The sequence below is a fragment of the Chlamydotis macqueenii genome, chromosome 5, assembly GCF_036417535.1.
Source record: "Chlamydotis macqueenii isolate bChlMac1 chromosome 5, bChlMac1.mat, whole genome shotgun sequence".
Lineage (NCBI taxonomy): Eukaryota > Metazoa > Chordata > Aves > Otidiformes > Otididae > Chlamydotis > Chlamydotis macqueenii.
The window spans coordinates 55,122,686-55,406,922 of record NC_141560.1 but is presented as its reverse complement, the minus strand read 5'-3'; the positions used below and the strand labels follow the sequence as shown (position 1 = coordinate 55,406,922).

The window sequence follows — 284,237 nt, the reverse complement described above, 5'->3', positions numbered from 1 at the left end:
GTGAAATAGAAAACAAAATGGTGCTGGGGATTTTTTTAAAAGGGAAACCTTTAATGCAAAAAAAAAAAAATCCTGAAATTCACCTATGTGTCTTTCTGAAGTAGGAGGAAAGCATTCATCTAATGAATTGGGCAGGCAGTGGTAGGAAATTTGCTTGAAGAAGCCAAGGCCAAGGATGTAACAGCTAAAGAGAGACCTGGAACTAAAGGGCCTCATTCCCACTTAAAAATTTGCTAGAGTTATTTAGCCTGGACTAAGGAAGGACTTTTCTGAAAGAAGGAGCTTATGAAATAACGTGAACTGTAATGACAGCTGGCTGCACAGGAAAATGTCTGCTATCCAAATAGCAGTAAAAGTTGCAAAAGAATGATCCATCCCAAAATGGTTGACCCACAGCAACGAGAACTTCCAGACAGACATCAAAATCACCAGAAGAGGCCACAGAAGGAGGCAGGGAGCTGGAACCTGTGTGTGGCAGCATGATGTCTGTGTGCATATAAATGCATAGGTGTGCCTGTGTGTAAGGATGTATCTTTGAGACAAGATGCGTTATTTAAAAACACTCTGATGTGACTGCTCCACTCTTTAGATAGCAATGTTGTCGTTCCTCTGTTTACTTACTCCAGTTAAAATATTTTGTTTCTACTTCAGTTTAGACACAGAAGTTGTAGAGTTGCCAAAGCATCCTAGGTTATTCTGGATAAGAAGTTTTTTCTCTAGCGCCAGTGGATTTATGATTGTATTATTCTAATCATAGTGTCCATGGACTTACCCTTCAGTTTTGGTTCCAAGTGCTTTGGTACACGTTGTAAGCTGTTATTGGCGTTGATTGCCTGAGCAAGGCAATGGCCCAGTTGGTGGTCGGGAGCCAGCCCATTGGGGCTGAAATTAACTTCCACCCCTACAGCTACTTACTGTGGCCCACCTAGGGGTTTCAGAGTAGTATTTTTAAAGTAATCACTCTGAGGTCTCTAAGCAGTCATTACAGGTCTTGTAATTAAACGGTTATTATTCCTTTAGACTGTTTCTACTTTTTGTGTATGAATAGTTGCATGCTCTTGGACACATCCATCCCTTTTGGAGGGGTCAGTTTCCCAGTGCTCCACAGTTTCTCTTCTTCTGGGTCATCTTTCTTGCTGCTTTGATAAATAAAATGACAAGGTGAACTGCCAGCTGGTGGCCAGGCCACGGAGCTTAGCCAAAGATACTTCCCTTTTCTCTGTATCTCTTTGCTAGACATTTTTTCTGTGCTTGCTGTGAATATGTCACACCTACACTTTTACTTTGTTAAGTACATAACTTATGTATACAATTTAACTTTAAAAATATTGTGGTTGTTCTACTTTTCTTTCTAAACATTTTCTAAAAAAAACGAAATGGGTGAAGTAATTTGAAGATTTACTTGTCAAAGGTGTGGTTCTCCAGCTGATGGCAGCTCATAGCTAATTCCATCATTTCAGAGTGAGCATAAAGAGGCTCTACAACACCACGCAGTTCATTGGTAACATTTCACACTCTTCTGCAGAGATGGAAGTATGTATTCAAGAGGCAGTCATGCCTTTCCTGCCAGATTTCCTTACTCTTTTCTAGTCGTTATCTTATTCTGTACCTTTTCCTCCAGAGGGCGGTAACTACATGAATGTAGAATGAAAAAGAATGTGTTGAGGAAGAGTGTTTTAAAGGGAAAGGTAAATTGCTTCCTAGTCTAGTGCTGGGAACGACCCATGGAGCTTGCTACAGCAGGGGCTGTTGCATGAACATGCTCACCATGTTGGTTTTATGAATCCTGAACTCTATAGAGCTAGAAGGGTGTTCCCTTGTTTCTGCTTCTGTTCTTTATTGGGACTGTCATTTGCCACTTCTTTTCCTTCACCTCTGAGCACTTGTTGGCTGAGATGGGACAGCGAAGCACGTGGCTTCTGCTGAAGAATTTCTAGAGCAGAATAAAAAGAAGCCCTGTCTTTGTGGATCAAGTGACAGATACTTAAAAGAAAAAAGTGACAGATCTTCTCAGTGAGCCAACATATTTGTTTTAAGAGCTGCTCAACAAATTGAGCTCACAGGAATGAACAATCCCATTCTGTAGTACTGAATCATGAGGGGTGAGTTTTTCACCCACAAAATAGGTTTTACATTTCAAAACTCACCCCTGCCACAATGTATTATAATTTTAATGGCTATCAAGGAAACTATTACTACAACTGTTAAATTAAAATTTAATTGGCACCATGGCATTACTCCACCTTTAGAAGGAGACCTTTCTTTCAAAGGTTACACAGTGTTAGCCTAACATGAGTTAAGCCTCACAAATCACCTTGCTGTACAAGTTGTTAGACAGAAGAAAAGAAATCAGAGCTGGTTATGCAGACCCACAGGAGAAGGCACGTGCAGAGCTGGGAAGAAGGCTAACGTAGCAGGTGTGCTGTGCTTCCTGGCCTCTGGAGGAAACAGCATTCCCTTAGAAATAAGTAGAACAGGATGAAATGGCCACACTAAGACAAGGGGATAGATGCTATAAAGGTTTGTTTGTGTTTTTTTTTTTTTTTTGTATAATAGGAGCATTTATAGAAAGTAAACAAAACAAACCCTGATTGTATCTGCATGGGCAGCCTATCCCACCTTTGGGACTGAGCTGACTCCCATCCCAGAGGAAAAATGAAAGTTTGGAGATGGCAGCTCCCCTCAGCAGCTTCACATGGCTGCTCTGGGGCTGCATTGCACCCATTTTAGTACAGCACTTTGCTTAGTAATGCTTCATCGCCATGCAAAATACATTTGTGAGCCTGATATAATAGCAGCTCCTTGAATGCCTATCTCGCGGCAACAGGTTTAATGACTCAGGTAATGGCAGTGAGTCTCCCACTACAGGATAATTTTTTTGGATACTGCTTCTGGTCACTGGAGTTAGAGGGCAGAAACTCCCTGGGATTTGGCCCCATATAAACAAGAGTAGGTAAAATGTACATAGGAAATGTGAAGTGCATTCTGTCCAAGCGGTAGCTAGGAGGGCTCCTTATTCACACATATATCCAGCAGTGTGGTATCATTAAAAAGTTCTATAATCGTTGGGTATGAACTAACTCACTTACTGTACTCTCCTGCAATGCTGCTTTGTGAAATATAAGCCCCATTTACAATGGAAACATATGATATTTGTACTTTGGGTTCTTATTTCTTAATACTGTGAGATATGATAGTCATCTTAGTGATATGCTGTGTCCTTTACTCCCTAGTATTCCTTTCCAGGTAAGGTTGTCAGAAGCTTATGGAATAGGGTCTAGTCCAAATTGCAGCTTCAAATCCCAGGCACTTTATTAAAAGCATATGAAACCTCACTTCTCTGTATCTCTCCTCTTGCCATTAGGATTTAGGATCTTTCACAGATGGTTGCAAAGCTTCCGAGGATCTCTCTCTCTGCAGCATGAGTTTGTGATGTCCTGCAGGTGGTGTTTTCCTAAGCCTTTACAGGATGAGATCATGCCTTAGACCAGTGCTGGGCAGCTAGGAGACAGCACACCCAGTAGCTGTAGTAGAAACCTGCTCTGCCCTCACTGTGCCCTTCTGCTACCCTGGAAGGATAGTCACCTGTCTCCCACTTCTTCTCTCTTAGCCCTAATAGCTATGTGGTATTCGAGGGTGAAAATACACCAATCGTTCTGCAGCTATTTTTCCTTTGAAGCTGCCCAGCTAAATGATTCCTTGGAGGAGGAGACATCTCCCAAGTGCACATTTTCTCTCTTCAGCTGTAGTAGGCAATTATAGAGCTCATGCGTTTTATCTGCATAACTGTATTCTACCTCCTCACTTCTACCGTTGTTCATCCTGCACTCTCCTGTTGGTTATATGTTCTCTGGCCCCACTTTAATGCCCTTAGGTATTGCACAAATAACAGCAGGCAGATGCTGCAAATACTCTGCTGTGGAACTGGTAATACTACTTAAACAGCAACAACAATTCTTTGTTTTTCCTTGCTCTCTGCTGCAGTGTAGAAGAGAAGCAATGCATTAAAAATATCACGTATCCCATGAGAAAACTGAGATGTCTTTTTCTAGAAAATAAAGCCTTTAAAAAACAGATCTCAAATTAATTGAGCAGGCTAAAGAGATTTGAAAAAGAGAGGTGTTTTCTCAAGTGCTAGGAATTATTTAAAAAAGGGAAGAGGACAAAAATGGATGTAAAGCCAAAGTTGCTATAAAAGAGTAGCAGTGAGTAATTCACTGTAGCCTTCCATTCGGTCATTGACATTCTGACCTCTTAGCAATTAATAAATCCTGGACCGATTGTCACAGTGAATCAGTAGGGCAGGGAGTTGTCCAGCCAAATTAGGTTAATTTGAGTGGTTACGAGTTATCTTAATAAATGTATGTATATAATTTATTGGTAAAGATCACAGTGAATCTAGAAACAGTGTTGACAGTGGATGAAATATGTGAGACTAGCAGACGATGAGTCAAGCTCTCATGACTCTGAGCTACAGTGAAAGGTTTAATGTTTTTTATTTACCAGATTCGGAGGGATGATTTCCAGATGAATTGGTATATCTGTACTGGTCTGGAAACAGTGTGCATTGAACACTGATACTTCATCACAACCTGCCTCCTCATAGTTTCCTCACAGTTTGGGAGAGAGTCTGCCACAGTCCTGTTTGAAATCAGTATATTATGATTCGAAGTGGGTAAAGCTGAGAGAGCCTAAGAAAGACTAAAGGAATCAAATTGTGATTAATTTCTAAAGGGTATTAAAGGAGAGACCACAAGACATATGCAGTATCAATAAACCACAATATAAAAAAAGATTTTTTGATTTTATATTTAGATATTAAAGCTTTACAGAGTCATATAATTAAGAAATACATGTTTTTGAGAAATACCTTTGGTATATAATTTTTCCTTCTGCATTTAGTCAGTCATGAGCGTTATCTACAGTAGGGTTATGACACATAAAAAGTAACATGTTAATAAAATGACAGGAGATAGTTAAGAGTTACATAAAAACTCCACGATGGCTATGTTTGTTTGATATGAATCCTGCAATATTTCACCCATGTAGTTTGTTTCAACCATATTTCATTATTCTTTGGTAGCAAATAAAAAGAAGAGTAGTAGTATATAAAAAAAGAAACTACATGGATGATTCATTAATATTTCAGATGGAGAAAAATGGCTCGTTTTAATAAAAAAAAAGGAAATTTATTATGAAATAATATTTATTTACAGGTATTTTACATTTTTAGAAAATAATACAATTGTAATTTAAAATGCTTCATTTATTTTTATTACTTATCTGCTTGTACAAAAGAAGCGAAGACACTGTCTTCTTGTTCTAGCAGAACCTCAGGCTTGTCATATTCCAAAATAACCCCTCTCTTCATTACAATAACCAAATCTGCATTGAGGATTGTGTGCACGCGGTGCTGAAAAACAAACAAAATGCCAGTTCAGTGTATCTATCAGTTATATTCCAGGATAAGACAGGCTTCCAGAAATTAATTTTCCTATCAAATTCAAGTTTGATTAAGGCTACTTATCCTACTTTTCACCCTAATTTACTGTGCAAATACTGCAGATACATATACAGACCAAGAGCCACATGGATATTCAAGTACCTAAATTGCACATAGGGACTTGTGTATGAATCATCATATGAGTTCAGACTACAGTGTCCCTAGCCCAGCGTCCTGCCACCAAGCATTGCCACAAGAAAGTAGCCACAAAGAGTGGGAACAGGGCAAGTGAGTGCGGTACTGCATGTGGGTACTCTCCCAGCCCTGGACTACATCTAGATCGGGGGGGTTCCTGAGCTTGGTGGTGTTTGTCGATTTGTAAAGCTGAATAGATCCCTCTTCTGAAACCTTGCCCACGTCTTCTTTTGAGCTTTCATAAATGTTTTGCATCCACATCCTTTGGAAAATATTTTTGCAGGCTTGCTCCCCACTGCGTGAACAAGTACCCCCTTTTGTATGCTCTGGGCCTCGCTGCTCAGAGCTTAATCTGATGCTTCTTCCCCTGTGCCTCATGATTTTTCAGACCTCTCTCACATGTACTTATGTTGTCATCCTTCCAGGCAGAAGAGGCCTAGCCTTCTCAGCTGCTCCCCTTAAGGAGCAGGTCCACGCCTTCGATCATCCTTGTGCTTCTCAACATTTTTCAGTTGTAACATTCTGGGAATGAGGAGATCGGAACTACACACACTATTCAAGGCAAACTATGGACTGTGCATAGTTGCATATTCATGTGCAAACTATGGACTTACATAGATGTGTGATGTTTTCTTTTTTGTTCTCTACCCTTTTCGTAGTAAGCCCTAACATGTGATTAATTTATTTTATTAGGAAGAAACCTCTCCAATTTTTTCCACAGTAATTACTGAAAAGAATTAATTTTGCTTTTCTGCAATACTGTTATCTTTCCTGAGAACTCCTTTCACGTATCAATCATCAAATGGCCCCATAGGTTGACAGACTTATTGCTCGTGGTGTGTTTCAGGGATTCACAGATTCATTATTAGTTTTGATTACTTCCAGAAGCTGCTGTCACACTTTTTTTTTTTTTTTTGGCTTGCCTTATTGATCATTTCTGCTTTCTTTATTTGGCTATGAGTTCAGCTTTTACAAGAATGCCTTCCTGTTTCTAATAGTTTTTTTTTTTTAATTTTGTTAGCCATACCAGCTTCTTTCCAAGGCCATACCAAGCCTGTCCTAATAGATAGCATGCATTGCGTCTGGGAGTTTTGAATAAAATCCTACAGTAATTTCCATGATCCCTGTAGGTTCAATTTTATTTACTTCCTCTTTTAGCTCCACCTCCTCCCCGCTCTCGCATTTATTTTGGGGTTTTGTTTTTAGCAAGCCTGCTCATTTTTACAGAATTCTGCTAAAGCTGAGTGTAACTGCATTGGGGTTTTTGAGTCTGCGTTACTCCTGCAGGGATATTTAATCTCAGAATTCTGTGGTCTGTCCCTATGACACAGTCACTCTTCACCCATAAGGTTCCTAATCAGATCTCAGGCACCCTCAGTACCAAAACAGCTTTTGTATTTCCTTCTGTGGCTTCCTAGCCAGATGTTCCGTGAAATAATCACTGATGGCATCTACAAATCTCATCTCTGCTGCAGTCCTCCTGTGACATTTATTCAGTTCACAGGCAGGGGGAGGGGACTGAAATATCACATTCCAGTTGTACTTGCTGCCCTTGTTGTCTGATCTCTTTCAGTATCACACCATGAGTGCTGTCATCCTGGTAAAGTAATATAGATAATAATATAGATTTCCTAAGCACAAATTAGGAATATATAGCTTTATCTAAAAAAAAACCCAGCAAACCTACCACTACCCAAAGCCCCGTCTCCAAATCCCACATTATGTTTCTATTATAGAGCGTTTTGAGTACAAACCCACCTGCTGTAAAACCACATTTACATTTGGAAGTAAAAACATTCAAAGTAAGTTTATTCCAAAATGCTGTTTGTTTGAACTGTGCAGTTTACAAATTAACTGAGAGTGAAAGACTATTAAAACTTTCTCAGCCTGTCCTAAAAAAAAACCCTGAGAAAGATACATAAATGCAAAATGCAGTGCAAGTCAGAATTTTCATGCAGAGAAATAATGAAATTCCTTTGCTTGTTTTATAACGACACACTAAATGAAAACTATAAGAGAAATTAGGTTTTCTATTACACATTTGCTAGGTGAAAATAAAAAGATGCTGTAAGATTCCTGAACAAAGATTTCTTGATTTGTGTTTAATTTTTAAATGTTAAGCCTAATGACTTTATTTCACCTCCCTGAACTATGTGTATTTTTAGCAAATATAGGACTGAAAGATATGTATTGCTTCTGACACATCTGTTGAGCCAAATGCTTTGATTCAGGTCAAATCTCTTTCATAAACACTTTTTAAATACATTCTTGAGATCTCTGTATAATCACTTCAAGAATATGCAAACTTAAATTCAGTCACTGTCAACACAGATGGAATGTTTATTTTTAAAAGTTAGCAAAATTCTAATTTATTTGTTTAAATTCTGAAACATAATTGCTTTATCTAGTGGTAGAACTATCATACAATTTTCTTGTCCTTAATTAAATTATTACTGTAGCTTGATGAAACGTATTCTTAGATTTCACAGTAGTCAAAGTCATATTATATTTTAAATTAGCCTAAAAGAGGTAACAGAAAATAGACTGCATACTTAGATTACATGCTTTACAGGCAGATTTAGCATGACACAACACATTTAAGAAGCTGTTGTTATGTATTTAAATAAGAAAGTAGCTTAAAATGGAAAAGAAAGCTTACGCTTAAACATCGCATTAAAAAAAGATTAATGGCCAAACTGACACATTTATTAACATTGAGAAGAATTGATTAATGTGGCAGTTCTGAGTCTTGTTTGCATTAGAACGGCAGCAGAGTCTGTACTTACTGCTATCGTAACCACAGTACGGTCAGCAAACGCAGTCATGACTACCTTCTGGAGTATGTTCTCCTATATAAAGAAAAACATTTGTTGCTTTTGAAACAATGGAAGTTACATGATAGACACACAGACACTAAGAAGGCTTAAGTAACCAATGATTATTCCATGCTTTTATTTATCCTACATTGCAGAAATACACATCAGAACTAAGTCAGAGCCTGGTCTCCAGTTAGCCAGCCCTGCTTGCTCCTGCCACCCCACTGCCTCTGGGCTTCAACGCACACGAGAGCTGTGCTCTGGCTCCCAAACCCCTGCTATCCTGACCTCATTTTCATAGTGAGGAGATCAAAGGTGAATCCAGGGTGCTGCCAGGCTGCCCGCGTGCTGGCTTCTCTGCTGTGCGACCTTCACCCTGCTGGAAGCCCAGGAATGTCCCAGCACAGTGGGGACATCTAACACCAAGGGGTGGCAGAGATAAGCAAGGGAGTGTGCTGTACCTGGCATATTTAACAGTGGAGATAATATTGAAGATGGCCTGAACGTACATAGTTCTCACTCAACAACTCGCTCATCCTTTGCTATTTAGGAAACATGTTGTGTACGAAACTGCCTAGAAATGTCACTAGCACAGATACCTTTATTTGCTATTATCTGTTCTTATGTATCTCAAGGGAGGAACTATTATCCTTAATGCATAAATTTCAAAATGTGTTTTACCTGGGCTGTGTACAGCATAATTCCCAACGTTACTGACACCCAACACACTAACATTTTACAGAACTAAAAATTGTAGCTCTTATAATAAATCCCTCCAATTATATTCTTTACTTATGGAATGAAGAATATTGAAACATTTCTCATAACAGCATAACAAAGAAAAAAAAATCCTAGGAATACACTGTTCTATTTGGCTAAAATCCAATCAGTGCACTGTTATTGTCTGGTTTAACCTCTTGTCTAGCAATTTCAGGCAATTAATGCAATAATTCAGTATGTCTTTTCTACATCTTTTTATTTCCTTGACTCTACTTTCAAGCTTTCCAACTTCCTGACTTATCCTGTCCACCATGCTGAAATTTGTCTGCTTGCCAATTTACCCTTCACTGACCATCCCAGCTGACCTTCCAAAGCTTTGTTTACTTTAGGAAATCAAACTGCCAATGCTTCATTTTCCTAATGCAAGCAATTCTGGAATAACTATTAAACCCCTAGTAAAATTATTTAAGAGCTCTTTAGATTAGTTAGCAATGCCTCACAACTACCTGGACTTGTAAACACGTCTGCAGTAAGTATGGTGTAAGCGTATTACAGAGTAGATATAGAATCACTTTTCACCTTTTTCGTCACATAGTAATTAGCAGTTGCCTCCCCCTCAAGGAAAGCAAGAAATTGGAAACACTCCAAACTCACTGTTGCCATGTCAATAGATGCTGTGGCTTCATCCATGATGAAGATGCTTGTCTTCCTCACAAAAGCCCTTGCTAGGCAGAACAGCTGTCTTTGGCCTTGGCTAAAGTTTTCACCCCCTTCTGTGACTAAAGCATCTGGAAACGATATAGCAAAACCGGTATTTATGGGGTGCGCATGAGAGGGTCAGATCAGAGTAGAGCATATACTTTCAGCATAAAGATTTTCAAAGTAACATTTCCTAGGTCTCCAGCTGCTGGTGACCCAATTTTGCCTGCTTATTTCCATTGTTCAAAACAACCTGTACTTCTGCCTCACTATATTCTTTATATCTATTAGACACTAAAGTAGCTAAGGATGTTTAAGACCAAGTTTCTCTGGAACACGTGCAGTCTAGGACACTGCATCCCCCTGTCAAAGTGGCATCCATAATTTCTTTACCCTAATTTTAAAGGGCTGTGGTGTTTTTTTTTTTTTTTTGCATGGCCAAATGATTCACACCTTTAAGCTTTTGAAATCTTCCTCCCTGGACACAACTATTGTAAAATACAAAAGAACATATTCTAGAAAATACCTGACTTGTTGACACCTTATTGGCATTCACAAGGCCCATAAATGTCAATGCTTCATAACAAAGACATACTGAAATAGAACAGTATTTTTACCATTGATCTGAATAGAAACAGGGTTCTGCCCCACAGGTGCAGTGGGTAAGGGAGTTAGATGGATACAGGAGCTTTGCCTGCAGGCAAACACATTTTGTCACCTTCCATAAACCTAAAAAGCTTTTTCTTTAGCGACTATCTTTTTTAATAAATAGTAAATGTGAAACAGCAATGTTGTGAACACTGGAAGCAAATCTTCTCAAGAAGGAAGTCTTATTACCTAGGCCCCCAGGGAGCGCTTTCACCACATGCTTGAGCTGTGCTATTTCCAATGCTTCCCACAGCATGCTGTCTGTGCACTTCTTCTCAGGGTCCAAGTTAAACCTACAGTTGTGCGTAATTCAAGAATATCGGTCAATATAAACTTCTGCAATGAATTTCTTCCTTTAGTGTGCTTAGAAATAAACCTGCAAATAATCAGGATCATATACTAAAGATCTGGGCCTGATTCTGATCTATAATTGGTGTAAATCCACTGACTTTTACAGACTTGGTCAACATTTATACCAATGTGATTAATAGTAAAATTTGACTCTTTCAGTTGAGCAGAACAGGAGAAGCTTCCTGTTTTGCAGGTATCTTTGTGGTTTTAGAATTAATTTTGTTCTGAATAAAGTAAAGAAATTCTCAAATTTTACTAGAAAAAGCTCTGAAGAAAAAAAGCTGTGAATATAATCAGTTTAAATCAACATTTATTTTTTAACAAAGGTCAAAATTCTGCCATTTCTCCTTTTAAATCCAATGTCTCTTTGTTCTTTACTGCTATAGAAATGCTAAACAGATCAAGCTTCATACTAAATTATGAACAAATCTTGGATTTATGAACAGATGAATGTTTTTTTACCTTGCTGTAGCCCAGAAATTATACCAACAAATGTGAATCTCATATCATGTTAATATATAGAATGATAATCAGAAATAAAGTCTTCAATGGTGCTTAACACTTTTTATTTTTGTTTTTTATTCCTACTGTATGTGCTATGAATTACCGATGCTGGCCTAAATAATTTTTTTAATAGATTAATTAATAAAACAAAGGTACAGAATCACCTCATTCAGTCTTCTGACATGAATGAATCATGCCCTATTCAGGCAAGTTCAGGAGATAATCTTGGGATCTGTACTAGTGTGGAGTCAGCAAACCACAGAAGCCTGTATCATTTTCAGTGAATTCTAATTACTTTCTTGTAGAAACTGTAACTGCAGGTGATGTAATTCTGCACAGAGGATTGTACTGTTCCTTTCTAAGATAAATGCCACAGATATAGGAGAGGACATTTGTTGGAAACTATGGAGTTTTTTGCTGCTGTTTATACTGCATCATCCTCTCAGAGAAAGAGGATTCTCACTGATATTCTCACTGATGAAAGTATGTCTCAAGGATGAGAAGAGCAACATGGATAGACGCTCCAGGATAAAATACCTCAGATGTCCCCCAGTACATCTCATATTGTTCTATTCCTTCCTTTTTTTCTACATTAATTTTTTAGTCTGCATTTTTTTCCATCTTATTTTTTTAAGGTAGACAGATGAGAATAAATGCAGGAGGAAAAGTTTCAAGGAGTGCTGGGTGGTTATGGTATTTGATCAGTGAGCTAAACTGATTACTCAGTCCTGAAGGAATAAATAGTGACTTTCCCTACTTCCCAGGCATGGAACACTTTCTGCCAACAGTGTGCTGACCAGGCTGAGGAACTGGAAAGGTGTAGTCTGGCACAGGTGGGTAAAAAGCACAGACAGAAGGCTGTGATCCTCTCTCCTCCAACTGAAGAGACCAGAATTGAACAGTTTGCTATCAGCAATTTTGTAAAAGTCATTATATGGTATAATTATAATATATAATGGCATATAAATCAATATATGGTTTTTATTGCTGGTGTTTTAGCGCTTACCGGATTGTTCCGCTGAATAAAATAGGATCTTGGAGAATGATTGACAGCCTGGATCTCAACGTCTGTAAGGGGAGCTTAGCAATATCTATACCATCAATTATAATCCTTCCTGTTCAAAAGAAAATGGATAGTCTGCTAAACTGTTTGTCATGCCACACAGCTGCTGGCTAAGACATGGCTCACTTTCAGCTTGCCATACAGTACAGCAGGAACAGGCTTTGAATTGCATATCCCCTTATTCACTAATGAAACAAGTTTTGTTTAAGTAGCAAGCACAATTGTCTTAAGACTAAGCCTCAACTAGGAAGAATATGAGGTGTACCTGTAATATTTTATGAATGATTAGACACACTACTTATCTGCTTGACCATTACCAGCATCTATCAAACAAGAAGCTAAGAGGTTACTCCAACCAGGGACTAGTTACCAGGCAGAACAAGCGTTTCAAAAAGCCAGTTTACTGTTGAGCACTTTGAAATCTCCTCTCCAAGTACAAGTGTCTGGCTCTGCATAAGGGCCCAGTGGGCAATGTGGCTGGGAAACTGAGGCTACAATTTTTTGAGATGCACAGGAAGACACTCCATGAGGCATATGGACATGGCACACATAGCAGGAAATACAGCAGGAAATTCCAGGACAGCAGGCCAAACTGCAGCCCCAAGTTGCTGAGTTTTCTGGGCCGAGTGGGTCCTATCTGTGCCTTGTGCATGGATCCTTCATTGTACTCGAACACCTTCCGCTTTTACGATTTGCTCCTACCGTTGTGATTTAACAGCACAAAGGGACCTTTGCTTCTGTCAGGTAGAGTTTTTATTGATCCAGCTTATCAATGGCACAGCTGTTAGGTGACAGATGATACCATATTTAAACAAGGCCAGAAAGCGTGTTCTGCAGATTCGAAAATTGCATTTCAAAGCTGCTGCTGTTAAGGAAAGGACTGCCAAATCATCGCCAGGAGCTACGCTTGACCAATATGCAAAAGTGTAATCTTACCCTCAAAAGTGTCAACCATTCTGAAAAAGGCAAGAGAGAAGGAGGATTTTCCACTGCCTGTTCGACCGCAGATCCCAATCTGTGACACAGAAAACAGATGAACATCAGGTGAGCAGAAATGGATGATGTCTGTATTTGACATTTAAGATGAATGGATGGAGGAGCTGTTCTGATTCACATGATCCTCATGTCCTCCTGACAGTTCAACCAAACTGGACTAGTCATAACAGAATCCCTAAGTTCCCTCTTTGTCTTTAGGGGTCTCAGCATTTAGGGATAAATCAAGAACAATCCTGTATACAGGAACAATAGGAGAGTGGCAACGATGGGAATAAAGGCAAGAGAGCCACATGGGAATGATGGAAAGTAGGTCTAACACAGTGAGGGGTCACTGTCGTGGCACTGTGCGCTGACAGCAGGGTACTGGGATACTGAGAAGTGGTGTGTAGTTCTAATTTCTCACTCTAAACATACCAAACAAAGAAACCTACAGACTCCTTTCTGGTGCACTACATTCTTTTAGAGAAAAAAAAATCTGTAATTCATTCATGAAAACATACTGTGGTATGTTTTTTCAACTTTGTGATTCCTATGATGTGCTAGTCTAAAGAGCTTCTCGGAATCACTGGGCTTCTTTACCTTTTGTCCTGGAGAGATGTGGGCATTGACATGTTTTAGCACTGGCTTTAAGTTGCTGTCATATCGGACACTGAGGTTCTGGATTTGGATCTCCCCCCTGTCTGGCCAGTTCTGGGGAATCTGTGAGGAAGCTGTATGAGAAGCACAGGAGAAAAAACAAGCAAAGAAAAAAAATCAATCCTGTAATAATAAATTAATCAGCTCATTAGGTGATATACTATGTTTTTCACGTTAGTATGCTGCAAAATCATTAAAATTTCAGCAAGCTCTTTCTGCATGCTGCACAAAACTGCACTTACAAAGGAGCCCTTCGTAATTTTCAGCTTCTGTTTTGAGAAGGCCATTGATTCTTTTCACTGCACCCAGTTGGATCTCCATGTCAGCCAGATTACGAACCATCCAATTCAGATAGTTAGACACCTGATGTAAAGCAAATATATTACTAAGTTCCAGATTTTTAGTAGTTTGCAACATTTGACCAGCATGCAGTTTGTGTTCTTTCTCAGTAACATTTGTTCAGCCTTAATAAGCTGAAGTTGTGAATGAACTGTATGGTACACAGCAACAGGGTGACAACAATGACTAAAGGTTAAATTTCCTAACTGCAGTGCACAGATGCTTTGGTACTATGGAAATCTGATCTACACCAACAGGAAAGAGGGAGGGGGAACAATAAAGACAGGTGAAAAGACATCATCTTGGTAACTTCAGGTTTGACAGTCTAGAATTATGTACCAGGGCATAATTACAATTTATGCACTGAAAAAATATTCTTCACAATGGAAGACAATATAAAAAATATGATGCAACTTGGCCATGTTTTGTTGACATATTTGAACTAACACTTCGATTAATATTTTATCTAAAAACTGAAGAAAGCATAGACTCAAATATGTCAACCATTGAATGTGAACTGAAGTTAACACATGGTTTCAGTGATGTTACAGTACCCACTATAGATGTACAGACACCTTCGATCTTCCTGTTCATCTTTGTGCCCTGAAGAATTACAAAAAACTGTTTGGGAGAGACAAAAAGGGTCCTAAAATTCTTACCATAAGAGCATAGGTTAGTCCCAAGCCTACAAGTCCTGAAGAGAGTTTATTATACAGGCAACTGGTTATAGAAGTGACAGCTGCTATGAGTACCACACATGCTCCAATGTACTCCTGAAGGAATATGAATAAGCTCCATCACTATAAGTCTACAAATAATCAACATGTTCTCATAACTTTGCATACCAAATAACAAACCCATTGCACAGTTTGAAATACAGGCAGAAAACACCACATAACTCCATACAGACCCTGCCTAGGAACCCATTCTCATTGCATTTAGCGTGGCTGTGCTGTTTGGAAACGCTATTGTACACAGACGGAGTTGTACCAACACTCCTAATCTTCTTCTGGAGAAGGAAACACAAATATCTTAAAGATGTAATGGAGATGGCTGAAACCATGCAGCTGATGTTATCTGGGGTAGGAGGGAAATGCTCGTGTGATCCCCTCTGAGAGTGGATCCTCTCTGTGGCTGATGATTGACTGCTGGGGAGACGCTGCAGTTGCTGCTGGGTGGCTACCATCCATATTTGTTCAAACAAGCTGTTCTTGCACAGCATGTATCTATTAGTCAGACTGTGTCCACCCATGATGAGCTTTTGCTGCTTTAATTTTAAACCATCAGTGATGTGACTTCCCACAGACAAGTCTTTGAGTAAAATTATGTAACAGACTAGCAAATGAACTCTGTAGGAGAGAAACTGTCACTCCTCTATGTTTGTACTGTTTAGTGATATAGTAATTGATCAGAATTAGGGACTTCAGATGGTCTAGGACTGAACATATAGAAGGGTAACAACATTTTATTTAAGTCATACTCAATATCTGAATTCAAATAGCACAAGGTACCAGCTAAAACGGAGACCAAAATGGAAGTATAGAGTGTGACATGAAATATGAGTTAACATACGCTTAGCACCGCATAAAAGGAGCCCATGTTACCACAACAGTCGGTATCTAATGAAGCCCAATACAAATATCACCATCCACAACATAAAGTTCCTTGATATGCTTTTCAAGCAATTATTTTCAATAAAGGATTTCTCATCCTAGGTCACTTTACTGAGCACTCCAAGGGAATGGGCACCTGAATATCCTTGGCATTCTTCAGACGACCCAAAACACGCACAAACCTGTCTATGTCCTTCTGCTTATTAAGAGAGCTTCCAAGATGTTGAAATGTTCCCCGGAAGCCACAAGGCAAAGGCCTGCTGACACTGATTAACACAGTCCTGAGCAGCACTGCTCGACCAGCTCTGATCACTTTTCACACAGAGGAGCCAATGTGACCCATAAAAACTATTCTTGTCTTGGAGAAACAGCTGCAGGCTATGGGGAAAATTCATACTCCATCCAGTTTTCAGGATGGGTTGGGTATGTGCTCAGTACAGATAAAGAGATAGATGTAAAAAGGATAAAGGTATAGCTTCGAAACCTAGATGAGGCTGGATAACTGTTGGATGCCTCACCAGATTGCTTGGAATGGAGTCAAATAAATTCATTGTGTATACACAAAAATAATGTACTTGCCATGCGGACTTCCAGCCAGCGATTGGCAGCTGTAAGGAAAAGGGAAGCAACGTTGTTGGAATCTGTATATTCAAGAAGTTTTTGATGAAATTTGGCTTCATACCTAAAGAAAAAAAAAACAAAGAAAAAGAAAAAAGGGTCAGGCCTTGGGATCTTGGAAAAATGAAAAGTAAAATTTAATTTCTGGCGGTATATGCTCATGGGCAGCTTGACACAGGGTCTAAATCAGCCTATCAACAGTTCAGAGTGACATCATCTGTAGACTTGTATTAGACACATGCAAACTGTATTTGTAAAGTATGTTCAAGAGTAAATGGATGTTATTGTACTGATGAAACTCTATGTGGGACTTCTGGATCACAGAGGGCATTTTCTAAATGTATTTTATTACATGGTAACTCTAAGAGAGACAAATCTGAAACTAAAAAAAAATTAAAAATCTATGTGAGAGAGAAATAATACATGCATGTACTTATGAAAAGAAGTATTAGTACTGCAGAATGCAGTTGTTCTTCACACTTAATCATATAAGCTCAAGTTTTAAAATTTATATTACTGTAGTGCCTATAAATTGTAACTATTTGTAAAGTATAAATCCAAAGTACCTCCAGTCGTGGTAGCTCCAGTGTTAGACAAACATATTTGTCCTTATCACTAAACAAATGGAGCATTTGGGAGAACAAAAGTCCAGGCACATGGTGCAACAAAAAGTAACCGATTGGAAAGAACTGTGTTTCCCCGCCCCCTGTCCCCTGCAAATGAATTATCCACAGAATACAAAATATGATTAATGGCAGATAGGTCTGTTTACAGTTTATGATAGTGGGTCTGCATGCACTCATCAGAATAGCTGCACCAATGAATTCTGCCTTGAATTCAGCAGATATGGAAGATGATTCCCTGCTACACCTATTTAGACTGGGGTCTTGGCAAGGATGCAAGTCAGTCAGTCACCCCTTTTAGCTGGGCATATGTATTTGCACAGGTGTAAATTAATGAGATGTTAATAAAAAGTGTATCAATAATGATGTCTAATAATAAAGGAGAAGTCTGGTACAAAAGCCTTTTCCAGAGTAGTAATAGAAGCTTGAAGACCCAAAAATCTAGTTCAAGTACTCAAAGCTTGCCTTTTTGCCACCTTTATTACATTAGCAAGTTTAACAAACTTGCTTATCTCCCCTTATAAAACTTTGCCCTATTTATATCCTTAGCTATTATGGTTGCAAGAAGCACTACTTATTTATAAACTCACCTCTCCTAATACTGATGTGAGAGAAAGATGTGACAATGTTTTGTTTAAGTATGAAGTACATGGCTTAGAGAAGCTTTCCAATTTGTTCACTGCAGAGTATCTTAATCCTTCTGAGTATAATAATAGACAACTTCACATAAATCATTTATGCTTTTGAGGAAAATAAATAAATGTCACTTTGTGGAAATAATTTAGCTGTTCACAACTTAGCCATGTGCCAAGACATAAGAGATACATCTGCTGTGTGCAATGGAGAACGGCCTGGGCTGGCTCTGAGCATGTTGGTGTGTTTGCATAGCCTTAGAATGGTTGTTCCTGAAAGCGAGCACTAGCATCGCGCAGCGTTAGACCTAGTGAGCCCTGCCTTTCCTCAGGACTAATTACCCTCAGGGCCCTGCCATACAGAGATGGCTGAACTGCTTCTGGAACTCAATTTAGTCACATTTAACTTTCATATCTCTATATCATGAGGTATTATGTGATGCAGATATGCCTTAGAAGATGTGAGGTATGCACCATGAGTCAGTCATGCATATGCATGTGGAATGGGGATACAGACAAAGTTACCATTATCACTGGAGTACTGCAGAAATATTGGAATTTCTCTTCAGAAGGTGTTCCCTGATTACCAGGCCTCTCAGAGTACAGACCAGTTGTTGCAGAAGCCTTCACATTTACATTTTATTGATCATTTAGCACCAACGCTATCTGAAGCGCCGGAGAGCAAACTATAAATCAGGTCAGGGCATCTGCTGAAGGTGTATTTATAGCTGCAGCAGTAGCTGTCTTTCTGATCTCCCCCTGGATTTATTTTCCATTTCTTTCCTTAGACCTTCTGAGTAAGTGCAGGACAGAGTTACTAAGGGTAAGGACACTCCAGGAACAAGTAGCACGTCCTAGCTTTATGACTGGATTCCTCAATTAGTGTTATTTTTAGGGATGCTCAAGCTAGCAACTCTGACCTCCATTCTTGCTAGTATGTTAGGCAGCTGAAAAACTACACAGTCCTAAAAATAGCTAAGTTACCAGCTGATGTGGGAGGCTGGGAGGCAGATGGAATACAGAACTTACTGAATGCACATGGCTGTTGGGTCAGACGCATACCAGTTACTGCAGGATTCGGCAAAAAGGAGGCACCAAACACAATTCTTTGACAAAGGAATTAATTTCAAGGCAACAGGAAGAATCAAGAGGGAATGCTCCAAATGACTGAAAATATTAGCTGGATGGCATTGAACACTATTTATTGTATCAACACCTGAGAATATACAGCCATAATACTCTAAAGATCCTCTTGATGAAGTAGAATGCATTAAATATCCAATAACAGTAATTAATAATGGAAAATACTATGCTGTTCTACCACTCTTTTTGGGAAGCTACCTTCAGGCAAAAAGAAACAAACTCTTAAACTGGCTGTTCTTTCATTTAGCTATTTATATCCTATTTAGAATAGTTTAAGAAAACTTAACTTCGTGCATTACTTCTATTATAAAATCAATGTTATAGGTTAGGAGGAATGAGCGCTACCGTTTCAAAGATAAAATGGTAACAGTAATAATTAACTGACAAAATGTGCAGACATCTAGATGAGATCGGTGTGGAAGACAGTTGACCGCATTTGAGTCAACTGGGAAAAGACAAGAATAGCACTAGAGTAGGGAAAGCAGCTGGTAAGCCCAGGAGCAGTTTTATTGGTACCTCTACTAGTATCAGTGTGACTGCCATTTTTGTAACACAGATGCACAACCCAGACACGTTATCAGGTATTCCTGGGCTGCTCTCCTGTGAACTTATGTAGATGGAAAAAGGAATCAAAACAGGCAATGAAAGACTTTGTCTCCAGCTTGTGTATTTTCACAACTACCACATTTTCAGCTAGCAACCTGAAAAATAACTTAGGGTGCTATTGCATCCTCTGAAGTCACTAGCATGCACAGTTTATCTTACCAGGGCATAAATTCATACCCAAATTACTTTGGCATAACAAGTTAGTGCATATTAGTTGTTACATGGAAAACGTCCAAGCGCATAGTCTGCCACATCGCATGCTGCGGTAACTGCAAGCTAATTTAGCTTCTTAAATCACAATTGCCCACAAGTTTTTTTTCAGGCGGTGTGCAAGTGTATGGAGAGTTGCAGGGCAGCTGACACACATTACTTTGTTTTTCTACAGTAACTCCTTTATATGCAAAATGCTTAAAGTTCTTCAGTGTTTTGGAGTTCACCCTTACCAGTGTTTTGGGGACTCTGGATTTTCCAGGTGATCCAAGTAACCATTACTTATAACTGCACAATTGCAGAACAGAATCAGAGATAGATATTCAAAAGCAATGTAATGTATGTTTTTTTAAAAAACTATACCTGAAGGCTCGAATGGTGGTAAGACCTTCAACAGTCTCTGAAAAATGGGAGAGTAATGGTAGCTGAGTGCTGTCATCCAGCTGCTGCAGGTCCCTGGAGAGGGTTATGAAAAGAATTTTGTAAAAAGCCAGTTTTGTTGTGCAGTCTTTCGTTTGAAATGGGCCCAAGGAATGAAAGAGACTATCATCACATTAATTATATATGTAAGGTTCAGATAGATTGCAAGGCAGTGCTGCATGTCTCTGAGCAGGGAGCAGAACCCAGGAGGATTAGTCTTTTAAAATTTGAATATAGACAGTGCTGGAGTTCTGAATAGGTCTTTTCCCTTTGCTGCTTTCCCTCGTTTCTCCTGTATTCCTACTTCCTACACGCAGTTGTTTATTCATTCTGTCTCTACGCTGAACATAAATTTAAAGGGATACTGCAAGCAAGAGCCTGGGTTAACCAGAAGGCAAAATGCAACCTCCTCTCTCTCCCCTCTCCATCCCCAGATGACAGCACAACTTCTCACTGAGCTAACGGTATAACTGATACACTCGGAGTAAGTGAGAGCCCACACTTGTCATTAGGTTATGCTTCTCAATTTCATGTTTAGTCATCAAATCAGTGGAAGCACATGTGGAGTGAAATTCTGTTTAGTCTCAGTTCCTTCCAGCAGGAAGTAAATTGGTTGCAGACTTCCTCTTGATCCATGCATATACAAAGGGATAAATGCAGCATTGCTGCAAACGCTTCTTGAGCACCACTGGTGGGGGAAGCTATATGACCTTAGAAGGAGAAGAATCACAGATATGGCTAAAATTTTTCAACTTGTTAAAAACTAAAAGGTGCTCAGAACAAGGAAGGATGTTCATGCAAGTTGGATCCCTAATGGGCAGCAGTACCACCATGGTTATACTGCTTTCTCCAGTCTCTCCATGGCTTTACAGATTTCCACTTCCACCTGGATAGGCAGACATTGGTTTCCCTGTTCTGTCACCGCTGGACATGCCCAGCACACAGCCCCTCGGGAGGACAGAATCCAGAATCCAGTGTCCTGTGAACTCTAAGAAACTTTGATCATGCACAACAACCCTGTTCATGCCTCCCAGAAGTTCTACTTGAAGAGCTGCAGACAAAGGCACTTGTAAAATGACACCTTTTCAGTTTAGTGGATTTGACTCACTTTCAGACAGAGCTATGGCTTTGACAGGACTGAATTTACATAAGTTCCCCAGCACTGCAATTCTGCAATGCAATCGTGCATTGCAGAAGATGTTTCTGTTGCCGGAATTATACTGGTTTATGGTCTTACCGTGATGCGACTCGGAAGTACTTCTGGATAAAGTAACACATGATTGCAAGGGGAACCAGGGCAATGAGAAACATTGGTGTGACGTAAGAGATGACCGCAAGAGCAGATACACACAGCAAAGTGGAGCGACTCAAGCACTCCAGGGTAGCTGGAATGTGCTGTATAGATAAAGAAGAATAAGCACACAGATCTTCTGTAATATATAAAGTTTAAACTAGCATTATTTAATTTTCCTTACTCCCACTTACAAAATGAAAAAGCATACAGGTCTGCTTTTGAATTGACTGCTGGGTTTTGGGAAACTGAAGGGGTTCCTGAGGGGCTGCTTCACATGTCTACATTGTGGACCACAATCCTCATGTCAGAGGATTACAGATGGGATACAATAGACAATTTCAGTGTCTGCATTGATCCTGTGAACTGGCAGTACAGCCTAGGGTAGGCACTGATAATTTCAATTTCAGTCATTTCTATTTTGGGCAACAGCATTTGCCTTTTTCTCTTGCATTTGCTCATATGTGCAGGTTCATGTGTTTACCCACTTTTCAAAAAAGTAGATCCTCTTAATTTGGGGATATCACTATTGATCCAATTTCACTTCCCTTGTCTATACAGGGCATCTTAATCAAATAAATGGTTTTTCAACATGCATTAAGATGGGGAATTCATTCTGAACCTAGAAAATCATTACGAAAATTGATATGGTATTCAAAATTAAGATCATCAGTAAACTTCATCTAAATGAGTGTATAATAAATAAAAATCCAGTCTTTCAGACTGGGAAAGATAGGATAACTTGGGAGTTTGAATATATTTATTCAGTACCTGGTCGATGGTATTGCAATCAGCTGAAAATCTGTTCAATATACTTCCCAGAGGTGTTGTTTCAAAAAACCTAAAATGAGACAAGGAATGGGAAAGATTACAATATTGAAATTAGAATAGTTTAAATATTTTTTTCAGTCTTCCTTAAGCTAGGTACTGTATCACAGACACAAGCAAATGAGTTGACAACAACGGTGAAGTTTCTAATTTTTCCCCATAACCATGGCTTTCCAATAAAATGGCAGCCTTGAATGTACCGCAACAATAGCAAGCATGTCCTCAGCTCCCTCTACTGCCTAAGCTATGCAAATCACATGATTGTATTTTTAAAGATCCTTTCAGATTTGCAATTTGAGGCCTCTTCAATTAATAAAAAATGCAAACAAATTTAAATTGCAAGTCTTGCATTCTTTTAGGAATAGGAATGCATAACTAAGAACTATTGGAATAATATATTAAAAGACCTTTCCTTTATATTTGCATATGCAAAATGCAAAGTTCATTATTGCTCTGTAATTGTTAAGTGTTCCATGACTCATGTTGAACCTGAAGTCTAATTCTATCCTGAAAAAACTAAAAAAAAAAAAAAATCTAGTGTTTTCGATGTATATTATTTCTCCCTGGTTTCTGCGTCAAATATAGTTGGCTTAAAAATAAGAAGGTATTTTTCCTAATGTTGAGTAACAGCTGAGGTTTGAATCAAGCTACAACTTTGCGTCCATGCATTAGAAAGAAAACTCATGCAGGACAACAAAGGCCTTTACTGGTATCTGTGCATTCCAGGGTACTCTAACGATGCCTGTGATGACACTTGCCTAAGCTCATTATCTTTCATGGGCTTGCACAATCGCTGCCTGGCAGTAAATATTTCCAGTGATTAAGATTACAATGCACGCTATGAGTGAACTGTAGAACATACTGATCAATAATTGTGTTTTCTCACTAATTAAAAACAGCAAAGAGAAATTAAACATGCAAGGAAGTAAATCTCTGAAGTCACAGCCAGGCAGGAGAGGCATTTGACGAGCATCTAGGAACCTGAACAGCATGCATACCATTTTCAAAAATAGCTCAGTAGTTTGATATCTGGTGATTTTCAACGACACATTTTAAAAAAAAAGTGATTCTTCTGATACTTCTTAATAAAAACTGTGCTTAGAAGATTGCCTTGAAGTAAGAAACACAAAATGACTACAATACAATTTGTATTACAATCAGAGGAATACCTCATTGGAGCCAAAATAATTTTATTTAGTAAACAAGAGTGTAGCTTTTTGGTGACTTTCAAGCCAGTCCACTCCACTGCTATTGATGTGACAAGACATAATACAATCCCAAGACAGCAGAGAATGCTGAAAACTTTTGAATATGGAGAATGGTTGAAATCCTAAGAAACAAAGAAAAAGTAACAAAATTATTCACTGTAAATTCTGTTTTAAAATTATTCTAAAAATACAAAACACAGGACTGAAAAAAAAGTAAGGAGTAAATCCTTTTTCCTCCCTAAATTAGATTGCCAATGATTTTCAGCCATCTTAAACCACGAATTATTATCCTTTGGAGAGGGGATTGTTTGCATGAAAATAAGAGATTAATCAGAAATTTAAAATAATTGAATACTACAAAAAAAAAAACCCCAAAAGATATATTTGATAATTTAATCTGAAGGAAAAAAAAACACCTTCAAAGCATTTATGACGGCTTTGTTGTTTCGCTGTATTTTTTGAATAGGAACATAATTTAATAATTTTTATTTTGAAATATTAATTTCATATTAAAACTCAGCATCAATAAAGCATCTTTTAGAGATGAAAGTATGACTCCAGTGAAATCATATATGCACATCCCAAATATTACAAGGATTATTTGTAGGCACTAAATCCCAACAAAGAAAACAATCCCAGTTCTAACAAAATCCCTCCACTACTGCTTTATACATACAGAGTATGCTGCTAGGTAACACTGTGGTCAGTTCCATGTGGAATTCATACAAAAATCAACCAAAAAAGCATGCTTATCATTAAAAAAATAAAAATAAAAATCTGTGTTTCCCATATGTTACAAGACCTGAAAGCCCTACTTGCAGTGAGAACAGAACAGTACAAGAAAAAGAAAAAAGAACTATGATATCAAAATTACTTTAGACACTCAGATTTAGGCATATCAGCTCAATGATGAAAACACAACAAATCTAGGAGAAGCAGAATAACAACGCACAAAATTTAACTGTTAGTTCTATTGCACTGCGTACCTGAAAATGCATTAACCTTCAAAATACTCTGGAGTGGCTCTATTACTAGAAATACAGCACATTGCATACAAATCTCAGAGCCAAGGTTGACAGCGGGAGATCACCACCAGTTAAATCATAAAAGGAAGGTGAATGAAATGCTGCATACCTCACAGTGAGAGCAGTTTTTCAGCTCTAGTTCCGTCTTTCCAGAAATGGCATCCGAGGTCCAGCGCGCCAGGCAGTAGTCGATGGCCACCATCACCGTGTGCTTCAGCAGCTGGGACAGAACCAGCAGTGGCAGAAGGAGGATTCCTGCTGCACTGAGATACTTGCCACAGGCTCTCCAGGGCATCTTTGCTCTCTGATGCAACACTGAAGACAGGTTGTCTTCATCATCACTTTCCGTTACTTCTTCTGCAATGCGTACGAAAAAAGTACAGCCGCACTGACTTACTTGTACACACCTTTCATAGGGACTGGCAAGTGGCAGCTACAAAACAGGTCTTATCCTACAGGATGAAGAGTGGCTTTAAGGTGAAATTACCTGCTCAGGCATGCATGTATTATCCTGCTGAGTTTAGTAGTAATGTATGCTAAAAAGATGCAAAAAACCTTAGCACTAGGTGATCAATGTCTTCAGCTATGTTTTTGCAATTTAGAAGTACTGTCTTGACAAAAATTAATTGCCTTTTTTTTCCTGTGTAAAACCTTAAACAAATGTGCTTAGCTACTGACAGGTTTGAAGCTGACCCAGCATAAATTACTCCATAGTATTCCTCTTTCATTATCAAATTCAAGTAGAAGAAAGAAACCTCAAAAGTTTGGAGGAAGCTATGGCTTCTGAATGCTTGAAACCACTGTAGTCCAGAGGTAAAAATCAATGGGAACAGCACTCTTACAAATTGTGACCCACCTGAAAAATTATTATTCTGTTGCCAATTTGAATTATGTTAATTCACTCTAATATAATTTAACTCTGAAACAGTAATGTAGTGGTACTGGGCTCAAAGGGTCCTTTTTACCTTCATCCTCTTCATCATCTTTCAGCAGAGCTTCACGAGAATACATAGTCCTCCGGAGATTTGTTCTTTCCAAAACAGTTTTTCTTTCAATAATAGTCTCCTAAAAAAAGGGACAGTTTATGTGTTTTCAACTAGAGAGTTAATAAAAAAATTACTAGCTGTGACAAAATTTGTTTCCAGTTAGGGCATCAGTGAAAAATAAAAGTGAGAATCTTACAGCAGGCAATCCTAAGTGATTGATTTGCTACCTCTGTGTAAAACCAAAAGATATAAATTAGATATCTGACATTTATTTCAGGTTGTCAATCCCGACCCTCTTGGAATCTTAACTTGGATAGATATCCCTGAATTAATAAGAACTAAGATTAATATCTCATTCTTTCTGTATTATAGTATTCAAGACAAAATGTGTTAATGATTTAGAGAGCTTGTGTAATAGGTAAATTCAGGCATATTTATAGAAGCAGTTGTCAGTATTTCACATTACCAATGCTTTTCCTAAAGAGGCCCAATTTTTTATTCCTTGAACAAGAATATTTTGATAGGGCTTCCTATCAAGAATGGATGCCAATCCTTGCTAATGCTTTCAACCTAAGAAAAAAGAAGTCACATTTTTTGCAAGTGTTGATTGCCCTGTCCATCAAAAACCTTCTCCAGCTCTTGGTCTTGCCGATTCATTAACGTCTTCCAGTGTTCAAAGAGCTCAGTCTCTGATTTCTGAATGTCCTTGAGTGTTCCTTCTCTCTGGATGTTACCATCCTTCATCGCAATTATCTAAGAAGTTAGAAACAGAAGCTGTGAGATAAATACCCATGTCTCTCTATTTATTTTAAAACTATGTGACTGTGCCTAGACAGAATTTTCTCTTTTCTTAAATAAAGAATATTTCTGCAAACAAATCTGTCTTCTAAGGCAAGAGTGAAGTTATCTCTTGACTCCATCCCCTTTACTCAACATGCTGCAAAACCAGAAACTTCCTGCACTTCACACTTTCGGAAAGGAAGGCTACTTTTAAGTAAGAAAGAAGAAGAATGAGGTCCCTGTCAGCAGACAGGAGAGTGCATTACTCTTCCTAAATAAAAGTCATTAGCAAGGTAAGATTTTAGAGTTCTCTTACCTCCTAAAAGGAAAAAGCTTTTAGCAACACACTGTGCGCAGCATGTTTTACCCTCAATCAGGCAATTAGATATGAGCATGCTGGCTTCACCGTCTGGTATCATGGACCTGATAAGGAAAAGCTAGGGAATTTGAATCCCTAAAGCTTTTAAAAGCATGAATAGGGGACATAGTTTGGAAAAAAAAAATTATATGTGCAAGACAAGGTCTGAAGGGTGTGGTTTCCAGGTTTATATCAGTGTAACTACATTATATACGCAATGTGACTACCTTCACTTTAGATCTGACAAGGAGAATTGGAAAATGAGGCATGTGGACATGTAAACCCACATGACAGCATTAGAAAATAGTTAATGCAATATTTATTTTTCTCTCTCCCTGGAAACTCAGAAATTACCATGGGCAGGTGGAGCATTAATCTATTCCATTTATTGCTAAGAATTTACACCAGAGGAAAGGAAAAAATAAAGCAAACAAGGATCTTTTTGTGGTCAATTTATTCAGGAAACCTGTAATTGGGCTGGACCTTGAATTCTTCTGAGGGTTTTGCTACAAAGATTTAGGAGGGCCATCATATATACTTCAAATTATATTTTATTTTAAATACCTTAATAAAATAAAGAAAATATTCCTGCTGCGCTCCATTGGGTAAAATTTAGTAAGGCTTAATGAGAGATGTGCTTAGGAAAAAAAATGGAACTCTCTCTTAATAAATATTTTTAAATTATAAACTTAATTAATACAAATTCTTCCTGCCCTACAGCGGGGTAGTTCCTATTTGGAACAGTGTATTTCATAAAACATTACTGAAACCCAATTAGAAGATAATAAAAATAAAATAATTCTCATAGAGTATCTCATAAAACACGAACACCTAGAAATGAGTCTGAAGAACAGAAAGCAGCTATAATATGATTATTTCTTGAGACAGCGTAACTGATGCTATAGTCTGTGCAAGCTGCAAAGGAGAGAGAAGTCCTGCTATGAGGCATAACTGCAGTCATCACTCCTCGTGGGCAAGACGACATGAGATGTTGCAGCTGGATAACTGCAGGAGAACTAAGTGCAAGGCCAATGTGAACCAATGAACTAAGAAAAAATTAAAAAAAAAACAAACCTCCTTACCCTACTTGATTTGCTTCATCTTTGACATTTGCAATTGCAAACTCTAATAGAAAGTATAACTTCATTTTTTTTTTCCTGTGAACTACAAGATCTAACAAAGAAATCTAACAAAACAATTGAATACTACATATTTCTTAAAAATTTGGCCAACATACAAAGGGTAAAAATGTTCTTGATACATTATGTACTAGTACTAACTGCAAGGAAATACTGTTTTTTTATCTTGTATTTCCATACACCTCAATTACCATAAACACACCATTTTCTGTGACAGCACAGACAAATTCCTAGTAACATCCCAAACAGAGGCAAATATGTTACACAAACATTTCATTGTTTTGAGATAAAAAAACGAACAACATTTTCCAATATAACTAGTGGTTTTGGGTACTCAATATATTTCAAATGCAGCCTGCTTTCATGAGATTATTAAGTACTAGCTCGATGAAAATCCAATCTCTTTAGGTGTTCTAAGATGGGAATCCCAAAATTATGGCACCCCAAACTCACTGGCTAATTTTCAAAAGATCTTTATTATGTCTCTTCTCACAAAACTACCACTTGGTGTAAAGACAAAGCAAGTTTTGTTTGTAGCAAGACATATGCATGCCATATCCCTCCTCAGAAAAAATGGGAAAAGCTTTCTTACCCAGTCAGCATGGGGTAAGTACTGCAGCTTGTGAGTTACCAGCACAATGGTTCGCTTGTCTTCCCGCAGCATTTTCAGGATCCCTTCTTGCATGAGATGGTCACTTAGGTGGATATCCAGTGCAGAAAATGGGTCATCCTGTCATGAGGAAAAGAGGTCAGCTTTTGGAGCCAGCATTTATGGGACTTCAGGAAACTGGCAGATTTTAATAAAATAAAACCAGTTAGATAAATATAGACAATCAAAAGAGGCCATCAGAAGATAATTTTTTTTTCTGAGGAATGGGTTTCTTCAATTACATAACAACAAGCTTGGAACTGTCTTTTTGCAGTGAGTACTCAAACATTCAGTAAGATCAGCTGTGAAAATGCTATGATTTTGTGAGGCTTTCTGGGAACAGCTCCTCTTCCGAGATGTTTCATAGCCTACGTAACTGCAGCAGAGTGCTTCTGTCAGACTCAAGACAATACAGCAATGTATGTCTATGGCATACACTACATAACTGTTCCAGGGACGGTGACAAAGAGCACATTTTTATTTCCCTTGTACATAATTGCCTTCTGATTTTTTTTTAAATCCATAAATAAAAACTCTATTAACAAAGAATCACAAAAGCAGAAATATTGATGATTTTTATGACTCTGCTCTGATGCTTGATTTATGGCCTAGATTATCTTATTGAATCAATGAATTATATGCAATTAATTTAGGCATAAGCTATAATCTGTGCCATCTTTTGGGGGACTTGTTTACCAAATCCTATTTATATCGAAATACAAATCTATTATTTCTGCTTGCAGTAGTGATACTGGCTGTAGGATTTACTTAGTACTATTATTTCATACTATTATATTACACTAAAACCAGGATTTCCTAAAAATCAAATCTTATTTTCTTTTCTTCAGATGTTTGCTGATAAAGTATGGTTAAATTTCAATTAAATCTGCTTTCTGAGTGATGTAATTTCCACCAGTTAGTTAAGGAAAGGTATAAGCAAAGAGGTGAGTGCTTTAGAAAATCCCCTTGAACTTTCATTCCCTTCAATTTTGCAACATTAGATACTTTAGTATTGTTGCTTTCCTGTAACTACAAAACCCAAAATATCTGAAATCAACAGTAAGATACATATGACCACTGAAATTCTAATAAATCAGAACATCATAGCAGAGAGCACTTAAAAAGTGCTTTTGAAACACAGTAACTTTCGACTGATACAGAATTTATTCTCAAAAATGTGTGTGCAACCTTGTGTGCACTGTGCTCACTGAGCAAGGATGCTTTACTGCTGCACTCTTCTGATCTGGCACAGACCTAAACATCATTCTGAGCCCCGAGTTTGTGCACAGCCACCTCATAGGCAATGTTGCACTTGTGCAAACTATAAATGCAGTTCACAGAACATTGCACTGTGGGGGCAGCACTCACCATATATTATTAAAGTGATGCATTGATTACAAGACACCTGAAAAAAAATGAGTTCATGCTACAGGACTAGTCCTGCATGCAACAACTAAAACATGCTGAGTGAATTAATGTAATTAAGACTAAAATATGTAATGTATTATCACATTACATTTTTTTCATATCTGCAATGATAACAAGAGGTTTAGAGAATACGAAAAGTTACTGAATATGAGCTGAACGTGAGAGAGACGTTTCATAAGCACATTTACAGAAGCAGTCCTAAAAATACTGAGTGTTTGCAAATACTAACATTCCTGATTATTTTTGAAAGATTAATAACTGGAAAAAAGTTTCAAAGAAGTTTCTAAGGTATGCAGGGAGGAAGTTAGGAAGGCAAAAGCTCAGCATGAACTCAGATTGGCCACTGCAGTAAAAGAGAACAAGAAATCCTTTTACAAATATATCAGTGGTAAGAGAAGAAACAAGGAGAATTTACACCCTTTACTTGATGCAGCGGGGAATGTGACCACTGAGGATAAGGAGAAGGCTGAGGTCCTCAACGCCTTCTTTACTTCTGCCTTTAATAGGCAGATCAGTTATCCTCAGGGCACTTTATGCCCTAATCTGGAAGTCTGGGATGCCAGGCCGAGTACACCCCCTGTGGTACAGGTGGAGACAGTTAGAGAGCTCCTTCTCCATCTGGACTGCCACAAGTCCATGGGACCGGATGGGCTCCATGCTAGGGTGCTAAGGGAGTTGGTGGGGGTGATTGCCGAGCCGCTCTCGGCCATCTACCAGCGGTCCTAGTTATCTGGGGAGGTCCCAGAGGATTGGAGGCTTGCCGATGTGACTCCCATCTACAAGAAGGGCCGTAAGGAGGATCCGGGGAATTACAGGCCTGTCAGCCTGACCTCAGTACCCAGGAAAGTTATGGAGCAAATCATCTTGGGTGAGATCACTCGGCATATGTGTGGCATCCAGGGGATCAGGCCCAGCCAGCACAGGTTCACGAAAGGCAGGTCGTGCTTGACCAACCTCATTTCTTTTTACGACTGGGTGACCAGACTGGTGGATGAGGGAAAGGCTGTTGATTTGGTCTACCTGGACTTCAGCAAAGCCTTTGACACGGTCTCTCACAGTATTCTCCTAGGGAATCTGGCTGCCCGTGGACTGGGTAGGTATACCCTTCTTTGGATAAAGAACTGGCTAGGGAGCCGTGCCCAGCGGGTAGTAGTTAATGGAGTCAAGTCCAGCTGGCAGCCTGTTACAAGTGGTGTCCCCCAGGGGTCGGTACTTGGGCCCATCTTGTTCAATATCTTTATTGATGACCTAGACGAGGGGATTGAGTGTACCCTCAGTAAGTTTGCAGATGACACCAAGTTGGGTGGTGGTGTTGATCTGCCTGAGGGTAGGGAGGCCCTTCAGAGGGATCTGGATAGGCTGGATTGCTGGGCTGAGCTGAATGGGATGAGGTTCAACAAGGCCAGGTGTCGGGTCCTGCACTTTGGCCACAATAACCCCATGCAGCGCTATAGGCTCGGAGCTGAGTGGCTGGAGGACTGTGAAGAGGAAAGGGACCTGGGGGTGTTGGTTGATGCTCAGCTGAACATGAGCTGACAGTGTGCCCAGGTGGCCAAGAGGGCCAACGGCATCCTGGCCTGCATAAGAAATAGTGTGGCCAGCAGGAGCAGGGAGGTAATCATCCCCCTGTATTCGGCGCTGGTGAGGCCACACCTGGAGTACTGTGTTCAGTTTTGGGCCCCTCACTACAAGAAAGACATTGAAGCCCTGGAACATGTCCAGAGAAGGGCAACAAAGCTGGAGAGGGGTCTGAAGCACAAGTCTTATGAGGAGCGGCTGAGAGAGTTGGGATTGTTTAGTCTGGAGAAGAGGAGGCTCAGGGGAGGTCTCATTGCACTCTATACCTTCCTGAAGGCAGGTTGTGATGAGCAGGGGTTTGGCCTTTTCTCCCAGGCAACAAGCAGGACCTGAGGAAATGGCCACAAGTTGTACCAGAGGAGGTTTAGATTGGACGTGAGGAAAAACTTTTTCTCCCAAAGAGTGGTCAGGCACTGGAATGGCCTGCCCAGGGAGGTGGTGGAGTCGTCGTCCCTGGCAGTGTTCAAGAGGCGGCTTGATGAGAAGCTACAAGATATGGTTTAGTAGCTGTGGCAGCAATGGTAGTGGGAAGACGGTTGGACTAGATGATCTTATAGGTCCCATCCAACCATGTGATTCTATGATTCTATGAAAGTTTATTTGTAGGTGCTTTTACATTATCAAACCATGAGGGAACCTGCTATTCTTAGGATATTATTAAGCGACCTGCACAAAAGGAGAAAAGTGACAAGACCAAATTACAGCCCAATATTGGATCTGCTGATTTGCAGCACCTGGCCCAACTGCTCTCTACCCTTCTGCCTTCTGGTCATTGCCTGGAAATGCCCCAGACGTGAAACAAGCAGGTATTGATCAGCCTAATTACAGGGAAAGGTCTAAGTAACCTCCCAGACTTCTAGGGATGACCTCTAATGTGCACAGCTTTTCTAATCCCATGTGACTCATGTCTTGCTGTCATAACAGCTGGATTCAAAGCTCCTTGAAAACCAAGCTTAAGAAGGAGGTCTTAAATTGGAAAGCCAGCAAGCTGACTACTAGTGAGTGAGTAGGATGCATCTGTTTTCCCACCTGCTAAGTTTTTAGAGCCTGCTCTCACTCCTTTTTCCATAGCACTTCTGTTGAGGTTGGGACAGGATATACAACAAGCAGTTCGGGGTGGGAAGACAGCTTCATTTGTTGCAGAAAGGAAACACCGCGGACACAGGACAACATTAATTTTAGGCCTGAGACAGCTTAGGAATTTCATGAATACAGCTGAAACTATTAAATTTCGAAGTAACAAAGATAAATACAAGGATCAAAAAGAAATTTCAGTAGAGTGAGAGGGGAAGCATCAGCATTTCAATTTGTATCCTAATACCTGTCTGTCTGCAGCATTCACAAAATGCTTCTTACCTGCAGGTTAGCTAACAATGGATATAAAATAAACTGCATATTTGGCTGAGCTCAGTGAAGCACAATGTTCTGTGTGTGTTACCCTTAAAATATTCTAAATGCTCACATCTCTTGCTTCTGTTTGCAGCATAAACATAATGGCTTCTACTCACCAGGAACACAACATTTGTCTGCTGGTAAAGTGCTCTTGCCACACTGATACGTTGGCGCTGCCCTCCAGACAGATTAATACCCTGGAGATAAGCAGGAGAAAAACAATCAGACAGTTATAAAAAGATCAACTGAATATTCATATTCTGACTGGATTCTCCCTAGAAGACTTTCTGGACAAAGAAACCCAGAGAAATTTTTCAAAAGTGTGGGCCTGCAGTTCAGCTGGGAACACAGTACACATCTTGTTAGAAAAGCCAGAGCATTCTGTCTAGAGCTGTACTCCATACACACCAGAGGGATGGGAAACGTTTCATGGTTTGTGGTGACATAATGGCGTAGGTGGCATAGACATTCTGCAGGCAGTCTAAACTAGACTTCTACTCAAAAGTTAGCCTTATTAATCTGTCTGTGTCCTAGTTTTTATTTTTTTTTTTTTTTATAATGGTATGCTGTCATACTACATCAGCTCCCTTATATACTCTAATCAGTAATTGCTAGCTGGGAGGTCAGACCATGCTGAGCTGAGCATTACCTCCTTCCTATTCTACTTGTTTTCAGCCCTTAGTCCCCTGCTACTGCCCTGCTCTAAGTTACTTGTCCTTCCTGTGATCCACCTGCAGTTTCACAAACACCTTAAGCTCTCATAAGCCAGCACTACTGCCAAAAGATGCTACCCCACCTTCTCTTTCCCCTCCACTTCCCTCCTCTTGTCAAAAACCATTTGTTTGGCTACACTATGAATTAGGTTAGGAACTAACCCATTTAAAATTAACATGGCAATGGAAATGCATCCTTAAATGTATCCTTGTGTGGGGCGGTTTGTTATGGTTTTGGGGTGGGGTTTTTCTGTGTTTTTTGTTTGTTGGGGTTTTTTTTTGTGACAGTGCCAGTATATGCCACAAATTTGACTTCTGTTTCCTTTCTTGTCACTCTCTAATCTTCTCTGATGCGATACAGCTTAGCTTGCCGTTGATTAAACACTTGCCCTTTTTGAAATGAAGGGGCTCTAAAAATCTTTGAATTATTTATTTTTATGTTCCTCCTAAAGAAACAGAAAAATGCACTGTGAACTCAGGATATCTGAGATAATGGCCACAGAATTAGTCACACATTCTATAGCAGCACATTTAAATCATTGCATCTCAGATAAATGACAGTGTTTCCACGTCTACCGAGCAATGAGCTTTCAGACTAATGACCCAAACGTACACTTAACTAAGATTACCTTTGTTGCCAAATAACCGGTAAGATTTTAAGAACACAACAAAATAATAAAAACCCCTCTATATATTTAAAACAAAAATAGAAGGCTATAGCTGTTTACTGACCCTCTCTCCAATCTGGGTTTGGTCTCCATGAGGGAGAATGTCAATATCAGGCTGGAGGGAGCAAGCATCAATTACTGCTTTGTACCTGCAGAAACAAAAAAGGTAATGCAAAATCCACACAGATACTGCTAAAGAAGCACATTTCCTACCTGCAGAGGAACAAAAATTAACCAGCTGGAAAAAATCACACAGTGGAAAGCGTATTTGTTAGCCACTAATTGTTCTAATGGGATCTCTTTCAATCACAGGCAAGTAAGTAACAGTCCAGCTAAGAAAAATCATCTTAGGTCAGCTTCCCAATTAAAAATATTTGATAGTTAAAACTAGGCAAAACAAGCACAACTTCTTCCACAGTATATGCTATGGTTTAGCATTTAGTTTTCTTTTTATGCCCAGGGCCTTTGTTTCTTGTTTCAATATCCAAAGATGACAGAAAAAAAAAAATGTGTGTAGGATGTGAATACATAGACAACCACTTATTTTAAAAGTGGGGGGATGGAATACCAGCAATTAACTTTTAAATATTTTAGAAGGTTTGGTGGGCACTTATACTGAATAAAAAGGCAGCCCATTAATCCTTCACAATGTACCAAACACTGAAACTGTAATAAACAACATTCCCACTCCCAAACGGTTAAGGTCCTTTTCAGACAGTTAAACTAGTTAATTAGGTGTAAGAAGAGAATACCGCATGCTAAACAAACACAGTCCTCAGAAATGAACACACTTCTACATTTAAGTTCAAGTGAGACTGAACTCTGTCCCTTGTGTCCTTCAGGAAAATCATGGTCAAAGGGGGACTGTGCAGAACTCAAGGTCTTTTCTCATGTTCAGGCAGATGCAGTACATCTGTTACTAGAGGGAGATGGGGACCCATGCTTGACCTGAGGCCTATGCAACTCCATTATTTAGCTAATAGGGGAGTAAAGCATGTAACAGTGCTGAAATCCGTTACCTCTGTTTGTTAAAAGGGCTTTCAAATGTGATATTCTCTTCCACCGTGGCATTGAGCAACCAAGGCTTCTGTGATGCATATGCTACTGATCCTCTTTTCCTGGAAAAAAAACCAGAATTCCCAGCTTACCAAGTGCAGTAGGGGTTATCAGAAACCATTTTCTTCTAAAGGAAGAAACTGCTAATAAGTCTTCAAAAACACTGTTTTTCATTTCTGTTCTTTAGGACAATCAATAGCTCTCTCATCAAGGAAATACATAAGATGTTAAATTTCCAACAGAATTCTGAAATTGTTTACCTAACTGAGTTTCAGTTTGTTCTCTCTTTTTCTGCTATGAGGTTGGTTTCGAAGAGGCTAGCTCAGTAAACCTGCTTCTTGAGCAGTGCAGATGACAGGAAAAAAATTACCAAAGACTGAATTCCAGCTCTGTTTGGATAGCTGGAAGAAAATTACCAGATTGAATCTCGTCTGTTTGGATAGACTAATAAAAATAATGTACAGCAGATCACTATTTAGGCAACACATTTCAGGAGAGACATTCTAAAGTGGTATTTTAAAGGTACTTAAAAAAAAATAACAACTCCACACATGCACAAAGGCAATTCCTCCTGCCCCCACACATTTATTTTCCCCATTCTAGGAAGAGAACTTGAGTCATAAAGTAAATGTGTAGCCAAGGGTAAAATCTTTCTACCTCTATAAAGAGAAGAAAAGAGAACATAGCCAAAAAATATTTGCTAGATTTCCCCCTGTAGAATTGCCCCCAAAACGTACCATCAGAAGGGGCAACTTATCAGGGAATGGTCAACAGGATCTCGCCATGCATATTTTATTTCACATGAATTATTATTATTACTATTTAAAAATAAAAGTATCTGCCTGGTAGTGAAGTAGTAGTGCTTTTGTGGCAGTTGTGGATCTCAGTAAGGCAGAGCTGGGAGAAAGGCAACATTTTTTGTTTACAGCAACTGATACCATTGGAAAACTCATTGGCATATCACTGTTTCCCCAGAAAAGGGCCAAAAGAGGGATCATCCGCCTAAAAGTATCTCTATTTTCTTTCCAGCTATATCAGCTAATCCAATAAAAAGATAGGACCTCTCACCCAAATGTAGCCTTTGTCTGCTAGACAGCCATTACAGCAGCCTCTTTCTAGTTGGACCTGAACGTGATTCAAACCGTGAGCTGACAAAATACACCAGGCGCTTTATCTTTTTTTTTATCCGGAGGTAAGGTCACTTGCCCTGCTCATTTTTTCAGGCTTTCACCAAGCTTGTTACAAGTCATTATAGGATCCAATTGTCTTTGATAACCTGAAAGAATACACAGTTACACTACCCTGCTAACATGCTTCCAAGTTCAAATGTCTGATGGCTCATTATAATTTAATTATGTTTTATGAATTCTCTTTATTGGAAAATGAAACTGAAACAAACAACAAACAAAGACAGAAAAAATCCCCTAGGCAGCCCAGCTCGTACTCCCAAAATCTAATTCAAAGAGTTTTAAGTTCTGCCTCAAGAGGGAAGCATTTTTTCAATTAGTATGAAATTCTCATCCCAATGATCGAGAAAAAAATTGCTCTGAGCATTCCAAGATGAACCTGTATTCCTTTCCTTTTCATCACTTGAAACTGTGCCTTTGCTGCTCTTAATTCTCAATGTGATTGAAAAGTTAATTTATTCTAATTTATTTTTTGAAAAATAGTAGCAAACCTTTGAGGAAAATGTTTTTACAACTTCTGTAAAAAGTGTTCTTTTGTTCAGTAATGATATGGGCACTGCCAGTAAGATGCATTCCATGCTAAGAACCAGCACAATGCCTGGGAACACGTTTGGCTTGCATTCTGCTTTTAGGCCATCAGTGAGAATTAATTACTGCAAGTAACTGCAAGGAATTTGGGAAGAAGCAATGAGCTTGACAAAACTCATTACAGACTTAGAATTTAGTAAATCCTTCTAAATTAATCTTAATTGCAAATTGACACTAGCATGACATATCAGGGCAGATCATTTTTTGACATAAGCAAAAAGCTTGCAAGTGCTTGCTTGTATGAGAAATCTATTGCATGTCTACAGTGCTTCTCACAGTAAAGAGACAATCAAACAAAATTTTTACTGAAACTGTGAGAAACATGTGGCCAAAAATCCAGAGAACAAAATATTCTGAAAGGGAGTGCACAGCACTGTCTCTGAAAGCCTGCCTTGCACCTGCCTACGGTTTCACACTTGAAAGACCGAATGCAAACAAACGGTTTAGCAAAGACTTATGAGGAATCTATTCTGCAGGTGGAAGTAATCGCCTGCTACCCCCAAACTGCATAAACAAACATGCTTTTTCATCAACGGTCTGTAATATTTTTCCTCTGATAACACAAGATAGACTGACTATAGCCTTTTAATTATCAGAGAGGCAGATAGCAAAATCCAACCTTAGATTGAATAGGGAAAACTTTCCCTGAGCTCCCTGGAGACTATGTGCTTTGGCTAATATAGAATCAAGGCTGTTCATTAATCTAGAATCAGAAACAACACTGTCAAGATTGTGTGTTTAAAGTTATTACTCTGTCTTCACATTTCATTTGGTTAAGTCCAGTAGGCTCAGTTTACATTCAAGATCACAGAAAATAAGACTAGTTAAGGGGCACTTCTATATGAATCTCAGTGCCTTAATAAACCTATCAAGTCCGAAATGTTGGTGATTTTTAAAAGAAAATAGATGCACTTAAAATGCAATGGACCTACAATTATAACAGTAGAAGAAAATACACATCGCAAAGCCTTTCCTGTGTGTTTTTCATAGCTGACTACAGTTTTACCTTGATTATTTTGCACAATTAATGAATTTCTAATATCAGTCAACAACTCAAAATCAAATGTTCTCCAGATACAAGAGAAATGTGTATTGTCCTGTCCTATACTATTACTGCATGAGCAAAAAAAAATATGCTTCCATTATTTTCAGCCTGATGGCAGGTGATAGAACATTCTGATATTGCCAGTCTTGACTATTCAGGAGCATACTTTTTTAAACTGCAAAACTTGTATTAAACTGCAAGGGTCACTTGCTTGTTTTTACTTCTAAGTTTTGCAGTAGCCGCATACAGAGACAACCCATTTGCCTTCTACAGAGGAACAACTCACTAACTGCAGACGCTTCTGAAGAATGTTCACAGTCACAGAAAGGCTGAGGTTGGAAGGGAACTCCGGAGGTTCCCATCAGTTTTTCAAGTGTTGTACCTGAATTCCATGTCCACAGGAGATTCTTTCTCTGGGCTGCAGAAAACAAACACAAGGGTTATTTTTTAAAAAAAAATTCAATGATTTTTAGACAACACAAATAATACCTAAAGTGCTATCACTATGCTATAATTAAGAATACAAAATGACTGCATAACAGAAATAAAACTCTCTTAAGTATGCTAAAATTCTGTACTATGTGATATTGACCTAAAAAATGTATGGTTAAAGCTTCAGTTCTGAGAAGTGCTAAACAACCTTGTAGAAAGTATTCAACACCAATGAGCAAAGTTCACAAGACTTTGGCTTAAAATAGTCTCTGTTCTGAGAACACCAAAAATGTTCTACAGGATGCTAGTGCAACAAAACCACCAGACATATTCCTACAGCCCTTACCCAACATAACTAGGATTCCCAGAACCTCTGATAATGTTGGTAATTGTTTCACACAGTCTAATATTCTTTCCTATTTTTTAATATGCTTGCTGTACTGTTGTGCATGTTATCTTACTGATTGCTGTCCACCCTCATAACAGTTGAATGTCAAATTCAAACATGTGAATGTCTAATTCTGATTGTATTTCCCTGGTATCTAGATGGGTTCAAATGGTTTCCCTTTGTCTTGTCACAGAAATTGCAGTCTCTCTTCTACAGAAAGAACAGTGGGATTTTCAGTGTCCTTTACCATGATGCTTAGTAGTCAGATACATGAAAGTCTCTCTTATACTACACACAGATGGCAACAGAAGTTTTGCAGGACTCAGTCTGACAACCCGGTAATAAGTCTGAGGAATAAGGTAAAGCAGAGAAAAGAGGCTGATAGAATAGTTGGTGCATCACAGAACCAAGAAAATATTCTCTCCAGCAGAAGACACACGGTTTAGCAAAAGGGTGCACAAGGGACATCATATCACATTGTTCCTCTGCTGATTTCAGTAACAAAGTTCTCATTGACTTCAGCAGGGACAGGATTGTCACTTTTACAAGGTTTACCATTGCAGAGGTTCGTGCACCACACTAAAATGGCAACCATGTCAGAAAGCTTTGCTCTCAGTTGATTTGGTAGCTATTCCCAAAATGCAAGTTGAGCTATGTTCACCAGGTAAAACTAATTTCCATGCAAGGATCCCTTTAGAACAGATGGACTAATCCGCTGCTTCTCACACTTCTCAGTTTGTGAGTGCCTGAAGAATGCTAGGTGAGAAAATAAACTTAAGACAGGATGTAAAAAATGAAGAGAAAGGTAACGGGGAAAATTTGCTTTAATAAATAAAACATTTAAAGGTTATTTATCATATTTATAATACTTGATACTATTTTTTAAAGTGTAGCATTAGGGAATAATATGGTTCAGACTTTAAGAGAAGGATTTTCAAAGACATACGGGAAAGTTAGGATATGATTTTCGAAAGCACCAAATGGCAATGTTTTCATAAAGGAAATCCAGCTCTTATTTTCATAAGTCACATAGATGGTTTCAGAAATTGTATCCTAAGCGAATTAGTATGGTAAAAGTTTCACTGATTTTCAGAATTCTGCCTCTGAAAATCTTAAGCATAGATTTTAGAAACCTTTGATTCTTCCTATTGCAATCGATTCAGTAGGAAGACCAATACAATACCATACCTGACATCTTCCCCCGTCTCACTGTCAGAAGCACAGCTGCATCACAAAGAGAAAGCAAAGACTGTTTACTTAACTAAGAACAGGCAATCTGCCCCAGAAAGAAAAACTATTAAATTCCACTTAGTGCACAGACTGTAAACAGTATTTATCACAGAGCTGCAGTGCAGCATCTGTTCCTTCTACACAAACTGACTTGATTTTAGCAGTCAAAAAAAACTTTGGTGACAGTTTTTTACCTTATAAATGTTTAATTTGACTCAACAAATAAAATCACCTCCACTCTGTCCTGAAGGTGCTAACAGAACTGAGAAGTCCTAGTGTGACAAGAATGCAGTTCCATTAAAAAAAGGAAATTTTCAGGGAAAACAAACTGATAATTTGTGAAACTGTACTTTTCCATGGCAGTAACTGCACCTTTGCAGCATATAATGGGTTAGTTTGAACCTCAGATCCCACCTTCCGTTGCCTTGCAACAAGCTGCGTTCTGTATCAGCCCTGTCCTTGGGGGGATGCGCCTCTGTAAGCGTGGGCAGGTCTGAGGGACGGACACCTTTTGTTTCTGCTGTTTTTGAACGTGTACCAAGATGTTCACAGATAGAGTAGTCTCAATAGGATGACTGGCCATACTTATTACTGATGCTAAATTCAGTTCCATTGAAAAATAATTTAAAATCTGTGTGTCGAGCTGTATAGAAGAATCAAGGAGGGACAAAGCTTTTCATGCTTTAAAGAGGATAGTCTCATTAACTTTATGCCAACACCATTTGCTTACACATATCCGGGAAAGAACACTGTACCTCCAGTTCAAAAGGTTGGTTTGAGACACTTTGAAAAGTGAATACATAGTAAGCAATGACCACATCTAAATTCACTTTGAGAGAACCAGCCAGCCACTAATATCTGTATGCCAAAGGCTGCTGTACCAAACAAAGATTTTTCACAGTTACCTCACTCTCCACTGGTCCTTAGTGACCATGTCAACTCAGTGGCGCCTTTTCTAAAAATCCATTAATCTGTTGCATATCATTAAGTAGCAGCACATTCTTTACAGAACTATCAAGGGGCTGAAACGGGGACTATCTTTTCCAGCCTTTCCATGCACAACACAAGGACTCTGAACAACAAACATTGATTCCTGCTTCATGGACCACCCCAAAGAAGACCAGGCATCCATTCTACTGGGGAACACCCTGGTAACTCATGAGATATAGAATTTAGGCATGACAGTGACTCCCTCTCCACAGTGCTCTTCTCCTACACCAGCCTGTGGGACAGGCAGAAAGCCGTGCAGCTGATAATCCATCAACATCCCAGAGTAAAACAAGGTGCAGCAGTCCACAGCAATGTCGCAGCTGTTTCTGCTGACTGTGTTCTTTTGTTATACAGCCACAGGTGCCACAAGTTTCATAGGCAGGTCATTGGCGGATCAATTCCCTGATCTGTGTTTATGGTCTGTAGCTGGAAAAACTTAATTCTCCATTTGGAGTTTTATCTCAGCCTTTTCAACCCACTTTATCTCACTTTCACTTTGTTTTATCCCTCCTTTCCCCCTCTTCCTGCATACTCCTGGCAATTAAGGATGCTTTTATCTTCTACCAGTGTTGAAATATCAAAGTAATGTATGTTTGATAATGAGATCTAGATCTAATTTTTCAAGGCATATGGATTTCTAAAGATGCAAATGTGTGCCTACTGAGATTTTCAAGCCTTCAGATATCTATTTCCAATTTAAAGAAAATCAAATTAAGTACCTGGATGTTTCTGAAAACTCCAGCAAACACTTATTTGTAAAAATCAATGTATTTTTTAGGCAGCAAGATAGCTTTAAAAATATTGTCATTTGATGAAAACAGTCAACTCAACATTGAGTAGAAGAAAATCTACTGTTAACAATATTAACAAATCTAGCACTCCTTTCACATTATAAGAACTTTAGATTCACATGGGAGTATAAATGTCCTGTTTAGAAACAAATGACAATTTTGTTTGAGCTATTTCTCATTTAGGTCAATTTTCTGATATTATTTACTCCAAGAAGACTTGATCTTGAACTGTGACTTTAAAAAGCGAGATACTGTCCAGACGAAATTCGCATGCCATATACTATAATTATTTACTCAATAACCAATACTATTTATCATCTATTCAGAATGTAAATAATGATTTATCTATTTTGGTTAATCTCTAACCATATTATAAAATATTTATGCTGAGATACTCTCAGCCTGCTTTGGTCAAGGGGCAGTAATCTGAGACGGATCTTCCAGCACACACTGTAATACAAACAACAAAAAATCACAAATGAGCCAGTGCTCACTTCTCATTAGCTGATTTCTAGCCTAGGAAAAAATTACATGTATTTTTAAGGTTTTGAAACAAATAATTTTTATAGGAAGCAAATAAAGATGATATGTAGTTAATCCTGTTTTATCAGTAGAGCATGGATGCACAGAGGAGGGAAATGACTTATGCAAGGTTATCCATTAGGCCAAAGGAAGGGCCAGGAATAGAATCCAGATTTCCTGAGCACCGAGTGACATGTCAGCAGGATGAACCCATGGTCTTCATAGCTGTGACCTTGGAGGAAGGGAAGGGGAAGGGAATTTGGAATGAAATAATTAGGACTATTCTGTAAGGTGAACAACTGAAGCCAAGCACTTTTCTCATCCCAAAGAAAGAGCTGTAACAAGGATCTAACTTATTTTGGTGACACATTTTATTGCCTGAGCTCAGGCTACATGCTCTGATGATTACTTGATAAGACCGCTCTCCTTGAATCTGGGATAATGTTGCATGTACCTGGTCAGGGATTAATATTTTCTTATCAAATTAAGGGAGCTTTCATCTGATAGCTTTACAACACAGGTGTGCAGCCTACACTGACTCCATCCATCATTCTGAATAGACCAGTGCACATGGCAGCAGCTCTGAAAGATGAGACAAAATATAATTTGCCCCAGTGCAGCCAGCACTTTCAGTGCTAAGATTGTTTCAGCCACAAGTCCCTTTCTACATATCTGACAGATAGCAAAGCAAATGTGGTAACAACTGAATTTTACCTTGTGATACTTTGGCACATATAGAAGACACGAAAACCAGTTCTGACCTTTACAGTGTTGTGAAGTACATACTTCTAAACAAGTGCTATTTAAAAACACAGTCTGATCAGAACCATCATGTAATCTGTTTTAGTTTAGCTTCAGACATTCAAATTGCACTTCTTAATCACGTTATGTCATCTGTAAAAAATTACAGCCTTGCTGAAATGAAATTAGTTCCCCTAATAAGGCTGCAGGAACTCTGTATGGCTCCTCACCATACTCTGATTTTCTGCTTAGGGAAGTATGTTTTAGTGCATAGATCACCACATTCTGGAATTTTGTCTTCTGTTCTTGTCTTCCTCACCAGCTGAAAGGGTCACCTTCCTACATTCCATTTCCCTCGCCTTTAAAATAAGGAACCTTCCTTCCTTGTGCCATTACTATTAAAAGATGTGCAATTCTGAGTAGTGTAACTGGCTTACACATGAAGGCTGGACATAAATAATATCTCTCTACAAACACTCAAGGAATTTGTGAGGCCTGTTTCACAGAATCAGTACAGAACCCATTGGGTAGCAATGACCCTTTGTCCATCAGAGTGTGTGGATTTTATTTACAGTTGCACTGTTCCTTCATTCCCATCAGTGGGAAATAAAAGTAATTTTTTCTCTAGGTTCTTCTGCCATTTGTCAAGCTTTACCTACAAATAACTGTATTCCAAAAGACAAAGTGTAGTCTGTATGGCTAGAAGTCTAGTACTACAAAATAAACAGGCCAAAAATGTTCACACACATTGATCAGATCAGACAGTGTACTAGAGAAGGCAGCAATTTACCTGAAATCACATGCAGAAGCTGCAATATATTATACCACTGTCACTTTGCTTGAAGGTCAAGAGACCAAGTCCTAACCGTACAGCTGGTGGAGTTTGGTAGCATTTTCTTTCCTCCCTTCATGGCCAGTACAAAAGTTAGACACAAGTATAACCTTTATCTGGCTGTGAGAGTGCAGCTGCTGTGTCCTCTTGGGAAAGGAGGGAAGGATGTGACTATCTCCCTCTTGTCAAATTGGGCAGGATGCGCTGGGGGAGTACCCTGAGGTCACTACTGCTTATAAAAAAACACTTCAGTTTCTCAGGCAGTGGAGCAGCGCTAGGATGGAGCACACAAAAGCAGAGCCAGGGACCACTCCTGGTGAGCCAGTAACTCTTTACAGCTCTATTCAAAGACATGAGCTCGGGCCTGAAAGTGCAAATGCCATTCTGTAGCAGCACAACACCTCGAGCTAATTAATTCTGATTCCAAATTAGTTACGATTTCACTCAGGTTATCTTGCTGGAGTGCAGAATGCCCAAGTATGGTTCTCTATTCCTATCAATGGAGTAGATGCCTTGTTTGACCCTGGCTGGGAGTTCTTTCTGATGTGCTCCCCTATCACTTAGGGTAAGGTTTTTGTCTTGACTGTACACCTAAAAAATTCCTGACTCCACAAACAGATTCCCAGGACAGATTTGGTCTTTTTTTCTGCATTACTACCCAATTCAAGCTGGAATTTTTAAATAGCACTACCTGCTCCAGAATACGTTGCCAGAGATCTTCTGCATCTCACCAAGTATGGCTAGCAAGAGAGATGACTTACCACAGCCAACCTGTCCCACAATCATTGTTAGCTGACCTGTGAGAGACGAGGGTGTATATATAAGCTTCTGATTTACCAAATGCTCATGTAAAAACATCTTATTCTGTATATCTGATGTCATTTTGTACCTTGAGGGATTCGGATGTCAATATTGGACAATGCTGGAGGACCTTCCGGTGTCCAAGTGAAAAATCCATTTGTGATCTATGCCAAGATGGAGAAAAATAAGAAACAGAAAACTGGCTTTAGAATTGACTTATTTTTTTTCAATATCAGAGACATTTCTTCTGTTTTCATTACACTAAGTAAGCATAGGAACAGAATTAGTCATTACTCAATGCAGGAAACAGATCTTCAAGTGACTGATTGTAAAGGCCTGTATTCTGACGTGCAAGAATCTCTGAACTCAAGCAAGCACAGCCATCAGAAAACTATGAAAAATTCCTGAGGAAAAAGAAGTTGCTGTTTAGAGTTTCTTTTGTTTTGTTATTTGTAAAGTGGGCATATGAAATAAGTGAAATGATTCTGACATGACAAAAATTATATATACAGGGTCGTGGCTTCCTATCTGCAGAGCAGTGAATGTCACTCTAAACACATTGCAGCTTACACAGAAATTACATGGTCCAAATTCCAAGCAGATTTGCAGAACTTTCCACAGAAATTAGATGTTGGTGCCTATCCTATTACAGGATTTTCCTTTGTATTTTTGATATGATTCTCAGACAACCTAGGGTTTGCTAGATACAGAAATCTTTTTACTGAAAAAAACTAAAAACAAGAATCAAAGCCTGTTCAGGACTTCAAATGGAGGAGATTTCCATGGATACTGTGAAAAATAGAAAACGGGAGACAATTTTAAAATGCCTGTATTTACACAGGACCCTCTCTCTCACTTTTTCAGAGCCACTGAAGCCTTCAAAGCCTTTCAGGAATGCAAGGCACAGCATGTTTTGATCTGAGAAGAGTGGAATGGAACACTCTTATCATACCCTGGAGAAAAAAAGTGATACTCTTATCTTGGGAAACAACTGGAAAAAAATGAACAAAAGAAAGTGCAGTGTTCATCCCTCTAGTTTAGCAACTGCAGGAGTTCGGTGACCCAGGTGCCGCTGGTGAACACGATGTCAGCAGATGGAGCCAAAGATTATAGCTGGTCCTGCCTTTCTATTCAAGACCTCATAAATACTGTCCTTACAGAGGTTACTGCTCTGGCCTCTCCTTTGTGACACACTCCTTTGTTAACACTCCGGGCTGTCTTTTGATGCAACACTCCACCCAAAATCCTCACTCAAATATTCCTCTTATTTTCCTGGAAGTCTGTTCAAGAAGAATCCTGCACCAAAGCAGGACATCAGATTACAGCCTCTAAAAAAAACCTGAAAGCACTACCAGTTGTCCTACTTAGTCCTATGAAACTGAATTATTCACTCTCTTGTGCCAGAAATGCAAATGTAATAGCAGACTTCCAAAATAAACAGCATCATTGCTATAACAACCATCAGGATTTTTATTACTTCTGGTCATTTCTATGGCAAATCAAGAGCATCAGTCCTCAAACTGGCATGGGTAATTTTATTTTTTTCTTCAAAGAAGTTAGGTCTTTGGGTGTTAGTTTTTGATACTAAGAATTTCAAAAGAGGAAAGGAATACCCATGACAAGATAATTTTAGGAATGTGTAAACCAAATTATTTTCCATTTTCTTCATATCATTTTTCTGTACATTGGAAATGGAAGAAAGAGTCTGGCACACATAAAAGGTTGACCACATGAACTTTCAAGGTTGCTTCCAACTTGGGCTGTTCTGTGTTCTAAGTTGGAATTTTTTGTCCTGAGAACAGGGCTAATGACTTAAATACTTCAAATAGGAAATTGCTGAGTGAAATCTAGAGGGATATACACAGCTAATCACAACATCGAGGTCAATAGTCAATTCTTAAAACGGAAGACATAGAAAAGAAAGGTGGAGGTTAATCTCTGACAGGAGCACAATACTCTGACAGTTCCCATCAAATGCTGGTACTTGCATTTGAAACTGCCTTCAGAATACAAAAGCGATTATTAGTGAGCTATGGTAACAGTGTTTTTAGAGTGACCTTCATATCACCTTTACACAAAAATCATCTGCTTCTGTGATGTTAATGGGTCTTCTCATGTGAGAGGCGTAATTGTTCCAGTCCTCCCTGGCAGGCCTCTTGCGGTTAACAACTTTGAGTGGCTGTGCAAAATCAGAAAGACAGAAATAAGTAGTAATTGGTGGCAGTACCAGCAAAATGTCCTAAACACAAGCAATCATATTATGACCTATGTAGTTCATGATATTAAATAGAGTTTTTGCAATTGCAAGAAATAATCAGTAGGAAATGGAAAGGTAAAAAATTTATTCCAGGTACAAATTGCTCCATTCACTTCACGTGCAATTAAACAGCACTACTCACCACTGCTTGGTATTTGCTGTGATTATCTGCGCTTCTTATCTCTGAAGATTTATCATGCTCTTCTCCAATTTCTTCACTTGACAGGAATTCACTCAGTTTCTGCACACTGAAAGGGAAAAAACAGAATAACATCTTAACCTGGAATGCAAAACTTTTGTTCACTGAAATGTTTATTATACAGCATCCCTTTCAGTATTTCAACCACTGTCTGCTGCATAGTTTGTTTGTTTTCACTGTGTTACAGGCATATGAAAACGTGCACAAGAAGTTACTGCAAGGAAGCTGACAAAGCCTTCCCCGTTGTCTAATAACAGCTCTGATATTTTAATGGTTTGTGCAGGTGCTTCTCAAGTCTTGTCTTTTCTGATACTACCAGAGAGATTACACAAAACATTTTTTCAGGCATTTGGTGGGAGGTAGACCAGCTACAACAGTAGCTCATTTCGAAGCCACATGCTGAAGTAGAATTAATGTTATTTATGTTACTGAAATGTTGCACAGTAAGCTCTACTGAACAGTCTTACAAACACTAGCAGTCTGATGAAATCCCTACACTGAGAGCTAAATTCAATGCTATGATGAAATTCGAAGTATGTGAGGTAAGATAATAAAGGAATATACCTACCTTAACGGAACAGTGTTCAACAGATGAGATATAAAAGGAATCCTGGCAACCAGTAACAAAGGAGAAGGCATAAAATCTTCACAAGCTGCTTAAGATTTAATTAGCTAAGAGATAATGTGCCTTTATTATGACATTTAACAGATCATGGCATCAATTTTATCTCTGTACCTGACTTTATAAAGTGTATGTCTAATCTACTCACAGGGACAGCAAATTAAATTTGTAAAGGAAGTGGATTGAATAATGAACTCAACATCAAAGGGGCTCAATTAGCTGGAAATAAGTTAACTATCATTCTCCAAAATGATAAGGTGTCAGAAGGCCTTAAGTTCCTAAAAATAAACTTATGGACAAGGACAGAAAAAATGGATTTCAATATTTAGCCTTAGGCTAACTGGGGAGAAACAGGCCAACGATGTCACTGTAGCACAGTGATACATGGCTACCTGTTAGTATGAAAATCTTAAAAAATAAAAATAAAAACCCCAGCATTTATTTTGCAATCCACTGCCAGAGATGTCTTCTTCAGAAGGAGACTTAGTTTCCTCTAAGAAGCTCAGGAAACACTCTACTGGTGTCAAAACAGTGCTTGGACCAAGGCAGCACAGGACTGCCCATGGCAGACTCCCTGATCAGTTACCACTTGTCCTGCAAGTAGAGATCGAAGCCACTTGGGGACTCCCTAGGAGAGAACTGGTTCTACAGTTTTTCTATCAACCTGCCCACTTGCTAATGGCAGCTGAACTAAGAGATAAACAGTGGGGTGAATTTAGCTGGAGCAGGTACTACAGTACCTAAGTATCTAAGCAGCTGAAGAGGGGGAGAATAACTGTTTGGGATGGGACAAGAGCAGTAATAAGTAATTCAGGCTCAGTGATGGACCAAAATTCTTTAATGGGAAGGTCTGTTATCTCAAAGGAAGAAATTGGAAGCCCCATCACTAGAGATATGTAAGTCTATTTGCGCAAAGCTCTAGAAAACAGGGCTAGGAATGATCTTCCTTCTTTTGTTCAGTGAACCAGATGTTTAAAAGAACACTTTAAATGTCTTTAAATGGACTAAATGATGGTTTAGATGTTGCCTATGTGAAGTTGGTATGCAGCTGCACCTACACTCTCTATAGGAAAATTGCACTGACATTTGAATAACTGCTCTGAAGGTATAAAGAGCAGATAGAGAATTCCCCTGTGTATCTGCTCAAGGGTCTAGAGGGGGAGGAAGAGAAAACAGCAAACATTCTGGGACCACGCATACCCAAACAAGACCATGTCTCTATTAAACCATGCAACAATTTGATTTTTGCTCTCTGGTTGTGTATCAAGGTGTTTGTACTCTAAGCGTCAAGACTTCTCTCTGCAAGCTCTCTGCCCAATGCTCTGCTTAATTCTGGAATTGCTGCTGCTGTGGCGATTACTGCGGAAACACAGTATAGCTGTGAGAAAATCTTTTGTTAGAGGCAGCAACTCATATTTCAGGATGACACACTGTTCTACACTCTTAAAGAATAAAAAAAGTATGTTCTCTGCAGAGCTCTCACTGACGTGGCAATTTCACTAGTATTCCAATATCTCCAAAGGGGAGCTTATTTTTAAGCCACAGAATAGATGTATTGATTAAGTCATGGTTATTTGCACAGCTGACTGAAAAAGCGGTTTCATATTAAACCCAGTAAGATACATAATGCCACTCTCGCTGACCTTTGCTGATGGAAAATTGTATGCTGTACCCTTTGTCCTTGAAGACCTCACATTTAAGAAATACATCAACTGGCTGCTCAGTTGTAATCTTCAATGGCACAAACACTTCACATATTAAAAAAAAAACTTTTCAAAGAGATAATATAATTTCTCACCTTCCTAAAGACTTTCAACAGTTCCCCCTCTCAGAAGCACACACCCTAGCCCCATAACTTGGAAAGTTTGCAGGGGCCTTATGTGGAATGGAAGCTTTAAATCTGTTTTGCCATTGGAATCAATCAGACAGTTGTTTTGAGAGTGTCCATAACAATCTATGAGGACGCTTTGCAATTGAGTAGATGTGTAATGATTAAAGATACTGATGAGTGTATTTGTGGAAATTATTGTCCTTCATAGCATCTGGCATCAGAGACCGGAGCCAATATTAACAGAGCAGGGGTTGTGAAGTGCTCGAGATGCAAACCCAGTAACACTCTCTTAGTATCCTTTACATGCTGGTTTTGCTGCTGGATCGTCTTCTGCTTCATTTAGTTACTTTCTGTCACTACAGGAGAAGCTGTCTTGTACACTTTCTAAAACCAAAAGTACAGCTTCATCAAGTTAGGTTACCTTTACCTGATCTTACCGATCAGCTACTTATTAGCAGGAAGGCATAAGAGCAGGACACAGGTAAGTGTGGAAGTAAACATTAATTGTGCTCAATTGGCACAAACACAACTTTCTAATAACTGTCTGCTTTTTCACATTTACCAAACTATGTAAGCAAGCATGTGTGTGCATGGGTTGAAAACATCTGGCACAGGCTTCCAAAATACTGCACTGAGGGATGGGGTACTCTGAAGACACATCTACAATGGCACCAGCAGCACTGTGGAGCAATGCACACCGAAGCACTACCTGGGTCACTGTGATACAGACAGCTAGGAAGACAGGGATCACATCAACTTTCTTACAGAGTTTGAATCACGCAATTCATTTACAAAGAAATCCTTAGACAAGCCAAAATAAATGCCCATTTCCAGCGCCAGTGTAGGCCCCTAGATACTTTGCTGGCTGCAATCTTAGCATGACATCTTGCCATGACTCTCAGGACTACCAGAGTGGCTGCAACACATTTCATGCCAGCTGCTGATGCTCTCAGATTTCACATTTGTTAGGAGAGAGGATGCAGCTGTGACTCTGCACTGTCAGGGAATTTCAAAACAGCAAGGGCAATCTCAGCCTCCTGCTGTAGTCTCCTTTCTGTCTCCAAAGTGACAAAGGCAATTAAGTAAGGGCTGGGATCCAGCATCTGTCCCATAGTAGACAAGCTCTTAAGACACCTATATTGGAGGTCACAAAGAGATCCAAATAAAGTAAGAAGCCCAAACTCTCTCTCCCTCTCCTACCAGTCAGGTAGAGTTATACTGCATATGAGAAGCATTAAGAGGTTTTTACACAAATCTTTTGATATTCAAAGTACAACTCCCAGTGAAACAGAATTTCTACTGGTTGTTATTTCAGTTTTTGAACACCCAGACTAACATGTTCATAAGAAAGTAAAAATTCATCAAATCTGGAGTAGACATTTAGTCATTAACTCCCACACTTAATAGTGATTTGGATGGAGCATTGTTTGCTGGCTTATTTAAGTCTAACTCCACCAAAAGACAATCTCTCAGGCAGAGGGGTGGAGGCTGAGCACAGTGCAAGAGATACACACTGAAACACACGTGCTTCTGTGATTACCTTTTTCCCTTCTACGTGCTTGATAGATGCACATAAACTAAATTACATTAAATTAAATCTTCAGTAAGTTTTCACTTCCTTTCTTGTTACCACATACATATTGTATGCACTACCAGCTCAACTCATTCTACAAAATGAAGTACTAGCTGTGGACCACAAAATATGAGTTGTGACAAATTGACAAATCAGCAAAGAACTTGGCCCCCATGCCACAACAAAGGGAACCATGCAAGGCAAAAAGCTGGGAAGTAATTTAAAACAACAACAACAGATAAATAATCACCACACTGTTTCTAAACTTAAAATTGTAAAATGAGCAACAGAAACATTCTCAAAGGTCAGAGAGGTGGTAGCAAAGATATTAATTTGACAGTTCTCACCTTACTAATGCTTTGACCGTGGATCTAACCACACTGGAGAGCAGGAACAACGGAGACACAAGAATATGAAACAGGGAGATGGAGGCAAATGCCACAGATGGGGAGAAGTCAGCCTTCCTTGTCAGATGAGCATGGACCACAAATGTCTACAAAGAGACAGACATCACCATCAGCGCTTTGTCATAAAGAAGGAAACACAGAAAGACTTCATTTTTCATAAGCATTTCATTTACAGAATTTTAATTTATACTCTCTTAACAGCTTAGGGGAGTGCTGCATACTGCGGACTGCTTCTGGTTACAGATGACAAGTGGGCATTTTCCATTCTCTCCCAGAGGAATTGCAAATGTGTAGCAGGTTGGCATCCTGTCTTCCTCCATCCTTGTTTCCACATCACTTATACTTGAAAATGCAGTTGTGATTAACACTACTTAGAAAAGTCCATACTTACTATAAGTACAGCTGCAATTGGTATTGCTGCATTCATAAAGACTGTGAAGGAAAACATGTAGGAACATTTAGAAACAATTTCCATTCAGACATGCTAAATGTTAAAATAGTACTAGCACTGGTTTACAATGGTATTTTCTATGCTTAAGATAGGAAAAATGCACAACTATCTACACACATCAGTACATTGTTTTAAAATGCCTACAGTTTACTTCTCTTCACGTCATCAGAATAGAGAGAACCCAGCAGTGCACCCTGGAAGAGATGACTAATCTACTGTTTTTGAGATGTGATCAGCTCGCACACAGTTCCGGCAAGGGATGCTGCAGGTCCCTGTCTCATGACAGACAGAAAGGCCGAACTGGTACGAGGTCTGGTGGGTGACCTGAATGCCTGACAGTGAGAGGAATGGAGACCCGGCAGAGGCTGCCCAGGTCATCATGCTGGGACTGCCCTGCAGGCAGGCTGCACAGCCAGCTCTGCCCCAGCCTGCAGCCCAGCTGCAGGACCTCCTGGGAGAGACACCGGCACGGACATTACGTTGCAACCTCCTTCTGGGGCATCACTTCTGAGGTACAGGGCTTTGCAGCCCCCTCAGGTTTAGGGATGCAGTTCAAAGGGTAAGGAAAGATTGGCAACCCTACACTGTATCGTTGACTTAGTTTATTCTTATGGAGGATTTACTCATAATTACTTCTGCCTTGTCAGGCTTGGCTACTTTGTGAACGTCCTCAGGAGCTTGATACCAGTTCTAATGGTACGTAACTGTGGTAGAGCTTTGATGTCAGCTGGACTTTGAGTTATTCAAATGCAAACAATGAACCAGTTTCTTCCCTGACCTTGAACAGCATCTGTCTTGGTGCCCCAGATTCTCTTACTATAGCAACTCATATACTATAGCATTCAGAGGTTATTAAACAGATGGGTTGGGAGAAGCAAGCAAATATCATTTCTGTATAGGGATCTCTCTTAGATCAGGTGCGAACAGAGGTTATGAATGCAATAAAAACCAGTTATCCATCTGGGAGCTTTTGTCAGAACCAGAGCTACGATCTTACCCCACGCATCTCTCCCCTCTATCACAACCCGAGGATATTATTTAATCATCACCTTTTCATTTTGACCTTTGCTCATTTTATTTCATGAAGTAAACAGTACAGAGAAAATATATAGAACCTATAGCTAAAATAGAATTAAAAAATCATCACACATGTAACTGAAAAGAAAGAGGCTAGTCACTTCTTTTTTGTTTAAACCATGCCTGATCTTTTTTCCTACCAGGTACAGCCAATATTCGGACACTAAAAGCACTCCCTAGTTACTTCATCTGAAGCGGAGTGGAGTGGAGTGTCATCATTTGACTCACAAATACTTCTGGTTGACTGTTTGGCCATCTTTTTCTGGGCACAAACCCTCTGAAGAACTTAATATACTGTCAGACGTTCCTACATTTAGAAGATCTTTAATGAGCACTGTAACATACTTGTAAATGCTGTACTCAAGCATAAGTAAAATAGCTGTGTTATTTCATGTAGCTCTAATTCCTTGACAGAGTGTTTGAAAAATATAAGTACACTTGTATATGTATTTCCAAAATAAAAGCTTAGCCTTTGAAACATTAATATGTATTAAAGCCTAGCAATTCATAGTTTACTCTTCATCTTAGGAAAAAAACATTTTTCTGAGGAAAATGTTCTTTTCTGTGTTGGAATACAAAGCACCTTCAGTTCAGACTCTCATTTCTCCTAACAATTCTACTTCTTTCCTAGTTTTCACACTTTGTATAAACTTGAGGTAGTTATAGCACAGAAATTCTGAAAAAGAAGTGAAGCTTGCTGCCTGCAACCATGGACTACTTAATTCTATTAAATCCTTGCCTTTGCGATTTGCCTTTGAGACTGCTGCAGTACACGAGCTTGCTTTTATGAATGAATCTGATGAGGGAATCTAGCAAAGCTGATAAACTTCTTGGAGATGGATCCTGCTCTTCTGCTGTCTACTGTATGAGATCATACCTGTCTAATACAAACCTGGACAGATTAAATATACTGTAGGGTTGGCAAGGCCTGCTGCAGATAAGACACCTAGGGTCACTTGTTGGCTCCCAAGAAGTCAATCCAAATTTTGCTATTCTGTGAGATCACAAGTATATCTAAGGACTTCACACACATCTCCTTTCAAGCAAACAAATAAGGGCTTATTGAGCCACTGGACTTTAGGAGGGGTTTCAAAATTTATTTTTATTTTTTCAATTATGCAAGTGTCCAGAATAATAAAATGTTATTCTAACATAAATTTGGTTTGCAGCTAAGACTTTTGGTTTAATTAGATTTGTTGAAAAGTACCTCCTTACTGGAAAAAGGCAGACCAAAAACTGGGTAAAACCTTTTCAGCTGTTTCTGAGTATTTCACGATAGTAACTGCTGTTATTTTCCTGTGTTACTGGAGTTACTTGGCTTCTGACAGAGTAGGCAAAAATCCGTAGAAATAGGAAAATCATTCCTTCCTTTCTCTGTCTTTCTTGAATATATAGTATATATTAAATACTGTAAAACCAAACATAGGATAATCTTACTAATGAGTAAAAAAAAAAAAAAAAAACAACACAGGAATCTTCTTTGCTATAGTTAAAAAATTCACTGCCAAAACTCAAAAGGTGTCACTACCATCTCTGCAACCCAGTTTTGATTCTAGTGCATATATTTCATTAAAATTATAGGAAGAGTTAATGTCTACACTAGCTCATTCAGTGCACATAAGCAATTCCATATACACAGAAACTGGATCCAGACAAAGAGGCGAGGCAGATGAGATCCAACTGCCATGTGGTCTTGAAATGGAATTTTCTTGTGGCCTAGCCAACACTGCCCTGAAACTTGTAGGTATATTTTCTATAATCCAATGCAAACCTATTCCTCATGAATAGAAGTAGCTCCAACCACGTTCTTTCATTCACCTTAATAGCTAATTATACTTAGAAAAGTATTCTAGTATTCAACACTGTACATTTTCAAAGTATATATAAAAAACCCCTCATTTCTGCTTTCTTATTTTTCTGGGAAGTGTCTGCCTTCCTCTTAATCAATAATACATAAAATCTTGGCCATGTCCTGCCTTTTTCATGCCTTTTTTTTTTCTTCCTTAAAAGAATTAAACCATATGTTCACTATAATATTAGTAAACATGCTTTGTGCTGATTATGCCTGTCATTCTATTTATACTTATGGTAAGAAAACTGACAAATTCTCTTAACTTTATGTTCCCTATAAAGATCAAGTTTGTAAAGATCAGTGCAATTTCTGCTAAAGTCAGAGGGTGTAAGGAACTGTAAGGTAAAACTATGGGAACTCTTTATAAGTCAAAATGGTATGCAACAGCAACATAAAAAAGCTGCATTGGTTTACCCCAGCTGAGAAACTAATCTACTGTGTCTTACATACACATAAATATTATGCATAACACAAGCAAGAATGCAAATATACACGTTAAATGCTTCAAGAAGGATCAGTACATATTTAAAATTGGTTTTGATAATATGGTTTCATACTTATGTCACTGTTTCTTTACAGAATAGTCAGTACTTTTGGGATGAATACACTTTTTGTAGCTGTTGCAAATGATACCATGAGGATTTAAAAACAAATAAACCTCTACAGCTCCTTCAGTCCTACAGCTGAACCTGTGGCTCTGACTATAAATAGATTTTAATGCCACATGAAGTAGTGCAAACAAAGAGAGCCTGTCTGTGTTGATCTGGGTGAAGGATGGAGTTTCCAGTCACACAATCTGCTCCAGCTAAATTCTGTTTTATGTCAAAACGGTAACTAATCTCCAAGCACAGAGAGCTGAGGATCCCCAGAGAGAAATTCTGGTCTCAGAAGTCAATGAAAACCTCACGTTAATGTCAGGTACATTCACTGAGATCAGGATCTTTGCCTCAAAGTGCATTACCTATGTGATCATTTGGCAGGGAAGGAAGTCAGTTGCACGTCTCTTGGGTGAATGAAATCAAATCACACTGACCAATCTGAAAGTTATTTTCCTAAGGAGCAGCCTTCCTTATTAGTCTAGAAAGTGTTTGTACAGGTCACTTGTGGCATTTGAATACTTCTCACTAAAAGTTTCCATTTCATTAATATCTTACCGATTATACAAACAGTGTTCTTCATTAGGGCTTCACTAATTACTTCTAAAGTATTACAGTAACAATTATACAGGTGTTGCATATGATCTATGGCCCTCGGTCTTTTTAAAAGGATGATAAATGCCTTAAAGCATCTTGAAAGACAACATGAGACAAAAGAATCTGAATATGGAATGATGAAATTGCCACGATTCTCATATTTTACCTTTTTAGGATATAGAAATGCTCTTGAGAATCATTTGTTTTTACAAGAAATCCAAACTTTAAGTAAGAAAGTATAAGTACCATCTGTTGGAGCTTCAATGCAAAAAAAATTCCTGTCACATATTATGATACACTGTATTGTGCAAAATGCAGGAGGAAAAGAAAAAGAAACATCAACAAAGGCTTCTTCCTGAATGCCATGTTATAGAGGAGAATATTGCTGGCTGAAGGTAGCCTGTGAAACACTTCTCCATTAAAAGCTTTTCTCCAGAAAAGCTAATGCGATGAAGCATTGACTTTCTCTTTTAGACATATTTCCCACACAGGCAAAATTCGACTGAATTAAATGGAAAGGCTGACTAAATGTAAAGTGAGGAGTACGGATCAGAGCCTAAAGCAACTGAAACAATCTTGACAGAGAAATGGTAAACTCATTAGTAGCTAATAATGCAGTAGAACTCCAGCTGAACAGTGGATTAGAATGAAGGCAGAGACTTACTGGATATGGAGGTATAAAGGGCAAAAGACTTGAGGCTAGTCATTTCTTTTTGTCTTGTTTCCTCTATACTGCTGTGAAAGATGTGTTCCCAAGCATAGAGTTTAAGGAGCTTAATGCCTCGAAGCATCTCATTTGTCTTCTTCAGTCTCTCATTGGAGTACTCCTGCAAAACATTTACATAGATATTTACTTAAAAATAATTAAAAGTGCCTGTCCCCTAAACAGAAGGATCAAACAAAAAATGTACGCAGCCCTTTGTAATCGGTCAGGTATACTTTACTAGATCTGTCCATTCGGATGTTTTGTTACAGCTTTTCACAAAGCTGAGCTTCCCTCAAGTTCAGTGAACAGGCAGTTGGTTTGCACCCCTAGCCCATATCTCTTGTACTGAAAATTTTACTCCTCTGTCAGCTTTCTGATCACTTGCAAGGCAGCCTTTCATGTCTTCTACTGCCCAGCACACTGGATTTTCAGCAGGCCCACTGACAACGTACAGAGGAGACCAGAACACAAAGATAAGCTATGACCAGGCACGTCGCTCTGCCCAGCCAACATGAAGTTCGAACATCAATGCCTGGCCCCAAAGCAGCCAGGCCACACTGGCAAGAAGCTGTGATCCCATAGGGAACCTTGACTCCAAGCAGGGCCAGCTGGCTCAGGCACAATGACATACTGGTAAAGTCATACTCCTAGTAAAGCATAACTGGCAGTTACGCTGCTTCCAGTTGTCGGGCTAGCTCAAGAATCTTTGGACCACACTACATTGCTCAGCGGAGACATTTTTAGCACAGAATCCACTGCTCCCATCTGCAGCAACTTCTAGGTGATGTTGGCTGTCTGCTTGGATGCTATGGGGATGAATGCTGTCTACATTTCTAGAAGGGTGTATGTACACTGTTGATTTGAAGGCATTACTTTTCACACAGGAAGGTGCACAAATAACTCTCATTATCACCCATGATTTGTGGTGGAAGAGATTTCAGCAAGCTGTCTGGCTCCATTACAGATTCCTCAGCAGTGCAACAGTCACCAAATGTAGGGATAAGGTTCAGAGCAATTGGGCACGGTAATTCCTATGAACCAAGGTAACTTTCTCGGCAGTGATGCAGGAGATTCGAATTATAGACAGGCCAAGCAAAGGCTCAAGGAACAGCTTGTGACTTAATAGACCTCTTAAGCTCCCCAGCTGAGGAGCATGCTGTGAGAGTTAGGACTGCCTGAAGGTTATTTAAATAAATCAGATTGCCACATCTATGAATCTATCTGGGATTTCAGTCTGGATGCAGCACTCCTACTTCCTTTCCCCTTGCACAGCTTGCCCTGCACGATTCATTTATTTGTGCACCATCTCACCTCCTGAAGCCATTTCAGTCAATGATTACAGACCATTTACATTTACAAGTTAGAAAGATCTTAAGGGGTTTTTTTTGCTGTTAGGGAAACACATTCTTTTTAAAAAATATACACCTCAAACCCTGCATCTTGTTTTCACATTTTTGAACTCGACGTTCTTGAACATTACAAAATGTTTAAGACTCAGTTCCTGGTCAATGTCCATGGTTAGCTTTGTGATTCCAAACACAGACCAAGGCATAATTACCAGAGGTTATTTATATTTATGTCATGTACAAGTCTGAAGGCACTTACCAACGTGCTTCTCTGGGCCTGTGAGAGTTTTGTTGCTACAAAGTACTGAACAGGTGCAAGGACTATGATTACCGCTGCTCCAATTAAGGCACTGATTCCAAGAAGGTAGTAGAGCAGAAGAATTCCTACAATTATCTGTTGGAAGAAAAGAAAGTGAGGGGAAGGCTGGGGATGGCTTCACTTTGCGTATGTACCACAAAGACCAACTACAGGGTAACTGGACAGCGTGTTCAAAACCAACAGCCGCTGCAGCCAACTCTACCCTCAAATGCCGTACGTTCTCCATCGCTGGCACAGTGGGGTTTGATCAGTCAGGATAATCTGTCAGAGGACCAGATACATTCATCTAGTGTTCCTCCCCAGCTTGTGGGTTCTGTGTATTTCCATTTCATCGACTCCCCATTATGAACAACAGAAGAAGGTTGTACAGATTTGCTTATCTTCTATTATGTAATTCTCCCAGCTATTTAAAATAACTTTATTTAAAAACAAATACATTTATTAAAAAAACCATTTAAATAAAATTTAAAAGTTATTTTAAAATACTTCCAAGTAACACATTGAGATATTCCCTTTCCAGTCACTATTAAATATTTTTCCCCATTGGTCAGATTATATAGCATGCATTTTCTTTGACTTATGATTTTTTTTTCTTTGACATTTAAGCATTTTTACACTGGGAAAGAAATTACATCTCCCAGTCTGATCAGAACGCACCAGTTTACCTCATATGGGACTTCCACAAAGAAGGAATGCTTCATTGCTTGCTATAGAAGCTAATATGAAATATTATTAAAAATACAACTGATCTTGTAAATGTTAACATGACATTATTCCTGACCAGTAGATAAGAAAGGAATATAATAAATCATATCACTAAGAACCTCCACTTCAAATAAACTCTAACACAAACTTGCAAGGAATTGTTTTAAGGATGCTCAGTACCAGACTGGTGATGACTGTTAAAAAAGGGTTAGAGAAACAGCTTAAGAAGAAAAGGTTTGTCTTTATATAAATAAGAATCTAGAGAGCCACAGTCTGGATGGAAAGGGTTACTGTAAGCAGCTGAATAAATGCAAACAAGATATACAAGCTACTAATGTTAATTACCACTATTCTAATGACTGACTCCTGAACAATCTGGAGCACTGACACTCCATATAAGTATAAGCTGATAAATTAATCAGAAGACATAGTGATAGAACATTAATTTCATACATCACTTCCCTTAATTAAAAGAAAAAAATGGAAATTTCCTTAAAGCATTATCTTGTTATATTTGCCTACTCTCATAACCCTGACAGAAACACATTCTTCCATCATTTCGAAGCTCATTAGTCATAAGCCCATCCATTCCCACACATATTTATGAGAATTGAGTGTTTCTGTGAAAAAAAAAAAAAGAAAAAAAAAAGAAAAAAAAAAAAAAGAGTCTTTAGTTTCCACATTTCCATCTTGACATTTTCATGAGTTTGAGAGTGAGAAAATACAGGTGTCTTTTTTTTTCCTAACAATCCTTTGATGCCTCACTGCAGAAGAACTATAGTAAAATGTGATTCTTAAAATGAATCACAGTATTTACTTAGGAAACATGCAGTAACATTAAAGTCAAGTCCCACTGTATACACACCACAAATCTAATAAGAGCAAAGGTTAAATTGTAAATTAAAAATCTTTTAGTGACAAGTAAGTGAGCAATCTGCTTCTACCTGAAGTCAGGAAATCCATGAGTGGATGAAGCCAAAGAAAACATGCAAGGCCTCTGTCAGATAGCCCTCACAGAGCTCCCCTCCAAAACATGAAATGGTCTCAGTCTTTACATTCCCAACTGCTGCTTCATGGCAGACAATCTAGGCACTCAAAAACCAGGAAAGCCTTGAACAGTGCACAGTTAAGAGATGTTCAAAACTACAAAATCAATGCAAAACACCGACCCCCTGCTTTCCCCAACTACTTGCAGGGGGGTTGGACTAGATGACCTTTGAAGGTCCCTTCCAACCCTAACCATTCTATGATTCTATGATTCTACTGGCTGATTGTCAAGGACATCATGGGACTGGCTGGTCCTAGAAACAGAGCCTCAGCTTCTCATACAGACCAAGTGAGAGCTATTCTAGCTAGAGGATCTGGAGGGAGTTGCTAGCTCACAGCTGAGCCGTGTCCCCCCCACCCTCTGCCATCCTGGCTATTGAAAGGGTCAGCCTTTGCAATAAAAATTCAATGTTTTCAATAGAATCCCATTTTCATCTTCTTTATATTGTGACAATAAGGGCAAACTTTTAAATATATTTATCATGTATGGGACAAAAAAATAGATATATTCTCAATTTAAGTGTGTGAATACTTGCATCTGAAAAGTGCTGAAATCTGTAAGCATTATTGCAAGTAATTCTATATTTATCATACCGCATAATACACAGTCAAGAATAAACAGTATGTAGTTAATATCTGAACTGCAGGAGGACAGTATCTGGCAGGTGGGAAGGCTCTCATTAATATTTCTGAGAAGGTAACAGTCGTGTTTTTAACAAACTGTGTAATGAAACACTTTGCTTCCCTTTCACCAAAATCCCAAAGCTTTTACCTGCCAGAGATATGTATCACGAGCAAAAAACTCATCAATACCTTTGGTTATTTTGTCTTGATTATTCACTGAAGACAGCAAATACTTTCAGCCAGAAACTGCTTTGTAGCCAGTTTTGAAAAAGACAAATGTTCTTTCATTACAACTGTAAGCTATCCCTGCCAATGAGCCAAAGATATGAGAACACAGGATTTTTTAATAATCACTATGAAATCAAACAAGGGTGTTTACAAAATGGAGGCGGGGCGAGAGCCTTTATAGAGCCACATTTTGCTCCCAGGGTTTGAGCCAAGCCTACTGAGGGCATTTTTCAATTGATGGACATCCCCAGACCTCTTTTCATGGATTTCAATTGCCTTCAAACAGCAATGATAAAGCTCCTATTGACTCCAGTCAGAGCAAAGATGGGGCTCAAATTATCTGGACTGTGCAGAAAACCTAGTTTGTTATGAATGGCTAGGTATTCTAAGTTGAGGATAATTACAAAATCCAGAGCAGATGCTGAAATGCTGATTTTTAGGTTAAGAGCTACAAAACAATTAAAAACCTGTTTTAAAAAATAATTAAGCTTATTCAACTTTGTATTAGCCATCTCTCAAGCATCCATTAATGGCTTTCACTGCCTCATAAAACAAGGTATTGAATTAATGTTGTGGAAATATGTTTTGGAGAAACCTTTGTGGCCGCCATGACTCCTTGATTTGTGCCTTACAATGCGTGCACCAGCCACAAAACAGGAGTGTACTTTGACACTGATTGTCCTGATCTAATAAGGAGCATAGCAGGGTGAGTTTTAATGCCAATTTAATAATATTTTCAGAAGACTGTCAGGAAATCTTTATGAGTTCGTGACTTCTGGCACATTACAGCACAATATGCAATGAAATTGGCTTAATGCTCAGTTGCACTAAAGCTCTCTCTACCCTGAGCTGCCAGAGCGATCTTACAAAAAAGCGTACATGAAATCGGTACACCTCACATAGCCTGTTTTACTAACAGACTTACAATGGAGACTAAGCCTAGAGGCTAATTGGACCCTAAATGTTATCATTAAAGGGGTGGACTCTTCTTAATGCCTCATTGCTCTTTCAGCAATATCATTTTAGCAGCCTTCAGTCACTGACTTCTTACTGCAGGGTACCTCTAGTAAATGGAGGAAAAAATACTCATATATTCAAATTACTACTAACAAACTGTGAACATGTAATCTTATTTAATATGAAATTTCACATCAGTTTCTTTTCATTATAGTTGTATTCTCTTTTTCAAGTAGAATTCAATATTAGTTCCCTGATCATTGCATTCTTGCTCCACTTTTTAAAGATTTTAAATAATCTGGTTCCCATTCCACCCCCCCCTTCCCCAGTTTCAGCGAAACCAACATGATGCTAAAAAATATGACAAGTTTCTTTCTTTCAGTTCTTGCTGATAATTGCTATATCCATCACCCGTTTTTAATTCTAGAAAGTAAAAAGTTTTTAACTAGCATATAAGACTCTCCAGAGTAGATCAGTGAAACTAGTCTATGCCCCAATGCAGTTACTCCTGCACAAGAAAGAGACAAATTCATTTATACTGCATGAATGCAGCCACACCGACCTGCATTCATATGACTACAAGCACTTTAAATCTTAATATTTTAACAAGTATAGTTAAATACAGCTCATACATATAGAGCAAATGCAAACCCAGGCCTGAAAGCACAGTTGAAAGAAGTCATCAGTTAGTAAGCTGCTGACTGTTTACACCTTGATGTGCTCGCTATTCCGACTTGACGCTTTACACAACTCTTATTGGAGTCAGTGAGGGTTTTACCAGAGATTCAGACTGATTCCTTCTTCCGCCAGCTCCTACTGCAGTCTCAGAAGCAATCTACCCCTCGCTACTACAGAGATACTAGAAGACATATGGTAACATATTAGGTTTCATATTAGGGTTTTACCAGAGATTCAGACTGATTCCTTCTTCCTCCAGGTCCTACTGCAGTCTCAGAAGCAATCTACCCCTCACTACTACAGAGATACTAGAAGACATATGGTAACATATTAGGTTTCAAACACACAGCAAAAGTATGAAGACTCCCAGAGTATTTCAAGAGGACACTAATTGGGGTTTTCCAGACAACAAATATTTCCCAAAGACTGAGACTACACAAGAGGACATAAGACACATTCAAGAACTCACAGTCACTGAAATGAAGAAGGACCTGCATTGCCCCTCCCCAGTATTTTCCTCAGTGAGGAAAAAAAAAAAACCAGGCAAAATAGTTAAACCAGGGCTTTTTTCCAGGTTAGGAAGTTAATCTGGTTTACCATGCAATTAGATTATTTTAAGACCATCATAAAGGAGGACTTGCTCATTTGACCTGTAGATGCTTGACCAAAACCTCTTGGTTTTGACAGGAACAACCAGAAAACCCACTCAATTCTAATATGTATCTTTGGAAAAGAATCCCAATCTCCTGATGGCCAGCAGTCTAGCATCTTACTTTCCGAAGGACATTCATATAACCTACATAATCACCTGAATGGCTGGCTTTTCCTCCCCAAACCCAACTTTCCAATGTAGTATTCTTATATGCTCAACACCTTATAGAAGAAAATCACTAGTATCAGATGTTGATGGACTCCTAAGAAACACTCCTAAATCCATGTTAGAAACTAACCGGACATATCATCTGCCAGTTGCAGTCCATATTCAGTCCCATGAAAACTATTTCATTTTTTGGCAAGAGCAGGCAAAGCTGCTGGGCAGATTACTTGCAGATTTCTGACTTCCACACCAGCCAAATCAGCCTCTGTGTAGTCCTGGAACCAGACCACCTTTGTAACATGAATACAATGGCACTGTCATCATGTTTTGGAAACTAAATGATACGAGTGAATGTAAACTCTGCTGCCTCTTTCGTTTGTATTTACTTTTACCACTGAAGTACTCTCAACAAAAATACACTGAGTAGCTGGAAGAAAGAAGAACTGCAGGGTAATGTATTAATATTGGATGAAACTATGTGCTTTACTGTCAGTTTTCTCAGGAATTCCTAAATGGAAGTGCAGGAGGTTTCTATGGTTTTGTTTAACTACTAGCTCTTCCAAACTAATTTGCAGTTTTCCACTGTTTCACATAAGGGCAAACTTTGAGAAATGATCTAAGGTTGTACTGAGATTGCTCTGACCTCCTACTACTCTGTGTCTGCTCTACCCTTTCACTAGCATAAACTTAATCACACAGCCATCCACTGAGACTGACCGCTTCACAGGCTCAGAGGAATGCTACCTCACTAAGACTGGTTGTGATCAGATTCATTTTTCAGCAGCCTCACAAGCTCATGTGACACAATGCACAATCTATAGAGCTGCAACAGTGAAGGAGGGAAAAATACAGTGTTTCCATGCTGGACATAGCCTACGAACACCCCTTTCAGTAAGGAAACAGGGTTAGATTAATTTAAATAAATCATGAAAGTACACTCTGAGATGAAACTCTGCTTTCCTCATGATAAGGCACTTGTACTTCACTGGGCACTACACATGCTATGAGGCTACAGGACATGGAACCAGGAGTCACCAGGCAATCACGCGTGACTCAGAATGGTGATCTGCCCCCCTGCCATTCATGTGGGAAAGGAGGTTGAAAGGATGAGAGTGGTATTTAGAGACAGGAGAGCAAAGACAACAGAGAGAATAAAGTAGCAAAACCATTTCATGTAACAAATGAATCTGTGGAATTTCATATGCTAGAATTTGTCATCTATGAGGCAGCAGTACTTTTAGGGGATGTCCAAAGGAGCATCTTTAAGCGATCAGATTTTTTCATAAATTGCTAGTTTTCTTGCTTCTCATGAGGTTCAGAAAACAAATGACTGCAATACATTCCAGTTAACTCCCCAATGTAATAAATGAATGCACTGGAATAACACAACTTGTTGCACCCTATAAATTACTGTTACAAACACAAAGCATGTTTGGCAGCAGTCAAGATCCTAACACAATGCTAAATACCTAGAGTCCCATCACAGATATGAAATTTATTACATACAATGTTTCCAGATATTAACAGCTTGAATCTTATTTGAAGTTATTCTTTAACTTCTTTAATATCTCTACTTTCATAAAATTCATAGCAATCAATCACTACAGACCGATGCATATTAATAACAAAAGCGCATTCAATCTCCTTACCTGTACTGGCATAGCCCAAAGGTTAGGGCAGAGGAAAAAGAACCACATCAGCTGATTTGTGTCTATGGCAACCAGGTTACAGATCTGGCCTGCAGTCATCTCCCCCATAGACATGTTAGAGGTTGAAAGCTGCATAATTTTATTGTATATTTTTGTCTGGAAGAGAGATCAAAAGGTGTTAGCATACAGAAATAAAATAAGATTTCTAGCTCCATCTAACACAAGCACAGTCCAGCATGCTGAGGAAAAACAACGTTCCCAGTAACTTGAATGAAGAGATTAAAGTTTGGCCTTTTGTGTTACGATGAAAAATTTTAAGCTACTGTCTTATTCTTCACCCACAGAAAGCACAGTGCAATTAGGTACATAATGGTTGTCTAAGTACTCTCTTTTTGCATCCCTGTGGATCAATAAGAAAATTAAACCTTTATTGCCCAAAAGGCCCAAGAACCATATAAACAACTATGACTTATACCTCCAGCTTCTCCATGGGGGTGCCCTTCCTGTAACTAGTGCTAATAAAAAAAAATTACATTCAGTATGTAATAGTCAATATATTATAATCCTTGCTATTTTTCTCTGACAACTGATTCAGGTCCCATCCAACCTCAGGACCACATTCCTGACTGATAATTTTACTACATTTTGGCTGGGGAGCTCAGTCCCATTACAAGGTTTAATTCACAGACAGCTAATGTAACAGGTCTGATTCTGTACTGAATTAAATAGTTACCTCAGTGCAGAATCAGGCACCATGTATAAAAATAACTTAATACACAATAATGAAAGTGTACTTTTACCAGCTGGTTTGGTAAAAGGCTACATAGTGATGCTTTGCAGTCATAAGACTTTGCGGACAGGAGGCACCCTGATTCAGTAAATGCCTTCGGATCAAGTGCCAGCTGTCTGTCACGGAGCATAAAGTCATACAGGGCACGTTGAACAGGTTCAGGTTTACATAGAGGAGGAAAAAGTTTAAAGAAAGATTTAAAGAAAACTGATAAATTATAGGAAAAAAAATTGTATAAAAATACTGGTACAGAGATAGCCATTAATACTAATTCTGCTGCTTAGAGTGATGGTTAGAAATTTTCCAATTTGAATGGTCCAACTGGCATTATCTGGGCCTCTGTTCCATATTCAGTGCAGAGAACATAAATCTTTTCTTAAACAAAATTAATGTAGCACTATTTTCCAACAATTCCCCTTTTACACTTACTGTGGTCTATGTATTTTTCAGTTAGCTGCAGCTTTTCTGATCGATACACAGCATGCAATTGCTTTATATATATTTTGGGTTAAATCTTTATTTCTTTAGGAATTTTCTACTTCACTATAATAAGGGAAAACCAATGGATGGAATCCAGAAGTCTGACAGCTAAGTGCTTCCAAGTGTAAGATCAAAAGAGGATTAAACAATTATGCTGCTATTGAAAGCATCCATCTATCCCACGGACTCTCACAGGATCTCTGTAGCTCAGTGGATAAATAGTGTAACTCATAACGCTGGCTTTCTAGCTGTCAGAGGGCAGGTTTCAGCCAGTGCACTTGCCAATACCGCACTGTAACCCTACACCTAATTCTCCCATTTCCAGGCACAGATCTTTGAATACTGCATAAAACTTTGATCTGCTGTTCACAATTATACAACGATTACAGACTCCATTTTACCAATCTTACTTCAGTTTGGTAATTACAGACTCCGCAATGCCTTGTAGACTTTGTGGTATGACCCATGGAATAAGACACTACTCCATGCATTGGGAATATAACCTATCCCTTTGTCCAAAGTACATTTACAAGACATTTTAAAGCTGTATTATTTGCATGGGATGTTACAAAAACGCACCTTTGAGATGGGAGAGGTGTAGTTCACAACAGAAATTATTTCAAAAGTTACATTCAGTTTTACTGTCAGCAAGCAAATTTATGCTCAAAGGCAAGAAAAAATACAGTATTAGATAATACAAATAAGTTTATACAAAATCATCAAATAAGATGCAGGGGAAAGAGAATGCAGGTCTAATTTAACACAATTTTTAATCGCAATGGTTACATTCAATACATTTCACAAGAGAAGTGTTTCAGAATTTAACGACTATACTTATAATTTGTATTTAAAAGTACACATATGATTGTATGAAAATAGGTTGATTAATAATATATTGGCTACCTGTATTGCGCCTCTCAAATTGATTCCAGTTTCAATAGCAACATAGTACGATGCTTGGAGAAATGTCCTTTGCAATAGAAGGGCAAAAAATAAGAGTACAGCCAAAACATAAGCATTGGACAGGAACTCTTGAGACGAAATAAAGAAAACACCAAGAATTTTAGTCTATAAAAAAAAAAAAGAAAGTTAGGAATCAGGTGCAATGGTAATTTAATTATGAGTTTTGCATAATTAATAAGCAGAGACAACCACAGTTTATTACTTTGAAAGTGCTCCCAGCCTTTTCTGAAACCTCACCGATTATCAATTCAAGGAAACAGTCATATAATGTGCCAACTCAGTAAGCTTTATTTAAATGCAGAATGACATTTATAGGATTTCTGATATCCGTCCAAAACTGTAGGACACTTTGCGCAACTCCATATGGTCGTTTGCTAAAAGATATGCACTGCCCATCGTCAGAAAGGACTAGTTAACGTCTTTTTGCCGAAATTAGTCTCTGTATTTTAGCACCTCAGGTTACCGAGCACTAAAACGACCATCACAACTTGCGAAAACACATCCTTCCAGCTCTTGGAAATATGCACCTTATTTTGGTTTGCAGCATCTCGTTCAGTATTTTTATTTATGGTCATTACCTCCTAGCAATTTCATGAGATCACCAAAGTGCATTTTGAAGTGTGTCTATAGCTTACTGGCAAATCACTGTATTTATTCTAGATTATTTTTAACAACCAGACACCTTTGATGCCATAACTAGTCGAGAGGCTGGCTCACCTTGGGAAGCCTTCTGAAACTAAAATGTCTCTGCCTTCCTCTTTCTCCCCTTGGCTCCTTCAAAACTTTGATTGGTGGCTTACACTGCCATTAAAGGCAAAATTAGGAAGAGGTCTCTTTCTATTCCCTCTCAGAGGGCTCCTTGTAATTTACACTTCTGCTGTATTCCTTGTTCAGTACATTTCTTCTTGCTTAAATAGTTTCTCTGCTGTTGATATTTTCACAACTGCTATAACACTTAATAAACTGTATTTCACAAACTCTCACTGTCTGTACGTTTTATTAGATGTGATCTGCACGTTGCAGTTAACTGTTTACAGAAACCCCACATGATAAGTTAATAGAGAGGTTAAACTTAGTTTTTGAAGCTGTGCTTTTGTGAGGCTGAGCCAGCTGAAAGAGGAATGAACTTCCTCCTAATTGCACCTGGGTTGTTCCAACCTGCATGCTTCTGTTGCTTACTGTGCACTAGTTTGGAAGGTAACTGGATCTCTTTCCAAGCCAATTTAAGTCACTAACAGAAGAAAATCAGCCCAAGAAAAAAAAATAATCTGCTACTTTTCTTTTAGTTTAATGGGCCAAATCAGACCCCAGAACTGTCCAGTCGGTGCCAGAGCTAGAGCAAAGGAGGGAACAGGAGCAGAGGTGACAAGGAATGTGAAAGGAGGAACAGCAAGTCCTTTCAGCAGTGGTGACCCAATAGATCACTTCATTTTCCTGAGGAACCAAAGTCTTAGGGTATTTTTTCCATTTCTTTTTACTCCATCTTTTGACATTCCTGGTTGTTCCTGCCATTGCTGTAGTAGGCACACTATCTATCCCCCTGACATCAGTAGAGTAACTTTCAGGCTTAAAAGCAGAGAAATGTATGCTTACCTTTGCAAACAAGTAAACAAAATAATGAACAAAATAGTTTTTTAAAGGATCCTTTGTTTTACTCCAGGAGAAGAGTGCTTGCTTACAAGAACACATCCAGTACAAGTTTCCTGACACAGTGCTTCCCACCTCCCATACCAATATTCCTTCTCATGAGGGGAAATTAGTCCGATGTGTCCACGCAATGGTTTAACCACCACTTGAGGTGACTGGGAGGCCATTCATCAACAGCAAAGAGTCATTCTCCATAGATATCTGACCACTTCTAAATAAATTCAGTTGACTCTTCTTCAAACACTGGCCAAACTAAGCAGCTGTCAAAGGACTGTTGTCTGCTACACAACACAGATGGACTTCTTAGGATTTCTTAGGTTTACTCCCTTTTCCCACTTACGTAGCATTTGTTACAAGCTACTGAGATTCAGACCAAGGCTGGACACAAAGAAAAGCAAGTAATGATGATTCCATTCCTGTGAACCTTTGTTCATGCAAATGTTCCTTATTTCATAAGAAGGCATCTTGACAGTCATATATTACTTTTATGTAGGTATACAGTGTACAGTGCAAGAACTTATAAGAACATGGAAAATTTCCATTAGTGACACTCAACAGTGCTGTTTCATGCTTTGAAAACAAGGAATAAAACTATTTCATTCAATAATTTATTTATTGCTCTCTAAGGTAAACTGTCAGATGATAATATTATCCAATTCAGCTTAGTACTTTGACTTCACCCAGATTCGATGTACATAAACATTTCTGCAGTCTGTAGGGCCACTGAACTAATTAAGTAATTAGCCCTCAGAGAATCCCTCTGAGAAAGTATTCAAGTTTATGGAGTCTTCAAACTCAAATCAACAGAATGCAAGCAACCGCTGGGTGTACTTATTTCTTCAAATCTGTATCAAGTGCAAAACTCTGAACAATTATGGTACATGTCAGTAATCATGTTCAGATAAAGAGACATTTAACTACAGTTTTAGTTATTTGTACCTTAAAAGGATTTAAAGCCCTAAATTATAATTTATCCCATAGTAATTCAAAGAGGCTACAGCAGCTTTATATACTACAAAAAGTCTATGGTGCAGTAAAAGTGAGTCTCTCTTCCAGATTATTTACAGTCTTACAAGTTCAGCTTTTCAAATCAAGTTCACTTGCCTTTGACCCTTGCAAGATGTAACTGTGGTTGTAAATTTATTCTTCCTTTAACTCTGCAGAATAAGAAGGAAGACTCAAGCCCCTACATTTAGCCTGGAAGCTTGTCTTCGTTCTATTTAGTGAAGAGTGAGTACGGTGGCAGCTTCTGTAAGAAACTGCTGAAAGTTTCCCCTTTGTCCAGTGGACTCGGCCGGGCCTAGGGCGGAGCCGACTAGTAGCAGAACATGCCCTGATAAGTCTCTGTGATAACATATTTAAGAAGGGGAAAAACAGAAAAAAAAAAAAAAAAAAAAAAAAGGAGAAGATGTGAAGAAGCTGAAGGGGAAGGAAAGAAGGGGAGGCGCGAGCCTTGTGGAGCTCACTCTCTGGCCTCCTGCCAGGTGGCCGACTGGGCCCAACTTGGCCTGGCCAGGCTGCAAGAAGTGGAGAGGAAAGGAGATGTGAAGAGAACCTGAGAGGTGTCTGCCTGAGCCTGATTGTGAAGAATTTCTTGTGAGAGGAACGGCTGCAGACACCAAGGTCAGGGAAGAAGGTGGGGGAGGAGTAATGTGGTTTCTGGCCAGAATTCCCCTGCAGCCTGTGGTGCAGCCCATGGTGAAGCAGGTTGTCCCCGTGCAGCCCATGGAGGTCCACGGAGGAGCAGAGATCCACCTGCAGCCCATGGAGGACCCCACGCTGGGGCAGGTGGATGCCTGAAGGAGGCTGTGGCCTGTGGAGGGCCTGCTCTGGGGCAACTGTTCCTGAGAGACTGCACCCCGTGGAAAAAGGACCCCACGGTGGAGCAGTTTCATGAAGAACTGCAGCCCGTGGGAGGGACTCTGCGATGGAGCAGGGGAAGAATGTGAAGAGTTCTTCCCCTGAGAAGGAAGGAGCGGCATAAAGCAACAAGTGATGAACTGACCATAACCCCCATTCCCTCTTCATCCCTGTGCCGCTCGGGGCGGGGGGAAGGTGGTAGAGATAACGTTAAGCCCGGGAAGAGGGAGGGATGAGGGGAACTGATCTTGTTCTCTTTCTCATTATCTTGCTTTAGTTTTAATGATAAACAAATAGTTTTCCCCAAGTCAAGTCTGTTTTGCCCATAATGGTAAATTTAAGAATCTCTTCCTGTCCTTATCTCAAACCTTGAGCCTTTTTTTCGCATATTATCTCTCCCTATTCCATTGGAGGGTGGGAGGAGTGAGAGAGAGACTGCGTAGTCTGCAGGGCTAAACTACGACAAAGCTTTAGAAAATGTACCATAGGTCTGGAAAATTACAAGTACAACCAAGTCTTCTCCCATGCTACCTGCAAGGCCTCGACAGTGGAAAAGAAAGGAGAAATTAACAAATTGGCCAAGTCCATGGCCAATTAGATTAACCCAATTTATTTTCCGGACTCTTTAATACTTATGCTCATAAGCGTGAAGCATGTAAGCTAGAACTGCCCCTGGTGCTTAACTGTACTGGTTTCAGAGCCACCTATTGTTTCCTGTACAGTGCATATATACTCAAACATAAACCAGAACACAAAACAGTATAAGTGCAAAAACTGGTGGTTTTGGCAGGGCGAGGGGGAGTAGGAAAGAAAGAAAGAAAGAAAAAGAAAATGCACATTTGAGGAAAACCAGGATCATTTGCATTTGCGATGATTTCACCTCTGACATATCTTGTTAACTTGCAACAGTGAGAATCCTTCCTTTGAGTTACCCTTTCTCAGGTCAGCTATTATTTTAGCAGTTCTTCACTGGGATTTCTTTTTATTTCAATACAGGGTTGTCCAGGAAAAATTGGCATCTCTGTAATATATTAAAAACTAAAAAAACCTTCTTATGAAGGCAAAGCTAGAACAACAAAGAAGTCTGTGACACTGGGAGGTTGTGATCGTCAAAGATACTAACATGACAGCAAAGAGAAAGGCTAGAGCATTATCACAACCATGAACCACAAAGGTTACAGATTGTGCTGTATTATATCAGAGGCAGTAACAGAAGCAGCACAATTTCAATGCTGCCCTACATATACATCTGGCTAGTACTGCTAATTGCTGCACCTAATACCACTTTTTACTGTACGTAAAAGAATACCATTTTTTACACAATCATGTTTTGACAAATCATGCTTTTCTAGCAATGAGATTTTGTTTAATGTTGATTCACACCAAAACATTAATAATAGATAAACAAGGAAAAGTGAGATGAATATTCTGGTTATTTCTTCTAGTACTCACTTGAGAGAAAAGGAGGACTTAAACATATACATGTAAACATCACACACACACAGTTGGTGAAAGCACCAAGATATACCGCAAGTCTCAGATGCACTATCAGGCCACTGAGCATCTCTGTGTTTAAACTATAATAATTATGTAAGTATGCTTGTCAGCCTGCAGGAAACACAAGGAAATAACTGAACATCTACTGAACCTTTTGCATATAAGGCAAAAAAACCTTGTTTGAACAGCTGATGAAACTAATTAGAAGTTTTATTTTCAAAAATGGCTTTGGGGACATTCAGTGTCCCACCTTCCTGACGGCTTCAGGATAATACCACTTTTAAAAAGTGTCAGTAGGCTCAAACCAGTAAAAATCTGGGCAAAGGGCTACTCTCTAAATGCTATTTAATGACCCTAGACTCACAGAGTGTTAAATGTCAGTACTGGGCCTTTTGCTACACTGGGACCTATGACTTTCCACGCTTGTAAAATAATGAGTCTAGGTTTGGTGGATCATTTGAATGTGTTATGTCAGCAGATATTCCTAATATTGGAACTGTTAACCCTAACATTGCAATGTGGAAGATGCTACTAGCAAAATATAAAGGTTATCATTCTGTCAGTCTCTTCTTCAGTGCGAAGTGATTAACACTCAGAGAAATTCATGTCATAAGAACATTCCAGGGTGGCCATAAATATTGATCCTGGAGTTATAAATAAACATGAAAAGCGTGACAGAATTTAAGATGCTGTCACGCTCTAACTGCAGCACTAACTAAAGCAGTTCGTACTGCCCGTAACACCCACGTGATCTCAGAGTATCGGCTCCATGGTAGTTTATATCTGTCACAAAGGGCCTGAAGAATATAACAAATATTATATCTCAGGATTTATCTCTCTGCCTTCAGTTTCACAAACACAATTTCTGTTTGAAAGATACAGTTGACTCATTACAACATCTCCTCAGTCTAAACTATTTAAAATGAAGAAATGTCACGATAAGGGATGGGTAGAAGATGGTCTCCACGGTACTCACAGCTTACTTTGCTTGTCCAATTCTGTCCCACTGTATGGCAATTCTTTTCAACACCCTCAAACTCAGCAGCACATCAGACACAAACAATGTTTTCCCCCCAACTTATCTTTGTGTTTACACGACAGTGTTTTAGAAGGCTTGTTTCTCACACCTCTGTAGCTCTCAGGAGCAAAAAGTTAATAAGGTAAGGTTCTCCTTTTTTGACTCATTACAAGTAAGGATATAACATTCCTAGCAGCGCAGCTGGAGTATTTTTTTCCAAAGCAGACTCAGTTGGCTAGGTATGTGCATATATGTGGGAGTTTTCCTGAACACCCCAGTCTGTCTACAGATGGTTTGAATAGAAAGCCTTCATACATTTCAGAAAGATATTTCACCTAATACAGCGAAAGCAATTTTCAAATGTAAAGGTAATTAGCCTCTTAACAGAAAAACAATGTGTATAAACTGGGTTAAAACAGAAGGAAAAGCCTCTTGGATACCTTTTAGCAAAGGTAAGACACACTCTTAAGTGTCACTCATGGACTACCACCACCAGTGAACATTGCTGTTAGGTGATACCCAAATGTTTAAATGACAACAACGATGAGGCTACCGCTCAGCCAGACACGGTGAGGACGTCAAGGCTGGACAAGGCTCTGTTTAGGGCCTATCTGGACCAGACCTGAACTTTTTTTCCACAGAGAAGCACTAGCTGACACTTGAATAGAAAAAATAGATAGGATAATCCGTAAATTGTGATTCAGTATAATTTCAGCTGAAACAGTGTTCCAAACAAATCATCAAGAAGCAGAGCTCAGAAGCTTCCACAGTACTTTGCTGCAACATAGCCCTGTCATCTAAGTTTTTCGTTTCCTGCTTTAACTGGTTTCCATTGAATCTACTTGCTGTATTAAAGTTTCCAAATATTAGGATAAGGACTGCAAAATGGATAAACAATTAATTATAGCCTGAGGCCTTTGTTAAATTTTCTGCAATGCACCTGATGTATTTCAATATTTACAGTGGACCTAATCCAAAGTGAGCTTGAGTGAATGAGTGTATTTCCATTAGTGTCAACAGACTTCATAAATAAAGTCTTATATCAAACAATAAGTGAGCTGCAGAAATATACTGATCTTTCTCATAGAAATCCAGCCTGAGTGACCTCACCTTAAAATGAGAAGATGCTTCCTGAGTATTTTTTCCCAGTTAATCAAGAATTATGTCTGTTTCTTCTCGAGGAACATTAATTTAAGTAGCATCATTTAAAAGTATGTTTCAGTTGATCTTTCAAAACTAACTTCCCCAAAGACACTAGTGGAAATTCTTTGTCCTAGTTAAATTACTTGGCATTTTATTGTGATTACAAAAGCCTGCTTTAATCCTCTTAGACATCACTCATTTTTGGAAATGAAAAGCCAAGCCTATTAAAAACACACTTTTTCCTTTCTGAAAAGCACTCAGTCACATACTTGATTCAATCTCTACTCAAGATTGTACCTAAAATCCTTATGATACCAGTGGGATTCTGGACATCCTTCACCATTCTCTTGCATGAGGTTATTTTCCAGAATGCAAGTCTGACTAGACACGTGGGTAACATATTTTGCTTCCCATCAAGGTATAAAAGTGGATAACAGGCGGTACATACATACTATCACTTCTAGCATTCAACAAATACATTTCACAGTCACTGTCTTTACTGAGGCCAAATAATAACATAGCCATAGCATTACTTTTTTTTCCTCTATTTTTATAACATTTTGACAGTACCTGTGGGCGGATGGTGTTATTTCCTTTTCCAACATTGTGAACAATCCCAGAGATGCAGAGTGGACCAGCAAACCCAAGCAAGTCAGCCAGAATACGGAACGTGCTACTGAGAAGTAAGGGTCTTCCAAAAGCACAGCAGAGAGCACGCCAAATTGATCTGGATCCCTGTGGAGATGACGACCTTTTGTTCTGTTCAGAATAAAAAAAAAAAAAATTAGTAATCATTATCTTACACACTAACCTCAGGTCTGACAAATTACTGGTATTTTTATCCCTGCTTTAATTCATTGACAACCAGTTGCAATCTTTGAGCTAGAAAAGCACAGGGACTACAATTACTGTTTCATTTCTCTTTATAGAGTCAGAACAAAGCATTAATTTGTATTCTCCTTCACTTCACAAAAAGAACCACGATTTTTTCCTACCCTTAATAGGGATCAAATAAGTGTGTTGTTTGTGGCTTGCTGAGAGAGAAAGAAGAGAAAGAGGGAGGAAAATGACAGGTTTTATTTCCCTGTGAACAGAGACTGGAAACCTACAATCTTTTTAGACAGGATGCAAAAGACTTCCCTCAAAATCCTGAATACACACAGTTCCCACCAGGAAGTCAAACAGAATTTGAGCTGAGATAATTTCAGCCCTGAATTCTCCTACAGATGATCTCTAACTGAAATAACATGGAAAAAATAGTCCTGCAAGGCCTCACTAATATTGACTCTGTAACTGAATGATTCCAGGGTCTTGTTAGGAAGAATGATAATGGTATTCGGTGAATACAGTCCATAATTACTTTTCACATCAAAATAGAGGCCAAATGGATTTTACATGCATTTAACCAGGAATGTGTTTGACACGCATGTTTAGGTAAAGAAATTTCATTATTTGTACGAGGTACCACTGAGTATGTGATCTCTTTGTACATGGAAAGCTATGCTAATGGATACTTCATTTGCATTGTGTCTGTTTATACAATTTTATATCATGCTTATAGCACAAAAAGTAATGAAAACACAAACACTGAGTAAGCAGACGGACATAATTCCATGCTTTGCTTACCTTCTGTGCTTCAAAGGCCTCATTAAGGCGAATGTAATTGGTCAGAGCTCTCATAGCAATGGGAAGTTTGCCTATGGTTTTCAAGTCTATTGGTTTTTTATGGGCAGTCTTGATGAAGGTATTCATCCACCAGTATGTTCCTTTGGATAACAGATTCACAAATGGCTGTAAGAATCGAACACCAAGGTCCTGAAGATCCTCAGGAGGTTTAACTTCTTTAGGAGTTTTGAAGAAAACATACCTCTGAAATTCAGAAAAATACCAAAAGAGTCACACTAAAAGCATAGAAAATAAAAGTCCACAAAGAACAGATAAGAGAGAAAGGACATTGCAGATAATCAATGAATCAGTCTTGGTTTCTCCAAAGTACTCAAGGAACTTAGGCATTCAAATTCAACCAATACAGCAATCCAGTTTCCTCAGGTATTGAGGAAAATCAGAGGCATCCAGTCTAGAAATAATTCATGCTAAACATTCACTATTACTTTGTTTATGGGGTACAAATTTGCATACTCGCAGACAAAAAATACTCATCTTGCATTTCAAACAGCTGCCTCACATTTAGTTAGTTCAGACCATGGAGCTACCTGTGCTGTCCTGAACGGGTCTGGGAAACCACTGAACTAGAGAAGGCATATGGCACTAACAAATATTTTCATTTGCTTACATGCTGAAAGAGCAAGGGCAGACAGTTGATGATCTCCTGTTGTCATGATAAAACTTTTCCAGACATCCCTCATTTTTGGGAATGAAAATCCAATCCTCTTAAAAATACACCTTTCATTTCTGAAAAGTACTCAATCACATATTTCATTCAATCTCTACTCGTGACTGTACCTAAATCCTATTAACCATAGTAGGATTTATGGATATTCTTCCCTGCTATCTTTTCTCCAGCCATAGTTGGAGAAATAATTCACAGATCCTAGAAAAAAAGGCAATGGAGTTGGGAAAGACCATCTAGAGGAACAACGGGAACAGCAGAAGGAAGGGAAAAGCCACAGTTAGGACTGAAAGTCAAGCAAGTAAATCTTCTGCCTTCTGAAAGAAGATGGGGGAAAGCAGGAGAAAAAAAAGGTGAGGCCAATGTCTGCTGTTTCTGCTAGCACAGAGACCTCATACCTTTTTTTTTTTTTTCTCTCCCCTTCCTCACCTCCCCACCCCTCCTCCTCCTTAGCAGTGGCCATCTCTCCGTGCATCCCAATCCCTTCCTTCAGAGCTGCAGCAACATGCCTTAGTCTCCGAACTCTGCCACAGACACAACAGGCAGTAAAAAGATCCATACTGCTGGCTAGTTCATTCTATGCATCCATGACATCCTTTAAGAAATAAATCCAAACAAATACAACAATAAAAGATTACAATAGGCAGTGACCATTTTTTATTCTTCTTTGTGACTTACAATGCCACAGGGATTAAATCTCATTTAATTATGCAGTTCTATTATGAGAAGCTTTATGAGCAAGTCTCTCCGATGTCACATTTGAATTTAACTTTTCCCACAAGTCAATCCATTGTTTTTAATTTATGATATAAATACTGGATGTCCAGCTTTGAGATTTTTATTCCTCTTTCTTTCAAAAATGGTACTGAAAAGGCTGCTTTTAGACATATTTTTATCCTAAGTTACCAAATGAACACACAGACACACAAAATCCCCCAAGAAAATCACAAGAGAACAAATATGGGATAGATGCAAATCACATTTCTGAATGCACCACTGGAAGGAGTTCACATACTAATACGAAGAAAGCAGCAAGAAAATTTACATGCAGATGTTTCTTTTCCCTCCTGAGACTAAGTTTAATTTATGCACACAGTTAAGGTGAAGGGAAGAACTTTGGCATTTATCTCTCCAGCAATCTTCAAAGCCATCTCTCAGTTTGGGTTATGACCGCAGACACCACAGACAAAATAAATATCTATAGCTGGGAGGCTAGATAGCAACCTCAGTTGCCCTGGTAAATCACGTATTGTGATTGTCTCCTGGAAAATGAGAGATGTTATTTGGGTGTCTAAGATATTCTGTGACAGAGTAGACAATTCCTTTCACCCAGTCTTTCCTTGCAACAGAAATTCTTGTTTCTGATTTAACTACAATGGAGTCTGGTATTTTTTGAAATTATGGATTCACCTGACGTAATAAAATTGGATTAACCTTTGATTCTCAAATAGATTTCTATTTCTAACTGGATTTTTCTCTCTCCTTTAGAAATCCATCTCACACTAAGTACCCAGAAAGCGAAATAAAAAAAACCTCCATCAAAACAACAAAAAACACAGAAGGAGACTTTTATGATACTAACTTACCCTCACCCTGATGACATTGATTTCTACAGCCAGGAGCATTCCGTATAGAACAACCAGGAGTCCTGTGAGGCAAAATCGAAGCTGAGAAAATCCAACCCCATTATCACAGAACTTTACAAATTTGACAGTTTTAGTTATGAAAGCTAAAGTCCAGTAGAACAGCAATGCTGTAAAGGAAAAAAAAGAAAAAAAAAAGGTTAATCAGCTCCACAGTTGCAAAAATATACAAGAGCAATATTAAATATTCATTCAGAAGGAATGCAACAAGTATATATAAAACCAGAGAGTGGCCTCTCTCATGTCAAAACAGAAGCCTAATTCAATTCCATAAACATGAAAATATTAAGATAATGTTAGTTCCAAATTCCTTTCCTATTAGATTCAGTGATATGAATTTGGAAAGCTTCACAAAGTGAAGTCTGCTGAAGGAAATTTCCATCTGTTGTAAACATGTGTCCACATGACGAGTTCAAGGGAGGGAGTCGCCCGACAAGTGAAAGTGGCTGTGAATGATGCTCTTCAAATTTGGTTAATGCTACAAGACTGCTGTGAATTTGGCTTGAAGGAAAATTGATCTTTGGGATGTATGCAGGAACAGATACTAAAATATTTTCTCCAAACTGCTACTGCTCTATTGTTCAATGCAAATTCCATCTATGTAATTTATAATGCAAACACACAGGCACATCAAGGAAAGAAATTTTGGCATTCATAAAATACCACTTCAACTTTTTAGAGTTCTGCTGAACTTCTTGTCTAAAAGTGCTCATGATACTGTCTGTTATAGATAAATAATTCCTGCAGTAAACTCTGGTGATTTGAAAACACACTCCATGCCTTTCACCACACCACACACTCCTGTTCCCCATTCTTAAAGAAATACCTTCTAGGGTTACGTTTTTACATGAATCTTTCATTGCTGCTCTATCTGCCATGGTGCAACAGCTGGAGTGTGCTTTAACTACCAAGAAAAACGTGGGTATGCTTTCTGAGTGTCTTGCGGCAACAGCAGAGAAAGTCTTCAACCAAGACCTAAGCAATGGTAAGTCTAACTTACAAATATGGATTATCATCAGAAACTTGCACAAATTTCAAAGAATTTGTGGTGATCCAGCTACCCTAAGGCACCCTAGAAAGCCCTGTGGGGATGTACTGTGGGGCTACCCTTTCCAAGAAAAATGAAATTCAACATGGAGAGTCCATATGGGATTTGGGGCTGCCAATCTTGCTTCTATGGAAATCAGTTTCATAGAATCATAGAATAGTTAGGGTTGGAAGAGATCTTTAAAGGTCATCTAGTCCACCCCCCCTGCAAGAAGCAGGGACTTCTCCAACCAGATCAGGTTGCTCAGAGCCCCGACCAACCTGGCCTTGAAGGTTTCCAGGGATGGAGCATCTACTACCTCTCTGGGCAACCTGCTCCAGTGTTCTACCACTCTCACTGTAAAAAATTATTTCTTTATATCTAGTCTGAATCTACCTCCCTCTATTTTGAGACCATTACCCCTTGTCCTGTCACAACAGGCCCTGCTGAAGAGTTTCTCCCCATCATTCCTGTAGGCCCCCTTTAGGTACTGGAAGGCCACTATAAGGTCTTCCTGGAGCCTTCACTTCTCCAGGCTGACCAGCCCGAATTCTCTCAGCCTGTCTTCATAGGAGAGGTGCTCCAGCCCTCTCATCATCTTTGTGGCCCTCCTCTGTGAGGAGGCTTATGTGAGGCTTGCTACCCATCTTCCCAACTTATAGTGCATCAAAGCTAATCTCCTCATCCTGCTTCAGACTGTTGGCACTTTTGAGGCACTATTCCTTCCTATTTGTGATATATCTGACTAGAATCTCGCTTCATCCAAGAATACATTCCACATTGTTCTACTCCTAACCACCTTTATCTGTTAATCCTTGTGCTTTGTCTCATTTATCTCACAATAGGCTGAGAACCCATCCTTCTCAGAATAAAGATGTACAGAAACATTGCATGCTGAAAATCTGCACCAGCAGAGGACACCTAAAGAAACAACCAACCCAACTGGTATCTACGTAGAGCTCTTGGAATTAGAAATAAGAACTAGCAGAGCCATTCTCCCGTTCAGGATTTAAATAAGGGTCTATATGACCTTTTCTTATTATAATAATTTTATTAGAACATTCATTTATCTTTTATATAAGAAGTATTAAAAAGTGACAAATGTAATATTCTTAGGTGATAACTGACCTCCCACTGTCATACCTCCTAGAAGCATTTGAACTTATTTAGCTTCTTTCTTTTGAATACAAGTGTATATAATGTAATCTGGCGGATGTTCACAGTCCTGCTCTAGATAAGGCTCCTTGGAAAATACAGTTGTGGTGCCTTCTTTTAAGCTGTGTCTTTATCATCTGTCTGGCGAGTGCATATTGGCTGAGAGTTTCTAGAAATTATCACCAAGAACTTCCAGTGGCCAGAACTGCCTAGTGTCAGACCATAGGGGCATGCTTTAATTTACTTGATTGCTTTAGATCAATTCTAGACGCCTGCAGCCTAAAGGACCTCACTTTTTCTTGGGCTATGTAAACTACCTCAACCCACAACACCAGGGTATAGATTCTTACCAGGGGGCAGACCGCTGAAAATTAAGCAATGTGGAACTCAAACTGTTTTACACCTTTACTGGATTAACCCTAAGATCTGAAAAATCACACACTTAAGTGGATGGGATTTATTAATTAACCTGTGTCTGTTTGGAGAGAAATTTTGTGTACAAAATAATAAGCATTGCATTTATACAATAAGAGAAAGTTACATTTTAAACAATAAACTAATTCCAAGGGAATTAACTACAATGTCAAGGTACAAGAAATTTAAATTAGAAAACTAGATTACCGTCAAGTATGGTAAGGCAGTCCTATAATCACAAATGGTTAAAAAAAGGACAATTTTCTTAAATAAAAAAATTCATGTGTGTTCCCATACTGCTATCCCTTTCAGATTAAAAACTCAAAGTCCTATCATTATTTCATCATTTTCTCCTACTGTTTAATTTCTGAGGTTTGTTTATCTATAAAACAAATAAAGACTTTAAAAAATAGTGCAATCAGATGCTACCATTCAATTACATATTTTGAACGTCAAGAAAGCTAGCAGATTTTCCAATTCAGTAGGAAAACTATTCTAAAATGTGTCCTGCTAAACCATACAAATGTTATGGATCCATTCCGCAATGCTGTGCGCAGCACACCAAAATCAGCATTACTACAACAGTCCCTCAGTAAACAGTGCTGTTTGTTGAAATATAATTACAGAGCAAAACCATAGAGAGAAAATCAGATTCAAGACCAGATGAAAGTATTCTAATAGTTTGGACACTCAACTGGGACCCTGGGCTCACACATTAGCTTCAGAGAATAAATATACCAAATCTTATCAACATTTTTGATAAGAGAGAATAAGAATGACTACTTCAAAACAGCCAACAGTCTGGGCACAAAGCTGAAAAGCAGGATCAGCACAGGAACTTTGCATCCTTGTCTCACACACTCCAAGGGAACCCCAGGGCTGTTATGGTATCTACCTCTTATTCGTTTATGAAGAACTACAAATGGACTGGTTTCTTTAAGGTATAGAGTGAAAAAGATTTAAAAAAAAAAGAAAACATCTCAAAGTCTCACAGAATTGGAAAATTTTATCCTGTTCAGATTTAATGAGCAGAACTTTAAGGGTCTTCTGCACTGCATCAGTGAGAGTTTCTCCACTGAATGTAGTAAATTTTGGATAAGGCTCTGTTAGCCTTTGCTTTGTATGGCTACCAGCTCTTTGCAAGTGTAGCCATTGATCCTGCAGCTAAGGCAGATGATGCCCTGCAGTTAAGTTGGACTTCACTGATGCCCAGATGCAGCAGAAGATGCCACACCAGGTCGTTTACTCTGCTCCGTACATGTGTGAAATATTAAATCTCTTCTACAACATTTTCCTAATGAAGAACCCTCTTTCGCTTTCCTTTCTAATACACTCAGCGAAAAGTTTATTACCAATATAAGTTTTTCCTCATGGTTCCCATTTACCTCATTTGTATTAGGCTCTAAAAGAAAGCAGCTTCATGGCCACACTGCATGCTAGCGGGTTGACAGCCGAGTATAATTTAACTCTCTCATAGAGGGCTACTTTGCATAAAGTCATCATTGCCTGGTCCTAGGTGTCAATACCAAGTAGCTGCAATTAACATTGAAAGATGATGGTCCTCACAGTTAGATAACAATAAATTTGTGCAGTCAAGAATAAAGGATGGAGACTTCCAGAAATGTCTCTTAGGTTCTCTCAAAACACGGGAAAATGAAAAGAAAAACACAGCAAAAAAAAAAAAATAAAAATCAAAGACCATCACCTTGTGAAGACTTTGGATTAAAATACAAATCGGATCAACTAGGTGGGAAAGACCGTGGTAATCTGTTGCCTTTTTTTTTTTTACTAAGTGTTAGCTACTAAGGTTAGATTTTCTAAAGGAGTCTATTCCTTGGAAATTCTTGAAAAATGAAAATTCATAACTATTAACCTTAGTATCAATAACACTTACTTAACTTTGGTATTCACTGGTATAACTGTTTACTATTCAAGTATTTTCCATAGATTATCCAGCATCTGCACTCTAAATACTGAACAAAAATGATCATAAAAGAAAAATCTCTACAGAGAAGAGATTATGCAAAAATGGGTAATCAATGATCAGCTGTAAATGTGTCCTACCATTCTCAACGACTTAACAGCTGGAATGTGGTAGCAACACTAAATTATTAAGCAATGCATTATAAAAGACAAAAGTTATAAAAGACACTGGAAGAGTACAAAAAGAAAAGCAATCCCAAATGAAAAGACATAAAGGTTGCCAAGCCTGGATAGAAATCTGAAGTTTTTGAAGAGGAATGACTTTTTCTTTTTCTTTTAACAACAGTTACAAGCTCCTTCTACAGAAGAGGATGCTCGCTTACCACAACATGCAGTTAAAAATAATCTTCAGTATTTTAAAGCTTTCTCAAACCCAGTTGTTACTGACTTCTTACCACCTGGCATAAACTAGAACAGAACTTTGATACACAGAGCTACAATGACACAAGAAAAAACTTAGGAGGATCTATTAATACAGAAAATTAGCTCAAACAGAATTTGACGAGCCAGGACCACCAAAGAAACAACAGTTAACAGGGATGACTAAACATTTAGACATCCACAGTCCGCAATCTACTTAAACAGTAGAGAATACGTCACCAACTGCATGATGGTCAGCAGTAATGGATTTTCTATAGCTAGCTACAGTTTCTTTTTACAATCTTGCTGAAAATATATAGTATACTAGGCAGTTCTTATACGTAGCAATTTCCATTCAAAAAGTCTTGAAGGAGTTTACAGAGGAAGTTTTAGGAACAGGAAGCAAGAACAAGCAGGCAAAGCAATATATCCAGGGTCATACTGGAAGTCAGTGATGCCATTCATTTCCCTTGACTCCCTGCATATTTCAACAGACCACAGCCATGAAGATGGCTTCTATCATGTATCATGCTTAAATGCAAAAAGCAGGGGGATTTGGACAGCTTTTAGTGTTAAGAATTTGACGTGCTACTTTTCCCACAAATTCAGTTTTTCCTAGAGAAGCCTTTGGCCTGTTGGATCCCCAAGATCAGCACACAGAATAGTACTAGAAGATAAAAGCATGGAAAACAATGAAACTGTTCCAGGAAAACTCAGAAATGAGTCAGGTAATGGCAATCAGCAGAGCAGAATATAGGTGTAGCTTTATCCATACGAGCTAGCACCAAGACTACAACACCCTGTCGCAGAATGCATGGACACACAGCACCAGTCACACTTCCAAGCCTTGCAAGTTGTGAGACCTACCGATTAACAACTTCGGGAAATTGGATGTTTCAATGTTGTGGTAATAGACAACCGACGTGATGGCCGCCAAGAACGCCATCCCAGCCGGCATGTACAGGTGTAAATGGCGTGATTCTGAAACCCTTAAAAAGAAAAAAGTGAACATATATGAAAATTAAACCCTCTTAGCTATTTAAAATGTTTCCCTTTTAATTTATGAATGGTACCCAGCCCTGATGTAGAATTTTCTAGAATGAGTTGTGGATGTAAAGCTCTGTGATTTTCAATTGGACTTACGCTCCTCTTACGTGGCCTCACCTCTGTGCCTGGCAAGGTCATGGAGCAGATTCTCCTGGAAACCATGCTAAGGCACATGGAGAGGAAGGAGGTGGCTGGTGACAGCCAACACGGCTTCACCAAGGGCAGATCGTGCCTGACCAATTTGGTGGCCTTCTATGACGGGGTGACGGCATCGGTGGACATGGGACGAGCAACTGACATCATCTACCTGGACTTGTGCAAAGCTTTTGACACTGTCCCGCACGACATCCTTCTCTCTAAACTAGAGAGACATGGGTTTGATGGACGGACCACTCGGTGGATAAGGAGTTGGCTGGATGGCCGCACTCAGAGAGTGGTGGTCAACGGCTCGATGTCCAGGTGGAGACCGGTCACAGGGCCGTTCAACATCTTTGTCAGCGACATGGACAGTGGGATAGAGTGCACCCTCAGCAAGTTCGCCGACGACACCAAGTTGTGTGGTGCCGTCAACACGCTGGAAGGGAGGGATGCCATCCAGAGGGACCTTGACAGGCTGGAGAGGTGGGCCTGTGCCAACCTCATGAAGTTCAACCAGGCCAAGTGCAAGGTCCTGCACCTGGGTCATGGCAATCCCAGGCACAAATACAGGCTGGGCAGGGAATGGATTGAGAGCAGCCCTGAGGAGAAAGACTTGGGAGTGCTGGTGGACGAGAAGCTTAACATGAGCCAGCAATGCGCCCTTGCGGCCCAGAAGGCCAACCACATCCTGGGCTGCATCAAGAGAAGCGTGGCCAGCAGGTCGAGGGAGGTGATTCTCCCCCTCTACTCTGCCCTGGTGAGACCCCACCTGGAGTACTGCGTCCAGCTCTGGAGCCCCCAGCACAAGAAGGACATGGACAAGTTGGAGAAGGTCCAGAGGAGGGCCACGAAGATGATAAAAGGGCTGGAGCACCTCTCTTATGAGAACAGGCTGAGAGAGTTGGGGCTGTTCAGCCTGGAGAAGAGGAGGCTCCAGGAAGACCTGATAGTGGTCTTCCAGTACCCCAAGGGGGCCTACAAGAAAGATGGGGAAAGGCTGTTTAGTAGGGCCTGTTGCGATAGGACGAGAGGTAATGGTTTTAAAATAGAGGGGGGTAGATTTAGATTCGAAATTAGGAAAAAATTTTTTACGATGCGGGTTATAGAACACTGGAACAGGTTGCCCAGAAAGGTGGTGGAGGCCCCATCCCTGGAAACATTCAAGGCCAGACTGGATGAGGCTCTGAGCAACCTGACCTAGTCAGGGATGTCCCTGCTCCTTGCAGGGGGGTTGGACTAGATGACCTTTGAAGGTCCCTTCCAACCCTAACCATTCTATGATTCTATGATTCTATGAAATCACACAGTTGGATTTCAAATTCCTCCCCTGTGCTGACAATGAAACGTGTGTATTCCTATTCCTACTGAAATCAATTGGAACATTGCTTAAATTAGGATAGGCAGCTCAGCTCCAAAATGAGAAAAGTTAATTTAAGCTAAACTAGTTTGGAAGCTGTCCATCAAAACATGTAGATAAGCCCAACTGTTTAAGATTTTCTACTGAAGCATTTTGTGGAAATGTTTCATTTTCTTTTTCGAGTTTGGGAGAAGAAACAGCACCCCAGCATGGGAATTACTTACAGCGAGTTCTATTTTCAGCGACCACAAGCCAACAAACAAAACCTACAACAGAATGATACACCCTTAGGTTTTGTCCTCTAGAGCAAAACTCTCCTGACACTTTGCTTCAGGTAGCAGCAGAGGGGGTCCTCCCACCAACAGCCCTTTGGGAATACGGGAGTTGTTGGGTAACATTGCCGGTTTGTGCAGTGGTGGGTGGAATAATGTGTTGCCCTCTCTTTTCTCCTACTTGCCATCTTCTCCTCCTCCTCCTTTCTTTCTTTCACAAAAGTAATGAAGCATCCTGTGCTGTCAAGAGGTACAATTTCCTCTGTCTCCCAACCAACTCCAGGAGAAGAGGCACCACGAGGAAGTCTTCAGGACACAAACACTCAGAGAAATTCACACCTTGTCCTCTGAACCTCACGGAAAATAAACAAACATCTCTGGATTTTTCAGCAAAAGCTACCTTTGTGTAGTTTGGAGAGACAGGACATCACATGTCTGAGAGCAGAACCCAAATATCTAACAGATACCTAACAGATCCGTAGGAGCTCAGGAGGGCCATGTCCGGCATGCATACTAGGAAAGAGAAGCTTTCCCTCCCACGGACATTGTGGTGAACTTTGCAGAGCTGGCTGGAGCCATGCTGGTAAGCTGTGTCATAGACACTGAGTTGTATGTGTATAGAGCAAAATGAGAAAAAATTCTCCAGTCTCTGAATTCCTAGTCATGCTAAGGGTTTTGTACATCACGGCTGAATTCTCAGCAAGGAAAAATAAGCAACAGGAACAGATTTCTTCAGACAGCCTAAGCTTCTGTAGGTAACACTGCAGGAGTGGAAGGGCTTTTTTCAAAAATTATTTATTTCACAGACAGAAGTTGCTGGAATTCCCCTACATAACCCTATCTCCAACAGGGCGTGGCTACTGCTTGAGGTGCCAAAGCCTTTGGCATCCAATTGCTGTCAAAAAGGCTTACCAACATGATCCATTTTGGTCTTAGAAAGCTGACAAGTCTCAAAATCTGCTTCTGTTCCCTGGAGCACTCACTAGCCTGCTGGGAGGCACGACTGTGGGTTAGCACTCCCCCAGTATAGCTAGAAGCTTTGATTCTCATCAGGTGACACCTATTACTTAACAGCAGCGTCGTGAGTCAAGTTAAATAATAAATAAACATAATGAGAGGGATTGCTAAAGAGCAAAATAAATAGAAAACTCAGAGCAGCAGATTTTGCTCTGAGCATCCCACACTCTGATAATTCTGAATAAGCATGAGAAAAATTTCTTTTTAAGAAAACTGGTGCTGAGAAACATCCTATTTATATATGTTTAACAGAAATTATAATAATAATGATGATGTCAGCTTCTACAGCAGAATACTGCAGTGCCTTTCACACTGGTTGGTGGATAGTTGTTATATAGATGGCTAAATAGAGAGGTTTTGTTCCTTTTAACAAGAAGCTTCACCTTTCTAATCCTTGGGTTGCAAATTCATAATAGTTATGAAAATCAGACCTTTCTTCAGAGGAAGATAATTATAGTCATGGTTGTATAACATTTGCTTTTTTCATAATAAATCACTCTCCGGTATCACTTGTTTCACTCAGAATAATTTCTCCCTACAGATTACTGTTTAAAGACATCCTAAATTGAATAAGAGATGATGGATCATGCTCATATAACGTGAGCTGCTCTGCTCAAGGTAACAGATCTGACATACTGCACACACCAGAAGGAACGCCGTGGGGTGTGAGATAAGACCCAGTAGATCCACTCCTTTTATTAAGACTAACAGAACTCTGCAGGGGAATGGTACGACCTCCTGAGCACATGGGAGTTCTGTCTGAGTAAGGACTGTGGAACTGAGTCCTTGGACATAAAACTATCACAAAAAATGCCACCATCTGCTTGCATTGTTAGGATTTATCTATGATTACTCTTTGGAAAGACAGTGTCATTAAGCTGAACTAAAAATTATTATGGTCAGTTGCGCATGTGTACATAACTTGGCAAGGTCTGTGGAATTTCTGATACAAGGTCAGTAGGTTAATCACCCAAAATACAGATCACATGTTTACAACCACAGGGAATAGGGTCTAGATGAGAATTTAGACAGGGAGAAAATACCTACCCTGAAACCTTTAAAATGCTCAGTGCTATCAGAGAAGGTAGACCTACACTTACCCATCAGACACTATGCCCTCTGCAATTTCACACACCAGCACAAACAAGAGGATAAAAGTCAGTATCCAGCGCAAATTGTGGCCAGGAAAATGAAGCCATGTGCTATGGTGTATATGTACTTTGGAACTTTGACTTCCCCATCCTAAACAGGAAAAGAAAATTATAAAGAGCTTTCTTAACAAGAGTGCCATACAAAGCTTTTGCATACAGAAAACCACGTGTCAACTTTAATGCACTACTTTGTTACGCACAACTGTGAAGTTAAATGTGTATGTATTTGAATATTTTCAGAACTGTATTCTTACAGTTTACTTCATACAGAATAAAATAATCAATGTAGACAGAACATAGCCTTAAATTCCTATACTTTTAGCAACATACTATCAAGTAATTACATGCATTAAACATTTTTCAAATATATTAGCAGTTTACAAGATCGGCAAATGAACATTTTGACAAATACATACAAACACTATAATACATACACTATTGTTTCTTCACTTCAACGCATTTAATTAAAGAATTTACACCCTCGCTTACAATTATTTTCTTTTTTAAAGTAACTCATTCTCTGGATCTAGATAAAAGTTAGCAATACTGAGAGAAGCCAGATGAGTGCAGATTACCCTAAGCAGTCCTTCGGCTAGCCCCATTTTAACAGCCGAGCAGTTATTTCGGCACCGGACTCTTTATGACGACCCTAAGCCAGTGTTAAATGGGAGAGCTCCTCCCCGGCTCTCCGGAGGACAGGGAGGGCTGAGAGCGCTGCTTAAAGCGGCGACAGCCGCGTGTATTGAACCACCGGGCCACCTACCGGTCACCCCAGTTTTGTGTTACCGAACCAAACCCGCTGCAGATACGGCAAGAGTTACAGCAGCCGGGCAGCCCTCCCAGTCATTCCCGGTAAGGAGAATTCCCCCCTCCTTACTGGGAATGACTGGGAGGGCTGCCCGGCTGCCTGTAACTCGTCAGTAATTGCAAGGAGTGTTATTTGATAACGTAGGACGGACTTGCCAGGTTTTCTGGTTTTTAACAGCACATTTATTTTCGCGTCCCGCGCAACCTCCCGAATCCTGCAGCCTCCTCCAGCACTCCGCAGCTCCCCGCGCACGGAGGAAAAAAAAAAAAAAAGCCCCCAGGAGAAAAGCCCCCAGGAGAGGGGAGGGGGCCGGGCTGCCAGGGGCGGACAGGCGGCCGGCCGGCCGCGGGAGGGGGCTGTCCCCGCGGCATCCCGCAGCTGGTCCCGCGTCCTAATGCCCTTCGCAGCCTCCCGCCCCCCGGGGAAGCGCGGCACAGGGGGCACCGGCGGGGCCGGGGGAATATGCAGCAAGGACAGGCCACGCAAGTGGGGGGGCGGGGGGGGAGCGTGGGGCACGGGGACATGACACGTACGACATAGCACAGCCCAGCGCGTGCTCACCGATGAAGAGGATGGGGAAGGTGATGAAGAGCAGGAAGACGTGCGGGACCACGTTGAGCGCGTCCACGAAGCAGCCGTTGTTAAGCACGCCGTGGTCCACGTTGTAGGCGGTAGAGTTGCCCTCGTCGCCGCAGAAAGCCAGGGCCATGGCGGGACCCTGCGCGCAGCCGGGCGCCGCCAACGCCTCCGCGCACATCCAGGCGGGGCCGGCGCGGGCTCCGCGGCTCTCCCCGCGGCTCTGCCCGCACCTGCCGGCCGCCCGCGCCCCGCCCCCTGGCCGTGACGGCCCCGCCCCGGTCCTCGGGCCCCGCCCCCATGGTCCCGCCCCAGCGCCCCTGCCCGGCTTTGGGGTGAGGGTCGGGAAGGTGATAGCCCAGCTTGGGAGGGGGCCCGACGTTTGGCAGCGTCCGGTAGCGAAGGGGCCCGGGACTGCGGGAAGGGGCGGCCCCTGGCTGGCGCGGCCGGAGACCGACGGGGGAGCACGGCGACATCCTCCGGTTCCCTTCCGGCGGCACGGAGCAGCGCTTTCAGCGTTGTATGCGTCGCTAATAAGACAGAACATTTTTTAAAAAACCGAACCACCAAATTAGTGATGACAGAGGAACTATAGACTGGAAGAAGTGTATTTTTTTTAGCCTTGTCAGCTCTGCGCTTTTTTCTCCACTATGATGAAGGTATTATTAGATTAAATCGTGCAAACAGCCGTACCCTGTCCTCAAAGGAGACTTCAGCATCATATTCTCAACAGCTATTACATTCATGCTTTACCTTTTTTTAGCCCTAAAATGAGTTCATGCCTAACTTTCCCCCCACCTCCCTCCCCCTGAGACTGCTGCAAGTCTATGGGAATCAGACCATTAATTGGAGTGGGTTCTCCATCACTCCCTAAGGAGTTTTATGTATACCAAAATTGTCTATGACTCAAACTTTTCAAACCTTTTTGCCTCAAGTAGAAGTTAGGCTCAGCTGAGCCAAAGGCAAACAAAAACTCTAATCAAATACCTCCAGGCCAGGGGAAAGTACAACGCGATGTGCATCAGAAGTCTGCACCTGGCTTACACTGCCAAGCACAGGTTGAGTCAAAGCCTGAGATTCAGATACCTCCGGTATGTAGCCATGAAATACTCAACACTAAGATTCATAACCAAATCCTTTACCTTCGAGCTCCTTTCATTCCCAGTCACGCTTATCCATTGCTTAGCTGAGTATTTAATACAACTCGCCACATCCTACAAACAGAAATGCCCACATATGCAGGCTTAACTCTTCAAAATGCAAAAGCTACAAGTTGGCTAAATGCCTCTTAGGGAAATGACCCCATAAATTAAAAATTTCCTTTTTTTTCCCCGTTTAATTATCAACCTATGGGTGCTCAACATAACAGAGAGCATTCACTTTCTAGGACAGACAGCTCCACTAACAGACCTGAAAATTAATTCTGTCATGTTGCTTTTATTGATATTGCTGTTAGACAGGAGGAAAGAAAAAGTAATTTTCTGCATGGAACCTATTATTTCCTATATGGGTTCTGTTGGGGCTACAGCACTGTGGTTAAGAATAACAATCAAAAGAGAAAGCCCAAGCCAAATCCTGTGTATATGTATTTTCAAATGTTAAAGTTACACCCACACTGGAAACACTATAATTATTTTAAGTTTTGGACAGAACCCAGCATTCATCTCAGCTTCTGGTTAAGCTCATCTCTGTTATCCCAATAGTTATTTAATAAACACTATGTGCAGTTTACATGCAGATAATTTTAAAATTATTTATATTTTAGTATTTCCTGGGGCCCCAAGTAACACAAGAGGTCTGTATTACAGATGAACAAATAGCAGCAAAGAACTCTTGACAGTTTACACTCTGGAGACTGAAATCACGGGGGGAGACTTGGAGGAGGAATCATCATCACCTTCACCGTTGCCAGAGAACTAAACACAGAAACTGAAGTTTGTCAAAGTCTCCAAAGGAATCCGAGAACAGAGCTCACATCCCCAACCTCTGCACAGTCTCTGAACCTTGGGACTACCTTCCCTTACTACAAGGTGTCAATCACAACATATTTTAAAACTTATTTCTCAAACAACAAAATATCAGCAAACGCCATAGTTTGGAATTTGAAATTTATCTTTTCAATGGTTTTCAAATTTGGCCAAGTTTACATAGTTAACATGGCAGTTTAAAATTAATGGTCTCAGTCCAGGTCCTACAGCAGATGCAAACACAGAGCTAAAGGTGAGTTAGAAATACGTTGGCCACCTGAACGGAAAGGCAATGGATTAAGTGGGGAAGAGTCTTGGATTACAATTAACTACTTAATAAAATCCTGATAAAAACCCACATTGATAGACATCCGGTAAATTGAAATTGGTAAGCTAAGCATTCTTAGCAATGAACACACACACTCTTCAAAGAACTCACAGCTCCAATAACAATGCTACAACTTTGGCCCCGGTGTAACAGTGAAATCAAGAGTGCTGAATTTAGACTAATACTGGTTTTGCTCACTAAAGCATCAAACCACAGTTATTTTCACTCATAAATGGTGAAAGAGCTATTTTCTGACTTAAAAAAATAATTCTAAGACAGAGTTTCATCCTTTTCTGAACAGCTTAGATGCGTTTGCCTGTGGCGTCAAAGGACTGAGTGTACTTACCCAGAGGATCTTTGCCAGTCCTGCGTGCAGTGGGCTTTGGAGCCGGGTCACAGAGGAACAGTTTTTTTTCTCAAAGCTGCATTTTTGTGAAGCTTTGTGAGAACAGAATTACTTCTCAAAGTACAGAAAAGACAAAGAACAATACAAGACCAACAGGTAGACAGCTGTGCTTTTGTGAACTCCTAACTTAGGCCATAGGCCCATGGTGGTATCCTGCATGCTGCAAGCACAACCTAACTTTTCTCAAAAAGATGGTTTTTTTCCCCCTCTCTCTTTTCTGACTATTTCCACATCACAAGAAATCAGTTTTCTACTCCATGGTTTCAGCACATCTATTAGAAATGAGTAATCAAGTGAGATCCTGGCAGTATGCAGCAAATGGTCACAAATAGGTGACTGGAAATATTTTGGAAGCACCTTGATTATTTGAAATTTAATTCCAGACAGACAAGGGCAATATTTTTAATTCAAGGGAAACAAATCACTTTTATGCTTGCATTGGAATTTGAATTTGTCTACAGGACAAAGACAGTTTTGTTATTTGTAGTAAAATACTGACACTTCAGAATTTAAAAACTGATCGTTTTTTTTTAATTTTCATTTAAGTTGAAGATTTAATTTTTCTTTCCTGCCTTTGTCATTTGCTTGTTGCTCCTCGTATTCAGCTGCTTTGCACTGACCTCTCTTTCTCAACAGTTCTATGTAGGGGAAGTGGTCTATCTCTAAAAATCATGTTTTGCTACTATGGATAACTCTGCTTTTTTTTTTTTTGCATCTAGAAACACAGATACAAAAGAAAAATAAACTTTTGAAAGTTCTAAACAGCCACAGCCCATATTAAAAATAAGGTAGTTTAGGCATCAAGCAGGAAAATTTCACATCCCTGTGTATTTTAAAGTCATTAATGCGAGCAAGTATCAAAATCTTAAAAAACCTAATAAAGAAAATCCTTATTGTGATGTAGAATTACCTAAACAAGATGTACTGGTCTATGACTTCTGCTTCCATTTAAATTCTCCTCTGAAAGGTAGGGAGGGAAACCAATTTACATGAATGGGAGGAACCTGCCAATCCCTTTCGAAAGCACATTTGGAAAGGCTGAGAGGAAAAAAAAAGGGGGAGAAAATCAACTCTAGAAAAAACTGTTGTTTTATTCTTGTGGAATAAAGAACTCCATTCTATCATTTCATAGCAGATATAATGTAACAAAGCAAATGAAATTTATTTGTAAAAATTGTCTAAGGTACTACTATTAAAAATAGTGCAATAAGCATAACAGTGCAAAGGTTCACAGAAATGGCTGTTTTTCTCTAAATAAACCTTATTAATTGCTATCTCTCATTAAAAATTAGGAACAAACTTATGAGTAAGCAGAGCTATCTTAGGGCAGAAATGAAACACAAGCTCTTTGTTGGAGAATCATATTTACGCAAATACTCAGGTAAGTGGTTTAGATTAAAGCAGCTTGTTTTTAAGTGTATGCCACAGAGTTGCATGGAAACTAATAGACGGGAACTCCTCTGTACCACTTGTTACATCACCAGAAATAGTACTGAGTCAAACGCTCTGTTTGTTTCCCATATTTTACATGGCAAGAATGGTTAGCAGCACTTCTTTTCTCCCCTTAATCTTCAAAGGAATGCCATTCTCCTCTACCTAGGATTGAGAAAGCCACACCGTATTATTGTAGGACAAAGAGTGCTTAGGTACTTGAACACTCTTCAGGCATCTTATGGCTTCAGCTACATACACGACCTTTATCATTAAGTCACTTTATGAAGCACATTTTCCAACATACAGAAGTATACTCGGCAGGCAGTTACACTTGCTCTGAACCAGCTCCTCAGCTGCACACTTGCTTCCTAGTTCAGTACAGCCAGAGCAGTGCTGGCTTGGCCACACCACACAGCACTTGAAATCTGGGGGAAAAGCTTGCTCTTCTCTTCACTCACTCGTCTTTTAAGTGTTAAACAAACACTCATGCATGTGGTGGCACCTGGCAAAACACATGGTGAACCAGCCAAAAGGTTGCAGGCTATTTCCCTTACCAGCGTGACCTAAGGATACATCTGATGCTCCCCTGCCCTCCTGCGTCACCAGGATCCCTCACAGCAATGAGGGCAATATTCTCCAGGTACAGTGCTTTCCTGAGTGACAGTGCTCCCCATCTCGCCCTCAGTAGGCAGAGGTGCTGCTGTCACACTCATCAGTTCTCTCTCCTCTGTGCATCCACTTTTCATCCCAAAAGAAGAGGCAGCTTTTCAACAGAATGTTTGCTTTTCCTCTTACCTGCCCACTTATTTACTCCGATTCATACATATATACAACTCCGATTCATCCTGTAAGTATTTTGGAAAGTAATTTATTACCCCAGCTTGAGTTAGCTTGGTTGGTGTGCAACGCTTGAAAATACTTTAAGTTGAGCTGAGAAATGCTGAGGTAACCAAAGCAGCAGTAATTTTGGAAAAATCAGGCCTAAACCATCTATTGAGTCCTGACTGCCCTTGTACACAGACCTGCTCTTACAGTCTCTGCATGATCTCACTGATCACATTGTACCTTAGTGTATTTCCCAGTATTTGAATAGTTAATATTTTGAGCACTCCCTGTGTAGTACTTGTAGTACAAGTGTTGTGGTTTCCTCAGGAGAATAAGCTGAGTGCTGTGGACTGACTCATGCCAATAAACAACTCGCGTGCTGACTCCAGTGTGGTATTCTTCAGCAAATGCTATTTTAGTTACTGATTTGGTTAAGTGCCTTTATGATGTACTGCCTTGCCTTGTATAGGGACTTTTGTATATAAAATATTATTCTGCCTGTTTATACTACAAGAATCGGACACACTAACAAATAAACACAAAGCTAGCATTAATTTCTGAAAGATAACAGGACTAAAAGTCACTGGCCTTTCTAGGAACTCTTCCAAAAATCAGAAATTAAACTAAAAACTGAGATTTGAACTGTTTGTTAAAGATTATTAGAAACAAAACAAACATCTTTCCTTCTCAGAATAGAAAACTCTCTGCTGTTCAGGCACACTAGAGAGTTGTAGTTAGTTGATTTGTTTATTCACCACCTGGGAATTTTTCCAGGTTATCCTCAATTTATCCAGTGGGTAATATTGACACAACAATTAGAGAGAACTTAGAGCTATCAATTCAGACTTGGGTTTGGAGTGTATTTTTCTTTTGCTGCTTTTTAACAAAATTATACAAAAAAAAAACCAAAACAAAAAGTGTTGCAGTTTAACGAGGTTTTGCAGTACAAATTTTTCTTCTATTTATTTTGAATAGATTTTAATATGGCATTAATTCTAGCTCTTAAAATGAAGCAATGACCAAAAAATCACATTGCAGATTTTTTAAAAAGAAAAAAAAAAAGGTCATGAGTACGCACAAAAACTTTGATCCTGTATAGCCAAAACTGTTTATTCCCTGTTGTGGTTTATCATATAACTAATTCTCAAAGACCTATTTCAGGAAGTTTTCCTCTTGAGTTCAGCCCACATGCAGACTACATTTGGGATTTTCAGAGGCTGAAGGGAATTAAAACCATCAATACCCATATAACACATAAAGAAAATTAATTTACTAACTTTCTACTTAGTAACTGAACTCCTAGACAGTGGGAACTTTTTTTTTCCCCCTATTGTTTTGCATTTTTTCCCATGACAGTTTCAACCTGAAGCTCATTATCTCTTGGAGTACTACAGTTTTGTTTGTGCACAGCAAAGTGCTGTACCTGCATTCGTAGGTGTGGAAGCTTTGCATGTAAGTAACTGTGACACTGTTACCTGGCAGTAGCAGACCCTGAATGTCCTCACTTACGGCAAATGGTCCTCAGCCTCAGCCTTCAAACCAGCCAGAGATTGTCTGCTCTGGATGGGGATTCTTTATACTGTCAGTATTTAGAAGGAATCAAGTATTTTTTTTTTTTTTTTTTTTGTAAAAGAAGCAAAAAGACAGCTTTCACAACTCTCTCCGGTAACAAAACTTGGCACTACTTTTTGCCCTCTATAGCAGGATGAAAATTTTTTTTTTTTCATATTAAGCATCCATAGATCCTACCCACAAATTTGTAACAAGAATAAATAAGACAAACTGAATACCAAACCCGCAAATCAGTGTGCACTACAAAACCCCCACCTTAAACTGGGCAAAATAATGCAAAATCAAGGGGGCTAAAACTATTTGCAAGTTTGGGTGACATCAATTTAGTATTTTTGGCCAAAAAAAAAAAAGATGGAAAATTCTAAATAGGCGCAAAAGCAACTGCCCAGCACATAACACCGTGGCAGTCTTGTTAGTACAGAGAAAACTGGATTCTCCGAGACAGGGCAGGCCAGCAGTCCCTGATCAACAAAGAATTTGTCCTTGGTAGTCCGGACGCAGAGCCTCTTGTTAATGCCAAAGAAACCTCAGCTGTTGAAGCTAATGCCACAGGTCCTTCATGCTGTGAATAACACAGATGACTTACCTTGGGGAATCATCCTGCCCTGATGTTCTGAACTCTCACTCCACTCTTACAACTAGGAATTGCTTAAGTGGCTGAAATAAGGGGTGAGTGGGGGTGGTGAATACTCAGGATAGTTTTAACCTGTTACACAGTCTATTTACAAGTTGCTTTTTTAAAAGCATGAAAAATAGAAACAAGAGCTTTGTACAGCTACAGCATCCCTCTAAACTTAGTGTGGCAGAGAATAGGTTGAAAATAGTGAAGAGACATTAATTTCCAGCAGCATTTGAAATAAAATACTACAGCTAATCTAACGCCTATGTAGGATTGTTTTCTCTGTGAAATTTCTTGGAAAAAAAAAAAAGAAGATTTAGAGGTGGGAGTATGTTCTATGTTTAAGCTATATCAGGAGTCTGATGCTGAGTGGCAGGTGCATGCACTATTATCATACAAATGGCAGCAAACAGCTTCAGGTGTCCATTTCACTGCAGGATGTAAAGCAGCTGTAGATCTCTTTATCAGAACCACTCTCAGGAAAGTATGAGCTATTGGTAGGAATATTATGCACCCAAATATGAAAACTCATGTTCCAATTAAAAAAAAAAAAAACAACCTTAAAGAAACTGTTTCAGTGGGAAAAAAAAAAAGCTGGAAAAATTACCTTTTTTTTTTTTTTCTGGCAATGGTTTTAAAGAGATTAATCTGTTTTCCTTCAAAAATAGTTGTCCCCTTCAGCACATGTATTCAATTTGTGCCCACTGGTGGTAACACAAGGCTAAAGATAATGCTTTGTACTGTACATCTCTTCTTTAAAGAGAAGCCCAATTCTTCTGTTGTTGTAGATTTTCTCAAAGTTGAATGTTTTCTTTTCATAACAACATACGTTCCACTGTTTCATTCCTTAGCGTAAGTTAAGAAAACCACCCTGACTCATGAGCACAATGGTCAATTTGCAGTGTTCTAAAGTAAAAGAGCTTCAAAGTTGCGTACAATTGTGATTGACAGAGCTAAAATCATGCTGAGGATATAACGAGAATTGACAAGTAATATGCATGAATATTGTGTTCAGTTTTATAATTACTAGACTAAATAGCCTATGAGATCAGCTTGGAAAACATAGTGAAGAGAAATGCCTTACTTTACAGGAATTAGTTTGCAGGGTCTCCACGGTGGGAGCCCGGTGCCGGAACACAGTCCCAGGGGCTTCCCAGCCTAAGTCCGTGGCTCCTCAGCAGGCACCTGGGCAGCCCTGCACAGGCACCAGCACTGTCTGCCCACCTGACACCACAAGTGGATGTATCAAAACCACCCATACAGGAACAATTCCCAGACTCTAATCTGCCCTCTTACATGGAATTATTCCCCATTCTCTCTTTTTTTCCTGGTTGTAAGTAGCCTGTCTCAGAATGCTTTCCCTAGGCTATATTTGTCTTCTGTGATAAGAAGGCAATACAAGCTAGTGGAAACTTCCTGCACGCCTGCGTTTTACCAGTCCAAATGTGAAGGGGGATGTCATGCACTGAGGCTCAGCCGTGGAAGTTTTTCACGTACAATAATCTACTGTCTGTTTTTAATCTACAGCATAACAGCAACGCAGTGGAGACAATGACAACCATATCCAGCTGGAAAGCACTGACAAGTGAGGATTTTCTCACGCGTGCCAGGGATACATCCTCAGCACATGCTCAATGTAACCAGGCAGAAAAAGCAAGATTGCTTTCTGCACATCCCCAATCCTGAAACTGGCCAGGGCTTCTTTAACAAATGCTGAACTGCCTGTTCTTTCAGATAGGGTATCACCACATCATAAAAAAAGCACTGGCCATTTCTCCACTTACTTGTATTTTGGGCCATGAAGGCTCAAGATACTGTCAGGTAAGGAATGGATCATGCTAGAATTGGATAAAAACTCTGCTCTCTTCCACTACTGGGAACCAGAGAATCATAAGGGTTAGAAGAGACTTTCAAAGGTCATCTAGTCCAACCCCCCTGCAAGAAGCAGGGACATCTCCAACCAGATCAGGTTGCTCAGAGCCTCATCCAGGGTTCCACCACCCTCAGTGTAAAAAAAATTTTCCTAATATCTAATCTAAATCTATCTCCCTCTACTTTGAAACCATTACCCCTTGTCCTGTCACAACAGGCCCTGCTGAAGAGTCTCTCCCTGTCTTTCCAGTAGGCCCCCTTTAGGTACTGGAAGACCCCTATAAGGTCTCCCCAGAGCCTTCTCTTCTCCAGGCTGAACAGCCCCAACTCTCTCAGCCTGTCCTCACAGGAGAGGTGCTCCAGCCCTCTGATCATCTTTGCGGCCCTCCTCTGGACCCTTGCCAACTGGTCTGTGTCCTTCTTGTGTTGGGGCTCCAGAGCTGGATGCAGTACTCCAGGTGGGGTCTCACGAGAGCAGAGTGGAGGGGCAGAATCACCTCCCTCGACCTGCTGGCCACGCTTCTTTTGATGCAGCCCAGGATGCAGTTGGCCTTCTGGGCTGCAAGGGCGCATTGCCGGCTCATGTTGAGCTTCTCATCTACCAGCAGTCACAAGTCCTTCTCCTCAGGGCTGCTCTCAATCCATTTGAACACAGCTGACTATACTGGTCATTGCCCCATGATTAAGGGACTAAATCAATAATAAAGAAAGAATAACAGATTTAGCTGAGATTTAATCCTCAGGGGTAATCTGCTTTCTAGGAAAACGGTGACATGCCTTGTATAAAAGTAACTTGCATTGTCCATTTTAGAGAACCATTTTGTCCCTTTGTGTCATTTATAAATCTAGCCACTTTTCTCCATCTATTTACTATGGTATTTTAAACTCAGCAGTTCACGTACACATGGATTTAAATATACCATTAGAAAAGGCAATATCAGAAAAATTTATCATTGAGAATGTATGTAATTCACGAAGCACTTCAATAACACAATATGAAAAAATGTCTCTGCATCTGTTTGTCCAGCTAGAGGTATAGAAATGTGAGTATTTACATAGTTTAAAAAAAAAAACAAAACAAAACCAGCTTTCCTGCAGCACTACAGTCTAGTACCATTACAAGTAAGCCAGGCAATTTAATACACTCAAGTAACTTTTTCTTGTGAACAATACAAGCAAAAAAAATATGCTCACTCACTCCATTTTAATTTGTTGCAATCAAATTCTCTACTCCAAGAAGAAAAGCAATGTTATAAACTTATGTTGTACCCATCTGTTAACTCTGAAATCACTGTTGAGAAATTTTTATTTTGGAGAATAGACTTGTTTCTGTTGTCCTTCTCTCAGTTTGGACTTTGTGTCTTGATACATTGCACTATTTGTAGACCACAGCATGCCACATGTGCTGTCTTCTTTATAACAATGCTTACGTATTTGAAAATAGAAAATTTGCACATACTCAGATATACGAGAGATGTAAGGGGAAGCTGCCTTCCCCTGTATGAAGAAAAAACAACCTGTCATCAGGAGCACAATGAACACACCTCAATCATCTCAGTTCCTTCTATTCTCTTAACCAGGTCAACCTCTGCATGAGTGGCTTGATGTCTGTTCTAAGTGATTGCTCTGAACTGGAATTCTCTCACCCAGCTTGAAGAACTCTCCAGTTTTTTATTGCTGCTATGCATGTCACTCCTTTGCACTAAGATGGAGCTGCCTGATTTTCACTAAGCAACAGTATGCAATTTCTTCAGTCCTAACAGGTTGATACTTCACATTCAGAGATCTCCGTCATCACAATTCTTTGTGAATAATCAAAATGGAAACATGCATCTCTCCTCTCTCTTTCTCTCTGGCCTTCCTTGCTGTTGCAATTGCTGCTGATCAAAAAGTGTTCCTGGGTGTCTCTCCTCTGAACATTTCAGGTTTTATGCTGGGAGGGGGAAGGACGGTAACAAAAAAAAAAACATTGAAAAAGTATAACCTACTCAGTTTCAAAGGATAACCCTGAAAAGCTAAGCTATTTCACCCTTTCAAGGAATCACAAGATTTTAATCAAAGTTTAGTTTTGTGCCCAGTGTTTCTAATCAAATGTTTTCTATTCAGACTTATTTACACTCTGTCTGTTAAATGGCATGAGCACTCAGAAGTCTCAAGCTGTGGCCAGCCTGAACATGGGGTCTCAGTCCCCATGCTTGCTGAAGCATCCAGAATGGCTCAGAGAAAGGCAGAGGGAAGAGAACAAAAACTCAGAAAAGTAATTTGACACTTTTTTTTTGAGGTAGTTTTACATAAAGAATAAATGTTTGCAACTTTCCCTCTCACTTGCCTATTGTTTAGAAAAGTCCTTTCCCTCAAAAAAGCTGTCTGATTTCTATCTTATTCAGTTTATGTTGGGAAGGTCTTGGTCTCTCTCTCCCAAACTTTTTCTTAAGCACCATATAAACAAATTCTGTTATAGCTATTGAAGACTAATGAGTTCTACTGATGTTTGGAAGACAAATGGTGAGAAAAGATAAGAGGAAGAGGAAGACAAGCCAAGAAAATAGGCAGCGGGAGCTGGTGGGAGGAATAACCTTTAAAGATTATTTGAGAAAATGAGGAGCTGAAATTCAATATGAATACTAGAACGTCACATTAACAATAACAACTTTCCATAATGAGCATCTCCAAGGCTAAAGCATCCTCTGCCTTCAGATTTTGACTTCAGGCCCCAATCCAGCAAAGTGCTTAAGCCTGAGTAGTATAATTGAACTCAACCTATGTCAATGGGATTGGCTCATATGCTTAAATTTAAGCATGTACTTAAGTGCTTTGCTGGATCAGAGCCTTGCTTGTTCTAGTCTATGGTTACCTTGTAAGTAAGAAGTTATCTATCAAGCACAATAACCTTTCAAATGTGTAAGAGATATCCATTGCTAATCACGCAGCAGGTTTTATGATACAGGATGAAGCAGCTATGGGCAGTTTATCGGACTCCACATTTTTTCCATGTAGACAAACAGTCTGAGTTGAACACCAGCCATTCAGACTTAAGTATTCATTGCCAGTCTGCAATGTATTTGTTAGAAATTAATTCCTTAAAACTTCCTCACAGTGGTTGTTACAGCTTCATTGGACATTGCCCTACACATCTAGCATCACAGTCCAGAGAACACTTTTTTTCTTGCCTGTAATCCATGATCCTCTTGCTGAACATGCTTCACATTTCAAAAAGTTAATTTCTACAGAACAGAAATCTTATTGATTGCTTTTCCTCTGTCTGTCTCCACTTTCTCTTTCATCTTAGATGCTTTCAGCAAAGATCAGAAATAGCCCAAGTTACTTTGCTGTAAATATAGATAGACACTGAGCTCCACCAAAGTGCGGTACTACTATATGTTTCTTCCATTAATGCAGCAAATGCAGATACAGTACTAGAGGAATAAGTATTCCAGCAAAGGCCCCCAGTATTCCAGCAGTGTCTAACTTTTTGCTGCCTTAATTATGGAGAAGACAAGAAAGCATCCTAATCAATCTCCATGAAAATAGTTTGCATGACTTGTGAGCCGCCCACCTGGAGCCTCCTCAGATTTCAAGTTTCCAAGAAGGGAATTTTTGAATCTGCTCCAGAAATTTCTGAAGGTCAGAAAAAACAGAAAACACCTGAGAACAATAGCAAAAGATAAAATAGGCAGATATGCAGAAAAACACTGGAGGACAAACTCAGTATCAGGATCAAATACTTATTAGCTTATCACAAATTGATAATATAGGATTTTAGATTAATCTGATTTATAATAAGGGTCAGCTCCTTACAGGTAAGATAGTGGCTTCTCTACACTAGACCCAGTCCTTAGATGGTGTAAAGCTGACAGTTTGTTCATGTCAGCACAGATCCCAAGGGGACATTTATTTGGTGAAAGATGGCTAAGAATTCCACAGCAGCTACCCTGAGTCTGACCCTGCTTTATCCAAGTCAACATACAGATAAAGCATACAGAAAACACATACCAGCTATTGTGTACCATCCTCCTTACAACCAGATATACATCCTCTGACATGAAACCATAGTTTTCAGTCCTGTTTTTAAGATGAGTGTTTATAACAACTTATTTATATTCAGAGATTAAATCTCATATTTGTGAAGTGCTGAGATTGTTTGTATATGTGTGCTACTCAAATTAAATTGATTTTAGAAATCTTATTGGTGTGTGTACACATATACACCCCTCCTCTATGTATATACATTTGTTTATGAATACAGCATTTTTAAAAAATCTTCTTTGAAACATACTTACAAGTTTTAAAAGACGCACGGTCATATGATAAATAATGGCTAAATGATGAGTTCTTACAGTGGCAGAACAGCAGTAATAAACAGACCAAAGACTTCCCAATGCTAGTATCTATCTGAGTAATAAACAACAGTATTCCCTATCTGGTAATGCATGTCATGGATCTGATCCATAAGGCTTTACATTTTTTCTGCCTGCACACAAGCACGCACAGGCTCACAGAGCAGATGTGAAAGTCACAAGTCTCTAATGTAATTCATGCTCCAGTTCAGCAACTGTGAGGGTATGCTGAAGACAACGCTGTGACTGACACGGCCAAGAAATTCCTGAGAGAATAAGAATGATCGTTAACAGTTCTGAGAAACTCTTCCTCTGGGTTATTATCCCATAGAGAGAGACAGTGGGTCATAGCAGTCTTAACCAAACAAACAGCTCTGAGAAACTACACATATTCCCTCTGAGATTACAGCGAATGACAGCAAAAAAAAAAAAAGAGACCATCTTATGTTAAAAATGGTTTGAAGCACTCGTGATATGGTTAGTGAAGTACTTGGACTTCTTCCTGCTTTGTGCATCAGGTCAGTTTCCATGCTCCCAAAGGAAACTATGCATTGGCTGAAAAAAAGAGAAAGTCCCATTTACCCTACTATTATCTTTTCACAGCTGGTTTGTTAGAACAGAGGTGAGGCATGGGCACATGTACTGACTATTACAGCCACCAGGAAACAATGCAGTAGCAAATCAAATAGCGCCTGCTTAAATTATTTACATCTGGGACACTCTGCTCACACACCCCAGAGTAACTGAAAGGGAAGTTGCTTGAAAACTGCATTTTCTTGTAGCTTTCTCCAACTCCTTGAGCTAGCTGACAAATAAAAGGTGTGACCCAGTCCCAGGGTACCGAAAGCCAAAAATAAAGTAAAAAACTACCTGAGACTAATGGCTTTAGATAATTTTAAGATTTCAGAAGTGTTAACCTTCTTTTTTCTAGCACCACCTCCTCACATTTCCTAAAGCAACTCTGCCATCCTAACACAGGTTAAACACACAAAGTAACACTTTCTCATATACATGAAGTAATGAGCAGTAACTATTTCTTCAACTGCCTCTCGTGCATTTTAAGCTACATCCAAGCAAATCAAGTTAACATGGTAGATGGGGAGAAGATAGATAGTTTTGTGACTAAGAAGCAAGATTAAAACTCAACTGTTGGTACTCCCACAGATTTCCCAGCTCAGTCTTCTGTGTTCCTTTTGTCTCTGAAAAAATAACACCAGTAAAAATATTTCTAATATTTTAAGTTTCTGTATTATGTTTCATAGTGTGCTGAGATGGTGATTAGCACCATGAAGCACTGATTGCAAGCTGAAGTTCATTACTGTGGCTCTCTATTTGCTGGTACATAGCATCAGAGTATCCCTTAAGAGAACATTTGATAGCATCACTCATCTATCTGCATTGTCATACAGTCCAGATGGTCGCAGTATGTAGGCAACTGGGAACCAGAGCAGCAGGAGTACATCCTGCTGCAATTTTCCCTCTGGTGCTAATCTTGATGCATTTGGATTAGTCTGTCGGTTAGGAAGTCTACAGCTCTGAGTAGATGCACTGAAAGACCAAGCAAATGAAATAAACTGGAGCAGCTGCACTTAATAGCTTTGCTAACTACCAAATGACCAGATTTGCCCATAAAAGCTCAGTAAAAGATTACTGCAGCTCAGCTGAGTGAAAATTCCCTACTGTGTGGAGCGAATTTTCTTTTGAATTCCACAAGGGTGGCATTCTGTAACAAATGGGTCTGTTGCTAAAGATGAACTCAGAAATCTGTGTACTTCAGCAGATTAACTATTACTTTGATGTACAAACCCAGAGACAAAGAGGAAACAAGACTTCTTCCATTTGGCAACTGTAATTTTATTTCTGGATTAGTTGTAAGAGTTAAAATTTTAAACATTTCAACATTTGTACCCTGCCAGACACATTAATTGTCATACTGGAACAATACTGCAAATGAAGTCAACATAATTAATTATCTCCATATAAGGACAGAGTTCTCAAGAATGTAATTGTTATTTTTCTGTGTTACAGAAAGGAGGGTTTCCAAACCTTGAAAAGACAAGATTTCAGTGGGAATTTGATATTGCAAAGAACTACAAACTGGCTCTCATTAGTCCAGGTAAGAAAAACCTAAACACAATATAATAAACAGAAGACAAACTGGCAGAATCAAGGAAGGAAGGAAGACAAAGACATTTCTAATGAGGTATCTTGATAACATAAAGAAATTACTACGTCTACAAATGTAATCATACTTATTTAAACTCAGGTTAGTATAGATTTTATGGTCTTGAGGAATTTACTTAAACAGAAGAGATAGTCAACCAAGAGTAAAGTGTTACACTTGGTGACTTCCTGCAGTTTAGTCATGTACATAGGCTCACTGAGAACAAAGTACATAACTGCAGGCTGTGAATCACACTCAAATTTTCCACCCATGACTACATGAGGGAGTAATTTTTCCCACCAATACAAATATGCGGTAGTGTAACTGTGACTACACATAATAATTTTATCTGGACTATTTGCTAGCTATTTTGTTTGCTGGTAGACAAGATTCTTTACTCCATATAAACATCACCAAAATGATTCCTTATAATGCTAGGACTCCTAGTATTCCTAGTTCTTCCACTAGTAGAGTTTTTATACTCAAAACAACTCACAACTGAGCAACAGAAATGGACATTAAGAGAGCTACAAGAATATGAGTGAGAACAGAAGTTACCTATATTCATTCCTATTTCCCCATGGAAAATCACTACGTACAGAGTAAAAATACAATCCTTTTCACACCCAAACCAGCCTGTGAATGTGTAATAACAAGCGTTGCATGTGGGAACAGACATCTGTGGTTTATCTTTGTTTGCCATTTTGGTGCCTATTTCCAGGAAAACTGGAAGATAATCTTCAAAATTTGGCTCCACAAAACAGCAGAAAATAGATGGAGTTCTCACAGAACAAACTATGCTCACTGGCAGTCCTTCCCAATAATCTTGCAAAAATTTCTTGCTGTATGTCTGTAGAATGATTTGAAATTACTAAATTACCTGAAGAATCTGAAGTCTCTAGTTCAATTAACAGGACTGATTGTTCACATTTCTTTCAAATAAAGATGCATTTCATGTGGTTATTGATTTCCTATTAATTTACAGAGCAGCAGGTTTCTGCAGGGGAAAGACTTAATTTCTCCAGCGTAGTCTTCTTTAAAAAAATGTCCTGCAGAAAAAAAGAGAGAGAGTGCAAAACAGATTCTGTTAGCTGTAGTGCAATTTTTAGTCTTCCTGGTAAGGATAATATTATATGTCTAGATCTCAGTTGACTCATTTTGATTTGTATTGTAAGTAATAATTGAGACCACCACAAATACCCACATGCAACAAGAAATCTTTCCTTGGTTCTTCTAGAGATCTATGACTGTACTTACAGTCATTACAGCGTGGAGAAACCGTAGACAGTAAACCGAGTTTGTGACACAAGGATATTTTTGGGATAAACCCATTGTATAGTGACAAATTAACACAGACAAACTTCAGTGAAAACCAAACAGTCATGAATACTTGTTAACAGGCACACTGTCACATAATACAAATGGAAACTTGTTCTTTGGACAAGCCTTAACAAGGAAGTAATTTGTAGTTATTTACATACTTATGAATTCACCAAAGCCACAGCAGTTGTCCACAGACAAGGAAAAAAAAATAGATTAAACCTACTTGTTTAGACAGAGCCTATTTATTTTATAGTCTGGTAGATGACCAATTCTGCAGAGGACCTCTAAGGAACATTATGAAGTAGAAACTAAATGCTTATATTTTAACAGGACAGGCATGGCACAAGCCCAAAGAACACTCCAGTATGCCAGGAACAAAAGCAAGCGTGGCATGCAATGAACAGCCAGGCACATGCTGAAAAAATAATGCAGCCTCACAATGAACAGTCATGTTAACCCAGGTCTGGCTATTCACCATGAGGGAACACTGCAGTGGCTACAGCTGCAGGAGATACCCTTGTCTGTAAACAGGTGCACTGACTTCAAAAACCTTTCTGTGTGTGTTGGGACTGACTGTTGATGAGGGAATAGTAGGGCTAAATATACAGGATATGAAAAGAAAAATAATAGTGACAGTTATTTCCTTGCTTGTTAGTTTATGCACAGGTATCAAACACAATTTTACAGTGATCTTCAGTTGGTGTTAGCCACTAAAATTATGCTGATTTACAACTAATACTCTAGTATTCTACATAGAACAAGAGTTGAGGTTAAGCTTTCCTCTGCCATTTTACTTAGTAGTAAAGACATCTTCAAATCTTTTCCTTCAGTCAAGCTATAACACATTGGTCTTGCTTTTGAAACTGTTTGTCCAAAGTAGAGCAAGTTGTATCAACTTGATAGCTCTATTGCGCTTTAAACCATGGATTTTTCTGTTTCACATCTACATTGATTATCTTTAAAAAAAGGACTCTGGGAACATCACAAATTGCCAAGACACAAATCACTTAGCTCTTCAGAAAATTTTACACTTAGGTTGGCTTAGACAAGGACAGTAACTGCAATCTAACAAAAAAAAAATCCCACAAAACAGAATTAAATGTCTGGTTGTGTTGAAGAATGCTTATGGGCATTTGTTTCCCCAAATTATAATCCATGGGACCACAGTAAATGGTTTAGATTGAAGTAAGCAATTTAAAAAAAAAAAACCAAAACCCACTACCACAAAAAATCCTCAAACTTTAAACCAGAAGTATGAGTGTATGTGTACTCACATACAACTAGTTTTGAAAATCACTATTTTGAAAAGTCTGGGAAACCACTGCTGTAATCATAGAATAGTTTGGGTTGGAAGGGATCTTTAAAGGTCATCTAGTTGAACTCCCCCACAAGGAGCAGGGACATCTTCAACCAGATCAGGTTGCTCAGAGCTCCGTCCAACCTGGCCTTGAATGTTTCCAGGGATGGGGCATCTACCTGGGGCAACCTGTTCCAGTTGTAATGCATGATAGCTACTTACAACTATCAAATTAACAACCATGTGATTCAGAAGGTTATGTAGTCCACAAGAAATAAATACTGAAAATATGTCTGATAAAAAACCCAAACTGTATAGACTCTGGTTAAGAGCCTTTTAATCTCCAGAGAAAGAAAGCTTATGCACTTACATTTCATCATCATATTCCTTTGGAGGTGATACTGCGATGACTAAGTCAATCCAATCCTGAAAAAGAAATGCACAGGCAAACATGTGCTGCTAAATACTGCTTTTAGAGATGGTCAGTGGACTATCATGGAATGTTAGATAGAGAATGAGGAAGGCAATCTATCCCTGGAAAACCATAGGGAGCGGCAGAAAGATCTCTGTGAAAGACTTCTATCGGAATACCATTTCAAGATTGAGCTGTTTGATTTGTACCCTGAAATTAAAGACAGACTTACTGGTCTTACAAGAATCTTTTGAAAACAATTATTCTAAGAATCATCCTGTATTTGGTCACCTTAGGAATTAATACAGTTCTTTCTGAGAAAACACTCAACGTAGCTGAAGTGCAGAGTTACTTGTACATTAAGAAAACAAAGACAAGCTATGCTATTATCACAAAATTCCGATCAGCTTGCAAGTAATTTTCAAGATCAAAGAGAGATTCTACAGATAAATGTACTATAAGATAAATGTACTATAAACACTCAGAATGTAATGTGTTTAAGTACCAGTCCTGACATGTGGCTAAATGCCATGAACTTCCACAGTAAATTACATGCATGATTTTCAGAGACGCTATATACCAATATCTTCTGCAGATTTCAGTTCACTTTGGTAGTACATGGCATACCTCTTACTTTTGCTATTTGCAACCTTATTCATGTTGATGTGACAGTGTCATCAGAGAAAACTGTACCTCATATGAGCGTTGTAGGTAGAATGAAAAAGTATTTGAGGTTACTTACCCCACCCACGTTCCAAGCTTTTGCTAGAGTTGCCTGTGCTTCTGCCAGCCTGCTGTCAATTAGTATCTTGCCATTTACAGCTAGTATTTCGTCCCCTTTCACTATGCCTCCTGGTGAAAAGACCAATATCGTATATATATGCATAAGCAAAAAAAATTCTGTAAGTCTTTTCTGTTCCATATTTATGTAGTACTGAGTATAATGAAAAGTGTCTTCACTACATGTGAAGGCTTTCACTAAAAATTGACAGAGACAAGGAAGTTTGCTACAGGCAAAAGCAAAAGGAATTTTCAGGCATGGAAAAGCCACACTAATCTCTTATTGATCATGACCAGTAAAAAACTAGTTCAGTAAGATCTTCTGTAGCAGCAGTTTGCCTGCCTGGGTGATCCATCTATACAGCTTACAAATTGTGGTTGATTGTATACTGTTACTACTACAAAAATGGCAGCATTACTTGTTTCATACCTGAAGGTATGAGTGGCATTTGTCAAGGGCTTGCAGGACTGTAATTCCTTTGCAAGAGTGTGTGCAATGTTTAGTCCTTAGAACTGATTTTGAATTTCTAATCTAGAATGGAAACAACCAGCTAACTGGGACTGGATTTGAAGGAAGGAAAACACAGATGGTAACAGAACAGCCTTAGCTATAAGAGAACCTCACAACAGTGAAGAGCTGAAGAGAGACAGCGTACTTGAGAGATCAAGGGGCTGATATGTTTTCACAGCAGGAGTGACAAACACAGGTGCAGGCTGGGACAAGGTCAGCAAAGACAATGTAAGGAGATATTGTCCTGTCCATCTACCTGGTCATCACCATGGTTCTCAAGGAAAGGATGAGAGACTGGCCACCAGGAGCAAAGCCTGGATGTGTTTGTATGCACGTTCTTGTACCTTCCAGAGAGCTAAGCTGTTAATCAGAAGGCTCTGGCCTTTAGTATGATTTTGGGAGTAAAGCCAGGTGTTTTACAAAACAAATTACTATTCAAAGTAGCATTAAGAACAAAACTAAGCACTGTAGTGTAGCCATGGCCTAGTAATTGCATTAATTGTTTTGCACAAGGAAATACTACAAATGTCATTGCTAATGGTGAAATCATGAAGACCATATTCTGCTTTCCTTAATTAACAGAATACCCCAGAGAATCAGGTGTTGGTGTTTCCTCTTTTTTTGTTTTTGTTTGATTTTTTGGGGGTTTTTTTTTTTTTGGTGTTTTGTTTTTTTTTTTTATATCAGACTAGAAAAAGGGGAGTCCTTATGAAGAGAACAGCTCCGCATTTTCAGGCCACGTTACTGAAAAGTCAGTTATGATAAAAATATAGCAGCAGTGACTCTTTTTTCTTAAACACTATTTAGAACATTTACATAATTGTTAATTTAATTAGCACCTTCAAACCATGAGCTTCTTTCTAAGCTGAGACAGAACTTTGCTGCCTTGGATGATTTAAGTGTGCCTCTCAGTACCAGGCATAGCTATGAAGTCAGCCAACAACTCTCAGTCAGCTAAGAAGCCACTTTGCAGCAGCATTCAAATTGCCTATTGTTACTTACCATGTTTGTCTGCAGCACCACCCTCATAGATGGCAGACACAACTATCCTTCCAATAGGCGAATCAATTCCTCCCTCAACTGCAAGGTCTAATGATCCTTCCTGTTAAAAAAAGAGTTTTAGTTCAGAAAGGGCTGTTAATTTTTGCCATCAATAGGAGCTTAATCTTTACTTCTTCCCAATAAATGGGACTGTATATGCTTACATGAACCCTTTAAATATCAATCAATCAAATAATATAGTATTTACCTTTTTAATTCGTAATAGCCGTACATCTTTTCCCATAATCTGCTCTGGGGTAAACTATGAAAACATATAATGATTAGTGATTTCCACCTTGGAAGCACAAAACAATTACAATGATCTACAAAGCTTATGGGAGAAAAGGGACATTTCCCTCCTCCAAAATAGTGTTAGAGGAAGATCAGAACACCAGATCATCTTTTCACGTTAGAAAGCTCCCTTTCAACATCACTAGAAAAGACAAATATGCAAGCCCCATCAAATCAATGAGCAAAAATCTTACCCCCTCCCAGCTCTCAAAATTAAGGATGTGGTTTTTTTTCCCAGTGTATTTCATATTAAACAGACATATTTGAATTCTCTTCTTACCATTGAATATGGATCAAAATCTTCCAAATATTTCTGGAAGCCCTGAGAATAAAACAATACTTAATTGTAAAAACGTCAGGCTCATGCACACACTTAAACACACAAACTCCATTTTATTTATTAGTGAGAGAACATATAATTGTGTAAGCTATGAAAGAAGAGAGTAAATAGAGAAAAGCACAGAGTGTTTGCAAATAGTCCATCCTGACAGTCAGAAAACATTTCAAAACCTTATGGCAGATCAGCAGTTTCAGCTCGTCATACTACAGAGCAATTCTGAGGAATGGCTTACCACTCTGTCAGCTCTGCGGTTCCTCTCTACGCTTGACAGAACAGAAACAAATCTTGAAAGCATCATGGTCAGGTATGTTCTGCCACACTGTTCTGAGCAACCTTTCTTGGGACTATCACCATGTTGGGCACTATCTAACACAGGCAGAAGTGACAGGCAACACCTGTCGGCAACACTACTCCACAGTGTCTGGGTTGTAGAACCCTCTTCCAGCCCATTTCTCTTCTCCTTTCCATGGAGTTTCAAGAAGTTGGCTCCATGCCGCAGGACAACCACCAATTCGGTTTTCATATGGTTCTGTGGAGGATTTAAAAGTTTTGACAGGGAATGTCTGAAATGGTCGAGCATTGTTTAAGCTTTGGGAGGACCCATACCTTCTTAAACTTTCAGAACCTAGAGCATTACCCTTGTCAGGCCAACACTGCAGGGAAAACACAGGAGTTATGCCTCCTGCTAAGATGACAGCTCCTCAGCCAGCAACTGGGAATTAATGGCGCTTGGGTGGTGGTTTCTTGAGGAGGATTAGGAGTTACTGGGTGACACTGTGTGGGCAATGCTGGAGATTTATAAAAAAAAAAATCTTACCCTTAACTTACCCTGCACGTTAAAGGATGGACTTCAGGACTTAACAGAAATCTTTACTGAGGGACCTAAATGCTGTATCACTCTTGTGGCTCCAAGCCGCAATAACCTGGGGATACGGGAACAACACAGAACCACAAAACCTTTTGCTGCCACAGCAGGAAAGGCATCTGATGCAGGCCAGTGGTTCAGTGTGTGATCAGGCTTGATATAGCCATTATTGCCCTCTTTCATACTGGATCCATCTGATGACTAAATATATTCCAGCTCAGCCTTTTTTCACTTGTAAATCAAATGCACAGCTTACGGTTCCTCTGGTATCTTCAAGGGCTGGCTGTTAAATGTCAAAACTTGCAGCAGAAAACATGAATGCCTCCTCTTGTTATCGTCTTTATCATCTCTCTTAGTTGCCTGTATAATTTTCACATGACTATAAAATGATCCTCTGGGGTCAGATCTCGACCTACTACATAGGTCTGCATTAGCAGACCCTCAAATGTAAAGAGCGCTGCCCATTTGTCTAACCACCCTTATATAGACCATGCAACAGTGGTGCTGATGACTCTTGCGTGGACTGGCCGTCATTACAGACAGGCATAGTGAATTGTACAGCATGAACGCTGGCTTTCCTGCAGGTTGTCTCTCTCTTCACCTTTTCCCTGAGATCAGAAGACCAACGTAAGCAAATCACGTCCTCATTCTGTGTTTCTTCTGAGACAGAAGAAACATTTGCAAATGTTGAAGCATGACTTTGTCTCCACAGGCTCCAGAGAGCTAAATCTTCCGGGCACAACTGCAGAACTTTTGCTTACTGCCCCAAGTGGGTTTTTTTTTAAATAGGGAAATAGGTATTAAAAGCATCTTTTGGGATGAGAGACCTTATTTAGCATTTAAATTAGTATGGATTGCATTACATTTGTTAACTTCTAACTTTGAGGAACTAAATAAATTGGAATTTGATCACAGACTTCAGCAATGGTAGAATTTAATCTTCGGGGAAAAAAACAATCACTCATTAATTTACAAAGTGTATGAATATTATGAATAGTTTTACTAATACTGTAAGAGAAAGATTTTACAATGATATCTACCTAAACAACTAATAGTTCAAACAGCTGAATTTGTATTGAACTTTGGAATCGTGGCTGAAGTAGACATCTACAGACTCGGAGCAAGCAAGTTAGAGGAAAGAACACCAATCTCAGCCAAGTTACTAATTCATTATGTAATCCAAAGGAAGTCATTGAACTCTCTTTGTCCCAGGTCACCCTCACGAAAAACAGATGTTCCCTTGAAGAAAATTTTCCTGGGAAAATATTTTTTAAACAGGAAAAAAAAAACCCACCCCTAAAAACCCCACAACAAAAAACCTGCAAGCAACGAAGTTATATGATCTGAATCAAATAATGTACAAATACAGCTATGATACAATGAAGACATTCGCTGAACTGTAATAAATCTTCCCAGAAATGAGCATCACAAATTCAGAGAGCAGAGAGCACACTCCATATCCAAGTAGGGACTAATGAACCAAGCAACACCAAGTGGAAACCACAGTGCTAAGCCTACCCTCCCACGACTCAGGACACCTCAGGTGAAAGTGTTAAGACCATTCTAATCCTTTCTTGTCTTACAGTAACATTCATAGGACTGAAGAATAAGTAGAATCTGGAACATTAAAATGTTTGACTGCTCAACTATCTGTCTGGACTTCTAGATGAAAGGTAAAGTTACTACTTTAAAAAGAAAAAAACCCACAACACCAAACAAACAAAAATCCTCACAAGCACCTAAGCCAATGATGCTGCTCACTGAAGTTTCTAGCATCAATAGTCAGTATCAATTGAGAACTAACTGAAATAAACTCAAAACAAGAATTAAGAGGGAAACCTGTAACCAGATATAATAAAATTTTCCAAAAGCAACATTTGCTGAGAACTCCACTGCTACATAAACAGAACGTACTAACATTCAAGGGGAACTGAACAATCTCAAAGTTTGATTTACCTCAGTCAAATCCAGGTTTCCCTTCTAGATCTAGACTGAAACTGACCCAAAAAAAGAAAAAAATCATTACTAATCTTAATGGTTTACCACTCAGAAGCTCATATTGTGAGCTCATAACTGTGTACCAATATTTTCATATACCATGGCAATGCATCTAACTTAGGTGTTCTGCACAGAAACTGGCACATTTAACAGCAGCAGAGAAGTTAAGCACAAAGTTCGCTTATTCAGGGGACCATCTATTAAGCCAGCAGTCAACCAAAGAAGAAGAGATTAAAACTTCATCACTATGACAGAGGAAATCAATAAAAGTAGTAACACGGCAAAAAAAATCCTACACAATATAGAAAGGCTATATGAATAAGTGCTTTCCATTACCAGTTCCTCTGATTTCCTACCAATAACTACATTATGATAATAGCTCTATTTGTTAAACTAAGAAAATATTTTATTACTGAAAGCATTGCAACTGGACACTAAAAGAAACAAGGAAACTTAAGGAGTATTAAAAAATAACTTGCCAGTATCAGATCAGTTATCATTGTTTGACTATCTTTAAGATTGCACTAATCATGTAAGTAGTCACAGATGGTTCAGCCTGAAGGATTTACTATCGTCTCATTCTCCACCTGTCTAGATTAGCAGGAGCCACAGGCACACGCTGAAAGTTTACAAAGACTAGCAGTTTTCATGCACTAGGGCTGTCTTGTACTCTGTTTTAGAAACAGGAGCAACAGGACTAGAAAGGAAAGGTTTAAATTTATGATCAGTCAAAACAAGAAGCACCACACACAACATGGAAAAATGTTATTTTACTTGTTTTTTGTTAGATCTAAATGATGAATTGTAAACCACCATCCTTTTAAACATCTCTTGTGGCTGCAAAAGAAAGAAAATTGCCAAACCAGATATTAACTTTTTGCTGTAAATGAGTATCATCTACTCAAAATAATCTCACTACTTTTTTTGCTCTTCTAGGAACTGAATCACACTTGCATATTTTAGTGCTTGTTCAAAATGAGAGAACACACACAGTGAAATAGTAGTGAATACAAAGAGGAAAGAATTCTAGAGAAACTACATAAATAATGCACATTTCCATACCCTAAGATTTCTTAAAAACATTTTCCACCCAAAACCCTGTATCAGATCAGATAATACATTTGAGTCTTCCAAAACAAGAGAAACTTTCTAAAGACTAAACTAAACTATTTACATTTCTAAACTCAATTTGCTTTAAAACAAATGACTATCTATCAGTTTCACTACTGATTCCATTGGTGTCCTATAGTCATATCATTACTTGCAAAAATATATCTGTTCCTGAGTCAACGAAAGATTTGTGGTCTGCATTTAATTAATACAGAGACTGAGTTTCTGTCTTGAAAGACTTCTGGGGAAGTCTGGCAAGATTTTCCACAAAACTCTTCAGCCCCTTTATTATTTATTATTATTATTTCATTTTCAACACAGATGGCAAATAATAACTGAAATTTCCAATCATCACATGTCTTGCAGCACGTATCTAAGCACCTGTCTCAACTCCCGAGACTGCAGTCCTGCAGAATCAGGCTTCACATCTTGCAAATTAGAGGAAAGCTTAAATATTCATTCTTCCTTTCAGAAATGCTGCATCCAATCACAAAGGAGTGAGGGACAAAAAAAAATTTAATAGCAGCAAGTACATCAAAGTCTTCTAACTCACTAACTCACATATTTGTGATAGTTGGGAGAGCAGACACTAATGTTCATGTTGGTTTTGCTTCTCTGAAAACCCTACCACTAAGTCCTAATAAACCTCTCCTGTTCTCTGAGCCAGAATTTAATTACCTTTGCCACAAGTGTATTCCAATTCACTGAAGTACAGCAGAGACAGTTCACACTGATTTTGATCCAGAGCAGCCGTAGGCATTCAAGGCCGCGCTCATGTTTAATGTCAATTTGTCAAACTAATTATAAGCCGTCAGTAACAAAAAACACAAGCAACATTTTCAATTTGTCTGATCACACATAAGGGTATTATCAATTTTGCAAACTAGTTTATACTTGCACACCAGTTATTTATTTTCAGGAGCTAGGTTATATTAACTACAGATTATTATTTTACTCTGTTCATTCCTTCTTAAGGAATTTCAGATTGCTTACAGATGCTGAATTACTGAATACAATCACAATGAAAGTTCCAAACCACCAATGCATACAACCGAAGGAACCATCTACGCTAGAGTGATTTGAATTTATTTTTAGTTTGTTTTTTAGTTTATTTTTTAGTTTTAGCCTTCTCTTGAGCAACTTACAAAAACTGCTTTCATTTATCATTTCAATCAATTTATAATATAGAAGTTTCAAGACAACTATGTCTGTGGGAAAACTGGTTACTCAGTATCACTAACATTTGTTCAAACCATTAACTGGGAAAATAAAGGAACAAGAATATTTTAATGAAAGACAGCTAGGAATACTGTGCCCATCATTCATTGTTAGATACAGCATAAGCTTGTAATTAAATAAATGAAATGCAAATGTGATGCATTTTCCATCACTTAGAAAGCTCTATCGCATGTTGCGATACACTGCCTTGTACATATACACACACACACACACGTATAACGGACAGACAACTCTACTTGTAACAGCATAAGTCATGATGACCCCCAGGAATAAATGCTACTAATCTGTCCATCAGGTATCTTAGATTAATTTTCAGGGCTGTCATTTGGGGGCTGTCAGAGCAAATACTGTTAGAGCAGTATTTGTCTTTGTTTTTCAGTAAGCCTTGGCTCACCTTTCCTCATATATCACAATTCCCAAAGATGCTACATGGTTGGTGCTAAAATATTTAGCCTGACGGTTTTTTCTTCATTTACATTTGAAACAGAAATGGAAAAGAAATAAGAAAAATAATTTGATTGTGAGTCAGCTTTGCAGAACACACTGAATGACCTGTATACTGGAGCCTAATATACAACAACGCACTTTTTGCCTCTGGAAAAGAAACAGTGAGTTGTATGTCTACATTTCAAGTGTGTTCATCACTATTTACAATGGAAAAATACAGAGTAATTAATTTTTACTATTTCATTTCTGACAAAGGAATTCAGAATTTATAAAAATATGAACCAGCATGTGAACAAATGAAAAACAAGATCTACAAAGTTTAAAGCTCTACACTGCTTTGGAATTATGCATCTCAGGACAAAAATTGTCACTAAGAGTGACTTTTAGATTACCCCAAAAAAACTGAAAAATATCCTTTTCTACTTACCATTAGTGATCATTTGAAAATCTACATTAATTTTAGTTAGCAGAAAACAAGAAAACCATTTGAGAACAAGTCAACAACAAACCCCACAGTACTGCAGCACTCGGAAGAAGAACGTTAAAAAGCTTACCAGGGCCTCTGATTTGATTGTTGGCCTGACCATAAAGTTTTGGTTAGGATGTAGCATGACTGGTTTAGAGACTATTGGTACTCCTGGATGTCGTTGGGTAGGTGGACTTGGAGCAAGTTGCTATGGGGTTAATTTAAGAAAATTACAATTCACAACGAAATTTACGCAAATCCATCATTTCACCAAGATGCCTCAATACAAACAGTTTATGGTAATGAATTTAATGACACTAATGCAACAAAAGGCTTACAGAATTATTTTAAGACTTACAAAAGTTAACAAACCAAAATATAATTTCTCTTGCATCCAAACAGTAGCTTTTTCCTCTAAACTCTGACTTCACCAGCAAGATTATGGAAAAATCTCTTCCCTGCTTTTGGCATTTATTCCATAAAAACAATGAACTGAATGACAAACTACAGGGGAAAAAAAAAATTCTGAAGTTGAGCGTAAGAACATAGTGAACCTGAAATGAGATTTTAACTAATCTATGGCTAAATATGTATTTTAAGATGAAATTGTCCAGGATTGCAGTGATCAGCTTTCCATAAAGAACTTCAAGTTAATCTATCCTGACTTAAGAGCAAGGGTTAGTTACGCTAATTACCTACCCTTGACTCTACAAAGTACAGATACCCAGAGGCATCTGAGACCTAATCACCTAGCACATACTAACCCGATTGTACACTTCTCACTCAATCGAAAGTCCCACTGACGTCAAACCTAGTTTTATTTAAGAAAAGAGTTCAAAACTGAGCCCTGAGGATTTAGTTTCTGACTTAACCCCAGCAGCTCTCAGCACACTGTTGTCAATGTTTCTCATAGGAAATGTCATGTATTCCAGACATCATTAATATAGTACAAGCTGTATCCTCTGAAATTATTTGAATTGCTTCCAGCAAATTTGTTAAGCCACTTTTTATTTGTTTTAAATAGGGAAATTCGGGGGGTGTTTTTGTTTGTCTTTTTTTTTCCCCTCCTATTTAAAATAATTTAAGAAAAAAGTTTTGGAACTAGATCTTTGAAAGTCCCTGTGGATATCCCACAACTAATGTTGTTCCACATCACAAAATATATCATATCATTAAGCTTTCTGATCTTAGAAGAAGCAGCAGATTCACAGGTATCAACTTGTTAAAGTTGCACTGGAACTGGATGATTTCTCCTGGAGTTGCACAATTTAGAGACAGACTTTTCTAATGTGCCTCAGAATGGGGAAACCTGACATTCGGCCATCCTGAATCAAAGTGATTGTAAAGAGTTATCGAACAAATGTTGGTTCTTCTGAGAAGCAAGTTTGCTTCTTAGCACCCATTATGGTTAAAATACAAATTGGCTCTACTTCCTTTTGTCTGTCTTGACAGAAGAATGAAGTATATGTTCCATGACATACAGACACACAGAAGATGCAAACAAGGACCGTATGTTGCTGAAGTGTTGAAATATGAAGTTCTTAGACCACTAGAAGTCACTTTCACTACCTGCTATTAGGTATCTTGTAACACAGCAATGGATCCATGCACATGAATGTAAGTGCTGAATTTGAAATAAATTAGTCATGCTAATTTAAACCCTTGACATTTCCTTGACATTAGCATTACATAGGAAGTTCATAAAACGACAGCCATTATTAATAGTACATGACATACCAGCATACTGCTTGGCACAGAAGATACTTTGCCAAGGTGGGAAGTGTTTCTTACAACCTAAACAGTAACAGACTTAGTACTGGGTTCATATAATGTATATAGCTAATAATAATTTTGAGAAACGGATCAACTTATATCAGATATTTCAACAGTTAGTTGTGGAGACTGTATTTGACAGGATTTCATTCATTTTGTTAGGTATTTGTTCAAGCTGAACTTGAAATTAAATGATCTGGGGAAAAACCTTAGCAAGATAGAGAAGATTTACCAGTTTGAGTAATATGAGAAAAGTAAACATATGGGACAACAACAGTTTTCTTATTTTTGGCTTTAGCACGCATAAACACAAGATCTTTTATCACTGAAGTAAAATAAATGCACTGTTCTGCTTAAATGTGGTGATAAAAATTGACTTTTTAAAAAGCAGCAAGGATAAATTGTCCAGCTTCTGATTTGTCTTCCATGTCTGAAACCACATCAGGAATACTGGGTTATCTACTTATGGCAAAGCAGCTTTGGCTCAATATTAATGCTTTACCAAGAGTTTAGTTCTTTCTTCATATACACTAATTATATTCAGTGAAAACTGACTTATCATTTTTGAAGGCAAATTTATTTTTGGTTGTTGTTGCCTGATATACTTTTCTTTAATGATCAACCTCTTTTCTTTAATATATCTAGCAGTGAAAAACTGCCAGAAACATATATTGGAGAACATGGGTTTGGAGTCAGATCTAGTATAGCAGTTCCTATATTACCTCTTTTATCTGAGTATTTTCTATTAGTATTAGGAGAATGTACTTCTCTGAGGGATAGTATTTTGTACACTTCTGTCATTTCACATTACTTTTATTTTGCAAGTAACTTGGGAAACCTGTTATCCATAAGAACACCTGACATCTCCATTTCAGTGCGTCTAGCATATTCTCCAATGTAAGTACTTCAAACATAGATTAAGCACTCTCAGAGGTCTACTTAAGTTTTTAAGAAGAGATTCATAGTTCACATTAGGGCAATTATTCACATAGAAATATTCTGCCAGTTTTCCCCGATTAATTTACATATCCTTCCCCACCCCAACCAGAATAATGCAAAAACAAAGATTAGTATTTCCAAGTAAACATTAAAAAAAAAAAAAGAAAAAAGAAAACCAGCAATGTAGTCAGTCAAAGTCAGTCAATCCATGCAGAAAGAAAAGGAAAGAAGTGACCATATGGAATCCTCTTCTATTGTATGAAACATGTAAGAATCTTTTGCCACAAAAATGAGTACATGAATCCCACTACAGTGGTTAGCAACGGGAATTATGATGAAACAACCGCCATTTCTCTCCTAAAGTGAGATCTGGCACAAGATTTCCTATATTTGATCTTCTTTTGGGCTGAGATTGTAAGAAGAAAGTTAGAATATTTTCTCAAAGAAATCTCTAACTCCTGTATGTCCAAAAAAAAGTAAAATCTTGTTCATTTTAAAATGTTTCACTGGTAATTTATACTGTGTTGAGGTTTTAAAAGTTTGACCTTCTGATTTTAAGCTAATTTTCTTTGTTCATTCTTCTCACCTAACAAAGCAATTTGATGACATAACTAAAACACTTTCAAAAGTAATTTTTACTACACGTATTTTTTCTCAAATTTAACTATGAGTTAAATCTGCTGTTGGTTTTTTTTTTTTTAATCTTTAAACACTCAAGTCCAAATTGTCTTTTTAACTCATACATTCTGCCTAAGATATCTGCATGTGATAGGGTTACAACGTATGTAGGAGGAGACAGCAAAACCCTCTTAACTTAAAAAAAAAAAAACAACACCAAAAAACAAAAAACCAAACCAAAAAAACCAAACCACAAAACTACCTCTGGACTGCATTCACTACTATGAAACAATGAAATAATTTCATTCCTTCTCTTAATATTGCATAGGGCAGATGGGTAGATTGAGTGGATAAAATGGGTGATGTAGCAGGGGAGGGAGGCCAGGCAGGGGAATGGTAGAGGTGCATGCATCCAAACAGATCATGAGGTCACCTGGGAAGTTGGTGTTACTGTCAGGGCTGGAGCTCTTGAAAGTGGAACATTTGCTGCAGGAAGTGGATGAGCTGATGATGCTGGAGTAACAGTGGAGGGTGGTGGCGGAGGTGGTGCCACACGTTGTTTAGGCTTGTCAACTTCATCTAAGTTTATATCATCAAGATCTGTGGTATGAAGCTGCAGGCCACCGGCAAAACGCCGCATTGATGTGGCAGAAGGAGAAGCAGAAGGACGTCCACTTGCCAACTATGTGCAACAGAACAGGAATCTGCCTTAACAGTTCATCTGCTTGCAACAACTCTGAAGAAATTAATGGCAAATGCTAGAATATCACTCAGCCTAACTGATTCTGTACAAGAACCCCTTGGCTTCTCCCACACAGAATATACAGAAACATTGTCTCTGAAAGCCTTTTAAAGAGCACTCCTTGGGATTCCAGTTTAAAAACAAGAAAACAGGAGTGCTATGACAGTAGCTTTGGCTGTTGGGGCAGGCTGGGATGACACCAAAAAAAAACCACACAAAAAAAAAACCTGTATGGAGTCTTCAGAAAATAAAATCATAGCTCAAATCACAGATAACACAACTCTTGTCTCTCTAGCTTCTATGAAGAGAAAGCAAGAATTGTTCCTTGCAAATGTAATTATATAAAAGGAAAGTAATTGAAGATGGGCTCTAAAATTCCATGCCAGACTAAAGTCTGGTGTAAACATAACCACATAGTAATACAAGAGGGGGAAGTAAGCTTAAGCATCTATCAAACCAAAAAGTTTAGGGTGCTATGAAATTCAGATCCTCAGGAAGTTCTGAACCTTCTAATTTCTGTTAATCAACACCACATGCATTATGGGGCTAAGACTCCAGAGTTTGAACATAAAGAGCAGCTCACCAAGTTTGTGTGCATGAAGAAGGATTCTATATATGCTGTTGAGTTGCTAACACTTATTTTATCAGCAATAAAACTGAAGTATTTAGGAAAATACAGTTGATACTCTCATTTTGCTGTTTTGTAGACTTACGTGAGAAAATACTAGAGATGAGCTGTCCTACAGGCACACGCATCTTAGTCTAATATGACAATACTTCCCTCAGGTGGGTACCTCTGTTGACATTCTTTAGGACCTCCTTATCTGCCATACTCACCTCTTGGTGATAGATAGTTCTTTGGCAGAGGTCAAGAGATCTTGACTGCTCTTGTACTCGAGTAGTAGTTCAAGCCTGAGTATTGTTCAGCTGCATTTATTCCTCAGAAGCATTCTGGTTTTGTGTTTTACATTATTTAACTGCTTGGGTAGGTTTGCAGAAGAATTGTAATAGAATATTTCTATGTAATGTAATAGAAGAAGAATTGATGTAGCAAATACAACCCAGTGCTTGTCTTAAATGGGGGTAGAGCTCTGGAAATACAACAGTGATTTTAATCTGTAATGTTCCCTCTTACTTTACAAAGTAAGGGCAGCAAAGTTCTAGCAGAACACAGGCAGCCAAATTTGTTAGCAAGAGAAAATTCAGCATAGTCATTCCACTGTCCTAGAGAGCTACATTGAAAAGCCACATGAATCTGAGCCTGAGGCCAGGGAGAACAGAAGACCAACTGCTTTTTTTTTCCAGAACTGCTCCACATTGACCTGAAGGAAATTCATGCAAGAGTGTTCCCCAAGGGTCCTCTTTGTGGTTGCAGTTTCTTGGTGATCCTGGGGGAGTTCAACAGATTGCAGTGTTCCTCTTGAAAGCAGCTGTGCTTGGAAGAGAGCCAGAGCAGCAGGATGGTGGGAAAGCCTCATTCCACATCTAGAACCATCAGGCTCTAAGGCACAATCACTATCTGCAACTCCCTTAATTTAAAAGGAATATTTAAAATAAAAACTCAAACCTTATTCTTTGTGAGTTTCTTATCTTCTTGTCATTTTCTTAACCTATACATTTACTCCATGCAATACAAGGAAGCATTCAAGAGCTTATAATCAATGATGATCTTATTTGCATAGGATACTAAAAATATGGCTGGGTATTCTAGTCTCAGTTTTATTATTGGTAGCGTGTTTTACCTAGCCCAAACAGCTCATAAGCCAATAAAACCGTTATTTTTTGTGGTGATAATATACTTTAAAAGGACAAAATAAAACCGGTTCATTAAAATAATAATTTTAAAATCTGTAAAATATAGGAACAGCAAATGCTACAGACTGTAATTAATAAATTACTGACATTTTCTTCCCCCTCTTAGAATGAAGGCTGAGAGGGAAAGATCAAGACAGATTTTTCTCTGATAAAAATCTGCTGCTTTTACGAGACAACTAGTAAGTTATTTAAAGATCATGCAATATATGGATAAGCCAGAATTTTACCTCAGGAGACTCATTCTCCACAGAGGAAATCTGTTCTAACCGTGTCTGACAAAGTCTTTCCACCCAGTGCTGCACCTTCTCTGATTCTTCCAAGTCCTCTCGTTCTGTTTCAGACACCTTAACCATAACGTCAATGCATGAAAAAAAGTTATAGGTATAGTTATAATACAAATGTTTCAAAAGTATGAAATATCATTCAAATTAATTTAAAAATTCATTATGCTTTTAAGAATGATTTCCCATTTTGCTGTCTTTCATTAAATTCATCACTGCCCATGGGCACTCATTAACTGCAGAGGTGTCCTCATTTGGGCAAAATCTGACTGTAGAAACAAGCAAACGTGGGAACCGAGTTTTGCAGTGAAACAGCAATTTTTAAAAACTTCATTATTTTTGACATAACTAAACAAGTGTCCTGTGAAGATAATTCCACTAAAGATTCAGCTCATTTTCTTTAAATATAATTTTGCACTTGATAGCAGAACACAACATACCTCTTGCACAAGACGATTTATTTTCAGCTGTTTTTCTTTCTCCAACATTCCTTCTTTCTCTTTGGCAAGTTTTTGCTCAAACTCCATTTCCTTTTTATTCTTCTTCTGTTCACAGAAACTGTTACTTTTTGACTTCTTTCGCTCTTTCCCTTTCTGGGAAGTTTTGGTGGTTTTGTTTTTCTTTATATTTTCAGTTAAACAGATTTTTACATCAGCTAAAAACTTTGCAAACTTCAAGCTCAGTACATGAGTGTCTGCCTTGAAAATTTAATCACAGTCTGTGCAAGTATGGGGATGGTCTTTTAAAAGAAGATCTCAAGTCCATTTCCCCAGCAATTTGCAGGAAATTATACCTTATTTGGAAGGCCTGTGCACGTTAACATAAGTTGGACAAGATGTGACAGTTAAACTTTCTTGCTCCTCTGCAAAGTTACAACATTAGAGCACAGAGGCCTAAGATAAAACTTTGAATATTCAAACAGTTTTGGTTAGGTCTTGATTTGCCATCTCTCTGTTCTGGCATTTTTATATAAATACAAGATTGACTGCTTTCAGGTGACAGATGCTCATGTATAGGGAGATGTAAATATTCTAGGCATAAAATATCTTCATGCATATCTCCTAAAACCAGCACTGCATGCCTTATTACCACTGAAATAAGCAATTACAAAGTAAGGGCTTAGATCCGTGCAGAACCTGAATTGCTCCCAAGAAAGAACACTGTATCATGAAGACCAAGTAGCTTGCAGTACCCTCCTACAACCACTGGATAAAAACTGCTCACGTGAGTGAACTAATACAGCATGAAGCAACTCCAAAATTTCACATGCAGAGTGCAACGAAAGGGGAAAACTACACAGTCTTTTTGGAGCTGTCTTCGAAATACACTCTGCTCCTTATTTCAATTTTAACGTCATATTTCTGCTACCCTCTCCTGGTAGGGCCTAGTACTGGTAGGGCCTAGTTCATATCTGAAAGCCCATATTCTCCTTTTATTCACCAAAAAGTAAAAAACAAGAGCAGCTGGACACTTACTGTCAATTACTGCCAGTGCCCAGAGAGGCAAAGCTTCAGGTCTGATTTTGCTCTGCTCGTTATCATCAGCTACTGACTTTTCATGATGGTTTTGGGAATTCGAAGCATGAACATGCTTAACCTTACATAGCACTATGTGGAAGGTCTCCCTTATTATTGCTAATAAAGCCTTGGAAAAGAGACGTTTTCCCTAGCAGCTACAAAAGGCAGTTCTCCCAGTCAAGAATCATCAGAGACAAAAATTTTAAAAAAGTAAAAAAAAAAATCTACCTTTTCACACCGATGTTTTAATATAAATATGGTTCTGTTGGCTTGTTTTATTGAAGGCTAATTATTTTGTACCTCAATAAGCATTGCTGATATTATCTTGTCTGCTAATAGGAGATATATTTAGTACTGTCAACTAAACGTAACATCTAGCAGATCAACCTGCTAGGTATCAACATTTGAAAAATTACTTAATTTAAAGGCACACTAAGCAGTACACAGGCTAAAGTGTCCCAGAATATGAACATGTATTAGGCAATCTTAGCTGCATTCACTGCATTCAGATAGAACAGGATGAGTCATCCTTTCCATCCATTTTCCCCATCGATTCAGTTTACTTCCTATTAAAGACATTTTTAGTACAGAGTGAAATTTTCATTTTCAAACAAACAAAAAAAAAAGCTATTAGCAATTTGGAGTAGGATGAAAACTCATCACTTCCAGAATTAAAAATATTTCTAAAAGAAAAAGATTAAAAATACATCTTTTCAAGCTTCTAATCCACACTGCGTAGTAGAGTTCAACAGGAACTGGGTAAGATTTTGATTACTATATTAAAAGGTATTTGGAGGCTCTCTAAACTGTCTTTGTCAGCGGCAATACAGAAGATCACCTATTTGTGTGAAGGAAGTATTTATATTTTTCAGATAGAAATCCTAACTGTGCTGACTTTCACACAAGTTACAGATCCATGATGATGTACAGTCTCTAGCAGTACAAAATGGTATTGGAGTGTACCATCACTTCCTATTCTCAATTAAGGAGAATAAGCATTTCCTGTCCACACAGAAGGTTCAAGTAATAGTCCTAAATGGTGACACAAATACTTCACCTATCAGATACAATCCTGACCTCCTCAGAAGCCTTGAGTTCTCAGGAGACAGACATACGAACTCTCCTTGCAACTTCTACCCCAGTTAATAATCATCAGCCATCACAAAAAAAAAAACCAAACCCAAACTGCACAAAACAACAAAACATCTATAATATGGCTAATATACATTGAAAGAAATAAAGATAATAAAGCAACAGCAGGAATAAAGTATTATTTGAAATTCTAATAATTTGAAATTGCAATAGCAGCCACTCTACAGATATAAAAGTATTCTATCAAGCTTAAAGATTTTCAGTTTTTATTACTCATCCTGTGTGATGTACATGGCTAAAAACTTTTTGCCTTTAGCTCTCCTCTTACTGGGAGATATGCAAAGGTATAATTGGGAACTGCATAATTGGTTCCCAGTGAAGTTTCTTCTCTGTAATTTTTTTTATACATTATTCTGAGGACTTTTGGAGAACAAAGACATGCACTGCCCACCTGTACTGAACACCTTCCACAAAGTATTGACATACACTTCCCACTGCAGCCGGCAGGACTTGAAAAGACAAACGTATTCAAAAGGCCAAACTCCTAGGCAGATGCATCCCAAATGCATCTTAATTTGGGCACAAGTTAAAAGAAGCATTTGACTATAACAAATGTCTAGTACCAACAGCGAAGAAGAAAAGAGAGAAATTAAAATTGAAATGCACGGCAAACAAATTCACATACCAAACTTTGTACCTTGCGGATTGTGGGAAATTTTCCCTCATATCGATAAAACCATCCAAAAGCTACAAAAAGGTGAAGGAAAAGTTGGTTTTCGAAGAAAAGTCAAAGACTGGTTCAGATGCAGATGAATCCATGCTGATACATGTAACTGATTAAAATTTATTTGAACGTGCAACACCAAAGGTTTGATATTACATGACAAGTTCTTAGACCACTTCTTGATCAATTGTGCTAGTACATTTAGTCACAAGTTACCCTTATTTTACTGATACACATTTTATTTTAGGCAAAGCAAATGCAACAAGTAATCTGCACACAGAACCATTCAGTCATATGCATTGCTAAGATTTCTATGGGCACAGTCCTACTTTACATTAGTTTTAACGAGTCTTCTTAAAATGAAACAAGTATTCAAACTTATTCAAGCTTGTGGTAGAAAACAGTGGTGTCTGAGGAGACAAGAAAAGCTCCATTTCCTAGGATAAAATACTTTGAGCCAAGTACATAAACATTAAAAGCACATTACTAAGTGAAAACATACAAAAGAATTAGTTATCATAATTTTATATAATAAACTCTGATAACACACACAGCTGTCAATACAACCCACCTTTCTGTAGGACTGACAGATTTGGTATTTGCATCAAGGTATCTTTAGAAAGTAATAACAGCAACAGTATCATAACCTTTCAATACTTACCAAAGGACCACTCATATAGCCCTAGCAAAACCAAATGACCAGTTCAAGTGTCAAGGCTGACTGTCAGGAGGAACGGAAACACAGGAAGAATCTGAATCAGGATAGGAAGTTAACACTGAGCAGCAAACCTGTTTGTCCTGCTTCATGATCACTTCATCCATGCCATCTGTTTCAAATTGGTCATGTGTAACTCCCTTTAAATCTACTAGAGAAACAAAGGAGGAAAGGAGTGAGGCGACAGAAATGACAGTCTAACTGGAGGTTCCCACAGAATGAAAATAGTTCAGCAATGTGTGACGAGGAGTTTCCATGAAATAAAAAGAAGTTAGCAATGGGATATTTTTCCACATAATTGAAAAAAACCTGAGCTCCTGCTGAAATCAAATCAATTTCCAACCTCCTTCAACCCTGAAGAGCAGTTAGGATCTGCATATGGCCAATTAGTCTGCTCTGCTATGCAGAAAAGCCTGCAGAGGTAGCTTTTCCTGTAATTAAACAATCAGCAGTTTTGGGATATCTGCCTTCTACTGCACTGTCACTGAGGTAAATGCTATACAGAGAAAACACTCTCCCAAAGAATCAGAAAACTAAAAGGATAAGAAATGGTTGCAGAAGAATCAATTCCCCTTCTCAGTTTCTCATCCATGAAAATTTAAGTTCTGAATTGTGTGCTTTTAACTAGTACATGCTCACATGTTTTGCTGTCCAAGATCTTAGCATACAAGATTATTTTTGCAATAGTTGTAAACATCATGCTATCATCATTTCATTTTCAAGATAGTTGCTAAAAGAGCATGAAGTAAAGAAAGCGATATGAAGAAAAATGACGTGGTAAATACTTTAGCCTGAGACTAAATAAATTAGATGTGAAAGGCACACTGGCAAGAAACAGATTTGTCAAAAGATCTAGGAAAAACACTTCTAAAAAGTTGATGATTCTTAAAAGTCTTTGATTTTTCTCTTTTTTTATCATGTCTTACTGTTGTTTTGCAACAATGGCTTCCATTGCATTTTTAAAAATCACATTTAATATATTGTTTATTAAATTAAGTTGTTTACTGCTAGTCATGGAAGAGAAGCAAGGGAGCTTCAAGACATTCCTACAGTCTCCAAAAACTGCCAAAGTAACAGAGGATCAAGGTCCTGTTGAAGACATAAGGGAAAAGATCTTTAAATTTTTTCTGAAAATTAAACAATGAATTAATTTCCTCCAAGCTAAATGAAGGGATTCCGTATCTATCTTTTCTAATTAGAAGCAAGCAGACAAAAATACTCAAACCCCTAATCTCCACACTGCTTTAGAGTAAGGAAGAAGAAAAAAAGAGAGCAATAGGAATAGTACAAAGTGCATTCACTCACTCCAAATGACACTGCAAATCCAGTATGTTTTCTACCTTCAAACACTCCACCTCCCAAGGTCTCTTATCAAATATAAAAATGATGTTAAATTATTTGCTGATATGATTAATGCAAAAAGCTCAAAGCTAATTCCAAATAAAAGACAAAAATCAAACACTTGTCTTCTCTTCTTCACACCTTCATTTTCACACGTAACAAAACCCAGTTACAAAAAGCCCACAAAATCTAAAATACTACTTATAAGTAATATTTTCTTCAGTGAGATGAAAGCACTCGCATGTATATAACTTAGTATTCAAATATCAGCTTATCTACATAGACATAAAAACATCATATAAAAAATGCAGCACTACTTAAACTTAGACACATAGTGGAAATCAGCACAAGTCTACTGATGCAGGATCTGCTTTGTGAAAAGGTTGACAAGCAAAACACTGAACAGAAGCAACATGGAAAGCAATGCATCAAAACCCCAAGCTAAAGGGATTGACACTTCAGACAATTTCTTAGTGAGCTCTTTTTTTCTTTTCTTTTTCCTGCTGCTGCTGCTTATTAAAAACCATGACTTTTTCAGTGGATGTAGATTTTGAGAGCCAGGTACAGGTTAAATAAGAGATATTAAATTAATCTATCCTATGTTTCCAGCCTTGTGACAACAACCAAGTCATAGCTAGCTTGGCTTGAACACAAACTGCTGATACATTCCATACAGCTTAGTGATGTGTCTGAAGCAAACACCTTCCCAAGGAAACAGACGGAAATAAATTACTTACTTTTGTGTTTGGAACGAGGGGGAGAGTGCACTTCCGCAGTTACGGTTTTTAGAGATTTGGGGGGTTCTTTGGGACCCCAGTCTTCTTCCCATGCCTTTTTAAATTTCTCTTCCTCTGCTGTTATCCTACAGGAAAAAAATAATGCAGCTAGCAATTCTGAGTATAAAAACCAACAGCATCAATATAAACTCATTACAATTATTTAGTGTTCAGTATGTTTGGTTTTTTATCTTTAATATAAATCATAAGAAACTGACCCTTCCCCCAAATCAAATTCCTTTAATCAAAGTTTCATTTACTAAGATAATTCGTAAAATATAATGTCACTGGGTAAAATATTCTTATTTAGTATTGAGATGTCTAAGGCCTGTTATATATAAACACCTCCACAGATATTAAGGCCAGAGTGATAAACTATACTGTCACATTAACAGAAGCCAAAAACATCTCTAACCTGATTATTTTTCATTATTAGAACTGGGAATTATCTATTAGAAAAATAGTCAGTTTTAACTAAAATACTAATTGATAGAACATCTACCACATGCCTAAATTGGATGTTACAATGGTAAATGATACCTAAAGTGTGTCTTATTTCTATGTCTTATCTCCACTTTGATGATTGCTTCCTGAACATATAGTCCCAAGCTACACTAAAAAGTGACTCTTCTCAAAAAGAACTAAATACTGACGAGACACAAACCACATTAAATTCAGTATTCTAAGAAGAAAAAAAAAAAAAAAAAAGAAAAAAAAAAGAGAAAAAGAACACTTCAGGTCAAAGGAACTCATAAAACAATAAAATTACCTATAAAGGCACCATGATCAAAAAAAGGACATTTTGAAGGAAAATTCAGCATATCCCGAGTAGGTCACAAGAGAACTGCTCTATATCCTAGTAGCTTGTATCTTCATATATGGTGTCTTTAAGTCATTCAAGATCTATTCTTGGCTGTAGTCTGTCTTGAACTGGTAAACTGATGTATGGTGCCAAAATTTACCAGCTCTTAGATATATATAATGCTATTTATACTTGGATTATATTTTGCATCTCTAAATTAGCTAAGGTAAAATTTAAAAACATCTACATGTGGTCACATCACTATTAAATCTGCAGCTGAGGTCCACAGTTAAATTTGGAGGCATAGTCAACAGCAGGGAACACTGGATAGAATGTTTACATTTGTTATTACATTTCATTTTAATGGACAAAAAAATGGAGTTACAATGTAACTTGAAGCACACAGAGTTAAGGACCTCTGCTATTTGGGCACATATTAAATTTATTCCTAAAATGTATGCAGGATACTAATTAAAGGGCATTAAAGGGTATTCCTTTATACAAGGAATTCCTGCAGAAAGGATTTTAAAAATGGAGCACAAATTGCATTATATTCTAGTGAAACTTCCTGTCTGCAACTGCTTGTTAAATCTAAGCATTACAATATGTAAGTTCCCATATTACCATCCTCTCTCCTCTACACTAAGGAGATTGACACTGACTTAGCCAGTTTGGGTTGTAATATGGAAAAACTTAGAGTACCCGAGCAGCACTTGGAAATTATTCAATGAAGACATGCTGGACCTTACAGTGAACAATCTTAGCTCTAAAAGGCTGCATCAAAACAGATATTGTCCAATTTCACACTATCTTTCATGCACTTTCCCAACATCATTTAGAAGGGAAATTAATTACTGTGATAACAACATGTTGTTAATTTTAACATTCCAAATGTAAAACAATGCTTAAGTTACTTGTATAGTACTGACTTTATTATCTTTGAATGTGTCTAGTTCCTAGAATCATAGATTTTAAAAATCAGAATAGACTGTGATAACAAAATCAGATTTCCTGAATAAAACAGGTTATAGAACTTCCTGCTTTCAGTGCCACAGTTTTAATTTAATTAGTTCTCTCCTTAGAAAAGCAAAAGTCGACTTAAAATTTATGATGACTGAAATTTCTACTAAACTTAATTAGCATCACATAGTCCTTATTTTAGTACAAATTTACATAGCTTTTGTTTTCAGAACTGTCTGATAGACTGAAAGGGATATTAAATTCCACACTGTGTACACTCTTGCAGATTGTGAACAAACTATTTGATTTTTGTTTTTATTTTTTAAAATATAAGCTAAGTGGATATGTCATCAAACCCCTGAGTATATACATGTTTTCCCACTCTTTAGTCATTCTTCTTTGTTTCTTCCCGGATTCCTTTCCTTGCAGTATTCCTTTCTTTTTTTTCTGCTAAGATTTAAATGTAGTGGTTTAGTGACAACCGAGTAAACAAGTTCTGAGACACAGAATTCCCTTAAACTTCTCTATCCATTTATAACATATTTTTAAAATACACACCTTACTTAAATTTCACATTGAATTTATTATCACCGTAATCCTCATGCTTTCCAGGTGCTGGTTTTCAGGTCAGTTTCCTATGCTGTAACTGTGGTGTACTGACTGAAATGCATTGGACCCTACACTTAGCTAAATGGATATACATACAATATTATTAGAAAAGAATATGCAGAATGTTTTCAGCTAGATCTAATACATAAGGTCCCTTTTTCAGGTAGCATATTGTCTATGGAGGTTTTTACTTACTGCTCTATTTCTCTGCGATATCTCTCTTCTTCCTCTGCAGCCTTCTGGGAAATCTCCAGTTTTCTTCTATAATAATAGGAATTAGGACACAATTATAAAAATAATATTTTATGAGTAATAATTTGCACAAAGTGTGTCAGCATATAGTTAGTAAAAGATATAGACAGTAAATATAGCATTGGGGAAAAATGCTCCTTTTTACAAGCTGTCTTTAAGATACCAAGGGTTCAATATATTTTTGTAGGAACCCTGAGGACATTCATGACCATCTGGATAATAACAGCTTATCATCTATGTAACTGTGTAAGTCACTATCTCTTCCCGAGACAGTTCCATAGTGTGTTATTGTAAGAGTATAAAATGTGTAACTGCTACAAATAAAGGATGAGGGAATGGCATTAGGAAAATAACTAATATCACACCAAATCACAGCGGAACGACAGTCAGGGAACAAAGCGGTCCTTCTACTCAAGACGTGTTTGAATGACATCAGCTTTAAAAACCCATAACATCAAGAGCACCACAGGATAAGGATTTATGAAGAGAGACTCTGCAAGAGCAAAATTAAATTCATCTACAGTTGTTCCTGTATTCCATGCCCTTTCCAAATCCAGGCTAAATTTTTCAGACTGTCCCACACAGAATCCTTACATTCTCTCTTTCTCTTGCTGCTCTTTGATGATTTTGTTAGTCTCCAGTGCAAGTCGCTTCTGATGCATTAACTCCTGACGTTCTTGCTCACGGAGATGTGCTTCTCTCTGCCTTTCTTCTTCAGTCATGAACAGCTCCTTTCCCTGCAATCAGAATTGCCACTCAAATCAGTTGTGAAAAAAGTCTTATGAACGCAGTTCTTCTAGGAAATAATTCAAACCTGCTTACATACTAGCACATCTGCCATCTCCTCACATTACGTTTTCTGAGGAATGCTTTCAGAAAGACCCTGAAAGATCTGATCACTTCATTCCAAAGAGCTACCCCAGTTTCAATCTCAAAGTTATGATGTGCTAAACATCTCAGAAGAGGCATGCAACTACTAAAGTCAGCAACAGCAGCGTAAGGGTCATGCTAAAGACATGCTCAGTGTGTCGCTCTGAAAAAACTCCGCATTACACTTTCTTGAAATGTACCTGAGCAATGCAACACTAGAGAACAGCACACTGAATGAATCCCAATGTGGAAGACAACTACACAGTTACTGTGTTTTAATGCTCTTGTTGAAATTTATGTGCTGGTGTGGAAATGTACCATCAGTCAGGAAATGCAAATAGAGGGAATGTACATTGCCAAATGTTATATATAGCTGATGTGTTTCAGTTGGTTTTGTTTCTGTTTCATTTGCTTTACAGTTAAGACATCAGCACTATTTCCTATTCAAGATATTTCCAAGGTGCTATTTGTGGAACACTTTGATAACATTTATCTAATTTTCATTACTGAAATCAAAATCCCATGTTAATTAGGGAAGCAGAATTTGTCGTGTCTCTAAGGCTCAAAATAGCTTGAACAAAAACAGACAGTGAAGAATGCCTTTGTACTGTGGTCTTTGCTGACTGAAAAACAGGAGTAGAGAAGTTGTTTCCTTTTGCAACCTATTCTTCAGTACAAAGATGTGTATTGAGGAAAGGAGAGACATGCAAGGTGAAGTAGGATGGAGTAGAAGAGTTCCATAGCAAAAATTCTCCGTTTTAAGGATGCAATCCCAGTGGTACATGCTGGGATAGATTCCATCTTTTCTAACAGTTGGTAACATACTGGGAGTTGAAACTAAGTCCTTAGGATGTTATGTTCCTGGATCTTAAACAACTAGTCTGGAGCATTTGGAGCTGTCGTAGTTCAGCCCCAACGGGGACCAGACTACCCAGTCTCTCTCTCTCACTCCCCCCACTCTCCAAGAGAATAGGAGGAGATTTGACAAACAAAAGAAAACCAGAAAAAAACCAAACACATGGGTTGAGATTGAACAAAAAGTAAATTTAACAGTAATGACAGAAGAAAACAAGACAGTGATGGAACACAAATACAGTACAATAGCTCACAACAGATCTCCACATCCAGTCTCTTCCAAGTAGCAGGGGGCCTCCCTTCAGCACCCTCCTCACTTATATACTGAGCATGATGTCAGATGGGATGGAATAGCCCTTTGGCTAATTTGGGTAAATTAACCCCAGCTGTTAGCTAATTAGTTAACTATCCCAGCCATAGGGGCTACCAGCTTCAGTTCTCCACCCAGCTCAGGTAAATATTAACTCTATCCTGGCCAGAACCAGGACAGGAGCATTTGTTTAAATAATGTCTATGAAGCCTTTGGGCAACTGCACCTTTTGTTACTGTAAGAGTAGTTCAGTTAAACCATTAATTCCTTAATGTAGCCACACAGTATATATGAGCCCTTAGGAAGTAGCTTAAAAGATTTATTAAATCTTGTTTTCTCTATTTAATTCAGTTGCAAGGCAATTAGAAAATACTATCTTTGATTAGCCTATGGAAGTTGAGTATCCTCTTGTATATAACTTCATTTTACTATAAGGATTAAAGCAGTAAAAACATGAAAACACTTATTGAAAGCCACAACACACTGAAGTCAATTGGAAGATTTAATGCATTTCACTTGGCTTTAGACTGAGCCCCAAAGGTGCACAGTTCTGTTGCACAAAATTGTGGAAATGGAAAAATGAAGAATTTTCAATCTGTTGATACACTAAAGATATCAGATAAACAGTTACACAAGGAATTAATTTGGAATAAGACTAATACATCAGCTATTCGCATGGAAAAATTAATTGACTCCAATCCAATTCACCTTTTCTGTTTCAGCAGAAGCAGCTATCTACCAGAACAGCAGCTCTCAAACATGAAAAACCATTACAATAAAGTTAATTTCAATTAATTGTCAAGGGAATGGTTTTGCACTGGCCCACAGTCATGAAACTGTTTTATTTGAGAATACTGTGGATACATAGCAATGAAATAATCAAAAACCACTCAACACTGCCCCAGTTTGAAAGAATTTAGTGGTACAAGTGTTATAATGAAACACAGCTTTACTTCTTAACTATTTATTTTTACCATTTATTTGCCCACATATACTACTTACAGCGCCTGCTACCACAGAGATAGTCAAAGTACGACTACTTTTGAGAACTCTGACAGCCTGCAAATTAAAACAAAACAAAAATCAGTCTGAATTATGTTATAAAAGGCCTATATACACAGGATGAAAGATTCTGGTTGTCAAGGTTGGAATTTCCAGAAGATCTACCTGAACTAAACAAGGTGGTAGGTATCTCCAAATTCCCATGTCCAATACACAACCTCTTTGCTTAAGCAGCCTGATATCAAAACATATTTTTCGCAGCCAGGAAAACCAGACAGATGCTTAATAAGCTGACAACTACGTATTAGGGGAATTAGGAAGACTTGATCTTACCTCTTTATGATCCACATTAGAAAAGTCCACTCCATTTACCTCAACAATCTGATCACCGACCTAAAGGGGTTAATCCAAATTTTAGTATAGATTAGTCCACATAAGAAATGAAATGAGAGACAGATATACTCTCTAACATTCTTAATACAGTAATCATAGGTACGGGCAGAGTACAAGGGGAACAGACTGGGAACTGGTCAGGCATGCACATCCTCCCATAGTACCATTTCCCATTGCCACTGTTTGAGACTGAACACTGAGCTCAATGGATTATTGGTCGGACCCAGGAGGGCACTTCTCATGTTCTTAAAATTTAGGAAACTCGCTTCATTTGAAATGGAACCACACAGCATTTCTTTCCCATGGAAAAAACAAAACCAAAACCAGAAACAAAACCAAACCAAAACCAAAACACAGCTAGTGACTTTACAGTGACCCAGAACCCTAGAAGTACTAAATATCAAACAAGATTTCCTTGTGGAATCTACCTTGGAAGGTGGCATACGTACCTCTAAGCCCACCTCTGCTGAAAGAGAACCCGGCTTAACATTGCTGATAAAAATGCCTGGTTTTTGTGTTGGACCACTAGAAATACTGGTGTAATATAAAAACAAACATTTTAGGATAATATTTATAGAAAAGTACAGTGTAATACAGTGAGAAGTCTTAGTTGTTTTCTCATAATTTGTTTATGATTAAAGAATGTTTTTGTGGTATTATCCTGCTCTGAAACAAACATCAAAACTTGCCAGTACACACATAATAGTTTATCATCGTACTTTTCTATTCTTTATGCCACAAAACTGTCATTTAAGAAAAAGCTAAAAGAAAAATATTCAAGCTTCTAGATTTTTCCTTAGATGTTGAAACTAACACAGTATACTGACTTACACTGTCGAAGGGACTGGGACAGTAATGACATGGGAAAGCTAGAATGTAACACAATGAATAATTACTAATTGCTTCCACTTTTACTCACTGAACTGCAGGATACTATATGTTTAGTACAATGTTATTTTTCAGGATTCTTTATTAGAAGCAAGAAGGATGTTTCAACCAGGGGCCAACATCTAGCCTGGAAACTTTAAGCTGCAATCTAAGCCAGCCCCAAACACAGCAATGATTTTTGTAGATAATATATCCAGTAGGTGATGTTGAATCACCCCTCCATGTCTGTAAACATTTTAAAAAAAAAATCTTTAGATCTTCCAAGTAATATGAAAGAAAGCTTATGCCTTAGAAAATATTCTGTGCAGTTCAATCTCAATAACTACAACTATATATTCCTAAATATTTAAGAAATCCTACAATATCCCTTCTACCTCAAAACCTCCATAACTAGCTGCAAGGCAGAAGTCTGAGAAGCATCTGTTCATACTTCTAAAAATCTTGCAAATTCAATGTTACTTTTAGGAACTGGATATAGCTGTGTGATGGCTTCTTAGTTCTGAAAATGGTCACAGAAACCAGTCTAAGTTCAGGAAGTGAACTTGACACTGGACAGCGCTGGAACTTGCTAACCCACAGGGCAGCATTTAAAAGTATTTTAATATGTAAAAGCATTTAAAGCATTCAATTCCATGACAAGTTGCATTATGTCACTTTCAGCCTGTTCTTACTTTTAAATTTAATTTTTTGTTTTTGTTTTAGGTCAGAACTTGTAACACAGGTATTTATGCTCTGTCTAATAACACAGGATGTGTGTCACAGATATCCTTTTGTTCCAGTTTGCCTTCCTGATTCAGCATGGATCTCCATTTTTCTGATTTTCTTATCATATCAATGGAAGGTGGCAACAACTGCCTCGGATGTCTCACTTATCAAACCAGTGACATTAAGTAAGAAACATGTACCCACCTGCACCCCATGCCTTTTGTACCAATTAAGCTAATGAAGACTTTCTTCTCTTTATTGTCCCTCCCTCCAGACGAAGCAAGACCAGCAACACTGCCCTTTCCTTCCTGTAGGGGGATTTAAAAATTATTTAGTTGTTACTCGGTGCTGAAGTCTTATCAAGACTGCTACAAAACTTCATGAAGTCAGGATCAAACCCTGCCAATATAAAGATAAGATTCCTCCGAGGTCCTACTGGAAATGAATCTGGAGTAAAGTCCTTTCAGTAGAGCTGCATGCCTAAGGTGAAAGACTGAACTTTTTATTTGGAGAAGATTGTTCAAATAGTCAAACTCTGTCTTCAGAAAAGGATTAAAGGAAATTAGAGGAAAGTGATACGGCAAAATAATAATTTAGACATTCTCAGAAAAAAGAGCAGGGAAAATACATGATAGCATTCACTATGTGACTATTACTTTCTTCCTGAAAACAACAACAAAAAAAAGTAATTGAGGTCTCTCTTTTCATTGCTGCAAGCCATAGAAGTTACTTGCGTTCATACCTGTCATTTCTCCACTAACATAGTCAAGATAGGCCAAATAATCTGTTAAAGATGATACAGTAGAACTATAGCTTGGTAAGTTAATAAGCTCAAGTAAAATAAAGTACCAATTAATAAATAAAAGATGTTTCATATGTATCCTGCCCTTTTCTTATCTAATGATTCTAGAATAATTTCATATCACAAAAGATGTTTCTCCCAGAACACTTGTAACAAGATATTGCATCATAGAAAGACATACAATAACTTCTATGATAATATCAGAGAAGAAAGTGTTTCAGAATCATTACAGATTTCCCAGAAGACACCTTAAAACTCTTACCCCAGAGTCTGACACAAACTGGTCCACATATTGCCATTTAAGGGGTTCATCTGCTGAACTGGAAGAAGAAAGTAGTTTAAAATAACAGGGACAAAATAAATGTGTATTCAAGAAGCTACTTTGAAATGTGATCTCCTATTTTGCACCCACAAGTTCCTTTGGATACAATTCACAACAGCTGGTTTATTTTCCAGAAATCTAAATAGAACAAACAAGCATACAATTATTTAGGACAGTAAAGCTGGTTAAACATAAAATTGAGAAAATCTCTTCAAGTGACAATTTTGGAAAACTCTAAAAAAAGACTGAAATTAATCATAACAACTTGAACAGCTTATATAAATATCTATCAATGCAGGACACACCTCCTGTCATTAACATTTCTCAAACATTCCACTTAAAGTTTCAACTTTTCAACAAAAATTGGAAGAGGACAATAATTTGAAATTTTTCTAAGCTCTGAAGTAATCCTCAAATATGATGTACACAGAGAAGCAGTGAAGCTCTCTGTTAAGCTAGGTGCATTGATAATGAAATTTTCAGGTAATATCCATGAATAATGAGGAAATAGAAATTGGTTCAATTAAGTAGGCAACTGACATAAAAAGTCAGATTCATCAAACGAGACATCTGCCTGTTTATCATGAAGGATGTGATATTTTAATCAGCTACAGAGATGCTCACTCACACATTTTCAAATATACAGATAAATACAGAGGTTCTTTGGATATTGAAGACAATGTGACAATGAATAATTTGTTTTCAAACTAAATGCCATTACCTTTTGACAGGTATCATACCAATATCTGAAAAATAAAAATACTCTGTTAAGTAACACTTTCTAGAGATCACTAGCAATCTATTAATAGCAATCTTTAGTGATACAGGTGAATTTTTATGTTACTTACGTCTTACTTTTATGGAGACTATTTTCTTTGTACGAATGAGGTTTATGACTTCTTCATGTGTGCATGATGCAATGGAATATCCATTTATACGAACTATCTCATCTCCAACCTCAAAAATTAAAGAGAGAAGAAAAAATAAATTAGGAATTAATGTTAAAAAGTTTTAAAGTAATGATGCAATCTGGCAATCATTTTGATGCAAACGTTTGACAGTGTTGAGTCCTGAGTACTTTTTAAATTTCAGGAAATATCAAGATCAGATTTACCTGTATTTGTCTGAACTTAATATTTAACACCAGAAGGGCAAATTAATCGTCAAATAACCATATAATAAATAATATCTAGTGGAAAGTATAAAAATTGGTCTCTACACATCAGACTTGTACTCCACAAATTACCTTAAATACAAGTGTCCATAATTCGATTAAAATATTTTTGGAATGATCTAGTTCCTTTATACTTCAGAAGTTTTAGTTTGCTTTTACCATATGTTCTCTGAGATACCTTCTTAACTATTTTGATCAACAGGAAACTAAACTTGGTCTTATTACCTTCCCTGATTCTGGATTCAGAACAATGCATTATTTTAATGGAATTTACCTCCATTTCACAAGTGCAACATCTGATTAATTACAGTAGTCATCTACTAGCATAATGAATGCTTATTCTGGGGTGCAGTATTTTAAGTCTTCTTGGATCATCTACATTAGTTACAAAAATCACATGCTACTTGTGTGACAGATTTTCAAGTGTTTCACAGCAGCAACCCACCATACACTATGGTTGAGAAGATGGTACCACCACCCTACTGTGGCCCCTAGGCTGTGGCATTCCCCCTGTTACATGACATGAAAAAAGTGAGGAAACTTGAGACGGAAACACAGAAGGAAGGTCCCACCAGACAGAAGGCAAGTCAATCACTTATTCCCAAGCTTACTCAGACCTCCATGTGTATGCAATACATATTTGGGCTCCATGGGTGACGTGGAGCATAGACAGCTACAGAATAGACCAAGAACATGCACTCCGAATAGCAGAGACAAAACTAGTGTTACTTCCAAGGCAAATTAAGATGAAGAGAATTCAACTGAAAGGAGCAGTAATTTGCACTGTCTTCTACCCTAACGGACTGGCTCTGGGTCTCTGTACAGATACAGGGCCTCTGATTACCTTCCAAACCTACGTGTCTTTTGTTTCACAAAGTGGGTGTACAATGGACTGAAAAGTAATTGGAATTTTCCACCCAGGTTTCACCTGCTGTGCAGGAAAAGATGTAAGGATTTTACTAACAGGAAAAAAAAAAACAACAAAACCACCAAGTATTCAAGAGAAAAAAAAATACTAGACAACTTTAAGTGTATACCAGCATAAAAGAGAACCTTAATTGCCAGTGTGTACTCGCCTCAAAACAGTTCAATATTGTTCTGAACAGATCACAGAAAAACTGTCATGAAGGAATGAGAGCAGAAATACAAAAACAACTGAACTGTCCTCCAGTATCCATCTTTATATTAGTATACTGCATCAAAAAGAAGTAATGTATCTGGAAGCAAAAGACTGTAGAAACAAATCTATGTGGTGCATTCAATTTTTCTCCAAGACTCATTCATCATCTGATCCTAAAACAGGCCAGCTTTACAGAGAAACTACATATCCCCTAGTATAGAAATTCAGTACAAAGACCATTCTCTAGCATTGAAGACAATTCCTCCAAAGCAGGGTGGCTCCATGTAACCTGCTCTCTTAGGAACCACCCCTGGCACATGTTATCCGCTGAACTGTGTAAGAATTGATCAAAAATGCTCGCTGGCATAGACCAAAGGCCACATTGGGGACCACACTAATGTTTATCAGCAATCAAATGGCAGCACCCCAGAAACATTCCCTGACAGTGTTTACTGGTGTAGAACAGACATGGTGTCAGAAGCGTTCAGCCACTTCTATGAAATTTCAAATCTTATTTATCAGAATACACAAAAGAACTAATAGAACTAATGTTTATTTGGTGATAAAATGACAGTACATAATTGGAAAGCTTTTACTTCAAAAGGTTTCCCTTCCTCTAATACAAATCCAAATTTGATAGGATGACTAGACTAGAAATTTCCACGTTTCTCTGAACTCTGCCTAATGATCCCCTTAGGTAGAATGAGAAGGAATCAGTGACGGAGACATTGCCCACTTAATTTAAGGTTGTATCTTATCAGTGGCTCAAGACAACACTGAAAAATGCCAGGCCCTGGCTAGAGCATTATAAGCAAAGACTTTTACCTAACGTGAACCATGTGATGTGGCTATGTGAAAAGTAGTACATACTCTCTTCCATTAGGCAATGCAAATCAATCCTCTGTCCAGTAGGACACACAAATAATTACCAGGAAATGGCTTTAGCAACACATCATCATCAATACCCTCTTATACCTCTGTACTTTGATCTCCACAAGAACAAAACCAAATACTTTGTCTTTACTGCTCTCCAGCAGAGCCTCTTAAAAACTATTGTGAACATTTATTACATAAAATGTATCAAAACGCCACCCTGATAGTTGACAGGCCTTTTCTCATTAACATCAACAGAATAGGATTTTGTTCTTAATCAATGAAACTTTTGTGTTCCTCCTCGCAAATATGTCTGCTTTCCCAGCAGCACTATCCCTAGTTAATGATTCTCTAACATTTTCCACTTAAATACTCAAGTTTCAAGATGTCAAATTTCAGTTTAGGCTTAAGCTTTCCATGCTGGTATCTGCATCAAGCTGATTTCAAGTTTCAGCAAAGCTAATACAACAAGTTCTAAACAACAAAATTTGCGTCGAATACATTGTCATGCTCATTTTAAAAAAGTACTTTGCTGAAAGGCTCTGTGCTTTCACTTTAGGTTTGGAAAAGATTCTTATACTGCAAATTAAGAGCATGATTTTTACAGACTTAGTAAGCATCTTTACTGAATAAAAAGTTTAGGGGAAGAGACAGGTCCATCACAAGGTGTCTGGTGATAGTTAATATAAAGACTCTGCTATAGTAGTTCTGATCAGGGAGGAACTACGCATTTCATCTGCGTAGTTTGGGGCTGTCACTGCACCTGCCCCTGGTACCAAGATCAGTTGTCAACAGACTTTCAACTGCTGTTGCAGATGATCAGAAGAGTTAGCTTTTCCAGAATGCAGGAGGCACAGGAGACTGACTCACCGGGAACAGGAAGGGACGAGAAGCTTCATTCAGCCCTAACCACCAAGGTGGTGCAAAAAGATGCTATTGTGCAAAAACCACTATCTGCTTACAGAATTAAAAACTTAACTGTCATATTCACAACAGTATTACAATATTGTAACCTTTAACATGTTTGTTAAGACTTAGATAACTCTGTGACCCTACTCTTTTTTTTTTTTAATATTATGGTATTTTTTTTTCTTTTGAGGCAGATCCTTCTAGTTTCCCCCATAGAAATGCTCTAACTTTACTGTCCACTATTTTCTCCACCACCTAAGATTGATGGGAGTATCTGTGCCTTAAAAAATGTGAAGAAGTCACAGTTTAGCTCACTGAGGACTAGCTTTCTTGTACCTTGCTAACAGTTTTGAGGAAAAAATGGGCACAGCTGGAAACTCCTCCTTGGGCACTGCACAGCTCAGCACCAAATCTTAAATTTGCGTCACCCCATTTGTGTGAAAGGAGGGAGTGGAACTGAAAGCAGGAATTCCTCAGTATGCCCTGTGTCACCATCACAGTAACACACACTGTGACAGGTCTACTCTTAGGTGACAGGACATTAGGCATGCCATCACTTTCTGCCTTTTTTCATATGTAATAAGTGTTATCAAATCTTCTTACTGTGATTTGTTCAGCTAAAACAAAACAAAACACTCAACAAAACATGAAACCACTCCCTTATCTTCTTCACTTCTTTCACAAACTTTTCCACTTCTGGGAAGTGCCATATGCTTTGCAACAGTACACAAAACATTAACAATACGTCCACGGATCAGCACAGCTCATGTAGTGCAGCTTCCTCTCCACTCAACGTAAAGATTTTTATCTGACACAAAACAGCATCAAAAGACTACAAAAGCAAAGAAAATGCAATACGTGACTGCCTTGCACGAGAGAACACATTTGCAGAGGCAGATGCGTGACCGTGGTCCCCAGTCCCTAACCAGCGGGACTGCTGCTCCATCTGCTGGACATCCAAAATTCTCACCCAGGGCAAGGGCCTGTGCGCAATCGGCAGCGCTCCTGAGAGCCTGACTGTTTTCATTTAAGTAAGTCGGATTTTTAACATAATTTTTAACAAGAACGGAAACAGGTCAGTACTGAAGGCTTTCGAACATACAAATTGTGGTAAAAATGCAGAATCAGACAAGGAAAAGCACATGGGGTCTGGGGTTTAGTGTTGTAAGCCATGAAAGAATGCTCATTTAACCAACTTGTTCCAAAAATTCAAAACCACATCCATCCATCCACCCACCCATCCGACAGGCCTGGTAGCCACGCCACTGCAGTCCTCTTTCCCCTGTGAATATACCACTGAATTCTAAGCTACTTCCCCACCCCAAACCCAAGAATTCAGTCTAGAGCTGTTCCACTGCCCTCAACACTTCAGGAAATCCATCTAAATAATGCATTTTTAGAACTGGAATTAGCACTGACAATGCAACTGTACTGCCAAGAAGTAAAATGGCTCAGAGATAAGTCAGACTTGTGGCACTGTGCATAAAGACTTAATGTCCCCTACAAACCATAAAGACTCTCAGCCTATTTAGGATTCTGCTGGTTATTCTAGGAAGTGGTAGGAGAGCGAGTGACCTCTGCTTTTCAAAGGAAGGTTGATTTCCTCAATAACAAAATGCTCAAAAAACTTCCTCAGTTCCCATCACTGGCATCCCTCTGGATTACTCACTTGCAAAATAACAAAAGTTTGTGTATAACTTCTTAACATTGAGTATGCAATCTTGACTTCACTTGATCTACCTAGACTTTTCTCTTGATCTTATATATTTGTTGGTGGTGAGGCTTTTTGTTTTCAGTTTAGTTCAAGATCACTCCCTTCACTCATGTCTTACGCATCATACAGGATATAAAAGACCATGGAGTCTGGGTTTGCACAAACCTAGCTTTTTAAAAGGTTAACCTAACGTACTGTTACTAACTGCAATGCCTTAACACACAGTTTTAGGACTGTAAATGGCAGTGTCGTTTGTGAGCCTCCATATAGCTTCTGTATCAGCAGAACCAGTGTTGCTCTGAGGATGTCACCATTCACTAAGCAAGTCATGTTTGTTAGTATTATATCATCTCCCTAAGAGGCACACACTTACAAAATTATAAATGCAGCCAAGAGCGTATTTTACTTTTTCTTCCCATATGGGAATGAGCTTTTCCTGTATAGATATTTGTAATACTCCGCTAAGCTTCAGAAACTGAAGAAAAACGCAGGCTAGTACTCTTCACTCATCCTAATGACATCTCTATTACTGACTGACAATGTGTGACTGATTATGCTTTAGAAGTACTCCTGTCTAGGCTGAACTGCAGGAGACATATAGGCACTTGAACAGGTTTTCCTGAAAAAAAATAATAAATAACAACCAGTCCATATACTGAAGTAATTAATAGCTGTTTTCACTGGTTTTGTTACTCTGGTACTGGTATCACTGTATACCAATCTTCTGAATCAGAAGCAGTAGAGATAAAAGTGTGCAGGATGGAGCAGAGTAGAACAATAACAATTATTTTGTTATTATATATCACTGTTTCCCCTTTCCCTATCAAGCAGGGAGATGACAGGCTTTCAAAAGAAAAGCTGCAAACCTAACTTTTCCCAAGTAAAATGCCTATTATTTGTAATTTTTAACATGAGAAATATATTTTTAGTGCTTCCAGGAAATTGAAGGGCTTTTACATAACATCATCAGTGTTTCAAATTTCTTGTTTCATAGACTTCTTCCACTTTCATCATTCATACAAAACTCCATCTCTTTGTGTTCAACAGAATCCCCACAGATATAAGTATCGGGGGGGGGGGGGGGGGGTGAGCTACATTTCTTCATGAAATAACAAAACACTTGCCTTTTAGAGAAACTGTAGTCAAAAAAGGGTCAAAACTACAAATCCCTCAGTAAGCCTTCATGATTATTCAGTCATTTTATTGTAACTTGGAAATTACTTCAATGAGAAATAATGCAAAATGAATTGGAATTTTTTTAAAAAGCAGCAGGATGTAAAACTGACTGTATAATAGAAGATCATTATACCTTTCTCAGACAGCATTTTTGGGACAGAAAATGTGTAGAGATTTAGTTAAATAAAGCAGGTGGGTGAAATTTCAGAAAGCAGTTGGCTTTACTGTGCGACAGCAATTTAGAACAATGGGCTGCCTGTCAGCTCTTGTTATTCAGTGGGGTTCGGAAAGTGCCTAGTGCTACCTGAAGGCACTTTAGGCTGAGCTTTAACACCACATATCAAGAAATGGAAGTCAGACAGTTACATGAGCTGCAAAGCACTATCTATGCTTATTAATATATATAATCTAACTCTAACGAAATCATAGTCAGTCTCAAGCATATTTCCTCCTTATCATCTTTACTTTGTCTGCCAAACTCTAATAATGTTCTGAATTGCAATACAATTTGTAAAAGCCAGGCCAAAGATCCTTTAAAATCCCATTCACTGTCACCAACACACAGTACGATGGCCTCAGTCACAGAAAGCCAGCGGGGCCTTTGCATCCTGAGAAAAAACAAAAACTGAATCCTTCCAGTAGCACAACAACTGAGCATAACTCCTTATCTATTGATCGTGTCAAAACATTAGTCTGAAACAAGCAGAGAAGCAGAGCTGCAACACAGTGTTAAGATGAATGTAATAATCTTACAGTGGCTATTAAGTCCTTTATTACTCTGCATCATTAATGCCTTCCAGTATTTTCCAGGAGATGTTTTCAAAAGCCATATAAGTGACTGGTCTTTGTCTTTTTCTGTTTTGTAGCAGTGGAGCAAGGATGCAGATGGAATCTTTCTACTGAGCTGATCACAATGCAGGAACAACTCTCTTGTCTACACTTCCCGTTTTCACTGTGTAACGTAGTGCATGAGGTACATGAGCTTCTGTAGTGCAAAGTCCAGGAAGGTACATCAATGCCCTTTTCCAGAGTTACCCACTGGCAAATCCCATGCTTAAAAGTAGGCTACCAACACATCAGGCACAGTGTTAGTGTTTGTGGTGTCTTATACCATCACCTCAATTCTAACTAAATACAGAATTTGTGGGGGTGTATTCCCCAAACTTGTGGTTTTGTTCTAAGAAGGAGATGCACACGCATATATGCAAACAGAAATATAAACATTTATTTGAATTTTAGAAAGCTCTCAGTACGAATTATACAAACATGGAACCCTAACTTTGACTGCCTTGTTGAAAGAGATTATTTTTTTTTAATATAAGAGAGTCATGGAATTACACTGAAGCATTATCTACAACACACATTAATTAAACACTGTAATGAATCATGTCAGTCTAATACATTTTGGACTAGTATTAAATACGATCTTATAACATCAATACTTCCAGCAACTATTCACACTCGACAAATTAAAATCAGCCAGGCCTATCAGCCTTTCTACTCAGAAACATAGACCTTTAATACACCTTTATCTGCTTTGAAAGCATAGAAAGATGCAGATGTTTGCTATAGCAATTGCTCATTTCTCTATTCACTAAGATATGCATGAGCAAAAAGTGACACATTCTAAAAAAAAAAAAAAACCACACACACCAAAAACTTCATGAATGTGGATCGCATAAGCACTGATTTAGAAAAAAAAATGTTTCTATAATTCAGAATTATTTTTGTCAACCTTGTTACAGCTCATGTACCTAAAATTTAATCACTGAAAGTGTAATCTTATGCGGCACAGCTTCCCCAACACTGTAGCAAAAAGCTTTTTGCAGCACAACAGCCATTAATATAATTTTATTACCTGAAGTCCAACATTATCTGCCTGTCCTCCTTTAACTAACTGGGAGATGAAGAGGCCACAGCTGAATTCCACTCCACCTCTCACACTTATTCCAAGTCCTTCAGGATGCAAACGATCCAATCTCACCTCTTTCAGCTTTCTGCAAAAATGGAAGATACTTGACTGTTCAAGCTGCATAACACTTTGTGGCAATAATGTTTCATATGAAAGTTACACATCATTTTTCTCTTATAACATTTAGGAATGAAAAAAAGCAAGGTGACTGAAGTTTGGATGGATGTGTGTTAACTAAAGTTATTAAGTGCTTTTCATAAGAAAAGACAACTGCAATCATTGAAGGTGCTTCTAAAGGGCTAGAGCTATAAGAATTTTTTTTATTATTATTAAATGCAGGAAAAAATGATAAAAGATTGTTTTAACTGGAAAGTGTTGTTTTTCATGCCCTAACCCTGCCTTTACTAGATTAAACCACTTGACAAACAGTTTCAGGTAGCTCAAAACTGTACTTTAGCAAATATAGCAAAGTAAAATAATTATACCCAGCTCTACACAGGTGACCAATATTTTACTCATAATTTACTTGTAAACTCAGTCAGTATTTCCTGCTTGTATTTAAGTTAGCTGCTTCGTTCTGCATTTTCTTACCGTGATCTTTTGGGTGTAAGCTGATCATATTCCACTTGGTGTTTTAATGGAATAAGTGGGCGGATAGCATCAAATAGAGGCAATCTGCTTGGTTCATTAATCACGAGTTTTAGGTCTCCCATAAGCACTGGGAGATTCATAGATCTACAAAAACACAGTGAGAAAACAAGCACAGGTAATCAACACACTAACACAAAGCATAATTTAATAACTTGCTGTAGATGTGGTTTCAATATCTCCATGTCCCTTCAACCTACTAAAAAAGTTACTTACACAGATATTGGTTTAACCAAAGCAAAATAGCCTCTGAGAAAGCAAGCCTTCTGTAAGCAGAGAGGAATAACAACTACCTGCTTCAAAATAACTGAACTCTCCTGTATACTGCCTTAACTTTCCAAATTAGCCATTCACACCTACTAGATTTTTGTTTCCTTACTACTTAGGAATCCTTCTAAAGGAATCTAGGCTACAAGCTCCTTCCTCTCCTGAGCTTAGGGGACTGACAAATTGTTTTGATCTAGAAAAAAAAAAAGAAATCATAGTACTCAGTAGCTAGAGCAAAGACTTGGTTTAAGTTTGGGGTTTTTTTTAATCAAAATTTAAGGGCCATCAACAAATAAACAAAATCTACAGAAGTTAAACCGCTGTGAACATGTTATGAGATCTATGCAAAGTAGTCTCTTTGATGTTGTCAGCATGGAGATAGTTAGAGGTCTAGAAAAATGTACTCTGTTGCCCAGCTGTAAGAGTTGAGGAACAGCTAGCTCCCTAAAGTTCAGTGGAGCTATTCTTTCACAAAATCCAGTTAGTCTATATTATTTGCTGTTCCCTCTTTTATAATTTGTATTTCCTAGCATACAATATTTCTGAGGCATGTACAATGAAAATACAGATCAGAAATGCATATTACACGGGTTTAGAGGTCAAATACTTTTGGAAATGCTATTCACAGTGAAGCAGACATTAAATGTTAACTCCAACAGCAATTGCATGTATTTTTGCCCTGGAATACTTCATAACATATTCAAAAAAAGTGATACATCATCAACATATGTTCACAGAGATACTGCAGATTTTGCTCAAGTCATTGCAATTTTGGAAATTGAAGAAAAGTTAATAGTTGCATTGTTAATTTTGTAACTGCAAGAAGATTTTAAATAATTAAGAGCTACTGAATCAACTGGCTTTCAAAACAACAGGCTTTATGAATGGAGAAGCAATTAGACAGACCTGAGTGAAACTGAATCAGATACGCAGCTGAATACACCCATAACTATAGCTCAGTGCAAAACATCAGATGGAAACGTCTACATTTCACCCAGGTGAGATGCTATTAATTAAGATATGAATGGAAACAATGTTTATCAGAGCCACTTGTCTATGATGAGTGGAAAATAGATTCTCATCTTCCTTGAAAAACAATGGATCAGAGGCTGATCCCATTTGCAATGATATAGGTCCTAAGCAACTGTGGTTTAAATCAGTTCAGCAAAAGGACTGGTAACACGCCTATTGCCTTACCATTTTTCCCCCATTATGTTGCAATAAGCCAGAGTTGTTAAACATGCCAAACAGATTCCCAGATTAAATTTTTTCAGCTTTCAGATAAAAGAGTTGCAAATAACTTTTTGTCTGAATAGTTGGCAAAAATCTTTGAAAGTAAACTCAATGAAAACCTCTGTGGCAAATAAATAAGCATTATTTGGAAATATTAATGAATTTGATTAATGCTCTCTTTCTGTTTCCTAAGAACAGCTTCATCATCCAGGGGCTTTTTCCCCAGCTTGTCCAATACAAATCCATCAAATTATTTTATAAAACTGCCAAGTCATAAAACCAAAGTAACTTTATCTGTGATTACAGATATGCTTCTTTCTTGTCTGCAGGCTACACTGTAAAAGTATAAGACAAAAGAACAACTATTGCTTCACCTACTTTTCCAGTAGCATATAGAAAGACCACTTGAATATTCACTCTTTACATTTAAAAACATCAGTAAAATTTGACACAAACATATATAAAGCTAGATCTTACTGGTGGTACATCCGCAGCACGTCATAAAGGTAATCCTTCTCTGCTTCATTGTCGATTAGTAGATTAACCTGAAAACCCGAGGACATTATTATAAATCTCTGATTAAATAGCCACAAATGTTGAACATATAAGACTTTCACAAATCCTTAAGCAACAGAGCAAAGATGGCAACAGGGAAAGCCTTTTTTTTTTTGTTTTGCTTTGTTTTTTTTTTAAGTAAACACATTTTTGAAACATAGTATTACCTCTCAATGTGAACCTTCTTAACAAGACTTTCTAAAATTAGTATTACAACAATTGGTCAAAGTGGCAAATACTGGTATATTCTGTATGCTATTCCCCGCTGCAATAATACTATTACAATAATATCATATTTGCCTTACCTGATAATCACTGTACTGTTGAATAAATGTTTTCAGAAACCTTTTCGGCCACTCATTAATATAGCACATGTTGTCACAGATAAAACCACCACACTGAGATGATTATAATGTATGTTCTGCCATCCAAACCACCGATTTCAAGATCTCACTTACAACATTATGCAATCTGCTACACTTCTGTTCATCTTTCCTCCAGCTCTTAACTGACAGAACTTGCTAGTTATTCTTTCCTCCCCCACTAATAGTACGTTTACTTAAACCAGTGTCATATTACTATGCCTGCTCTTGGATAATTACAGTAAAATAAAGGAAAAAAAAACCTAAAAAACTCCCCAAGAATTCTCATATGAGGATTCAATTTATATTCAGTGACAGCGATATGCCCGCTGATCTTACCTACAGTAAGAGGTCACATCACATTAGTTTTACATTTGGACAAGCATAATGTTTAGGAAAACAATTTACATCTGACCTAAAGGCTAATATTACTGCGATGTGAAGCCTGAGGACCAATTTGCATACTTGAAGAAAGGCCCCTTCTTTCTAGGTTTTCAATGGCTTGCATTATATTCTAAACTAAATACATGCTTCACATTCCCTTTGTTCCTTTTGGTTCTCTAAAGCCAGCAAAACTCCACATACAAGTGGCTTTCTATTATTTGTATCCTCTGGAAAAGGACACTTTCAAAACACCTAAAGGCCAAAAAGCTACATGCAGGACAAGAATGTTTGACAGTAATACTAGTGAGTAAACCAATTTATTCACAGTGAATTTCAAACACTGAAGAAAATGCCTGCCTTAAAAGGAAATAAAATGATTGCAATAAAAACTGATTGGTTCACCAATACTGTACACAGACTCAAAGCAAGGTGATACATGTAAAACTAAGTCCAACACCCATTTGTCCCTTCGCCATCAGGAAAAATACAACATATAAATTAGCTTCTGTTCTAGTACACAGAACTCAATCCCTAGTGCTAGCTAAGGTACTGTATGAGCAGTGTCTCGTGAAGAACCATCATCATCTTTTCTCCCGATTGGGAAAGCAACCAGTAACATCATCACATTTTTCTCCTGATATGCTAGCTGACAGACATGCCTCTCACACCTTCTCAGGAACTGAAGCAACATATCTTAATTCTGACATTTCTTCTCACAAACCACTCAGTCTTCCTGTTTGATTCCTGCACCAGCAACTTCCTTGTCCTCTGACAAAAACAAACACCCAAGTGACTTCTTACATATTCAGAATGCTACAGCTGGGTTAATATTCCTGGGCCATATCTCTAATTAGGTTATCCTTCTCCTTCTGCCTTCTAATCCACCAATTATCACTTCACTGTAGCTACCTGCATTTTCCTAATTCATTAACTCCTTGGGGTAGAGTCTTATTGTAGACATACACTTTATCTAGGCTCATCAACAGCTTCTAAGATCTGATTCTAATTTCATATATGCTAAAAGATCATGTCCCTGCATGTTCAGGAAAAAAAAAAAAACCTAAGCAAAACAGTGGTGACATGGTGTAACCTGGATCAGAGAAGTATTTTAGTATCTATTTCTTGAGACAATAACTGTGGAGATATGTGATAGATGAATCCATAGCTTTTAAACCAAGAACATTAAAAAACCCAAACCATCTGGAGAGAGTCCTGGGCAACCTGCTCTAGGTGGCTCTGCTTGAGTAGAGGGGCTGGAGCAGATGACCTCCAGAGGTCACTTCCAACCTCCACCTTTCTGTCATTATTTAAGGGTACCTTCACAGTAGTTGTATAATTTACAATCCTAGAACACGACTAAAGAATTGCTTATGCTATATTTCTTACTATATGTAAATTGCAGCTTTGCATTGAAATTAATAAGGAGTCATCACAAAACCTGCACCTACATACAAAAGAAAAAAAATCTGGCAATAATTCTATATAAGTTTATTCAGTAGAATAGAAGTTGTGGGGGGAAAAAAGCACTTTTTGATGTGGAAAAAGTTCAAATTACAGTAAGGTACAACTGTAGCACTAAACCAATCTGTCAGCTTTCAAAGAATAATATAAAGTTCTGTTTAAGCTACACAGCCTTTGAAAAACCATTGAGGGAAATGGAAGAACTGGGCAATATATTTGCATAATTACATATTTTGCATTGCTGCTTGGTTGATATGGAGAACGGATTCAAATTGTTAAGAACAAATAATATGAAAGTGGCAAATAATTGAGGAAACTCAGATCCTTTGGCTGAGCACGTTCACTATTTTGACACAGAAAAAAGTAAGTATCCAAGACATTACAATTGCTACAGAGGCCACCAGAAGCAGGACAATACAGAATAATTTAAAGAAAACACCTGTTCCAGTCCCATCTAACTCAGATAAAGTTTTCACTCAGACATGCATCCTATTTATTTGCACCAACAAACACTAAGTCTTATGTTATCAGGGGTGGAACTAGACTGAGTTATGAATTATAGCAGCAATGAAAAGGAAAAGGTTTAAAGTTCAAGATGGTAACCATCCACCTAGGAACCAGAGTCTTTATAGATACGCTGCACAACCCACTGTTGAGTTATACAGTAATAGGTAGCAAGGCAGAAATGACTTGCTAGATGGCTATAGTCATCACTACTGAGTGTCCAGGTCCTTAATGTTTCTGAACTTCAGTTTGTCATACAGGTGGTTTTTTGCAGCTCCTCTACTTCGTCCTAGCAATTCCTTAGTTAACAGCTTTATTACCAGGTGATACTTCTATAAAACAATATTACACTGCTTCGAAGAAATTTAATTCCCTAGCTGACAAAAACCCAAACCAAAATTAAAAAAAAAACCCAAACCAACTACAACCTCCCCCACAAAACAGAACTGAAAAATTTAGTCTGAGAGAATCCTAAATGGCTATGCAAAAAAGTCTCCTAAATGCATAAACCATTTTTCCCTTCCTTTTCTTAAAGAGAGCTTTTTGAGCTTACTTTGCTCATACAATTTCAAACTCTGCTGAGCACTTATTTAACTGGGTAAATGACAAAACGACGTGCCAGACAGACTGCGTCGCTCCATGTATCAAGTGTATTTGCACATGACTGCACATGCACAATCGCACTCGTGAATGTTAAGGTGGAACTGAAGCTGTCTGAGCACCGGCTGGCAGCGCGCAGGACAGCGAACGCGAGCTGCCTGGGCCTGGACTTCAGCACCTGCGCTGCTGCCTTCCCTGAACCGGGTGCAACATTTTTTTACGTTGTATTAAAATAAAATAAATTGTATCAAGCACTAAAGAAGCTCTTTAATTGGGGAATGTCTTCCTCTCTCTCCCTCCCTCCTTTTAAAAGGGTTTAAAGTTTTACAATCACCCTCTCACAGGAGGCTGACACCCGCTTTCCAACGGCAGCGCCAACTTTCCCGAGCTTCTCCCTTCCCCGTCGCTCACCGTGGCAAACAGGCAGCACTGATCCGCGGGCAGAGCCGCCCGCACGCCCCAGCCCTCCCCGCTGCCAGCGGCCGTGCCCTGGCCCCGCACTTCGCCTCCCTCCAGCCCGCGGGGCAGCAGCTCTGCCCACAGCCCGTGCGTGGGCCCCGCGGCCCCGGCTCTCTTACCTTGTGCCGGAACTCACGGGCGACCCGGCGCTCCATGGTGCGCGGGGTGCGGGCGGTGCGCGGGGCGGCTGCGCCGGCGAGGCCGCGCCCCGGGGCGGTGGGAGGCGCGCCCGCCGCTCTCGCCCGCCGCCTCCGCTTCTCTACCGCACACCTCTGTACGAGCCGCCGGGCAGCGACAACCTCCCTGCGACTCCAGGCTTTGGCTGTTTAAGGCCAAAGCAAAAGGGAAAGAAAAAGTAAAAGACAGAAAAGCCCCCGCCCCCTCCCCCAGTGTGTTACCTGGCCTTCCGCCGACCACCTTCTCCCTGGGCTGATTTTTACAGCTGGTGCTTCTCATACAGCACAGAGCTCACACTCGAACTTCTCTTTTGTAGTTGCAGGTATGCATGTCGCTAGCCCTACGAGTTAAGAAAAGGACGAAGATGTGAAATGTAAAGCATACTAACAGCTGGAGAGGAAAAAAAAAGAATTTGCTTCAATAAATTGCTCTACTGGAAATAATATCAATTTTTTTTTTTTTTTTTTTTTTTTTTAGGTAAGCAGGGTGAATCTGATGTGTCACTGTCTAAGTCTGCTTTCCACCAGCCTTTCCCACTAACAATACTGTCGCTTTACAGATGTAGCCTCTGACAGGCCTACTGTGAGTGACTACATAAGAACGAAGCTCAGAGCACCTGAAAAGGAGCCCATTTCAGACTAATCTCTTTCAGGTTGCTTTGTCTTGGGCTGGTTCTTCTCCCACTTTTCCTACGTAGTACACAATAATAAAGACTTCTGCAAACAAGGCTGGAAGCAAGTGGAGGAGATCTGTTAACCTGTGTCCCTTAGTTTCCCTGCAGAATCAGCTTTACCCACATAACTCCAGAGAGAATAGGGTGTAGGTAAGCACAGGTAGCTTACCTGCCTCTCCTTCCAACAGAGTGGAAACTTGTATGAATACATATAAAGGCACAATAAAAAAATTCTATACTACCAAATACAAACTGGAATCTGTTCTATTACTTCTGTGTAATAACCTTCATAAGCTACACCAGCTCTTTTAGAAATTGCTCTTACCCTTTCAGATGATGGCTTTACTGCATTGGAACATTTCATCGGTATATACACTACCCATTTCTCCTAACAGATGTCAGGAATAAGAGAGGAATGCATTTTAAGCCTGTATAAAAAACAAATTAAAAAACTGTTTCCAGAAAACAATTTCTCTTAGCAATGCAGCTACTAGTGCACAATTTATTTGTCTTCTACCTAAGTTCCAGTATCACACAATATTTAAAAGCTATTCTATCCAAGCATTAGACACACAGCTATAGAATTTCTTCCCTGCATACGCAAAACAAAACCATCTTATATTTTAAAAGAGAAAGAAAAAGACACGTGAAATCTAAAGGACACATAAAATACTATGCATGTTTCCTTTAAATTTACATATAAATGGCAACAAACATTGATATCTATCAATGGCTTCTAGAAGACTTTACAGGAATAGATCTTTAACAGCCTGAAAGTTATGTACATTTGAAAAAAAGTAACTTTTTTATCATAGAGACAGATTTTCCAGGAGTCAGAAAATCCTCCATGTAGTAAAATACTGTGGAATTAACTTCACTTGGTGATGTGAAAACTGCTTTGAATCATCAGGTAAAGGACACACCACAGAAAGGATAACAAACTTGGTAGGCTGATAGTCTGCTCTGTTACATGAATTCCTGTGCATAAACACAAAGCAAATAAACCCACAAAACTATCCGATGCTCCAAAACTGGCAGTTTGATAATCAGTAAATTTATGAGATGGTTCTGAAGTGTCCATTACTTCAAATATCATATTAAAAGATGGTATAATTATGTCTGTTTATTAGTTTGGGATAATTAAATCCTTCATAGCAAGAAATCAAATTGCATCTAAATTAGCTTTAAACTAGTTTCAGTTATTGTTTGCTACTTGTAGTACTAAGGGAAAATTAATAAAGTAGGCAGCCCATGTAGTAAGTAAACAAAGACATTAAAATGCGTGTTGTGAAAACTGACTCCTGTTGCTTTTGATCTACTTTCTCTCCTTCCACTAATGTAATCTGCATCAGAGAGAGTGCACCAAAGCCAAGTGCATGGTGCATTCAGGTCTCTGCTACAGGCTGAGATTAGGACGTAATTCTAAAAATGTGTTTGGGATTATTGAGAAAAGGTTAAAGAATCTCTCTTCTGTCTCACTTTTTTTTTTTCCTCTCATAAACATTCTCCCTCCAACACTTACAGGAGAACAGAATTCTCAGTGAAAACATCACTAGTTTTCCACCATTTCATTAGAAATGAAACACTTGTTGCAGCAAGAAACACAATCCACAGGGACAAATTACAAAGGCAGAAAAGAGATCTTTTTAATGACTTACTGTTAACAGACTTCCCAAAGCAGTCAGAAAAGGCCCCTTTTCATCTGAGAAAGTTTCTCACCCGGTACGGGCAGCTTCTAAAGCTCCTGTTATAAGATATGCAAACCTGAAGAATGATGAGGAGAGAGGCTGCAGCAGATGGGAAAGGGAAAAGAACAGGAAAAAAAAGGTAACAGCAATAGGAAGAGGGGAGCAAAACATAACAGAAAGTAAACAAAAAAAACCAGACAGCAAATTTAATCACAAGGGAAAAAAAAAAAAGACTAGACCTGGAAAAGAGTCTACAGGAAGCTCCAAATTCAAGAGTGTGAATTTATAGTAAAAAAAATTTAAAAATCAGAAGCTATGGAAATAATCCATGCACATTGGCTGCACGCTGCATTCAGTTCATGTCTGACTCACACCTTTCATCACTCAAGTTCTGACACCCCTTTCAGTGGGTCGGGGCCAATGCTCCGCGTTAAGCATCCACAACGTTTTGCCGCCTCCCAGCACAAGCGCGCGGCTCCCCGCAAGCTGGCAGTTTCCAGCCGTGCGGCGTTCCCGGGAGCAAAGGCAAAGCCCCCGCGTTTGTTTGCGGTAGAGGTGGGGGGCAGCCTCAAACCGCACCCCACCGCGGAGGTCTCACCTCCTGCTGAGCTATGACACCAATCGTTTCCTGAACCCCAGAAGGGCGGAAAAGGGGGAATAAACACGAGGAGCCGGCGAGGTCCGCGCCCAGCACGGGTGAAGTGTTAGCGGGGCCAGAGCGACTCGGCTGCGGGGGGACCAGCCGCCCAGAGGCCAGGAGCTCCGCCACAGGGCGAGGGGCGGTGTTCGAGGTGGGTGTTCGGGGAAGGGCTGGGGGGGCGGAGAGCGGGAGGCTGATAAACTCCGTGGCCGCCCCGCCCGGGAGGGCGGGATGAGCCCAGGGCACCGGTAGCGGCTGGCGGTGAGGGCCGCAGCTCCGCAGGACGCCACTGACCGCCTGCCCACATGGAGGCCCGGCTTCTTCTCAGGGTGCTGCTGTGCGCCTGGCTGCACCTGGGTGAGCCTCCCGCCGCGCTGGGCGCGGGGACGGGACGGGACGGGAGGGAGGCGAGGGCAGCCCTGGCCATCACTAACCTGCCGCCTTTGTCTTCCAGCCCTGTCTCCGTGGGGCGCTCAGGCGCAGCTCCCCGGCGGCGGGGACCTACCGCTCGCCAGGTAAGAGCCAGCCGGGGCACAGCAGGACTCTGTACTCGCCGCCGCGGTGTGCGGCCGGGCGGGCGGCAGCCCTGAGGCGGGACGGGAGGGGTGGGCTGCCCGGGCCGAGCCAACCCTGCCTTGTTCTCCCGCCCGCAGCCGAGGCAGCGCCGTGGGACCTCGAAGAGGGGCCGGCCTCGCCGCGGCGACGCAGGTAGGGAAAACGGGCCGAGCGCTGTTGAGGGGCGGCGGGGAGGGCACGGCGGGGCCGGGCGCTGGGGAGACGACGCCGGCAGGACGTGCGGCTGTTCTCTGAGGACTCCTGCGAGGAGAGCAGCCCTTTCCTGCGGTCGCTTGCCTCGTACCGCGGTATGACCGGGGCTGGAGAGGCGACACGGGGCCGTCGTTCGTGACCCAACATGGCGCCGGGCTTTCCCGCGCTGCACCGCCGCCTGGCGCAACCCCTCTGGGGGGTGGCTGCGGGTGTCGGGCTGAGGGACGGGTATTCTGGGTGTCATCGGGATAGTGTGTTTCTCATATCTTACCCGACTATACCTGTACATTACCTTGATACTGTCAGTACTCCTTGTGGCTGTTCTGCCCTTTGTGATTCTTCAGAACTTGTTCTTCAGACAGCATTGAATGCGTGTTTTATCCCAGTCATAAGGAGTGTCAGACATGAATGGAAGGAAACTTGGAATTCAAAACGTTTAAGTAGCAAGGGAACATGATACCTAGAGCTTCATCTCGTTCAGAAACGGTTGTATGTCGTATGAAGCATCCGTACTCCAAGGAGAGCTGAGGCCTTGTCTGGCTTATCCAGCATTAATCGCTTTGTGGGAGCCGATTCACTTTTCAGTAAAACTAAATGAGCTGGCGCTATCAGCTCACTACAACTCAATACTGGTTTTTGGATGTGGTTTGTCATGGCAACCTGACTATATCACTCGTGGCATGTTGCTGAAACGTAATTACAATGTGTGGTATCCGCCTTCTTGTTTGATGGCTGGAAGAGAAAAGTTTGCTTTGTGGCCTTTGTCCGTGGCTCCACAGAGGAGTTGCCTTTCTTTCTGCTTTCTCCTCACTCTTTCTGGGAAAAGCTCAGCGGAGAGAAAAACATGCCACATAGCTGCAGACAGGTAGCAAAATCAACCACCAGTAAGAGCAAATGCTTGCAGATTGAGGTTCCCTCCCAGGAATTCAAGATACAGTAATAGGCTCTTTGTTTCCTTCTGTGCTAGCATACTGAACAGAAAACTTGAGTAAGAAATATACATAGGCAAAAAATAAATTCAATATTAGTTTTAAAAAGGTAAGAACCTGAAGAGTAGTTGTTCTGATCATTTGAACAGGCTGAAACTAACAATAATACATTTTTATGTGTTCCTGCTTCTAAGATGCTTCCTCAAGAGGAAGAAGTAAAGCAATGCTAAGAGATGGTGATTAAGCCCTCTGCAGAATTTTATATCTGTGAAGACTTAGTTACTGACATAGCTTCCGAGGTCAGGTTTCAGTCAAATGTCTAAGCAGGTATTTAGAACACAGAAAATACATACTATTTTAAAAATACTTTACAGAACTGTGCACAAGACTGAGAAATTTGAATGATAGAACTCAAGGGCATGAAAATTAAATGTCATAAATCTAACCAGGTCCTTAGGTGAAATTACGTAGACATAGCTGGTGGTGTTTATAATGTTATTTTGGAAATACTTTTCTCAGTTATTTGTGTCACTGTAGACATCATACATTGTAGCTAATGCTGTTTGTTAAGAGAGATGATATTTGTCACTGCATTTTCTGTCATGAAAACTGTATTCTATAATTAATATGTCACTGAAATACAAACATTTTACAGCACATAGCTGCTGCTCTTCATGAGGTGAAGTGGAGAAATAGTATGAAATGGCTGTAACATTTGTGTTATTGTATTAAGTAAACTAGGTAAAAGTAAATAGATGCTTCTTTAATAAGAAGAAATGTACTGTCATAAGTCACTGGCTTCTGAGTATGGAAAAGTTAATGTTAAGTTGACAAAAATGTTACTCAGCCTAGATGTAGGCAGTTCTAGAACAAAGATAGGAAGTTATAGGAAGTTGAGCAATGTGGTTTTAACAAAAGCATATTAATTAGGAGATATACTTCTGCCTGTCATGAGCGTGGCAGCATAACAACATTCTTACAAAAACATCAACAGATTTTCGTAGCTTGGCTAAGCAGGTCTGCTCTTCTCATTTCTCAAGCAGATGATAAAGGCTGAATTGGCTTTTATGATTTGATGCATTGCTGGCTTTTTTTTTTTTTTTCTTTTTAAGGAAATTTAAGTTTTGAAGAACTCTTTAAGGCACCGTTATACATCAATGCTGATATTACTTTCCCTTATGCATGAAAGTACATTTTACAGGACTGGTTGTTTTGTGCACGCTAAAACCACAAGTTAATATTATTTCCTTAAAGCATATTTTCTACAAGAGCTGGTATGGAAAATATTGTCTGAGTAATAAGTAAATTGTCTTGGATATTGTTTCCTTACAAAGAGTGTTGATACTGACAATTGTGTTAAGTACACATGATGTTATAGAGGCTGTAATTGAGAGTAAAAGGAGTATGGAGAAAGGGCAGAGGAAAGTGTTTGGATATGCTGTTTTAGCTTAACTGGCTTAAAGTCTGCCTGCTGTCTTTGGGCATAATGTACTTTCCTTTTTTACTAGAGTCTTGTAGAGTGACTATACTTTTTACTTAACAAATAGTGGGTTTTGATAACTTTTTTAGTAAGGCAATGTGAAGCAGTGAGCTTACTAAAAATAGTAAATTTACTGATAGACTGTGAAGAGTTTTTTAAGATGTCTTGGTTATAGTTGCTAATTTCTTTGTTCTTTCTGAAAGGAGTCTGGAATGGCAGTTTCTAATGCTTCATCTACTGCAATATCCTTATCTCGGAATGGGAGACTTCACAGTATGAAATGTGGACCCTCTAGTAAGTTATTTGTGTTTTTACGTGAAATAACTTCAGTTGTCCATTATACTTAGCATAATTTAATTATTTTTATGAAGAAAAAAACAAAAATAGCTAATACAGGCCTTCAGGGTAAGGGAGCTATACCTTGACTTGTCTCAAAGGACTACAGGAATATGACAATTCATCATGGTGTTTGACCTAGCTTTAAGTTTACACATGGTTCTGGTAGGATCCTTTGAAAGACTGTCTCAAACTTCAGTTTTTCTAAGAAAGAGCTTTCAGCAGGGTACTCTGCTCTTGTGATATACCTAAAGATGTAGATTGCTGCCTAGATGCCATTAAATTACTTGTCCTTTATATCTTCTGTGCTTGGAGGTTTTTTTGTTTGTTTCTTTTTTGCTAAGGTAATTAGTGGATGCTTTCTGTGTATGTAATCTGTTCTGGGTTAGCAGGATGAGGTACTCTCAGCCACCAACTTGCAGTGGTGGGCATTTGCTTGAGGAATTTGTATCTTGGTTTTTTTGCTTCATTTTATTTTCAGTAGTGGACAGGGGCTTTAATCTCTTTGCTTAAGGATGAAGATCCTCTCTGTTAGCTCTTCTGTAGAGCCTGTACCATGCTTGTCTTGTACAAATTAGAAACATGAGGCAAAGTAATTTGGAGTAATTTTAGTTAGTGATGTGAAACCTGTAGTTTCTCTTCAGCCAGCCTGGTTGGTTGCATTGGATGGGACCTAACTAATAGTGAATAGCCTGGGTTTGCATCCCCTGGCTTTATAAAGCAAGACTACAAAAAGCAAGACTGATGTGAGGACTGGACTCTTACCAGCTGTGGTTAGGGTTGTGTCATCTCCCAGAGCTTTTAATTTCCTTAATATATGTCCTGTTTTTGGAAGCTTTTGAGATGTGTGTAGCTAAATGTGGAGGAGTAATAGAGGGGTTTAGAAAAGCATAATATTACTCAAATAAAAACTATTACCTATAAACCTCTCAGGTATATGAAAAATATCATATATATTGTGTATGATAAAAATTGCTCTACAAATCTAGACGTCTATACTAGTAAAACTCCCTCTGCTTTTGAGGGTTGCACCAGCTTATTGACCAAGAAGTCGTTTAGTTCTGTGTGTGGTGTTGTTTTGGGTTGGTTTGTTTTTTTTTTATTTTGTGAAAAAAGCAATTGAATAAAGCAACTTCCAAAGAGAAGATATGCAAATTCTGCTGAGAAACTCGTTGCTGTAATAATTGTTTGGTTCCCTGGGTTTATTTTTTTGCCAAGTGAAAGTACCTTTAATGGGATTAGTAGATTTCATGTTCTTCTTCCGAGCCACTGGCTAGAAAAAAGACTTTTAAGGTGCACTATGCTAATTTTACAGCACTCTGGAAAACAGAACTTCTTAAATAGGTCTAATATTTAAGAAGGGGAAGAATAAATCTAGAAGGAGGGAGAATGAAATGGGTAGCAAGTGTTTCATGCTAACTCATCACATGTCTAAGTTTTTAAAGGAGGATGTAGTTATGATGGTAAGAATTGACCCCTGCAGATATAATAGGATGAAGTTCCTTGTTTCTTTCTAACTCCTATTTTTCTGAGGCAAAAAATATTTCATAAGGATTTTCCACTTCTGATGTACTCGCTTTGGCAAGACAAAGTTATCAGAGACATGCTTCAGAAATTATTGATGATGGCCGAACTTGAAGGCAAATAAAATCAGAATTATTAAACAGTGGAATACCTAGACTTGGAAGTTGCCTTTTTAAATCCCAGTGAACTCTGTGTGGGAAATTAAAACCATTGTTGCCTGTGTGCAAAAGACACATTAAAAACAAAACAAAAGAACAACCTGATCTGCTTTGTGCAAGAGTTTCAGTAACACGCTCTAAATGCTTAGAAAAATAGCTTCATTTTGGCTCTTCCTATGTGAAGAGAGATGCAAGTTGCTATAGCCCTGGGTTTTGCACCAATCTGGGAATATATGAAGTAGTAAAGCTTTTTTTTTTCTTTTTTAAACCAACAAGGTAGATTATCAGCTTCTTTCTTCAGTTTAGTGATGTCTCTATGAAAATTATTCTATGACGTTCTTAGAAAACTGATTATAACAGACTTATATTTCATCCAATTACAGTAAATTCTTGTTGCTTCCTATAACTCTGTATATATAGAATAGTTAAACCAACCCGAACTATTCTATTCTATGATTCTATGATTTAGACTTAGTGGTGGACTTGGCAGTGTTAGGTTTATGGTTGGACTCGATGATCTTAGAGCTCTTTTCCAATCTAAATGTTTCTATGATTCTATGTTTTATGTGGAATTCTTGTATGATGGGTGTGTGATTTATTGTGTAATAAATCTCTTTACCTTTGTGTTGTATTAGTTAACTGAAAGCAATTTAGAAAGTGATGTAATGTCTTGTATGTCAACAGAACAAAAAAGTTAGTATAGTACAAGGAAATGCCGAGAGATAAATTCTTGTGTTAGTTTCTTGTACATAGGGAATATGGGACTTGAGTTTTGAAATGTTTATCAGAATAATTGAAAGCAGTAAACTTTTAGTTTATATAGCTCTTAAGCTTGCAACTTCCTTCCACAGAAATCTGTTTTTCATGTGAAGTTAAAAAAACAACCAACCAACAACAAATAAACCAAACAAAAAAACCTCCAGAGCTAATGCATATTAAGAACGTGGGACAGGCAAAACAAATTATTTCTGGAAGTAAGTTTCAAACTACTGCTGAAAATTCATAACAGGTTAAACACTTCAGATTTGCTTGTCTTGAAATACTGTAGCAGACATGAGACTTCATGTTTAAAGTCAGTGTTACTATAGAAGATACTTGTAAATGAGCAGAATGAAAAGAACTGAGGGAACAGGCTGGACCTTGTACCTACCTACTGTAAGTAAAACTTGATCACTTTCAGATCTCTAAATTAATCTTTCGTGCTTCAACTTCTCTGTCCAGGTGAATCTAATAATGAATATCTGAAGAGAAACCCATCTTCAGTGTTTTGCATTAAACAAATTTTTCATACCATATCTTGAAAAACAGTAACAGAATACAGAATTCCAATACTAAGAATTGCTTAATGTTTTAGAGAAAAATACCCATGGGAAGATCCACATTGGTCGCAAATCTTCAAGAATTAATAGTGTATTGATGATAACCTCACTACAGTGAGGTCAAAATTCAGTTGCAGCCACTGGATTGACCTGATGTTTAAAATGAAAATAAAGTATTTCAAGCTTGATGTGCATGGTAATTTGAGTAGTCAGACATGTTCTTGAAAGTGTTGACTTGCTTTTACTTTTGTGAAGGAACTAGTTTAGATGTCTCTTTGGTTTAATATCTTAACTTTTGTATGGGATACAGATACATGCTTTCTTTGCAGTTACCTCTTTGTGCTTCAAGAGCTGTTTTTTAGTGACTGTATCTCACTTCATGCCAAAGGGCTTCACATTTTATAAATTACTTTCAGCGATACTTATTTTATTCCTAATAAACATGTTAAAAGATCAGAATAACAGGTAATGGGTCAGTAAACCTGGACATATAGTAGATTTGCAACTGAAGTAAGTTCAAGATATCTTAAGTACTCATTAGAGAAGTAGTAATGTAAGAAAGCATAATAATCTAAGTGGGCACAATAGATACGAACCCACAAAATATCTGCAATAATACTTCAAAATAAATGCTTATTTTGATGAAGATACAAGATGCCTTAGAACAGTTAGCATATGAAATTGGCAGAACTTGGGCCTGGAGCCCAGATGAAGAACATCTAGAAGGCCAACCAGAGTTGAGTGGGATTGTACAGTATTTCAAAATGGATTTTGAGACTTCCTCTTGTTAGCTCTATATAATGCTATTAAAGCAGCTCTTTTTAGAGAGCAACAGCAGTAGTCACCTCTGTGAAGCTTGGACACCTGTCTCCCGAAACACTTGCAATGAAATGCAAACAGGCTAGAGTACAGTCTTACTTGTTTGAAGACTGTGATAAATAATGGACCTGAAGTTCTGTTACTTCTTATAGGGTGCCAGCTCTGGCCTGAAGGCTCTCACTGCCTGACACTGAAGAGTTAAAAGGAAGATGAACTAAAGAGAGGTCCAGCTGCCCAAGGGACTAAAACAACCCTATCCACATATTGAGTGTGGTTGTAGCCTATTCAGTAGTTACCAGATGGTTAGAGTATTTAAACAATGAGAGGAGCAGAGAAGAATTCAGATCTGTGTTATAAGATGATCCCATGTCCTCACCCTGTTCAATAAAGAAGGAATTTGAGACAAGTTGCTTCATAGCAACAATGGTCATATTATCAGTGACATGCAGGTTGTAATAGCGTCACTGGTTAGAAATCACATTATTACTTATGCAAGTTGAATCACGTTACTCAGGCCTGCTACTTTCTGCTGGAAAAGTCTCACCAGTTTTCAATTTCAGATTCCAACCCAATGCACTCAACTGGCATAATGTCAAAGGAAAAAGAGGAGCTAAGGACTTTTAATAGAGGTCACTTTCAGGTAGATGAAGGACAGTGTTCTTCTATAACCTTTCCTAGTTTTAACCCTTGCTGGGTCTTCTTTTTTTTGTTCCCTTTCTGCAGGTGTTACAATGTTTCTCATGTCCCTAGGACAGACCTAAGCTTGTGATATCATAGAGGTTAGCTTTTGTAAGGAGCTTGACCTTTAATTACAAAGATCAGAGTGAACCTTCTGTTATTGGATGTTTATTGGGAAAGGAGCTAGATATTATTGTGGATACCTAAGGAAGTATTTGTGTTACTTGAGCAGAATTGGATGGTTAGAGGAGGCCACGTTGTTGGCAGTAGTAAGATCACTAAATGTGATCTGAATGAACACTGTATTCCTCTCATTACCTGGTTAAGGATAACTAGTCTTTGCACACAGAGCTCTTCTGTGCAATGTTAAGGAAAGATACTACAGCGATGTAAGAAGAGATATAAGCAAATACAAGAGCTGCCTTTATCATATTTTCTTTGAACCATACATGCACAGACAGAAGAGAACTTCGTGAAGAGGAAAATGCTCATCATCGAGTCATTTGACTTCCAATTTGGATTTGTCTAACTCCCTTTCTCTCTAAAAGGGAGCAAGGGAGATCCTTTCCAGTGACAGCAAGAGTCCTCAGGTCAGCTGACTGTATGCAGAATCTGGATAAACGTGGCTCAAAGCAGGTTACCTGAGCCATGTTTAGAGGGGAATCGGTCAACCCAAAACATCAAAAGGGACTTCCTGTACAGCTAAGAGGAACATGACTTGTGGTCTAATTGCATGTTATTGTAACTGGACAGGCAATAGAGCATGATCTTAGAGAAGGAAAGAACAGAGACCTGAGCTCTGATTACACAAGTCTTGCAACACTCAAGATGAAAGAGATCTATGTCTGCCTCTCTTGACAAGAGGAATGAGGCTTTTGCATTAGTGACAAGGTTGGTCACTGTGAGTATGTAAATGAGATTGCTCAGACAGAATAAGTAGGGATCTTTCTACATGGTGCTTGCATTGATTTTTAAATTGAACTCGTGCTGGCCAGGCAGGGAAAGGAGCTAGATATCTGGGTGAGTTAGGCAAAGGAGCATTCTCTTTTACTTTGTCTACCTGCCTTGTTCTCCTCAGCATAGCATCTTTTTCTTTCTTTTCTTTTTTTTTTGGAGGAGGGAGGTGTGATGTGTGTTGAAAATGAAGGAATCAAAATTAATCTTTCATATATTTTTAAAAAGTCTTCATATAATTAATTAGCATTTATAATGTTTTTGCAAATCAAAATGGCCATATAAACACTGGTAAACTGTACTGATAAATTTTGGCAGAACCCAGTAAGCAAGGATTCTGTAAAGTTGTAGCTGAAGATAATAGTTTGTAAAATCACATGGCCTAAAGTAGATGAACAGGTAAGCTCTTTTTCTTTTTTTTTCTTTTTTTTAATTTAATTATGGTACATTGTGTTTCTTGAAGTGTTCTTTATTCTGCCATTATAGTCAGCTGTGAGCACAGTACATCTTTCTTCTAAGTTTCTAGGATCTCACAAAGCAGAAGGAACTTAAATATGACCTTTTTCCTCATTAAACTTCTACACTGACCGCACTTTGGTAAAGCAGCTGGTGATGATGTTTGAGGTAGCCTCACAAAAGGCAAAGTCTCAAAAGCATTCAATCCATGAGTTCTGACAAGAGTTTGCATGTGAATTAAATATTGGATGCATTAAATTACTTGGTGTGTACATCTGAAAACAAATTGTGTGTGGTAGATATCCTTGCAAACCAGGTGAGGTTTTCAAGAGGCATTGGGAAGTCTTGCTGAAGCTAATCTAGGGGCTTAAAAGGAAGCTGCAGAGAGTTTGTAGCACTTGTTAAAAATGCTGTTTCTGATTTTTGTCAGAGGTTTAGTTACTTTCGGCTGTAATATGCTCACAGGATACCCTCCATGAGCAGCTTGCTTTTGGATTATTTCAGTATATTTCAAGCTCTTAGTAAGAGTGTGTGGCTCACTGGCTTCTGTAATGGTGCTTCTGTTGATGTTCTCTGCTGGCAAAACAAACTAAGTATGTGCTATAAAAGATGTTGGTAGGAAATTAGTATTGGTAAAACACCAATAAAATGAGCTCCTAGAAGAGTGGGGAAAAATTAGGTAGGGAGAAAACAATGTGTCGTAGTTCAGCCCCGATCGGACCAGACTACGCAGTCTCTCTCTCATTCCCCCCACCCTCCGAGAGAATAGGGAGAGACGATATGAGGAAAAACGGCTCGAGGTTTGAGATAAGGACAGGGAGAAATCCTTAAAGTTACCATCACGGGCAAAACAGACTTGACTTGAGGAAAACTATTCATTTATTACTACAAACAGCAGGATAATGAGACAGAGAACAAGATAACCTCCCCCCACCCCTCCCTCTTCCCAAGCTTAACATTATCTCTACTACCTTCCCCTCCCGAGCGGCACAGGGGGGAAGAGGGAATGGGGGTTGTGGTCAGTTCATCATACGTTGTTTCACGCCGCTGCTTCGTGGTTGGGGGAAGAACTCCTCGCATTCCTCCCCTGCTCCGTTGTGGGGTCCCACCCCTACGCCACAGTTCTTCGTGGAACTGCTCCGGCGTGGGTCATCTCTTCCACGGGTGCAGTCCCTCTAGGACAGCTGTCCCAGCGGGCCCTCCACGGGCCACAGCCTCCTTCAGGCATCCACCTCCCCCGGTACGGGGTCCTTCACGGGCTCCAAGTGGATCTCTGCTCCTCCGTGGACCTCCATGGGCTGCAGGGGGACAACCTGCTCCACCATGGTCGTCACCACAGGCTGCAGGGGAATCTTGGCCAGGAGCCGCATTACTCCTCCCCCTCCTTCTTCACTAACCTTGGCGTCTGCAGCCGTTCCTCACAACAGGCTGGTAGATGTCTCTCAGGATCTTTTTTACATCTTATATCTCATCTCCTCTCCACTTCTTGCAGCCAGGCTAGACCGAGTCGGGCCCAGTCGGCTGCCTGGCGAGAGGCCAGAGGGTGAGGCCTGCAAGGCCCATGAGGCCTGCGCCTCCCCCTCTGCACCTCTGCCACCGCTCAGTTTCTTCACATCTTCTCTTCTCTCCTTTTTTTCTGTTTTCCCCTTCTTAAATACGTTATCGCAGAGGCGTTATCACAGAACATTCTGCTACCAATTGGCTCGGCCTTGGCCAGCAGCAGGTCCGCCCTAGGCCCGGCCGAGTCCACTGAACAAAGGGGAGCGACTTCTAGCAGTTTCCTACAGAAGCTACCACCTTAGGCCCCCCCTCACTAACAAAACCACGACAAATGTTTGAAGTAGAATTATTAATCTGTTGCTGGAATCAAGAATTCAGCATCTATTTAATGACAGTAGGATGTCATTGATCAACTCTTGACTTGTTAGAAAGCATTTGTTTCCTTGCAGGTCTGTATCCTAGAAGGCTTTCCTCTGAAGTCTAATTCTGTCAAGACTAAATCAATTGTAGAGCTTATTTGGATTGTCAGAAGTGCAGCCTGCTTTCTTTTGCCTGCATCAGCAAAGCTTCAAACCCTCTTTATGAAAGCTTTCTCAAAAGCCTGAAGGTGTAATCTAGGTATGTTAGGACTTCTGTGTATACTACTGATTACTAGAGATTGCATAAGTGAGGGTTTTACTAAAATAGGAGAAGAAATCTTTTTTTCTGTGAATTCTTGTTTTCAGGACAGCACTTAAAAATTCATATATAAGATTATTTTTCAAGAATGATGTGTTTATGAAGGTAAAGAAAAGAAAGCTGAGTCTTCAGTTTGTCTCTTCCTGAAATAGTTTGTTCTGAGCAACCTGTCTGCAACAAATACAGTCTCAGTTTCTGTTCTCCAAATGCAAAAATGACTATGATTGCGTAATACTCAATTATTAAAATTCAAACACTTTCATAAAGAGACTTAAAGTTTAAAAGAGCAAATATTAGCAAAATAAATGAGTATTTCACAATTGTTAGGAAAACATTTAATCAGAAAATCTAAGTTTGTTTCTGATTGTGCACATCTTTCGTTAGACTGTGGAAACTTGTTTTGTCAGACTTTGATGGGGATCTTCCTAGTGGAAAAAAAAAGTTAAAAAACCCACCAAAAAACCCAAAACAAACAACCCCCAAAACCCAAACAGTTCTCCCTCCCCTAAACCCAAACCTGTCATTGCAAGTTAGGGAGCTTTCTCTACAGTAGGCTCACTGTACTTAAGCATTAAGTTTTTCCTTTCTTAAAAGTTCGTCACTAATAAAATTAGAAAAAAGAGCAGTGGTCTGTGTCTTTATGGAAAGTGTTTGTGGTTGGTATATTTAAAAGTTTTAAGACAGAAGGAGGGCGGGCAGCTGGAAGGTTTACAGGTGGGTTCTCAACATTTGTGTTTCTAGGCCAGTATGCTCTCATCGTGGTAGAGCTTTATCTATACAAAGTTATTTGTAGCAGTCTTTTGTATAAGGATATAGACACTATGCTCTTCTTTTTTTTTTTTTTTTTTCTGTATAATACTTGTTCGCTTCCTCTGTGTAGTGGTTTAGCCCTAGTCACCACACAGCCACTTGCTCACCCTCTCCCTCCCTAGTGGGATGGGGAAGAGAATTGGGAAGAAAGGAAAACCTTGAGGTTTGAGAGGAAGACAGTTTACTAGAAGAGTAAAGGAAAACAACAACAATAACAGAATATAAGGATACTAAAATATACAAAATGAACAATGCATGATTTCTCACCACCCAATGTCCCAATGACTGATACAGCCCATCCCGAGCAGCAATCATGGAAACGAAACTGAGCACAATTCCCTCATGTCAGGCAACTTCTACTTGTATACTGAGCATGATGTTTGTGGCATGGAATATTCTCTTTGGCTAGTTTGGGTCAACTGTTCTGGCTGTGTCCCTTCCAGCTTCCTGCATCCACACATTAGCAAGACTTGGAAAGTTGGACAGTGTCCTTGGTCTCATTAACAACAACTTGTATCACCAGTGTGTTCATCAACATTCTTCATATACGAAATCTAAAACATACTGGCTACTGAGAGGAAAATGAACTCCATCCCTGCTGAAATCAGGACAGTATCCACCACTTATTCCATACTGTCTACATCATGCTTATATATACACATACACACAGATATAATTCCCTCAATCTATGGGCCATCCCTCCAAAGTCTATTGAGTTCATTTAGTCCATGACTTTGGGCTCCGTCTGTCATAACAGTCCTTCAGGGCAGGAGACATGCTATGTGGTGTGAGGTTGTTGCATACTACATCTGGAGCTTGCAGCTGGTACATCTGGCATGGCTAGTGTATCATGTTCATGGTCTGTAAGTTGAAGATGTTGATCTCGAGGAAGTTATTGGGCGCCAGTTCTGGTTCCATCACTGCTGCATCTCACTTGGTTTCACTGAAGTTTGTTTGTCACTGATCTGGGTGATTCTTGCTGCAATACCTTTGATATGACATATAATAACTATAGAAAGGAAGACATACAGTTCAAATTTTTGGCTATTTTCACCTAAAATCAAATCTCCTTTAGGTACACATTGGACTTCCCCATCTTCCTGCATCACCCACCAAGGACATCCAGGTCCTTGAGCACAAGCAGTCCCACGGATGGGTTTGCCTTTGCCTAGGGGAGGAATAACCCAGATTGTCTTTCCCAACATATTCCTTACATGCACCACAGGGACTTTATCCCCTTCTACAATATGTAAAAGTTCTAATTGGGCAAGGCCAGCTCAATTGGTGGATCCCCGAGTGTTGACTAACCAGGTGGCTTTTGCTAAATATGTATCCCAATGTTTGAATGTTCCACACCCATTGTGTAGTTGTCAGCAGTCCATTGTACCTTTCAATTTTCCCAGAAGCTGATGTGTGATAAGGGATGCGATATACCCACTCAATGCTGTGCTCTTTGGCCCAGGTATATAGGGGGTTATTTTGGAAGACCAGGGAAGGAAATGGGAGACCTGATTACGTGGGACATGGAGAAGGTTGAGGTACTCAATGACTTTTTTGCCTCAGTCTTCACCTGCCATGGCTCTAGCCACATCGCTGAAGTTGCAGAAAGCAAAATCAGGGACTGGGAGAATGAAGAACTGCAGAGGAGCAGGTTCGGGACCATCTGAGGAACCTGAAGGTGCACAAGTCCGTGAGACCTGATGAGATGTGTCCACGGGTCCTGAGGGAACCAGTGGATGAAGTGGCCACGCCGTTGTCCATCATATTTGAGAAGTTGTGGCAGTCTGGTGAGGTTCCCTCTGACTGGAAAAGGGGAAACATAAGTCCCATTTTTAAAAACAGAAATAAGGAAGACCCGGGGAACTGCAGTCTCCCCTCTGTGCCTGGCAAGGTCATGGAGCAGATTCTCCTGGAAACCATGCTAAGGCACATTGGAAACAAGGAGGTGATTGGTGACAGCCAACATGGCTTCACTAAGGGTGCAAATCATGCCTGACTAATTTGATGGCCGTCTATGATGGGGTGACAGCATCGGTGGACCAGGGACAAGCAACTGATGTCATGTGCCTGAACTTGTCCGAGGCATTTGACACTGTCCTACACAACATCCTTGTCTCTAAACCGGATAGACATAGGTTTGATGGACAGACTGCTCAGTGGATAAGGAATTGGCTGGATGGCTGCACTCGGAGAGTGGTGGTCAACGGCCCGATGTCCATGTGGAGACTGGTGACGAGGGGTGCTCCTCAGGGTTCGGTATTGGGCCCGGCCCTGTTTAACATCTTTGTCGGTGACATGGACAGTGGAATAGAGTGCACCCTCAGCAAGTTCACCAATGACACCAAGCTGTGTGGTGCAGTCGACACGCTGGATGGAAGGGATGCCATCCAGAGGCACCTTGACAGGCTGGAGGGGTGGGCCTGAGCAAACCTAATGAATTTCAACCAGGCCAAGTGCAAGGTCCTGCACATGGATCAGGGCAATCCCAGGCACAAATACAGGTTGGGCAAAGAATGGATTGTGAGCACCCCTGAGAAGAAGGACTTGGGTGTGCTAGTGGATGAGAAGCTCAATGTGAGCCGGCAATGTGTGGTTGCAGCCCAGAAAGCCAGCCGCATCCTGGGCTGCATCAAGAGGAGCGTGGCCAGCAGATTGAGGGAGGTGATTCTTCCCCTCTACTCTACTCTCATGAGACCCCACCTGGAGTACTGTGTCCAGCTCTGGAGCCCCCAACATAAGAAGAATGTGGACCTGCTGGAGCAAGTTCAGAGGAGGGCCATGAAGATGACCAGAGGGCTGGAGCACCTCTCCTATGAGGACAGGCTGAGAGAGTTGGGGCTGTTCAGCCTGGAGAAGAGGCAGCTCCAGGGAGACCTGATAGCGGTCTTCCAGTACTTAAAGGGGGCTTATAGGAATGATGGGGAGAAACTCTTCAGCAGCACCTGTTGTGATAGGATGCGGCGTAGTGGTTTTAATATAGAAGGAAGCAGATTCAGACTGGATAGAAGGAAAAATTGTTTTACAATGAAGGTGGTGGAACCCTGGAACAGGTTGCCCAGAGAGGTGGTGGATGCCCCATCCCTGGAAACATTCAAGGCTTTGAGCAGCTGATCTGGTTGAAGATGTCCCTGCTCCTTGCAGGGGCTTGGACTAGATGACCTTTAAAGGTCCTTTTCAACCCAAACAATTCTATGATTCTATGAAATACAAAACACACTGGCTACTGAGAGGAAAATTAACTGCATCCCTGCTGAAACCGGGACACTCTGTTCATTCCTTAGGGGACTAAAAATATGTCAGACTAACAGATATCACAGCTGTTTTGATTTGACTTCTCTAAATATGCAATAGATTTGCTTCATCTGCTTGTGTTTCTTGAGGTGAAGCTTTTGCGGTATGTTTCCTGTGTTTGGAGGCCTGTGGGATTCTCCTGGACATTTAAATGCTAAACCACCATCACCTATCGTGCACGAAGTTACATTCCATGGCAGAACAGGGTCTTAAGACTGAATATTATTGTAATTTATTTTTAACATACCTTGTTTTTTCCACTCAGATTCGTTTACATGTTTTAATGGAGGTGAATGTGTCTACAGAGAGCTATGCAACTGCAGTCGATTTAATGCAACTGGACCAAGATGCCAGACAGGTGTGTAAAGAGAAAAATTAACTAAGTTTCTGGGATTATACTTGGATTCCCACAGCTACAAGAAGGACTGGCCTCTGCCTTAAGGTTCCTCCATGCCCTATATTTTTCCCTCTCTTTTCTGTGGTGATATTTCATAGCATACCACATATGTACATCTCAACTACAGATCGACTCGAAAAACCAGTGATACTTCTCAAGTGACTCTCCTTTTGTTAGTGTATAATACAGGTGCTGAAAGAGATCATATATGCAGAACCTGGGGTCAATATAATTTTGAAACTTTCGATGGACTCTATTATTACTTTTCTGGGAAATCCACATACGTGCTTGTGAGACATACTGAATTAGATGAACAGAGTTTTTCCGTACAGGTAGAGTACTTCACTTCTACGTTCGCTTTAGCTGTTGTTGACCTTGCTAATAATGTATTAATATTTAGAAATTAAAAATAACTTGTCATTATAGTATGGGGTTCTAGAACGTAACCTAGATGTAATTCTAATGTGATGTGGGCTACCAGTTCCTACGGCACAAAATATGTTTAGCTGGAAGGAAACTGATGTGTGTACTTTCAAAACCTGCTGCCGCTGTGAAAAGGCTGCTCTAAAAAAAGTGATAATTGTCCTCAGGTTTTTGAGTAAGAGTGGGACCAGACTACTTGTTTGCGCACTGAGGGTGGGATTGGGATTATTAGTTGTGTAATGTGGGTTACAAAGAGTTTAATTAAAATCTTGGCTTTGACTCAAGTAATTTTATTTGGCAGGTGAATAATGATCCTGAATGCCATTCTTCTCCTTATTCCTGCAAAAGGTCCATTAGTTTGTTCTTTTCTGGAGATGAACAGATAAAGCTGAGCAGTGAAGTCACCTGTAAAGGACTTGGGTAATTGCATTCATGCTTCTGATGAAGCATGGAAATAATCTCATTATACTGACTTGATAACAGATATGTAAACTAGGTCAGTTATTTGTTAGTAGCTTAAAAAAATAAAACTATCCAGACCATGGCTATAATAATTACTCCCCATGGTCTGAGGAAGGTGATATCTAAATGATTGGTACATAGTGTTAAGAAGCATTACCATTGACATTGATCCTTTCATTTTTGCTCTCATATGCAACTTCATCTTTTTTTTAGTGGAATTTAGTGGATGTAAATATCAGGAGTTTTCAGATGTATGAAGAAGTCATTAAATCAGCAAGTAATTTATTTTTAATAGTAATGCTTTCTCATGTAAAGTTATTTTTGATTCTGTCTGATTTCTCAGAGTACAGTTACCTTATATTATTGGAAACTTACACATTCAGAAGCTATCTGGATACTTCCTAGTCAGGCACCAGTATGCATTTACTCTGGCTTGGGATGGTACGTCTGCAGTGTATATCAAAATGGCACCAGAATACCTGGGCAAAACACATGGATTGTGTGGAAACAATAATGCTGTCCTGCAGGATGATCTTGAAACTAGTTATGGTGAGTATTTAAAATACTTCTGCTTGTGTTAATACAGTTTTTTACAGGTGAACTAAATGTTGCTTTGCTTAGTTTTTAGTTGTAATGTGAATTGAATGTAAGATGGACAACTGTTGAAATGGAAAATACAATATGAAAATACTTCTGGTAGATGATATTGTTAGTGAAGAGGGCCAATTTCAGTACAAATGGGCCTCTGGGGACGAAGATCTTGAAAAAGCATGACAAAAAGGTGTCTCACTCCATTACCTACAATGGTATTTGTACTTCAGTTTCCTAGGACTTCAAAGGTAAAATCTACTTCTAAATGTTCTCTGCCCTTTTAGCAATTTTATATAGAAGCCTGTGGAAGCCTGAGATACTGCTATTGGAAATAAATTGATAATTTTAATTAGTAAATCAAACTGATGAAGACTGCCAAATCTTGTTTGATTTGGCACTTCATTTATGCTAACACTTTCAGAAGTGCCCAGTGATCATTGGATACCAACTTCAGATACTTCCAAGAGTCTTGGCTTTCAATAAATACTGAGTGAAGACCTCTGTAAAATAAGAACCAGGGGGAAAAATCAGGCCCCTTGAAAAGTATCTCAAGTTAGGTGATAAAACTTCTGGAAATCGTTGCTTTGGGCTGTTTAACTCTTTGCTCCTCCTCTTTAAAATTAGAGTGGTTCTGTAGAGTACTACCTCAAAGCTCGGAGTACGATGTGTAGTAGGTTTCCTCTGTTAAGTGTGCCACTCTATTTTAGAAAGCATCAGCCCTGTACTAATATCAGCTCTTACCCCCATTGAATTACACACTGAATCAAAAAGCTTAAGGTAGTACCAAGATCAAGAGCTCCTTATTCTCATTGCCTTCAGAGACCTTCCTCTACCCTTTGACCTCTCTGAGGTTACCTCAGTCACATAAAGCTGTGATTGTAGCACAAGTCAATACACTGCGTGCTAGCTTTATCCAGTTAGCTTGGGGAGCAGTAGTAATAAAGATAGGGCAAGATATGCATTTGTGGATACTCCAAGTAGTAATCAGTGTCACCATTTGTCTATGATGGATAATACCTTTGTTAGGTAGTTTAAAGCTAGTGTGGACACTTCTACATATGTGAACTTGATTAATGTATACAATCATTTTATACCCTTGCAGTGACCCAGGAATGCCTCATCTTTCTTGGGTTTTAGACTCTCTGTTGGGAGTTTCATATAAAGTAACAGCATAGACCTGTGCATATACAATTTATTACAGCTTTTCTTTGCATTCTTCCATTTAAGGGCTGCGGCAGGCACAGTCTAGCTCCCTAAAGCCCTTCCTTGCCAAATTGCATGAGTAAACTTCTTTCTGCCATTCTAAAGCCTTGCTACTATAGGCTCTCTCAAAAGTATTTTTGTTTCTTAAAAGGACCAGATTGTCTTCAGAGTAGCTGCTGATTCATTTAGTTTTAGGAAGGGTTTGGCACACTCTGCTTAATGTGATGTTTTGATTATTGAGATATTTCTCTGGGAAATGCTATAGAAATGTTGTTCTTCCAAGTCACTGTATGACTCTGTGTGTGTGTGTGTCTTGTTTAGGAAAACTGACAGATGATGTAACAGAATTCGTAGAGAGTTGGCAGGAAAATCCTCCACAAGGAACACCCAGTTGGGATAAATCTCTGCTCAGTGAACCACCCTGCCTGACACAAAGCCATGAATCTCTACAGGTTTGGATCAACACAAAAGGATTGTTACAGTAGTTGTGATTCTGATTAGAGGGATAAATTGATTTAATGCTTTGAAGGAAACTGGAAATGTTCTCAGTTCATCTCAACCTCAAAATGGTTGCTGCAGCAGAGCTTTCCTTGTCCCTTCCTTTTCCCCCAACTTTTCTTCTGTATGAGTTTATAATTTAATTTTTGATCTTTTCAAATGTTATATTGTCTGCATAGCAATAGAAGTGTTTGAATCTGGGGTTAAATGAGTGAAAAGTTGTAAAGTAGGGGTGTGTTCTAGAGCTAGTTCCCGTTGCTTCCCTTAGGAAGGACAGAAAGAAGCAGGTAGGCAAAAACAGAATGACAGCACAGTTAATTTGCCGGTGTTTAAAAGTGAATGATTTTGTCCATCAAATTGAAGTAGTTTTTCCTTTTAAGTAATACTTTCAAGATATAACCCTGAAATGAAGTGCTTTGAAACTAAAACTCATGCCAGGCATGTTTTATTTCTGTTGCCTTTTATGGTGTAATTTAACTAAAATGAAGACTATTTCAGGTCATCTGGTTTTAGCTGCAGCGTGGTCTATGCTTTTCTTGGGGAAGGGATATGTTTTACTATCATTGGTATGACCTTGGATAAAAGATTCAGTATTATGACTACTCTGGCATGGAGAGCAATATGTTGCTATCCACTGCTTCTGTTTGACGAGAGGAAGGTGATTCCTAGTCACAGACTGAGATTTCTGCTCTGTTTTTCCATAGTGTTCTATTCTGCCTAGGTTTACTTTTGAAAACCGTTTCTTCACAACAGTGATCTCATTCATTTCAGGGGGCATACACTCTGTGTAATATCCTGTTACATCCCCCATTTGAACAATGTCATGAATATGTGAGTCCTCTTCCTTTTATGGCAAGCTGCACCAATGATCTTTGTATGTAAGTGAATGTTCTTGGATAATTCCAAAGCTATTATAAAAAACGTCCTGTCATGAGAATAAATTGTAAATGTTAACAGAATTAATGTCTGTCTTTTTATGCATATCAGTTTTTATCTAACGTTCTTTCATTATCTTGCTTTTCTCATTTGTTCTAGTTTTACTGCCAGAAATTTCTGTGGAGTTGTTCTTATTTTCTTTGGTATAAGGATGACCAAAATCAGGCCCAGATACTTTCATAATTTGTTAGCGTACCTTCACTTGAATAAGGCATCTGTTTTGATTCTGAGCGTGCAGCATCATTAGTATTTCTAAACTTAATGAAAAGTAATAGTGAATAGGTCAGTTTGGCATCTGCAAGCCATATGTTAATCCAAGGAAAAGAGGAGTTTGATTACTATTTGAATGTATGCTATCGTTTCACAACCTGCTACGCTCCTTATCCAAGCGGTTTTGCCTAGTTAAATTAACAGGCAGGACAGGAGAAGATAATTTCAATTTCTTATACCATGGTGACTCAATGGTGGAGGTCTCACATGTTCTTCTTGTGAGTTTTCTGAAGGATGTTATTCCTTTTGTAAAAATCAAGACCTTTATTGGAGTCTGTTTATACTGCTGTATCTCTGACTCTCATGGATTTATTAAAGAAATTGGCACAAGGTCCAAAAATATATTGATGACCTGTCTTCAAGTGTAGCAGAATGTCTTATCCATTTAAGACTTTTAGCCTAGCCAAACCACACAGTACTTTAGAACATTTTTAAACTAGATTCAAACAATGTGGTTGTATGCAATGCAGGAGCGTTCATGAGGTTATGATTGCATGTTTGAAAGTAGGTAGAAAATAATATGTCAATTTTTATTTCTGTAAGGTCAGCAGTTGATAATGCAACTTGGTGTCGAGCATTAACTGAATATGCCAGAGCATGTGCCCAGGCAGGAAAGCCACTTCATGGATGGCGAGTGCACTTTCAGCAGTGTGGTATGCAGATACTTTCGTACTTGGAAATACTGCCTAGTACTTGTATTTTGAAAAGAGTGCTCTTCATACTTCTTTATCCTTCCTCTTATTTTGAACTTGTGTATTTCTCAATGTAAGCGTAACTATGGACTCACTTCAAGGCTACATAAAAGAAATGGGGTTTCTTTTTTTTATGTGTCATTTGTACTGACTGTGTTTAAAGCACTAAGCGTATTATAATGTGTTTTAAGAACCTTCTTACTAAAGCATCGGAGATTCTTTAAGATGTATTGTACTTTTGCTTGGGACCAAGTTATGTAGCCTTTCACTCAGTCTCGCCACCCCCTGAAGGAACAGGGGAGAGAAAAGAAGGCAAAACTCATGGGTTGAAATAGAAACAGTTAAAGAAAACAGAGGTGAAAAACAAAAGCAATAACAGAAAATATACTTAAGCACATAATTTACAGTACAATAGGTCAGGGTGGATCCTGATGCCCAGCTCCCTCCTGAGTAGTAAAACCTGCCCCTCAGCACAGTCCCCACTCTATACACTGAGCACGATGTCCCATGGGATGGATTGGCCCTTTGGCCAGTTTGGGTAGACTATCCCAGCTGTGTCGACCAGCCACAGATGCCACTAGCTCCAGTGCCTCTCCCAGCTCAGGTGAAAATTAACTCTATCCTAGCCAGAACCAGGACAAGATGATTAACCATTTGATTTTTCATAGAGCTGCTCTTCCAAATATTGTCAAGTCTTCATGGCTTTCTGATATATAAACTGTGTGTCATGAGTGTTAAAAATAAATTTGAGTTACACTTGCATAAGTCTTCATCTTAGAAGTCACAGAAAGTAGGTTTGAAAGAGATAATCTAATTTGTCCCTGTCTGGAACACAGGACCGAAACTACTTTGTCTTTCATGACAGAAGATTTCCCCTGTTTCCATAAATGTTTGTTAATGGATTTTCTATCACTTCCTATACTGGTCTGATTATCTAAATAGCTCTGCTGTGAGAAAGTTTCTGTGAATCTCCTGTGGTGTAATTTAAGATTATTCCTTCTCAATGCACTTCTAATGGACAGAATATGAATATATGTATGTTCTGTGTGTGTTGTGAAAGCCATTGTTTCATTGTTCTAGACAACAGATACTCAGTTGACTTCCCCAAAAGTAAATACCTGGAAGAGATGTGTGCAATCTACTTAAGCCCTGAGGCAATAGCACAATACCTTTTCATTTCTCTACCTTTTTTTATTTTTTAGTGATTACCTGTGCTGAACCTTTGACCTACAATGAGTGCATCAACTGCTGCCCTGTTTCATGTCATCAACAGTCACAGTGCATTGACAGTGAGCTTCCCTGCATTGATGGATGCTACTGTCCAGATGGTAAGTTTTGCTTCTCAAATACAAGTCCATAAAACTTTCTCAAATACAAGTCCATAAAACTTTCAGATTGTTCTTCCCCAAGTTTACATACCTCTGTGCCCTGGCTAGATTAAGGCATTCACAGGAGCTCTTTATAAACACAGTGCCAACAGAGTGTGGATGAATGATCTTGTGTTCCTTGTAATTGACAAGAGCCTTTTCCTCCCTCTAACAAGTTTTCAATAGGTTTCAGCGCAGATCCAGATTCTAGCTGTAGAAATTTGAATGAAAATGGGGTTTGCTCTGCTGTTGACAGGGCAGCCATCCTCCTGATAGTGCTGGTTGCTGCTGTTTTTGCGGGGGCGAGGGGGCAGGGAGGTATCTTGATGGGTTGGGTTTTTTGTTTGTTTTGTTTGCGTTTTTGTTTGTTTCGGTGGTGGTAGTTTTGTTTGTGTTGGTTCCCCCCCAGCACCTTGAAGAATGCCTGCAAGGTCAGGTGCTTAGGAGAGCTCAAAAATGTGATGTGACTGAAACTCGTTCATGTGGCCAGAAGCAGGTTTTGATACTGAGATTCTTATGCTCTTCTATGGTTCTGGCAAGTGAGATATTTACCAATGTGGCCTATAGCAAAACTTTATCCTTATTACCAAAATATACTTTGATGTCTAGTTTTCCGCTTGTTGTTGGCTTCTTGGGTGCTAAATTCTATCTTAAAGAGGGCAGAGAAAGTTATGCCATGGATCTTCAAGTCCTATCTCTTATATGTACCCTGATGACTTATGAGTATAATCATGTTTGTTATATATTTTATCTTTTATGGACCAGTAAAGTCTTTTAGCTTCTGCCGCTCTAATAATGGAATAATTAAAAAGAACAAAGCAAAAATCATTATAGTAAAATAAAGACCAGGCAGTGCTTTAAAACATATAGACAAAGATTTGTAAAGGTGTCAAAAAAGAAGCCAAAGGTACTCAAAGCAGCATGGTTTGTTGTTTGCATGTTTGTTTTTGGTGTTTTTATGTGGGTGGGTTCCTCTCCCTCTCCCCCAATATTAAATACTTGTTATTCATGCTATTGTTGGTGTATCTCAAGCAATTTAGGGACTTGGTCTGTGTAGTATAATTTATTTAATATAATTCAAATGCACACTTATTCTGCACAAAATACCAAATAATCTAGAGTTTTATTATCATACATGACCATTTGTGTTGTCCTTGGGTATATTTGTTAGTGCTCCATCAGCTCCTTCACTTTTTTTTCTGGTTGTTTTATTTCTTCTAGGCTTAATTTATGAAAATGAATTGTGTGTCAAGCCTATGGACTGTCCTTGTGACTACCATGGAAGTTTCTTTGAAGTGGGTTCAGTAGTTTATGAGGAATGTAATAACTGGTTAGTAATTTTTCTTTTTATGCTGTGGACTTAATCCTTTCATGGTCGTGAGAGACAACTTCTTTAAGGTCTATTTCAGTTAAAAATTATATGAAACTGGTAAGTCCTCACTGTTTCTACGTAGAAAAACTGTTGTTCCCTATATGTTTTTGCAATGAAGGGAAAGATAAAAGAAACTATAGAGCTATTAATGTGGAAGAAGATCAAATGACAGATATTGTAGAGAATAGTGTTTAGTACTCTTTTCACTTTGAACTCTGCCTCAAACTAAAAGGAATAGTGAATTAAAAATCTTAACAGGAGAATTACTTTGACTTTGTCTCCTGTTTGCATTGTCTCACTTGAACACAAAGAGCTTAATGTCATTGTGACACTAAGCTGCTGTTTTGGGAATGTCTAAGTTAATTTTATACATTGGAAAGAAAAGTTTTTAGGAAGAGATAATGCCTTTTATTGAAACAACTTAATTGAAGAAAGTGGGTGAGCTTGCAGATGTGCAGCGGTTCTATTTTTTTTTTTAAAGTAGTAAGATTCAGATTGCTTGTGTTTATTTTAATAGAAGGAGCTAAAAAGAAAGAAGAGTGTTACTGTATGTATGGATGAAATTTCACCTGAACGTATCCTCATGACAAGATCTTGCCACAGCTTCCAGGCATTCCAGTAACTGTGATAGCTCTGTTTTACCCTTTTGTGAGACTCAAGACATTTGGTGCTCATTTGATAGGGATGCAGTCCAGGAAGAACAACTGATGGACAGTCATATGTACTTCAGAAAATAAAAAAAAATGAAACTTTTTTTTTTTTTTATTTCAGCACTTGCACTGGAGGAAAGTGGATTTGTACAAATCTTACATGTTCAGGTATGAGAAAGTCTTGAATACTTAACTCTTTTAATAACTGAATTTTTACTTGGGCTAAAATGTCACTGTTATCTTAATGTGATATTTTACTATGTAAGTAGTATTTTTATTTCTGTCTACATTTAAACACATCTACACACACAGTAGATTAAATATTAAAATGGTCTAAATAGCAAGCATCTGCCTTTCAGCTTAGTGCAGTGATGTATCTCCCTGTACATCACTATAATGCCTCTGGTAGATGGCACTTTGTCATTCAACTAAGGTTTCCTCTGCCATCTTCACTTGACAGACTTAAGGCAAGATTACTTTTTTTTTCCCCCACAGTATTGCTGGATAATGATATATTATCTAGGTATTGTACAAATATCAGTTAAATATTTTCACAACATGCTTGTGGAATGAGATAGACATTCTAACTTCAGATAGACAGCTAAACTACAGAGATTAAGGTCAAAGGGATTTTGCATGTTAAAGGTATCCATGGCCTCATGGTTCTTATAGCTGCCAATAGATTCAAGTACTGGTCTCAGAGTTATCAGTTAACTGTGGGAGTGCTTAATGTTTCTGCAAATCAGTTTTTAGAGGCACAAATCAAATACTCAGAATGTAAGGATCACACATATTATTGCCTCCTTCTGGGGGAAGAATTGTTTAGGTGTCCTGGCCTGGCATCAGGTAGGAACCGCATAACAAAAGCAAGGATAAGGTTATTTCCTAACAGTGTTCATAGTACCTGGTTGTAATATGAATACAATTTTATAAATTATAGCGTGTATGAACTCTCCAGCAGTAATAACTGTGGATAGTACACTGTCTTTTCTACATACTTAAATAACATTATTTGTTGTGTTTGTCAGCTGAATGCTCAGTTTCAGGAGACATTCATTTCATGACCTTTGATGGACGCAAGTACACTTTCCAAGCAACCTGCCAATATATTCTAGCAAAAAGCCGTACGTCTGGAGCATTTGCCATATCTTTGCAAAATGCTCCCTGTGGACAGGTAAGGCTTAGAACTTTCTTGTAATGTTTGTAGCCTGAAGGGTTTATTAATGGAGATGGGAGGAATTACTAAAAATAAAATGAAGTTTAATATATTAAAATTATTGAGTACCAACAATTTTCATTAATGATGAAATAGTTGAACAACAACATTGCAGAGGAAGTCTGTACAAAAATTCTTATGAAGTTTGCTTACCGTATATAAGAAAGATTATACTACTGTTTTGACTCAGTATTCGCTGTGGTCATTCAATAGCATATGGCTGGTTGTGCAGCAAACCGTGGATGATGATTTATTTTCTTGAGCTTTCTGAGTACATCTTTGTGGATTTGCAGCCAGTGCAAAATAAGCCTACTGCTTGTTACTGTTTGTAGGAAGAATGACTTTTTTTGTGCCTTTGAATATAGGTTTCTCCTTCAGCATTGTTCTTGCACCTTAAAATTCACTTTTACTTACATTGATATGAAAAACTTCGATAGCTTTTGGGACAGCTTTCTCAGATTTGGGTATATGTATGCATCTTTGTTACTGTTGTTAAGTAGGTGTCCTGTACAACTGATTTCAGTCAAACATGCATGTGTATATATATATCTGATACTAAGGGTGCTCCTACTTTATATTTGCAAATTTCTGGTACTGTACACGGAAGTCACCAAACGTTTAAACTGCTTTATGTTCAAGACACATTCTCTTTCCTTTGGTGTTGTGTATGTGGATTTCTGAGCATGTATTATAATGTTGTACATGTGAGGTATGGAACACTGGTAAGGTTTTCACTACAGCATTTCATTCTTATTACAGTCTTGATAGGTCTTGTAATTTTGAGTAATTTAAGGCAAGTTAGAATGGATCCTGAACATATATAGGTGCTGTGAGAAGTGTAGTTGACTGAGTTGAGCTGTTTTCTGGAGACAGGCTTTTCTCACTGATTGAGTTCTGTATTTGCATGTAAGGGCAGAATTTGGCCCACATTTGTCTTAAGGTAATAATACTACTGTGGATGCCTACTTACTATGCTACTGTAGGAGCAAGGTGCTAAACTTTGTATCCTGGACAGATTTATGTTCTGTCTCCAGAGGTCTTGTGTAATGATTTTTACCCAGGAGCAACTGTATGGATGTTTGAAGTGTATATAGACTTGAATATGAGTCTTTTTGTTGTATTTCTAGATCATCTACTATATGTTAGGCCCAAATTTTAGTTCTTAGCATGATCAGCTTCGGTATTGTTGCAGTTACATACATAAAATCAGTTTTACTACCATTACTTTTTACTTCTGCGGAGGTAACTACATAGGCTTCATTATAGCAGTTTTCTTTTGTGTTCTAAATAAATGTATGATTCTGTAAGTCCTTTTACACTAGTTATTGTGTTCGTTCTTCTCTGTAGCGTATATTCTTTGTGCACTTGAGATTTCCTTGGGAAGAAAAATGGTGATATAAGTTGTCATGCCACTCTCTCTAAAGGCATATTTCAGTAAAGTCTTTTTGTCTTTGTGCACTAAAACCTACTTCTCTGTACGACAGAGGAGATATTTAAGCAGAAGGAAGTAGTAGTAAAGTGGCATCAGCAAGTTTATTATAATAGAAATAATTTATTTGCAATCCAGGTAATAGATGGGAGACTGAGCGCATGGAGTCCACTTCTCATCTCAGTAATAAAAGGTGAGAGGTAAGAAAAATAGCTTAATTGGACAGAGACCAAATTTCTTTTCCAGCTGGATGATCCACAGGTAAATGTCCCACTATCTCTTCTGTAGTTCCTAGGAGAAGTGTATCAGGACATCAGGTGAGGTATGTGACAGGGCACAGAAGTTACCAGTGTTGAAAAAGTGGATTCCTGTGTTGTGGATACGACTACTTTGTTATTCTTTAATAGCCTCTAGCATTTTGAGGTAGAAGAGTTACAGTGGGGGCTGTGAAATGAGATCTTGGTAAGGACATGCTCATTTAAAAAACTTCTAGGCTTCAGCCTCTGTGTGCATTATCCTTTGGATTGGGAAGAATCTAGTGATGCTGCTAGTATTTCCTGTTTATAGGAAGACTTGAGAGTGTTTCAAGATATCTGGTCGTTGCTGCAGTTCACCACTCCCAAATGCTTATTTGACTTAGCTTATTCCAATTTTAATGAGTTTAGCTAGCTTCATTCTGTGCTAACCCTGGGACCCTGAGGAGTTGATTAAGTCAGTATCATCACCTAGAGGAAAAAAAAATAGAATAGCTGTGAAACAAAGCTCCAGGACTACGTGCTGCTGATTTAACTGTGAATGTACAAGTAGTGAGAGTGTAGTGAGAACAGTTTGTGTATTACAACACAAGAATGTGAGGTTTCAGTGCAGCTGTTCAAAAGCTTAAGTATCAGCTAGCTGGTACAACTTGGCAGAAGAGGTGCTTTACAGTTCCCTAGTCACTACCCATTATCTTTTTCCCATTTATAAAAATTAATGAGTTGAAATGGGAAGCTAAAAGATTTGTAGTGCAGAATCTTGTATTTCTTGATGGTTTGAGATTTTATGTGCTGCTTTTAAAAAACCCCCAAACTTATCAGTCCCATCTCATTCAAGCAGATTAGAAAATGTAGAAAGAAAATACCTATGGAGATTTTAGCTCTCTGAATCACAAAGAATCCAGTCATCTAGAGCCTTAGAGGTAGTGACATAAACAGTCATCAGGCAACAACTTATTTCAAAATGATGTGACATTTTGTTTAAGCACTTTTTGGAATGAGAATCAGTCAAGTGATCAGCGCAGCTTACCCTTATCTGAGTTTCAGGTGACTGAAACTGACTTTGTAGTTTGTATGATGAGAAGGTCTTCTGAATATAGATTTTTTTTAAAAGTGTCTGGTGAGAGAAATGGCCGCTCTTGTGAAAACACCCGCTGAAAGCTGGCAGGGGCAGTGCTGTGAAAGAAACAGTTCTCTGGAACAGAGAGTAATTGTCAGGCAGAATTTCTCCTTTAGTTTCAACATGAAGAAATGATAAAGGTTTTGTCAATATTATGTAGTAATGTATATACTATGGAGGGTTCTCTTGGCTCTGGTCTACTATGCATGCCAGCTGGAATTCTTTTATTTTCAGCTTCTTAAAAGGTTGACAAAATTGTCAATTTATAGCCACTTTTGCAGAATGATATGCACAGAAATGTGATTTCTTCGAAAAGAGGCAAGCCAACAAGTTAAGCTACAAGAGCATGGCTTCACAATGCAGATGTTTGTCTTCACTATCGGTCCAGGAGAGCTGGTTGAGCTGATGTAATATCTCCAGCTATTTTTATAATTTGCTAATTTTACGTTTCACTTTATCGTTTTGACTGTTGGTGAAAGATCACTGTGGCACTATTATTTAGAGACAGGGAAATTCTGAATGTAGTTTTTAATCTTTACACACCACTGTGTGTACTTGTGTGTCCATGGTACTTGAAGGACTGACAGATGATCTGCTGTGTGCTAGTTCAGCATTTGTCAAAGCCACATGGTAGTGTTCAGAGATCCTCGCAGCTCTCGTAATTGTTTTCAATGAGTAGGGCAACATTTGCCCTGTATTAGGCAAGTCCCAGTGAAAATAAGAGTTAGATAAAAGTGTAAATCTTTGAACTGAACATCATAATCTGTTTGCACTGTGAATGGTGTTATTCACAGTATAATTTTGCTGTTAAGGTGGTTGTCCGAAGGTAGGGATATTTTAAGTAAATCTTGTTCGGTGGAGCTTTCAGCACTGAAGATGGCTAACGTTTTACTATTTCATCATCAGTTATGCCTTCACTGTAGGCAGTGTGGGACTGAAAAGTGCAGCCTCCTGCACCTCTGCTGGACACTTCTGGACTGCAGCTCAGGGCCAGATCCAATCATTGAGAAATTTCCTGCAATGAGACCTAGGCTGCTCTTTGACAAAGTGATTTCAGACATCTGTGTGTTTTGCTATATAAGGCTTTAGGAGACATTGAAGATGCATAGTCAAGATGAGAGTAAGATGAACAAATAGTGTGCCAAAAGTGACTGGACCAAATTTTTTTTTGTCATTGTTCTTGATTACCTTTTGAATAGTTACAAGGTCTTGCAGTGAAAGAGCCTGAAAGAAGAAAGAGCAATGGAGTGCTTCCCCCATCCTCTGTAGATACCAGGGAATAGACAGTCTCTTAACTTTATCCAGCCACACTAAGCCAATGTAAATAAGCTGGTGTCTCAGAAGCTATAGTAGTGGGATTTAAGTATAGCAGGAGGGGCAGAAACTTAACTCCTTCTTAGAGCAAAGAGAAAGTAGAAAGTGGACTGTGATTCTGATGTCTTTCAGCATGTAGCAAGGTTAATTACAGAATGTTGACATAGTAAACTTCAAGTCATCTCTCAGTCTACCTCTGTGCCTGATTCTCTGTGATCTTCTTTTCTTCTTAAAAAAATAAGCTATGATCAAATTAATTCTGTTAAGAAAAATCTGGTACTCTTCTGTGGTTAATAAGCATCCTTTACTGGGCATTTTTCCCTATTGGTATCAAAAACCAAAGTACCTGTAGTTACTCTGAGAGGTGGAATTTCTGGTCTGGAAACTTTGATAGGAACTGACTAGTGTTAATCATCTATCTGGCTGGTTTCCATGTTATACAAGTACACAAGTGTATTTGTTACTGCGGTATGTTGAAAAATTCAATAGCCCTCAGACTTGTGCAGCTTTCCACCTGTGTGGTGTCTAGTCAGAGGTCATTACAGTAACATAAAACATGCAGGAATATTAAGGAGTGTGGGACTTCATTTAGTTACCAACCAGTTTCAGGACTTGCCTGAATGGAAAAAAGTCCCGCCTGACTAATACAGAACAAGTATACTATAGTTGACTTCGTTTTGATGGAAGCAGTTCTAGAAGTCAATTCTTAATTCTTAAGCTGTTGTGAAATTTTCTCATGTAGAATCATAGAATCATAGAATGGTTAGAGTTGGAAGGGACCTTCAAAGGTCATCTAGTCCAACCCCCCTGCAAGAAGCAGGGACATCCCCGACTAGATCAGGTTGTTCAGAGCCTCATCCAGCCTGGCCTTGAATGTTTCCAGGGATGGGGCCTCCACCACCTCTCTGGGCAACCTGTTTCAGGGTTCTATAACTCGCATTGTAAAAAAATTTTTCCTAATATCTAATCTAAATCTACCCCCCTCTATTTTAAAACCATTACCCCTTGTCCTATCGCAACAGGCCCTGCTGAACAGCCTCTCCCCATCTTTCTTGTAGGCCCCCTTGAGGTACTGGAAGACCGCTATCAGGTCTCCCCGGAGCCTTCTCTTCTCCAGGCTGAACAGCCCCAACTCTCTCAGCCTGTCCTCATAAGAGAGGTGCTCCAGCCCTTTTATCATCTTTGTGGCCCTCCTCTGGACCTTCTCCAACTGGTCCATGTCATTCTTGTGCTGGGGGCTCCAGAACTGGACACAGTACTCCAGGTGGGGTCTCACCAGGGCAGAGTAAAGGAGCAGAATCACCTCCCTTGACCTGCTGGCCACGCTCCTCTTGATGCAGCCCAGGATGCGGTTGGCCTTCTAGCCCGCAAGAGTGCATTGCCTGCTCATGTTAAGCTTCTCATCCACCAGCACTCCCAAGTCCTTCTCCTCAGGGCTGCTCTCAATCCATTCCCCGCCCAGCCTGTATTTGTGCCTGGGATTGCCATGACCCAGGTGCAGGACCTTGCACTTGGCCTGGTTGAACTTCATGAGGTTGGCACGGGCCCACCTCTCCAGCCTGTCAAGATCCCTCTGGATGACATCCCTTCCTTCCAGCGTGTCGACGGCACCACACAGCTTGGTGTCATTGGTGAACTTGCTGAGGGTGCACTCTATCCCACTGTCCAAGTCGCCGACAAAGATGTTGAACAGAAATGTACAGAAATGTTGACCAAAAGATGTTGACCAAAGATGTTGAACAGAAATGTAGACCATTTAGCTTCTTTATGTTATGAAACTTTAGCACATGAGTCTCAATACTTTGGTTTTTAGAATTTCAGTCACTTAGCTGCTTTTGGTAATGTTGACAGATAAGTGCCACTAGAGAGTCTGGGTGTAGATAAGGTAGATGAGGTTGATGTGGATTTTTTTTTTTTTTTGAGTGTGTTTCATCTGGACTGAAATGCAGTATTTCTTTTCATGTTTTTTCTATATGACATTCTGACTTGGAGAACTGAAATGGAAATAAAAAGAAGCAGTGGTAGTAACAATAAGCAAGTCAGACGGGTTGAATGTTGTGATATTGTATGCTGTCATAATGCTGCCTTTCTTTCATCAGTATTCATCCAGGGAGCTTATGGATATACTCCACAACTCCTTTCAGCAATAGTAAACTTAATTGCTTTTTAAAATAACAATTCACAAGATACTTCTGTCTTTCATTGTTGTTTGCCTTTGAAATAATTCTATATCTTAAATATGCTTTAAAAGAACCTGGGTATATCAGAACACTTTAAAGTACAAATTCAGATTTCTGTCCACTGCGATGTGGATAATGCGGCTTTGTTTGTGAGCATTAATGCAGCTTCAGTGGGGATCAGGGGATCTCATGAATTGCAGGTGTCTTTGTACTAAGCTCACAGCGGTCACGAGCCCTGGTCCTCATGGGGGACTTCAACCACCCTGACATCTGTTGGAGAGACAACATGGCAGGGCACAGGCAGTCCAGGAGGTTCCTGGAATGCGTGGATGATAACTTCCTCCTGCAGGCGATAGAGGAGCCGACAAGGAGGGGTGCCATGCTGGACCTTGTGCTCACCAACAGGGAGGGGCTGGTGGGGGACGTGAAACTGATGGACAGCCTTGGCTGCAGTGACCATGACGCGGTGGAGTTCAAGATCCACGGGGCGGCAAGGAAACTGCACAGTAAGCTCTCTGCCCTAGATTTCAGGAAGGCGGACTTCGGCCTCTTCAGGAACCTCATGGGCAAAGTGCCATGGGAGGTGGCCCTGGAGGGAAGAGGGGCCCAGGAAAGTTGGTCCATATTTAAGGAGCACCTCCTCCAAGCTCAGCAGAGGTGCATCCCGATGAAGAAAAAGTCGGGCAAAAAGGCCAGGTGGCCAGCGTGGATGAGCAAGGAGCTCCTGGACCAACTGAAAGTGAAGAGGAAAGCCTATAGAGGGTGGAAGCTGGGACAGGTAGCCTGGGAGGACTACCGAGTGACTGTGCGAGCGGCCAGGGATAGGGTGAGGAAGGCTAAAGCCCTGATGGAATCGAATCTGGCCAGGGATATAAAAAGTAACAAGAAAAGCTTTTACAGGTATGTAGGGGACAAAAGAAAATCCAAGGAGAATGTAGGCCCCCTCCGGAAGGTAACGGGTGTCGTGGTTACCCGGGATGTGGAGAAGGCTGAGGTACTCAATGACTTTTTTGCCTCAGTCTTCACTGATAAGAACTCTTGTCTCCCCACCCAAGCTGTGGAAGGCACAGGCAGGGACTGCAAGGATGAAGAACCGCCCACAGTGCTCGAAGAGCAGGTTCGAGATCGTTTAAGGAACTTGAAGGTGCACAAGTCCATGGGGCCTGATGAGATCCATCCGCGTGTCCTGAGGGAACTGGCGGATGAAGTTGCCAAGCCACTGGCCATCATATTTGAGAAATCGTGGCGGTCTGGTGAGGTCCCCGATGACTGGAAGAGAGGAAACATAACGCCCATTTTTAAAAAGGGGAATAAGGAAGACCCGGGCAACTACAGGCCGGTCAGCCTCACCTCCGTGCCTGGCAAGGTCATGGAGCAGATTCTCCTGGAAACCATGCTAAGGCACATGGAGAGCATGTTGCTAAGGCAACATGGCTTCACCAAGGGCAGATCGTGCCTGACCAATTTGGTGGCCTTCTATGACGGGGTAACAGCATCGGTGGACAAGGGACGGGCAACGGATATCATCTACCTGGACTTGTGCAAGGCATTTGACACTGTCCCGCACGACATCCTTCTCTCTAAACTAGAGAGGCGTGGGTTCGATGGATGGACCACTCAGTGGACAAGGAGTTGGCTGGATGGCCGCACTCAGAGAGTGGTGCTCAACGGCTCAATGTCCATGTGGAGACCGGTCACCAGTGGCGTCCCTCAGGGGTCCGTGTTGGGCCCGGCCCTGTTCAACATCTTTGTCGGCGACATGGACAGTGGGATAGAGTGCACCCTCAGCAAGTTCGCCGATGACACCAAGCTGTGTGGTGCCGTCGACTCGCTGGAAGGGAGGGATGCCATCCAGAGGGACCTGGACAGGCTGGAGAGGTGGGCCCGTGCCAACCTCATGAAGTTCAACCAGGCCAAGTGCAAGGTCCTGCATCTGGGTCGTGGCAATCCCAGGCACAAATACAGGCTGGGCGGGGATTGGATCGAGAGCAGCCCTGAGGAGAAAGACCTGGGAGTGTTGGTAGACGAGAGGTTCAACATGAGCAGGCAATGCGCCCTTGCGGCCCAGAAGGCCAACCGCATCCTGGGCTGCATCAAGAGGAGCGTGGCCAGCAGGTCGAGGGAGGTGATTCTCCCCCTCTACTCTGCCCTGGTGAGACCCCACCTGGAGTACTGCGTCCAGTTCTGGAGTCCCCAACACAAGAATGACATGGACCAGTTGGAAAGGGTCCAGAGGAGGGCCACAAAGATGATCAGAGGGCTGGAGCACCTCTCCTATGAGGACAGGCTGAGAGAGTTGGGGCTGTTCAGCCTGGAGAAGAGGAGGCTCCGGGGAGACCTGATAGCGGTCTTCCAGTACCTCAAGGGGACCTACAAGAAAGATGGGGAGAAGCTGTTCAGTAGGGCCTGTTGTGATAGAACAAGGGGTAATGGGTTTAAATTAGAAGGAGGTAGGTTTAGATTAGATATTAGAAAAAAATTTTTTACAATGAGAGTTGTAGAGCACTGGAACAGGTTGCCCAGAGAGGTGGTGGAGTCCCCATCCCTGGAATCGTTCAAGGCCAGGCTGGATGAGGCTCTGAGCAACCTGATCTAGTCAGGCATGTCCCTGCTTCTTGCAGGGGGGTTGGACTAGATGACCGTTGAAGGTCCCTTCCAACTCTAACTATTCTATGATTCTATGATTCTAATTGTTTCTCTTTCCAAATCCCACTTTTGAGCTATATTTGCATAACAGCTTAGCACTGTATTTAAACATACATGTGACATCATTAAAAACAGTGTTTTCTTACTTAGCTGTAAAGCTGTATGTTTTACAATTGCACTCTGCTAAGAAGCAACATACAACTGAAAATTTTCAGTTCCCCAGTAATTATAGCTTTACTTGCAGTCTTCTTTAACATTCATCCTACTTAAATATGTATATATATATATTTTAATTATTTTGCTCTTACTCACAGAACCAGGATGGGTCATGTATCCAATCAATCAGCCTTGTTCTTAAGCAGGACCCGAAGAGGCAAGTGACTCTGACTCATTCAGGAGATGTTTTGGTATATGACCAGTACAAAATTAACCTGCCTTATGCAGATGGTAAGGAATAATATATAAGCATATAACTCCTTTGAAGCACTGAAAGACTATTTTAATGGCATAGGTATATGTCGTGATGCTATTAATATTGCTAACATACTGAAGTTAAATGGTGTGTTGTTAATATCTGTTATTTTTTTTTATGAAATGTTTCACAAATGAACTGCTGATGTACTTACACTAATGGTAGGAGTCATACAGGAGCTGTACTGGGCTAGTGTCTCTTACATTAAGATTGAGTATGTTCTGTCTTTAACAAGTCCAAATGCCATGCCTCACATTTACAAGGTTGGTTAGTTCTTTTCTGAGGGGAAATGATTTTCTCTGGTTGTTGAACTGATTAATTTCTTTTTCCTTTTTTGTAAGCAACTCGAGTAAATTTAAATGGAAGGAGCCCTCTTGCCCCTTCAGATAAGCTACAGATTTTCAAACAAAAAAGTTCTTTTATTTATTTTTCTTTTTGCTTTGATGAGTATTTAAGTCTCTCCCTCTGGAAGATATTACCAAATAATCTAGATATGAATATGTGACAGTGTTCTATGAGATTCAATGTTAGCTTCAATTAGAGCTTTAAATGCAAATCATTATTACATTTGATGTTGGTGGGGCATTGACTCTTTGGGAATTTAAAAAAAAAATTGAAAAAAAGACTTCAATACAGGAAGCATGCTGCTGGTGTTAGGACTAGATTTTCTAAAATAAATAGTCTGCTGTATTTAAATTTATTTGCTTTTAGTTAACTTTTATGAATATTCCAATGAACTCTGGATGCATTTTTTAAAAGTGTGGTCACTGTCGTAAATTTCTTGTTTTCTTCTTTAACGTCTGAATCAGTGTAACCTTTTGTGAGAAATCAATGATGAGGGGAAAATAGGGCCTTAATAGGAAAAAATATAACTTACACAAAAATGGTAAAAAACTGAAAGAGTGAAATGACAAGAAACAAAATGCAAATTACAAGCAGGTTTACTTTGCCTTTCAACAATCTCTGTTTTTACTCACCAGAGTTATTTGAAATACGGAAACTCTCCTCTGTATTTCTTCAAGTAAAAACACACATTGGATTACGGATACTATATGACAGAGAAGGACTGAGGCTTTACCTTCAAGCTGATGGACGGTGGAAAGATGATACTGTGGGCCTTTGTGGAACCTTCAATGGAAATACGGAGGATGATTTTTTGTATGAATAGCTGCAAGATTTCTGTTTTCCAGTATATGAATGTCTACAGTTAGAGTAGGAGATCAAGGGTGTACTGAAGCTGAGTGGATAGATGTTAAGAATAATTGATTTTGAAGTTTTGTGGTAGCGAGATAGTTTTAGTTTGCTAACAGAAAATCTGTAACTTGAACTACAGGATGTCAAGCCAGGTTTTGCTTAAAATATTTTAATATATAAATACAGTGAAATATATATGACTTATACGTGCTAGCTTATCTGAAAAGTTTTGTCCAAAATGTGGAGTGGCCTATATAAGGGACTTTCTGCCTCCTTGCAAGCTTCTTTATCTCTTTCCAGCTCCTGTTTTCTGCTGCAAGTTCTAATCTGCTCTCTCTGACAGAGACTCCATTGTTCAGCATCAGCAGGCCAGCAACTGGAATTGGCTGTTGCCTGAGTTTCATTTTGTTGTGATACAGTGGAAGGTGGTCAGAGCACCACAGATTGCTGTTAGTCCAGCTTCTTTGCAGCATATTTCTTACAGAAGCTAAAGAACAAGTTTGCTTCCGGATGCTTGAGCAGCCTAATGGAAGTGGGAGAAGGAGAACATTAATTTAGAGCATGACAGAGTGTTTCTTTGACCAAAGAAAAAAGGAAGAGTAGGAGAACTTTTTTTTCTCTCAAAACAATCAGAATTTTAAAAATCAAATCTAATAGAAAAATGGGAAAACTTTCCATAATAGTTCCCATTTGAAAACACACACACCCCCCAATATACTAGTGGATTTTTTAACAATTTCTGTCTTAAAGATAAAAAGTACTATCAGAATATTGTTTATAATGAGACTACGAAATACATAGAATCTCAGTGAAGAGATTTATGTATCACTACTTAAAATATTTCTCTCTTTGAAGCAAGTTTTGTACTGTACAGATGACAGTCTTTAGACTTGTTTTTAAATAAGTGAGAACTTGTTCAGTAGTTTATATTTGTGAAAAAAACCCTTAAACTACGGGAACTTGTGAATTGTGCTGAGACGTGACACAAAGCATAATGTGCAAGCAGCTTGACATGTACATGAAACACTTGATCCACACCAGATTTGGGAGACTTATAGTAGAGAGTGTCCTTTGCAGCATCTCCACCCCCAGCTGCTTTACCAGAAGTGACACTACTGGTTGTATGCCTAATGCAGTCTTTTCCCTAGAGTATTATATCCCATATTTTAATGCATGGGTTTGATAATTCTGTACAATACTAACATGCCTTGGTTATTTTGATCAAAGTCTTTCTATCTTAGAACTTCTGCTGCCCCTCTGCTTGCCTGAGCCTGATGGATATCTATTCATTTGCTTTTGCTGTTATAGTTCTAGACCCTTGGATTTCTGTTCTTCCTCTTTCTTGCAGGGACTAGAGAGCCTGGGAAGTCAGCTACTCAGGATAAATACGAATCAGATATCACTGAGGAGGCAGAAGTATGAATAAGCGAGTGCAGACTTTCAGGACAGTGGTGTTCCCTCCTCTCTTGTGAAAATGGAACTTGATCTGTTTTGATCTGTCCTTCCTTACAAAGTATCTAATGACTCTAGAGCAGATCTTCTCTTTTGTTTCTGGGCCTTTGCCTGGAAAGAAAGAAGGATCCTGAATCTTAAGCTGACAGTGCTTTACGGGAGAGTGCATGAGAATATGGACAGTGGAAGGGGAGCTTGAATCAGTTCTGCTGAAGGGGATGGTAGAACGGAGACCATTCTGTAAATTCATTGTATCTTTTGTGACTGACTTTTGTTTCATAAAAGATCTCCAGCTGGAGTAACTGAAAGCACTCCGGAACTGTTTGGAAACACGTGGAAAACTTCATTGGCGTGCATTCTTGTGCATGATAGTTTGCAAATGGATCCGTGTGATATTCATCTGCAGGCAGGTGGGCAGTGAAGCTCAATTGTTATTGACAAATGCATTTCTGCTTAATACATCTGTGCCAGTTTTCTAAGTTGGATTAGGTAAAGTAGTAACCAGTCCTACCCACTGAAAAAATTAATACTTATAGTAGCATTTGTTGTGTTCAGGCCTCTAACGAATCAGGCAGTGTAATTTAAAGTATTTTGTGATACTTGTAGAGGCACTTGAAATACCCCTTTTTTATTTCTGATTTACAGTTACAGTGTATTAAGTTAGACATGCATTAAAGGTTGATAATATATCTAGTACTGGTGATGCTGCTAGTTAAGGTGGAGTCTCAAAAGTACTGCAGTATTCATTTTTAAAAATACTGAAAAGATGAAACATTTGGTTTAGTTGTCTGCTATGGCGGAGAATGAGTTGGGAGAAAGACATTTACACACTACTAGCCTTTAGATTCAGCTGAAAGGTTCCAGTTGGGGAAAGATGCTAGTGACTGATGCTGTGAAGACCACAGGTGGTCACTGAGACATCCTTTAATAATGATGTGCTTTGTAGATCATCAGTTATGTCCATTTCACAGTTCCTACCACTTCTTGACTTGGAGTCTACATGCTTTAAGGCAAGATACAGAGGTAAAATATTGATAAAAGTTTTACCTGCAATTTCAGCAGTGCTAGGAAATCATCATGTCTCTTGCTACTCTATCATCCTGTGTTTTGAGTATTTATACAATGTGCAGCACTAAGAAGCTGCATTCTTGGTAATGCATTTGGACATAAGTATAGAAAAAAGTGGCCTGTATAGGAAGTAATAAATTCTGGAAAAGGAATTTTGAAGTCCTGTTTTATGTATCTCTCTTATTTTGTGGGAAATACAAATTTATACCTTTCTGAGTATGCTAATATAGCATATTATTTCTTTTGACCACTATGGCACTATTATTTAATTCATTCAGAATTAAGATATTCAGATGAGTGCTATGTTTGGCACTTATGTAACTCTTTGATCCGGCACTTGTTCTCCTGTGTGGTAGTGCTACTCCAAGCTAGCAGCTCTGGGTGTGATTGCAGCCTTATGCAACTGAAACAATGGGTAACAGATGAGCCTTTAAAATACTGACCTGTTGAAGTAGTTACTGGGAGTGACTTCAGCTGAAGAGATATGTAATCCTGTGTGTTTATGCAAAGCAGTGGGTGGTGTGTAGCATCTCTTGCCTAACCCACACCCATGAATCAGTTTAAAGGTAGGAGACTGTATGTAGGCACTGTCTGCATGTTGTAAAGTTTTCAGAATACCTTAAAATCATTCCCAGAACAAATTCAAAACTATGAGCAGCTGCCTTCTTTGCTGTCCTTCCATACAGTTGTATAGATACCAAAGATAGAAAGCTATATATGGCAATAGTATGTAAACATGATCAGTTGCATTGTATTGAAGACACTTTTTATTCCCAGTCTTTTTAAACTGCCTCACTGAAACAGTGTTTAATCTGTTATTTGTATAGCCTCTTATGCAGCGGAAGCTTGTAGCATCCTTATGAAAGAACTTTTTGCTCCATGCTACCCCTATTTGAGTCCTGTTCCCTATTTTGAGCAGTGCAGAAGAGACACTTGCAAATGTGGACAGATCTGTTTTTGCTCTGCTCTGGCCCATTATGCTCATCATTGCCGAAGATTTGGAGTTGTAGTAGATTTCAGAGGAGGTGTCCCAGGCTGTGGTGAGTAGCCTTTCACTTCTAGTCTGAAATAATTAAATGAATATAATATTTTAAATGAGAATAGGATTAATTCTAGCATGATATTTTGTGTACAGGTCAAGGTTCTTTTTTTGTCAAGACAGAATTAGTACCAGTGTTTTTAGAGAATTACTCCTTTACAGTTGGCTTTCTTTAGTTCTTTTGACTTAAGAAACAATGCAAAGACTTTTTTTAAAAGTAGTTGAGGGCCTCAAATGTATACAGAATTAAAGATATGTCTGTATCTCTTATATGACTTTGAATATCTCATACCCATCTTGATATTATTCTTGAGCTGCTGTCATGATTTAACCTCAGTTAGCAACCAACTACCATGCAGCCACTTGCTCACTCTCCCCTTTCCCCAGGGGGATGCTGGAGAGAATCGAAAAGAAAGGAAAACTCTTGGGTTGAGATAAAAACAGTTTACTAGGACAGCAAAGGAAGAGATAATACTACACCACCACACACACACACACACATATATATATATATATATATGTATAAAAACATTATAATAATAACTACAACAACAATAATAATGGCAGATACAAAACAAACAGTACACAATTTCTCACAACCTAATGACCTGACAACTGATGCAGCCCGTCCTGAACAGCAATCACTAAACGGAACCAAGAGCGATCTCGGAATGATCCCAAGCAGAAAGAGAGTGTTGCCCACCGGTCAACCCCCACTTACATACTGAGCATGACATCTGCAGTATGGAATACTCTTTTTGGCCAGTTTGGGTCAGCTGTACTGGCTATGCCTTTCCCAGCTTCTCGCACCTGCACATTAGCAAAACCTGGGAAGCTGAAAATGTCCTTGATCTTTTAGTAGCGACTAATAACATCAATGTATTATCAGTGTTCTTTGCATACCAAATCCCATGTTAAATCCAAAACACAGCAGCTACTGGGAAGAAAATTAGCTCCACCTGAGCTGAAACAGGACAGCTATGTAAATAATTTGTTCTTCTCCTCATAGATGCTAGGCTTATCTAATTCTTTAAATTAATAAGATGAAAAATGATTATGATGTATTTAGCAGTTTTAGATGGATTATTGTCAACTTCTGCTGTCTGACAATTTTTATTAGCTTATTTTTTACTGTCAGTGACACTGGGATACACAGTGCTGAAATAAGCATAGAGAATTGATATTGTTGATATATTGTTGATTGTTGATAAAATGGATGGAGGAATATAGATAGTGTAGAAATAGCCAAAGGTGGCATTTGTTATGTGCTCTATAAAGCCTCACAACTACAGGAGTGGGATAATATAAAATTCTGTAGTTGATATGGCCTTTTAGTGATGCAAAAGGTGTTTATAGGACACGTAGTGCCATTGTGTACAGTTTTAAAAAGTATAGAACTGGAAACCCTGTAAAATAACCCTAAACTGACATCCCTGATGTTTCAATAGGTTTGGCTCCATAAACAAGGCTTAAAATATTTTCTAAGGAACATTCAAGAATTTGCCATCTAGTAGTTTTTATCACATCTTGTAATTATCCGTGTTGTAATGCATGATAAAGAGGATTTTGGAAAGCTGGTCCAGCTTAAGTATCTCAAGCTGGAGTATCTGTATGTATATCTGAAAAGACTGGCTTGCTTGCAGTCATTATGGCATGAATGGCTGTGTGCATTGTGACTGAATGAATCATTAAAAAACCTTTTATTTTACTTTTCTAGAAACAAGTATAGTTTTATTAGAATATATTTTAAAATTCATGCTTGTAGGGTTTTAAAATACATTAATCTTTTTAGTATTTCAAGAACTTCAGATTTTTTTTAAAGTAGAGCTTTATAGGATACTTATATGTAAGAAAACTTAAGATGGTATTGTGCAACATGTGCAAAGTATGTATATTTTATTTATTACTTTTTATATTTTCTTTAAGATGCTGTGCATTTGCCAAAGCCTATGGAAAAGAGCCAAGCATTTTCAGAGTTAGAGGGGGGAAAAAAGCTTCAACTGTTCAGTTTCCCCAGTGTAAATCTGGATTAAGTGCGCAGACTTCACTGTACTCGTTATTACTGCTGATTTACATCTGTGTAGTTTACACAGCATAGTGCCAAGATAGCAATTTTAGTGGAATTTAATGTGATTGGGAATGAAAGAATAGAGATATTTATCAGGAAACTGTTGGGAGGTACTTGAGTCTCTTGCAGTGTAATTTGAGAGATTTGTTTCATTTGGACAGCTCTTTCATGTGAAGATACAAAGGAGTACAGTACTTGTGTATCTACCTGTGGCAGAACCTGCCAAGCACTGTCTGTGCCAGAGACATGCAGCAGTGATTGTGTTGAAGGCTGTGCTTGTCCCTTTGGAACGTATTTTAATTCCAAGACTGAACGATGTGTACAGAGGTGGGTAAAGTTGCAGTCCTGATAGTCATGCTCACTGTTTTAGACCACTGCGTTTGCAAGTCAGAGTGAAAAGCTAATAAACATGTAGTCTTGTAGATACTATGCATCTGTAAACTTGATGGGGTCTTAGAATTATACAGAACCTGTATGTTGATCAGAAATAGCTCTTTTGTAGTACTGACACTCATCCAACATCACAAAAGCTAGCTTTTAACATATTGTCTGGTTTTTGGCATGTAAGAGATGCAAAAAGTGTCCATAGTAGTGTAAAAGTTCTGCTTTGTTACTGTTTTGGTTTGGAATGTGCTTGAATTATATGGCAATATTGAGATCAATTTCTTATGTCTAAAAAAAAGAAAAACCAACACAAAAACCCCACCTCCCCAACCATAAAACCTCATGAAGCCAACAAAGCAACCAGATGAACTTCAAACATTAATTAAATCAATAGGATTTTTTTTTCTTACTTCAATTTGAGTTAGTCACATTTACATGGTTTTTTTTGTACTTCAGAAATGAATGCCCGTGTTATTTTCAAGGAATTGACTACCCCCCTGGAGAAAATGTTATGACATCTTTGGGCAAATGGTAAGATACAAAACTGTTTTTTCACCTGACTAAATGGTGTCTCTTTTTAAAGAGTTCTGTCAAATCATTCTGGCTAGTCTGCTGGGTTTGTTTTTGTTGTTTGATTTTTTTTTTTTTTTTTTTTAGTAAAACATATAGAATAAACCTAAATCAATTTTCTATGCTTGTTTGGATAGAGCTTCTTTAGAACTTAAGTTTTCAGGCTGTTGTGCTTCTAATCCAATATACTGAAGTACAAAGTAGAGAGAAAAGCCACTGTAATTTTGTAGATCCATACTAATGTGGAGAGCTCCAGAAAATGCCAGGCATTTCTTGACTATCCATTGAAGTCTGTTCAGCTAGACCTTCATTGCTATTCTCCCTCCCTATACCAGATTGTAAGTCCATTTATGAAGAATTGTTAAGAATCTATCTTCCACTAATATAGAATCAGTGTAAGAGCAATGTGGCTTTATCAACTAAGAAACAACACAAATAACTGTCAGCTGCAGCCAAAGGTAAATAAGCATCTCTGTTATTGTTCCTTACATTTAGCATTTGTTCTTGACCTCTTGCTCTTCCATTTATGACATTAAAGAAGAAAACTTGTTAAACTGTTCTGGCTGCTGCCAGATGCCACCTTTTCAATAGTTAACTCTGTCTGGAGAAGGTTAAATAATGCAGACAAGTTCCGTAAAAAATAAGCTTTCAGAATTCTTTTTCTTGAAGTAATGTTTGAGCTTTCACTGCCTCTTTCAGTTGTTACAGCACTTGATTAAAAGCAGAACAGGCCAAATCATGTCTATGATAGATCAGCATATGGTTTGTTGTAAAGGCCATATTAGAGATTTATATTGGCAGACACTTACTGCAATAGGAACACTTAGTAAACACACACACTCATTCTCACTCTTACCAGCAGCCTCGTGTCCATAATACTGATTGTTATAAATCTATATCTTAAGTGTCAAGTTAGCTCATCATTACCTTGGGCAGAATTCCCTGGAGGGTACCAGGCAACCCATTCTGCATGTGGGGTTGTGCAAAGTCTGGGTGCACTGTTATTGCCTTCCTGGATATTTTTGTTCACAGAGCATGTGCCAGACAGCACTGGCAGTCATGGGAAGGGGCTTCTCCTGGTAGGTTCTTTGATTTCTTTCCTTTCATCCTTCTCCTCAAGGGTCTAGTTTAGCTAATTATACTAGGCATTATGGTGAATATTTGACTGAATGTGTGCTAGTTGTGTGATCATCCACAAATGCATTTTTTTTTTAGAAATAAGTACAGGTGAAAATCGTCTTTCTGTGGAGTTATTTGAGATCTGGCAGCTTATGTTTCATGTGAATGTGTTAATTAGAATGTATCTACTGGTTTACAACTACTAGTCTTTAAGACAAAATAAGACATCTGTATCTTCTATTTAGTCATGACTTTTGCTTGCTGTTTTTTAACAAGGATGTATACAGATCCACTGAGAGGAAAGGCTTTCAAACGTGGAGGTACAGACTGTCAACTCCTCTAAATTATCTTGTGCTAAGTAATAAATTAGGAATCATGTAGGACTACATGGGGGGGTGGACTGGAAAAAAGTACACACAATGTACTGGGTTTTCTGTCTGTCACTGTGCTTTTATTAGAATCAATTATGATCTTTATTGTGCTCTCTCAGTCCTTTTTCTTACTAAGTGCTTCCTCTTTGAAACTTCCGCTTTCAAATTGGAATTTCTTCTTATGTTTGCTTATGTTTGCCTTTCTGCTCTGTTATTTTCAACCACTTTAAAGTATTTTCATTTTGATACTGACATTATGTTAGTGTTTGAGTTGCTTCCCTATCAGTTCCCTTTGGTACTCCTTTGACTGGTGACTGAGTTATAATGGGAAGTCCTTGAGCCTAGGACACTTTTTCTGCAGAGCTTTGGGCTACATAAACAACTCCGAACATGACAGCAGAATGACTGTAGCACATATGGAATTTGATTCTCAATCTGCTGACTAGCAGTAGGTGTACTGGGGATGTCTTAGCCATTGCAAAAGAACGGGAGAGTAGGGCTGGAGATCATGGGCTCAGGTGCTATAGTGAGGCACAGGACTTGAAGTGAAGCCAGTGCTGCTGTATTTTTTTTCCTCACAATGATTTGCTACCAGATCTGCTACCATTTTATAAAAGTACGAGACTATTTTGGCTGGAGTTAGACATAAGCAGACATTATCATGTTGCTCAGTGCTTCCCTGTGCACAGTGTCTTGTTAGGGTTGAGTTTTATGCAGCTGCCTTGTTTCTTTGCTGAACTGTGTCATATAGGGGAAACATGCCTGTTCCTGTCTGTGTAATTTCTTTGCTTATGTGAATGGGTATACATACTACAAGCTTTATGATATGGTAGCTTAAAATTTGTATTTTGAATCTTGATTAGCATAGAGTTGTTCGAACTTTCTTAGGTTCTGATTATGAACTGTAGTTCCAGTTGGTTCTGATAATAGTCACAGTAGGTTGCTATTCCAGATTCCTATCATACTCCTGAAGCAAATATGGTGCTGTTACTATGTCTTACTTGGGGAGAAGTCACTCCAGCTCAGTACAAAAAATCGTTGCCGTCACAATAGCTTGTTTATTGTATTATATTCAACACTGTGGCTTTACCTTCAACTGTATGATAGCTTAAGAACTGTTGGAATCGTCAAGATTTTCATGTAAAGTAATAGCTTGCTTTTCAGCAGAGTTCTAAGCTGATGGTGAGGAAAACAGCATTTATAGTACTGTTAAGAATGTACATATGACTGCATACCCAGTGCTTGCCAGAACATATACATATGTGCGTTTAGGGTTTTGTTTTGCTGCTATTGCTCCTTGCATTTTGTTTTAGATTATGTTTCTGTTATGTACAGGGCTTGGTTTATTCTTACTGCACTGATGTCTTTTGGAGCAGTATAGCCATGTATTTCTGTATGTATTTTTGTCAGCCTAGGCATTGTAATTCATATTAACATTATGCAGAAAGCGAAAATTTGAAGTGTAATTAGGATTCTTTACGTGTTAACACAATCCACATTTTATCCACACTTCTAATGTTCAATGCAAACATGTTTATACAGTTATTTTGTATTGATATACTGTATGCTTTGTCATTAAACAGAAAACATTAATATTTCAGATATTCCTGGCTCACATTACATCTCTGTATTTCTTTATTGCAGCCATTGCAGGGATGGAGTAATGAATTGTGATAACAACATTATAGGTAAGTGAAGAGAGGGAGGGAAAAGATACTTCAAGTCCAACAAAAATATGTATTCTCCAATCTCTGTGGAACCCCTATCTGTAGTAGAAGATTGTGCAATATGTATAAATTAATAACTTGCAGGAGGGGATCCGTCGTTTAGGAATTATGTATTCATGTGATTGAAAGCAATGCTGATGCAAAGCAGCAGCTTAACTGTCCGAAATACTGTTAAATCTGAGCAATGTTTTTTTCCCAGTGCTTTAAAATACCATTTTTTTTTTTAGATTGCGAATGTAAACAAGCTTAGCTGCACAACAAACAGCAGAACTTCAGTAGGACAAACTAAAGTTAGCTTTGGCCCATAAAACATAGTTGTAGGAACTGAACACTGTCAGTAACTTTTCACAGGTATTTTTTTCTTTCTCTCCAAAAATCCCGAGTAACTGAAACATGAAAAAATTTCTATTGTCATACTTAAGAAAAAGAATGTAACAAGTACTTTTTCTATTACAGTATATTTTATGTCATTAAATATTATGGTCTGTACTCTGATATGATGCTCCTTTTACTTCAGTGAGAAAGACTTTTATTTGATATTTCAGTTCTAGAATTGCCAACCCTTTGGCCTTTAGCAGAAATCTATTACCCATGCACTTGAAGGTGGTGATTGTACTGATTTGACAATTATCCGGAACCTCTCTCACTAATAAATAAACAAAAACCCAGCAACCAACAAAAAACACTTTAAAACACCCCCACCACTTCAGACATTTCTGTTGCACATACACAGTATGCTCAGCACAACCGCAAAGCATTTGCGCAATAGAGTTGTTTTTGTTTGTAGCCAGTGGCTCCAGCATGGAAAGTCACATCTAGCTCTGAGACCTTTTCTTGGTATTTTTTGCTTTCCCTTGATTTCTGTTTCTCTGGTAGTACTTTGCATTTATGTTTTGGAGGTTGATTCCTGACTAACTGTTTAGAAAGTCATATCTCTTACTAAACAAATATATTCATTTCAGTATTTTGTATGAGCTTTATAGGCTAACTGGTCTCAGAAGAGACAGGCAATTGGATGTTACTAGTATTACTGGATGTTACATTTCTGTGTAACATTTAAATCCATTTAACTACCATTTAGATTCTTGATCTAAGTCTATTGCATGCCTTTATGGAATACACAATTTCAGGTGTGAGAACTAACATGTTTTTCAATTTATTCCCTCAGCACACCACTGCCCAGTTGGACAGATTTATGTTAACTGCAGTAATCCACAAATTGATCCTGAACTCAGCAGAGAGAGAACTTGTGAGAATCAGCTGCTAAACCTCACTTTCTCAGCACACGTTCCTTGTGTTTCAGGTTGTGTCTGCCCACCAGGGTGAGTACAGACAGATTTGCATCTTTTGGTGCACAGACGTAGATGACTACCTTCAGCAGTGATTGAGTAATTAATTCTGCTGAGGACTTACCACAGTTCTGTTTGGAGAATTTGAGTGTCAAGGGGTGAGCATCCAACTTGTGAAGGCTTACCACACAATGATATGGGTTATTGAAGGCATAAGAAATGGTAAACCAAGAGACAGGCGGAGCTAAAGGTCTAATACCTCACAATAATAAACCCAAGATAACAGGAATGTAGAAAGGACATTGAAATAATTTGATCCAATCCCTGTACTACAGCAGAATGTTTACCTAGATAGTTTTTTTCAGATATCTAACCTCTTATTTGAACACTTCAGTGAGGGAGACATTTCTTCATTCCTAGGTATGATTTTCAGTATTCTCTCCCTCAAAAGGATATTTTAAGTCTCAGAGATTTATGCCAAAAATGTGCAGATGAGCTGTTGTCATGTTTTGGAATCAGGCACTGTATTACTGAGAGATTCTTGGAATCATGTGTCTTTATTTTAAAATAAATTGAGAATCACTGTAAATGCTGTTCAGTTCTTTCCGTTAGAGTTACTCGCAAACTAGTCAAATCTGTTATCTTTTCAATATTTGGCTCTGGTAGTCCTATACTGCATATATGTTCATATTTTTATTTCAGATTGCTTGAAGAAAAATTAAGAAGATCCTGAAGTTGTGTGTTTTTAGGTGTGCTTTTGGAAACAGGAGACTTCTGCTGTGTATTAACTATGCAGGGTTTTGTTTAGACAATGAATCTTAATGTTGTAGTTACTTTAATAATAGTTGCTTTTGGATAGAAGCTGTTGGATCTAAATAGCACTAATGTTTTAAGTCAGTCACTGAATTCACAGTCCAATGATTTGTACTGCAGATTGACCACATGAGAGTCAGAGCAACACAGTAAGACAAAAAGAAGTTGTTGGAAGAGAAAGATGGAATTAATACCATTACATTCAAACAATACCTTATCCTATGTTCATGACAGTTCAAGTATTGCAGGATTCGAATGCAATGTGAATTTGTGCAACTTCAAAATCAACTTTCTAGGCAATAATTTCTTACTGGTGAAATATAAAACTGAGATGCCATTGTCCACTTTACAAGGGTAGAATGTCCGTGGAATTTCTTTGATCTTAACATTAGTTCTTTATCTGACATCATTAGTTTCCTTCCTTTATTCATGCTTTCGTTCCTGTTTGAGATTTTGCATCAGTTTAGCTTGGTTCATTACCTAAGCTGATTTAGGTAGTAATGAAATCAGTTTAACATGTTTGATTATTTGTGGTTGATTTAGGTAAACAATGAAAAAAAAGTGGTGTAGGAAAGTGAAGATTTCACAGTTAAACCTTTATAGGAAGCTACATTTTTTCAGGAGGATGGATCTTTCCAATCTGTTTAGTGGGATGTTTGTTTTTTAGTGATACCATGAAAGATATTTAACACAGAAAGAGACGGAAGAAATCTTTTTGCAGAAAGTGGTGTTAAGAATTCAAGAGGGCTGTATTTTTATTGTAGCGTCTGTTTTTCTAGTACCTCCAGTGTCTGAAATATTATTTCAAATACTTCACTGTTTCTAGCATTCCTTCTTTGTTGTGCTTAGGGTACATTCTAGTGGAACTTCCATGAAATAGAAATTAGATACACAATAAGTAAATCGTAGTGAAAAGTAGCAGTTGTCTCTGAGTGGGATTCCTTTGACCTCCTTTTTTGTCTGCAGTGAGTAAATCAGATGCTAGTAACTATGCTGTAAAATCCTTAAATTTATAGATCATACCCATTCTGGGGGTTATAGGTCTTACAGTATTAAAATTATGATCATATACTCTCCCTCTGTTTAAGTATTGATTGAAGTAGAACACTAATTCTCCTGGAACACACATTCTAATGTTGTTCTACCCTGCTTTGCTGACGTATTTAGTGATTTCAAATATTTTATTTCTGTTTTTTCTTATTATTTTTCATCTGTTACTGTTTAAGTGGCAGTTTCCTGTATTTCCATGCTGCATTCCAGAAAAATAAGTAATATTCTGTTTACAACACAGTTTGTAATTTTTCAAGTTCAGTCTTTGAATTGCATTTTCTGCTTCTGTGTGGCTCTGGTTAAATGATTTTTCCCTCAATACCAAGTGTGCATGATTTGACATAAAGACAGAGTCTTTAATCAGACTGCAGAAGAAACAAAGAGAAAAGACAGAAGGAAAAAGAGAGAAACAACAGTAGTATCTTCCTGTATTTCTGCATGCTTTGTGACGTGTTTACCACAAATGTGGACGTGTACTGGTTTGTGCGTGTCTTATGCCATTAGTTTTCCATAATCTCCAGTCAGACCGATAATGATCTCTGAAACAGCCGGCTTCTGTTCATTGTTCCTTATAGCTTGCTTGTACTGTTGCTGTCAAGAAAAAGTCACTTTTCTGAACAAACTTACTTGTGTTTTCTGACTTCCCCTGTTGGCATTATTTTACCCTTGTCTGCAACATGAGTTGGATTTGACTGCTCTATATGTAATACGGCCTACAGTATAAAAACCTGTGCTGTATATACAATGCATATAGTTTTTTTCAACTGACAGTTGAAGGTTAACTGGAATTTGGGTGCCTACTGGGTACTCTTATTTGGGTGTGTCTTGGAATTTATTAACCGTATCACTGCAGCAGGGAGGCCACAATCACGTTGCAAATAATTAATTTTGACTAGTTCAGCAATATTTTAGAGCAGCTTCCCTGCTACTCTTGTGTGATCTAGTAGTAGTGGTGAAGGATTCGTGTCATTCTTGGGGCTGCAAGAACAAATCAAACTCTCTACTACAGTGCCAAGAATCCTTGGAAGGGATTTGCAGATGTTCCCTGTGTTGTCCTAGGAGGCCGGCAGAAATGAAAAAGTCCTGAGTTATAGTCACTAAGGCATTGTGGACATTTGTGGGACCAGGTTTTGGTGCTAGTGTTTCAATATCCATCCCAGTTTCTCTCTATAAAGTGTGGTGTGGAGTTACATGGCCTTTCCAGACTGGACACAACATTCTCTGGTGTGGTAGAGACTCCACCTCTACACATGAATGTTATCATCTGTAGCAGAGAATACTCTTTTTTGTGCTGAACCTGGACGATACTAAATTGGAGACAGTTTACCCTAGTAAGAATTTTAGATGTGTTTCTTTTTTCATTACTTGTTGCTTTCGTAAAATAGAGCTATGAAAAGGTAGTAAATGGAAAGCTGTAATATCCTGTAATTGTAGTGACACTTCGTAACTAAGAAAGGAATATCATGCCAGCTTTTTACTCCAAAAATTTCTAAATTATTACTGTATTCCTGAGGTGATGTGTGATTTCAAATAACATGTAAGGAGCTTAACCACATTCTTGAAAGGTTTATTAAAAAAAACCACATCACTTTCTAATTTGCACAAAGAAAACAATGAATTTTGTCATCTTATAAAGGTGCCTGTGGACAAACAAACATAGTAATGGGGGAAGGATGCAATTCAGTTTCAAATATTTTTAGAAAACTAACTTCAATTAGAAGTAATTACATTGATGATGTCATGTCTTAAAATATGTCTCCTTAGATGAATTTAAAGTCCTGTCCTTTTGGTATGTATTAGTGTCCTTTTCAAAATACCTACTGCTCCTCAATTTTAAGAAGTAAAGCTCAGAATTTATTATTATTAGCATGAAAATAAAAGTAATGTTCTGTTCACACCTTTCATCTGAATGACCTTATCACTGCTATCATGCTAAGTATTTTTAGTCTTTTCTTTTGTATAGTTTAGTTAGAGTTTTAGAGAGATCTCTCAGAACGATCTAATGTTTTCCGGGTAAAAAAAGGGTTACCTCCTGTGGGGATACCATCATGGCTACGTGCCCTACTCAGGAAATACAATTCTATTACAAAGACTGCATGAACATTTGTGTATTTGGGTGCTTCAGGAACTGATACTTATCCACACTGGATTTCAAGCTGATTTCTATTTCTGATGGCGATAAAATTACACTGTACTAAAGGTATTGGATTGGAGTTAATTTCCAAAGAGTAAATGTAAATCCGTTGCAGTGCCATAACAATACAACCAGTCGTTTTCTACTCTGGAGACTTGCCGCTTTCTTTGGTGTATTTCAGTGTTCCTTCTTTCCTCTTGCAGTACTTCCAAAACCTTCTTGGTCTCCTACTTTCTAGTTTACACTAGCTGCAAACAACATTTTTTTTTTTTCCCCTGTATTCATCTTCAATTCACAGTAAAACCTCACCAGTATCATTCAGATTCTTGAGCACCTTTCTGTATTACCTTCTGTTTTTCCACTGGTTTTAAAGAAGATAATCATTGAGCTTTCTGTCATTTGGTTTGAAAAGAAGACTTCTGTTACATTTGGAGTTACTTTCTGAAATTCTTTTATTACAAAAATGGGTTATCTGTTTGCACTTGTTCATTAAATCAGAAAAATTGCATACTAAAATGCCATTAGTGTGTAGTTATAGAGTATTTCACTACTTGTGGTTTTCTTTGAAAGGAGTTGAGAATATTGAATTAGTCAAGCCGTCTTACTTGGCTGAAGATGTCCCTGGTCCTTGCGGGGGGGTTGGACTAGATAACCTTTAAAGGTCCCTTCTAACACAAACTATTCTGTGATTGATTCTGTGATCTCTTTTGGTTTTGTTTTGCTTAATTTTTAACTCCACTACAATTCAAGCATTTAAATGATCTGACTGTAAAAAGCTGATGATATTATTTACTGGCAATGATGAGGAGGTCTGCTGAGCTCTGGTTGAATCATCTTCCATGTTGAACACTGTTTTTGGTATAAAACTGTTAGTCGCCTGGCATATAAGTTATCTTCTTTTACTACAAATTGAGAATTCAGAGACCAGGAATATACTTTGACATATATCTGCAAGTACACATTAATTCCCTGAAAGCATAGTTAATTAAAAATACATATTCGTTCCCCAAGTGTATGATTCTTTCAGAAGAATCTGTCGATAGATATGGGAGAGCTGCTATTGTCCTCTTGGCCATTCACAAGCAGCAATTTTTTTGTTATCTTGCCTTGCCATGGAATCCTGCCTTACATAATTTTTAACACTGAATTGCACCCACAGTATTCTTGAAGAAAATGGCACTATTTGAGGGCATGTAGACAGAGTTTTTAATCCATTGTGCCTCATTAAAAACATTTGAACTTTGAAAAAATTGAGTCGTATACCTGAAGTAACATTGGTAGAGAGGAGATATGGCTGAGATGACACAGAAGGGTATCAAACGTCACACCAATACAGTGATAGTCCAGATACTTCTTGTGAAGTAGGCAGGGACAAAGTACAAATCTCAGCCTTCCTTTCCCTCAGTCTTGCTTTCAGATATGTGCTGCTTGATGGTGGTGCACTGTGTACCTCTTCCTTATGCAGCTGAGAGAGCTATGGGTGGTCTCTGAGATGACCCGCACCTTTTAGTCCTGGTGGGACCGTGAGCAGGGTATGAGAGACACCTGCCTTGAACTCTCTTATTTTGTCTGACAGTCTTCAATCCCTGCCCTCTTCTGGGTGTTCCTTCCCTACAACACAAACTAAAAAATAAAACATCTGTGGGGAAAAAAATGTACTCATGTTCTTTCAGACACTGTTCTTAATTCCCCTCGTATTTTTCTACTTAGAATGAGAGATGTCAAGATAGAGTCTGTCTCTAGCTTTGCTCCGATGTTGTGGCAGAACCTGTACCTGGGTTTTATGCAGCTCTGAGTATTACACTTGTTACTTGTGAGATGATTTTACCCTCTTCTCTCCACAACAGTCAGTAGAAGGTGTGTGGAGGCAGGAGCATTTTTTTTGTTCAAGGTGACTTCAGAGGAGGCACAGGAATGGATGAGCCAGATTTTCAGAGGCCTCTGTGGAGAAGGTTGTAGAATATGGGAATCTAGATGAACCACTGTCCTTCCACTTCTTTCTTTTAGTTTTCATTTTTCTCTTCTAGCTTTGGTGTTCAAGTTGCTACTACCATTTCTATGAATTCTCTCATTTTAGGACTCATTGTTTATCACCAGTAGGATGCTGACGGTAGAGCTGAATGCAGGGGGGTTTCCCAGTACAGGTTGAGAATTGCAGGTGCCTGACTGTATCTCAGCTGAAGTCTCAAAATCAGCTGTTACACAGAAGGATACAGCAAGGATACTGAAAACCCTTTAAGCATTCTGCAAAATGCCTAGTGCTTGACTAATTTACGTAATATTTCTTTATAATAAACTATTGTGGGGAAGAAGAATAGATGGACTGTAGAAAGCTCCCCAAACAAGTAAGAGAACAATAAGCAGGAGTACAGTAACTCTCCCTGTCTAGGCAGTGAGTGAGCTACAGTGAAGCCATTAGCTGCTACAGTAATGTTCTCAACATCTGTTGTTTTTTAAAGAATTGTTTATCTTGTTTTCTGGTTAGGGAAGTCATGGGGAGTGGTGGAATTCTGGTGTTAGAAACATTACTTGATGCTTATTTCATTCTTTTTACTCCCTTAAACTCTATCATAGACTTTTGTAGGAAGATTTGTTGTTGGGGCAAAAGTGTTCATAGCTGCATAGATCAGTTGGCAGTAGGCTGTTGGCTAAGGAAGGGCTAAGAGTCATGCATACACAACTTAGAATCATGGAATGGTTAGGGTTGGAAGGGATCATCAAAGGCTATCTAGTCCAACCCCCCTGCAAGGAGCAGGGACATCCCCGACTAGATCGGGTTGCTCAGAGCCTCATCCAGCCTGGCCTTAAACGTTTCCAGGGATGGGAACTTGTTGAAAACTGGTTTGATGGATACTGCAAGAGTGTTATTTTTCAGTATTCTGGTCCAGATCTGTGGGCTTTCCAGTAGGAAAGAAGTGTTTGTTGTCTCACAGGAGACGTTGTTTCTAATGATGCCTTTGCCAAGAGTATTTACATGTTCATGTGTGTGTGAATGAACAAAGCTATAGACAATAATGAGATAGTAATGAAACTGGACATTCAGCATGGTGAAGTGTGATAGCTATCATTGTATCTTTGCCATTCATTGTAGGTTGGACAGTAAGTATAGGTGTCAAGAAAAGCGTCTGATACTTCAAAGGGGGGCTGTGCAAGGTCTCTCTGTAGGGTATTTGTGGTGAATTCTTAGATCATTGAAATCTATCCTTTTGCTTGGCTTTACAAGAGAGAAAGCTGTTATCACTTGTTTTAGGCAGGGTAATAATGTGAGGATAAAACTGCATTTAATGTTATCTTGTCAGTGTGATGCTCTTTGTGTCTGAATGTGCCCTGTTCAGTTCTGAGCAGCTTTAAACCAGTGGGAATTTCAGTCTCACAGTTGATTGTCTTCAAGTGACACAATACTTGAAAGAAGTATGGCTTACAAAAAACACTTCACATACTCTGCGGGAAAATGACAGTTTTTCAGTTGAATGGAAGAGGAGTTTTTATGATGTCTGCACATTCCCATTAAGAAGAGCTACAAAGCTGTAAATTTCCATCTGATAAATTACACACTGAAGAAAAGTCTAACTCATAGAACACAAAATAACAGTTTATTAATATAAGTAAATAAAGTGTTCCATGATAAATGCAATGATGAGACCTTTTCTTTTGGATATCAGGGAAACAAAACAGTGTCATCACCCTGTTTGTAACATGCATACCTCATACCTATAATCTCTTGTCCATGGTGTTTTGTCCAAATTACAGTGCTAAGCATCAGAAACACTAAATCTATTTTCTTCAGAAAACTGTTAGGAACACAGAAAAACCTGTATAAAATGTGTATTACTACAGAGAGGTACGGAAATTGGAAAAGAAAAGATTATCAGCCCAACGGCACCATTTTAAGAGACTGTTTATTTCACAATACAAATAGATTTCAAAACTTAGTATTTAGAAACAGAGATAATTGTACATTGTATGATGCCTGTAAGAAATCCTTTTACTCTGTAGCTAGCTTGTTAGTTGCTCCAGTTTCTTATGTTGTATCGGACAGGATCCTGTATAGGAACAGATACAGAACACAAAACAAGTTGGAGCTACAACAGTCAGAATGAAAGATACTGCTTTAGTTTATCAAGAGTTTACGTTTCACAATTTTCATTTGGCAGATTGATTTTTTTTTATTGAAGGTGGTGTTCTGTCTGTTATTGGACCTTTAGGTCCTATACTGACGTCTGTTTGCCTGTCCAATAGCATTACAATATTTTTAAAAAATGAATGAGTCTTTGGAAGAAATACAGCTTTCCTGAGCTCAGTGAAAATATAGCTTGTTAAATAAAATAATTCAATATTTATGGTATATTTCCTGAGATTTATTTGTAGAATCTCTTTGAGTTATCCATGTAACTCTTAGTATTTCAGTTTTTCTGAGACCTGGAAATCCGGCCAGTGTCCTTTGTCTCATTAGCAACAACTCATAACATCAATGTATTTATCATCATTCTTCACATATGAAGTCCAAACCACATCGACTACTGAGAGGAAAATTAGCTCCATCCCTGCCAAAACCAGGACACTGGGCAAGAACCCCCCTATTCTTTCTGTGTTAATGGAATCTTCTCCACAATTTTTTTGACTTTTCAGTTTTTATCTATTCCTCTAGAATTTGTGATGATATCTGTTACCTAGATACTAGATATACTTCTGCTGAATTAATATTTTTCATTCTTTTTTTGATAGTCATGTTAAACATGGGGATGTGTGCTTGGAAGCAGATGAATGTCCATGTTCATGGAAAGGAAAGGAATATTTTCCAGGTGATAAAGTAATTTCTTCCTGTCATACATGGTAAGTAGAGATCTATTTAGATGATTATTTGGTTTTAGTTGTTTATTTATGGGTTGATTGTTCCTTCATGTTTCTTAATCATAAATTTCACATCAGATTCTGGTAAATCATCTACTGTAATTTTGTATTTATGCTTGTTGAAAGAGCTATTAAAATGACTTTTTTTTTAGGATCTGTTACTTCAAGGAACTTTTACATAACAAAATGCCAGCTATTTGGGAATTTTTTTTTTTTTTTTTAAAGCTTGATTTAGAAAAGTCATTGTTTTGATTATCAAGGTAATCTAAATTAATATTCCTTGGCCAGTGTTCCTGAAGTACAGGTAAAATCCTTCAAATATTACACCTAAGTGACATTTGTTAAAGCTTTTTACTTACAATTTCACATTTAGCATGGAGTCTGAGCAGTCTGAGAACCCAAAACATAACTCTATGGCTGTATGTATATGCCCACTAAGATGATAAATTAAGAAGAGTACTAAGCAACATCATTTACTGAGCATAGTAAACAGATAAATTAATTGCTAATTTTGTGTGTGTCGATAACTGATGAAGTAATTTGCTTTTAAAGGAAGTGTTTCAATAGACAAGGATTGGTAGGATCACTCAAATATATGCAGAAACCTATTCCTTTTACTACCCAGGACTGTAAATGCAGCACGTACTCTATAGCTGTGTTACCCTGCAAAGTTTCCTTGAGCATTCTTAGTAGAACATGGTACATTACCATTTCAATAAGCTTAACAAGAGCTAAGATGTAAAAATATACCACATCTGTGTGATCCTGAAACAATTTTTTTTTCCTAATGGTCCCCTCCTGTTTTCTTCTTTGACCACTGTGGAGTATTGCAAGCTGGCAGTAAGCAGCACTGTTTGTCTTACCAAAGCCTCAGAAAAATCAGCTTCTACTGTTAAGCATCAGGATACTATGGTAGTGGTGTTACCTCCAGCTTTTCAGCAGAGCAGTTCCTTCCTTTTGTCCCCTTCTTTTAGCTTGCCAGGAACATTTAACTGGTGTCACCTGGTAAACTACTGCTCCTGGCCTGCACAGCTCAGTATAGCCTAGCATGGTGAAGGCTTGTCCAGTCAGCACTAATCACTGCCTTGTCTGGATGTTATTGGCCCCTCCAGCCTTGCGCTGACTGCCTACCTCTGCCTCTTGTCAGGTCCTCAGTATCTGCTCTAGAAGATATTTGTAGCCCTTTGGTCGACTGGTGAAGCGACTTACAAGCCATCTCCACTGGGCAGGCAGGTAAAGCGACCCGGGTTATTCACCCCCTTATTTCCAAAGGCCTCTCCAGTTGGACCTGGTGTGGGATTGCTTGCATCAGAAAGAACTATTATATCCCATTTAATCTGTATGGGACTTCACCAAAGGCAGCAGCAGTGCAGGCAGAAAGACACTGGATATTTAGCCTTCTCTCTTTTTTTTTTTCTGAGGCCAGGCCCATTAATTCATGTACAGATCCTTAAGGCTGTTGTGACTTTTCAAGTCTTCTATGTCCAGAAGCAAAGACAGATTAAGTGATAGTGGTTTTTTGGCAATCAATTGTCAACTGACAGAAGGAAAGTCTACAACAAGCTCTGCTTGACACAAAGTGTAGAAGTTCCTCGAGATTGCTGGGTGTGTATGGAGGAGTGTATTTGATATGTCAAGGGAACTGTGCATTTTTGCTCATGCAAAGCATGAGAATACTCCTGTGCAAACAAATCCACTTGGGCACTCATAGCAGTTATAATGACTTCAGTGTTATTTAGTGCACAGAAGTAGTGTGTGTTGATACTAAATGCCATCTTATTCATATCTGATGTAATGTTAGCAACATAACTATTAATCTGATTTGTCTATTGAACAATAAAATTGTAAATAAAATAGTTTATTGAATTGACAAAACTAACAGCAGAGTTTCGGTAACTTTCAGCCCAAGCTCAGGGGACTGGCTAAACTGTAGTTCCAGGTTTCCCAGGTTTGGTTTCAGTGCAACTGAAATTGTTAGTATGTGCTGGTGAGATTAAACACAAAAGGTTATTACACTAACTGAGGGCATGAGAGTAGCATTTTAGCGCCATGTTGTGGAAGGTAAGATGGGTGGTGCAGTTAGCTGTGCTGGTTTGCTGTCATACATTGAGACCATTGAGTGAATGCTGGTAAGTCTCTGTGGGATGTTGAATTTGGCCTTCTGTGTTCTTAGGCAAATACTTCTTGGAAATACTGTTTTTAAAAAGCTAGTCAGCATTTGGAAGGTGCTAGTAGCTCTGCTTTTCCAAACAGGACTCTAGATTTCTGATAAGAAGATGTTAGTTTACTTAGTAGGAAACAAGACTGGTGCAGAGGACTTTGAAGGGACTGTGTACCTCTTAAGCCCTTCCTTCTGGCTGTAAATGTGTTAAGATTCCTGAAAAAGAAAGTATGCAAAAGAGTTCCCTACTCCTTAAAGGTTAAGAAATATTGCTGCACGAGCCCTTAACAGATCAGCATGTGGAGGAGGTTTTGAATATGCCAAGAGTAAAACTAAAACCTGATGTCTCACAAAGAACATGAGAAGCAGCACTTAGTCTTTCAATACAAATATAATTTCTTCTTTTTGCCTCTCTACACTGGCTTGAGTAGGTTCCTGCCTTAGGTACAGCTTTGAGATGACTAGAGTTAGCTGGATGAGTCCTACTGCCATCTACTTGTGCTTTGGTACAGTGAACACTTTTCATATGTTGTACATTTGACTTATTTTAGCCATGTGCTTAGTGTATTTATAGACGTAGTTATACAAAACACAAGCAGTGGGCCACATCAGTGATGGGATAAGCAGATTCTTGGAAAATCTAGAAAATGACTCCAGGTTGGTGTAAGTTACATGGTAAGGGAACAGAAGGAAACATCGTACTACTAGTAATTGGAGCTGCCTAGATTTTCTGAGTAATTGTTGCTCTTTTGAAAACAATGGTGTTCTGATTCTGTCATATGTGATAGCAATATGAACAGAAGAGGAAACGTTATACTGACAAAAGACTTGATATTGCTTGGTGCTTCAAATTTACGAGATGCCAAATATTAGTGATTTATGAAGTACTTCTCTAAGTCAAATTAATGCTTTAGTTGTAAAATGTAAGGCATTCATTTAATCAGGAAATTCAAAGTTCACTATTTTTGAAAATAAACCTAGATATGTGCCAAAATTGTATCACATGCTTTATTTATTTTAACCTATATTTATAAAATATATCTGTAGTGAAGCTATACGAGGGCATCAATTCTACTGTCTTTATTGAGGGAAGTTTTTAAAAGTGTTCGGGTGACTTAAAAATATTAAAAAAATAACATTTTTAAAATGACTTGTGGATGCAGGAAATAAAATTTATCCTTTATTTATAAATCTTATGCCATTTCTGATTGCAAGAGGGTGATGCAGAAAGAGACATAGTACCAAGTGCTGCAAAGCCTCACTGTTATGCAAGTACAAGACAAAGGGAACTCAGAAAGGTCTGAACAGGTCCTGTCCTGAAAAGGTCACCTAGTGTATGTGTGATGAAAGCATTTTGATGCTTAAGGTGGCCATAGGTAGAACTTGAACTATTCCAGAAGCCTCTAAACTGTTAGGCTAGGGTTTAGGGATGATAATACCTAGACATATGAAAAAAAAAAAACCAAACAACTCAAAATGCCCAACAGATCAAAACACAGTTCTTTAAGGAACCTAAGCACGAAAATAGTGCTATAGAAATTTTTCCTTTGCACTTCTGTGAAATTCTTGTTCAAGCAGAGAGTGAATAAAGACTGTAGTAATAGGACATATCGTTTGTTGTTTCCAAGATTCAGGTCATGTAGAAATAAATGTTCTGTGAGAAGCTGAAAAAGAAAGCTTTATTCTAATGGCACATTATTGATGTGAGTTACTAGAGAATGAATCGTATTACTTCTGGTGGCATTTTTTGTTTTCTTATTTCAACAAAAGAAATACCCTTTTGGTATCTATATATCCTGGAACCTACGAATTCTAACAGGAAGAAACACAGATTCTATGAGTTCAATATGTGCATTTTTTTTTCCAGAGAATCAGTTTATATATGCTGCTTCTAGTTAACATTTCAAAATGCTTCCATCCACAGTTGTCATACTTGCATGGCTTCTGTTTTTTAGCTTCTAGTGCAAAAGCTGTAATAATTTTTGTCTGTGGTTACAGTTGATATTACCATTATTGGTTATACGTTTTGCAGCATTTGCCAGCATGGATCATTTCAATGCACCTTCCATCCTTGCCCTTCAATGTGTACTGCATATGGGGATCGGCATTACAGAACATTTGATGGACTAACATTTGACTTTGTTGGAACTTGTAAGGTTTACCTAGTTAAGGTGAGACTTTTTTGTGAAGCCTCTGTAAAACTGAATTTTAAAACTACCTCTTAAAATCTACCCTTCTGCTTGTTTCCTGTCTGCACATTTTAGAGTCCTACATAATGGGTTTTTTTAGCTTTAATGTTACTTAGACTTTGAATCATACATAACATAATAATTATATACTCAGGTTTCTGCTAACTGAACTCTGTTACAATATACATAGTATTTATATTGGTATATTTTAAAGTGGCCGTTTCTTTTCTTTTTCTTCAGGGTACTTCTTCAACCAGTCTTTCTGTTATTATAGAGAATATTAACTGCTTTAATACTGGAATCATTTGCAGAAAAAATATTCTCATTAATGTTGGAAAATCTTTTTTAATATTTGATGATGAAACTGGAAATCCAGTAAGTTTCAATCTTTAACATTGATGAAAAAGATAGCATATGTACTTCTCTGTGTGTTTTTTTTCATTTTGTTAGCAAAAACTTACTGTGCCACTGAAGTAGCAGAGGTGTAAATATCTTTACCATGAATGCTGATCCCATCTGGATTGTTCAATGGAAACCTTAAAATATTGTCTATATTTGACAAAAATATTGGATGACATAATTGTAGTTCTTTTTTTTTTTAGACTTAATTCCTGTTTAATGTCTTAGGAAAAATCCAGATATTTTGAAGTCAGTGGGAATTTTGCTATTAATTCCATTAGAACTAAGAGTTTAGTCTGGTCTGATGTGTATAGAGGAATATTCCTATACAGTTGTAAAAATTAAATTGCAGTCTCTGGTATGTCCTCCACAGCCTGAATTTAATTTTTGTTTTGGCCAAACTGCAAACTCTATTGCTATAAATACATAATATTTTTAGTAATTTTAGTATAAATAGTACTATTTCCAATTTATAGACTGAGTATGCAAAGGACCTTGTGTCTCTTTGTATGAGATGTTGTGTGATTAAACCAGACATAGAACCATAGAATCATAGAATGGTTAGAGTTGGAAGGGATCCTCAAAGGTCATCTAGTCCAACCCCCCTGCAAGGAGCAGGGACATGCCTGACTAGATCAGGTTGCTCAGAGCCTCATCCAGCCTGGCCTTGAATGTTTCCAGGGATGGGGCCTCCACCACCTTTCTGGGCAACCTGTTCCAGTGTTCTACAACTCACATTGTAAAAAATTTTTTCCTAATTTCTAATCTAAATCTACCTCCCGCTATTTTAAAACCATTACCCCTCGTCCTATCGCAACAGGCCCTGCTGAACAGCCTCTCCCCATCTTTCTTGTAGGCCCCCTTGAGGTACTGGAAGACCGCTATCAGGTCTCCCCGGAGCCTCCTCTTCTCCAGGCTGATCAGCCCCAACTCTCTCAGCCTGTCCTCATAGGAGAGGTGCTCCAGCTCTCTTATCATCTTCGTCGCCCTCCTCTGGACCTTCTCCAGCTGGTCCATGTCCTTCTTATGCTGGGGGCTCCAGAGCTGGACACAGTACTCCAGGTGGGGTCTCACCAGGGCAGAGTAAAGGAGCAGAATCACCTCCCTCGACCTGCTGGCCATGCTCCTCTTGATGCAGCCCAGGATGCGGTTGGCCTTCTAGGCCGCAAGCGAGCGTTGCTGGCTCATGTTGAGTTTCTCGTCCACCAGCACTCCCAAGTCCTTCTCCTCAGGGCTACTCTCGATCTGTTCTCCGCCCATGGACATCTTAGTCCATGCTACAAATAATTTGGTATCTGATTGTTATTGAATGGAGAGAAGAATGCTTTATGTAAATAAGATGGCCATCTCTTGACGTAATTAGACAATTCCTTATTTCAAGAAGGTGCTCCATGCATCTGTATACCTGTTCATATTCAAAACCAGCATATGGCTAAGACCTTCTGAATGCAATGATGTATAACTAATTGAAAATGATAACCAGGAACCTTAAGACTACCCTTTTACCTCTCAGATGAACAATTAACATTTTAATCTTCACTCCAGTAGCTGTTACCCATCCTGTAAATTTGATATAAAATCAACTTTTAAAATAGGAAAATCATAAAAATACAACACAATTCACAATCAAAATCCAGACTGCCCTCTGTCAGTTTTTGGACTTCTGTCTGAGAACAATGTTGTTCATTTTATGTAAGTGTTTAATTTCCTGTGAAGTGAACATTTTGTGAAGACATTGCTTACATTATAAGCTGCCTTCTTTTATTTTGAACAGAGCTTATCTAGTTACATAGACAAACTACAAAAAATACAGTTATGGAAAGCTGGGTTTTTCACTATTGTTCATTTTCCTGATGAGCACATCACCATTCTTTGGGATCAGAGAACAACAGTTCATGTACAGATGGGTCATCAGTGGCAGGTAAGTGAAAGTCGTCACTCTTGTTACCATTTATTTGAGGTATTTATGTAAGTCTTATGAAGTAAGACATGTTCAGAGAATAGACAATGTCTAAGAAATCATGTGGGAAGTCAGTGGCAGAGTCAAGGAGTGAACCAATAAATTACCTTGTCAATTAAAATACTCATTCTCATTTACAGTTTTTTTGTTTTGTTTGTTTGCTATTTACTATCTGACTTCTATAATAACAGAAACAAATATCCTTGAGGCAATATTCTCCTTTGGTACTCATTCCTTATGTGACTGGAGCAGGTGTTAATTTGCTGAAGCATAAAAAAGCACATAGCCAGCAAACAGGTCACTTCTCTGAACAAAAGATCAACTCCTTTCTCAAAGGCTTGGAGATACTTAGTTGAAAGGGAGTAATATTGATGTTGTCAAAATAAAATGTTTTTCGTAGCTTTATTATCACAAAGAGCTGAAGTGTTTTGGCTGAAATTTAGCTGTAAAGTCTCAAATCCTGACAAACTTATAATGAAGCAACTGAAGACAGGAACTTAAGAAGCAAGTTTTGGAAATGGCTGTGGCTGGTAGTGTTTTGTATCATGTAAGAATATGGTTTTATATATCTCTCTTTTTCCCCAGGGTGAATTGACTGGATTATGTGGAAATTTTGATTTGAAGACAGTAAATGAATTGAGGACTCCAGATAATTTTGAATTAACCAACTCACAAGAGTTTGGAAACAGCTGGACAGCTGTAGAGGTACATAGTAAAAAGAATGTGTTTGCTACTAGATTTTTTTGTTGTTACATGATGTAATTTATCATAAATTCATTCCTGGAAGTATCAATCAGGCAGCAATGCAAATGGCAATAGCAGTGGTTCTTACAGATACCATAATCCATTAAGGAGAAGAAAATAATCACCTTTTTCCTACACAGCACTGTAGTGTAGAGAAAAATACTGTACAGTATTGTGAATCTACAAGTGTTTTTGAAGACATTGTTTCAACATTGTTCATTTTTTTACATAGTGGAAGATTTGTGGGTTCACTTTAAACTGTGTTGTTAGTTTAGCTGATCTTTTGTAGATGGGAAATATTTAACTCTGAAACCATAGAAATGGAGAGAAAAAATGCTGTAAAGTTCAAAATTGAACTTTTTAAATGCACTGTGCCTAATGGTGTTCATAGAAGTGTTTCTTCCTAGTAGTTAAAGGATCTGATTTCTGACACTTCTCATGTATATTGTCCAAGTGAACTTTGTTATTTATGTAAGCTAGACTACTCAGGTGTAAGGACTGCAGATTGGGACTGCATGGCAGCTCTGTTTAGACCTATATGTATGTATGTGTTTTTCTGCTGCTTTCAGACAAATTAAAAATTTATTCAGATTGTGTACTTTTCTGCAAATTAACATCTAGTTTTGATTTCATATCTTAGTCTGGCTTTAGTTTCATAAGTGATGGATTTGTTTTGTGTTTTACATCTCTTTTTCTAAAAAACAATAAAACTATGTTTTGCAAGTTCAGACACAAAGTAGTTATGAAACAAGTTTCCCACCTTTATTTTGCATTCTGGCTAAGTGTGTTGACAGCTCCGACATTCGAAATCCATGCAGTTTGAATCCCCTGAGAGAGCCATTTGCCAAGAAGGAATGTGGAATACTCTTAAGTGAAGCATTTGAAGCTTGCCATCCAGTGGTGAGTTGTGGTCATATATAGAAAGATGTGCAAGTGAACCTATCACTAGAGAGAAACTTTACTCTTCAACTCATATCCCTTTAAATCTTCATCTTGTCTTCCATAACATAATAATTTTGACTAGCGTAGCGAAAGAGAACAGAAAGAAAGTCTAACCCATACCTATTCTGATTCTAAAATGTGAATGTTTAACTGAACCTGTTATAAGGCCTGTCTGCACTTAGCTGACCTAGACAGTAAGCCGCTTGGGCACCAATGTAGTGTTCTACAATATAAGTAGTCCTATTAGTCCCTCTTGTAAATAATGCAGATAAAATTATATCCAATTTGTGTTATCTTTTTTTTTTTTCATCTCAAGCACTATTTGCATAAGTGTAACCACTTGCTTTATTTTGCTCAAATGTGTTATGTAGCACGCACATTTTTCAAGCATATTTAAATAAATTGACAGTTAGGCAATATCAGATGTGAAGAACTCATTCCTAGAAAAAAATGGATATATCTTCTCACTTGGGCAGCCACCTAAGGAAATAAATGAGCCATACAACACGTTCTGACAGTCAACTGTCTCAGGTTCAGTTGGAGAATGAGAGAGGACTAATTCCTAGAGCTAGATCTTATATGGAAAATGACATATCCAGGGATAATCAGATATTGAGACTCTATGCGTGGCTTAAAGAGTGTAAGTGTCAGAATGGTCCGTAGGGAGAAAGGAGATTTCATATGAAAGACAACCAGGAATCTTGCAGGGTTGCTTTGTATGTTATTTTGGAAGAAAGCGGAAGGTGATGTTAAAGTTGTGTTACTATGACATTGGTTTAGTCCACTGTATAACGTAGGTACCAGTTAAGTTCCTCATAAGTGTGTAAGTATTACTCAAGTGTAGATCCGTGTAGAATGTGTAACAATTCAATAAGCAAATTAGCATTGACACTTTTCACTGAAATTTTGTCACTTAAGATAAGACTTAAAAATAATCTAATGGAAAAAATCACAAATTCACCTGTGAAAATGTCTAATGAATCATTCTCATATGAAGAGTTTTCCATCTACTTTATTATTTCTTATATTTTAAGTATATCTAACTTTCTTACAGTTTTGAGAGTTATTGATTTGTAATCAGTTTGGAGAGAGTCTCTGATTTAATAAGCTTCTTTGTAGTTTATTATGGTTTAAATATTACAAAACCATACAAAACACAAGCTCACATCAATGTCTTACTGTTCATGTTCTTAGTGGGTCATTGATTTAATTGTGTTTCTAAGTACTGTACAAGATTTTATGATGTGTTCTAATAAACTGTTTTTCTTGTGTTTCAGGAAACATTTAAATTAAAATCTTTAATACTTTGAAGTCTTACGTACTAAATTTTGAAAGAATCATAGCTTTGTATTGAGATGATTGTTGCTGATGTCTATATGAATATTTTTGATAAGTGATATTTGTATTTCCAGATTGATGTCACCTGGTATTACTCAAACTGCTTGGCAGATACGTGTGGTTGTAACCAAGGAGGTGACTGTGAGTGTTTCTGTACAAGTGTGTCAGCATATGCCCATCAGTGCTGTCAGCATGGAGTTGCTGTAGACTGGAGGTCCCCTAGAGTGTGTCGTAAGTTTACTTCAGTAGCATTGCCAGTGGCTGCCACTGTCTGCATTCATGAGACCCAGACCTGAAAAATCAATCACATCAAGTTGCCTAGGGCCGTGATTGACTTGTTAAGCCATACTGGTAGGAAGATGAGTGGGTGCCTCTCACTGCCCTCCATGTTCATTTTGATCTAGCTGGATTACATGCTTCTTTCCGTATTTGTGGGTGGTACTCTTCTGCTTTTAATTCCTTGTCCTATGATGTGAAAGTAAAAGTCATGGGAAGTCTATATTAGGATACGGCATGCATCCCTCAGACCAAAGTTACAAAGTTAACAGCTCAAGTAATTTCCATCTTCAGGCGGACTTCGCTTCTTTACAGGGTGTAGGAAACATAGCTGCCTTACTGCTGCCCCCAGAGCAAGTGTGAAATATAAAGGTCTTCTGAAGAAAAACAAGTAGGTTTTTAAGCAGGAGTTTGTCATTACCTTAGTATCCCTATTCAACAATGCTTAGAAGTTGTAAAAATAATCTAAGACCTTTTTCTATGGCACCGAGTGCAAATGCCTAACAGGAGAGAGTAATTTCCTCAGAGATGTGATTAAAAAGGGCAAGATAGAAAGATGAAAGGAAATAAGCATTTTTCTGACTTTGCAGTTGCACAGAGAGAGTATGTAGCTTCATTGAAGTTAAACAGCAAATTTGCCATAGAGTGAGAGGTTTACTCTTAATTTTTGATAGAAGTAGTGCATGTGTTTTAATGCGAGCATGGAAAGACAGCAAAGCTTAGTCTTCACCACTAGAGGTCACAAAAGGACAGCCGTAGGTATCTAAGGTTACTATTTCCTGCTAGAAAACAATATTTTATTTAAATCAGTGTAATTTAAATTTGTATTTTATTTAAAGCAGTAAAGTATTTGGCAATATTTTTAAAATTAAATGTTTGTGTATGATCTAACTTGGCTAAGCATTTGGCTTACCTCTTAATCATAAAGAGTGATAGAAAACCTGTTTATCTGCAGAATCCTACAACTGCATTTGTTTTCTTTTTATTTTTTAGCTTATGATTGTGAATATTTCAACAAAGGTAAGTCCTAAAGGAGCTGATAAAATGTCAATAGAATCTTTGGTTTCTTTGTATAAGTCTTAATACTTTGTATAAAAATAATTGTGTTAATGAAAACAGTTGCAAATGATATATTATTAAAATAGCCAAGATTCGGTTTTACTGGTTTATTTTGCTTTTTCAAAGGCTTCTAATTTCATAATATTTTTTTATTCCTGTGCCTTTCCTGAGAGTATGCATTTAACTAATTTTCTTTGCATTTATGGATCATGATTAAACCATGAAATCGTTAAGTAATTAATAGACTATTTATCCCAGTAGTACTAGTGGCACTATTTGCTTAAGGGATACAGCTGTTCAAAACTGATACCCACTGGGTCTGTTCAACCGACCCTGATCTCCTGTGCAGCCTCCAGAGGGAGCCAGCGATTAAGATATGTCAGCTTTTTGTGCCCAGATGGGGAATAACTCTGTTAAGATGTGTCTCACCTAGCTTTAAGTTTGTGAGCGACAAGCATTGCTGCTGCATTCAACTGGCTCTCAGAGAGAGGTGCAAAACTTATGCAAGGTGCTCGAGTAAACCTTCAATCTGCGCTGGCTGCTTTACTGCTGCATTAACACTGGAATCTAGATTCAGACTATTTTAAAGTTATATTGCAAGTGTCTGCATAGTTAGACGTGGTATACATACGAGCACTGATGTGAGGAGTGGTCAGGACTCCTGCTATTTATTCTGTAACTCTTTTTATCAAGCTCATGTGGGAGCCTATCTATCCAAATGGTTTGTGATATTTTGGTCATCTGTTAGACTCCGTATTGCAGTAGCTCACCCTTAGAAAGATCTCAGAGGCGGACTGAGTTTAAATTAGAAGAGACTTGTGCAGTGTGCTAGGCCCAAACAATATAGCCAAGAAATTTACATTTTCTGATACACTGACTGCTGAAAAGATATTGAGTGGGTTCAAATTGCTAATGCAGTGGAATTTTGTCTAAATCACTATTTAAGCCTTTAAAATTGTTTAAATAAAGACCAGTTGAATATAAGACATGATTGCAGTTTTATATTTCCTTTTTGTTTTGTTTTATAAATGAAATACAATCTGATACTACATGATCTTATTGCTGCTGTAACAGATTGAGAGTGCATTGCGTCTAACATCTGTAACAGTAGCGAGGTGATAGCTGATAACCTGTACTTTTAAAGTGTGTTATTCATTTTACTTGTTACTGAATTCTTCCTGTCAGAAATCAGTTGAAGTAGTGGAGAGCTATTCCTGTGACCAGCTTGTAATAAACATGGTTGTCATATACTTCTCATTTTTTGTTTTTCTACTGTTTGCTAATCCGGCTCATCAGTATTCAACGCAGGATGTTTCAGAGCTGCCAGTGGGGAAAAAATAATCTCTATGCTGAAGATTTTCTTTTCTTCTCAAATATAGTAGCATTCCACGGAATTACTTAGTTTTGGAGACAAGAAGGTTAAGAAACTGTCTTAGACCAGAGAGAGGTTTTCTCTATGTAACTTTGTCATGAATCTAGAGTGAAGTAATTCCAGTCCTACTGGAAGCTGGAGCAGAAGCCTTTTGTCTTTGGTAAGGGGAAATTCTCAGCTGGTAGCTGTGGTTTCTCAAGTTTTAGATGGGCCCGAGATATGAGACTTAAATGTAGAATAACATTTCCAGAACACTAGATGTTTTAAATAGTTTTTAAAAAGTTTTTCAACCCCCTGCACTGAAGGGAACCAGGTGTCACTGCACATGTTTACCTAGGTATGGGCTTTTGTCCTAACTGACCATCAGTTTATGCCGTTGGAATCTGAAACTCTGGTTGTAGTGCAGCCTCTTTAGCATTTCAAAACTCTTAATAAATTTTAAGATTAGGGAGAACAAGAATATAAGGACAGGCTGCAAATTGCAGTCCAAACTTAGAACCTGTTGAAACATATTGTAAGGGTCTGTGGTATTAGCTGCAGCTATCAGCTGAGAAGTTCTGGGACACTTCTACCTTAGAGGTATGCCTACTGTGTCCTAGTTTGTAGTTGAAATGGTAATGAGGTTAATTGCTCAGGTGTGGTCTAAAATGCTTGGTTTTAACAGAGAAGCTAACAAAAATAATTTCAAATAACATCTAAAAATAAACTTTAAAATACTTTTCTACAGTGAAATTGGAACTGAGAGGTGTGACATTGTGGATTTGTGAAATGATAACTGCACATGCTTTGCCTTTTTTACTTATAGGTAAAATATAACTGTTCCTTTGTTTATGATACCGATTTCTTCCTGCCTCGCTTTCTAGTGGTTACATTTGTATCTACCTGGTTCAAGGAGTTCTTCAATACTTGATGACAACAAACTTTTATTCCCTGCAAAACGCTTCACACTTTGGACACTAATAAAATAGATTTTAAAGAATAGTAAGAAGTGTATAATCAGTTCAACCATACAAATAGACAATTTAGAGGGATCCCAGAGTGGTCTGTAGAACACTGTTTACTTCTAAATCAAATAACTGAGGAATCAGCTAACTTTAATAAAATGACTATGAAACCAAAGTGGATAAGAGAGAGGAAAAGGAGAAGCTAATAATAAATCTTGAAAATTGAAACTAAGTATTTTGGACAGTTTTCAGAACAGGTGTTTCCTAAAAGAGTTTGGCTTTGTTTCATTTGTCATTATAGTTTAGTGCATGGCACCTAGAGCTATTTTCAGAGCAGAGAGATGTGTTTTTATTTATGTACTGTATCATAATATTTAGAGCGCAAGCCTTTGTGACACTTGACATGAAAGGTAATTCCGATTTTTTTTTTTTTTTTTTCTTCCCTCAACAGCTCTAGGAAAGGGCCCATACAAACTGGTCAGCTATTTGAATGAAGAATTTGTGATGGCAGTGAAACTGGTGGATGGTGGTGTTTTCCTAGTGAGAGAAGAAGATACTATTCCTGGATATGCAGTGAGCTTTATGCTGACTTCAGGACTTTATAAACCCAAAGCACATGGTAAATTCACTGTAACCTAGAGACTTAAATAATGCAGAGCAAATTCTGCCCTTGAATATGAGCCTACATTTAAGAATAGACCTGGGTCAAAAAATGGACTGGAACAGGTTGCCCAGAGAGGTGGTGGATGCCCTATCCCTGGAAACCTTCAAGGCCAGGTTGGATGAGGCTCTGAGCAACCTGATCTGGTTGCAGATGTCCCTGCTCCTTGCAGGAGGGTTGGACTAGATGACCTTTAAAGGTCTCTTCCAACCCTAACCATTCTATGATTCTATGAAAAACTCTTTTCTTTATCTGTCAGCTGATTGTGCACCTTAATGTTGCCTGCCAAAATTTTCGTTTGGTAGGTTTTAATCAGATGATCATAGCTTTACAAACAGATACTTCTAGTTGAAAAGCAACTGCCCCCTGTCCTGCCTCAACCTTCAGAAGTGACAAACCAGCCTAGTGCTCTAGATATGTGCTGAGTTCTCTACCTTTCCTCTGGCAGAACTGGGATGTGGGAAAAAATGGGAGAGAAATGATACAAGAAAAGTACTCCCTAATTAACTCACTTTGCCGTCATTGCTCATTGTCTGCCCACTTGTTCGGAGATGCCCATTGGCACTAACCTGGGCTGTGCAAGGGTGTATACTGCAAATTTGTTTCCTTCAGGTTCCAACTTAAGTTTCCACTGAAGGAATGTGTTGCAAATTCAGCAGATGAAAGAAGTCTTGGACAGCTTCAGAAAGGTAGAGAAAGCTTACAGGAATGTAATTAGCATTTTGTGACATTGATTAAATGCTAGAGTTGTCTGCATACACAGTTTTGATGTCCACAGAGCACTTGAGTCTCAGTACAGTTTTACTGCTCAGAGTCTCCTGATCAGCTCTTTGGACAGCCTGGAGGTAGCTGTCTTTGTGTAATCAAAGAAGGGATACGGGTCAGTTGAAAAAATGACAAACATTTGATTAGTAATACTGCTGTGTGTAGAACTGACACAAAAACTCATGTAACAGAATATCCAGAGCCAGATTTCTTTCATTATTCATAGTTTGAGACACTTGTACATTGCGTTCAATTTAGGTTTGGAAAGGGAAGGTCAGTCCTACTGTTCTATTCCCATATGAAAATCTCCTGCTCAGAATTTAACCTGCCAAATGGAATTTGTGCTTTATAGTCCAGTTTGAGCGAATGGCATTTCATCGTTGGCCATGGAGTTTATATAATCAATATGATATTTTTCATGTCCATGTCTTTATTTATATATCTGCATTCATTGTTCTTTGGTACCTCAGAACCAAGGTTGGTTGCCTCTGGTTGATGGGTTTCATTAGTTTCAGACAACTCATAGGCAATGGAAAGTTTCGAGGATTGATGTACTGATTGGCTATATGACAGGTATATTATAAATCACACTGACTGTCCATTGTTACTTATCAAATAGCAACTTGCTACAGACAGTTAATAAAAAGATATTCACAAGTGCCACTATGTTTTTCAGATTGATTGAATTTTTTATGCTCAGAAATTTATGCTAAAAGTTGGTCTTCCAGAAGTGTTATATCAGAATGCGATAGTATATCTTTTTAATAGAGATCATTTGTTTTCTCTGCATTCTTTTTTTCAAGAAATGCTACCCAGGCCTGGAGGGTTAGTTGATTTTACAGTAGTTTAATGGCTGTTTTCAAGAGAATAGTAGAGTATACAGCAAAGTAGAATGAAGTAATTCTGTGAGCAACAGATGCCCGTAACAGGCTCAAGATCTGCCACTCTGCAGTTGGTTGTACAGAGGCTTGCTTAAAGTCAACAGTCCTGTTTTCAGGGTAAGGTATCATGTGGGTACATTTGCCAGAAAACAGACTTTGCTGCTAACATTGTTAGGGGAAGGGCCTGCGAGCTGACTGCTTAGAAATCAAGACATAAAGCAGTGAGCTGAATGAGAAATACATTTTTGTAATTTATCTTTAATGGAAGGCTGAGCTCTTAAGCTATATATTCCTGATGGCAAACGTGACTTGTAAACCTAATTAGTTGAAGTTTAATTTTTTATTAAATAAATGGCTTAGTGAAGGCTGTAAACTGAATTTCTGTTTGACTGTGGAGCGATATGCCTTTATCCTGATGTGGGCAAATGTTTTAATCTTGTATTGCTCTTGAAATCCGTTGGATATTTAGAAAACTAAATATGCATCAGAATCTAACACTCTGAAATCTGTATTCTTACAAGATTCAGGCTATTTTCGCTGATAAGGCCAAAGTCAGGTTTTATTGCTTACGGTACTAATATCAGTAGTGGTACATCAGAAGTAGCTTACTTTATTATGCATGTATCAGCAAGTAAATGAGTTCTGTGTGGTTTTTGGTTTTGTTTGTTTGTTTTTTTCAGATTCCAACTTGATTTCATTTGAAGCAGCTGAGAGACCAAACTATTTTCTTCAGTTGGCCTCCAATAATACTCTTGTTCTTTCTAAATGGGAAAAAAGTGAAGAGTTTCAAAACAGATCTACATTTGTCATTCACAAGGATACATGGCTTTCAGGATACAGTTGCTTTGAGTCATTTGCAAAACCAGGATACTTCATCCACATTTCAGCCTCTTCAGTGGAGTTTTTGAAGTACCATCTTTCAGAGGAGTTCAGACTCTCAACCCTTTTTAAACTTGTAGGTAGGTAATTAAAGTTGTATTTTATGAACAGCAGTTTGCTCCCTGTGAAAATACAGGTGAAATAGTATTGATATTTTCAGAGGTGATGAGATTGCTTACTTCTCCCTACATCACTGGGAGCTGTGAGTAATCTGTGACACACAGGCTCAGAATATTCTTTCTTGAGCTTTGTAGTGAGGATGAGATTATGTTTTCTTGTCAAAAGCCATTAAATAGCCTAACACACAGATTTGCTGTATTTGCCAACTAGTTTTGGAAATGCATAGCCTAGTGTATAGTTTCTGGGCAATACTTGCTTTTTAGGTGGTGAGGAAATTCTTAAGGAGTAGAAAATTCATACTAATAGATTCCCATTAGTCATTAGCATGAATGGAAGGGAATAGAAAAGAAGTGAATGCATCTCTAAAGGCAAAGGTCTGTTGATGATATTTTCTCCTCCTTTCCCTTTGATTGTTGCCAAGAGAGTTTTCTGTACAGTGCATTCTCATTGCAAGCTTTGTGGCCTCCTCAGAGGTCATGCCATCCAGTGCTAAGGACATTGCTTGTAGATTATGCCTCTCAAACCTTGTGTTTCGTGTGAAAAGCACCTTGACCTTTATCCAGGTACTCACTCACAGAGGCTTTGCCTTTTGGGATGTTATTCCCTAGTGTTTCAGGCACCATCTAAGTGGAGATATAGGCCTCTTCTAGGGGATCTAGATACCCATTTCTTGGACAGCTACAGCTCTTGAATACACAATGTAGACTGCTGTGAGAGTGTTTCTACCCACCTGAGAGATTCCCATTCTTGTAATAGTAGTCCCATTCCACTGACTCATAAGGATCAGAAATGTAGGAGATATTGTTAGGACCCTTGGCAGAAGCTGAATCCAGAACTTGCTCCTGCAAGAGCTGATGACAAAAAACAGACATTAAAAAAAATCACTGATCAATCAAGCTCTTTCTTTTTTATATTATTAAGGAAAATAAATAATAACAGTTTTCACATATGCTTAAATACTTGAGAAGCATGCGCTGAAATGAAGATGACCTTACAGGTCAAGAACAAGATGCAAGAAGTTATATTGACCTGTAAAATAAAGCAAAGTAAATTATTCGTGAAACCACCATTTGCTTTAGTGTCGCCTTGTCTTGATACATCAGAGACATCGAACACAGTCATATGACTTTATGAACTTCAGCAACAACTGCTACTTGCTGAAACCACTGGCCTTTGTGGGGTCTATAAAATTCCAAAAACACTACAAGTATTTATTTCTATCTTCAAAAGTTTTTTATTGTGCTGTAACTTTACATGCATTAGTAATTTGTTTATTGGGGTAGCAGAAGTATTTTAATAGGTATTCTTGGCAATACAATTTTTAAAAATCAGTTCTTCGTTCTCTGAAGCTGCAATTTGTTTTACAAGCAAAGAAACAAAATTAAATATTGTTACAAATGAAGCATGGGCTGGCCGAGTTTTACAGTGACCATGTTGAATCTCAGCACAGACAAATCTGAAGCAGGCACTGACTTCTATGACAGAAGAGGCCAACTGTATGCCTCATGATGCTTTTTGTTATCAAAACATTGAATTAAAGTGTTAGTGGTGGCATTGTGAATCTGCCCATGTTTTGCGGTGCATTGTGCTGACAGCCTAATGCAGCTGTTGACTGGCACGCTCCAACTACAGAAAAAATGACAGATTTTGTCATTGCCAAATGCCTGTTGCTTCTTGACAAATGCTTGTAATCACAGAGCCGTTGAGGTTTTTGAACAGTAGAATTATAGAGCTAATGCTATTACCAGGATGTTCGTACAACATTTCAAGCAAGGACCTTTTTTTGGACATAACAAAAATATCTTCTTAGTCTTTCATCTTTGAGGGAGGAATGAAGAAGGTTAAAACATGTTCCAATTCTCAGTGGTCATCCATTAACACAGAGTGGTCTGTCTTTTCAAGTGTGAAGTCTTTACCCTCCAGTCATTATACCAAAAAATCCTATCTATGCCAATGGAAAACTAAAACAATTTACCTCAGCAAGTGGGATCGGATCAAATGATCAAGAGGCATTTCATTAATCACCACATCCGAGGGCTTGGGTTTCAGAGTTTTATAAGCAGAGGAACATAGGGCTCGAATCTTTCTCCAGTGTACTTTCACAAGGGCCAGCCTGCTGATGTAGGGTAATTACATGGTCTAAAAATACAGCAGCATTTGTTTAAGTTAATGGAAAAGTTACACCAGCTCCAGAGTGCACAGGCAAAAGTGTATTGAGTTTCCTGCTGACTATTGTAAATGCTTTGCATATTAGATCAGAAACTCTTGAACCGGGAACAGCTATTCCTGCGGAATCAGAGGATAAATATCGGGAGCAGAATAATAGGCCCAGTAAATCCCCTTGACCAGAAAGTTCCTCATAAGACTTCTTCGTGCTCTGTGACGCACATTCAAAAGGAAGAATTTTAAATGACCTGATCACCACAGCAGTAGATAGATGTTTGTTTAAAGTCAGCTGATGAGTCACTTTTTCCACTTTCATAGCAATAAATGTTGTCGTGTTGAAATACTTTGAGTATAAATTGTGCAGATATTATGGGCTAACATTGCAAAGTATTTTCCGTGAGAAGTCACTTCAGCTTTTAAATTGAGTTATTTTCATTATACTTGAATTTGTCTGTTCTTCTGTTCCCACAAACATTTGAAGGTTTGAGTTGATAACTGAATTTGAATATCCACAGTATACTTGCGCACAAGAAAATACATTTTCCATTCTATGCAGGAATTTTTACTGGCAGTGGGTTGGTATGCATTCAGTCAAAAGAAAGAATACACTTAATCTTACCAAATTAACAAGCACAGAGCTGTCATGTAAGAGCAATAAATTCACATTTGAAATTGTTGGGGAATTAGTGGATGTAGGAAATTGATGATCTTTTTATAGATTTAACAGCAGTTTTCTTGCACTTTTGAAAAATATGTGCTTGAGCTAATTAGCTTTTACCTTTCATAGAATTATCATAATATGCTTTACCTTTTTGAGATCACTGTGAGATAATTTTATGTGTATTATGAAAATGTGACTTGCCCTATATAAATTCTGCAGCAAAGTTCTTAATTGTGTTAATTATGGTCTTTAATAGCTAACTTGCTCTAAATATAAGGCCTGTCTCAGAGAGAATTTTCTACTAAAATTAAAATCTCAAGATGCACACTGCATAGAGCTATTTATCAGTGTTTAAGTTTGATACAGGGCATTTTTGATTGCTTTTAATATTTGTATCTTAATTAACTGAAACACATTCAGAAACATAGTACAAAACTGAAAATAAAATTAATTTTAATGAAAAACTTTTTAAAATAAAAGCATCTTGCATCTTAAGTCAGATTTATACATGATATCATTGACTATTTCAACTTCAGCTTACTCTTATCCATTTCCATCAGTAGAATTAATTTTCCAGAATGTCCTGTTTTACTTATAACAAGTTGCTCTTAAGTTTAATTTGACCTTGAATTGCTTTGTCAGTCCAAAAGATCATGACATGGGGCCTGGGACTGGATAGTGCTGAGCAACTGCTGTTGTACCTGCAAATCCCGGGTATGTCGCTGAAAACACATCTGCTCAGTAGCTCTTGGAATCAGACTGAATAAGGTCTTTCCTATTTATACAACAAACACAAACCGTTTGACCTCCCATTTTTGACTGAGTAAGTAGGGGGAGATTAAATAGTTACAATAACAGGATTATATTAATCTAATGTTGTAACAGTAAACTAAACCAAAAATATTTGAGAGTAGATAATTATACTTTGCTTTCAGTGATATGTTGGCTGGGCACAAAGTTAATTTTTTCCAGTGATATTTACTTACATTTCTCATTGCAGAAACTTAGAAGTCATGGGCAGAGTTTGTTAGTAGTTTGTGTCTGTTAAGTGGGTATATCGGATTTCATGTTTCTAAACTTGTTACTGAGGAGAGGCAATGTATGTTACTAAGTGGAGTTCTACTGCTGTTATAAATAGAACTAATTCTAAAGCAAATTTTGTTCCTGCTAGATTTTATAAAGTCTTTGGGAAAAGTAGCAAAGCAGAAAAAAGTGTCAAGTGAGAATGAAAATCCAAACACTTAATTTTAAAAATTATTTTAAATACAAACCTTTATTAACATGAGAACATTTCAAATTTTAGGGTTTTTTTTTTTTTTAAAGTAAAGAGCTATTTTATTGGGCGTAGCATGAAATTATTCACAATGTGCATATTCTGAGCTTGGCAAATTTTGTGCCTGTGAGGTAAAAGTCAGCATAGATGGACTTGTGAACATTAGGAATTGTCAACACATAGAAAAGTGGTGAACTTACTAAGAAAGATTGTTGTGACTCAGTACCTCAGCCTGTCAGTGATAAAAAATAAAATTCTTCATTAAATTGTAGCAACTGTTCTCATTACCACAGAATTATTTTTGAAAGCCACGAAGAATGAAAATCAGAAGTTACAGGGAACAAAAAGTTTCTCTGATATCTAAGCAAGTGAGAAAATAAGGGCATTGGAGAGTATCTTTTAATATATTGTCTTTGGCAACGTGTGTACCTGCCTTCGTAAAAGCTTTCTGCAGTACTGTAACATGTCGATCTGCTCAGCTCCTGTTAGGTAAAAGGACTGTGGGCTCAGCTGGCATGTTAACTGGAGTGACTCTCATCCAGGGCATAATTTACCATTTTGTGAAGGATTTGCTGTGTCACTGAACAAAAGATAAATGCTGGTAGACTTCACTGGGAGACACATGGTTATTTTCAAATGCCGTGACAAATCCTTTTGAGGAACACATGCCTGATATAAGAAGCTTGACTCATTGTCTGTAAACTGTGTATCATTCTTTTGTTGTGAGTGAACTGTACTGTTGCAGAGAGTACAGTAAGCTCATATTACTGGTTGCTGGAGGAGGAATTTAAGCATTAAAAAAATGGGAAGCATGTGATAGAGATGGCTGATTAGCATCGTGGCTAGCAGAAAGCATTTGTGCCATGACGCTGGTAAAATCCAGAGTTTCTGAGCTACGGTAGTTTCTGTCATGTGAACAGCAGCACTGTAGTAACAATAAAGCTGAAGTTGGTCTGCTGTGGAAGTTAATGTCTCAAATGAATACAGAGAGCGAAAGGATGACACTTGAATGGCTTTAAAGCACTTTGTTACTGCTTTTCCTTATACCCTAATGATTGTGGGTATTGGAATCATAGTTAATATACAGATGTACTAAAAAGAGGCAAAATAATATATTATTTTAGCTAGATATAGAGATACTTTGTTCTCTTGGCTTAGTCTTGAATTCATGTTAGTTCAGAGCACATCTCTGCCTCTGTTTCTCCTCCCCTTCATTTTCTTCCTAATTGCTGTTTAGTCCAAACCTTTTAAGCAGGAACTGCATCTTGCTGTGATTTTTTTTTTTTTACAGTGGCTTGCACAGTCAATCAGCTAGGTCCTTGGGCTGCTTAGGCATTCCAGAAGAGTTGTTGCCAATAGAGAAAATTTTAAATATGATGAATGACTGAACTGACATTCTCCTAATGCTGGAAAGGCATTTTCCCATAATTCATAATAAAGCACAAATTTCATTATATCTGATGGATTTACTGAGACATACTGAAAACTTTTGAGATACTGGAAACCAATTCATGCAATATATTCAGCTCTTTCTGTGGTGATTTGGTCTGTTCTTTCACGTAATTTACACACTAAAAAAAATCTAATAGAGCTTTGCCTTACACTCAATTATCTAAAATCCCTTGACTGGAAAATTAAATGTCCACTGGTTCTGCAGCTCTTCTTTGAAGACAATTTTTATAACCAGGTTCATGAATTCATCTCTTGTCCATGCTTCTTTCTGCAGAGATAGAGACAAAATTTGCAGACAAGCATGACTTTGTTCATTCTTCACTGAAAGCTGTGTTTATGAATCACTCAACAAATACTATGCCTTTATGTAAAGATTCCCTTATTTCCTACCAAGGCATGCAACACCAGCAAACTCCGTGAACTTAATCTGTAGGAAAGCTTGAGGGAAATGCGGCAATCATTTCATGAAGGGCTAAGTTTATGTGGAGAATGGGAGATGGTATGTTAATCCCTGCACTTGGAAGTGTTGATTCACCATCACTGTTCTGCTAAATTGAGAAACAAACATTCTTCATCAGGTTATAGTATGTCTTTTGCAAAGCTTGTGCCTTTATTGGCTTTGAAACTTCTTCTGTGATTAATAGTGAGGTTTGTGGTAAGAGTTAGAATTTACGGATCTGTCTTCATAGTTAATGTAGGGTAGTCTGATGAATGAGATTTCCCAGATTCCACTTGTATATACTGTTATTGCTGGTTATTACCACTGTTGGTGCTTTCCTGTCCCAACAGGTCTCTGATATGTTCTGTCTTTTTGTCATATGTCTTACTTTGTCCTTAAGCCTTACCACTCTGACCTGGCAGTGCATACAAAACCCCATATATCAGTCAGCAAAATGTATGGAAATAATTCCCTTCCCCCCATTAGATTTAAGTAACTTAAGGTAGTTTCAGTAGAAGGGGTCGCAGAAGAATTAGTGCCGTGTACTTAGCTTTTTATGGGAATGTAACTTTATAGATGCATTTGTTACTGTTGTAAGAATCATGTTTTCAAAAGTTATGTCCTTGGATAGTGACATGGAAAAAGGTTAACACTAGATGGCAACATAGACACTCTTTTGTCTTGAGTTTGATTTATACCTTTGATTTAAAGGAATTATTTGTATTTAAAAATAAGATATTAATGGTCAATAATGATAAAGAGATAATTACCTGTAAGGGCACATGTCTCTAAATTGTGAGAAGAACAATTTCATAGGATCTTCATGGAGAAACTGACTGTCTCCAAGAAGTTGTAAAAGAGTACTCTCTTTGTATCTCAGTCAAGCGAAGATCAGCAAAACTTAAACACAAAAACTTTAAAAGACCAAAAATGAAAATTTTTTTTCTGAGTAGTAAGAATTTTTTTTCTGTTCATTAATGTAAACGTTGTTTAAGAGTGGCTCTTTGTAGGCTCTGAACAATGTATCTCTAAGCTCAGGTTTACCAATATAGAGGAGACCCATGTATTATGACGGTGGTGTTCTGTAGGCATAAGCATAAGAGAAGTGTCACTGCCCTGCCCTGACTGCTACAGGAGGGAGCTGGGGTGAGCTGTTGTAGTTGAGGTATTGAAATCCAGATATATGGCTTAAGTCATGTGCAGGCATTGGAAGAACCACTGGGCTAATCTAGCATTGTGTGAGAAACCGTTCTGCGTGCAGGTGGGGCAGGGTTGTAGTGAAGAAGAAAGCATGATACTGCATTTGAACGTGCAAGTGCATGTCACCCACGTGATGACTGCCACAAGTTTGTTTCTCTCAGATTTTACACTCGGTCTACTTCTTATTTACATTAATTTTGTAAATTGAATTTACAAAGCATTGGAAGTATAGCTAGTTCTTATTTCTGTTTATTCTCACTTTGAAGTTTAACTCTTCCTGTATCTGAATTTGCACTCTGGATTTCAAGTATGTGGGTTTAAAGTCTTTCAATAAACTATCTGTCTGCATGGATACTCTGAAGGCACTTTGAGCTTGCGGGAAAGGGGTTGTTGTTTTTTGGTTTGTTTGTTGGTTTTGGTTTTTTTTTTTAATTTGCCATAGTGATTCATTATTGGTACCATTTTATCTGGTGAAGTATATGTTTTAGTTAAATTTTGCAAGACTACATGTCTCATCTCAGCTAAGTGGCTTTATTCATTATAGGAGCAGTGAGAATTTCAGATTCAAAATGTTTTGAGGTTTGATTTGTTTTCTCTTGGAGTGGCTAACTTGTATGGCTTTTAGAAGATCAACTGTTAAGTTATACTGCTTTAAAGAACCTAAATAGGCATAATTTCTGGTTACTTTATTCAGAATGGTGTTTGTTTTTGCTTTTAAAGTACAATTGTATCACACAAAGTATGGACACCTTTGCGTTATATCAGCAAATTGTACACATGACGTAAACAACTGTTATGTTGCTTTTTATTTTGTTTCTAATAGCAATAATTGTACTGAATCAACATAATCTTAATTTTGCATTTTGTTTGAATAACTACACACATAGTTTCACTGTTGATATAGTTCTTAAAAAGAACAGCTCTTTCTTGCCTGGCTTTATTTTCGAGTGATTGTAATATGCAGTAAATGTGGCTAATTCAGTGTCACATTTTGTACTACAAAGAGCAGAACAGGCTGCAGACCCAGTACTTTTTAATGTACTCTGCCTAAATGTAAACTGTTTTTCTGTGTTTTAAAGACCTTAGCAGTTCAAAAAATATTATCAATTTTATTTATAGAGAATACAAGTAGAAACAGTGGGAGATTTAGAGCTGCAGTGAACTTAAAGTATGCCTCTTAGTGATATGTGTCTGTGTGTGTTTCTAGAAGTATATGTAATAAAAGATCTTCATTGTTTTTCAGATGTCAAATTTAAATTTCTATCCCGTTCTACATGTGAGTGGCGTTACGATGCCTGTACAAGCCCTTGTTTCAAGACATGCAGGGACCCTTTGGGAAAAAATTGTCAGGCAGTACCAAAGTAAGTATCTGTATTTTTATGGAAAAGTATGTAATTTGGGTAATAGACTTCAGCAGCATAATAAGAATATGAGGGACCAGATGTGGGCTTAGTATAGTAGAACTGTGTTCTTGTATAACGAGGTAAGCGAAGAAGAAAATAAATTGAATCAAACCTGCTGTGCCAGCTATGTGAAAGTGACATTTCAGTTGTTAGCTGGGTATTGTCAGATTCTGGAATGATTAGTATATTGTAACTTTTAAGCTGATGGTGGTATTACAGAGTACTAGTAAAGGGAGGTGATTATAAGTTTGTTTCAAATAGCTGTGCCCCTATTTTTTTTGTTACGGCATAGCAACAGCTATATCTGTCCTTACCTTTTCCTCCCAGTTGGAATTTGTGCTAAGTCTGGTAAAACTGGTGTTTGGATTTTGATGTGTAAAAATATTTAGCATTTCTTAAGCAATAGCATTCAGTGTTGAACCTGGGACCATTCATTTGAAAGGCTGAGTATCGTGGAGTTCATGCTTTAGGTTACAGCTGAGTGAGAATGGAAGCCATGGCAATGACATTTTGGAGGAGTACACTGCGGTGATGCGATTTAGATAAAACAAGACTATCTACTAAAAATATCATTAAATTCTATTTTCCTAAAATTAAATGCTTGATCCACAATATGCTGTTCAACTAGTTAATACTAATTGTTTTCCTTTTAGAGTGGAAGGATGCATCCCTGCGTGTCCTGTCAATATGTTGCTGGATGAAATAACTCAAAGATGCGTGTATTTTGAAGACTGTATGTTTGAAAAGTTCTATATGTTATGTATGGTACTTAGCTTATTAATTTCTTAGATTTTTAGTCAAATTTTCAAATACCAGTGCTTAAATTTGTATAACTATGATTTCAGCTATATGAGTTTTGAGCTCACTAAGCATACATTTTAGTTAAAATAATTTAACTCCTCAAAAATCTGAGATAAATTTTAAACTCAGAAATATGTTCTTCCTTCATAAAACATTTCAGTAACATTAAATGTGGAGCAAATTATTTAATTAATTTATTTTTTAATTTATCCATGAATTTTAGAAGTTTAAAGAAAATTGAAAAGGTCAGAGTTATCTGAGTTAACGTTACTTTCTGACTATAATTATTCCTAAATTTCAGACTACTCTTTACTTGTTTTTGATTTCAGGCATTGAACCTGCAGATGGTAGTTCGCCTTCGTCTCCAAGCATTCAAACACCAGGAGTTTCACCCATAACATCAAGTACAAGCTTGACACTGATCAGTGAAGCGGTAACTTCATTTCCTGTTCCTGAATCCAGGGACATGGAAACATCACTTGCTTCAAAATTGCAACTCACTGCAACTACAGGGAAAACTACATTTTCAGCTGTTACATCTAATACAACACTTCCAACCATAACTTTATCATCAAATATTTCTTCACAGTCAATAGAAATCACATCTGGGAGAAGCACGACAGCCATGTCTGGGACAACAAAATCTAATGTAAGCTTGTCTTCTGTTGACATTTCTCCATTGTTTCCATCTACTGTCAGTTCAGAAACTTCCACAAAGATACAACTGATCAGTAGTGATTCCACTAAACTATTGAGGGCTACTGAACCTCAGATAGTAACTGCTGCGCATGCAGTGACTACAAGCACAGAATCAGCAAGCAGACCAGTTTCTACTTTTATTTCTACTGGGACACCACTTATTCTTAGAACAACAGAAATGCCAGTCAAAACTAAAATAGTGGAAATATCAGAAATAGCCACAACAAGAATGCTTCCCACAAAAGCAGCACAAGTGAAAGCAGGACTTACGACATTTACACCCAGTTCATTTGAATCAATAACAGAAAAAACTACTACGTATCTGCCCTGGTTTTCCACATCAGCACCTCTGGGCATGCCTACATATACACCAGCAGTAAACCTAACAGGAACTTCAGAAGGGACAAAAATAAGCATAGGACAGTCTTTGACCACACTAGCTAATGTTACAGTAACATCATTTTCTCCTGCGATCACTACTTTGTCTTTGTTAAAACCAGTGTCTTCAGCAACAACAAAAGCAGCAATTGTTTTAACTGAACAAAGCGTGAAGACTACATTTTCACCAACACCCACACCACCTATTTCATTAGGAAGGGCAGTTACAGAACCTCATATTGAAATGGTTCAACACCTGACTGGTACTGCAGAAGCACCTTTCACTACAACTCTAGGTCCAAAGACAACAGCTTTGCAAACTCAAGAGAGATCATCAGAAACAACATCATTTACAACTCATAAAAAGGAAGCTCCCAAAACAACATCTTCTGTGGAGCATACATCAAGTTCTTATTTCCCTCCATATTCACTACATCCTAGTTCTACAACTGAAAAATCCATCACTCTTTCTACAAAAAGACCTTCAGTGTCTGTTCCTACTCCTGCTTCTCCAGCTTCAGGTGAATTAAAAAAAACATTCAAAACTGTTTCAACTACAGGATATCCCTCATACATAGTTCTAAATGCAACAGAGTTCCTGACTACATTATACACTAAATATCCTGTTGCAGCTGAAACTATCAGAGTGACACCTTTATCTGTTGAGGTAACACCCAAATTAACATCCCCTTTTGAATTAGCAGCCAAGTCAACTTTGCTTTCTGGAAAAACATCTAGCAAATACAAGTCAACTGTAGTTTCAAGTACAGTGAAGACGAGCACTTCAGCATATACAGGTAGTGTCAGCACACCAGCAACAAAAACCTCCATCTCATCAAAAAAACCCACCACAGCTCCTTTTGTAGCTACAGAAAGAGAGTCAGCTCAAAGAACATCTGTCACTGGATCTCCATTTACCCTGCTTAGTGCAACTGAAACCACATTGTTGGCAACACAGCCTGATAAATCACAAGTGGAAAGAATTACTAGCATCTCTACTAGAAAGTCATCTGCTTTCCCTTCTTCACCATCAAGTTTTCTAATCTCTTTAAACATTTCTCTTCCTTCACTACCCACATATGGGAAAGAAGCATCACTGATGACATCTCTCAGTCCTACGCATACATCCCATGAAGCAATCACTTTATATCCAAGAACAACTATAGCAAAATCTACGTTACCAACAGAAAAGACCTCTCCAGTCCTAACTTCCTCTACTTTGTCCACTGTAACAGAACCATCAGGTACAATAACAACAGTATCACATGACAAATCACCAGGCAAAGCCATTTTAAATATCACTTACGCCACATTCTCCCCATCCTCTGAATTCAGCAGCCAGTTCATAACAACCAAAAAAGTAATGACAACCAAAGAAAAATCAACTCTGTCCCCTTCTGTTGTACTACCAGTAACAAAGTCATCTTACGCTTTCTCCACCTCTCAGTATCTAGGAGGTAAATGGGTTTCATCACCTTCTTTAACACAAATGATACCAGAAGTAACAACAACACCAAAATATCCAGTACAAACTAAAATACTTTCTACAGCATTGAAATCTACAGTCCAAAGTATAACAGATACAGTAAAACTTCCAGCAGCTACAGCTCAGCCATCCTTTCCTCCATCTTCAGTAGGCCCCTTCTCTTGGCAGACATATTCAGGAGATAAACTTTCAGTACAGACCACAAAGACCATGGCTGTACCACATTTTTCTATGCAGAAGGTTACAGAGGTTGGTCGTCAGACTTCTGAGCCTTTGTTGACAAGCCAAAGCAGTACCCCAGTTTACCAGTATCCTGCAGAAACTCTAACAAAATCCACTGGTCAACCACAACGTGTCTTTAGCACAACTGAAGCTGCGGTAGAATTGACTTCCTCATACCCCTTAATCACCTCACTACTTGAAGGCACTCATGTAAGTATATTACCTACCTCAGTAGGTCCTACACATGTTATTTTACCAACTGGAAGAGAGTTGCGTTTAACTGATTCAGTCACACAGCCATATGTCTCAGGAACTTCTTCTGTTTTGCAGTCTACAGTCCCAGCTAGAACAACAGCTGACTTGGTTTATGGCACCAGAATTCTCCCTTCCTCACCAGAAGTGCTTGCAACTTCCTCTTCTTTAGCAACGACTGAAAGAGAAGTATTTCCTTCATTTTCCACACAAAAGGCAGATACTGGTCTAAAATTCACATGGCAGGCCTCATTTGCTGAATCACTTGATTCAAGTCAAACACTTGAAACAACTACAGCCTCACCAAAATCTAAGTCAACCTCTTCATCAGTTTTGTTACCAGAAACAACAGAAATTCCCATTGTGATGGGGAGCGGGCCATCCACATCAACAGGCAGAAGCGGTACAGAGAAAACTGCAGTGTTGCCTAAGCAAGTTGCACGTTCTACCGCTGCCTACAGTTCCACATTTCTAGCAAGTACAATGTTGTCGGCTATGGCCCATTCATCAGCTGCAGCTTCAGCTCCTTCAATGATAAGCAGCACTGGACAAAACATTAGTATTGTATCAGCAACTTCAGACAAAGCAGAAGTAGTACCAGAATCCATCACAAGCTCTGTAAAGCCAAGCTATTTTATTTCGGAAGCAAAAGGAGCCATTCCCCTCGATACAGTAAAATCTGAAGAGCCAGAATTAACAACAGAAGTCCAAACCATCCATACTCAGGGTGCTATTGTTAGCCCAGAAACACCTCAGACATTTTACTCTCCGTATTACACAAACGCAACTGCAGTTCCTTCTAATGTAAGTGTAGCAGTACTGACCACTGTACGTTCATCTTCTGAACCAAAACCTTTTTCTTCTATAGCTGCATCATCGATCAGTACTACTCAAACTTCAAAATTTGAAATATCATCTGAGGTGCAAATGCCTTCTGTGAGTTCACTGCTAACAATATCTGACCATCCAAATGACACAACGGCTCCATTAGTTTCCTCATTTGCCTCTTTGTCTACCAAACCACTTTATGGCTTGACTACAACATTTTCTGATGGACTGGCAACAGCTGAAGCCATGTCAGGAGTCAGCTCAGCTTTTATGCTGCCTAGAGAAACAGCAACTCTTCAAACTTGTACAGTGAGTAACTATAAATATTTATGTATTTGGTTTTGGATAGATCTTGGTGACTTTTACACACTGATTAAAAAAAAAAACTGTGAGCCATACTTTGATCTCTGAGATGTAAAATATCTGTATCAAACAGGGAGCCGTGTTATTTTCTCAATTACATCTATAACATTGCATGATTTCATTGCGCATAATGGTTTCTGTAACTGCTATAATACACTGTGTTTTGGACCTAAGTTTTCTGAGTTACTCTTACAAGAATGGTGTTTTTTTGCAAAATATGGTGCTTCATATTGTTCAATGGCAGTTCTTTGTCACATTACCTTCCTTAAACTACGTTTTTCTAGAGATGTCTGTTATTATTCCTACTTCTCCCCTTCTATGTTTTTGCTTCTCAACTTCTTTTAATATAAAGTTAAAAATTCAATAATGCTGTTCTCTGCTTTACATCAGGACAACAGCTTTACACTGTCCTCAGAATTGGTCGGGTTTTCAAAGGTGCTCTTCACTTGTAGCTTCCATTAGTGTCACAGGGATTCATAAATATTCTGTACCTGAAGAATGTGAGCCCCTTTTTTGAGTAAATACTCTGCAATATAGTGATGCTGGCTTGCTAAAAATGTGGTAACCTGTGTCTTTTATTAAATATGCTTTAGCCAATCACAGAGAATGAGTGCATAAAACACATTTGCTTGGATGGACGACTGATTCAAGTTAATAAGTCACAGAACTGCCCATACAATGCAACTCAACCCAGCTGTGGAGTTTTAGGATTTGCTGCTCAGATGAATGGTGACAAATGCTGTCCGAAGTGGGAATGTGCATGTAAGTTTTAATGATGCAGTACTTTTGAAGTGAGTTTAGGTGACAATTTTATGCATGTGTAAGAAGGTTAAGAACTGACGGTTCTATACCATGGAATAGAAATACAAGGTGGATATTGTACGGGTTACTCATTGTCTAATGCAATTTATAATTCTAGTTCTACACCCAGGAAAATTAAATCAAAATACTCCTTTAACGTAGGATATTCCTCTTACCTAGCTTTAGATATCTGCAGTGGACATGTCCAGGTCTGACTTAGACCTGTCTTGTCTTCTGTCTAATCAGAGGACACCTAGTCAATATAGACAGTGGATTTTTTTGGTTCATCTTACAGAATCATAGAATGGTTAGGGTTGGAAGGGACCTTTAAAGGTCATCTAGTCCAACCTCCCTGCAAGGAGCAGAGAGACATCTTCAGCTAGAGCAGGTTGCTCAGAGCGTCATCCAACCTGGCCTTGAATGTTTCCAGGCATGGGGCATCCACCACCTCTCTGGGTAACCTGTTCCAGTGTTCTACCACCCTCACTATAAAAATTTTTTTCCTTATGTCAGGTCTGAATCTACCCTCTTTTTGTTTAAAACCATTACCCCTTGTCCTATTGCATCAGATCCTAGTGAAAAGTTTCTCCCCGTCTTTCTTATAAGCCCCCTTTAAGTATTGAAAGGCTGCAATAACATCTCCTCGAAGCCTTTTCTTTTCCAGGCTGAACAGCTCTAACTCTCTCAGCCTGTCCTCAAAGGAGAGGTGTTTTATCTACTTCAGGGTGAGAGGATTCCCTAAACTCTGTTAACTAACTCTGTTAACAGTTTGGGGACTCTGGAAGCATAGCTGTACTGTAGTCACTCTCATCAATTACCTAGAATTGGGCAGGAAGCATTCAAAGCTTAAAAAAAAAATCAGTTTAGTCCCTAATATCAAAGAAAGGATGCAGATATAAGCAATGCAAATTTGTGCTTACACTGTAGAGTTTGAAATAACTAGAACTCCAAGCCTTTTGAAGCACAAAAGCACTAAGACTGTGAAGAAGGAAACTTTCCACATGTGCTCCTGCCTTAGGAGCAAGACTAGAAGGAACTAAGGGTCTGACATGATCCACTGTCATTCATGTGCTTCCCTAGTTTGGTGTTTGTAAAAATTACAAACCTTTGCTGGCAAGAACTATAAGAAAATAACTGAGTACAGAGGCCTGCGGATTGTCCCACTGAAATATGCAGGATTTAACTCTGCTCTTGGTTTACAGAGATGCAACAGTATCAACTAGAGTTGAAAATATATATGCATATATGAAACTCTAGTAAGCTAGTTAATCTTATAAAATTTATTTGTTTATCTTCATATTTTGTAATATTTATAGAAATTCTAAAATAAGTGAAAAAACTCATTCAATTTATTTTTACTTTTCCTAGGTCGTTGCACAATTTTCTCTGATCTGAGCATTGTAACCTATGATGGAAGTAATTTTGCTTTATTCAAAGAAGCATCCTATGTTGTTAGTCAAACTCAAGATGAAACAATAACCATCCATGTCCATGACTGCAGAATGGTAATGAACATTTATCAGCTAACATGGTGTTCAGTACTGCTAGTAAGATGTATCTTAAAAGGAAGGGCATAGTAATACTACATAGCTGTAGTTAATTATTCATTTCTGTGCAATATCTATCAATTGTATTTCCACTTCACAACACTTACGAATTGTATAGCACTTTATCACCTGACCGTATATGTATAGCTCCTTCTGAGAAATTTGCACGGGAAACACCAATATTCAGAGCCATGAAAGACTGTAGATTGTCAGACTAAGTTAGACCACCCTGTGCATTCCAAGTCTCTGACGGGCAAATAGGTGTTGTTTCAGAGAGGGAAGAGAGAAACCCTAATGGGTATCCTGCCTCATCAGTGGTGTAGATTGACTTTATGTCATGAAGAGTTAATTTCTCGTGAGCCTTTACAAAAACTCATTAAACTCCAGTTTCTTCTATGAAAGCTAGGTAATTTTAATGTCCATATAAAAGTCCATCACAAAGTTTGGTCCCAAGTAGTATTTTATGGGCAGTGTTTTATGGACAGTATGTAACTTAAAGAAGTTAATTCCAGAAGCTCAGTATGATTGATACAAAAAAGGAGATCTGTTTATGATTTGCAGATTTGTTTTTCCTCTTATATTCAGTGCTTTCTTTTTTGTTCAACACCTTGTAGCTTGGGGAGTATGAATGTATTTCTGATCCATTACTTCTGTACTGTTCATCATATAGATGAATGATATAGATTCATCATTCCCAGTCTCGTTCTTGCTCACCTTCAGATATGTGGTTCATATTTCCCACCAGCTAGTTTGCCGTATTTTTTTTTCTCTGAAAACTTCTGTTGTAATTTCAAGATCGGGTTGCTGAATGCAATGAGATCATCATATTTTATTTACTTTGCAAGAATGCTATCCAGATGAACTTTGTCGTCCAGACTTGAAACTTGAAACAGCATCAGTTTTCCTCATGTACACCCCTCAAAAATCCTTAATGTCTCGGTACCTAAAACAAAGCATCTAATGTATAAAGATTTTGCACATCATGACTATGGTTGATGTATTTTTGCTTTTTCCACAGAGTAATTCAAATTCAACTTCTTTGTGCCTGGCAATGTTGAATTTAACCTATATATCAAACCAAATTATTATCAGTCGTTTAAGTAGAAAAGTAAGTATTTTGAGGGTTGGTTTTTCTTTGCCTCTAAGATAAAATCTTACTTCTGTAATCAACTGCCTCCTCATGTGGATACTGAAGATTAGAGTAGGACACAATAGGTAATATAATTCATTGTTCCAACTTTGAAATTTAGTAAACTGCTTGTAAATTCAAAGAATCAAACTGTGATACAAGGTAAGTTGCAGAGTGAGGCACATAAACTTTTTAGTACCTATATTATCTTTATGGAGGTGAGCCTGTCTTCTTTTAGTTATGAGTTAGATTCCTAAACTGTTGAGAATCTGGCCTTAGTACTTCTATGTACAGCACTTGATACCTAACATTTAACCTCTTTACTGTGTGTATTTTAGATAACAGTAAACTCAAGATCTGCTTGGCCTACTGTTAGAAAATATGGATACAAAATCGAGGATTCAGGCTTCAAGTATGCAGTTGAAACCCCAACAAAAATCAGAATTCAATGGTTTCACAACACGGGCGTGATGATTATTGAGGTTAATAGTACCCAGGAACCAAGAGCTTTGGGACTATGTGGTAAGTCCAGAGTAGTGCAAGAAATCAGCACATTCAGATGCTGTGCTACGGAGGCGCATTTTCCAAATTATATAAATTATCTTTTGCAGGATCTGACCCAAAAGAGTTATTGCAGATCTTTGCAAAGTTTAAGATACTATTAGAATTAAATTATTATTAATTTTGTTAATTGTTGAAATTATGTTTGATGCCTATCCACTTAATCCATTTTTACCCATAGTGTTGCTTCTCACTGTAACCTGTTTGAATCACAGGCTTGATTGCTGTAAGCAAGCCCAAATAAGTAACTCAAGCATAAATCCATAATGTCAAAGAAGATCATTTACAGATTTAGTGTTTGATATCCATCTGATAGGAAGCGATATGTGCTATTTTCAGTTTCTAAAGGTCAATATTCACAGGAAATGTTAACTTGAGAGAACTAATCTTAGTTTATCTGTTGGAGGAAATAGTTCAGAGGGAATTTCTTAATATTAATGGGTTAAATAACCGTAATGTTGCACTCTGTTAGGTTTGCTCAATAGTTTCATGTCGTTTTTTTTCTTTCATAAAACATAGCCTTGAAAAAGCTGTCGGTGCTGTAGCTTTTGCAAGCCTGTATTTGTTGATGTAAATCCCTACTGTGACACCTGAATCTGTAAATTTATCTGCTGTAAATTGGAGCTGGAAACCAGGGTTACAGAGTTCATATAATTACAGTGGGTATCTTTCCAGTTTCAGAAAGGGCAAATGCCTGTAGCTCGGTATCAGATACCAGTGATAGCTCTGTGCAGTTCCAAGTTCTGCAGACAGTGATGTGCTGCTTGCAAAGGACGAGAGTTTGAATTTAGTGCCATTTTGAAATTGGATTACTATCTGTAATTTGCCTTAACTTCTGTTTTCAACATCATTCTTACTCTGTTTGGCTAATTGTTACTGTAATTAGATCAAACAGAAGCAAGAAAGTAAAGACTATCATTTTTGTAAGCCTGATTCAAGTTATCCTGAAAGTGTCTTTTGCCTTTACCTGTTTGATTACTGCGATAGAGAGAATTGGGAGCATTAAATTTCTAGTTTACAAGGTGCTTTAACTAGATGACAACACATTTCTGTGGATAATGTTCCATGTACAACTTCTTCAGAGAATGTGCTGTATTTTTCTGGTATTCATCTCTAATAGGGATTCTCTGCATAGGTCTGCCTGCACAGTGCTATCTCGTGCAACTTACCAGAGCCTGCTTTAAGTGAGCTGATTGTACTGCATCTTTTCAGGGTAAATTCGTCTACCCAATCTCCAGTGCTTTCTGTGTTAGCCTGCTTCTTGTATTTGAGCTTTGTCATGTCTTTTAGCTGAATTGCAATATTGGTAGATCCTGGTTTCTTAGCTTCACAGAAATGATAAAACTGAAGACACTGTTATAGTCTTGTAGCAGCAAGCATCCCTTGGAAGTATCTGTGTCCGAGACAACAGTGTCTTTTACAGTGGAAGGATTGGGCAAATGTGGCATCTGGTGAAGAGCTGATGTGGGAGATGAGGAATGTGGGAAGGGAACATGGACGTCTCTATAGCAAAATTGGCGAAAGAAAGCGCAAGCATGTCAGTTTTAGCTGCAACCAGATCCCACCAAGCCAAATGTGAAGCTTTAGTTTTGCTGTGTTAAATCTTTTTGTCAATGTGTACGAGAAGTGGTCGAAAAATATATCCCAGACATGATAGCAATCCTTTGAAGTCTCTCAGGACCGTCAAGTACTTCCTGTTTGTGTTGCATAGACTGACAACCTCAAAAAGTTCAACCAGAAACATTTTTAGTCGAGTAATTGTTACAGTTTCAAAAGCTGTTTTACTCTCTGAGTGCCTGTTGCTGTATCATTGGTCATCAATGGCTTGCTCTTGTCATCAAGAATTGTGAAAAATGGTAAACCAGACCAGTTCACTAGAAAAGGCTGAAATCTACAAATGGTTTTTGAACAGGTAAACATTTAGACTTGCCATGCAAGTTTATGGAGACGTTAGAAGAAAAGGTTCTAGAAGTCTGATACAAAAGTCTCAGAAATTGTGAATGGGAAGAAAGAATGGGGGACTGATCCATCATTTTGCTTTTTTGTACCTGCTGGCTCTTAAAGGACAATCCAGTGGAGACTGCTGTAATACTTAGGTGTTCTGTGTTGACCAAAGTCACTCTCTATATGTTACATTGCTTCCTTGGCTCCAGAGGGTTTCAGAATTGCCAACTGGCCTGGTTCAAGCAGAAACAAAATGTGATGCTGCCTTCTGAGAAGTAAATACAGAAAAGTTTGATTATTTTTTTTCCTGCTGAGGGGTAATATAAGTATACCTTTAAGTGCCAAAACCTGCACTTTTTTGGTAGCTCTTAACCCAGTACATGCTAAGACTGCTCAGAGTATAAGTGGAATAGTGCAAAATAGTACAGTATTTCTGAAGTACAGTATCAGATAAGCATCTTGGCATTTTGTGGGAGTTCCCATTTCTGTTAACATTTAAAGTTTTCATTTGTTGCTATACATGGAGGTGGTTTGTAAGCTTTTTAAAATACATTTTTGTTTAGTGCTTGTGCAACTGAGGGGTAAAGTGTGCTGTGGTTGGGCTCTCTGAACAGCTCTTTGATATGCAATAGATCTCCATTCATAGATGCATCTTTACTTTTGCTTTGTTTAATTTGTCTGAATTTTGTGTATTTTCATCCTGCCAGAGACTTTCTGCATCTGTTGTGGGTTGTGATACTGTCATGTTGTACAAGTTTTTGAAAGCTATTTACTTGTTTGAATATGCCACTTCAGACACACTTCAGAATGAACCAAGTGGTGTTAACCTGCTTTTTTTCTTCTGGTAATACACAGGTTTTTGTGATGGAAGCTTGGAAAATGACCTGATGCTACCCAACAGGACAGTTTTAAGCAAAAGCAATGCTCCATTGACTTTTATAGACAGCTGGCAAGTGCTAGACACGTTGAAGTATGTTGGAGAAGACAGGCATCAGGAAACTAATTGCTCAGTCACGGACTGCTCAGAGTGCTTAAGCATGGTGTTGAATCAGACCTTCAGCAGCTGTCATCCTTATGTATGTTAACTATTTCGGAAGCTTACATTTTGAGAGACGTGCAGTTCTGAGATAATTTTGTATACTTGGTAATTTCATTAATGTGAAACTACATGTAACTACATCTGTGGAATGAGATACATACTTTTTGTATCTATGGTTGCAAGGTAAAAGTAATTGAAGAGTGTGGCAGCTTGATAGGAGAGTTGTAATAAGCAACTGACACTTTCGGAATTCATAACATCTGTTAGTTTTGACAATACCACCTAATTTATAAATCAGTCCCAGCTAATTCAATTGTATCAATATGATGTAGAGCAAAGTAAAATAAAATAGTTTTAGGATTTAATTAATCCTTGAGCATTCTGTAATTTAACAAGTTCCAAATGGCAATAGGTAATCTGAGAGCTTGCATTCTCAAAGGCTCTAGAGACAGGGAGTTCTAGCTTAGAAACGTGAGAGAGTAGAACAAGGCCATTTAAAGCAAATCTAAAGCAAATAACAAACTCACAGTGTGCAAATAAAGTATTTATTTGGGCTCGTAGGAGTACCTTTACCATTTAATCTTTCATATATTGTTGAGTTTGATGAAGAGGAGGCCAAAAGTAGACAAAAATATAGAGGTAAGGAAGAACAAGGAAGTAGGAGTAATTGTGCCTTCTGTTGGAAAGACTAGATTAGCTCTTGCCTTGATGCCTGTAAGAGATGAAACTGAGGAATGTAAGGATGCCTTATATTTTTTCAACATTCAGGAAGCCTTACTTTGAAATACTACTAGAATGTCTTTGTACATCAATGAAGGCTGGTGGCCTCTTGCTTACTGTGAACCAAGAACTTTTTAGCTTCATTGTTTGTAGCTGATACTTAAAAAGGTCAGGCTTTTTTCTACCTAGCAGGGTCTCTATGAAGGTGCAATATTTTTTGTCTGTTCTTTGTTAGGTTCCACCTGAGCTGTTCTGTGATATATGGGTTCAAGATACTGAGTACATTAGAAATCCGTGCATTTCACTAGCTGCCTATGTGGCAATGTGCAACAAATTTAATATTTGTATAGAATGGAGGAGCTCTGATTACTGCCGTAAGTATTCTGCATGTATGTGTACCTCTAGTGTTCACAGAGACAAAATTTGTCTACTACAAGACTTACTGTAAATTGAAAATACTAGTGCTCCTTGAGTCCTCACATACTTTGGCAGTCGTTATTGAGATAATAAGCTCAGCATTTTTAATGATACAGTTCAAAGCAGTGTACGAAAGTAATCAGGATCATTGGATGGAAAAGGTAAGCTAAAGAACCTTGCTCAGAAGCCTACCTCTGGCTTATAGCGTACTTAACTGTAGAAATCAAATCTTCTCACTTGCAATGTAATGTTCATTTATCTTAGCCACTTTCTGCTGATGAAACTAAAACCACAACAGAATTAGTTGTGGGGAGGAGGACACCAGAGAAAGAAGGTTCTGTGGTACTTTGAATTGACGATGTCTGCCTGAGACTGCTCCAGAAAGCTGTGTCTTTAGAGAAGAAATTAGAGAAATTAATCACCTTTGAGATTAGATGGAAAGTAAGGAGTAAAACCTGAGAACTAGAGTATCCTGGTAGAAGACACCTCCCATGGCAATGTACTAAAATTTAAGGCCAAATGGCATCTGTAGTTGTCAGTAAATAGAATATTTGGATTAAGCATCTATTTATGCTTTCAATGATCACCTAGGAAAGGTCGTGGTTACAGTGCTTGAAAAGGGAAAGACTTACTGATGAAGCATGATCCCCCAAAATAAGAGAACTCACTGTACGTAGAAATCATAAGTGATATCTTTTAAAAACTAATTTAAGGGGGGTACATGTGTACAGGCTTCATGCAGGCATGCCGTAATGCCCTGCAAATAGTCATGAAGTCTAAAGCTTGAAAACTGTCAATTAAAAAAAAAAATCCATTTCAGTGGATTTTACTAGCAAATAACTGTTTAAGAAGAGATCTTATAAAATATATCTGTAAATATAGTTATGTATTCCGTTCATTGTGAAGGGACACATTACTCTTATTTTTATACTACAGTGACCTCTGGTGGTGCATGCCTAGCAAGGAAGAACCATGAAGTCCTATCTGGATTTTGTGTTGATATAGAATCATAGAATAGTTAAGGTTGGAAGGGACCTTTGAAGGTCGTCTAGTCCAATCCCCCTGCAGGGAGCAGGGACATCTTCAACCAGACCAGATGGCTCAGAGCCCCGACCAACCTAGCCTTGAAGGTTTCCAGGGATGGGGCATCTACCACATCTCTGGGCAATCTGTTCTAGTGTTCCACCACCCTCATTGTAAAAAATTTCTTCTTTATGTCCAGTCTGAATCTACCTCCTTATATTTTAAAACCATTACCCCTTGTCCTGTCACAACAGGCCCTGCTGAAGAGTTTCTCCCCATCTTTCCTGTAGGCCCCCTTGAGGTACTGGAAGGCTGCCATAAGGTCGCCCCGGAGCCTTTTCTTCTCCAGGCTGAACAGCCACAACTCAGACTTTCTTCGTATGAGAGGTGCTCCAGCCCTCTGATCATCTTTGTGGCCCTCCTCTGGACTCACTCCAACAAGTCTATGTCCTTCAACTGATTTTTAAAAGCCTGAGTCCCTCTATTCGCAGGGCTCTAATACATATTTCCCTTGGGACATTATGGCCATTTTCAGTATTGAGGAGCTGAATAAAATCAACCTCCTCTCCCACTTAATCTTTAAAGTTGAAACTGGAACCTTCTTCATTTTTTGAGCAGACAGTCCATTTGTGAAGTGGACTTCTGTCTCATTACCATGATTCCAGATCGCGTTGCTGTATGATTTCGGTATCATTATATGATGAGGATCATATATTTTGCCAGTTCATAGAACCACACTGTTGACATTTGTAGACATATTTACACAGTTTTAATCACTGTTGTGCACCAATGAAAGATCATGTTAAGTTTTCAACAGTACAAGTTTAATCAAAATGAGACGCTTGTTTTGCCTATTCCTGCATGCACGCGGAATATGCCAAGGAATTTACTTTAGTAGTATGAAGAATGTTAAATTTAACTGTTTGCATTGGCTTAAAAATAACACACACACAGAGGAGAGTAATTAATGTGAATATCTATTAAATATAATAACGAGTTCCTCCCATTATTTATTAGTCCATGTAAAACAATGCTGAATTTGCCTTTATATATATTTTTTTGTAATTGACAAAGCTTTGCCCTTTGGTAATCACTGTGTTTTCTTTAGCCACTGCAAAGTGTTCAGAATTATTCGGAACACTGTATTGTTAATCTCTGTAGTATTTGCAAATGTTTTTGAAGTTTGAATTACTTTGTGTCAACACTGTTGCATGGTTTGATATCTCTACTGCCAAAATGCAAACTGAATCCTGATGAAAATGTTACTACAAGAAGAGAAGTAAAAGTGCTTGCAACTTCCTTTTTGTTTGAGTTTATCATGTAGAAAGTAACTGGTCTGTATTCGTGTTTTAGGTTGGTAGGTCCTACTGAATTGGCAAGCACAGGAAGTTGACAAGAAGACGATGATGTCTTCTCTTAGGTACTGCCTCCTGTGATTACAGCTTCAGAATGAGTGATTTGTTTATTTCCATCCTAGCCTTCCCCTGCTCTGAAAACTTCTCCTATCAGGCTTGTATATCTGCCTGTGAGGTTGCAGACAGTTGTCAGAATAGTGAGGTTGCTTCTCTGGACTCAGACTCCTGCTCAGTGTTGACAGAAGGCTGCGTCTGTGCTGCAGGGACCATCCTTCACCGAGCTCACACTGCTGTCTGTGTTCCTGAAGAAAAATGTGGTATGTTTCAATGTGACTTTCTTCTTTATTATCTGCAAGTTGGTGGTCAAATACTTCATTAATAGTAAGTAGAGTTCTGGCCTGATGTGTGAGTTCTGCATATGTCATTCAGTTGAGGACTATGGGTATTCAGTAAGCATTAACCGTACAGGTGAGCAAGCAGGGAATGTCTTTGTGACGTACAGTTTTGCTCACCTTCTTTCAGCTTGAGGATGCTCTTTAAAATTGAAGTTTTTGCTTATGTTTATGCATTCTAGCATTCTAAGTATGTTAGTCTTGGCCTCCTTTTCACCTAGCCCTTTGCCAAGGGGTCCAACCTATTGATACTGAAGGGCGTTCAAAAGACATGCAGCAACAGTTAATTACACATTTTGAATATACATGGATATGTCCTATGTTCTTTCTGATCACATTGATATTTATGTTTATTACAGTTCTGCCTAAGTACACCAAATTGTGGACCAATTCTTAATGCTAACAATACAAAACTGAAAGATGCAGTTTATTATCAGATTGCATAAAGCATTGTAAAATAATAATAGTTTTGCCATGTGTGAAATCCAGAAGTAACTTGTTTTCAGATCACTGCTTTAAAAACAAAAGATTGATTTTGGATTTTAAGTGACTAGCCTTGCAGTGGAGATAGAAAACAAAGTGGAGGCCCTCATCCTCTACAGGGTATTGAGTATCGTACTTTTCCATGCAAACTCAGTCTCAGACTGTCTCTTCTTTCACTTTTTTTTTTGTGGGGTGTTGGGGATAGGTGATGCCTTTAAAACTCTGGGACTTTTATACTTCATAGTTCCACACCTGCTGTGGAAGAAAATTCTGGTCAAAATTTGAAGTAAAAAGGAATTACTTCCCTTTTCTGTTGTCCTGATCTAGCTTGTACAGACAGCTTAGGAGTACCTCATGCAGTAGGTGAGACCTGGAAAACTTCTTTGAGTGGATGCTGTATGCAAAAATGTGTTGACAGTGAGACCATTATTCCAGTGGAGTACAACTGTTCAGATATCCACAATTTAGAGTGTCAGCGATTTGCAGAAGTGGCCTTGCTTGTTCCTGGTGATCAGACATGTTGTCCTCAGAAGATCTGTAGTAAGTATTCCTTGATGATTATGAATACTGCCCACTGGAATGTGGAGATATCCTTTCTTTGTGGTTTGTTTTCTGTTACACATCCCACTTTTGAAGTGAATGGAAATTACTTTGGTTTGAATTTACAGATTATGTAGAAAACTGTAGAAACTTTGTACTATTTGGCTCAATATCTGGTAGGTCTTGGGAGAGATGTAGAGGGAGGGGACAAGGGTTATAAGAAACTGAAATAGCTGTATGTTTATTTGGATATGAATTGTATTTCTCTCAGCTGTGTGGGCTAATGATTTATTTTTAATATCCAAATACAAATAAATTATGTAACTAATTAGTTGGAAAAAAAGACTAGATGATTTTTTAAATTAATTTACAAAATGAGCAGTAAAAAGGGGTATAAAAGCTTTTTTAAAATCCTTATTTAGCTTAGAAAGTCCATCTTCAAAAAGAAATTGCAAGCAGTTTTCATATTTTGACCACCTAGGGTGATGTTGCAGTGAGTTTTCCACATAATTTTTTTTTTTTAAATTCTCACAAGCACTCAATATTAGTTTAATTTTGCCTCCATGAAGAGCATTGCAAATGCTGGACATTTCTGTATATTGCCTCAGTTTCTTTTGCTAGTTTGTTGTGGTTTTCGTGTGCATGTTGTTATTTGGAGATTTGGGAAATCAACTGCAACTACTGCTTGCCACTACGCTACTTGACTTATAAATGCAGAAGATAGTTTAGAAGGGGTTTTGTTGTTTTTTTTTTATTTTGTCTTTATGTAACAGTTTGCAATCAGAGCCTCTGTGAACCCCTAATTCCTGAGTGTAGTGGCTTGGAAAAGGTGGTCACTTACTACAGTGAAGAATCCTGTTGTCCCAACTACGTTTGCGGTAGGTTTCTTTTGAAAAGGTAAAAACGTTCATCATTAAAAAGACAGACAATAAAGTAAATAGATCAACTCAGAAGCAAAAAGGTAGGTAGTGTAGACGTCGTTACTAGTATGGCCATTTACAAAATTCTCTTTCATCTAAAAGCTCAGGGTTGGGCTGTGCCTCAGTTTGAGCAGATGTAATGATAATGAAGTCCTGTGTTTAACCATCGGGCGAGAATGTCTTTGCTCTCTTGCGATAAAAGGTAAAGGTTTTTCTAAAGTGTCGTGTAGTATTTCTCTGCTCTGCACTGCCATTTCTTAGGGATATAGCATAAAAAAGGAGAAGTGCTATACTTCATATAAAGAAATACATCTGTTGTACATTTTCAGAATGTGATCCAGCTAAATGTGAACCAATGGAGCAGATGCCAAGCTGTCAAGATGATCAAACACTAATTGCTGCTCGAGTGGAGAGTACCTGCTGCATTTCTTATATATGTGGTACAGTATCCTGGCTAGTTGAGACTATGTGTTTTTGCATATGCAATGATGTCTACTAATATCTTGCCAATTAAGGCTCCTTCTACTTCCTTTAGCTCTCTCAACATAGTAAGCCTCAGAAGTGGTTAAAAAAAAAAGGGCATTAAATTTACAATACACAAGAAATGGCAACAACCATCAAAAGTCACCAAACAGCTTTGTGCAACTGAGTAATATTCTTGGGTCATGTAGAGGAGTGGTGGTGGAGAGAGTTGAGGGCTTTTGAGAGACTGTCCATGTACAGTGTGTGGACTTGCTGCAGGGTTATTTTATCTGAAAGAAGACTGAAGTTATACCCTTGCTCTGTATATCCTGTTGTATCAGCTATGGCCCATCTTATTCAATAGTAAATGTCCCATATGGGAGTATTATGCAAATTTGTTCTGTTCTTTTGGGATTTGCCTTTTAGTGACTTAATTCAGTAATTAAGTTGCACTTTTGGCATCAGTATAGGAGCTCTGATGTTACCGATGTTGTTTTCTATATAATAATAATGTGATAAGGAGGTCCTATTGACTTTACTCTTTTTTTTTTGCACATAGATATCTTTAAATTAAAGGCCAAGTCATCTTGACTAACTCTGCAAAAATTCGAGTGTTAATAGAAAACTTGAATTACACTTCCGTTCTTTACAGTAATCAGAGGATCACTTTGATGATGTGATAGCAGTGTGCTGTGTTCGGCTCTTCTCGCTGTCCGCACAGCATTCTTCAGTCTCTTTTTTTGATGTAATGAGTCTTTGCACTGTACATATTGAAAAGTACCCATTGTAGTTTTCGTATGTGTTCGAGTGGGAGGATAACACTACGAGCACAGGAGATGCCCTTTAGTGGGGATCAAAGATCAAATAATTCAGGTGGAGAAGCATTCCTGAAAACAACAGTGACTTGGTAGGAGGAGTGACTAGGTACAAACAATGTATTTATTCTTAATAGCAAGGGGCAAAGAAAAGGCAAACTGTACTGAAAATTAGCCTCTTCTATAGGGACTCTAAGGAATGAATGCAGAGTATCTCTGTTTTCTGTCATACGTGTCTATGACAAACTTATGGGCATGTTTCCTAGGCAGCAGTAAAATGTCTTCCTGTGTTTTAGATGTAAATAATTGTTTTCTCCAGCATGCGGGGCCTGCTCTGATCAAATACCCAAATGTCAAGAAGGTGAAGTTCTTATTGTGGATGGCAACACTACAGAGAGGTGTTGCCCTACATACCAGTGTAGTAAGTTTGACTTGATTTTGATGTTTTAAGTAATAGAGAACGTGTCAAATTTTGTAGTGTGGATGTTCAGTGCCAAAAATTGGGGATTAGAGATACAGCTCCACTCCTGCATGTAAGGGGCTATCATCTGTAGTCCTGACCAAATAATCTTTACTTTTAAAACTTCATGTGCCTAAAGCATTATCTGAATATCTGTGTCATGAAGATCAATGAGTGATTTCAGGCCTCAAATTCTGGAGATTTAAAACTGTTTTACATATTTGCCTAGAGTAGTTGTACTCCACACTACTATTACCTGATGGCTAACAATTAAATTTTTATTATTAGTCTTTTCAAGTCAGATATTTTCTAAAGATATTTATTATGAATAAGTAATTTTACTATATCTTAATTCATATTTCTGTTCATCAAAATATATGTGTTATTAAAATAAGCCTGGTGTTCATTGGACTTTCTTTTCCTTAATTTTAGTTTGTGAAATAGATCGTTGTCCTGAATTCAAATGTATGCTAGGCATGTCTTTGGTGGAGGTATGGAGCCCAGAGAAGTGCTGCCCCTTTCGGACATGTGGTAAAATGACTGATTTTCATTTTAGTTGCCTTAGACAATTAGACACTGACAAGAGCTTTGACCTCTTGGTTTTAAGACAGCTATGCCACTGTGATCTTCTCACGACAAATGATATAGAAAAGTCATCTCATGGTACAGAGCTTCCTAATCTGCTGGTTTTATTTCTTCTTGCTTCACAAGGGTGACAACATACTGTAGAATTTGGCTGCCCAACTGGGTGACTTATGATCTTGAAAATGTTGTAAGAGTTAGTAAATTATTTATGGCTAAAAAAAAACAAAAAAAATCCTTAGGTTCACAGGTCAGGAATTTGCCAGTTTACAAAGACAGTAGTATACCATACATCTCTTTGTGATGCCTTAAACAGAATTGTCCATTGCTTTATGTTGATTGTAGTGATTGTCATCACTGCAAGGAGGCTAGCGGCTAGAATGATCATCTTTTCTTTTTTTTAACATGTTCAGGTGAACTGCAGTTAATACAATGCTGTAAATTGTTGTGATAAGTGAAGGTGGTCATAGAAGCTGCTATTAGTTTTCAAGATGGAATAGAAAACAAACAGAATTGTGGACTCCTCAGATGGCTATATTTCAAAAACCAGCAGAACTTCTTCGGTGATGACTTGTAAATCTAGAATTTCTATTCTCTCTGATGCTCTGTTTTATGCAAATGGCATATAACTTTCTAAACTGTTGTTTTTGTTATCGTATTTTGTTTTAGAATGTGCATGTGAAACAATCCCCAAACCTCAGTGCAAACTGGTATGAAATTAATCTTGTCAGTATTTTTTTATTAATTTCTTAATAAATCTGTTTATCAGTATCTTACTAATAGTCTTATCAGTGAAATATGAAATGCCATGTCATTCTCTTTTTTAAAAAAATGGCTTTACAAGCACATATATCCATTTTTAAGAAGCCAAGTAAATTTAAATATCTTGCAGAATAAAATGGCTGTATAGCATTGATATTTCTGGAGTTTTTTATGACCATGTCCTGCCCTGAAGGGTTTGTAGAGTGGAACTGCTTTCATCCAGTCAAGGATAAAATTTTGTTTTTAAATTGTCCGAACTAAATGCTTTAAAGCATCGGTGTTTTGTTAATATTATTTGTTATAGTAAATATGTTAACATATATCATGCACTCAGACCACTGACTGAGCAGAACTTTTAAACTGTGTTTCATTGTGACTTGTTCCACATTACAAAAATGCTTATTAGCATTGCTCAGTCAGTACTGGGTATGCTTTGATTTTGCTTGTCATTATTATATCCAGAAAACAATATTGTGATGGAAATAATTTATAAAAATTATAATTTGGAGTCCTAGGAAGGAATTTGAAATAGTACTCAATTTTAATAGCGGAAGTTCCGAATGCTTTGTAAGCGAGGTAGTGAAAGTTACTAGTTTCATTTCATAGATGAGGAAACTTGGGCATAAGGAATCAGGACTTGCAGAAAACTGCAACAAAAATCTTAATATACATACATACAACCAATAAAAGGCAAAATTTAAAAGTACATCTGTTCTGTTGTACTACTATTTATATCCATTAAGTTGCTCCATGAAAGAATACACTCCACACTGTGTGGATATTTCTGTACAGAGGCAAGCCATTGCATTTCATTGTTGGCCTGCCTTAGTCTTTTCAGTCCTAAGTGTCTTCTGTACTGACACCACAACATTTCTGTTTTTCAGGTGTAAAAAAATTTCCCATTTCGTTATCATTACTAAATTAAATGTACCTATGGGTGATGAGAGTGGATTCAAAATAGGTTTCTGGAGGCAAGAGATACTGCTATTCAAGTCCTGAAGTCTTTAAAAGAAAAAGATTGTAGAGATAAGAAAACACTGTTGTTTCACTTCTCTTTTTTTTCTGCTTTTATACACTTAGGGGCAGAAACTTCAGATAGATGAACAATTTCAGAACAGTACAGAAAATATCTGTAACTGTGTTAAGTACAAATGTGGTAAGTCAGAAAAGAATTTAATTCAAAGAAATATCATTTCAAGTGCTAAGGTAAATTAGGAATTATAAATCGGATGTTCACTTTGAACATGGTGATGAGAAGGAAAGAATTGACTGATATAATTCACAAATAGTGTAAGAAAAGGCAAGAAAATAGGACTCCTTACTAAGCGTTTGGTTGATTATGACCTGTCCTTGTATTCTATTAGTTCCTGCAGCAGGAGGTCTGTGCAGGGAAATAGCAGACAGTTTTGGGAAGTTTGGGTGGTGTTGACTAAGCAGGCTGCATATTACTGAGCTAGAGTAAGGACTAAAAACACACTCCATGTCCACATAAAGAAAAATCCTGCTAACTCATTACTGGACTACTCAGAAGCTTGTAGACACGCTTATGCGCTTTACAAAATCAAGGATAGCATTCAGCACTGTGCAGATTCATCTTAGAGCATGCCCAATAGTGCCTTGGAGGAGTCAGGGCAAAATAATTCCTGTGGGGCACCCAGTTGGCCAACAGAGTTGGGATAGTCCTTGCTTAGATTTCTACAACAAAGATGTATACTTCTGAGCTAATTATCCTCTATGCCTCAGTAATCATTAGGGAGAAATAGACATTTCTAAGGTACATTTCTTATCCTGAAGGAGACTTATAAAACAAATCAGTTGAAGAAGCCTGCCCTGTAATTTTGGTGGTGCAACTAATAGAGTATTATGTATTTATTTAGATTTCCTGCGCGGTTATATTTGAAATAATTTGAGGATTGTAGTGAAGCATTAGATTACTCTTAACAGTTTATATTTGAAAATCTGACCTATAATTCTTAAAGAGGTAGAGTGGCTTTTTCCATTGCTGTTCTACTGTTTGAAATATTTTTAGCAGAGTTTTGATACCAAGTTGATCATCCTGAGCATGCTGTTTATTTTGTGTGTTCTTGCAGTGAGAGACAAAGTTTGCCTGAGTAATGAGAGAGGTGTGCTGCTTCCTGGACAGACAATCGTGGAACATAATGCAGATGGCATTTGCCGTATTTCTTATTGTACAAATACGACTGATCCTTCCACTAAGTACTACCGAATAAACACATCTTCAATAGACTGTGCTGTCAAGTGCAGAGCTGTAAGAAATTCAGCATTTTAGACATGTACATTGTGACTGGTGGTCTTAATTACATTTGGTTGGGTTTTATTGAGTAGATTACAGTCTCAGGAACACGATGGAAAGAGTAATTATGAGATCTCCCTTTAATGATGTGCTACCACACTTCTGATAGAAATTCTCACTCCCTTCACTGTCTTGTCTTCCATGTAAATCTTATACAAACTAAGGTATATAGCATACTGCCACTTTGGACAAATAGCGTACTGCCACTGTGCATCCCTGTATAACTTCAGCTGCATTATGCACAAACTGGTGCAAATTCCTGTCAGACATTAGCTCAATAAGAATTAGGAAGAAAATAATTATAAGTAGAAGAAGAATTCTAAATGTGCTGAAAACAGCTTTATAAAATAAGCAAATGATACCTTGTCTTTTTACAAAGTATGATACATTACCATGGGAATGTTATATAGATTACTTTTTCTAATTATGTACTTACTCGATGTCTAATGTGTAAAAAGTCAAAATTTCACTGGTTCTTGAAGTAAGTTATCCAACTTATACTCAAAAATGGTAGAAAGATCAGTTCATTCGATCAGAGCTGGAACTTCTCTCCATTTACTTTATTTAAGATCAAAGGTATTTTATAAAAGCTTCGTGAATGTACAGTGTGTACAAATGTAAGCTGTGCAGTTTTGAAAGTTACTTAAAAACTGTCCCTAAAATCAGATACATGAAAAAATCTGCCCATTACAGTAGTAGAATGTCAAGCTGCAAGATGGTCTCATACAAGGAATAATCTATTTGATTTTGGCAGAACCAAGTCTATCAGCCTCCAAAAGATTTAACAACTTGCTGTGGTAGCTGTAAGAACTTGTCTTGTCTCCACACTTTCAGCAATGGCACAGTTTCCAATTTTAAGGTAAGTTTATATGTGTCTTATTACCTCAAAATATTTAAAGTAAACAAAAAATTATTAAGATACTGTATACACATTGCCTTATAAAACGTGCAAAGAGGAGCTTTATTTGGCCAAATACTAGGAATAGTTTTGCATGTACACAACATTAATTTCTTGGCAAGTCAATAATATAACTGTCCACGAAGATTAAGAGATTTTGATATATCAGAGAATTATCATCAACTTGACTATTTTAGAACTTGCTTGACATTATTTATTTAGTGGACTTTTAAGTTCTGTACTTAAACAGAACTTTAACATGCATTAAATTAAACTTTGCTATAAGTATTACTTATGATTCAGACAAGTTCACATTCAGTGGAATTATATTATAAGTACTTATAATACTGGTTTTGCTGAGTAAAAATTCTGTTTTACAATTTTTAACAGCCTGGTACTGTTTGGATTTCAAACTGCATCAGATATGAGTGCACTAACACAGCAATAGGACCAGTTCTGATTTCCTCTTCAGTTGGCTGCCCACCCTTTAATGAAACTGAATGTGTGAAGGTCAGTGTTAAATACGTTGTTTGCATTCTAGCTATGATTTGTTTGCATGAAAACATTAACAATGACAAAAGACATTTTTATCTCAAGAAGGGAGAAATTATAAATTCTTGCAATGCCTGGATTTTTGCCCAGACATTTGAAGGTGAAAAGCTCTAACTATACACATAGTGTGCCACCAAACTGCCCAGTTACCTTTTCTTATACTTAGATTTATTTTTTTTTCTCGTAGAGGCTTGTAATTTCAAACTAGTCCTCATACAGCTATCTGGACTTGGATGCTTTTCTGGGTTGGACTTCTTCTTTCTAACTGATTTTCTGCTTATAGCAATTTGATTCATAACAATGGTCAAAAATATTGAAGAAAAGGAAAGATTGTCTGAATATCAGGAAAGTCTTTCCTACAGTAAGACGTAAGGTTTTTTGGACTAGTTTTGCTGGAGAAGCAAAAGCTCTGTTTGCATTTGCAAAATGAGATTAGACTAAGTGCCAGGAAACGTATGCAAGGAGCAATCTCATATTGCTCTCTGTAATTCCACATTTACATGTGAATGAGAGGATATAAGAAAGATGGAAACAAACTCTTTATCAGGGCCTGTTGCGACAGGACAAGGGGTAATGGTTTTAAACAAAAAGAGGGTAGATTTAGATTAGATATAAGGAAGAAATTTTTTACAATGAGGATAGTGAAACTCTGGAACAGGTTGCCCAGAGAGGTGGTGGATGCCCCATCCCTGGAAACATTCAAGGCCAGGTTGGACGGGGCTCTGAGCAACCTGATCTGGTTGGAGATGTCCCTGCTCCTTGCAGGGGGGTTGGACTAGATGACCTTTAAAGGTCCCTTCCAACACTAACGATTCTATGATTGTGTGATACTTTCTTTAATGAATGATGGTATGCAAGCAGAGAACAGTCCTAAAGGAACTAGATGGCTGGAGTTCTTCCTTGCAGATAGCAATGGATTGGTTCTTGAGAGAGTCTCAGTTACACAGCTGGTGAAAGGCCTTTTGCTGTTGTAGGCAAACTAAAAAAGTTAAAGCAGAGAGATAGATCATCATAGTTTGAGATACCGAGGTGGGCATCAAAAATTGAACTCTCCTTCAAGGTAATACTGAGAGAGCCTTTTAAAAAACTGCAACTATTCTTCCCACAGTACTCTGTGAAATGCTTTATGCTACAGCACTGAAGACAGCCATGACTCTGCACGGTAGAGAGTGGGTGGCTTCTTACTTAGATGAGATTTCTTCCTGCTTTGATTTTAGAATAAGTTTTTTTGTGATTGTCAGTATAGCCTCCAGAAGATGTCAGAGGTTTACTCTAAGCAACAGATGATGGAGTTCGACTTAACACAGTCTTTCCCTCTCCAAACGTGGCATTTTGATAGCTGGTGATGTATAGTGGTTTTCCGTGACAACCACTTACTACTCACTTTTGTTAGAACAATGATGTTAAATCATTTACAGCCAAACCATCCATTCAGCAAGAGTGCTGCATTTGCCTGAATAACCTTGCAGAGCTCTATCTGGAAGGTATTTCTAATACTGCAGATATATGGGAATGAATGTTTGAAAAAAATAAGTTCTTTCCTCTTTATTTCTCTCATGGTCAGGTTGGAGGCCATATTGTACCATTCTTAGAAGGATGCTGCAAAACATGTAAGTGATTAGTGACACTTCCTGCCTTACAAGTTTGTCTGATTTGTTGTTACCTAAGAAATAAGGTTGATTTACTGATCTCAAAGGCTGTGCTTTTCCCAGTTTTACTCGTGTGAATACCAGTGAAACTAGTAGAGTTAAATCAGAAGAAAGTAGTTTAACATTGAAGGATTTACTCCACTGATAATGATTGTGGCTGACCAAGTCACTGAAATTGCTGCCTTGAGGATTTTGTAGTTCTCATGTAAAACTCCTAAAAACATTTGTTACTGCATTTAATATAATAAAACATATTTTCATCTATATTCATATCTTCATAGTTTGTAAAAGTGAAGATTGATTTGTAAGTCAGTGCTGTAAATAATTAACTGATTGTAATATAGTCTTAGATTCCATTAATAGACATAGTTCAGAAGCTTTCAGGCAATATCTTTTAAAAGAACTTGCAATTTAAAAATTCTCCCTTAATTGATTACCAGGATATGTTTTGATATTTATGAGTCCTAATAAAGGTTCTCTGTAAAAAAAAACAAACAAACCTGTACAGAATAGATTCCAAATATGCTAATTCTTAATATAAATTGAGAGCTAAGTACATTTTTTTCTTAACACACTGGTACATAGCTGGAACCTTTTGGCTGATTTTGTGAGGAATTTAGCCTGAGGCAGACATCTACCCTGAAGAATCTAAGCTCAAATACTTGATGTTGGCAATGTTATAAGCAATTGAAAAGGACTTTTTATACTGGGCAGTATGAGATTATCTTTTAAAAGGTGCAAAGATCTCACTTCATTTACATAAGTGGCTGGAATAGTCACCTAAAAGCTAAAGATAGTAGGAGGTAAAGTGTGGGAGCGAGCTGGAGAAAAATGCAGGTATTTCCTGCTGGGTGGGATGGGACTTGAACAATCTCAACTACAAGATACGGTACTATGTGCAGTTACTGCAGTGGGATATATGTTGCCAACTGGGAGCTACCTTTTGATGTTAGTCATTATGTATTACATTTTGTAGTACAAAGGTTATTGAAACTGTGGAAGATTTATCTGCTTTTTTTCCTCTCTTGATCACTGTAAGAGAATGGAAATATCTCTTCACATTTTTTCACTCTGATGGACCTGTTTTTGTCCTAGTTCTGTAGCCGATTCTTTGTAGGCTCTTAGTTTTTTATTATCTGACATTACCCTTCAGTGACTTAGCAGCCATATAAGCCAGCTTCTGAACAAACAATTTATAAAGACCGCTAAAAATCCATTAAGCTACTTTTCAGCAAGGCAGATCTTGCTACTATACTTAGAGAAATATCATAACTGCACTCTTAAATAATTAAGACAAAAATAAGTTACGAATCTTGACATGCATCACAAAGTAAAACTAAACTCTTGAAAAATCCAGTGACTTCTGAGATGCATTTATGAGTAAATTCATACAGTTTTGATTTCACACTTGTTTATAGACAACCTAGTACCTCTGTGAATCATGTAGTTCATTCTGACAATTAGTCAATTGTAACTGTGTGAGACATTTTATGGGAAGGGTTATCAGGTTGTTCTTTTCTTTTGAAGTACTTTACCATTAGACACTATTGTGACTTTTGCTTTCAGTTTTAAGTGATATTTGAAAATTAAGTTCTAGGAATTCCATCAAAACCTAGAATTTTTATAAATGCTGCTCAGAGGAAATTATACTATTTCTTTCTTGTAGCCCCAAAGGACAACTTAAATTTAGGGTACCAGATTGTCTTGATTATACCAATGCAGATCAGATCCCTCCTGGTTTTGACATTAGGCTTAGCAATGCAAATAGTACGTAGACATGGTCCGAAGCTGCTGGCACAGTGATCCCTGCTTGGGCAGGGAGGTGGGACCCGATGACCTCTAGATGTCCCTTCCAACCTCAGCTATTCTGTGATCCTGTAATAATACAGACATTTTAATGTTGAATTCTTTTCTCAAATATGCTGAAATCTAATAATTCCAGAATGTTTCATACTGATAGGGAATCCTCTGTAACATGTACTCTGTTCAATACGTAATATTCCTACCAGGTTCTTCAGTGTCAATGGTCCTCCCATTCCCCGTTAGCCCAGTCACTCCTACGGCCTATGCTAGCTGTAACACAGGTACATTTTCCGGGAAATAAGTAGGACCAACCCAAACAGCATCATTGTTGATTTCCAACAATGTACTCCCTGATAGGAGCATCAGGCCTCATGTTACCCAATTGTGCCAAAAGCTGCAGTGTAGTATAACTGTTCATGGTTCAGAGTGGCTCACATTTTGCTTTTGTTTTGTTTTTCATTTTGCACTGTGTGGGCGGTGCATTGTTGTTAGCCAACAATGTACTGTTGTTAGTAATCACTTGCATAGTCTTTAGCTTGCTGCATGTGTAAAATTGCTGTGTTTAAAAATGTAAGCTAATTCAATTATGTTTACAGTGTTGTAGAACAAAGACTAATTGCTTTGCTTGTTAAAGCTTATTATATAAACAACATTTTTGCAAATGATGTATATAGCTTTGCTTCCAGTGGCACACACAGTAGAAGCAGGTCATTTCTTTCCCATCCATAGTTAGGACAGTATACGGAAAATAGTAAGCCTATGTTAACTCCATGAAAATTGGAGATTGTCTTCGTGCTTTTTCGGAGAGCATGATAATTTTTTGAATTGTAACATGATATAAATGCAATTGTTTTGCTATTTATTTTGTGAAAACATCTCTCTCTAGTTCTGTAAGAGAAATGATCTGTTGACTGTAATTTTGTACATCACTGAGTGATACATCCTTCATTATATTACACTCATGACTCTAGGATTCCTACACTGAGATCTATATTGCTCTTTCATATTGACATCACTTTAAATGACAAAGGTGTCATGAGTCAACCCAAAAACTAAGCAAGGATTTTTGACGATACAGACTGTGAAAAAGAATCTCATTATAACAAGACACGTACAAGATACTCACATGTTTAGTAAGGTTGTTTGTGGAAACGTATATTATGTTGTAGAGCTCACTAAAAGCCACTGAACGTTACAGTACATGCACGGAAATACCTTTTATATTTATTTCTCTATGAGATATGATATACTTTGACTATAGCCTGGATGAAGTCTTAGCCACAGCTGCACTGAATTCTCCATCCTACAGACCACGTATAATGTAAAAGAAGAATGGACATGAATAGGACTATAAGAAACATGCAGTAATGGTGAGTTTTTATTTTCAAAAACAATTTAGTTTTTTCTTCAATTCTCAATTGACTTTTTCCCTAAGCAAATATTATTCAATGATAGTCGAGCAGTAGCCAGCCATTTTTTATTGTAGATGTTTATTTGCTTCCAAGAAGATTCATTGCTGTCCTTTCTTTCATGTTCCAGAAACCTCTGCTATGTCTAGAAAAGCAGGCTTTTATGTTGGTTTTTTTTTAAAAAAAAAAAAAAAAGCCAAACCTCCTCAAAAAAAAAAACGCTTCTCTTTGAGAAGCAGTATTACCTGGTTTGACAGTGATTAGAGCAGGGAACTGGACATTGGACATCAGTAAACCAGTTTAGTATTAGGTATTGGTCAAACCAATGAGTCTTTCATTTCCCTTGCTTTTCTGGAGCTTAACAGTATTCACCTTTTATCAACATCTTTGGATTTCTTGGCTGAAAGTGCAGCTCTGTAAGCAGAGCATCATGTGAGTCTGCATCACAGTGTGTAAAATCTGCTGTGAAAGTGTAGAAGCTGTTACAATGGAATGGTCTATTCATTTCTCTTGCAGATCTGCAATCTGGTGTGGTTTCTTCAGCCTAGAGGATCATCACAAGAAGATACTGTGCCTTCTGATGTGTAACAGCTAAACTTTATACTGAACTTCTTTGCTTTTCTTCAAATGTTCAGGGTTCCCTTCTTAAATTAAGTTTAACTCATTTCATTCCATTCTTTCTTTTATCTTTTTTATCTCATCCGTATACTTTGTACATACTTCTGTGAGAAAAGTTGTGGAAATAATGGTAATGAAAATGTAAATAAAAAAATGTAATCTTCACTGGTGTTCTTTTTCTTATTTAATAAAAACATAGGAAACATAAAGCCCCTGGAAGCCCTACTCTTCATCAGATTCTGCTGAAAAGTATTCATTTTAAACTTTGTGTATGCCACTGGAATGCAATTGCTGCTATTAAAGTTTGTTACCGTTATTTCATAGAAAATGCATTTTATGCTTTATTAACAAGCCTTCTTACAGGAATGGTTGATCAGTTTTACAAAATTTTTTGAAAGACAGTGTACTTACTCTTAAAAGGCTTCTGTTACTGAAAAGACAAGGAGACAGATACATTAATGCATGAAATAGAATAGTTTTTAAAGTGATACAATGTAGAGCTAATGTCAGTTTGCCAAAGTTTTGTGTGTGCAGTGAGGTGTTGGATATTTCCTTCTTTGTATCTCTTGACCCCATAAAAACATTAAGAAATGTACTTGTCTCTGAAACATATAGAATTTTAAGCTGATATTAATGCCTATTTTGCAGGTAAGGAAGACGGAAAATTCTGTAAAAAGGTAACTGTTAGGATGACTATCCGCAAGAATGACTGCAGGAGTAACACTCCAGTAAGTAAATAACTATCACAATTTCTTTTAATAAAAGGGAAAAAAAATATGAGAAAAAGAAGGAAGAAAGAGAACACAAATTCCACAATCTGTTTGCTATTGTCTGAATATCTCTCACAGAGAGGTTTCTGCGTTTCATAGAACTATTTTAATGTTTCCCTACATTCTCAGCAACCATCTTCTCAAATAATAAGAAAAAGGGGCATGTGACTTTTGCTTTTGTGTGCGTTTTGGCACATGTTGATTTAGTGCAAATCCAAGGTCTCAGTTCACCCTATAATGAAATTATTATATGCAAATTAACTTTGATATAATTGAATCTTGCCAGTGAAATACTACAGTTAAAATGGCTGCAGATGTGTTTAATTTTCCATTTGTCTAGGGAAAGTATTTAAATGCCAGCTTCATGAAGAAAGGAGCCTTGGGTCCTGAAGGTTTTCTTTTAGACAGCAGCATGAGCATACTGTGAAATGTGTAGGAAGAATGAGCCACTATCTGTGTGTCTACAGAAGGATTTACTGTAGGAGGACACCAACAATGTCCTGCTGGGCAGTAAGGCAGTGTTAGCAGCAGCAAGGGTGCAGACAGACGTCTCATGTGAGATGTGTAAGAGCGCCTGGAAAAGCTGTAATAAAAGACTGTAGGGAAACAGCTGTAACCTCTAAAATGACTCTCAGAGTACATTTTGTAAAGTGTTGAGCAGCTAGGAAATTTAGTCTGTGTGTCTCATTGAACAGAAACACAAATCCTGACTATAAAACTTGAAAAAATGATCAGTTTATATTGCTGTTCCTGTTACAATCTACATTACAGTTTTGGTATCATTAGTAATAATTCCCCCTGGCTTTCTACAGGGCCGATTATTTGTATTCCTCCTTACTGATACCAGTATAGCAACACCGCGTCAATGTATCACTGAAATTAAAACTGTAGGGAGTTGTGGACAGAACATTTGATGCTATATTCTAGCCAAGCTTGTTAGGAATACTTTAAAATGCAAAATTGAAATGGTTTCTTTGTGTCTGTTAATAGCCAAAATCTGCTATTACTGAAATTGACATGAAGAGTCATCATTAATCTCCGTAAAATAAAAATTGAGACTTATTTGGGCAACGTAGTTCAGAGTTTATTATTCAGACATAGTGGGATTTCATAAGGTGCTAGAGGAAATACCTCGAAATTTTTCACTGTTTCCATTGGAATTGGGTGCTTTTGGACTTCCTTGAGAATGCCTAACTTTATTTCCTAGCGGCTTCAGTTTGCTGATTATTCTTCATGTTTGTTGCCAGGTGAACATTGTTTCATGTGATGGAAAATGCCCATCTGCAAGCATTTACAACTACAACATCAACACATACGCAAGATTCTGCAAATGCTGCAGGGAGCTCGGACTACGGAGACGAACTGTGCAATTGTATTGCACCAGTAATTCAACCTGGGTCAGCTATTCAATCCAAGAGCCTGCAGATTGTTCTTGCCAATGGTCTTAAAAAAAAACATTAAAGGAAAGAAAACGGCAAGCCCAGCTGTTCCCAGCATAAGATAATTTGAATAGTTTATCTATTAAACTACAATACCCAATCCACTGAATTTTTACCAGTTTAATACTAAAAGATAAAAGAATAAAAGTATTTTTGGACTCCTCTAAATTTCTGAAGAAATTTCTTGCATTGTTTGTATTGTGATTTGTCTTCATGTTCATTCACGTTAAGAGTTCTTGTGATATGTGCCAACTTAAAAGGTGAAGTAATTTACATTGGAGACACCTCAAGAGAAAGAGGTGTTTTTTTGTTCAGGAAGGCTGAGCCACTCTATGACAGGCACCCCTTCCTGTTTTAAATCGTTGACCAGCTTCTCTGGCAGCAGTTCACTATTTTGAATGCATTGCAATTGTGCAAATACATTCAGTGTCTATTAAAGAAAAATTATTTGGACAACAAAAGAAGAATTTTCAGTTTAAATCATATTCCTATTGCAAAGTAGAGCATGTATGAGAAATTTAATTAAAGATTTTTTTTTAATCGGAGAAACGTTGTCGATACTGATAACTGTATGTAATATTCCCTGGTAATTTCAGTTTTTCTAGTGTATTTTATATTGTAGTGAAAAGCATTGTGGCAAACATGTAATGTATGGAACATAGACTGTTTTTAGGCTATTTAGATTAGTCCTCAGTAGTTACTTTATCTTTCTGCTAAACAATATGACATAAACTGAAAATACCCAGATTTAACAAATAAAAACAATTTTACATTCCTTTATATAGATATACCTTAAATGAAAACATTCAGCTTATGAAATGCACCATACTTAAACTGTTTCTTTAGGAAAATGAACTTTGTTTAACACTAATTTTAAAGATGTGAAAATTCATTAGGAAAAAGACAGCCAGGATTGTTTATCTGTCTAAAAGAAAAACAAAGTTCAAAATCCTTGTCACCAGTATAGTAGAATGTAATTTCTTAGGGCAAGTGTTTGATATTGAAAATGTACAGTTGTAAGGTTTGAAATTTCAGAAGCAATTTTGCTTATGAACTTGAACAATTAAGATTTCATTGTAATTAACTAATTCTTTTTCTCCTCTAAGCTAATGTTGCTGTTCTGTTCTTTTCCACCAAGATTCAGCAAAAATTCAGTAGCTTTCATGTGTTAGGTTAAAATTATAGATGGCACATAGTGATATGCTTGGAATCCTGTAACAGAAAATAAATTTCAGCATAACTTCTTAAAATCTGCTTGTCTGCAGTTAATCCAAAGAAAAAAATGTATTGTTAAAATCAATCGTGAACATTTTTAATATTCATTTTGTATACTGTACATTTCATTCTTACAATATCTAATAAACAACAGGAAGCCTTATTTTGTTACAATTAATTTTGGTGTCATTGTTAAAGCAGCTTACTATCATGTGATTCAGCACAGGGTGTTTACTAATTTCTTTTTCAGCAGTGCAGATGGTTAATTTTACGGTTTGCTGCTATCACTAGTACTGTTGATCTAATACTACATCAAGAAAGATATGCATATGGGTTTTTTAAAATCTACGTCTTTTTCTGATTCCATCACAGTTCACTTTTGTCCTCAGAAATGAAAAAGTCAAAATTCAGTTCATGTTATTCAAAACAAAAATTGGAAAACCGTTGCTCATCAAAGTGAAACAACTTATTTCTGACTCTTAAGTGTCAGGCTGTTTGTTCTGGAAATACAGAGGGGAAAAAAGAGGAGTAAATTTCTGCACATTTGCTTTCCACAGCTTCCCTCAGGATTGCATGCAGTGAGTAGACTGTATTTTGAGTAAGTGTAGGCATATTTATTGTGTAGTGATGGTTACCGTTCAGTACTTGGGGCCAGGTAAGTCATTAAGATCTAACTCTAATATGTGCAGTCCCTACCCACTGCATTTAGTAAGACTTGTTCCTTGTTCAAAGACATCTAAATAGTGAGAAAAGAGAGTTTGGGAGGAGTGCATCCTTTGGAAAACCATGGACTGAAGAGAAAGAAAAAAAAAAAGTGCTACTTACAAGACATTGAGTAGAGCTAAGTCCTTGATCCCAAGTACCTAAAATTCAAGCTTTGGCATTTGCAAAGGTGAAGTTCAGACTCCCTTAGTACCAGCTGGCAGATGGCATCCTAGAGGGTAGGAATTAACCAAAAAAAAAAGAGCTGTTTCTTTTGCTCTCAAAAAGATGGTACTTGCTGTGAAGTGCCAACCATCAACACGAAGGACAGAATTAGAGCAAAAATTAGGCCAGCCACCATGCTTCCCTTGGCTGTGGCATGGTCCCTCCCCTTGCCACTTGAGCTAATGCCAAAGCACTCATCGCGTCCGGCAGCACAAGGCAATTACTCTGAAAACCATTCAAGATCCAAACTTTCAACTCTTGGTTGAAGAGCAAGTTAATGCTGGCAGTGAGAGTAGAAAGCAAAAACCGTAGTGTATCCAGTAACTGTAATCCAACATTGCTGCTGCTTCTACTTCAGGCCTAAATCAATAAACACTGTGTTAAGTCCCTGCTTCTGATTTTGTAAGCATTAGGCTTATTTTGAGAGAAACAAGGGGAAAGATCCAGACTGCCTATGGCTTGAGTGGGGAAGCTACTTTTATCCCTGCCTCCATGTTAAATTCCTTCATGGATGCTTAGCCTGTCTGTCTGTGGTTAATTCAAAGCAACCTGGGCCCTTACTGTTTATTTATATTACACTATGTTCACACACAGCAGCTCAGCTGGAAAAAGATTTGGCCTCTGTCGTAGTTGAGCCCCAGCGGGCCCTCCATAGGCCACAGCCTTCTTCAGGCATCCACCTGCCCCAGTGTGGGGCCCTCCATGGGCTGCAGGTGGATCTCTGCTCCTCTGTGGACCTCCATGGGCTGCAGGGGGACAGCCTGCCTCACCATGGGCTGCACCACGGGCCGCAGGGGAATTCTGGCCAGAAGCCGCATTACTCCTCCCCCACCTTCTTCACTGACTTTGGCATCTGCAGCCATTCCTCTCACAAGAAAAATTCTTCCCAATCGACTTGGGCAGACTCCCTCCACTTCTTGCAGCCAGGCTGGGCTGAGCCGGGCCCAGTCAGCTGCCCGGTGGGAGGCCAAAGGGTCAGGCCTGCAAGGCCCACAAGGCTCACGCCTCCTCTCTAGGCCCCTGCTCAGCTTCTTCACATTTTCACTCCTTTTTTTTTTTCTGTTTTTCCCCTTCTTAAGTACGTTATCACAGACACATTATCACGGAACATTCTGCTACCAATTGGCTCGGCCTTGGCCAGCAGCAGGTCTGCCCTAGGCCCGGCCGAGTCCACTGAACAAAGGGGAGCGACTTCTAGCAATTTCCTACAGAAGCTACCACCTTAGGCCCCCCCCCACTAGATAAAACCAGAACAACCTCACTTATACTTCCATGTCTTTGGAAACCATAAGGGACCTCAACAAATTGTGGGTTTCATCTGACCCTCCCACGCAGGAGGCACTTGAACTGTAACACTATGTGAGTCCTACAACAATTTTACTTTCTTTTTGCTGAGAAGTTGTCACTTGCTTGATTATATAGGTGTAATACAAAGGGTATACAGCACTGAAGCGACGCTCTTTAGAATACATACATTTTATGTTTGTGTCTTTATTACCCCTAAAGCTTGGAGCTAATGAAATGCTGGAGCCTTTATGTAAGTTCTCATAGTGGCAAAAGTTAAATCCTGCATTCAGCACATAAAACAAGTCACTGCAGGGAAACTTGCTTTCTAAAAGCATTGCTGCCATGACATGCTCAGTTGTTACGGTTGTTCCCGGTGCAGCAGCGCACTGCACACAGTTCAGGCACAAAACTGGGACTGGATCCTTCACTGAGTTCAATCAAAATTTCTTGCAATATTTTGTAGAAGAACTGTGTTTCCTAGGAGTCAGGAGAAAAAAAAAAAAAAAAAAGGAAAGGTTTAGAGGTTTTCTTTTTAGAAACAACAAGGCTGCCTATCCAGCAGGTACTGGGTAGTCTTTTGAAGAGCTACCTCAGCTGTAGACTTTGCTCCCTCACAGTGAGAAAGGGCAAGAGAAAACACTCATGCTGCTGCCATACACTTGCCACCTCTCAGAGGGGCAGCCTGAAGGGGTTAAGGAGATTCTGGCTCACTTCCCTCCAGCTAAAAAGCCAGTTTGTACCAGCTGAGGCCTGTTTCTGTGGGGCAATAAAGATGAAGGTTGTGTGGGTGCTGGGCTGAGCATCGAGGGGATGAAAGCAGTATGGAGGGGGCAGTGTTGGTGGGTGCTGTTTTCCTGAACTGGCTCCTTGTTTTAGAAGAGAGGAGTGACCTATTAATATGGGGTCTGTGGCTGTAAAATGAGGTGCAGGAGGTGTGTGGCCGTAGAAGCTCTGCAGAGATCTTTAATCTTTCCCTTGTGCCTGTTTCAGTGTGGCTGTGAGAAAGATTTGAAAAGGTAATATTTTATTCCATAAAAGCTGACTTCCAGGTGGTGACAGCAGCAAAGAAATAAATAAAAATGCTGGTGGTGTTGGAGACCTTTGTGCTTGTACATCCATGTTGAATTACCTTTTCAGGCTCTGCTGGGAGAGGTGGCTCTCAGCTGGAGGGCAGGCCTGCCTTGCTTCTGTAAATCTGACACTGGGATTGCTAGGGGAAAACATTGCTATAGGTGTCCTTTGGCTTTCCTGTCTTTTGTTGGCTTCAGGGCCATCTGCAGAAATTGACTTCTAGAGGCTGATTAATTTAGATCAAATTAAAAAATGGTGCTGCGGTGATTCCTCCAAGCAAACAAATGCTATTGGTGCTCTTCTGGCAGACATCTTGTGACTGCTGCAGTGCAGGGCTGGGTGCATTGTGAAGTTGTTTATCCTGAATAAAACAAATCAAATCTAGATTTTGAAAAATTCTCTTCAGAATGTAGGTGACAGACTGAGTAATATGGGGGGACAGGTAATAGGTATGTGACAAAAGTAGGCAGGAATGGTTTTCTTTTCTTGATCTCTAACATCATAGTAAATAACTTTTTGTTTGTTTAATGTGAATGAAAATGCTAAAATGCTGTGGGAGTGAAACCTTGACCTTCTTGAAACTAAAGCCTGTTAATGTTTCTTCACAAGTCTCGAAACTTTACTTCACCCCTGAGGGCCATGTTCTCCTCATGTGGAGTTTCTCCACAAAAGTGACTCCTAATGTAGGTACAGAAACATCATAGGCTTGTATTCTATTAAAACTAGGATTTAAAATCTTTCCAACACTGGGTTGTTTTCTATCTTTGAATAAAATATTTAGTGATTTTAGCATGGAAATATTGCTTGTTTGTTATGGTGCTTATTGTTATCTCCTTTTAAAAAAACCCTTTACTTACATTACCTCAAGCAAGCTTAACTAGCCATGATTCACAGGAAAATATAAATTATTTGGCAGCTGGAGCCTTGAGTATGATGGATATTGGCCATTAAGAAAGGCCTTTAAAAAGAAATATAACGGTATCAGTTGTGCTGTCTAAACTCTCACTGTCTGGGTTATTAGTATGTGATCTGGTCTCAGGATAACAGCCTCTTGAGTAATGCTTCCCCTAATTAGTGATAGTGCTGCATGGTGGTTTGGTAAGTTAATCTGAAATACTGGCATCTGTTAGTCTGCAGTTTAATGTGAATTATTAGTCATGAGTTAAATAACTTGCATCTCCTCAGACAGCCTCTTAAATACTCAGTCCATGAAGTCAGATCGAAATAATTCAAAAAATTCCATCCTTGCTCTTATCTCTGCCCACACCATCATCTTTCTCACCATGCAAGTGGCTATCCATGAATAATTAAAATGGGGTAACAGCTGCTATGCAGATAGTGATTTTTTTTTTTTTAATTTTTTTTTTTTTTTTTTAAATCCCCTCTCAGCATGATGACCAACATCTAACCACTTTAGAAATAGTACCTGACAGACTGCCATCCCCTCAGGTTTGCCTTCTCTATGGACTTTTGACCAAGGCTTCAATCATGTCATCTTAGTTTAGCTGTTTAAAACATAGATGTCTGAATTAACTCAGGTGTTGAGGCTTCATCCATCACCAAAGAAAGAGAGGTGCATCCAGAGAGTGACTCATCCCATCCTAAAATAAGTGTTTAAGATCAATGTAATGAATCATCCTTCAGATATATCATCTTTCCTTTTCACTGTAGAGAGAATCTGGATAGTAAGATGTGGTTAGACACCTCATTTTTTGGTTGTTAAAATTAGTTGGAATGAAATTCACCCTTAACGGTTAAAGATATCAGGCTCAAAAGTCAGCAACTCTGATAGTGTATATGGCATGTCTTATCTGACCTCCTCATATGAGGTGATTAATGAGAATATTTGATTTGCATGAAGCTAAATGTAATGTAACTTGTATTGTACAGATTTTCCTGTGTTTTCTAAAGTATGCTCATTTCGTATGCCAACTATCCCTCTATCTCTAGAGCTGAAGAAAGATGTCATCATCAGCCAGATCTTCAAGATGGAAAAGAGAACAGAATTTGGGAAGATGCAATGCATTTATTGCCATGGTAAGGTGATACATTAGCTGGAAAATATCTAAGTAAGTAAGTAAATTTTCAAGTACTTCTGTTTTATAGGATTTTTATTGTGTAGGTGTTGGCTTGAGTCTTGCGAGTGATTTGTGATCTTGTTTTCTAAGTTTTTGGCTTCCAAGATCTTTAAGGTAATGCAATTATTCAGAAAGTTATGAAACTTACCTATGAAATGTCGTTGTGCTTTAGCTTTTTAGATTGTCTAGAGTTGAGTTGAAGGGAGCAGAGAGGCTTTTCAACACACAGGTATTTCCCAACTCTTTGACTTTTTGATATGATTGCCCAGGAGCAGATTTTAACCTCAGGTAATGTACTTGAAAGGAACATCAGATCTGGTGTTTGGCTTTTCTCAAGACTGATCTTAGGTCATGAATTGAGTATGTGAGATTTGTCCAATATGTGCATTGTGTAGTAGAAGATTGGAAAGAAAAAATGTAACAAAGAACTTTAATAAAATTAAATTTTGATTAATAATGCAGAAGTCTGATCTTAAGCATGAAAAGTCAAAGGCAGAATAGCTGGAGTAATGCCTAATGTCAAGAGCATGCCTGTTATCAGTCTGTTCTCTATTCTCAGTCCATCAACTCTCTTTTCTGGACCGTATTCTCTATTGAGCTCCATGTTGATGTTTTACTTTATTAAATAAGGGGAAAAGCAGAGAAGGACCATCTGAGATGAGGGCATCAATTCAGAAGTGCCTAATAGGCCTGATCTCTAACCTGGCTGTATGCAGAGTGGCATCCCTTGATTGTAAATCAGGAGTGTCACTAATAATGTGCTCTTCCATTTCTTATTGGGAGAAGACAGCTGCTATATTTCCTTTTTTTTTTTTTTTATTTTATTTCAAAGACACCCATCCAAGCAAAGCTATTTTGGTGAGTGGCAAAAGTTACCTGTATGATAATTAATCACTAAAGCAAAGCATTATAGTTAAATATTGCTGGAGTGATTAGAAGTTACCAGATAATCTGGTCAGTAGTACATGAAGATCATCGTTTTGTGTTGGACTCGTAGCTTGTATGGCCCAATTCTCTTTCCAGTGTCTTGCTCCTGAGGAACCTGCAAGAAGGAGGAAGTTTTAGATAACTGGTTTTGGACTAAAAAAAAAAGGTGATTTAGAGTTTTGCATGTGAAACTTGCATTTTTAGACAAATATGCTGATGGGCTGTCCAACACTGTAATAGCAAAGTCTCCCAATCATAAAAAACCCTTCTATTGTAATCCTTCGATTTAACAGTCCAATTGGATGCTGTGAGGAAACACTGCTTCACAGTGAGGTGGTTTTCAGCTCACAGGAGAGGAATAGGCCCTGGCTATTGCTACCATTTATTGTTATGCACAGGTTGACCATAACCCTCTTTAATGCCATGTTGTGTGCAGGCAGCTGGAGCACGCCGGAGGTGGATTTTGCTGATGCAGTGTTATGCTCAGTTTGGTAAACAGCTTCCCCTCACCTATACTCATTTTAGGCTCTACACCTGGAAATCCCCTTGGCCTCTCTCAGTGCTGCACCTGAAGGTGGTGTTTAAAATGAATTTTTAAAAGCATTTTTCCACTGCCGGTCTGACAGGATTGCAGTAGTACCACCTGAGGCAGGACCAACCTGGTGGAGAAAGGAGGATGAGTTCGTATTGGGCTCCTGCTTATATATTTTCCTGGAACTTTAAGTGCTCCATATGAAAAGTTTTTAGAAGGAAACTGGGGCCTAACAAAAGGACTGACTTAAAAATGAAATAAATGTGTATTGTATCTGTTTGGGATAACTTTAAGGGGGGGGAGTGGTGGGAAACAAACCACTTCTGGCTAATTCTCGAAAATGTTAAAAATGGTTTTCTGGAAAGTTCCTTCTTTTCAATTTTTTTTTTTTTTTTTTTTGGAATATCACTGTCTAGATCTTGACCCTCATACTTTTCTCTTCCCCTCTGTAAGAGGCGGAGAATGGAGATGAGGGATGAAATCTTTGAGGAAAACATTTAGAAGTTTACCTCTTCAAACCGGACTGGCAAGCCTAATTCTCATGAAGTTGTTACACAGGGGAAAGTGGGAATCAGTATCTAAGTGGCCTGAGATTCAGCGTGAGAGGTGGGGGTGGGGGGAAATCTTCCCTTAATAATGGAAGAAAAATGACGTATTCTGTGGTTATGCTGATGGCAATGAGCTTGAGTAGGGCCTTCAGGTAGCTGTAGTTATGAGAGTCTTGTAATTACCTACAATGGACATGAAATGAAAGAAAATATCGCCTAGTGCCCTACAAATACTATACTTAAGCTGATCTCTGGAAGAAAATTAACAGCATTATTCCACATTTGTTTCTCTGCTCCATGGCGAGAGGGGGGGAAGGGAAGGTAGCATTTTTAGGCTTTAGTTTTGTCCATATTGTAGCACTTTTAAATCTTCTGTCAACACTGGCATGACGTTGCATTCATTAAAAATGCACGACCTTTTAAAACATCCATCTGTTATATAAATAAAAATAATGCAGCCCTATATTTTTATGGTATGCTAATCCTGTGTGGCCATGGTCTAATTATCAAATGATTTCATGCTACCCTGGTGGCAGGCAACGTCCAGACCACTGAACACTTGCTATGGATCTCTTATTAAATCCCTCTTCCACAGTTTCATTCATAAATTTACCATGGTTTTTAAAACAAAATAGTTTGATGCTTATACAGCAATATCAAATAAGAGCAGTATGTTTCCAGAATACAGCAATGTTTTACAGATGCTCCACTTCATGCATGACTGAATAATTGGTGGCAAACCCCATTATTGCTGCCTTTTACCTTGACTCAAGCCATGCTGCTGGTAGGTAGTGCATGCTAGTTGTGCTCAAAGTTGAGATGCCCTGGGTGTAACCTGTCTTGAGCTTGAGCATTCTACACTCTACACCAAGTTTTCATTTTGACAATGGATGTCCTAAGTTGATTATCAACACACCTGATCCACACCCATTTCCCTGCTCCAGTCTAGCCGTGTTGGAGCTAGTGCAGAGGTGCTGGCATGCTTATGGCTCTTGCCTCTGATGTTCCTCCAGCACTGCCCTGTGTCAGCTCCCTAGACATAGTGCCTTAGGCCTTTGGGAACATGTCATGTTACACTCGGAGAGCCAAAATCCAAAGAAAATTGTGGTTTTGTTGGTTACATTGTTAATTTAACTTTGGGAAGACTTAGAAAGCTACTTGGTGGAAGTGCTTGCTTATGTCTATAAGGCAATTTTTTTACCTTTGAATTCAGTGCAAAGGGCTTATTCCCAAGTGACCATGCAGTTAACTCCATTAACAATGGAATGGTTAAAAGCAGAATTAAAGCATTTGTCCAGATTTACCTTAGATTGCAATTTACCCTAAACAAATTTATGCTATCTATGCCAACCAAGTGCTGTCTGGTCTTTTATGAGAAGATTTGCAGCTTAACAAGAAATCTTCTTTTTATCTTGTGACTTGGAGTACTCCAGGAATATTGCTTTCTTTAGGCTTGCACCATCCCCCATTGTGTGGGGTTTTTCTAAGGTAGTACATATCCCATAGATCTGTTTCTCTTCATGTGTAGCGTCAGTGAAGCGCTACTGGAGTGGAATTTTTTTCTACCCTGTGTGAGGGCTAGTAGAGAGCCACTTAGCTGGATACAAATTATGGTGGTGGTGAAGAAGAGCCTGTGACCCATTGAGGGCAGATTGAAGCCCTGATGGTAGCAAACAGCACCACTGTGCAGATAGCTGGGGGCTGCTGGGAAAGTGGGAGGGTGGAGAGATTTCATTTCCCATCCTTGCTGAGTTGGTTTTTCTGTTTTGTTTTTTTTTTTTTTTCCTTTGGCTTGATGAAAGGTTTCTTTTTACTTCCAGTGCTCTCATATTCTAGTTCAAGCCACCTTGCACAGAGCAAAATATTTTTATCGGCCTTTTATATTTGCCCAAAAGTGCTTCAAATAAAAATAAGATAGTACCACAGGAGTGATTTGCATCCATGTGTTACCAGCATCCCTGGCCTCCTACTAAAATTTAATGAATTAATTTCCTTTTTCTCTGGTGCAGCTAATTCTGATTTAAGTATTTGAAATAACTTGGAAATTTCAATGAGTTGTGTGCTTACTCACAGAAGTATGCAACTTGCTCATTGCTTACCAAGTCTGTTTTTCTTACCAGGTAATTTGAAGTTCAAAGTAGTTGAAGATGTTTGCAGCATACTCATTTTAAAATAAGATACTGCTATTCTCTGTGTAAGAAAATCCTCACCCAGAGCATTTTAAGAAATGTTTTCTGGATGTGGAATTTCTTCCAAGCAATTTGACAAAATTTCTTCCAAGCAATTTGCATGAAAGGTGCCTGGGGAGAGCCAGTGTGCCAGCCTGTGCCAACATTCAAGCTGCTCCCCAGTTCTCTTGCTGTAAGCAGTGGGTCTGCTTAAATTGTGTGCCACATCCCCGGGGTGGCTGGACTGCCACTGACAGCAGAGGTTAGAAAAGCACAGATGAGGTGGAGTGGCATATTGGGGCATCACATAACATACTCTTTTTATATATGTTTCTTTTAAATTTTTTTTATTTAGTTTCCTTTGTGGGTTGTCTGTATTGCCACAGCTTTCAGGTGGTTATGAAAAAAACCCCAGTAACTGGAGCAGCCTGCCTTGTTGCTGCCAGCTTCCTCTGCTTCTGCCTGCTCCAAACCTGCCTCTTTCCCTCCTCTTCCTCTCATTTGTTTTGCTTTCTTCATGGTACAACTGGCATGTATGAGGTACAGGATGCTGGAGTGTGGCTGAGCTGGGATTGCCTGAACTGGGGTATGGTGGGGAAACAGCTATATTTGGGCAAACTAGGTGAATTTTTACAGGTGAAGGGGACCATCCTTGTCGTCAGGCTGGTCCTTGACATGTTTCTGTTCCAAAGCCTGTAAGTGCTAGAAACTTCCAGGCAAATAACTCCATATGTATCTATCTATCTATCTATCTCTTTTTATCTTAATTACAGAGACAAGCAAATAACTTGTTTCAGCTGAGATCTTCAATAGTACACATAGCAAACCTAGAGAGGAATATGTCCATAACAGAAAAATTCTGTCCAAATAATTTGCTTATCAAAACTGTAAACTTCCAAAATTAGGACTTTTACAAGGGAGAGTTCTGGGTGAATTATTTGGGGAGGTGCTGCCACCAGCTCTAGCAAAGAATAATAATGCATGAGGGTTAATGGATGCGCAGCTGAAATGTGTTACTTGCTTTCCACTAAGTTAAGTGGTGGTGGGTGGGAGGAGCAGGAGCAAAGGTCAGCACTTGTGGCTATGTCAGCCTGGTACTTCCATTAAACAGGTAACTGAAAGTGGCTTCACTTATTTGATGTTGTGGTTGTACTTGAAGTGTATATACACTGTGTGTCGTCTGTGTGTGTATATTATGTACATGCACTCAGTGGAAATGTAGTAATATGGTACTGGTGACCAACAAACAGCACCCAGCGGTCACAGATGTTTTCTCTTTATACCTGTTGAATATCCATTAAAACACCTTTCATTTTATGTACATCTGTGCAAGGAGGTAAAACCACATATTACTGTATAATGTGTGTAGTAATAGGTTTCTAATCAGATTTTCAATTCACTGACCTTGTCACATCTCTGCTGGTTTTTGAGATGTTAAGAATATTTTCCAAAATGCCAAATCTCATATTTAAAATTCTAATATATTTTACATAACATAAGAGGGGTTTAGTACCAGAAAAAATCTATTTTCCTCAGTCCAGTTTCAGGTTCCTAACCTGATTTTATGGGCTTAATCTTCTTCCTGTTGAAATCAATAAGTACATTGTAATATAATGATTCACGTTCAAGGTTCAACCATAGAAAATTAAAGCTACATGCTGATTTTACTGCCATTGTTGAAAGATGATCTCTTAAAATGTGTAAAAGCACAATAAACTCTTTAACTCTTTCAACACTATTCTTTTTTCTTTTCTTTTCTTTTCTTTTTTTTTCTTCAGAGAGTCTAAACACTTAAAAATGGATCTTTGTTTTAGACCTAATGATGGCAAGGAGATATAAGCTGAGAGATGCTATTTAGATAGGAATATCTTTTTGTGGTTTCAAATGCCTTGTAGTGGGTCAGTCACTGGACAACGTGGAGCTTGACATGAAATGCCAGGAAAGCAATAGTCTACTCTGTGCACCTTTTCTGATGCTTGACTGTCATCTTATATTTGCCTCAGTTCCCTTGCACA

General features: G+C 38.5%; 3 protein-coding genes across 6 annotated transcripts; 1 reads left to right on the top strand and 2 right to left on the bottom strand.

Moving 5' to 3' along the window:
• Positions 1–4,789: 4,789 nt before the first annotated feature.
• On the bottom strand, positions 4,790–90,365 carry ABCC8 (ATP binding cassette subfamily C member 8). 4 transcript variants are annotated; one of them, XM_086748030.1, is made up of 39 exons: positions 90,141–90,365; positions 88,721–88,862; positions 84,657–84,778; positions 78,794–78,960; positions 76,484–76,726; positions 75,428–75,616; positions 67,633–67,797; positions 65,460–65,615; positions 58,695–58,829; positions 57,048–57,210; positions 52,202–52,242; positions 51,751–51,896; positions 47,321–47,426; positions 46,990–47,100; positions 45,010–45,085; positions 44,812–44,917; positions 40,203–40,238; positions 38,577–38,612; positions 35,338–35,436; positions 34,383–34,467; positions 33,054–33,134; positions 28,483–28,620; positions 26,241–26,366; positions 25,593–25,692; positions 24,737–24,984; positions 23,564–23,724; positions 22,338–22,407; positions 21,513–21,670; positions 20,219–20,311; positions 16,603–16,705; positions 15,070–15,183; positions 14,314–14,434; positions 14,015–14,145; positions 13,376–13,454; positions 12,383–12,491; positions 10,711–10,814; positions 9,829–9,962; positions 8,425–8,487; positions 4,790–5,413 (listed from the first exon to the last, which is right to left on the bottom strand). In XM_086748030.1, the coding sequence occupies exons 1-39, from the start codon at positions 90,334–90,336 to the stop codon at positions 5,276–5,278; spliced, it is 4,791 nt and encodes a 1,596-aa protein (XP_086604156.1). In that variant the 5' UTR covers positions 90,337–90,365; the 3' UTR covers positions 4,790–5,275. The 4 variants fall into 4 exon arrangements, with proteins under 4 accessions (XP_086604156.1, XP_086604157.1, XP_086604159.1 ...); XM_086748031.1 differs by lacking the exon at positions 88,721–88,862 and having other exon boundaries at positions 90,113–90,365; XM_086748033.1 differs by lacking the exon at positions 15,070–15,183.
• A 14,997-nt stretch (positions 90,366–105,362) lies between these two features.
• On the bottom strand, positions 105,363–154,483 carry USH1C (USH1 protein network component harmonin). The gene is made up of 25 exons (XM_086749627.1): positions 154,373–154,483; positions 150,406–150,473; positions 148,372–148,515; positions 147,727–147,865; positions 139,751–139,859; positions 139,624–139,648; positions 138,843–138,900; positions 137,983–138,086; positions 136,635–136,719; positions 136,126–136,185; positions 135,793–135,849; positions 133,350–133,492; positions 132,699–132,764; positions 130,094–130,218; positions 127,274–127,323; positions 124,408–124,560; positions 123,914–124,030; positions 121,563–121,811; positions 117,888–118,007; positions 111,615–111,656; positions 111,252–111,305; positions 111,005–111,104; positions 109,454–109,563; positions 108,670–108,725; positions 105,363–106,728 (listed from the first exon to the last, which is right to left on the bottom strand). Exons 1-25 carry the CDS (start codon positions 154,406–154,408, stop codon positions 106,716–106,718), a joined length of 2,283 nt encoding a protein of 760 aa, XP_086605753.1. The 5' UTR covers positions 154,409–154,483; the 3' UTR covers positions 105,363–106,715.
• A 3,253-nt stretch (positions 154,484–157,736) lies between these two features.
• Positions 157,737–271,478, top strand: OTOG (otogelin). Its single transcript, XM_086748576.1, has 56 exons — positions 157,737–157,788; positions 157,886–157,946; positions 158,085–158,139; positions 160,812–160,902; positions 173,397–173,489; positions 173,706–173,860; positions 174,253–174,371; positions 174,757–174,962; positions 176,529–176,659; positions 177,477–177,583; positions 178,455–178,564; positions 179,806–179,931; positions 181,192–181,300; positions 182,114–182,160; positions 183,021–183,166; positions 192,466–192,598; positions 193,604–193,781; positions 195,555–195,679; positions 197,165–197,377; positions 199,606–199,771; positions 200,285–200,359; positions 203,533–203,576; positions 204,784–204,937; positions 213,627–213,734; positions 217,946–218,084; positions 218,343–218,477; positions 220,276–220,422; positions 221,047–221,166; positions 221,989–222,105; positions 223,560–223,716; positions 224,755–224,781; positions 227,588–227,755; positions 230,124–230,402; positions 238,877–238,994; positions 239,690–239,769; positions 240,167–244,011; positions 244,659–244,827; positions 246,235–246,371; positions 247,432–247,521; positions 247,881–248,064; positions 250,903–251,123; positions 252,042–252,180; positions 254,724–254,918; positions 255,804–256,016; positions 256,790–256,894; positions 257,266–257,376; positions 258,533–258,634; positions 259,106–259,204; positions 259,925–259,965; positions 261,098–261,173; positions 262,108–262,286; positions 263,086–263,190; positions 263,620–263,739; positions 265,346–265,391; positions 269,909–269,988; positions 271,278–271,478. The coding sequence occupies exons 1-56, from the start codon at positions 157,737–157,739 to the stop codon at positions 271,476–271,478; spliced, it is 10,749 nt and encodes a 3,582-aa protein (XP_086604702.1).
• The last annotated feature ends 12,759 nt before the right edge of the window (positions 271,479–284,237 follow it).

Bases quoted from the DNA above. Each gene is read 5' to 3' on its own strand.
- ABCC8 (XM_086748030.1), bottom strand. From the start codon at position 90,336: ATGTGCGCGGAGGCGTTGGCGGCGCCCGGCTGCGCGCAGGGTCCCGCC. The intron at 38,613-40,202 runs GTATGGTATTGT...TGTTTTCTGCAG, and splicing joins GAGACGGGGGAAGATGTCAG to CCCAGAGAAAGAATCTCCTG. The intron at 14,146-14,313 runs GTAAGTGCAGTT...CTTCTCATACAG, and splicing joins AAATTACGAAGGGCTCCTTT to CTTCCTCACAGATTCCCCAG.
- USH1C (XM_086749627.1), bottom strand. From the start codon at position 154,408: ATGGAGCGCCGGGTCGCCCGTGAGTTCCGGCACAAG. The intron at 139,860-147,726 runs GTAATAAAATTA...TTAATTTTTGAG, and splicing joins CAGATAATGTTGGACTTCAG to GTTGGAGATGAGATAGTTCG. The intron at 139,649-139,750 runs GTAAGTAACATA...TTTATTTTTCAG, and splicing joins AGTCTCCATAAAAGTAAGAC to ATATTGGTATGATACCTGTC.
- OTOG (XM_086748576.1), top strand. From the start codon at position 157,737: ATGGAGGCCCGGCTTCTTCTCAGGGTGCTGCTGTGCGCCTGGCTGCAC. The intron at 224,782-227,587 runs GTAAGTCCTAAA...TTCCCTCAACAG, and splicing joins TTGTGAATATTTCAACAAAG to CTCTAGGAAAGGGCCCATAC. The intron at 244,828-246,234 runs GTAAGTTTTAAT...TACTTTTCCTAG, and splicing joins TCCGAAGTGGGAATGTGCAT to GTCGTTGCACAATTTTCTCT.